At 43.3% G+C, this 288358-nt stretch overlaps 1 protein-coding gene and 1 long non-coding RNA gene across 5 annotated transcripts; one reads left to right on the top strand and one right to left on the bottom strand.

The window, feature by feature from the left end:
• Positions 1-66917: 66917 nt before the first annotated feature.
• LOC138990760 (uncharacterized) lies at positions 66918-96584 on the bottom strand. The gene is made up of 3 exons (XR_011466861.1): positions 96464-96584; positions 79556-79686; positions 66918-67452 (listed from the first exon to the last, which is right to left on the bottom strand). It is a non-coding gene; the product is annotated as an uncharacterized lncRNA (long non-coding RNA).
• Positions 96585-114056: 17472 nt separating this feature from the next.
• Positions 114057-259302, top strand: FAM110B (family with sequence similarity 110 member B). 4 transcript variants are annotated; one of them, XM_070382376.1, is made up of 7 exons: positions 114057-114337; positions 118220-118287; positions 130037-130219; positions 132698-132839; positions 146602-146697; positions 188195-188283; positions 253404-259302. In XM_070382376.1, exons 4-7 carry the CDS (start codon positions 132833-132835, stop codon positions 254856-254858), a joined length of 1647 nt encoding a protein of 548 aa, XP_070238477.1. In that variant the 5' UTR covers positions 114057-114337; positions 118220-118287; positions 130037-130219; positions 132698-132832; the 3' UTR covers positions 254859-259302. The 4 variants fall into 4 exon arrangements, with proteins under 4 accessions (XP_070238477.1, XP_070238476.1, XP_070238478.1 ...); XM_070382375.1 differs by lacking the exon at positions 118220-118287; XM_070382377.1 differs by lacking the exons at positions 118220-118287; positions 130037-130219; positions 132698-132839.
• Positions 259303-288358: the final 29056 nt, after the last annotated feature.

Raw genomic sequence — 288358 nt, 5'->3', positions numbered from 1 at the left:
GATATTACAGTCCAGACCTGCATATGACTCCAGTCAAGTGATGGCCACAGCATCTTCCCACCATCTGACTACATCCGAAGCCTGGGCATTCTCCCCATTGTTCAGTACCATCTGGAAGTCTATTGCTGGTCCCACAGCTGATCATGTGCTGTCTATAGGCACTAAGTATGTGTCAACTACTGTGCTGCTTAGGTTTCATTACACATTGTTGACGTTATTCTGTCGCTAAGTTGTATCCAACTTTTTTGCGACCCCATGGACTGCAGCACTCCAGCCTCTTCTATCTTCCACTATCGCCTGGAGTTTGCTCAAATTAACGTCCATTGACTCAGTGATGCTATCTAACCATCTCGTCTTCTGCCACCCTTTCCTCCTTTTGCCTTCAGTCTTTCCCAGGATCAAATTCTTTTCCAATGAGAGCTGCACTCTAGCAAATGCTACAGTCTCATTCTTCTATGTCATAATTTGTAGACACGTGGATGGACCTAGAGACTGTCACACAGAGTGAAGTAAGTCAAACAGAGAAAAACAAAGATTTTATAATATCACTTATATGTGGAATCTTGAGAGTCCCTTGGACTGCGAGGAGATCCAACCTGTCCATTCTGAAGGAGATCAGCCTGGGATTTCTTTGGAAGGAATGATGCTAAAGCTGAAACTCCAGTACTTTGGCCACTTCATGCGAAGAGTTGACTCATTGGAAAAGACTCTGATGCTGGGAGGGATTGGGGGCAAGAGGAGAAGGGGACGACAGAGGATGAGATGGCTGGATGGCATCACTGACTCGATGGACGTGAGTCTGAGTGAACTCCGGGAGTTGGTGATGGACAGGGAGGCCTGGCGTGCTGCTATTCATGGGGTTGCAAAGAGTCGGACATGACTGAGCGACTGATCTAATCTGATCTGATATGTGGAATCTAGAAAAATGGTACAGATGAACTTATTTGCTAAACAGAAATAGAGACACAGACATAGAGAACAAATGTATGGACACCAAGCAGGTATGGGGGTGATGGGATGCATTTGGGAGATTGAGATTGACATATATACACTATTGATATAAAATAAATAAATAAAATAGATAATTAATGAGAACATGCTACTGCTAAGTTGCTTCAGTCGTGTCCAACTCTGTGTGACCCCATAGACGGCAGCCCAACAGGCTCCTCCGTCCCTGGGATTCTCAAGGCAAGAACACTGGAGTGGGTTGCCATTTCCTTCTCCAATGCGTGAAAGTGAAAACTGAAAGTGAAGTCGCTTAGTCGTGTCCGACTCTTAGCGACCCCATGGACTGCAGCCTACCAGGCTCTTCTGTCCTTGGGATTTTCCAGGCAAGAGTACTGGAGTGGGGTGCCATTGCCACTGTATAGCTAATGGAAAGAAAATCCAAAAAGGAGGGCATATATGAATACCTATAGCTGATTCACTTTGCTGTATAGTAGAAATAATATGACACTGTAAAGCAACTATACGCCAATAAAAATAAAAAGTAATAAGTAAATATATTTTAAGAAATAAAACTTTAAAAAGTAAACCCATGCCAAATATCAGCTAGGATCATTAGTCACAGCATGTAAGTATGGTATTAGTTTCCTAGGGTTCTTGTAACCAATACCACAGACCGGGGAGCTTTAAACACAGAAACAGGACTTCCCTGATGGTTCAATGAAGACTCCACACTTCCTTGCATGGGGCATGGGTTCCATCTAACATGCCATGCACCATGGCCAAAAAAACCATGAACAAAAAACAAAAATAGACTGTCCCACAGTTCTGGAGGCTAGATGTCTGAAATCAGGGTGTTGGCAAAGCCATGCTCCTTCTGAAACCTACAAACAAGGACCCTTCTAACTCCCTCCAGCTCCTGCTGGCTCAGACGCTCCTTCACTTCGGGCAGCATAACCCATCTTTACTCACCTGTCTCCTTCCTTACTAAGCCTGCCTCTGTGTCCACATGCCCTCTTTGTATAAGGACGTCAGTCATATTGAATGAGGACCCACTCTAATGACTTCCCTGGAACTTGATTACCTCTGTAACGACTCTCCACATGAGGTCACATCCAGAGTCACTGGGGTAAGACTTCCACGTATCTTTTTGGGGAGCACACAGCTCAACCCCTAATTAGCACCTCCCATTCTCCTGACATTCCAACAGGACTCAGAGAAGACTGGGGAGAAGATCATCCAGACTGTAGCCTTGAAAACTGGAAATAGTGGTGAAACTAGTCCTTGGGGGGCCGAGTCGCATTACCAGCCACTCCAGCACTGGGACCACAGTGTCCACCTCAGACTTCCCCCAACCTCATGCCCTCTGAGGATCCTCCTCACTTTCCAAGCCAGTGATAGAAAGGATTGTACATTATACACTCAGATAAGTGTGTGTCAGTTTGCAGGAGGAGCTAAAGCACAGTCTTTGTTCTCTGTGACTGACTTCTTCCATACCCTGATAAAGAGCTAGAAATCTAAACTTGGTCAAACACAAAAGTGAAATTATATCACACAACACAGCTAATAAAACTTCTAACTGAAGAGCCAAAGAGAACATATCTGCTTCCAAAGGCTGATTAGCATTGAAGGTTGACTGCTAATTATAATCTTGCGATAAAAATGCAATCAAAGGTTTGCATAGAGGAACAACAGTTTTAGTAATATTTGTAATAGGAAAAAGTTAAAACCCAAATGACTCTTAATTAGGAATTGACTAAACAGATTGAGTTGTGTTCACCACAGAGTGGGGATCTGATGCATTTTCTATATTACAAGCACATTGACAATGAATACTTAATGTCAAGAGAAACACTGAGTGTGTTCAAAGCTCAAAAACAGTGCATTTAATATGACCTGGATTTTGCAAAGATTCACTTAGTATACATTCTTATTATTTACAGGTCTATAAAAGAAACCAGAAGAAAATATATACACATACCATATAGCTCACATATGATATATAACTATATACATATATATATATCAAAATGCATGTGTTTACTTATATGCGTGGAATAGACTGATGTGTAGGAGACATTCAAGGACTATGTGTTCTGGGTCATCACAGAGCGCCAGGCTGGGTTCCCGTGTTATACAGCAGCTTCCCACTAGTTATCTATCCTACACATGCTAGCGTGTGTATGTCAATGCTACCTCTCAGTTCATCCCGCCTTCTCCTTCCCCCACTGTGCCCACAAGTCTGCTCTCTATGTCTGCATCTTCATTTCTTCCCTGTAAATAGGTTCATCAGTGCTCTTTTCCTAGATTCCACATATATGAAGATGGGGAAGAGGAGGCTCAAGGGGGAGGGTATGTATATATAATTGTGACTGATTCATGTTGTCATATGGCAGAAATCAATACAACATTGTAAAGCGATTATCCTCCAACTGAAGAAAACAGTCTGTAATTTAAAAAAAAAAAAAAAAACACCAGGGAATATGTGTTGAGTGAAATGAGTGGACTTGATCCTTGATGATAGAAAGACAAGGGTGTGCTCTGAGCATATGTTGGGGGAGGGAGCCTAGGACAGAAGTGAGAGAGGGGAGACTTTCTGAGAGATGTCACACTGAGCTAAACCAGCCTCTTCTCACATACCTATCTATCTGCCCCCACACTGTGAGCCTCTTGAGGATAGAGACCATGTCTAAATAATCCCCATAACCCCAGCATGTAGCCCAGTATTTATTACTTAAGGAGATCCTAATGAATATTGGTTACCTGTGTGGCTTAGTCCTAGTTGGATATAAACTCAAAAAAATAAGCTACTTAATCTATTTTATGAAGTCAATCATTTGGCTTCCTCATTTCTTCCATATCATTGAAACATTTTAGAAAATTTCTTCCCAGTGAGAGTTTAAAATGGAAAGAATGCCCATATATACAGCGAACGTGCTAAGTCGCTTCAGTCGTGTCCAACTCTTCTGTGATCCCATGGACTGTAGCCTGCCAGGCTCCTCTGTCCATAGGATTCTCCAGGCAGGAATACTGGAGTGAGTTGCCATTTCCTTCTCCAGGGGATCTTCCCAAGCCAGGGATTGAACCCAGGTCTCTTACGTCTCCTGTTTTGGCAGGTGGGTTCTTTACCACTAGTGTCACCTGAGAAGCCGATATATATATCCATACCATCATGTCTCAAAATAAAAGCCAAAACTTTTAATGAACATACAGTTTCTAGAAAATGTTGATTTAGACTGCCTCTTTCCTATCACTTTGGTTTCTGCGCTTGCCCCTTTCTTGTGCAAAAATGAAACTGCTGTCTCAGAAGACTATGGTGGACTCAAATCTTGGCCTTGTAACCAGACAACAATGTTGAAGGTGGAATCAGATGTCTGTACCCATCAGGAAACTGCTGATCCTCACATTATCCCCTAGTGCCGATGTTGGCAAGCTATCAATAAGAGTTATTAGGAATAGTGACAGCAGTTAGTAAATGCTGGTGGAAGCCAGCTCAAAGCCGGCCACTGCAAACACATTCTTCCAAAGACAAAAGTAAGTCAAGTTAATCTGACAGTCTTCTAAGACAGCCAAATACGTGTGGATGTGAATAGCTCTTGATACTAATCCAGATCATTACTATGCCCAGTCTGTATCATTTTTATTGCCCTTCCTTTTTGATGTCTGTCTCACTCCCTGGAAGAAAGTAGAAAATTAATCCAGACAGTCTTAAATAAATAGCTATTCATCTTTTTATTTATCTTCTTTTCAATCTTAATGAGTTGTAGTGATAACCATGCTATTATGGAAAAAAGCAAATTTGTATTTATCAGTCTTGTATTCCTGAATTTGAAGAATCACTAGCAAGGTTGGAAACAGCAAGTGTGTTTTCAGTATTATAAATTATATATGCCAAATAGTTTCCCTTTCATTAAGTTGACTATCTATTATGTTTATGGAAATATAAACTATTAAATTTATACAATAAGTGAAGACTTTATTCATATGTTGTTGTAATGACCACAATAAAATCAGGGCATGGAAATAGCTGAACTGCAGTCCTATCTCAAATTTAGTAATAACTTTATAGTTTCTTTTTCCTGAGATTCTTCTGTTACCCATAAATGATATCAGAGGCAATAAATATATCAAACATTCAAACATTTAAACACTGAATCATATGAATATGAAAACACATAATTGGAGACTTCACTCCACAACTAACTTTTTATGCAGCACCCATGATGTCCTAGGAGCTGTTCCAGGGGTGGAGATGCAGTCAGGGCAAGGTGGAACAGGTCCAAGTTCTCATGAAGTTTGACTCTAGTGGCCAAAATGCTTTGTTTTATGAAGGCTGTTTGTTCTCAATTGTACATTTAAAAAGACATGGACATGTTATTAACTCTCTTAGCAAGGAAAATTCAACATAAAACTATGCTTTGGAAAACAGAGTTTATTTCAAGACAATTTTTTTACCCTTTCAGCACCACATTTTGTTTTCTCATTGCCTCTGTCCTGGACTGAAAACCTTGGTAGTTTGTAAGTACCGTACATAACCAAGAGACAATTATTTTTCTTATGCTTACAGTTTTAAAAACTCTTAATTCTTGACTCAATGTAATTCAGAGCCTTGGTGGACATCAGGCAATTTAGACTATGTGCAAAAAAGATGTTGGTCCAGGAACCACAGGTCCCATCTGCATTAGCCCAGGTACACCTAACCTGGGCGTGTTCATAAAGCAGAGAACGTGGATACTTGGTCCTGCTACCAAATCCTGCATCCTGAATTCATGTGCTGTAGAAGTTTTTCAACTGCTGTTCGAAGATGGTGGCTTCTGCCTCTGAACTCAGTAAAGCCCTTTCCAGTCTTAACTACCAATCACAGGCTACCTGACTTCTTGAGCAGGAGGCAGTACCAGGAGCAGGTGGAGGAGATATCCCTTCTTTCTATGTCTTCCAGAACTCATTTTGTTGTTGTTCAGTCACTCAGTTGTGTCCAACTCTTTGCATCCCCATGGACTGCAGCACACCAGCCTTCCCTGTCCTTTAACATCCCCCAGAGCTTGCTCAAATGCATGTCCATCGAGTCGGTGATACCATCCAACTATCTCATCCTCTGTCATCCCCTTTTCCTCCTGCCCTCAATCTTTCCCAGCATCAGGGCCTTTTCAAATGAGTCAGTTCTTCACATCAGGTGGACAAAGTATTGGAGTTTCAGCTTCAGCATCAGTCCTTCCAATGAATATTCAGGATTGATTTCCTTTAGGATTGACTGGTTTGATCTCCTTGCAGTCCAAGGGACTCTCAAGAGTCTTCTATACCACAGTTCAAAAGCATCAATTTTTCAGTGTCCAGATTTCTTTATGGTCCAACTCTTACATCCATACATGACTACTGGAAAAACCATAGCTTTGACTATATGGACCTTTGTTGGCAAAGTCATATCTCTGGTTTTTAATAAGCTGCCTAGATTTGTCATAACTTTTCTTCCAAGGAGCAAGCATCTTTTAATGTCATTGCTTCAGTCATAATCTGCAGTGATTTTGGAGCCCAAGAAAATGAACTCTGTCACTGTTTCCAGAACCCATAGTGGAATTCATAGGTGTTTCAGATGATAAAGAATCTTCCTGCAATGCGGGACACTTGGGTTAGACCCCTGGGTCAGGAAGATCCCCTGGAGAAGGGAATGGCAACCCACTCCAGAATTCTTGCCCAGAGAATTCCATGGACAGAAGAGCCTAGCAGGTTACAGGCCATGGGGTCACAAAGAGTTGGACCAGACTGAGTGACTAACACAGACACACATGCGTGCACACACACACACACACACACACATAGAGGAAAGAGAAACTAAGCTTGTGCTACAAAAATATCTTCTATTTATGAGGCTCTTCTAAAATATTACACTATCACAAATCAGTCAGACTCCTCGCAGTTCACAATTTTAACAGAGAGAGACGTTAATAACACATTCCTCTCAGGAAACAAGAATGTGTTTCTACCCTTGGAAGTAAGTTCTAATTTCTAAGTAACACATTAGGCAGCACAATTATTTTCTGTTTTAGTAACATAAAGGAATTATGAAGCATTTAGAAATATAGGCAAGTCAAATGAAAATAAAAGGTTTTTTCCATCCTAAAGTCTACTCTTCTATGTGATTTCATCACTGTGATTCATTTTTCTCTCTTACGGAAGATGTGAGTTACCTAGGAAAACAACAATATACTTAATAGCAAGGTATATCCATATAAACTCTGAGACTAGATTGTTTGAGAGATTTAATAGCATTATTGAAGAAATTATGTGCATAACAGATGAAAACCTAACCAACTAGGCCAATAAAAGATGTAAATTTTTTTGTTATAAACAGTTACAAACAAAGACAAATGCTCAGATTCAAATATCCAGCTTTCCAATGATTTTCTGGGGAAGCGATATCAATTGGCTAAGTCAACTGATACTCAAGCCCCACTCTCCTTGGCCTGTCTTCATTAGAGTTTGTGGAAATTAAATACTTTCCAGCCTCCCTTACAACTCCTGGCAGCCAAGTGCTACAAAATAAGATGAAAGCCAATGTCTTTGCTGGGATGAAGGAAGGGACTTCTGGAAAAGTGCTTGGATTCTTGATAGAAGGTATCCATGTGACTGTTCCATCCATTTTCTTTCTTCCTCTCTTCAAGATGCATGTAATTCTTGGAACTCTGCAGTCTCATTGCCATTAAAAACAATGTGTAAAAATATGAATGACTAACACATTAAGGATAGTCTAACAGAAAGATTAAAAAAAAAAAAAAATTTGAGTCCCTATGATATTGGTGAGAAATCTAACACTAAAATCTAACTCTAGCAAACATTTGCCTCTAGACTTCCTTTTATATGAGAAAAATAACTTCTTATCAGTCAGTTCAAGGGACAGTTAGATATTCTGCTTTTTTCAAGTTAAATCATTTCCAACTAATTTTTTATCCCAATCACTCACTGTGATTGTCTATGAGACAATCATTGTCTATGAGTCAATCATTGTCTATGAGTCTCTATTGTCAATGAGAGGATTGTATCTTCACCTCTTGTCATGTAGTTGGCAATGCTTCCTCCATGTGAAAGGCAAAAACATTTTCCCACTGCTCTTGGGGTTGTCCATAATATACACTTTGGTCACGCAGGTTCAATCCCTGAGTCAGGAAGATCCCCTTGAGGAGGAAATGGCAACCCAGTCCAGTATCGTTGCCTGGGAAATCACATGGACAGAGGAGTCCTGCAGGCTGCAATCCAATGGGTAGCAAAGCACTGGACATGACTGAACAAGAAAACAGCAAGAAGCATCAGGAGTTTCTCCTAGCTATCTTGTTCTCTTCTCTCTGCCATGAACATGGTTTCTCGTTCAACTCATATCCCAAAGTGAGGAGACATGTGGAGAAGAGGCATGGCTTCCAACTCAAGACAACTCCTGTGCAATGTGAGCAAGATTCGGGAGTTACTTGTTACTGCAGCCTAGTATAAAGCAGACAAATACAAAACCAGTACCAGAAATGAGTGTGGTTATGTGACGTGCTTTGGCCAAGGAAATATGACCTAAAATGATATAAGCAAGTAAGAAAGCAAATCTTAGAGGATTTCATCCCAGAATGAGAAGAAATTAGGATTAAGCCATGACAATCAACCTGTATTTGTGGACAGGTCATGTGAATGAGAGATAAATACTACTGCAATTGTGGGATTATTTTGGTTTAGGTTATCAGAGTAAGTAAATGATATACATGCTCTTAATGAGTGAACCATCGTTGTTGTTGTCGTCATTGTTCAGTCACTAAATCACTTCTTACTCTTTGTGACCCCATGAACTGCAGCATGCCAAGCTTCCTGGTCTTTCACTATCTTCTAGAGTTTGCTCAAATTCATGTGTATTGAGTTGGTGATGCTATCTAACCATCGAGACCTCTGCCACTCTCTTCTCCTCCTGCCCTCAATCTTTTCCATCATCAGAGTCTTTTCCAGTGAGTTGGCTTTTTGCATCAGGTGGCCAAAGTACTGGAGCTTTAGCTTCAGCATCAGCATCAGTCTTTCCAATGAATAGTGAGGGTTTGTTTCATTTAGGATTGACTGGTTTGATCTCCTTGCAATGCAAGGGACTCTCAAGAGTCTTCTCCAGCACCACAATTCAAAGGCATCAATTCTTTGGCACTCAGCCTTCTTTATGGTTCAGTTCTCATATTTGTACATGACTACTGGAAAAACCATAGCTTTGACTATACGGATTATTGTCGGCAAAGTGATGTCTCTGCTTTTTAATTTGCTATCTAGGTTTATCATAGCTTTCCTTCCAAGAAGCAAGTATCAATTTCATGGCTGCAGTCACAATCTCCAGTAATTTTGGAGCACAAGAAAGTAAAACCTGTCACTGCTTCCACTTTTTCCCCTTCTATTTGCCATGAAGTGATGGGTCTGGATGCAATGATCTTAGTTTTTTGAATGTTCAGTTTTAAGCCAGCTTTCTCACTTTTCTCTTTTCTCATGGTAAAGCTACCCAAAGTGTGTTCATTGTTGAAATACTTGGTCTGGAAAGATCAGCAGAAACTGGCATGGACAGTATCTGCCAAACCATCCAGGTAGGAATAGGGTAATGCCACCACAGCCACCCACCTGTTTGGAGGATGGAATGAATCCAGCCAGCACGCTCTTGGTGGAGGTGGTAGCAGTTGTTACATGCTGAGCTGAGACTGCCAGCATCAACTTTCCTCATCCTTTAAGTTGGCTTTGAGAAGCAAAAGTCAGTGTTTCCTTAAATTCAGAGCTTCCAGAGGCTCCTGTCCAAAATGGTCACTACGCTTTATGTTCCACAGAAACCCTTACTGCCAGTGGTCTCAATCTCTTTTCCTTTTAAAATAAAATGTGCTTTCTGCATTTAATATCTCTCAGAATTCCTCTAAGGTGGAGTAGACAAAAAGCCATGGAAAAAGCCTTTAGGAAAACACTAGAAGCTCTCTCATACATAAGAATCTCTGAAACCCAGTCCATTTCTTGATTTTATCCTGAGTGCATCATACAACAGAAAAGTGCACATATTCCAAGTGAAGAGTCTGATAAATTTTCACAAAGTGAACTCACCCTGTAACAAACACCAGATTAAGAAAGAAAACATTACTAGCTTCCTAGTAAATCCCTCAAGTCTGCTTCTATTCACTCCTCCCCAGCAAGGATAACCACCATTCTTACTTCTATCATCAAATATAAGCTTAGCCTGCAATGAAAAAAAAATGGTATTTTGTCTTGTATACTTCTATGGGTTTGGTTCTTTAAGCCTAACCCTATGTATACGAAAATCATTTTGTTGTATGTGTTCATTTATTCTCCTTGCTCTAGTCCATTGTAAGAATATAGCACAATTAATTTAGCCATCCTGTTACTATGGGCATTTAGGATGTTTCAGTCTGGGTTTATTACAAATGATGCTGCTATGGAAATTCCTATACATGTGCTAGATTCACAAATATACATAAGTATCTGAATTATCTAGGAGTGAAATTCCTATGTCATAAGATGTGGTATGGGCTGCCCTGGTGGCTCAGATGGTAAAGAATCCTCCTGCAGTGCACAAGACCTGGATTCTATCCCTGGGTCAGGAAGATCCCCTGGAGAAAGGAATGGCTACCCACTCCAGTGTTCTTGTCTGAAGAATTCCATGGATAGAGGAGCATGGCAGGCTCATGGGGGTCACAAAGAGTCAGACACAACTGAGCAACGAACACACACATACACAAGATGTGATATGTTCATCTTTTTATAAATACTGCCAAATGGTTTTGCAAAGTGGTTGTGTCAACTTATACACCATGAGTTGTAATACCACCTTGTGGTTGGTGCCTAGCGGCATTGAATTATAGCTTGCATTTCCCTGATGGTTAATGGTAAAACTCAGCCACTTTATGGGGTTCTGATAGAATTTATGTCTTTATTCCATGGAGAAGGCAAAAGAAAAAAGAAAAGAAATCTTTTGCATATCAAAATATTATATTATTTCTTCCTACAGTAAAAGAAAGGAGAGAGTTTGTGAGAAAGATGAATAGTCCTAAAATGCACAGATTTGAAATGAAGTACATGAGTGCTAGTCTTTACCTTCAACAGTCTTGGTGGGTGTTCTAGACCTGGGGACTAAGCTGTGGGGGCTTAAGTCTTCCATTCTCTCTGCTCTGCAGCCACTATAACTTTTGTCGCTTCCTCCACTTCCCCTCATCTGCGATTCAGGGACAGCACAGGAGGAGGAGCCTGCAATAAACCAGACCTAGCACTTTCCTTCAGAGAAGGCAATGGCACCCTACTCCAGTACTCTTGCCTGGAGAACCCCATGGACGGAGGAGCCTGGTGGACTGCAGTCCATGGGGTCGCTAAGAGTCGGACACGACTGAGCAACTTCACTTTGACCTTTCACTTTCATGCATTGGAGAAGGCATTGGCAACCCACTCCAGTGTTCTTGCCTGGAGAATCCCAGGGACGGGGGAGCCTGGTGGGCTGCCATCTCTGGGATTGCACAGAGTCGGACACGACTGAAGCGACTCAGCGGCGGCAGCAGCAGCCCTTTCCTTGTGGCTCCGATGGTAAAGCTTCTGTCTGCAATGCAGGAGACCCAGGTTCAGTCCCTGGGTTGGGTAGACCCTCTGGAGAAGGAAATGGCAGCCCACTCCAATAGTCTTGCCTGGAAAATCCGATAGACAGAGGAGCCTGGTAGGCTACAGTCCATGGAGTTGAAAAGAGTCGGACACAACTGAGCGACTCCACTTTTACTTTCACTTTCAGCACTTTTCTGTCCTTGTCTCAAGGCTGCCAGGATGCAATGCTGTGATTTATCACTGCCGGCTGCATAAGAGAGCTGATGGAGGTCGGTTCAGCTCAGAGATCAGTCACTGAAACTTAAACAGCTACTTCTGAAACAACGAGACAACAGCTAAATTAAGTGAAATTGCATTTTAGAAGTGACCTTATATTTGATTGCAATTTGCAAACAAACTGGCAAAAGAAAGATTGAATTGAATAGGATAACTTTTGGAAGTCCTTGGAGGTGGGGAAAGAAAGGTACAAAGACTTGAATATAACTGAGTAACATCTACAGGAATACAAGCTGAGTGGAGGGTCAGCAAGCATGGGATTAAGGAAATGTCTCGGGACAAATGCGGGAAAAGTCAGGAAGTCTAGACTAGTGTTTTGGTCTTTGAGAATCAATAATGGGAAAATAAAAAGGGGCTAAATAAAAAGTAAATAAATATGTGCCTCTATGATTAAAGATTGGTCCCTTTTCTCTTTATTGATTTCCAAAGTCAGACCATTTCCCCTTAATGGATTTGGGCTTTATTTTTCCTGCTGATGTGGTCATATTTACTGGACTCTTTTTAAAATGTCTTTTTACAACTCTTCAATAACAATGTTAACTCCTATCACACCAGAAAAATCCCTCAGCAGGCACTGCTAGCTCTTCTTTTTCTTTTCTCCACCCCTGTCCATACAGTCCTCACTTCATCTCCTTTCCCCTTTTGTCTTAACTTGCAGAGTAACAGCATACACAAGCCTGCTTCATGGTGCACAAAGCATATTCACATACATTACCCTCAATTCACTCAATTAGAAATCACTGGGACCACATTATGCTAGTGCTGTACTTGGCGCTAATCAGATAGAACCATCAGATCAGGTACAAGGATTGGCTTCCCATGTGGCTCAGTGGTAAACAATCAACCCTCAGTGCAGGAAAGGAGGGTCTGATCCCTGGGTTGGGAAGATCCCCTGGAGAAGGGAATGGCTACCCTCTCTAGTATTCTTGCCTGGGAAATCCCATAAACAGAGGAGCCTGGTGGGCTACAGTCCCTGGCGTCACAAAGAGTCAGACACGACTTAGCGACTCAACAACAATATCAGGTACAAGGAGCAGGCCAGGTTGCCTGCATTTCATAAGCAAATAAACCATGTTGCAGATCAGTAATGAGATGAGGTGAATCTAAGAGGAAAAGTATGGCATTGATACAACAACCCACTCGAGACAGGTACAAATCAAAGGATCCTGAGTTCACAATTTCATCCCTCCAAATCTATTTTTTTTTTTCACCTATGACAGAAGACAGGGATATTTACCTGCTGGTGTATTCTGAAGGTGAAATCAGACACTCCGTGCAAAGTGCCTCCTGCAGTGGTGGCTCACGTATACACTACATAAAACAGAGAGCTGAGTGGCCTCGTGAAAATTTTAAACACTGTGTTCCTGCAGACATGTGCTTGAATCCTTGCTCTGCAAACATTTTTGAAATATAATTGACCTATAACACTATGTTAGTTCCTGGTACACAACACAATGCTTCTGTATTTCAAAATATTTCAAAAGGGTAAATTTAGTTACCATCTGTCCCCATCCAAAGATATTATGTAATTATCATCTGATTTCCCCACACTCTCTATTTCATACCTGGGGCTCACTTATTTTGTAGCTGAAAATCTGTACCTCTTCATAAGTTTCTTTTATCACCTGAAAAAAGAAATTAAAATAAGAAAAATCAGATATTTTCTAAAATTGAACTGAAAAGATAGAATAGAGCGTGCATGAGATAATACAGTTTCTCATCATTTTTTCCACAATGTTGCTTGGGTTCAATCACGTCAGCTGGCAAACCTAACTCTGAAGTCTCTTGGCTGGGTGTATGTATTCAAGTTTGAAGATCTCCATCAGTAGAAAGCAGGGAGCTATTTTAAGGATATTTGTGTCCCCATGTGAGCAAAGGAAAGGCTAGGCAGGGAGATAAAATATTGTGAAGTCATTGGGGGGAAAATGGCAGATCCATTTGGAAAAAATTCCGTCATTTCTGGAGGCAAAACTATTTTAAGTCATACTTCCTGTATGAGAAAATAAACGACTCTTTTTGAGTGGATACGACAATGGCCTTGTGCAATAATTTATGAGGCTTATGTTGTAGGTGTTTACTGTAAAAATATTTGACATCTACATGTAAGTTAAGGAAGGAACAGTTTGTGTCATAGAAAAGCGCAGCCTCCTCGCCATCCGGTTTTCCAGCAGGGTCTCTGCATGCCTGCAGTGGCTAGGAGATGTGCCAGCCATTCATCCGCACCAAGGCAGAGAGAACTCATCAATCTGCCTGCATGTTCCATTTCCACACTCTGAAATGCTGTGCAATGCCCCGGCCACACTGAATGGCCCACACTAAGTACAAAAGGAAACCTGCCATCCTCTTCATCTCTCAAGCCCTGGGAGAGTATGCTCCTAATACACTTCTGGGTTTTCAAAACCAGCTGGGGTTGGTCCATAGGAGCCTTATCCAGTTTACAAGCACAAGCTCTGGGATTAATTCAGAAAGTGCTCTTAAATCGTTTCCTCTATTCTTTTTTCTTTGAAAGAGCATGCTTGTCTAAAACTATCCTGAGCATTTTATTTTATAGCAGAGGAAATATTTTTATCTTAAAAGGAGCATCTCTTCCTTAGGTCAGTAGATTCCTGCAGAGACTGCATTGGGGTAGTAGTCTAAAAATTAAAACAGGCTCAATTTGGCTGTTTGTTTTTTTTTTTTTTCCATAAGACAATCTACATGTTATTGTGCATGCATGCTTAGTCACTCAGGAGTGTCCAGCTCTTTGCAACCCCATGGACCATAGCCCACCTGGCTCTTCTGTCTATAGGGTTATCCAGGCAAGAATACTGGAGTGGGTTGCCATGCCCTCCTCCAGGGGACCTTCCTGACCCAGGGGTCGAACCCATGTCTCTTGTGTCTCCTGCACTGGCAGGCGGGTTCACCACCACTAGCACTGCCTGGGAACTCCTATATGTTATTAAGGCAGGTAATCCTAATGCCTACTGGCTCTAAGAATCTGAGCCCCACAATAACAAGACCTCATGACTTTCTTCTCCCTCCAGAAATAATCTCCATTTATTTCTTCGAGAGCCCAGACAGGTTCCTGCCAGTGCCACAAACCAACTAGCATCATCTTCCCTATCGTCCCCTTCCTTCTGACCACACTTGCCACTTGGAAAAGCTTTGTCACCATCACATCACATAATGAAAATGCCACTGTTCATCCCAAAAAGCATCTCTGAGTGTCCCTAAAACATTTAGGCTTCAACATGCTAGAGGCACAGGTCCAGGGCAAAACTAAGGGAAATTCTCTTTTCCATTCGATGACAGTCCTTTCACATCAAACAAAGTGTCTTCTGGATAGTTCTGCTGACTCCTTGTCTTTGCCTCATTCCATATTTCTCAGGAAAATTAGTTTCAAACATCCTGGTACCTCAAGCAAAACTTGCAGAATTTAAAGAGGAAGAGTTGCCATCGTATCTCCTGCATCTTCTACCACTCAACTAAAACCCTCCACCCTTTCCAGTTGCACAAGTTCCCACGTGGGCATCAGTAGATCCCAGCAGACACTGGGTCGGGGGAGGAGGAGGTGAGGTAGAGGAGGAGGACAAAGACATCCCTATGGATAACATCCTGGTCTCAGCTCAGCCAGACCAGAAGCCCCTGATGTAAGGTTCAGGACTGTCAGTTTTTACCTGCCCCAGGAAGATGAAAGATTCCATTGTCAGCAGCATTTATCACACATAGCACTTGCCTTGCAGCTGAAATAACATACTGTAGAGTTCAGAGCTGTTGTTCAGAGTAAGGAAATGTTGATTCCAGTCCTGGATCTGCCCTTTTCTTGCCGGCTGCCCATGGACACACAGGAGGGAAAGCACTGTGTCGTGTCTAGACCTTTGTCCTCACAGCCAAACAACTGTTTAATACTTTTAGCTCAAATTCCTTGGAGCTCCCCACATCCTTTTCCATAGAGCTGAGATGATAACACATATCTTATCTGCCAAATGGGGCTGTAAACTTAGATGTATTCTGTGTGAACATGTCTAACTGTCTCCCTTTGCCCTATGAGGCCAAATGTAATCCCCCTGGAGTCTGATGGGCTTAGGATCACGCGGCTGGACTTGCTCACCCAGGAAAAGGACCAGCGCCTGGCTTTTCAAATCCTTCCTTGCAAGTCCTCACATATCTCCTCCATAGCCTCCTTCACAATCTGAATACATGAATACTTCTTGCTCCAAAGAAGCCACCTTTGTTCAAGCACAAGCCTTCAAAAAGAATCTTTAATGTGTTTGTTATTCATTTTATCCCAAGTATTTTTCACTATAAAATAGCTTATGCCACCACCACCAAAAGGGCCACATGTGGCTGATAAAACAACCGAAAGGCCATGAACCCTCTGCTCACAAGGTTTCTCTAATGACTACAGAGACCAGGGCCCGTAGCAACCCCTGCCACCCAAAGGGAGAGAGGAGCCAACTTTCCTTGCATTCAATCACAGGAATTTCAAGGCTAGTCTCCGGTCTCAGGGTAGCCTAGGCTATCAGAGAGATTCAGGCTCCTGATAAAACCCCACTTTTGCTGGGCTTTGAAAATAGTTTGTAACCAATGCATGAGTTGAGAACATGCTGTGAAGCAGTGATCACAGAAAAAATCTTGTACACTAGGGGTAGGACCCCAGACTCCAGACCCACCTGGACCACTTATTGTTGTGTGGCTCTGATATCTCATTATATGGTATAGGCCTCATTCTCTTTTTTAATAAGTAAGGAAAGAGCACTAGATGGTTTTTATTGGTTTTCAGGTCCTGGTAGCTCAGATGGTAAAGAACCTGCCTGTAGTACAGGAGACCCAGGTTCGATCCCTGGGTTGGGAAGAGCCCTTGGAGAAGGGAATAGCAACCCATTCCAGTATTCTTACCTGGAGAATTCCATGGACAGAGGAGCCTGGAGGGCTATGGTCCATGGGGTTGCAAAGAGTCAGACACAACTGATGCAACTAAAACTTTCAGGCCCAGCATTCGATAAATGACCTTCTGGGTGCTTGTCTAGGAACCTACCCACTGTGGCACTGTGTGTGTTTAAAAGTAAAAAAACGAAAACAAAATCTGGCAATTGTTTGGAACACAGCAAATTTATAAGCATAGGATTACATTAAAGCAAAAAATCTCATTTACTGTCATATTGCATATGTGCTCAGTTGCTCAGTCATGTTGGACTCTGAGACCCAACAGACTGTACCCCTCCAGGTTCCTCTGTCCATGGAATCTTCCAGGCAGAAATACTGGAGTGGGTTGCCATTTCCTACTCCAGGGGATCTTCCCAACCCAGCTCGAATCCACATCTCTTGTGTCTCCTACATTGGAAGGCAGATTCTGTACCACTGAGCCACCTGGGAAGCCCATTGTCATGTTACTTATAATAAATCCTGTACTGGTATGGAAGAAGTTCTACCTTATGAAGCAAGCTTTGTGTGTGTTTCTGTGTTTGTATGCTTGCATGTGTGTGTGTTTTAAACACTCCTACAATTTGTGCAATTAGCCAGTTCAGTTGCTCAGTCATGGCTGACTTGTTGCAACCCCATGGACTGCTACGCAATTTGAGCATACAAAAATCTAACTCTACAGAATCCAAAATTAGCCGCATGATCAGTGAGTGAACTAACAAAGTGATGATAATCATATTCAGAGCAATAAAGGAGAAGATACTCTATAAAGAAGCATTAATGAGAAATGATGAACCCAAGCTGTTGTCAAAACAGATGGAACCAAGCCTGTTGGGTAGTTTCCCATATGACAGGGAAGCTAGACTTTGAATTCCTAAGGTCCAGCTCTGGCTTCTGTTTATTATGTCACAGAGCTTTAGGAGAACTTTAGAAAAATTGGATTACAACACAAGCACAGACGTTTCTGGAAAGGGTGTGGGAAAGCCAAGCCTCTTTATTTTAATATGAATTAAGTCTTCATCTCTGGTTTTGAGTTGAACTTGCTCTTGTTCAGGTTTTCCCGCTAACACTTGCCTTGGCTGCAAAGCTAAGCTTCAAGGCATCAATTAACATCTCACACTTTGCCTCATCCGTCTCCTGCTTGTCGCCTAACATTTTGCTTGAATCACTTTCAAATTCTCTCTCTGAACAAACCTGTACTTATCCCATGATTGGGCTCTGACTTAATCAAGTCATGCTTGTTCATTTATTCTTTCTGTTTAGAACTGTGTCTGGGAAAATGAATACCTTTTACTTTTAAATTGTGGATTAAAAAATACAAATGTGTACAGGTTAAAAATAGATATATATTTTGCTTTCTGACACTACTTTATATTTTATAAAAATATGGGTAAAACAAGGAAAATAAATATTTGAATTGTGTCATTCCAGGTGTTATACATTTTCCTCATAGACAATTTTGAAATTACTTTTAAAGTTAGCATTATAATTTTTTTTATGTTTTGCTGTCATAGACACAGATGTCACATTCTACAACAGGTTTGCGTTTGAATATAAGAAGCTTTTGGTAACCTGCTACATTACAAAAATTTTAAATAAATTTATTATTTAAAGTAACTTTCCTTTTACTCCTTGAAGTGTTCTAAATATATAACCACATCATCTACAAGTGCAGACAGTTTCACCTTTTTCTTTCCAATCCTTATGCCTGTAATTGCTCTATTTTCATCTAATTGTATGAGTAATTCTTCTAACATAATGTTAAATATAAGGAGAATTTTCCCCCATATTTAATAAGAAAGCCCTTAGAGTTTCTCCATTAAGTAAGATGAAGGCTTTGGAACTCACACACACACACACAGAATGGATATAAGAATCTTTAAGGATGTATTCATCGATTCCTACTTCATTTAGTCTTTCTCACGTGAGTGGGTGAATTTTTCCAAATGTATTTTCTGTGTCTATAGAGACAATCATATTATTTTTCTCCCAAACTCAATTAAAATGATGGATTATACCAATGGATTGCCTAATATTGATCTATCCTCGTATTTCTGAAATAAAAAGTATTTGGTCATAGTTTCTTAATTTTAATTACTATTAGATGTATTTGCTAATAATTTATTTTAAATTTTTACATCAATACTAATAGGTGAAATTGCCTGTAATTTTCTTTGTATTGCAATCATTGTCAAGCATAGGGAACAATGTTAAACCCACTGCACAGAAAGAATCTGGAAATTTCCTAACTGAAACTATCTTATTCTTAACAGTTGAGTTGATAGACCCTCCCTGGAAAAGGAAATGGTAACCCACTCTAGTGTTCTTGCCTGGAATATCTCATGGACAGAGAAATCTGGCGGGCTACAGTCCATAGGGTCGCAAAGAGTCGGACATGACTTAGCGAGTGAACAGCAACAGAGACAGACCCTATATGCTATGCAGACCAGTTTGGAAGGGAGAACTCTAACTAATTTCTTTATTCTATTGTAGTTAGTTTGTTTAGACTCTACATCTCTAGTGAAGTCAATTTTTATAAGTTGTATTTTTCTTTAGAAATTATTATGTTTCATTTATTCATCATTTGGCTATTTCATTTACTATGAGATTCATTCCGGACAATGGCATTTGCCAATGTGACACCAGCTGAGGCTGGAAAATCACTTGTGCACTGAGGTTTGCTCTCTGGCTGTGGTTGAAGTGCTGTGACCACCAAGTAAACAAGCCTGAGCCAGCCTGAAGGAGGCTGCAAGGCCACATGTGAGAACCAGGATGCCGCTCCGTCAGCCTGCCAGCCGTCAGACACCCCAGTGAGGCCATCTTGGACCCTCCAGACTCCAGCTGATCAGAGAGCCCCAAGAAGATTAGGCATGGTGGTTAAAACCAGAGGACCATCCTATCTTTCACACAGAGTGAAAGATAGGTGATCATTTTCAGCTGCTGACTTTGAGGTGGTTTGTTTTGCATCATGAGCTTAAGGATATAGAAGTCAACATCCAACAGAATTGCAAAATTCCAGGAGGAGGGCTGTTTAAATAGAGAGTCCCTGAAGAGACTACATTCTGAAGGGTGAGAAGAGGTGAGGTTTTGAATGAGGTGAAAGTGGGGTCGGTGATGAGGATGAAGAGGGAAGAGAAGAACAGAAGCTGAGGGTAGAGCCGTGACACTGTGCAGGGGAAGGTAAAACAACTTGGAGTTTGGGTTTACGGTGCACTAAGAAGCCATTAAAAGGGGCGTGAGGAAGAATGTAACATGGGGTTTCTTTGAAAACTTACAGATGATTCCAGTGTATAAATCAAAGTTGAGAATCACTGGTCTAGATTATAGGAAAAGCCAATGACAAGACTCTGAAATACATTGCTAGCTACTTTAACCTTCTTCTCTTTCTTTAGTCACTTACTAGGCTATCATTTGAAAGTGTATACTCTGCAGGGTGGACAAACCAAATGCCAAAAGTGTAGGAGCCAAGCAAATAAACAAAAGAATAAAGCAGGAGAGATTTTTAAGTTGGGACATTCTACTTAGTCCTACTGGTTAAAAGCAAGACAATAAGCCCCAGATAGAGTTGCTTATGCTAAACCAAGCCCCACATAACCAAATTGAGACTTAGTTAATTATATACTTGCAGTTTTTCCAGAAATGGAATCTTCAACCACTTAATCAGGAATCACCTGATCAGTTAGGTCATCTGCCTGAGAGACCCTGTCTTCCCCTAAAGGAAAATAACTTTGCAATAACCAATCTGCTTTTTAGCCTGGTATAACTTCCTCGTTTCCACTTACTTCTACCAATAGTCTTCTGTTCAGCTCCTCAGAGCCCCTTTCATTTGCTAAATTGTATGCTGCCTAACTCGAATCAATTTTTGCTCAAATAAACTCTTAATTTTATAAATATGCCTCAGTTTATCTGTGGACATACTGATTTGTATTTCCCATGTTTCAACTCTGGGTTGGAGGGTAATAGAGAGAGGTGGAGATTGTAGCAACAGAAACAGACACCAGTAACTCAAGACCAAAAGCCAGATGCAATGTTACAGCTTTTGAATTTTTAAGAAAAGCCAGGAAGGAGATAACTAAAAGAAATCCACAGTTTTTATTTTTTAAAATACATTATAATTTTTTAAAAGTTTGATTGCTCACCTTCCCCCTGAAAACAATGCACAGATAATACAACCTATATGACAAATTGGACCCTCAAGGCCCCAATTTAAGACTGGCTGTCTGTAAAAATTTCAATTGAATAAGAAAAAAGGGACAGAGTATGACAAGTTAGATTTTCAGTAAGAAACAATTCCTGCTGCTCCAGGGGACAGAAAGCAGAGGTTCGGGACCTAAAACTGATGGAGAGGTAAGAACTGCATAATGGTGTGATCACTCACCTAGAGCCACACATCCTGGAATGCGAAGTCAAGTGGGCCTTAGGAAGCATCACTATGAACAAAGCTAGTGGAGGTGATGGAATTCCAGTTGAGCTATTGCAAATCCTAAAAGATTATGCTGTGAAAGTGCTGCAGTCACTATGCCAGCAAATTTGGAAAACTCAGCAGTGGCCACAGGACTGGAAAAGGTCAGTTTTCATCCCAATCCCAAAGAAGGGCAATGCCAAAGAATGTTCAAACTACTGCACAATTGCACTCATCTCACACACTAGCAAAGTAATGCTCAAAATTCTCCAAGCCAGGCTTCAACAGTACGTGAACTGTGAAATTCCAGATGTTCAAGCTGGATTTAGAAAAGGCAGAGGAACCAGGGATCAAATTGCCAACGTCCACTGTATTATCAAAAAAGCAAGAGAATACCAGAAAAACATCTGCTTCTGCTTTATTAATTATGAAAAAGACTTTGTGTGGATCACAACAAACTGTGGAAAATTCTTCAAAAGATGGGAATACCAGACCACCTTACCTGCCCCCTGAGAAATCTGTATGCAGGTCAAGAAGCAATAGTTAGAACCAGACATGGAACAACAGACTGGTTCCAAATTGGGAAAGGAGTACGTCAAGGCTGTATATTGTCACCCTGCTTATTTAACTTATATGCAGAGTACATCATGAGAAACGCTGGGCTGGAAGAAGCACAAGCTGGAATCAAGATTGCCGGGAGAAATATCCTCAGATATGCAGATGACACCACCCTTATGGCAGAAAGTGAAGGAGAACTAAAGAGCCTCTTTTTTTTTTTTTTATACACACACACCGTATTTTATTTATCCACTTATTCATTGATGGACATTCACTGTTTGGCTATTATGAATAATGCTGCTATAAACACCGGTGTACAAAGATCTGAGTCCCCCCTTTTAATTCTTTTGAGAATATTCCCAGAAGGTGAAGTGCTAAATCATATGGTAATTCACACATGTACCTTTTTGAGGGACCACCATACTATTTTCACAGCAGCTGCACTATTTTACGAGCCCACCTGCAATGTATAAGGGTTCCAGTTTTTCTACATCCCCTCAACAGTTGCTGTTTTCTGAGTTTTTGGTTTTTGTAATAGCCAACCAATGGGTATCTCTTTGTGGGTTTGAGTTCCATTTCCCTAACTGAGCATCTTTTTGTGTGCCTGTTGTCTACCTGTGTATCTTCTTTGGAAAAACGTCTATTCATGTCATGTTCCCATTTAAAAGTTTTTGTTGTTGAAGGGTTCTTTATATATTTTGGCTATTAATCCCCTATCCGACATATGGTTTGCAAATATTTTCTTCCATTCTGTTCGTCTTGAAAATGAAAGAGGAGAGTGAAAAAGCTGGCTTAAAACTCAACATTCACAAAATGAAAATCATGGCATCCAGTCTCATCACTTCATGGCAAATAGATGGGGGAAGCAATGGAAACAGTGACAGACTTTATTTTCTTGAGCCCCAAAATCACTGCAGATGGTGACTATAGTCATGAAGTTAAAACACACTTGCTCCTTGGAAGAAAAGCTATGACTAACCTAGACAGCATATTAAAAAGCAGAGACAATACTTTGCCAACAAAGGTCCATCTAGTCAAAGCTATGATTTTTCCAGTAGTCATGTATGGTTGTGAGAGTTGGACTACAAAGAAAGCTGAGCATGAAGAATTGATGCCTTTGAACTGTGGTGTTGGAGAAGACTCTTGAGAGTTCCTTGGACTGCAAGGAGATCCAACCTGATGTGAAGAACTGACTCCTTAGAAAAGATCCTGATCCTGGGGAAGACTGAAGGCAGGAGAAGGGGACAAAAGAGGATGAGATGGGTGTATGGCATCACCGACTCGATGGACATGAGTTTGAGCAATCTCCCAGAGTTGGTGATGGACAGGGAAGCCTGGCATGCTACAGTCCATGGGGTTGCAAAGAGTCAGACGTGACTCAAGTACTGAACTGAAAGTCTGCATTCTTGATAATGTCAGTCACTGCTTTGGGGGTCACTAGAATTTAAAAGCATATGTTAGATATAGAAACTTAAAGGAAAAAACCCTCAGATTGTTTTTGATTTTAGGAATCTCTTCTCTCTCTCTCTCTCTCTCTCTCTCTCTTTTTTTTCTCTGGCTTTTTTAGCAAGTTTTCTGTCTCTTGCTTCTTTCTAAATCCTTCTAGCTCCCTAATCAACTAAGTATATTGTATTCTTTGCCCATTCCAGAATTTATTGCTTCAAGATTCTTTAAATGAACTCTTTTCTCAACCGCAGAAGTACATCCCATGGCAAATAAGAACATTAAAAGATGTTTAACATCTTTAGTATTCAGGGAAGCTGAAATGAAAACCACAATGAAATATTTCTATGCACTCATCAGTGTGGCTGAAATAAGGAATCGTGACAAGACCGAACACTGGCAAAGATGCAGAGAGACTGAATCACGTATGTTGTTATGGGGAAGCAGAACGGTACAACCACGGTGGAAAATAGTTTGACAGTTTCTTATAAAACTAAGCATGGAATAACCCTGTGATCCATGCATTTCACTTGTGGGCATTTACCCTAGAGAAATGAAAACTTACATTCATGCAGAAACCTGTATAAAAATGCTCATAGCCACTGTATTCATGAAGTGATGAAAGAAAGCGTTAGTCGCTCAGTCCTATCCGACTCTGTGGCCCCACAGACTGTAGCCCACCACCAGGCTCCTCTGTCCATAGAATTCTCCAGACAAGAATATTGGAGTGGTTAGCCGCTTCCTTCTCCAGAAGATCTTCCCAATTCAGGGATCAAACTGGGATCACTTGCATTGCAGGCAGATTCCCTACCCTTTACTTACAATAAGCCCCAAACTGAAAACACACCAGATGTCCTTCGTGAGATGAAGAGTTAAATTAAGGCACAAATTAGAGACTTCCCTGGTGGTCTAGCCACTAAGATTCCATGCTCCCGATGTAGGAGACCTAGGTTCGATTCCTGGTCAGGGAACTAGATGCCACATACCACAACTAAGAGTTCGCATGCAACAGTTTAAAATCCTGCACGCCTCAATGAAGACCAAAGATCCCACGTGCCGCATCTGAGACCCAGTGCAGCTGTATTTTGTTCTCCCACTTGACTTCAGCCTGTCTCCTTTGTGTGACCCCCAGAATTGGGGTACTGGTGGCTTTTTGCTCACTGGTCTCCTCACTATATTGCACATGGCATTCCATCCACTGTGTAACAAATTCCCTGCATTAAATTTCCTCTGTTGTAAGTATTAAAGTGCTTTCTGTTTTTCTGTCTAGACCCCTGGAAAGTTGAATAAAAGTAAGAGCCTTCATATGGTTGATAAATCTCCTTCTATGGCTAGTTTTCTGTAAGTGTTTTCAAAATAATAAGCAAATATTACATTTTGTCAAATATTTCTTCTGCACTATTTGAAATAATCATACCCTTTTTCATTCCTAGTCTATGAGTGTAGAGATTATACTAACAATTTCTGCTATTGAATCATCAAACCATTTGGTTACCTGCTTTTTTCATTTAGAATGACGGAATTCTCCTGCTATGTCTGATTACCTGAGTTGTATCTAAGCTTCTGTGCTCCTTGGACAAGGCTGTCCAGGACAGCCTAGCAGCTCTTCTTTGTTAGCCTCTGCAGCCAAATCCATCCTGGCAAGGACCTCCTCATAGGCTTAGCCATCCATTTTCCCCACCCCCATCCCATCAAAGAACAGAATTCTACCTAGAAACAAGCTTCCTTTATTGATGGACCAAATTTCTTTGGTCCATCATGAATTTCCTGGGCTTCCCTGGTGGCTCAGCTGGTTAGAATCCGCCTGCCAATGCAGGAGACTCAAGAGAACTGGGTTTAGTCCATGGGTTGGGAAGATCCTCTGGAGGAGGAAATGAAAACCCACTCCAAAATTCTTGCCTGGAGAATTCCATGGACAGAGGAGCCTGGTGGGCTGCAGTCCATAGGGTCACAAAGAGTTTTATGCAGCTGAAATGACTTAGCACACGTGCACATGGAAGTTCCTTAAAAAACTAAAAATGCAGGTTTTAACTGAAAGCCTGACTCCAAATTCTTTTTCCATTTCAATACATATGTTTTTAAAAATTATTCTCTCTTCAGTCGATTTTTATCCAGGAGAATAAATGCAAGCAGGATTTTATTTAACACCACTGATAACGTTGTAAATGATTTTAAAGCTTGCCCTGAGAGGAAAGTAAACCTATAATCAGCACAAGATAAATCATCTTTATCTTTCACAGAAATAACTATAATCAAAGCTGTTCTCGTATCTCATGCATGCTGACCTCCTTTTTAATGGCTTGTATTTCAAACTTGAGCTCGGGCACAAATAGAAGACAAAATGGAATATGAATACATCTGAATCAGTAAGAAGAATTCTCAGATTACCTAGTATCAACCTTTTTTTTTTTTTTTTTTTTGGCTTCCCTGGTGGCCCAGATGGTAAAGAATCTGCCTGCAATGCAGGAGACACAGGTTTGATCCCTGGATCTGAAAGTTCAATTCCTGGGTAGGGAAGATCCCCTGGAAGAGGACATGGCAAATCATGCCAGTATTCTTGGCTGGAGAATCCTCATAGAGAGAGGAGCCTGACCGGCTAAAGTCTGCTGGATCATTGGATTGCAAAGAGTCAAACATAACTAAATTAAGTTCCTTTTCATATGCGTAGAGGCCATTTGGATACCTGCTTCTGTGAAGTGCCTGTTCAAGTCATTTACTCATTTTTCATTGTAATGTTTTCTTCATACTAATCTATCGGCATTTTTTTTACACATTTGGAGGATGAGTAGGAGGGACATGTATTGTAGACATCCTCTCAAAGCCTGAGCTTGTCTTTTCACTCTCTTCCTGTAGTCTTTTGATAAACTTAAGTTCTTCATTTTAATAAACCCCTTTTTCAGGTTTTGAGCCTATATTCTTATAACCTATATGATTGGAAATTTTAAAAAATATATATAGATACAGGAGAACTGAAGGGTGCTAATTTTACCTTCTAGATAAATTATCTAAACTATAAAATCCACACTCAGTTTTTTAAAGGAAGAAATTATTATTTTTAAGGGAAAGGAAGTCAATTTCTTTTTCATTTTGGACAAAAATGTCCAAGGTAAGATGAAATGATTACAGGGAAAAGTCCCACGTACAGCTGAGAAAATCTGGGTACATGTATGATTTTAAGAATGTATAGTGATTCTTGTCAGAGATGGGGTGGTAGGCCCCATAGGCCATGCCAAGTTGGTAGCTTAGCATCACTGAAACTTAGGAAAGGAACTGTCTTAGTCATTTGTTTTGAAGTCCTAGCAAGATCTGGTTAAAAAAAATAAAATGCTTCAAAATATTTTTTTAATGGATCAATAGAAATGAGTCCCAATTCAAAATGGAATATGCTCTTCCAACAAAAAGACCTCCTTTAGCAGGGAAAATGTGTTTTGCTGAGAAAGGTGAAAATTTAAAGGGAAAGGTAATTTCAGCGAAATGCATATTAAAACAGCTCTTACACATAGATCAATACAACAGAACATAGAGCCAAGAATTAAATCTGCACATACACGGTCAATTAACTTATGATGAAAGGAGCCAAGAATATCTGAGAGGAAGAGACAATCTCTTCAATAAATGATGCTGGGACAGCTGGAGAGTCACATGCAAAAGAATGAAATTGGACCATATCTTATACATTTTATCTCACAAAAATCAAATTGGATTAAAATGGATTAAAGACTTGAATGTAAGACCTGGAGCCATAAAACTCCTAGAAGAAAGGCAATTAGTTCCTGGATACCAATCTAGGCAATGATTTTTCAATTTGACCCCAAAAGCAAAGGCAACAGAAGCAAAAATAAGCAAGTAGAACAACATCAAATTGAAAGGCTTCTGAACAGCAAAGGAAACCATCAACAAAACAAAAAACAGCCTACCATATAGGAGAAAATACTTGTACATCATATATCTGAATAGGGGCTAATATCCAAAATATATTAAAAACTCAACAACTCAGTAGCAAAAAATAAATAAATTAATTAAATAAACCAAGGGGATTTGAATAGATATTTATCTAAAACAGACACAGAGTCAACAAGTACACAAAAAGGTGCTCATCATCATTAATCTTCAGAGAAATGCAAATCAATATCACAATGAGACACCAACTCACACTTGTTAAAATTGCTGTTATCAGAATGATAAGAAATAGTGCTGGTGAGGATATAACGAGAAGGAAACACTCGTGCATTGTTGAAAGTGAAGTCACTCGGTCCTGTTGGACTTTTTGCGACCTCATGGACTATAGCCTACCAGGTTCCTCTGTCCATGGGATTTTGTAGCCTACCAGGCAAGAGTACTGGAGTGGGCTGCCATTTCCTTCTCCAGGGGATCTTGCTGACCCAGGGTTGAACCCAGGTCTCCTGCATTGCAGGCAGATGCTTTACTGTCTGGGCCACCAGGGAAGCCCTGGTGGGAATGTAAACGGATGCGACCACTATGGAAAACAGTATAGAGCTTCCTTTAAACAATTAAAAATAAAACTACCGTGTGCTCCAGCATCTCCACTTCCGGGTAGTTACAGGAAACAGAGATCTTAATTTGAAAAGATATCTACATGGTCATTGAAGCATTATTTACAATAGCCAAGATATGGAAACAATTTAAGGGTCCATCAATGGATGAAGGGATGAAGAAAAAGTGATATAGGTGCAATGAAATACTATTCAGCAGAACAAAAGAAGAAAGACTTGCCATTGACAACCTGGATGGATCTTGAGGGCATTAATGCTAAATAAGTCAAACAGAGAAAGGCAAATACTGTATGATCTCACTTAAATGTGCAATCTGAAAAGAAAACCAAAAAACCCTCATAGTTACATGGAATAGATTAGTGGCCACCAGAAGCGTGGCGTGCAGAGTGAGGAAAGTGAAAGAAAGTGGTCAAAATTCCAGGTATAAAATAAATAAGCCCTGCATTCTATATTTGAAAGTTGTTAAAATAGTGGACAGTAAAACTTCTTCATTTCAGTTCAGTTCAGTCGCTCAGTCGTGTCTGACCCTTTGAGACCCCGTGAATCGCAGCACGCCAGGCCTCCCTGTCCATCACCAACTCCCAGAGTTCACTCAGACTCACGTCCATCGAGTCAGTGATGCCATCCAGCTGTCTCATCCTCTGTCGTCCCCTTCTCCTCCTGCCCCCAATCCCTCCCAGCATCAGAATCTTTTCCAATGAGTCAACTCTTCGCATGAGGTGGCCAAAGTACTGGAGTTTCAGCTTTAGCATCATTCCTTCCAAAGAAATCCCAGGGCTGATCTCCTTCAGAATGGACTGGTTGGATCTCCTTGCAGTCCAAAGGGACTCTCAAGAGTCTTCTCCAACACCACAGTTCAAAAGCATCAATTCTTCGGCGCTCAGCCTTCTTCACAATCCAACTCTCACATCCATACATGACCACAGGAAAAACCATATTACCACAAGAAAATTGTAACTATTTGTGGCAATGGATATTAACTAGACTTATTCTGGTGATCTTTCTAAAATACATACATGTGTCAAATCATGATAATGTTATGTGTCAATTATATCTCAATTTAAAGTAAAATACTCTAGCAGACAAAATAATGGCCTCCCAAAGGTGTCCTCATCCTAACCCTCAGAACCCTGAATGTGTAAATTTACACAACAAAAGAGACATTGTTCAAATAACTAAATTAGAGATGGGAAGTTTGTCTTGGATTATCCACATGGGCCCAAGGTAATCATTAGAATTCTTAAGAAAGGAAGACAAGAGATGGATAGCAGAAATAGAAGATATGAAACAAAAGGTTGGAAATAAAAGTAAGGAGCCACCAGCTGAGGAACACAGGAGGCACCTAGAGGATGAGAAGGGACAAGGAACAGATTCTCCCCTCTGAGACACCAAGAAGGAACTGGTTCTACCAGACATCTTGACTTTAGTGCCATGAAACAGAGTTGGAACTCCTCCAGGAATGGAAGATAATAAATGTGTGATGCTTTAAGCCACTAGGGCTTCCCAGCTGGCACTAGTGGTAAAGAATCTGCCTGCCAATACAGGAGACATAAAAGACTTGGGTTTGATCCCTGGGTTGGGAAGATCCCCTGGAGAAGGGCATGGCTACCCACTCAGGTATTCTTTCCTGGGGAATCCCATGGACAGAGGAGTCTGTCAGGTTACAGTCCATGGGGCCACAAAGAGTCAGACATAACTCAGTGACTGAGAAAACACTTTAACCACAACAGTTGTGATAATTTGTTATAATGGCAATTGGTTCAGTTCAGTCGCTCAGTCATGTCCAACTCTTTGTGACCCATTGGACTTCAGCACTCCAGGCCTCCGTGTCTATCACCAACTCCCGGAGTCTATTCAAACTCATGTCCATTGAGTCGGTGATGCCATCCAACCATCTTATCCTCTGTTGTCCCCTTCTCCTCCTGCCTTCAATCTTTCCCAGTATCAGGCTCTTTTGCAATGAGTCAGCTCTTCCCATCAGGTGGACAATCTATCGGAGTTTCAGCTTCAGCATCAGTCCTTCCAATGAATATTCAGGACTGATTTCCTTTAGGATGGACTGGTTGGATCTCCTTGCAGTCCAAGGGATTCTCAAGAGTCTTCTCCAGCACCACAGTTCAAAAGCATCAATTCTTCCTGCTCAGCTTTCTTTATAGTCCTACTCTCACATGACTACTGGAAAAACCATAGCCTCGACTAGACAGACCTCTGTTGGCAAAGTAATGTCTCTGCTTTTTAATATGCTGTCTAGGTTGGTCATAACTTTCCTTCTAAGGATAAGTGTCTTTTAATTTCATGGCTGCAGTCACCATCTGCAGTGATTTTGGAGCCCCCCAAAATAAAGTATGCCACTGTTTCCCCATCTATTTGCTATGAAGTGATGGGACCAGATGCCATGATCTTCGTTTTCTGAATGTTGAGCTTTAAGCCAACTTTTTCACTCTCCTCTTTCATTTTCATCAAGGGGCTCTTTAGTTCTTCTTCGCTGTCTGCCATAAGGGTAATGTCATCTGCATATCTGAGGTTATTGATATTTCTCCTGGCAGTCTTGATTACATTTTGTGCTTCATCTAGTCCAGTGTTTCTCATGTATAAGCATTTCTGCATATGAGATAAATAAGCAGGGTGACAATATACAGCCTTGACGTACTCCTTTCCCTATTTGGAACCAGTCTGTTGTTCCATGTCTGGTTCTAACTGTTGCTTCTTGACCTGCATACAGATTTCTCAAGAGGCAGGTCAGGTGGTCTGGTACTCCATCTCTTTCAGAATTCTCCACAGTTTGTTGTGATCCACACAGTCAAAGGCTTTGGCGTAATCAATAAAGCAGAAGTAGATGTTTTGCTAGTATTCTCTTGTTTTTTTGATGATCCAACAGATGTTGGCAATTTGATCTCTGGTTCCTCTGCCTTTTCTAAATCCAGCTTGAACATCTGGAACTTCACGGTTCACGTACTATTGATGCCTGGCTTGGAGAATTTTGAGCATTACTTTGCTAGTGTGTGAGATGAGTGCAATTGTGCAGTAGTTTCAACATTCTTTGGCATTGCCCTTCTTTGGGATTGGGATGAAAACTGACCCTTTCCAGTCCTGTGGCCACTGCTGAGTTTTCCAAATTTGCTGGCATATTGAGTGCAGCACTTTTAGGATTTGCATCATCTTTTAGGATTTACAGCATTTACAGCATCATCTTTTAGGATTTGCAATAGCTCCACTGGAATTCCATCACCTCCACTAGCTTTGTTCATAGTGATGCTTCCTAAGGCTCACTTGACTTCACATTCCAGGATGTCTGGCTCTAGGTGAGTGATCACACCATCGTGATTATCTGGGTCATGAAGATCTTTTTTGTACAGTTCTTCTCTATATTCTTGCCATCTCTTCTTAATATCTTCTGCTTCTGTTAGGGCTTCCCTTGTGGCTCAGCTGGTAAAGAATACTCCCGCAATGTGAGAGACCTGGGTTATATCCCTGGAATGGGAAGATCCCCTGGAGAAGGGAAAGGCTACCCAGTCCAGTATTCTGGCCTGGAGAATACCATGGACTCTATAGTACATGGGGTCACAAACAGTCGGCCATGACTGAGTGACTTTCACAAAATATAATGGCAATAGGGAAACTAATATAATCACAGGGAGATGTTATCTCATACCAATCAGACTGGCAAAAATTAAATAGTCTAGTAGTATTTGAGTATAAAGCAATAAAATTTTTCATGCACTAATAATTGATGTACAAAAGTCTTGGGAAACACTTTCCCATTAGCTAGTAAAATGAAAGTATCTGTATACTCTTCAACTCACCCATTCTCTTTCCAGGCATGTATTCTAGAGAAAATCTTGCACAGATATACCAGGAATACATATGGACTTTCAAGAGTCTGACTGCTCATGTTGTACTGTTTAAGCTGGTGGTAGTTATTTCATTTCTTAAAATTTAGTCATTGTATTTAAGTTATATACACTCATTTGTGTATATGAAGCAATTCAATATACAAAAGGGCTCTGATATCTTTCCATTCTTCTTTATAATGTTCTCAACTCAGTTCTTATGCATCTTTTGTTAGTTTTGTTCCTATGAACCTTTCTTTTTAGGGAGGGATACTCTTATAAATGGTAGCTTTTTAAGACTGTTTATTTCTGGCTTGTTAAAATGCATCTGACCTTTGTATATTGTTCTTCTATCTAGGGACATTTTTTAACTTTCTTATACTAATAATATGTCTGTAGATTGAGTTTTTAATGTAGATAATTGTGTCATCTACAAACAATGACTTTTTTTCCCTTTCTTTCTGATCTTCATGGCTTTTTTCTTGCCTTATTACAATGAATACAAGTTTCAGAGCAGTGTTTAGTAGTTGGAGTGAGAGTGCCTGTCCTCCTTGTTGATTTTGAAATCACATTTGAAAGCATCATTACATGTGATATTACTGTGGGTTTTTGAGGACACTTCTCCTCAGGTTTTAAAAGTTCTCTTCTACTCCTAATTTGTGAAAAGTTTGTAGACTGATTGCTGAATATATTCAATGTTGGGTGATCATATAATTTCTCCCTTCAATTGCTTAATACAGTAAATTACATTTATGCTGCTGCTAAGCTGCTAAGTCACTTCAGTCATGTCCGACTCTGTGCGACCCCATAGACGGCAGCCCACCAGGCTCCCCCGTCCCTGGGATTCTCCAGGCAAGAACACTGGAGTGGGTTGCCATTTCCTTCTCCAATGCATGAAGGTGAAAAGTGAAAGTGAAGTCGCTCAGTCGTGTCCGACTCTTAGTGATCCCATGGACTGCAGCCTAACAGGCTCCTCCATCCATGGGATTCTCCAGGCAAGAGCATTGGAGTGGGGTGCCATTGCCTTCTCTGAAATTACATTTATAAACTAGTCATACTTGGTAATAATCTCTATAATATGCATACTTATAGCCCATTTTTGTTCTATAGATCTCTCTTTATCTTTCATATAGAAAAACATTATTTGGAACAAAAATGGGCTATAAGTATGCATATTATAGAGATTATTACTGAAATTACATTTATAAACTAGTCATATTTGGTAATAATCTCTATAATATGCATATTATAGCCTATTTTTGTTCCAAATAATGTTGTTCTATATGAAAGATAAAGAGAGATCTATAGAGTTCTATCCTGTGTGTATATAACACTCTGTTCATCTATGTGTAAATCATGTGTGTGTGTTTGTGTGTGTGCTCTTAATCACGTCCCACTCTTTGGGACTCCATGGAATACAGCCTGTCAGCCTCCTCTGTCCATGAAGTTTCCCAGGCAAGAATACTGGAGTGGGTTGCCATTTCCTACTCCATATAAAGCATGGCTAACAACAGTCTCTGAGATAAAAACCGTTGAGATTTAGCTTTACAGATTCATCTTGTGTCCTTCACAAAGATACAGGATCTAAGATTCTATAAAATCATCATCAACTTCATCACCTACAAAACTGATACAGTGGCTATGGCAATAGTAGATGACATTTGAAAAATATCTGGAATGTGATTAGAAATGCACACCCCACATTCAGTCCTCATGCTCCATTATAAGCAATGTTTTCCAGGACTGTATACTGTATTAAGTATCTCTCAAGGTTTGGGGTTAAGATTTTGAATTAGACATTTTAACAATTTTGTATTAGATATTTTAATGTCACACAAAAAAAGAAATTTGACATTTTTTCTCTTGATTTCACATCCTATATAGCAGCAGTGAGATTTCCATTCACCTGTCAGTTGGCTGACCGCATCTCTCACACTCAAATCAGCTGTGGTCTCCAGTCTTTCCTAAATGTATCACAAGGAAAAACGGCTTATGATTCCTTCACCTGTATTTGTACTATGAGGTCATTAAAATCTGAATAGTGGGACTTTCCTGGCAGTCCAGTGGTTAAGAATTCACGCTTCCACTTACCATCGAACTTCCATGGGTTCGATCCCTGGTCAGGGAGCTAAGATCCTCCATGCTGCATGGTATAGCCAAAAAAATAAATAAAAAATAACTTTAAGTAAGCGTCTTTTAAAAAAGAAGAAGAAAATTAATAGAAGCAGGGGAAAAATAAAACTCTCACATTTCCATGTGAGAAAACTCAGTTCCAAAGCAATGAGAGGATTTCCCCATATGCATTAACAGAGATTAGAAGCAGTTCCAGAGTCTGAGTCGGAACTGGGACTCCCAGTCCAGGGCTCAATGCAGCCACAGACATGATTGAGAATTTAGTTTTGCTGTAACAGGATGGCCACACACACGCTGCTCATAGAATATAACCTTCATTCCTCCTGACAAATCAGATGTCAAACGTTATTATCCACTTGGTTGATATCAAAATGTGTTATATTGAAAGGAACTATTATTTACCAAGCTTTGCCCTAGCAAAGTGTCACCAGTCTTGGATTGACTAAAAGGCTTTTTATGAAAGTATAAATAAAAAGTGCACAGATGGCATTGGAGTTTTCCTGAGAGGTTTCAAAAGACCGTGTTCTTCAGAAGAACTAGGACTTCCCTTGGAGTAAAGCAATAGGTTACTAGGCTCTAGAGAGAATAAATAAAATGGTCTGATGTTCATTTTTCATTCTCAGTAAAATATTGATGGAGCACCACTGTCAAAATCTATTTGGCAAACCGCATAGTGTGTCTTAAATTATAACCCTCTGTGTTTCCTGACACAAAGAATATCATCTTTCAAAATGTTCCAAAATAAAAGGTGCAGAAAAAAATTGAATTCTAGTTTATATGTTTGATACTAAAACCATCAATACTTGAAGAAATCTGTATGTGTTACAAAATCAAGCAAAGGTCAATGAACTTTCTGACTGTATTTATATATGTGCTGAATATGTATTTTTTTCTTTCCACTTAATTGCAAAAAGATCATTTGTGTCAACAGTTTTACAAACCACTCTTAAGTATTTTAAACATTTTATTTCTAGCATTCATAGGCATGTGCTTTGCCAGTTTAAATACTACAGTGATCATAGAATAATTCAAATCCATCATGCATTTATTTACTAAGTATATAAAGCATATTCTTTGCTGATTATAGTAAATAAAATGTTTTTATAAGTAGGGACAACATTTCTCACAGGCATAGTGCAAAAATACCGGAGACAACATTTTGTCACTTTTTAATTGCACAATGTTCTCTTCACAGCTAACCTTTAGTTTTAAATGTTCATATTACTTACAGAGGACACAGAAGCAGCAGCCAGACACAGCTTTTGGGGGTAATTATCTGCTCTTTCAAAATCTTGTACTTTACCAATTCCACTAAAGCAAAGCATATGAAAATGGGAAGAACAATATTAATCTAAGTTTTTAAGCATTTGAATTACTTTAGCAAGTTTTAATTAGATTCATCTTTTAAATAATTTTTTTAGAATGATCAAACATTGCAAGTATGTTACAGAGTTTTCATATACCCCACACCCAGTTTTTCTTATTATTAACATCTGATGTTAGTATATGTGTTGCGATTAATAGACCAGGATTGATAAACTATTAACTAAAATACTTACTTTATTCAGAGTCCCTTAGCTTTTACCTAATGTTCTGCTTCTGGCCCAGCATCCCATCCAGGACACCACGTCACATTAGTAATCATGTCTTTTGGCCATAACAGGTGCTCAGATCTTCCTTGTCTTTAGTGACCTTGACAACGTGGGGATGTACAGTCCAGGTATTTTTGTAGAACATCCCCTGATTCAAATGTGTCTCATGGTTTTCTCATGATTTGGTTCAGTGCAGGTCCAATCCCTGGATTGGGAAGATCCCCTGGAGAAGGAAATGGCAACCCACTCCATTATTCTTACCTGAGAAATCCCATAGACAGAGGAGCCTAGTGGGCTACAATCCATGGGGTCACAAAGAGTCAGACACCAGTGAGTGACTAAGCAAATTCCTCGTGATTAGACTGGAGTTGCATGTTTTGGAGAGAAAGATCACAGAAGTAAAGTGCCATTTTTACCACATCATATCAAGGATACACACCGTCAGGCTGACTTATCACACGATGGTGAATTTGATCACACGGCTGAGGAAGTGTTTTCCGGCTCTGTCACCGTCAAGTTGCTCCAGTTTTCCCCTTTCCATACTTAGAAAGCAGTGCAGCCCACCTTGCAGCACTAGGGAGCTATGCTCCATCTCCTTGAGGGCAAAGCATCTATGCAGATTATTTTGAATTCTTCTGTACAGGAAGTTTGTTTATAAACATAACTAAGACACCTAGGATAAAGGTAGTTGCTATATAATACAAGGGGAGAAGGCAATGGCACCCCACTCCAGCACTCTTGCCTGGAAAATCCCATGGATGGAGGAGCCTGGTGGGCTGCAGTCCATGGGGTCGCTAAGAGTCGGATACGACTGAGCGACTTCCCTTTCACTTTTCACTTTCATGCGTTGGAGAAGGAAATGGCAACCCACTCCAGTGTTCTTGCCTGGAGAATCCCAGGGATGGGGGAGCCTGGTGGGCTGCCCTCTATGGGGTCGCCCAGAGTCGGACACGACTGAAGCGACTTAGCAGCAGCAGTACAGGAAGTTTGTTTATTCTCCCCCATCTATTTATTTGTTCTTGTAATTAAATCAATATGGACTCATGGACATGTATTTTATATTTGGGTCATAATCCAAATACTCCTTAATTTATTTTGTTGTTCAAATTATTCCAGCTCTGGCCCATCAGAGCTCTTTCAGTTGACTCCTATCCCATAAACCCTAACTTTGCGTGTGTATGGGGTTTGGGGGTTCTGTTTTATTTTTTAGCAGTGTGTTATTTTCCCACATTAAGATACTCCAGGATCATTGTATTTATTTCCTGCTTCAGTCCTAGATTTAGCCATTTATCCAGAGTCCTAATTTCTTTTATTAGAGAATGGTATTAAAGACCCAGATCTGGGCACTAGATCCGCCTATTGCGACTGAATATCATTTCTTTAAGGCCGTCTCAGCTGACAGAGAAAGGAAATACATATTGTAAAGTATTCTGTGCATAAATATATATATATCGATAAGTATCTTTAATATGTAACCATCTATCTCTATATTAAGCCAAACATGAGATTATCATGATGTCTTCAACTCTTATCCATTAATGCTATGGATCCTTTGAGCCTGCTCTTCTTACATACGGTAACCTCCCACTCCAACAGTGAGAGGACCACTTTTCTGACTGACTCAGTTCTAGTACACGTGTACAGCAGTGTCAGAACTGGTAACCCACATCCCCATGGGAATCATTTTTATCAGCTGGCTGCTGCTGCTGCTAAGGCTCTTCAGTCGTGTCTGACTCTGTGCGACCCCAGAGACGGCAGGCTCTGCCCTCCCTTGGATTCTCCAGGCAAGAACACTGGAGTGGGTTGCCATTTCCTTCTCCAATGCGTGAAAAGTGAAAAGTGAAAGTGAAGTCCCTCAGTCAGGTCCGACTCTATGTGACCCCATAGACAGCAGCCTACCAGGCTCCTCTGTCCCTGGGATTTTCCAGGCAAGAGTACTGGAGTGGGTTGCCATTGCCTTCTCGGTTATCAGCTGGAGTCAGTGCTAATCTAGTTCCTTTGCCTGGGTCTTACAGACTCCGCTTATTCCTGGAGTTCCTTAGCTCAGCACTGGCCTCCCTTTCACCCTCAACTGGCTTTATTTTTGAAAGAGAAAGGAATCAGGAAATAATTAGCTGGTCAACTCTGACACTTTGGTGTTTCCACTTACAAGTTAGAAAATGTAAGTAGGAATGAATAACTCACTATGCAGATCACACTTCTAATATCTTATGAAAAAAGAAGGGGGGGAAAAATCCTTTAGAATGAATAGGCTCTGGAAGAAAGCTTTTCTCCAAAGAGAAATATAAAACACAGCAGTTCAGGATATTGATTTTATTTAAGCTTAACTACCCAGCTGTCACTTTGTGTCCACAGGCCAGTTACATAAACAGAAGCAGAGCTTAGGAAAAGAGATGAGGAAAGATCTTTATGATGGTAGAATTTTGCAAGACTCCTCCAGACACCCCAGGATAGAAAGCACAGCAGTGCCATTTACCTTTACATTCAATATAGTCTCCTATATAAATATAGTCTTTTAACATGCTCTGGGTTATTAGCAATAGGATTGTGAAACAATAGCTTAAAACCTCTTTAAGCTACTGATTTTTAAGGAAATATTTTCTTTGTAAGTTCAACTCTCAAACTAACCTAAATATTTGAGCACAATACTGATTGGAAATGAAGGTTCTTATTACTGAAACACCCAGATCGTCTTGGACTTAATATCTCTTTAATTGCTGGGCACCTCCCTCAGGTTCTGTAGCATTTACTTTAAATAGTACTTCTCCAAATTAATTTTTCTTTCTTCTTAGTTGTATGACATTTAATGACCTGATAGCCTGTTTTTGGCCAAAGAAGAATAATTAGTCAATCATGTAGCTGAATGTATCTATCAGGATTATGAAGGAATGGATATATTAATATATTAATTTATATAATGTATATATTGCCCATGGGACTCCCCTGGTGGCTCAGATGGTGAAGAATCTGCCTGTAGTGCAGGAGACCTGTGTTCTGTCTCTGGGTGGGGAAGGTCCCCTGAGAAGGAAATGGCAACCCACTCCAGTATTCTTGCCTGGGGAATTCCATGGACAAAGGAGCCAGGTGGGCTACAGTTCATGGGGTTGCAGAGAGTTGGACAGGACTGAGCAACTGACACTTTCACTTTTTTTCATATATTGTCCTAGTGCAAGGTAGAATACTAACCAATAAGAACAAAAATTCTAATTTCTAAAAAAGACCATGCTTTCTTTGCTGAAGTTCACATGATCAAGACAAAATTTTGCAGCTATCTTGGAATACTGTATTTGGGAATTGCCGTAAGAATTTAAAGATAGTTTCAGAATTAAATCTGGGGGTGCTAGAATTCACTCTGGAAAAAAATCTTTCTCTTATCTTCAGATTTTATCAACTTTTCCTTTTAATGTACGGGTGGGGGGACAAAAGAAAATTAGCCACTTTTCTACATTGAACACCAAGTAATTGGTTGAATTTTTCACTGATCGATTGATTCCTACTGAAATAGCAAAGGCTGTCTTTGTCACACAGTGACATCACTGCTGCTTGAAATGTGATCGATTTCATCCTTGTCTCCACTTATTTGTCAGACAGTCAGTCTGTAAACATGTCTCCTGTGCTGAACTCTAGCTGATGGCTAGTTACTGCTTAGATTTCTGGATTGAAAAGAATTGTGAAAACACAAGCATTATCAGAGAAGGCTGCTGTGGGCACCCTGGCAATGCTGATGACTAGTAAGAAAATGAGTCCCAAAAGACTCCACGTTTATAATCCATACTACTGACAGTTTGTGGTGAAATTAACTCACATTTTAGAATCAAATTCATGAAATTGGAGTTACTTTGTCAGCTAAGCTTATGTGACTTATTCACTTTACATAAAATGGATTCCATTTCTGTACTCTGTCCACAGAACCAAAGACTGTAAAATGTATCATCACATGAAGCCACACAAAGGATAATTTTTATATGCAATTCTCCCTAAAATCTGCCTTATGGATTATACCTATGAGGACAGAAGTAAAGCCCTGTTCATCTCTGAACTTCCCGTAGTGCCATAACTTGGAACTTACAGTGATGACAATCTCATGAACCTGGCTTTCCCCATTCCACTCCCAAGGAAGTCCAAAATCCCTTCCATGACCTCCTGTCCCCACATGATCTGCTTCCTGACCCCTTCTCTGACCTTCTCCAATCCTCTGCCCCTCACAGCAGTCCAGCCATTCTGACCTCAGTGTAGGGCTTTTTAGAGGCTAAACCTAATACCACCCAGGAGTCTGAATTTACTTATTCTTGTGACTGCCACTCTGACCCTAGGCCCTGGCACTGTTTAGGTCACTCACAACATCTAGGTCTGCTCTGATGTCACATCTTCATGGAGAAACATCCTGCAACACTGACCCATTCCCTTCTATCCCCTTTGTTTTCCTCCAGTTCTCATCACTGTCTCATTATTATATTACATACATACATGCACTGTATCCCTCCACCACTGGAAGGTAAATGCTACAAGACAAGCAATGTATCATTTTTGTTCACTGCTGGAGTTCCAGCACCTAGAACACTAGATGACACATGGTAGATGCTCAATAAATTGATTAATTGATGAGTAAAAACTGTGGGAAACAACCAGTCAATCCTAAAGGAAATCAACCCTGAATTTCATTGGAAGGCCTGATGCTGAAGCTCCAGTACTTTGGCCACCTGATGCGAACAACTGACTGATTGGAAAAGACCCTGATGCTGGGGAAGATTGAAGGCGGGAGGAGAAGGGGATGACAGAGGATGAGATGGTTGGATGGCATCACCGACTCAGTGGACATGAGTTTGAGCAAACTCTGGGAGATGGTGAAGGACAGGGAAGTCCATGGTGTCGAAAAGAGGTGGACACGACTGAGCGAGTGAACAACAACAACAAAAACTGTTAGGAAGAGCTTCTCCTACAGCCCAAGCCCAAGCCCCAAGCTCTGCTTAGACCGCAGACACCCTGACATGGGGGAGAACATCTAATCCCCTCCAGTGAAAACCTGGGTCCAGTGGTTTCCATTTCAGCTTTTTTTTTTTTTTTCCCCAGCAAAACCCTCCTTTCACATATACAGAAAAAATACAGAATTCTAAGTATATATAAAAAAGGTTAAAAAGAAGTTGCACTGGCCCAGTCAAGGATGGAGCAGCTCAGAAGGCCCATCTTCCTCCGAAAAGGGGCCATGATGCTATCTCTCCAAGTCCTTTCGGCTCTCAGAGCCCCACGGCCCCTCCCAGCTGCTGCCTGCTGAGTCCAGGCATCAGCACATCCAGTTCTGGACACAACCTGCTGTTCACAGCAATTCAGGTAGTTTACACTCTCTTGTTCTTGAGCCTCCAATCACAGAGCAGCTGACCCAAAGCATATTGTTAGATTTGACAGGGAAACTGCAGAGCACACTTTACTGCATCAAGTTTCCCGAGGGCAGAATGTGGAATGTCGCCCTTTACTCCAACTGGCACAGTAACTAGAACACAAGTGTCTCTGTAAGAAAGTATTTTCACAAAGAATTATATATCAATATTTCTACATATATTTTCACTTGAGACAGGAATTCTTCATATTTAATAAGGCCTTAGGATGCAACTGATACAGAACACTTATAGCAGCAATTTTTAAATATTCATGAAAACATTATCATACAGTTTGCTACTTTTTCAGTTGAAAATAAACCATGAATAACCCATTCCCATCTTTTGAGAGGAACAGCAAACAAGGAGTCTCAAAGTCAGAATGGGTATGTTGAACTGAGACCTCAAGAAAACCACTGTGATGATAGATGTTCAGCAGTGGAAAAATGTACAAATCAGGGACTTTTTTTTTTTTAATTATGTGTGGCCTCTAGGCTTAACTGCATATTAAGTCACTTCAGTTTTGTCCAACTACTTGAGACCCCATGGACTGCAGTCTACCAGGCTCCTCTGTCCATGGGATTCTCTCTAGACAAGAATACTGGAGTGGGTTACCATGCCCTTCTCCAGGGGATCTTCCTGACCTGGGGATCCAACCCACATCTCTTTCATCTCCTGCACTGGCAGGCAGATTCTTTACCACTAGCACCATCTCAGTTCAGTTCAGTTCAGTTCATTTGCTCAGTTTGTGCCCGACTCTGTGAAACCCCATGGACTGCAGCATGCCAGGCTTCCCTATCCACCACTAACTCCCAGAGCTTGCTCAAACTCATGTCCATAGAGTCGGTGACGCCATCCAACAATCTCATCTTCTGTCATCACCTTCTCCTCCACCCTTCAATCTTTCCCAACATCAGGATCATTTCAAATGAGTCAGTTCTTTCCATCAGGTGGCCAAAGTATTGGAGTTTCAGCTTCAGCATCAGTCCTTCCAATGAATATTCAGGACTGATTTCCTTTAGGATGGACTGGTTGGATCTCCTTGCAGTCCAAGGGACTCTCAAGAGTCCTCTCCAACACCACAGTTTAACAGCATCAATTCTTCGGTGTTCAGCTTTCTCTATGGTCCAGCTCTCACATCCATACATGACTACTGGAAAAAATCATAGCTTTGACTAGATGGACCTTTGTTGGCAAAGTAGTATCTCTGCTTTTTAATACACTGTCTACCTTAGTCATATCTTTTCTCCCAAGAAGTAAGGGTCTTTTAATTTAATGGCTGCAATCACCATCTGCAATGATTTTGGAGCCCAGAAAAATAAAATCTCTCATTGTTTCCATTGTTTTCCCATCTATTTGCCATGAATTGATGGGACCAGATGCCATGATCTTAGTTTTCTGAACATTGAGCTTTAAGCCAACTTTTTCAATCTCCTCTTTCACTTTCATCAAGAGGCTCTTTAGTTCTTCTTCTCTTTCTGCTACACGGGTGGTGTCATCAGCATATCTGAGGTTATTTCTCCTGGCAATCTTGATTCCAACTTGAGCTTCATCCAGTCTGGCATTTCACGTGTTGTACTCTACACATAAGTTAAATAATCAGGGTGACAATATACAACCTTGACGTACCCCTTTCCCTATTTGGAACGAGTTTGTTGTTCCATGTCTAGTTCTAACTGTTGCTTCCTGACCTGCATACAGATTTCTCAAGAGGCAGGTCAGGTGGTCTGGTATTCCCATCTCTTGAATAATTTTCCAGATTTTTGTGATCCACACTGTCAAAGGCTTTGGTGTAATCAATAAAGCACAAGTAGATGTTTTTTTGGAACTCTCTTGCCTTTTTGATGATCCAACGGATGTTGGCAATCTGATCTCTGATTCCTCTGCCTTTTCTAAAACCAACTTGAACATCTGGAAGTTCGTGGTTCACGTACCGCTGAAGCCTGGCTTGGAGAATTTTGAGCATTGCTTTGCTAGCATGTGAGATGAGTGCAATTGTGTGGTAGTTTGAACATTCTTTGGCATTGCCCTTCTTTGGGATTGGGATGAAAACTGACCTTTTCCAGTCCTGTGGCCACTACTGCATTTTCCAAATTTGCTGGAATAGTGAAAGCAGCAATTTCACAGCATCATATTTTAGAATTTGCAATAGCTCAGCTGGAATTCCATCTCCTCCAGTAGCTTTGTTTGTAGTGAAGCTTCCTAAGGCCCACTTGACTTCACATTCCAGGATGTCTGGCTCTAGGTGAGCAATCACACCATCGTGATTATCTGGGTCATGAAGATCTTTTTTGTACAGTTCTTCTGTGTATTCTTGCCACCTCTTCTTAATATCTTCTGCATCTGATAGGTTCATACCATTTCTATCCTTTATCAAGCCCATCTTTGCATGAAGTGTTCCCTTGGTATCTCTAATTTTCTTGAAGAGATCTCTGGTCTTTCCCATTCTATTGTTTTTCTCTATTTGTTTACACTGATCACTAAGAACGCTTTCTTATCTCTCCTTGCTATTCTTTGGATCTCTGCATTCAAATGGGTATATCTTTCCTTTTCTCCTTTGCTTTTCACTTCTTTTCTTTTCACAGCTATTTGTAAGGTCTCCTCCGACAGCCACTTTGCTTTTTTGCATTACTTTTTCTTGGGGATGGTCTTGATCCCTGTCTCTTATACAATGTCATGAACCTCCATTCATAGTTCATCAGGCACTCTGTCTATCCGACTTAGTCCCTTAAATCTATTTCTCACTTCCATTGTATAATAAGGGATTTGATTTAGGTCATACCTGAATGGTCTAGTGGTTTCCCCTACTTTCTTCAATTTCAGTCTGAATTTGGCAATAAGGAGTTCATGATCTGAGCCACAGTCAGCTCCCAGTCTTGTTTTTGCTGACTGTATAGAGCTTCTCCGTCTTTGGCTGCAAAGAATATAATCAATCTGATTTTGGTATTGACCATCTGGTGATGTCCATGTATAGAGACTTCTCTTGTGTAGTTGGAAGAGGGTGTTTGCTCTGACCAGTGTGTTCTCTTGGCAAAACTCTATTAGCCTTTGCCCTACTTCATTCCGTATTCCAAGGCCAAATTTGCCTGTTACTCCAGGTGTTTCTTGTCTTCCTACTTTTGCATTCCAGCCCCCTATAATGAAAAGACATCTTTTTTGGGTGTTAGATCTAGAAAGTCTTGTAGGCCTTCATAGAACCAGTCAACTTCAGCTTCTTCAGCATTACTGGTCGGGGCATAAACTTGGATTATTGTGATATTGAATGTTTTGCCTTGGAAATGAACACAGATCATTCTGTCATTTTTGAGATTGCATCCAAATACTGCATTTCAGACTCTTTTGTTGACTATGAGGGCTACTCTATTTCTTCTAATGGATTATTGCTCACAGTAGTAGATATAATGATCATCTGAGTTAAATTCACCCATTCCAGTCCATTTTAGTTCACTGATTCCTAAAATGTCTCTTGTCGTCTCTTGTTTGACCACTTCCAATTTGCCTTGATTCATGAACCTAACATTCCAGGTTCCTATGCAATATTGCTCTTTACAGCATTGGACTTTGCTTCTATCACCAGTCATATCCACAACTGGGTGTTGTTTTTGCTTTGGCTCCATCTCTTCATTCTTTCTGAAGTTATTTCTCCACTAATTTCCAGTAGTATATTGGGCACCTACAAACCTGGGGAGTTCATCTTTCAGTGTCCTATCTTTTTGCCTTTTCATACTGTTCGTGGAGTTCTCAAGGCAAGAATACTAAGTGGTTTGCCATTCCCTTCTCCAGTGGATCACATTCTGTCAGAATTCTCAACCATGACCCATCCATCTTGGGTGGCCCCACATGGTATGTCTCATAGTTTCACTGAGTTAGACAAGGCTGTGGTCTGTGTGATCAGATTGGTTAATTTTCTGTGACTGTGGTTTTCAGTCTGTCTGCCCTCTGATGGAGAAGGATAAGAGGCTTATGGAAGCTTCCTGATGGGAGGGACTGACTGAGGGGGAAACTGGGTCTTGTTCTGATGGGCGGGGCCATGCTCAGTAAATCTAATCCAATTTTCTATTGATGAGTGGAGCTGTGTTCCTTCCCTGTTATTTACCTGGGGCCAAATTATGGTGAAGGTAATGAAGATAATGGTGACCTCGTTCAAAAGGTCCCATGCAGGCACTGTGACACTCAGTGCCCCCAACCCTGCAGCAGACCAGCACTGACTCACGTTTCTTCTGGAGACTCCTGGACACTCCCAGGCAAGTCTGGGTCAGTCTCTTGTGGGGTTGCTGCTCCTTTCTCCTGGGTCCTGGTGTGCATATGGTTGACTGTTTGTGCCCTCCAAGAGTCTATTTCCCAATCCTGTGTAAGTTCTGGCAGCTCTATGGTGGGGTTAATGGCAACCTCCTCCAAGAGGGCTTATGCCATACCCAAGTGTGCTGCACACAGCCACACCCATTTGGGGGCAAATGTATAGATCAAACTGGATTAAAATCGTGGTGTTTTCAGACGTTCAACGTTGAACCTGATAAATTTTTTAAAAATTGAGTGTGTGGGATGGAGCATGACAGGGAAGTACCATTTTCCCTACCTTAAAATTTTCTAAATGATGTAACTTCACATGCCGATCATCCAGGCCTTCCAGCTAATTTTAAAGTAACACTTCGTTTTAATCTCTAATGTTCAGATGGAAATAATGAAGTGAGAGAAGTTCAGTGCTTGGTCGAAGGTTCTCCATCTTCCAAATTGTACCAGCTCTCATCACCCACTCATAACGTAGAACAGAGCAAATCTTGCAGTCATATTGCTTATGCCATGGCCTTTCCTGGTACAGAAAAAGATTCCGAAATCTTCCACATGGACAGTCGCTGAATGCTAACAGAGCTATTGAAAACCCACTCTAGCCAATTATCAGACTCTGCCACTGCTGCTGTTGCCCTTGGCTGTGTCTGCAGTTTTCTGCAGTTTTGGTTTTTTTTTTTTTTTGTTGCACTGGTCTTCTTGTAATGCTTGGGCTTCTCTAGTTGCAGCATGTGGGCTTAGTTGCTCCATGGGCTTCCTTGGTGGTAAAGAATCTACCTGCCAATGCAGAAGACACAGGTTTGATACCTGAGTCAGAGAAGATCCCCTGGAGGAGGATATGGCAATCCACACCAGTATTCTTGCCCGGAGAATCTCATGGACAGAGGACCCTGACTGGCTACAGTCCACAGGGTCGCAAAGAGTTAGCCAAGACTAAGCGACTGAGCTTCACACACACGTGGGATCCCTGAGCAGGGATCAAACCCGCACTGCCTGCATTGGTAGGCGGATTCGTCACCGCTGGACCACCACGGAAGTCCCTGTGTCTGCAGCTTTAACTCAGGATTTCCCGATCCTGTGACTCTGCCAGCTGTGGTAGAGCCAGCCTGCTCTACAAACACATTAGTACTCTGCCTGTGTGGGCAGCGTCCAATTTGGGAACCGTTATATAGTTAACAAGCTAATGTGTTAAGGCAGTAATTTGGATCTGGAATATATTTCCCCACGGAAACTGTGTCACAAATGGTATTTGGGTTTTCAGGCAAGACCTCAAAGACTGTCTAATTCATAATGAACCCAAATTAATGCACTGTTTCCATCAGGCTGAAGCCTATTTTCAACTGTGTATCTGTAGAAAAACCCAAATGGGACCCCCTGGGAATACGTGTTTTCTGACGAGGTGACACCAAAGAACAGGAACTCCATGTAGAATGCAGGACCAATATTTCAGGCAAAAGAAACTCAGAAACCTCTTTACCACTTCATAAAGAGAGGTGACTAAGATAAGCAGACTTCAGATCCAAATGGTTTAATTTAGAAACTAACAGCAGGACTTCCTTGGCGGTCCAGTGGTTGAGAGTTCACCTCCAATGCAAGATACACCGGTTCAGTCCCTGGTCTGGGAAGATCCTACATGCCATGGGGCAACTAAGCTTGTGCACCACATCTACTGAGCACACAACACATTCTAGAGCTGGTGCTCTGCAACAGGAGAAGTCACTACACTGAGAAGCCCATGCACCCCTATTAGAGAGTAACCCCCACTTGCCACAACTAGAGACAACCAGTGCATAGCAACAAAGATAATTTAAAATAAACTAATCTTTAAAAAATGGTCATTATTATTGATGGGTAGACAAAGCAATGCAGGGACTCACCTACCAGACTTGTATTTGGGGATTTGGCTTATGTGATTGATTGTACTGCATATGGGTTTAGTTAATGGAGGAGCCCCTGCAGGTGCTTATCAGGGCCCAGACAGTGTGCTATGATGCTGTGAAGGGTCCTGAATAAGCCAGCTTCCCCAAAGCACTTTTGAATCAGCCTCCTTCCTTCTATGGCATAACCCACCCACCTCATGGTGCAGTGGAGTTTTCAACCTGCACATCAACAGGTATGCACTGGCAGCCTCCATGCTGAAAATAAAAGCAGAGTCATCCAAGTTTAGATGGTCATTAACCTGCTGGACTTACATGAGTCTGTATCTCAGAAGTGAAATGGGTCCAGGAGATACAGATAGTGTCCACATCATTGTGTGGCTTTAATTTCAACCTTGAGAAAGGATAAAGTTGATAGCAAGATACATAGAGCTAGGAGGGAAGAGGCAGAGAAGTAGGAGGGAAGAAGCAGATGAAAGAGGGGAAAAAATCAAAAGGAACCCCAGAGGTAAGGATGGGCAGAGGAGAAAAGAGCTTTGAAGGAAACTAAGGAGAAACTAGAGCTCACAGCATCCAGGGAAAAAGAACACTTCAGCTCTTTCTAAAGGTTAGCTTCGCCCAGGAAAGATGCAGGCAGGAGCTAAGGGAGGATGCAGAGTCCAAAGAGCACTGTTTTTTTAAAAAACAGAAGAGACTTAATACATTAAAGTGGAAATGGAGAATCCAACTAAGAGGGAGAAGGTGAGGATGTAGGAAAGAGAGAAGATGAGTGACGTTCCCAAGGATGGGGAGAGGGTACATTCTGAGCCCCAGCAGAGAGTTAAGCCTTGGACACGATGGAAGGCTTTGCACATCAGGCTGGAAGCAGCACTCAGAATCTACAAGTGCTGTGTCTTTGCTTCCATCTCAAGGTAAAAGGCAATAATCCCATATGAGAGTTCCAGGAAAGCAGGACCAATGATTGGGATGAAGTAGAGTCTGGCTAGCTATGAAGAAAAATTTGAAAGAGCACACTGAAAACATTGGGAAGGGAGGAGAGGAAGGAAGGGGAGAAATGGGAGTTTGAGTCTTGGAGCAAGAGCCTAGAGCATATGGGAATTAAGAGGAGGGTCCACAGGAGAGCCCATGGGAGTCACCCAGGTCGGATATTGGTGGGAGTGACTAAGCATCTCAGCACAGGATGAGATGACCTGACTTCCTTTCTCCAGGAATGGCAACCCACTCCAGTATTCTTGCCTGAAGAATTCCATGGATAGCAGAGCCTAGTGGGCTATAGTCCATGGAGTTGCAAAGAGCTGGACAAGACTGAGTGACTTATACTAACATATAAAGAACCTGGACATTGTCAACAACAACTGTCCTTGTAACAAGAAAAAGCTGGAAAAATTAAAAATCATTTACTTCTCTTGGAGCTCTCAGAGAACTGAAGTCATTAGATAAATCATTAGCCTGAATTCCTGATTCAGGTGCATTTAGACAGACACAGAAACCAAGATCTGCTGGCCCAGAGAAAAAGCCATTGGAGCCACAGACAGATAGAAATAGTTAGATAATGACGACAAATTGTTGGAGCCTGAATATGAACTGTGATGGGTGTAAGAAACTCCTCAAGACCACAGTCAGACATACTCCCTCATTTTCATGGGTTTTTCCTCTTCAAAAACCCCACCAGGTTCTTACAATAAGAACCCAAAAAAAGAACCTCTTCTCTGTGGATTGACGTCCAGTTTCTAAAAACAAGCACTATTGCTTTGGGGGCTACCCAGGTGGCTTAATGGTGAAGTATCCACCTGTGATGCAGAAGACCCAGGTTCGATCCCTGGGTTGGGAAGATCCCCTGGAGGAGGAAATGGCAACCCACTCTAATATGCTTGCCTGGAAAAATCTCATGGACAGAGAAGCCTGGTGAGCTACAGTCCACGAGGTCACAAAAGAGTCAGACATGACTGAGCAACTAAACAACAACATTGCTTTTTGTTTCTTCTCAGTTTAGTGAAAGAGTTGCTGATAAGTGACCTGTCCCTTAACTGACAATGCCTTTTCTTTAAACCCATGAGGCCCAGACTAGGGCTTAAATTCTCAACTCAGAGCTTCTTGTTGTGTGACATCCCTGCCGTGGAGTCAGAACAAGTTCTCTTCCTATTCATCAGTCCTTTTACAAATGCTGTGTCATCATATTTTTACAGTAGGACTGTCTGGTAAGAATTAGTACCCCAGATTAGAAGAGGTAGAATCCAACAACGGTGTGATTTCAGGCAAAGGCCCAACCCTCACCTGGCTCAGCAGAAGAACTCTGCAAGGAAGCAGACCTTTACATCCCCCTCCCACGCACACCCCACACCCTTTTTCTCCATCATTGGTCAGTGGCAGTGAGCTGGGCAATGGGAGTGGGGTAGGAATGAAGACTCCCAGGGACTTTGGGCCCCCCTGGCATGGGGCAAATCGGGTCCAGGAGCCCAATTACAGTTCTGCAAAGACAGTCATGCTAGGATCAAAAGGACACAGAAGCTGGGTCCAGGGTGTAGGTGCATGATACGATCAAAGGGATCCCAAGGCATTTGGGTGTAACATTGACAGTATCAGCTTCAAAAGGATTGAGTGATTTTCCCATGAAAATTTGAAATTAAATATAGTTTTTGTTCAATTGCTCCATCGTGTCAGACTCCTTTGTGACCCCATGGACTATAGCATTCAGGCTTCCCTGTCCTTCACTATCTCCCGGAGCTTGCTCAAACTCATATCTGTTGAGTCTGTGATGTCATCCAACCATCTCATCCTCTATTGCCCCCTTTTCCTCCTGCCTTCCATCTTTCCCAGTATCAGGGTATTTTCCAATGAGTCAGTTCTTCGTATCAGGTGGTCAAAGTACTGGAGATTCAGCTTCAGCATCAGTTCTTCCAATGAATAGTCAGAGTTGATTTCCTTTAGAATTGACTGGTATGATCTCATTGCTGTTCAATGGACTCTCAAGAGTCTTCTCCAGCATTACAATTTTAAGGCATCCATTCTTCAGTGCTAAGCCTTCTTTATGACCCAACTGTCACATCTGTACATGACTATTGGGCTTTCAAATCTAAAGGATCATGATTTCACTGAGTCTTCGGTTGTCTAAAACCACACTTTCTAAGGACATTCTTGATCTTCCTATCATGGCATCTACCGAGGACCTAATTGCTACTTATTCTGTGCAGACTCTGTTACAAAGCTACCACAGTCACCTAATATATCCCCAAAGATAAAATAACATGCCCTGCTAACTTGATTGCTAAAAAAATAAGTAGCATATTTCCTCAGGTCACTGATGTGACTGTGGCTTCCCTCAGCAAAACACAGGCTGGGACAGAAGCAGAAGGGACCGGTGATGGCTGAAAGACTGACTTGAAGAGAATACCCAGAGTAAGATGAATTCACAGGAAATGAACCTTCATTAGCTCAGATGGCTCCATATGGAACCACTTGTTGGGTTAAGAGCTTTCCAGAAAACCATATGAAACCCTGGGAAATGTCTGTGCTGGATGCAACAAACCTCAAGGGATGTTATGGATTCAGATCTTTGTTATGGAAAAAGGAACTTTGAGTTTAGCCTGCAAAGTTTGCTTTCTGGGAGGCATGCCAAACTCCAAGCTGACGTGATTTGCAATAACCTAGTTAATCAACCATAAAAATCAAGGCTTTATCATGTTTTAGAGATAATCACACACAGTAATTCTGAATAGTAAGACTTCTTGTGAGAAAACCCTGTGCTTTAGCTAGGGTATGTGTTTGTTTAAAAGACGACTTCATGTAAAAATCTCAGCCAACAGCTTGCCTTGTACATAAATATCCAATAGACTGATGTTTTCAGATACCATTTGCTCATATTTTTAAAAGATAAAGTGACTTCAGAGACCTTTTGTGACTTAAACTTGGCTTCAGCAATTAAAGAATTATTCTTTAAGTCAAACAAATGGACTTCCACTGACAAAAGTCAGAAATTCATTCATCACCGACGTGTAGTACGAAGCTAAATCTTTATGTACACAAATCATCATGTTGAAATTAGAACACAGGCAGGCTCATTCTTACCAGCATGACTCAGTCTGAGACTGTTGTCTCTCTTAAGTGATCAGAATTTTTACCGGCTTTTTCTCTTTTCCTACAGATTACCTTTAATCCCAACTGAAAATGTATAAAGGGTCTAGCAAAGCAGTTTTTAAAGTCTGAAAGGAAATGAGGATGACATTGAAGAGAGGAGAAGATCACAAAAACGCCAACCCCAAAAGAAATAATGAAGCAGCAAAAGCGAGCCCTTTGTGCCCCACTTCAGGCCCCTGTTTTTAAAAACCTAATGTTTGAAGCTGCTCGGGATTCCATGATAGGTCTCAACCAGACATGCCCAGCAGAATATTCTATATGCATGCTGTCACTTCAGTTGTGTCTGACTCTTTGCAACCCCATGGATCATAGTCCACCAGGTTCCTTTGTCCATGGGATTTTCTTGGCAAGAATACTGGAATGGTTTGCCATGCCCTCCTCCAAGGGATCTTCCAGACCCAGGGATTAAACCTGCCTCTCCTGTGTCGCAGGCAGATTCTTCACCTGCTGAGCCATCTTGGGAAGCCCCAGAATGACCTAGAGCTCCTACAAAATAAATGCAAGTTTTTGAAACTTCAGGTTCCCAAAGTATGTTCTAGGTAAACCTGGGGGTCCCTGAGGTTAGATAAGAGAGGTAAACAGGCCAAAACCACTTTCATAAGAATACTGTGATGCTATTGCCTTTCCACTCTTATTTTCCCTGAGTGTGCAGTTGAGTTTGCCAGAGGCTTCAATAATGTGATAGCATAACAGATTGAATGCATGTTAAAAATAGCTAGAATAGCAAGGATATAGACATAAAGCATATAATTTTCCAACAGGTGTTGATTTTTAACACATCTATGTGGAACCTAGAAAAATGGTACAGATGATGCTATTTGCAAGGCAAGAATAGAGACACAGATGTAGAGAGCTAAGGTATGGACACCAAGGGGAAAAGGTGGGGGTACAAATTGGGATATTGGGTTTGAGATATATGTACTATTGTGTATCAAATAGACAACTAATGAGAACCTACTGTACAGCACAGAAAACTCAGCTCAGTGCTCTGTGGTGATATAAACGGGGAGGAAAACCAAAAAAGAGGGGATATATGTATACGTATGGCTGATTATTTTGCTGTATGGCAGAAACTGACAGCAGGGTAAAGCAACTATACTCCAGTAAAAAACGGTTTCTTAAAGAAGGCAAATACAAGAGAAGAGGTGGACAGCAGAGAAGAAAAGAAACAAAAATGTAGAATAATAGGAAATAAATGTAAATGTATGAGAAATTAGAATAATAGGGAAAATGTAAATGTATGAATAGTCACAAAAGTAAATGGATTAAACTATTGAGGTAAAGGACAAAAATGAATCTAGAAAATACCTTTTAAATAACCCTATGTTGAGTCATGAGGATAGCAAATATTGGTGGCATAGTAGTAAAGAACTCGCCAGACTCCACTGTCCATGGAATTCTCCAGGCAAGAATACTGGAGGGGGTTGCCATTTCCTCCTCCAGGGGATCTTCCTGATCCAGGGATCCAGTCCAGGTCTCCTGCATTGGCAGGTGGATTCTTTACTTCTGAGCCTCTATGGGAGCCCTAATGTCAGGCTAGAATAGGTGAAAAGTTGGTGACAGCCAAGTGTGGACTCTCAAGAGAGAAAGCAAGAGAATTCCAGAAAAACATCTACTTCTGCTTCCCTGGTGGCTTGGACAGTAAAGAGCCTGCCTGCAATGTAGGAAACCTGGGTTCTCCCTGGATTAGGAAGATCCCTTGGAGAAGGAAATGGCAGCTCACTGCAGTATCCTTACTTGGACAATTCCATGGATGGACGAGTCTGGTGAGCTACAGTCCATGGGATTACAAAAGAGTTGGACAGGACTGAGTGACTAACACTTTCACTTTTCTGCTTCATTGACTACGCTTAAGCCTTTGACTGTGTGGATTACAACAAACTGTGGAAAATTCTGAAAGAGATGGGAATGCCAGACCACCTGACCTGCCTCCTAAGAAATCTGCATGCAAGCCAAGAAGCAATAGTCAGAACCAGGCATGGAACAACAGACTGGTTCCAAATCGGGAAAGAAGTGTGTCAAGGCTGTGTATTGTCACCCTGCTTATTTAACTTATATGCAGAGTACATCATGAGAAACGCTGGACTAGATGAAGCAAAAGCTGGAATCAAGATTTCCGGGAGAAATATCAATAACCTCAGATATGCAGATGACACCACACTTACGGCAGAAAGTGAAGAACTAAAGGGCCTTTTGATGAAAGTGAAAGAGGAGAGTGAAAAAGTTGTCTTAAAACTCAACATTAAAAAAAACTAAGATTGTGGCATCCTGCCCCATCACTTCATGGCAAATAGAAGGGAAAACAATGGAAACAGTGACAGACTTTATTTTGGGGGGCTCCAAAATCACTGCAGATGGTGACTGCAGCCATGAAATTAAAAGATGCTTGCTCCTTGGAAGAAAAGCTATGACCAACCTAGACAGCATATTAAAAGCAGAGACATTATTTTGACATCAAAGGTCCATCTAGTCAAAGCTATGGTTTTTCCAGTAGTCATGTATGGATGTGAGAGTTGGAGTATAAAGAAAGCTGAGCACCAAAGAACTGATGCTTTCGAACTGTGGTGCTGGAGAAGACTTTTAAGAGTCCCTTGGACAGCAAGGAGATCAAACCAATCAATCCTAAAGGAAATCAGTCCTGAATAGTCATTGGAAGGACTGACGCTGAAGCTGATGTTCCAATATTTTGGCCACCTGATGCAAAGAACTGACTCAATGGAAAAGACCCTGATGCTGCGAAAGATTCAAAGCAAGAGGAGAAGGGGAAGACAGAAGATGAAATGGTTGGAAGACATCACCAACTCAATAGACATGAGTTTGAACAAGCTCCGGGAGTGATGAAGGACAGGGAAGCCTGGTGTGCTGCAGTCCATGGGGTTGCAAAGAGTGGGACCCAACTGAGTGACTGAACTGAACTGACTGAAGTGTGGACCAGTCAGAGAGTGAAAGTCCTAAGGGCTTCAGAAATTGAGTCTTTGTACACTTGAAAACTGATTCTCTGCAGACCCCGTTAGCTATCCACAGAAAAGATCAGAAAGAGCCCTAAGAAGCATTCACTGTGGTGCAGAGAGGAGGAGACAGAGCAGAAGTGCAGGAGAGGCAGAAAGCATGCTGTCCCCAGGGCGCCTTTAGAAACCAGGCAACTGGGGGAAAGGAGCAGAGGCAAACTCTAAGCCCAGAGAGAAGCTGGAATGACAACCACAGGGGAGGGAAGAAGAAGTCCACCCCCAAGACCTGGAGAAACAACGCATGCCTAAAGCAAAGCATTAATCAAAACAACCGCAACCAACACCCCAGCTCCAAGCTAACAAGCTAGGAATAGTAAAGAGCAGCAGAACACTGATGGGAGGCAAGAGTGGAACTAGAACATTCCGGCAATGTTCCCTGATGCACAGTGCCAAATGAAGACCTAAACTCAGAATTCAGCAGCTAGACCCTCACCCCAAACAAAAAATATGCCTTAGAGCACTTTGTATACTGATAGTTACCAAAGCAAAAACTAAGCTCAAACCAGGCAGTCTCATTCTGGGCCAAGAAACAAACCTCCACAAATTAAAAAATAAATAAAAACAGAAATCACACAAAATATGCTCTCAGATCTGAATGAAATTAAATTGAAAATCAGTAACAGGATATCTGGAAAATCTCAAAATGATTGGACATAACTTAGTTCTAAATAATCCATGGGTCCAAAAGGAAGCCTCAGGAAAATCAACAAATACTTAGAACTGAAGTCAAATGAAAATGAACATGTAAAAATGTGTGGCAAAGAGAAAGAAGGAAGGAAAGAAGGAGAGAGGGAGGGAAGAAAAAGGGAAGGAAAGAAGGGAGGGGGCAAAAAAAATTTAAAAAGATGGGATCTTTGCAAAAGTCATAAGAACCAACTATAAAGGGCTCCCGGTGGTTAAATTAGAATAACTTGAGCAACAAATAAATAACAATACTTTCATGTATGTTCAGTTGCTCAGTCGTGTCCGACTCTTTGTGACCCCATGGACTGTAGCCCACCAGACTCCTCTGTCCATGGGATTGTCCAGATAAGAATACTGAAGTGGGTAGCCATTTCCTTCTCCAGGGCATCTTTCTGAACCAGGCATCAAACTCACATCTCCTCCATTGTAGGAAGATTCTCTTCCACTAGCGCCAGCTGGGAAGACCCAATACGTTCACATTATGGCATAAATAATAAAATAAATACCCATGAGTTCTTATTGTTAGAAATATTTTTGGTCTCTAATCCAACAGTTTTGCCATTTATTTCTACTCACGTTGTCCTGTTTTTGCAAATCTTCTATGTCAAATTTATTTCAAAATTTATAAAAAAGCAAAACATCATTTAAAGAATCAACAAAGCTCAAATTAGTTGTTGCAAATGAGTAATGAAACAAACATAGTGCCCCTAAGGCAGATGTAGAGAGGCACTAAAAAAATTGCATGTTCCTATCCCCAACATTGCCCCAACTTTCATTCCAATTCAGCAGGTTTAGGAAGTACTTCCCTCTAGGAAATACTTTCCTTAGGAAGTACTCTGTAGGTAAAGAACCCACCTGCCATGCAGGAGACACAGAAGACTCGGGTTCAATCCCTGGGTCGGGAAGACCCCCTGGAGAAGGAAATGACAACCCATTCCACTATTCTTGCCTGGGAAATCCCATGGACAGAGGAGCCTGGCGGGCTACAGTCAGAAGAGTCTCAAAGAGTCAGACAGAAGTCTATGACTAAGCACAGTACAGCTGATCCAGACACAGGTAAATTTTCAAAAATCCACAAATGTTTCTGGGAGCGACTAGAGCAGTCTTATTTTGAGGCCCAACTGTGTCCTTTGTTTCAGTAACTTCACTTGCTATTTTAGATTGATTCTTTAATTACTTCTCTTTGGCCCCTCTCTTCAAAGTCCTGTTAGAAGAGCATCTAAGTTGAGCTCGAGTTACTTATGGCTTGTAAGCTATTCTCCAAATGACACCCTTAGCCATACCAAGTAATGTGAGCAGACATGATCAATACCCTTAGTTAACCAAGTCCAAGCTTGCTCTGCTCGCCACAGGACAGACCAAAGAATCCGAGAGACGAGGTGTTGAGGCAAGGAAAATGACTTTATTCTGAAAGCCAGCTGACAGAGAAGATGGTAGGTTAGCACCTCAAAATAACCATCTTATGCGGTCTGAATGGCAGTTTCTTTTAAAGATCAAGATGGAGGAAGGTGAGGAAGCAAAGTAAGAAGCCCATTACTCTTGCAAACATCTCCTAGAATGGCAAGCCTCAGGCGGAGGATGTGTTAATTTCTTCCTTTCTGTCATCAGCAGGTGGACAGGGTTCTGAACCAAAGCACTTTAGTTTAACAGTCAGAGGGACAGGTTCCTTTTAAGCAAGCCATTATGTATGACTGTAAGAAAAAAGCAATGAAAAACTCAAAGGAACAGTTCCAATTTGGAGTCAGAATTGGCTTCTTCTCTGCAACACTTTAGAGAGCCCCAAAATTCTGACTCATCTCTGAGTCCATAAGTTTGGCCTGGAGGGGTGACAACATCCTATTTTGGTACTAGGAAAGTGTATGGAATTAGAAAGGAAAAGGTGTTTAAACTTTAATCAGACTTTGCCGAAGCATAGATTTTAGATCCTGGGATGAAATGGACCTGACGTGCTCCAGATGCTCTACTAAGTTTGTTCCCTGTTCTTCTCACAATAATGTCCATCACTGCCCATCCCCCACCCCCCCAACACACAAGTGGATTTATACCCCTTTTATGATGAGAGTGCTTTCATTAACCTGCTCAGGGACCCACAGCTACTATGTGGCAAACACAGGGTTGAAGCCAGGTTTTCCTAACCCTCAAGCCTGAGATAACTGTACTGTAACCACATGCCAGCTAATATGAGACTTCATTTTATAGTTTATGGTCAGGGGGATAAAGTGACTTGTATTTGTTCCCTACTGCCAAAGCTGGCTTTACCTGCTTTCTTTCTTTTAAAAGTTTTCACCTTTAAAACTAAAGACTGAACCCATCCTCCCATAAAACTCTGTCCTCACAAAAGGAATTTTCATCCATCTTACCTTGATGAACTCATCCTTAAGGTGTGAATAAAAGGAAAGGTTTTTCACAACCTGTACAAATGTGCTCCATGTGATTATTCATGAGCCTTGGCAACAACTGTTTGTTTTCGAAGTGGCAGTGTACCTTTAATTCATTTGGCATAGCAAAGCATCCTAGTCTAAGCCTTCCTGATGAATTATGTCCCCATTGGGTTTTTTTCTCAATAATGTTGAATTAGATTTAATCTGAAAATTTCTCCAGTCGGCTTATTTTCTTATAGCCTCATGCATCATATTTCTTATTTCTTATATTCTTATTTCTTATGCATCTCTCTTCTGACTCCCTTGGTTCTTTTCAGATGAGAATCATCTGATCAGTTCTACATCATTCCTAGATTGAATAAAACCTTCAAAGCCTGGGTGAGTTAACATAGCAGTAAATACCTCAGATGTAAGGAGAAGAAGCCAAGGTAGAAAGAGATGCCAGCAGAAAAGCAAAGAGGGAGGAAGTAAGCAGATATTCTTTGTAGTTAATTGCAAATTAAGTCTGTCTGACATGAAAAGAAAACCCTTCTTGATATACTTACTCCCCCCTTAGGATCTTAACACAAAATTATGCAGCATCTCTTGATAGTAACTGTCAATGAATATTGCTATTGTCCTGAGATACATTATTTGAAAATTGGTGTATAGAAGTAATATCCCAGAATAACTTTTTATTTGGATGCTTATTCATCGCCCCAAACTCATCATGCTTTAAACTAAGGTTATTAGCTCTCTTTCTCCCATTTTCCCTCCAGCCATTTCTCTTTCTTGGGTTACCTCTTCCTGGGAATAACCTCACCACTCTCATATTGAACTAAGGGTCATCAAGTTTACCTCTTTAACAGGAGGTAGAAGGTAATGGCACCCCTCTCCAGTACTCTTGCCTGGAAAATCCCATGGACAGAGGAGCCTGGTAGGCTGCAGTCCATGGGGTCGCTAAGAGTCGGACATGACTGAAGCGACTTAGCAGCAGCAGCAGCATGGTCTATACAGAGTGACTGGGTTTGAGTCAGATAAACCTAGGTTCTTTCTCTGACTCTATCTCCTATTGGTTACATGACACTGACCAAGTTATTTTAACCAATTTCAGCTTCAGTTTACTCTCCTTTAATATCAGGAGCATAAATGTTAGTCTTGTAGTATTACTATGAGGATTAAATGAGATAAAGTACACAGAACATCAAGCCTGTGTGCTGCAGGCTGTGATACATATTAAGAGTCCAAAGTATTTAGGTTCTTATTCTTAAAAATAGAAAAGAGGGAATCTTGAAAACATTGCCTGCTTCTTTACCCAAACCATGGGGTTAGTAAGCCAGTTTGAAATTACACCAATAAGCTGCCACAGAACAATGGAAACTACCAGCGAAAGGAAACAGTAAGAAGAACACCACTTGGTTTATAACCACTACATTCTGGTTGACCAGGATGAGAGGAGAAACGATAACATTACCCAGAGCAGAATTTCTCAAAGTGGAACTGGGAGGGCAACTAGCCAGTCGTGAAGGGCCAACTAGTGAACAGTGAAAGGCTCTCAGGGAAGTGCAATGTCCATGCCAAAAGTGTTTTTAATTTCACATTTCACTAAAGGCTCTGTATTAGTAACCTACCATGTGAGTTACTAAAGATTAATATTATTCATTATTCATACTCATAAATATTCTTTAATAAAATGAGTGCATTTAGTTGTTTAATAATGACACTAATTCAGTACTCTATTAAAAAGTACCAATCAAACTTATAAACTTAGTACTGTGCACACTTATGGAGTTAAAAATGCCTGTAATTCTTGGATTTTTGTGGTGGTCCAGTGGTTCATCCTAAAGGAAATCAACCCTGAATATTCATTGGAAGGACTGATGTTGAAGCCGAAGCTCCAGTACCTTGCTCACCTGATGTGAAGAGCTGACTCATTGGAAAAACCCTGATGCTGGGAAAGATGGAGGGCAGGAGGAGAAGGAGGCAGCAGAGGATGAGATGGTTGGATGACGTCACCGACTCAATGGACATGAATCTGAGCAAACTCGGGAATAGTGAAGGTCAGAAGAGCCTGGCATGCTGCAGTCCACAGGATCTCAAAGAGTTTGACACGATACAGCGACTGAACAGCAACAACTCTGTAACTAACCCATCTGAATTTTTGCCAACTAGTTTGTCAAATCCAGGAACTGACAGACTTTATTCTCTGAAACACTTAACTTTTTGATGCTTATTTCACTGAATCACCAAGCCAAATGTCTCCTCCTTACTGTAAATTAAATGTCTTCTGGTTCTCTTTATGCGGCTCATACTGAGTTGGAAATTATAACTGGTTTTATTCAAAGCTTTGGTCCTGGGTCCAAGAGACTACAATACTTCATCATTTAGGACAGGGCCATTGTCTGTTACTGAAAATTAGGGAATTTAAATTATTCTCATTTTAAGAAAAAAGCAATTTTCTCAGGAAAATGGTAATGTAAGAATTTTGTTTACTTGCTTTTCAAACTTTAAACTTTTTATTTTGTATCAGGGTAGAGTCAATTAACAATGTTGTGATAGTTTCAGGTGAACAGTGGAAGGACACAGCCATACGTATACTCATATCCATTTTCCCCAAGCCCCCCTCGCATCCAGGCTGGCACCTAACATTGAGCACAGTGCCACGTGCCATAGAGTAGCTTTCTGTTAGTTACCCATTTTGAATATAGCAGTGTGTACATGATCTTCCCAAAGCCCCTAACTCTCCCTTCCCTCCGGCAACCATAAGTTCATTTCCTAAATCTGTTAAAAAATTAGGATTCTTTAAGGGACTTCCCTGGCGGTCCAGTGGCTAACACCCCGTGCTCCCAACGCTGGGGGGGCCCCGGTTCAATCCCTGGTCAGGAAACTAGATCCCATATGCCACATCTAAGACTGGTTCAGCCAAATCAACAAATAATTACTTTTAAAAGTAAAAACTAGGATTCTTTAAAATGAGAATTAATTAGCACACAATGCTTTCTGTGCATGTGGACCAGGAGCGGGACCATTAGTGAGCAGAGCTTCCTGGAGGAGGCCAATCGTTAGCCAATTCTTGAATCGGCAGAAGCATTTATGAAAATAATATATATGGTTTTTGTTTAGTTGCTAAGTTATGTCCAACTCTTTTTCGACCCCATGGACTGTAGACCACCAGGCTCCTCTATCCATCAGATTTCCCAGGCAAGCATACTGGAGCGGGTTGCCATTCCCTTCTCCAGGGGATCTTTCCTAGAGTATGCTAAATAAATCACCTGCCCACTGCTACTTAACTTGACTGCAAATTTCAAGCTGTACTTCCTGCCACTATCCAACTATGAGCCTAATTCAGTCTGTAAATGGGACCCTAAAAAAGAAATTAGTTCAGAATTCAGCATTGCATCAGCCCAACTGCCATGCCTCAGGAAATAATTTGTCGTATATCCTTCTAAAAGTGCTTCTAAAACAATTTTTCTTTCCTTCTTCTGCTGCTATAAAAATGAAAATAAGAAATTTCCTATATGCCAGGTGTTAGAAAGATAAGAGTAAATTAAGCAACGTGAACACGTACACACTCAACACCCATCTTAATTCTTGCAATAGTATTCGCGTTTTAGCACAGTTGAGTGGGTAAGAGGTATGGTTCATGTGTCATTTCTGTCTCAGTCTGCTGCCTCTAGTTATGACTGTCAACTAAGTCACATGCTTGGAGGTCAGTCTCCCGGAGAGAAGGGAAAGGCTTTCTTTCTGGCTCCTGGGCTACACTTTCTAGGGAAGGAAAAATGCCTGCTCGGTTCAGTCCATGTCAGGCAGTCACCTCTTTCTGTGTTGGTCTTGCCCACACTAGACGATGAACCTCTCCAGGGCAGGGCTGAGTTCCCCACAGAGAGATAAAGGAGACACTGTCTCTGGGACTTCCATGGTGGTCCAGTGGCTAAGACTCTGTGCTTCCAATGCAAGGGACCCAGGTTTCAGCCCTGGTTGGGGGAACTAAGATCCCACATGGCGTGCAGTGTGGCCAAAGAAACCAAAACAAACAAGCCAAAATAAGAGAGAGAGAGAGAGAAAAAGAGAGTGGATCGGGGGGCTGACACCCCTACACAGTTTATTTGCCTGCTTATATCACTTTCTTTCCTTGGCAAAGTCAAACCTTTAACTTTAAAGCTTTTGGCTTTAAGGCAGCCATAGTGGCATAGAGCATAGAGAGCATTGCTCTCTAGTCTAACATCAGCTTCGTTTGCTTCACTCCTGAAATCAGCGAAACAGCCCCAGCACTCTCCTGTTGTGTGTCTGTGTGGTTACTGAACACAATACACTCAGTGCATGATCTTCAAAACTCACTAAATCTGATATCTCCAGTTTACCAGCATTTGGGGAATAAATACCCTTGACAGCTGTGTTTGAGCTGGGTTTTGATGATGAACTAGGCCAGAATGAGCCTGCCTTTGAGGTAGGACATGTGGTCCCATCTGTTTAAGGCTGATGTTGAAAACCTGATAATGAGTGACCAGACTTGAGTAATGCACTGATAACAAGACTGTTTGGAACAGCAAATACCACTTTAAAAAAACATATTGAGATAAATGATATCTCCTTGAATGCCTGGTCTAGTACTTAGGGGCTTGTTTACATTTTTCCAATTAGAGTGATTCATTCTTGGTTATGGCTTCCCTGGTATCTCAGCAGTAAAGAATCTGCCTGCAATCTAAGAGACATGGGTTCAATCCTTGGGTTGGGAAGATCATGTGGAGAAGGAAATGGCAACCCATGCCAATATTCTTCCCTGGGAAACCCCATGGACAGAGAAGCCTGGTGGGCTACACTCCATGGGGTCTCAAAGAGACTTAGCAAATGAACAACAATATTTCTTGGTTATATTAGTGGCAAGAAAAAAAGGGACAACACTTTAGAAAGAAGAGCTAATCTTCCAGGGTAAAGATATTTTAAGTATAAACAATGATTTGGGGGGCAAGAGTAAATACATAATCACTTTCTCTCTAACTTCAATGTTGAAATACTGATGATCATGAAATACAGTTCAAGAACAGAGAAAAAGGAAGGTTGGAAGGACAAAGGAGCTTTGCAATCTTTCAGCTTTACTAGGCAGTCTTTTATTCCTCAACACTATAGCTGTATTGGAGAAGGCAATGGCATCCCACTCCAGTACTCTTGCCTGGAAAATCCCATGGATGGCGCAGCCTGGTGTGCTGCAGTCCATGGGGTCTCGACACAACTCAGGGTTGAGTCGGACACAACTCAGGGACTTCATTTTCACTTTTCACTTTCATGCATTGGAGAAGGAAATGGCAACCCACTCCAGTTTTCTTGCCTGGAGAATCCCACGGACGGGGGAGCCTGGTGGGCTGCCGTCTATGGGGTCGCATAGAGTCGGACACGACTGAAGCGACTTAGCAGCAGCAGCATAGCTGTATTATTAAAAATGTAGAATAAAAACCCACATGTACTAAGACATGCTCATTATTGCACACAGCAACCCAGATCTGAAGAGAAAAATTAATAAAAACTAATTATGACACAGAAATAGAATGATAATTAGAACTTGTTTCTCTCGGTAGTCAATTATATTTTTACCAGCCTTAGAAACTAAAAGGGAAAAATCCAAAATCAACTAAACCAAGTAATTGATGGGAATGTCTTTTAAAGATCAGTTTAGATCAGTCACTCAGTCGTGTCTGACTCTTTGCGACCCCATGGACTTCAGCATGCCAGGCTTCCCTGTCTATCACCAACTCCCAGAGCTTACTCAAACTCATGTCCTTTGAGTTGATGATGCCATCCAATCATCTCATCCTCTGTCATCCCCTTCTTCTCCTGCCTTAAATCTTTCCCAACATCAGGGTCTTTTCTAATGAGTCAGTTCTTCGCCTCAGGTGGCCAAAGTATTGGCGTTTCAGCTACAGCAGTGAATTTAAACTTTCTGCACACAGTTTTAACTGTAGTGTTGTTTCTCCCCAACATTTCCAAAATCCGTGGCTTTGAGCCTGGCCCCTTTTTGTCAGTCTACCTTAGCACAACTTGATGAAGGGAAGATGGGAACCACTGCTCCCTGAACTATATTATAGGGGTTTCTAATACAGTGCCTGTTATTTTATTTAGTCATGTCTGACTCTTCCACCACCCCATGGACTGTAGTTCCTCTGTCAAGCAAGGATATTGGAGCAGGTTGCCATTTCCTTCTCCAGGACTGGGGCTTCCTAGTAGAGAATGGCTCAGTGATAAAGAATCTGCCTGACAATGCAGGAGACACAAGAGATGCAGTTTCCAACCCTGGGTCGGGAAGGTCCCCTGGAGAAGGAAATAGCAGCCCACTCCAGTATTCTTGCCTGGGAAATCCTATGGACAGAGGACTCTGGTGGGCTCCAGGCCATGGGGTTGCAAAGAGCTGGACATGACTCAGTGACTAAACAACAACGAAACGCAGCGCCTGAGTATGGGCTCAGTATCTTAGTATTAACACTCAATTTAGAAACCTCTTTGAAGCTTTGCGTTAGGACCATCAATATAATAATTTGGCAGCACTTTTACCCCTTGGTAATAAAATGTGATTCTTTTTTTGGTAATTCTTAGCATTAACCCCCACAAAAAACAAAACACACACAAGGGGATTCAAATATCTCCAACGTAAGTTTTAGTTCAAAGATACTTGTTTTCTTATACATATTTAAAAATGTGAATATCCATTAGCCTCATAAATGTCACCATTATCATTTCATTTATCATTAATCTCATATGAATACTGAGGATGAAGGAATTGAAGTATAAATCACTTTGAAATCATCTGTGTCAACAGACTCTAGCTAAAACCAGTTAAATGTAATTTTTGGTTTCTGAAGAGTCCATGGACTATGAAAAATAAATTAGTCATTAAGACATCCAAGATGTTGTGGGTGAGAGAAAACTTTCCAACCAAAAACACTCTGATCAAACAAACCTAGCGAACAAATTCACCATTTCCAAAGGGGAGAGGAGAGGGAGGGATAAATTAGAAGTTTGGGATGAATAGATATACACTATTGTATATACAAATAAGCAAGGACTTACTGTACAGCACAGGGAACTATCTCCAAACTCATGTAAAAACCTAATGGAAAAGAATCTGAAAAACCTGAATCATTTTGCTGCACATCTGAAAGCAGCACAGCATTGTAAATCAATACTTCAGTTTAAAAAAAAAAAAAAAACAAGATAAATTAAGAATTAAATAATGACAGGGGCTGTGACATAGTGTAGAGAAGAGCAAGATGACAACAGTGACCCGCCACCCAGATCCATGACGACGAGCCAAAACAGAAGAGAAAAAAAATTGCACAATTAAAGCGTCCATGACTACATTCTGACATTCATGTCCACAATAGCATCTATGGTACAGAAGGCACAACCCAAATTTTTCTATTTGCTTCTTAAAATAGGTGCATTGTTAAAACTTTGCTCAGAATTGAGTTCATTTAGAAAAGCAAAAAGTCCACTTGACTGTTGAAACAGGTGCAGGCAATTGCCCAGACTAATAAAATTAGTCAGCTGTAAAAACTACACCAAGTGTTAAATGATCACTTAAAGCTCTAATATTGTCATGGAATAATAATGATGCCATTGGAAGTCAACACAAGGGCTGTGCACTGATGTAGGTTACTGAGAAAGCACGCTTTGTTGTTCATAACTTGCTTAAACTTAAGTGAAATCAGCAATTGTAGGCTCAGTGCCAGAGTCCAGGAAGCCCAGAGGTCTGTGTTACGCTTAATGACCCCTCTTTTCACCCATGCCTTCCATTTATTTGAGAATCCTGGGGGTATCTAGCTAAATGTCACTTCCTCCAGGAAGACTTCCCTGAATTCCAGCTCTGAAAGTTCACTCTTGCCTCTCTTTCCCGTGCTTTGTTGCACAAATCCCAGCAGCTTTGGCATGCGAGACAAAGACTGACTCTTCCTATTTGAATTCTCAGCCTTTCAGAAATTAACCATAACAGTGTGTGTTAGTTGCTCAGTCCTTACATTTGACCAACCACCCAAAAGCAGTCATGGAGAGTTCCCTAAAGTCTACTCCACGTCCTTAACAATTTATTCTTTTAGGGTGTCTGTGTGTGTGTGTATAAAAATTTAAACCTATGTAGCCTCATAAAATGCAAAGTTATTTTGAATGTTAAGACTTAGTACCAGGGACTTCCCTGGTGGTCCAGTGGTAAGAATCTGCCTTGCAATGCAGAGGATGTGGGGTTCCAAACCTGGTTGGGCAACTTAAGATCCCACGTGCCACCGAGCAACTAAGCCTGCATTCTACAACAAAGAGCATCCCTGGACTGCAACGAAAGATCCCACATGACATGACAAAGATCTTGTGTGCTACAACTAATACCTGATGCAGTCAAATAAATAAGTAAATATATATATTTTTAAAAAGACTTAATATCATATTAATTCCATTCTAGGAATCTCCTGTAGCCTGGAATAAACACTCTGGGCAACCTGCCTTTTGCCAGCAAATGCAGGGCTGAGACCAACCCAAAATGTTAGTTGCTCAGTCGTGTTCGACTCTTTGCGACCCCATGGACTGTAGCCCGCCAGGCTCCTCTGTCCATGGGATTCTCCAGGCAAGACAACTGGAGTGGGTAGCCATTTCCTTCTCCTAGGGATCTACCCAACCCAGGGACCTAACCCAGGTCTCCCAAGTTGCAGGCAGATTCCTTACTGTCTGAGCCACCAGGGAAATCTAGGGACTGAACCAGATTTCTGGTTTACTGTAGTCCCGACAGAAAAGTTGCCACTCCAGGTGGCTGTGGATATGTGTTCTCAGAAAAAAAGTAATATTCTTAGTTTCTTTTCTTTTCATTTTTTTTTTTTTTTTTTGTTTCTTGGTTCTTATTTACAGGGTCGAAACGTTGTTAAATTTCTATGCAATTCTTTATCTTAGTTTTCTCTTGCTGTCTGAACAAATCACCAGGAATTTAAAGGATACACATTTATCATCTCTCTGTGGGTAGGTCACAAGGCCCAGTGGGCTTAGTTGGCGTCTCAGCTCCAGGTTTCACAGAGCAGAAGTCAAGGTGTCCAGGGGCTGTGTTACTTTTCAGAGGTTCAAGAGATGAATCTGCTCCCAGGCTCACTCGGGTGTTGGCTGTAGCACTGAGGTCTGTGGGTGTCTAGGGGCCTCCCCACACTCTGAAGCTCACAGCCTCCTTCCTCCATCTGAAAGCCCTCAAAGGTCCCTCACCCACTTGGAATCTCTCTCATCTGCCCCCTGCCCTCAACTCTGACCCTCTGCCTTCCTCTTTGTCATTTAAGATTTCATGGGATTACACTTAGTCCAAACCCATAAACCCAGATAATCTCCCTATTTTAAGGTTAGCTGATTAGTAACCTTAACTCCATCTGAAAAGTCCTTTCATAGGAGTAACTAAATTAACATTTGACTGAATGACCAGAGGACTGGAATTGTTGACCCTCAAAGTGTAAACATGAAAATGGTTCCTTGACCAGAAGTTAACCAGCAATTCAGAATGCTGGTAGGACTTCCCTGGTGGTTCAGTGGTCAGGGCTCTGCACTTCCACTGCAGGCGGCACGGGTTCGAGACCTGGTCAGGGAAATAGGATCCCACGTGCCACATGGCACAGCCAAAAATATTAAAAAAAGAAAAGAAAAACCTAGTAACTCTTTAAAAGAAAAAAGAATGCTTGTATGTTTTCATTTTTTTACATGACATTCTGCATTTTCCAGCTTACTAGCTGTGGTACCTATTAGCAATAAACACATTGAAACTAGGAATTTTGTTATAATTCTAATAAAAAGATGCTTTGACCAGAGAGTAGGTTACTTCCTACAACTTCCCTTTATGATAAGCAAATGTACCAATTGAATTGAATGATATGAAGTATATGAATATGTATATTAATTTCTGGAATTTTTTACTCTCAATAAAACTGGCTATTAAAATAATTTCAACATCAGAATTGAATTTTGCTTCAGATTTTTAAAATTTATTTCTTTCTACTTGGAGGATACTTGCTTTACAATATTTTATCGGTTTCTGCCATACATCAACATGAGCCAGCCATAAGTATACATGTGTCCCCTCCCTCTTGAACCTTCCTCACACCTCCCACTTCACCCCACCTCTAGAGGTTATCACAGACCACCGGATTTGAACTCCCTGCGTCATGCAGCAAATTTCCACTGGCTATCTTACATATGGTAATCTATATGTTTCAGTGCTACTTTCAATTCGTCCCATCTTCTTCCCACTGTTTCACATTCTATGTGCAATGGGGAAGGATCTTGGTACATAGCCTCTAGGTGTCTAATGCCTAAAGTATTTCAGAAAGACAATGTCGATCTTTCTCAAAAACCTCCCCAATTCCTCTGTTGCGTCAGACTCTCAGGGTTCACGTTTCCGCTCCTCCGACATTTCCACTGCAGCAACCAAAGGCCATTTCCTCTTGGTCTGTCAACAGTGGAAATTGAAAACAGCTGCTCTCCCGTGCTTCGGATAGTAGGTGCTCTCTGTGCACTGGGGCACCAGGTCTTCAGGGTCACCTCCAGTACCTGGAGAGGTCACAGAGGAGGAGAGTTTTGAAGTTGCAAGGGGCCTTCATCGTTGTCTAATCCAATTTCCACCCAAGGCAGGGGTTCCATCTGTAACTTCCATCTTCCAGCCGTCCTGGGCCTCTGCACAAACACTTCCAGAACAGGAAATTCACCACCCCCAAAGCCACATATTTCTAGTTTCGATTACTTGAATTGTTAGAAACGTGATTTTTATATTTAAGTGGAATCTGACTGCGGTTTCTACAGGACCTGATGAGAATTCATTCACACCTTTTCTTTTCTGCTGTAGCTCACCTATATGAGGATCTCCCCTGGTGGCTCAGTGGGAAAGAATCTGCCTGCAATGTGGGAGACCCAGGTTCGATCCCTGGGTTGGAAAGACCCCCTGGAAAAGGAAATGGCTACCCACTCCTGTATTCTTGCCTGAAGAATCCCATGGACAGAGGAGCCTGATGGGCTGCAGTCCATGGGTCACAAAGAGGAGTACAAGATTGAGCGACTAACACTTTCACACTTTCATCTGTATGAAGTGACTTCTCCTGTTCCCCTAAATGGTTTATCTGAGTTTAAACTTCATCATTTCTTTATGTGAAGCAGTTTATATTCATCTTATCATCCATTTCATTAATTTCTGCGTGCTATTTTGTGAATGCCTCTCTTTTAAAAAATTATTCAAATAGTAAAATAAGTAACCTACAATTCTAGGCAAAAATATATTTGAAACTTACAAAAAGAATACTTAGTAAAATAAGTAAGATATATTTCCATTCTTATAAATTCTTGTTGATTCAAAATCTATCTCGTTTAGGGTTGCATATATAGATAGTATAATTATAAGGAAAAGCCAGTAAACGGTTATTATAAAAGTCATCATAGCACTTACTTCTTGAGAAAAAATGGAGGTGTGATTCAGCAGGCCTTGGGCTGGGTTTACGGGACATTTTGGAGTATCAGCAGTGTTCTATTTCTCTTTTTTTTTTTTTTTTTCTTTAATGTGAATCATTTTTAAAGTCTTTACTGAATATGTTACAATATTGTTTCTGGGGTTTTTTGTGTTTTGGTTTTTTGGCCAAGAGGCATATGGAATCTTAAACTCCCCAACCAGAGATCGAACCTGAACCCCCTGCATTGGAAGGTGAAGTCTTAAACCCTTTCATGTAATAATGATATAATAGGTAAAAATAAAATAAAATATCCAAGTAAATTAAATATGCAAAGTTAGACTGAGTTGTTTATGATGTATGTATGTATTGATAGAAAATAAATCATTATTTTTTTCTTAATATAAAAAAATAAGATTCAAATCTGTCTGATTACATTTTTAGAAAATCTGAGAAGGCTTTTAATGAACTATTAAGATCATTTCCAGAGGTCTGAAGTGAAGGGAAGTGAAAGTCACTCAGTTGTGTCCAACTCTTTGCGACACCATGGATTGTAGCCTGCCAGGCTCCTCTGTCCATGGGATTCTCTAGGAAAGAATACTGGAGTGGGCTGTCATTTCCTTCTCCAAGTCATCTTGCCAACCCAGGAATCAAACCTGGTTCTCCTCCATCGCAGGCAGATTCTTTACCATCTGAACCACCAGGGAAACCCAGAGTTTAATATGGTTTATTTTTATTTTCTTCCTCTTTGTCATCTCTGCATTTTTTCTATAATGATATGTGCATTGTACTATTTTGAATTTAAATATTATTAAAAATAAAAATATAATGGACCTCATGGGTATAATACTCTATGTGTGCTGTGGATTCTGGGGACTCAAACTCTACACGGAGTCTGTGTGCAGCCAGTTTTGCACAGACTTTGTAGAAGCAACCATAGGACTCTGTGTGAAAAAAGAAATGGGAGGGATTTCCTTGGTAGCCCAGTGGCTAAGACGTGCTCCTGATGCAGGGAACCCGGGCTCAATTCCTGGTCAGGGAACTAGATCTGACATGCTGCAACCAAGAGTTCACATGCTGCAACTAAGACCTGGCATAGTCAAGTAAATAAATAAACATTTTTTAAAAAGAAGAAGAAGAAATGAGAATGGTCAAGTGAAATACAAGAGCAGTTTAATTCAAACCACATCTTTTTAAACTTAGGCTTTTAAAATCAAAGTCATTGAACAGCATAAAGAGTCAAGAAGACTTGTAAAAGCCGTTAGAAGAAAAGCAAGTACCAGGCTCCTTCATTCCCCTATTTTCCAGTCGCCAGATGTAACAACTCCAGCGCTTTCTGCTGACTCTTACAGTACGTGCCTCCCTATTCTAAACAGCAGGTGCGTGTGGCTTCGTCTTGTCATTTGAAGGTTTGTCTATCAACTTCCCACCTCCAAAGGGAAAGATGTACCTCTTTGCACTATGACACACTGCACATTCCTGTCCTCCCGACCGCACAAGATCACAGTTTGGGTTTATAAACATTTCGTGTTCACATCACCATGACAAGCACACAACACAGCTGAGTCATGTAGTATTCATCACTGAGAAAGCCTTCTTGTTGACCTTGGAGTTAATCATTGTTTTTGTTTGTTTGCTTGGTTTTCTATGTTCTTATCTTCCCCAGTCGCATAAACCCCAAACTCATCCCCCATTGTATAAACCTCCTCTCGATTCATTCGATTCATTCTCTATTGATCGGGTTAACAATTTTTTTTTTAAAGGAATCTTTCTCAGAGCTCCTAACCCCCTCTTCTCAGACCTAGCTCCTCGCGCAAACATCTTTTGTCATATTGGGTATTCCTTTTATTTCTCTTTTGTGTTGATCTGTGTCCTGGATCCCATGACATTCTCTTTCTTGAAATGTTTCCTCCCATATTTTGGTGGAACACATCCCTGTGTAGCTTGCTAAACAGAGCTGCATGGAAAGTCATTTCTTTTGAGATTTCAAATGTCCCCATAGTCTTTATTCTACCTTTTCACTTAATTGATGGTTTCTGTAAGTATAGAAGCTGAAATTATTTCCCTACAGAGTTTGGAAAGCATTGCTCTGCTCTTTCCCCATTCCAGTGCTGCAATGAATAAGTCTGATATCAGTTAGATTCCTGAATTTTTGCATGTCGTCTTGAGTTCTTCAGTTTTGGAAGAGTCTTGAATCCCTTCTTTAGTAATGTTTCTGCCTCTATTTTCATATGTCTTTTTCCCTGAGACCTCTCTTATTGAAATGCTGAAACTTTCAAAAGAGGCTTATTTCCTTATCTTTTCTATCCAAAACTTTGTCTTTTGCTCTGTTTTTTGAGAATTTTGTTCATCTTCATCTCCCAAACATTCTATTGAGGTTTCCATTTCTGCTATTATAATTTTAATTTCCAAGAGCACTTATTGTGATCTGCAAATGCTCTTTTTTTTGGTAACATCCCATTCTTAGCTCATCAGTGAAATGGCTACCCTTATCTCTCTGATAATTCAGTTTCGTTTCATTTTACTTTTTTAACATTTGACATTTTCCTTCTTTTTGTATTGTCTTTGTTTCTTCCAAACTGCTTTTCTTTCCCTGCTCTTGTTTTGATCTCTTATTTTCTGTGATTCTTGGCTGGGTATCAAAAAGCTGATTGGAAGCTCTACAAAAGTGGACAGGGCTTGTCAATTATGGGTGTCACCGTAGGGCCATCTGAATGAACCAACTAGTTGGAGAAGCTCCAATGTTCATACCTTTAGATCTTTTTTCCTAGGGTTATTTGGCTTGACAGAGAAGAATTTTGTAATCTCTGCCTAAAATCAAGTGAGACCCTGTGGGGCTCCTGGGCATGGAAGCTTCACCAAGTCCCCCATTTCTTGTTTGTAGGAACTGATTCTAGTCTCCATCACCTTCCCTGAGTTCCAAAGGGAAGATTTGGGAGAGGATGCAGAGACAAGCAAGGAACAGCCAAGGAACAAGACAGCCTTGGGGCAGGTCCTAGTCCTACATCAAGGGATACACAGAACAGTATCTTTGAGCTCTTTGTGAGAATGTGAGCTCAGTCGTGTCCAACTTTTTTAACCCTATGGACTGCAGCCTGCCAGGCTCCTCTGTCCATGGAATTCTCTAGGCAAGAATACTGGAATGGGTTGCCATTTCCTCCTCCAGGAGATCTTCTCAACCCAGGGACCTACACTGTATCTCATGCAACTCCTGCCTTGGCAGGCAGATTCTTTACCACTGTACCACATGGGAAGCCCATTGTTATAAAACTTCTCACCAGTCTTTCCAGGTTAGGATACACAGTTTGTGAGGGCATAAGTCCTCTGTGTTCCCCTTTGCCTGGCAAAGCAATAAAGCTTTTCTTTTCTACTTCTCCCAAAACTTCTAAGATTCTATTGGGCACTGGTACACAGAGGCCAAGTTTTTAGCATCATGCCTAGAATGAAGAGGCCAGCACCCTAGGTCTAGCTAGGGGAAGAAGACTTGGTGGTAAGGGGATCTCCCTGTCAATATGTGCACACTGTCACATAATCCTCCTGTTTTCAATAGAGAATCCCAGCTTTCAGCTCTATCAAGAGTCCTCCGGGTCAGCCAGAGATTCAGGAGTTTACCTGCCCCAGAGACTAACATCCAGCCTTTCCCAAAGGAGGACAGAACTGGGAGTACCAATTTCTTAAAAATCTGTCTTTCAGATTCTAGCTCCCCTTTCATCCATCTTCCAGGGGCACTTGGTGCTTCCAACTCTCAGCCCTGAGGATTTTATCCAGCCAGGATCAGAGGCTTCCCAGGTTTCCCAAGACCAGCTGAGATTCAGCTTTCTTAAGTCAAGTCCACTGAGCCAGTAACCATTCATCCATCTGCTTTCTAGCTTTCCAGCTGTCCTCTTCTCTCCCTTTTCCTTGCTCCTGATGGAATATACATACATATATATATATGCTTAAATATGTACATATATATTTAAATAATCCAATTAATGGTGGACTTGACATGTGCATGGATTAATAAGTGTGTCTAATTTGCCATCTTTTTTAAGGGGGATAACCTTTTTTAAACTTTTTTATTATTTATTTATTTTTGGCTGCACTGGGTCTTCATTGCTGCCCACAGGTTTTCTCTAGTTGCAGCGAGTGGGGCTTCTTTCTAGTTGCAGAGCACAGGCTCTAAGGTATGGGTTTCAGCATTTGCAGCATGTGAGCTAAGCTGCCCCTGGGCATGTAGAATCTTCTAGGACCAGGGATCAAACCTGTGTCCTCTGCATTGGCAGGCAGATTCTTAATCACTGGACCACCAAGGAAGACCTCTAAATTTGCCATCTTAATTGAAACTACTCATAGGCTTTGTCATATGAACTTCTCTCATGGCAAGTGTTTCCATATTTTATACATTCCAATATATTCCTTGAAAAAAAAAGTGGCCTTGCATACATTCATATTTTAGTCTTGTGCTTTTTGCTCACTTTTCATGCTTTCAAGGTAATTTAAAAACTCAATCATGCAGTAGAAATGATGATAACAATGAGAGGGACTATTTTATATGTGTCCAGCACTCCACTCAATCATAGTATAGATCCCTCATAGCTCTGTGTTCTCTGCACATCTGATAACCACATTCTTTGTCTTCATTTAAGTCACGCGTTTGAAAACTACAGCCATGGCCCCAACCTGGCCCACTGCCTGTTTTTGTAGATTGTTTTATGGGAGCTCATCTGTCTACATATTGTTTGAGTTGAATAGTTGCAACTGAGAGCATATGATCTGTAAAGCGTAAAACACTTACTTCTTGGCTCTGATAGATCAAGTTTGCCAACCCCTGCTTCAGGTTATTGAGAACACATATTAAATGTGTGTCTGTGTGTGCACGTGCACACACTTTCAGTTATGTCCACCTCTTTGCCAGCCTCCTCTGTCCATGGGATTTCCCAGCAAGAATACTGGACTGGGTTGCCATTTTCTCCTCCAGGGGATCTTCCTGACCCAGGGAGCCAACCCAAGTCTCCTGCATTGGCAGACGGCTTCTTTACCACTAGTGCTACCTGGAAAGCCCAAAAGTATACATACAGAAGAAAAAAAAATTAGAAGTATGTATATACCTAGGTGGAGGAATTATGGGTGATTTTTACTCCCTTTATTTTGCTCTTCTGTATCATCTCATATTTCTATTACTACATGTAATGTCAGTGATGAAAAAGCTTGAAAGTATCTATTCATTAAAAAAGGAAAATGGCCATGTATATACTTTTCTCCTACAACAGAGTAATTTTCTTATCTTTGCATGAGAGCAAGGACAGGCTCATTCATCTCTTAACTCCCTTAATCCAGCTCTCTCCTGAGCCCAGCACCGCCTCATACCTGGTGAACTGAATTGAAATGTTACATTCACTTTGGTTTCCATCCATACCTATTGCCTGGCCTGATGTCTCTTGAGAATCATTTAGAGCTTTCTCTGTCAATGTTCATTTTCTTAACTACTGTCCTCCACCTAGTTTTTCTAGCTCAATGAAAAGTCAGAGAGGGGGAAAACTAAAATGATAAAAAAAAAAAAAAATTTTACACAAGAATTATTGCAAGGGAGGAAAAGAAATCTCAGTTTAGAACTAGGCTCAACTCCAATGGCAACAAGGAAAAGTGGGGATTTACAGCCAAGAAGCAGGGTGAGAATGACTAAGACGAAACATCCAGAGTGAAGGGGCCTCTAGCTAAACCTTCCTGACGGTATTGCTGCAGAAGGCAGACCCAGGGGATCAAATATCACCGGAATTTGATCAGATACAAGGGTAGTGGATTCTTACTCTACTGACTTAGCCAGATTCTTACTCTTGGTCTCAAGACAGCCTAGAGGAAAAGGAGTTCAGAGGAGCTTGATTCAGGTGTGGTCTTTCCCAGGTGTCTTTTCTCCTCCCACTCCAAGTTTCAGGTGTTTGACCCTAGCTGGCAGGCCCTCCTTCCCTGTAGGGCATCCCTGGTGGCTCAGTGGTAAAGAATCCACTTGCTAATGCAGGAGACTCAGGTTCAATCCCTGGGTCAGGAAGATCCCCTGGAGAAGGAAATGGAAATCCCAAGGACAGAGGACCTTGGCTGCCTACAGTCCATGGGGTCACAAAGAGTCAGACACGACTTAGCGACTAAACCACTACCACCGCTATAATTCCCTGTAAGATCCATGCAGGTAACAATCCCTGGAGGAGGTCCCTGGTTGCCATGACAACCTCCTCCCAGAGCAGGGCCATTGCTCTTCCTGGGCCCTGAGCCTGCTTCCCACTGATAAGAGGACCACCCCACCCCCTGCACAAGGAGCATCACTTGTGCAGCTCCCTCCTCCTGGTCCCTTCACTTTGTGAAATCTTTTTGTTTTTTCCTCCTTAGCTGTTGCTACTGCTGTTTGATCCTTAGAGACATTCCTTCCCCTGTCTAGAAAGTTCGGTGATACTTAATCCTCGTACTTCCCCATTCCTCTGGCAGGCAGAGCAGCCTGTAATTGCAGCACAGGCCTCTGGCGTGTGCCTCCTCCAAGAGAAGATAAAGGAAGTATCTAGTCCATCCTGCACAGCACAGGAGGCTCCCCTGGGCCAGGGTGATAGTTCTGATAGATTGCATCAAGGACAATGGGTGGATTCCCAGGCAGAGGAAGTGAACCTCTAACACATCAGGAAGCCAGCCAGACACAAGGCAGCAAGCTGGCAGAGATTCCTATGTGTCTTACCATCTCGTTTCCCAGGGCTTCCTCTAGTGTGTGTGTGTGTGTGTGTGTGTGTGTGTTTAATCACAATCTTTTAAGCATGATTTCAGCAAATCATATCAGAGAATTGCTGAAAAGGTGCCACTTTCAGAGAATGTAATCAACAGATGTGCACCCCTGCCCAGGTGTACTTCTGCTCCCGGATGGTGTAGGGAACACCACAGAGGGAAAAAAATCCTGGTGGTGCTGAGCCCCTGATGCAGACAGGACTGAGAGCTGTAATGAGCCCTGGGCTGTGGCAACTCCTGTCCCAGTGCCTGAGAAGCGACCCAGACACATGCTTCACTGGTGGGCATGGTTGTATTGATTCTGTGTCTCCTCTAACATAATGCTCCACCTTCTGGATTCTGAATGTTTACTTTTGTGTAGAAGGAAGACAAGGAAATACAGAGTCATCTCTGTAAGGACTCCTATCCTTGCATATATAGATCACTTGCTAAATCATTTTCAATTCCTTTAGTTCTTATAGAAAAGGATGAAACTGATTTCATTTTAATGGGAAAATGCCATGGTGTTGGAAATGAGACCTCAAAAGGTCAGTGTCATGTTCAGTATTTGAAAAGAGCATCGATAAAGGAGGAAGGGGTCTTTGATGGGGAAATAAACCCTTGAATCCTGTTGTGCATGAGCATTCAGTTGTGTCCGACACTTTGGGACTGTGGCCCACCTGGCTCCTCTGTCCATGGGATTCTCCAGGCAAGAATACTGGAGTGGGTTGCCATGCCCTCCTCCAGGGGATCTTCCTGACCCAGGGATTGAACCCACATCTTCTGCACTGCAGACAGAATCTGTACTGTCTGAGTCACCAGGGTAGTCCCTGTGAATGAGTCTTCAGGGCTGAACAGAAGGTTAATGGGAGAGAGATATAGCACAATTCAAAGGTTTGAAAAATACAAGTCTCCTTTCATTCCATTGTTTGTCCTGTTTCACTTAAAGGGCAGGCTTTTTAACACACCCTTTCTATTATCAGCAAAACAGGCAAGAGCGGGAGTAGGTAAGTTAAACAGTGCTAACCAGGACTCTTTGAGACTTGGTGTGAGTCCTTCCCTTTTCAGCTCAGTGCTCCTTTGTCTGCATTGAAGGAACATGAGGTCATTAAGTGTGATCAGTGAGATTACCCTCATCAATTCTTAATTAAGTAAGAGACTGAAGGCTCTATTCCTTCTTCTGAAAATTGCCATTTTGCCTGCAATCTATGGCTTTATTAATTAAATATTTTCTAATCAGAATCTTCATTTACACAAGAACAGGAAATTCATTTATTCTAAAAAAGGAGAGAAATACAAACTCATATAAATTTTAATATGAAAAAAAATGTTTAACTGCATTTTTGCTGACCAAAATGTTTCCTTGGTAGTTCTGTAAAGCAGGTTCACAATAAGGCTAGTTCTCAAGATGGATTAGGATGTCATTACATGAAAGTAAAATTTTAAAAATATATTCATTATTTACCAACTTTTCTATTTTGGTCTGAACCTATTTATTGGCAGTAGAATGTGAAACAAGTTGTTCTTTAACAGTCTTTCTTGTGAAATAAAAATAAAATTATGCTTTTGAAATACTATAATTCATGTATTCCTGAAAAAACTAAAGAATATCTGAGTTTTTTCATTAAAAGTAATGAGACAAATAGGCTTGATAAGTTGACAGCTTAAATGTGCCATTTTCATTTTTATCAAATTGATGTCTTCATCCTGAGTGTATAATAAGTAGTTATTCTGGGGTTGATTGGCACCTATTACTGGGACAGGAAAGCTTGGATACAGCTGAAGAGCCTCTGGGCTCCGGTGACAATCTGTCTGAGGGTCTAGCTTTTGGAAACAGCCAGTGACCCTGCTCACTGAGAATTTCTTGGTTCTGCTTGCAGACCAGTCAACCCACTTGAAAAACTTTTTTGGTAGGCACTGCATGAATTCAGGTGCTTCCAAATGTCCTCTTAGTGCTGCATGGAGTCCACACATAGGGGTGTCTGCCTGAGGTGGGGTCCACCCCAAGTTCACAGCACCTTCTAGAAGGTCAGAAATGTCTGCTGAGCAAGTAGTACCTCAATTCAGTCCAACTCTTTGCGACCCCATGGACTGCAGCACACAAGGATTCCCTGCCCTTTACCAACTCCCAGAGCTTGCTCAAACTCATGTCCATTGAGTCAGTGATGCCATCAAACCATCTCATCCTCTGTCATCCCCTTCCCCTCCTGCCTTCAATATTTCCCAGCATCAGGGTCTTTTGCAGTGAGTCAGCTCTTTGTATCAGGTGGCCAAAGTATTGGAGCTTCAGCTTCAGCATCAGTCTTTCCAGTGAATATTCAGGACCGATTTCCTTTAGGGTTGACTGATTTGATCTCCCTGTAGTCCAAGGAACTCTCAAGAGTCTTCTACAATACCACAGTTCAAAAGCATCAATTCTTCAGTGCTGAGCTTTCTTTATGGTCCAACTCTCACATCCATACATGACTACTGGAAAAACCATAGCTTTGACTAGACAGGCCTCTGTAAGCAAAGTAATGTCTCTACTTCTTAATATGCTGTCTAGGTTGGTCATAGCTTCTTTTCTAATTTCATGGCTGCAGTCACCATCTGAAGTGATTTTGGAACCCACCAAAATAAAATCTATCACTGTTTCCATTTTTTCCTCATCTATTTGCCATGAAGTGATGGGACTTGATGCCATGATCTTCGTTTTTTGAATGTTGATTTTTTTTTTTTACCTGAATGTTGATTTTTAAGCCAACTTTTCACTCTCCTCTTTCACTTTCATCAAGAGGCTCTTTAGTTCTTCTTCACTTTCAGCCATAAGGGTGGTGTCATCTGCATATCTGAGGGTACTGATATTTCTCCTGGCAATCTTGATTCCAACTGAGCTTCATCCAGCCCAGCATTTCACATGATATACTCTGCATAGAAGTTAAAAAAACAAGGTGACAATATATAGCCTTGATGTATTCCTTTCCCAATTTGGAACCAGTCCATTGTTCCATGTCTGATTCTAACTGTTGCTTCTTGACCTGCATACAGATTTCTCAGAAGGCAGGTAAGGTGGTCTGGTATTCCCATCTCTTTCAGAATTTTCCACAGTTTGTTGTGATGCACACAGTCAAAGGCTTTGGTGTAGGCAATAAACCAGAAGTAGATGTTTCTCTGGAACTCTCTTGCCTTTTCTGTGATCTAACAGATCTTGGCAACTTGATCTCTAGTTCCTCTCTCTTTTCTAAATCCAGCATGAACATTTGGAAGTTCTTGGTTCACATACTGTTGAAGCATGGCTTGGAGAATTTTGAGCATTATTTTGCTAGCATGTGAGATGAGTGCCATTGTGCAGTAGTTTGAACAGTCTTTGGCATTGCCTTTTTGGGGATTGCAATGAAAACTGACATTTTCCAATCTTGTGACCACTGCTGAGTCTTTCAAATTTGCTGGCATATTGAGTGCAGCCCTTTCACAGCATCATCTTTTAGGATTTGAAATAGCTCAACTGGAATTCCATCACCTCCACTAGCTTTGTTCATAGTGATGCTTTCTATGGCCCACTTGACTTTGCATACCAAGATTCCTGGCTCTAAGTGAGTGATCACACCATTGTGGTCATCTGGATCATGAAGATCTTTTTCTTCTGTGTATAATTCTGTGTATAGTTCTTCTGTGTATTCTTGCCACCTCTTCTTAATATTTTCTGCTTCTGTTATATCCATACTATTTCTGTTCTTTTGTGCCCATCTTTGCATGAAATGTTCCCTTGGTATCTCTAATTTTCTTGAAGAGATATCTAATCTTTCCCATTCTATTGTTTTCCTCTATTTCTTTGCACTGATCACTGAGGAAGGCTTTCTTATCTCTCCTTACTATTCTTTGGAACTCTGCATTCAGATGGGTATGAATCTTTCCTTTTCTCCTTTGCCTTTAGTTTCTCTTTTCTCAGCTCTTTGTAAGACCTCCTCAGACAACCATTTTGCCTTCTTGCATTTCTTTTTCTTGGGGATGATCTTGATCACGGACTCCTGTACAATGTCATGAACCTCCGTTCATAGTTCTTCAGTCACTTTGTCTATCAGATCTAATACACTTTCACTGTATAATCATAAAGGATTTGATATAGATCAAACCTGAATAGTCTAGTGGTTTTCCTTACTTTTCTTCAATTTAAACAAGTACCTACTATGGTTCAAAGATGCAATTTCTTTCTTAACTTTTTATTTTATATTGAGGTATAGCCAATTAACAAACAATGTTTTGATAGTTTCTGGTGAACAGGGAAGGGCCTCAGCCATACATGTACAAGTATGTGGACACAATTTTTAACACAGGAAGAAAGGAAACCATTATTTACCCAGGTTTCCACCTATTTTGAAAATACAAAAAATTTCCAGGCTGGTCCTTTGCTGCAGGTGTCCCCAACCTCCAGGATCTAATGCCTGATGATCTGAGGTGGGGATGATGTAATAATTCTAGACATAAAGTACACAATAAATGTAATGCACTTGAATTACCCTGAAACCATCCTCTGCCTCCTTCAGTCCATGAAAAATTGTCTTCCAAGACGCCAGCTCCTGGTGCCAAAAAGGCTGGGGACCACTGTTGTACTGGAGTTCTTCCTCTATACATCTTCTCAAAACTTGATCTATAAAAGCAGAAATTAAGTTATGGGAGGGAGCTTTAATCTGCCCTTTCCACCCCGCCCCGCCCCCAACTCTCTAAGATTTCCTATGTTGTACAAACTGAGAAGAATTCATGGAAAAACTCTTACTATTATGCTTTGCACCTTTTTAAACAGGATCCAAACTGAAAAATGGAAGACAGTTTTTTGTGAAAACTTCAAAACAAAGAAAAACCCTACTTTCTTAGATCTCCGGTTGATGAATCCCAGACCTTTGCAACTCTCTTTAATCTACCATTTTTTAAAGTACTTAATTCTGGAAAAAATCATCAAGGAAAGGTTGCATTCCTCTTGAATTTAAGATAAAGGCTAGGGGTGGGGAGGAGGAAGGTACATAAATTTGAAACTTGACTGAAATTTTTCGAGAGATTCTCAGATTTTTTCCTTCCTTTTATTTCTTTATTTGAAGTGAAATTTTTTGAGACTCAAGGCTTAGTTTGTACCAGCATGTGCTGAAATGGCCATTCAGGGTTTTCTCCATTTCTCTTTCTCTTTTCCTTCTTCTTGTCCTTTGGTTCCTCCTCTGATCAACTCCATTCCAAGTCTACATCACAATAAGTTCCCTACATACAAATAAGTTCCTTTTCCAGAGCATGTTCGTAAGTCCAATTTGTTCATAAGTTCAACAAATTTAGCCTACGTATCCAAATAACACAATCAGCTATACGATATTATACTGTAATAGGTTTACTTTTCATGCAAATAATACAGAAAAAACAAACACACACACCAAAAATATTTTTAATGTTACAGTACAGTACTTTGAATAGTACATCTGTATAGTACAATAGCTGGCATACAGGAGCTGGCATTGAGTAAATAGGCAAGAATAGTAAATGACTGGAGGAGGGAGAGGAGGCAGGAGATGGTAGAGCTGAAGGGTCTTCAGCAATAGGAGATGGAGGACAAGCTGAAATATCACACATGCCTGACCTTGATGGCACAGGTTCTGGCTCTTTACTGGTTTCAATTCTACCTACCCTTCTGAAAAAATGATCCAGTGATGCTTGGGTCCCTCCTGGGCTTGAAATAAAGATACTGTACTACTGCACTAAAGTGTATAAAAGCACAACCCTTTGTCAAGAATGCACGCACGTGACAATGTATGCCAGGCACATGAACTTACACGATTGGACACGCAAGCACATGTTCACATTTTTTAAATTTTGCAACTTCAAAGTTCATTTGTAGGGGACTTACTGTATTTTGTTGCTAAACTATTTAGTCATTATAAATTTCCATCAGGGCCTCAGCGTTGCTTTCTCATAAGAACCCCGAGGAGCTCACCCTGCCTTCCCCAGACTCGGTGAGGAGAGTTCAGAGGACTTCTCCCGCTTCTTCTCTCATCCTCACTTTTTCTCTAGTCTGCCCCGTGAACAGAGAGACCATTGCTCCCACCCTCTTTCCAGGAAACAGAGCTGCTTCTGCAGCTCATTCTGCTGCGAGGAACTTACTCTCAGTGAAAAATGGTGGAACACACTCAAACTTGTCACCGGGCAAAACTGGTAGCTTCTGCAGATGTTTATCTGCACACAGAATCATCCCCTCCACACAACCACCCTTGGCCACTTCCCAACTCCCACACAGACTCATAACTTAGGACTTGGAGAGTTCTGAGGGAATATCATTTACCCCACATCTTCAGGAATGCATCTAGCAATAACTTCCTCACCCCAAGGAACCAGGTCAGGCATGGTTGAACTTGGAAAATGTTCAAATCAGAACTCTCTTATTCTTAGCGGGTCTCCAAAATGGCATTGAATCAAATTCATGAATTCTCACTGACAGAAAATTCTTGTGTCTCAAATTCTGCCTTTAAAAAAAATTATTTGGATTTAATTAGATCGAGGAGGTAATACAATAATTTGCTTTCTCACAAAGTTGATGCCATTTTGTCTAATGATGTTAATAATTACTCTTCACTAGAAGTATCCATAAGTTAAACATATGTTCTGTTTTCATTCCAATCATTTAGTAAAAAAGAAAAATAAGTTGAGAGAGCTTGAGTTACACTCAAATAACAGAAAAAAAATATTTTCAAGGGATTTCTTTGTAGAAATGTTGATGTACTAGTTCTTAGCTAAGAAGAATCCACTTATGAAAATACTCTTAGTGTCTATGAAACATCATTAAATTCAGGAGAACACTCCTGGGTAAAAATGAATGTATCAGATTGCAATGCTTAACTTCATTTCTATAATTGTTACTGTTCTCACCTTCAAGTCAATATTTCTATGTAAAGAAGAAAGTTGAGAGTTTATTCTATAAAGAATATAGACTATAAAGACTATAAAGAAAGCTGAGCGCCAAAGAATTGATGCTTTTGAACTGTGGTGTTGGAGAAGACTCTTGAGAGTCCCTTGGACTGCAAGGAGATCAAACCAGTCAATCCTAAAGGAAATTAGTCCTGAATATTCATTGGAAGGACTGATGCTGAAGCTGAAACTCCAATACTTGGGCCACCTGATATGAAGAACTGACTCCTTGGAAAAGACCCTGATGCTCAGAAGGATTGAAAGCAGGAAGAGAAGGGGATGACAGAGGATGAGATGGTTGGATGGCATCACCAACTCAATGGACATGAGTTTGAGCAAGCTCTGGGAGTTGGTGATAGACAGGGAATCCTGGCGTGCTACAGTCCTTGGGATCGCAAGTCAGATATGACTGAGCGACTAAACTGAACTGGACTGAACTGAAAGAAGAAAGAAGTTTCCCTGGATTATAATGCATTCTTAGGACTTAATCTTGATTATCATATCTGAATGTTATTTCCAAACCTACTGAAAGTAGATAATGACAAAGTCGTCATGACACTTCCTCTTACAGACTAAGCATTTTGTGGTGAGGTTAAAGTTTAAAATTCCTCTCCAGAGTTGTTTTTCATGGATCTTGAATCTAATGCATTTAAATGCATTTAAAGATGATGCAATTTTTTAAAGAATGGATACCAATAATACAGCCTGATTGCATGTGTGTGTGCTAAGTTGCTTCAGTCATGTCCAACTCTTTGTGACTCTAGGCTGTAGCCCACCAGGCTCCTCTGTCCATGGGATTCCCCAGGCAAGAATACTGGAGTGGGTTGCTGTGCTCTCATCCAGGGGATCTTCCTGACCCAGGGATCAAACTCGTGTCTCTTATTTCCTGCATTGGGTTCTTTACCCACTAGTGCTACCTGGGAAGCCAACAGCCTGATTAATGTCTACAAAATAATATTTTCAACTTGAAGAGTCATTAATATAGTCTGGTGAAAACTTGGAATTCAAATATAGGGATATGTCCTAAATGTGATCTCATATAAGGATGCCATGAACATACTCTGTAAATGTGAACTTAGAAATCTTTCTCAGAAAACTTTGTGCAGCTCAGTGCAATTTTGGAGCTTCTGTGATTCCCTGATTATAGCTAAAGTTCCACTTGAGCAGGGTCCTTACAAATTTCTCCATTTTGAAACTGTCTCTAGGAAATAAGGGAATGATGAATGACCTCCAAGTGGGCTGACTGACCTCCATTATGGGCCCCATCATAATCAGAATTCAGACATAGTTGTAGGGTTTATGAAATAGTTTCTTATAACTCCACCACCATGCAGATCCAATAGTGTCAGGTTAAATCAAGAGCAACAGTAACCACAAGCATGCACTTGTGAATGTCTATTCTCATTTATGGCCTGAGAAACAAACAGTAACTTGTTTTTGTGGGTCATTATTGTTTGATGTCCATTCTTTAACAGCATATTCATGATTCCTTAATACTTTGATAAAGTTACTGCACTTAAGGGCAAGGTAGTACAAGCACATGTGTATGCTGTGTAAATTTGTAGAAATTTCTCTGGTTAATAAGTTCTAAGACTAGCAAACTAATAAACCTTGTTCTGTTCAGTCATATCAGCATCAAGGACATATATTGAAAAGCTTTATTCTATAAAGTTAAGGACCTTGAGAACTTAGTCTTTAAAACCACATTAGGGGCTACAAAAACAAACTAAATACATTGTACTAATACTATGGTCCTCAGTCATGTCCTACTCTTTGGGATCTCATGGACTGTAGCCCTCCAGGCTCCTCTGTCCATGGGATTCTCCAGGCAAGAATACTGGAGAGGGTTGCCATTTCCTACTCCAGGGGATCTTCCTGACCCAGGGATCGAATTCACAATCTCCAGCATTGACAGTTGTGTTCTTTACCACTGTGCCACTTGGGTATTCTGAGACAAATTAGAATGGTGAGCATGGTGACACACCCTCAGTTCAGTCTGGGGACAATGGAACTTTTTTCCTTCTCTGATAGGTCTTGCCATAATCTTCCCACTTCTGTTTGAGCTAGTCAAAACCCTATTCATTCACCCAACATGATATAGATATAGATAAAGATAAAGATACAGATATAGACTGCTGCTATACTGATGTGTTTCCAAATGTAGGTCTTTCTTGCCTGGAAACTGTAATAAACTGAGTTTTCTCTTTTGGCTGTTTTGTATTCTTAATATCACTTATTCAAACTAGTTAATACTAGAGGAAATCAGCCCTGAATATTCACTGCAAGAACTGTTACCAAAGCTCCAATCCCCTGGCCACCTGATGTGAAAGCCCGACTCATAGGAAAAGACTTTGATGCGGGGAAAGATTGAAGGCAAAAGGAGAAGAGGGCAGCAGAGGATAAGATGATTGGATGGCATCATCAACTCAATGGACATGAGTTTGAGCAACTTCCAGGAGATAGTGAAGGACAGGGAAGCCTGGTGTGTTGCAGCCCATGGGGTCACAAAGAGTCAGACACAACTGAGTGACTGGACAAAAAACAATGCCTGCGTCTCTGTTCATCTATGCTCTGTGTGCTTCTTCACATTCACTAATGGCTTGGGTTTGAATGGCTACTAACTCCATTCATCTCTGAATAGCTTTTGGAAATTTCTTTCCCAGTGGCTTACTCCAAGACACAAAAGTCTGATTGCCCCATCTTATTTTTTTGAAGCAGAGCTACAGTCAGAGATTATAGATTGGCTGCCCTTGAGGTTCTTGTCAGTTCCCTCCCCAGAACAGAAGAGAAAGGGTTAAGAAATGATCCTGTGGTGGGGGAAAAAATGCACCACCTGGAATGGAGATGCTGTGTGAGGAATCTCTCCCCAGGAGTGCACATGGGTGGTGGGTGATGCCCTAAACCATGTCAACCACAATCCTCAATCGGAAATCTGAGTCACTAAAAGTCAAATAACTCCTCATAAAACCAGCAGGAATGTAAATGTTAAAAATCATAAAAAGCAAAATATACCATCTGGTTGTTACATTCTAAGCATTTTACTGAGGAATGGATTTTTTAAATATAATTAATGCTCAAAATCTAATGTCATTCACAGCATATCACTCTTCTCTCTTCATCTCTATTCTCCCCAAACCTTCAATAAATTCGTTAAAAGTTCTCTTTATTTTTAGTCTTACCTTCCAGCTTCTTTTCCCGCCCACCCCATTCTCACCGATTTCCTGGATTCCAAGGACAACTGGACTCCATGGGCCTGGGAGTCCAGAGAAGGGACACATGGCTTCTTCTCTCCTACCAGGCAAGTCCTAAACAAGCTCGGTCTGAAAAAGGGACCAGATGTCCCTCTTTCTGCCTAATGGGAAAAATATTCTTAAATATTGAAGAAATGAGAAAAGGGAATTTCCAGGCAGTCCAGTAGTCAGGACTCTGTACTCTTCTTGCTGAGGGCACATGTTTGATCCCTGGTTGGGGGACTAAGGTCCCACAAGCCATGTTGCACAGCCAGAAGGAAAAAAAAATGGTGAGAAATCAGCATAGAGATAAAAATTCCAAACCAGATCAGTACCGAAGATGTCACCTGGCCAGTTTCTAAAAAAATGTGACACTGATTTTTTTTTTGGCCCTGCAGCATGTAGGATCTTAGTTCCCTGAGTGTGTGTGTGTGAAAGTCACTCAGTCATGTCTGACTATTTGCAACCCGATGGACTGTACCCAGGCTCCTCTGTCCACGGAATTCTCCAGGCAAAAATGCTGGGAGTAGGTTGTCATTCCCTTCTCCAGGCCATCTTCCCAACCCAGGGATCGAACTCAAGTCTCCCATACTGCAGACAGATTCTTTACCATCTGGGCCACCAGTGAAGCCTTAATTCCCTGACCTGGGATCAAACTCATGCCCTCAGCATTGGAAACATGGAGTCTTAACCACTGGACCTCCAGGGAAATCACTGTGACATCGACTGTACTGAAGATGACCTTGAAGAGAATACTGACTTTCATTCACTCAGCATCACATATCAAGCCTTTCCATGAATTCAGAATGGCAGGACCTACTGAGTTAGACAGGGCAGTCCCTGGTCTTAAAGAACTTCCCCCAGCAGTTGAAAGAGCTTATTGCAGTTTAACATCCACACAGAAAAAGAAGTTTTTGCAGAGTGCAGTAGCAGCTTGGGACATCTGAGCACACAGTCCTGAGTATTCAGGAAAGGTTTCACCAAGCTGGTATCATGTTTGGTGTATGGAGGATATGGAAGAATTCCCCAGGCAGGGAACAGAGAAAAGAGAGGAAAGGAGTAATCTTGGTGCAAAGATAAATATGTATAAGAGAGCCCATGTACCTAAATACACTGATGCCTTGTAGTTTAGAAGCGTGGTGGAAATTTTAGAATGGATGACCAGGAAAGGGGTAGGAACTGCAACGGGAAGTGTGGACTGAAGCCAGATGGTAAAGGTCCCAGGTAAGCAGCAAGTGTCTACACTGACCTCATAGTTGCTGAGAGACACAAGAGAAAGATGAACAGATTTGGGCTCAGGGAGTCCAGGACATGAGTCAATGAAAGCTGGGAAGGGTCTACCAGTGGAAAATCACATGGCAGCCTTCACATCAGTTCATGTGAGAATTCAGGGAGGCCTGAAACATGGCTCCGACCTGAGTGGGTTTCAAGGGAGAGAACTGAGACTTTGGAGGCAGAATTGAGAAACACTTTGGAGGAAGAATAAACTGGATTTTTCTCACTGGGCAAGAAGAGAAGCATGCCATCTACTTAACCTGGGTCTCCTTGCTTGATTGAACAAGCGTTAATGATGCTATTAAGTGAGTTACTTGAAGGAGAAAAAAACAGAGTTGGAAGAGGTTTGGAGAATTTGGGTTAAAGAAAGGAGCTGAGTGGGATGTGGGGGTGAAAAATCAGGCCAGACCACCTTGCGACACCACTAAAAACTTCCCTGAGTTATACCCATAAAATGCATTAATGGTATGGTGTGCAAATTACCTCTCAATAAAGCTGAGCTTCCCTGGTGGTTCAGTGATAAAGAATCCACCTGCCAATGCAGGAGACCCAGGTTTGATCCCTGGATGGAGAAGATCTCCTGGAGGAGGAAATGGCAACCCATTCCAGTATTCTTGCCTGGAGAATTCTATGGACAAAGGACTCTGGCGGGCTACAGTCCAGGGGATTGGACATGACTGAATGACTGAGCACAAAGCTGTTAAAAAAAAAAAAATTAGTCAAGCCAGGAAGAATCCACAGGAGTGATAGAGCAGGGGTACCTGAGCTGGAGGCAAATACCCTGCAGATGTTTCCTTACTTTTCTTGTTTTATGATTCCTATTATACCTTATTCTATTTCCCAGCTCTAGCTTCCTAGAGCTTTTTTAATTCCCACCAGAAAGGGCCCGAAACCCATTTTTAACAGACCTTAAATTCTGACGACTCTGAGTCAGTAATAAATCCACGTACTCACATTTCTCATAAAGGGAACTTGTGCCTGGAAAGAAATGCTAATTTGTGCTTGATGGAGTCCATGCAGAATGTCACAGAGTGTAATGCACTGCAATGAAGTGCAATGTTTCATTTGCTTGAGTTTTGTAAAGGATTGTGAACAGGCATATCAAGGAGTCTTCAGAGTGAAGCTTTTAATCTGATGCAGCACAAATGTATGTAAGTATTAAAATATTTGTTGATAAAAGATTCTTTATGTTGGAATTTTGTATTTTTACACCAGTAGTTGGAGAAGGAAATGGCAACCCACTCCAGTGTTCTTGCCTGGAGAATCCCAGGGACAGGGGAGCCTGGTGGGCTGCCATCTATGGGGTCGCACAGAGTCAGACACGACTGAAGCCACTTAGCAGCAGCAGCAGGTAATAAAGTACTGGTATACTAACTGATGGGCTTCGCTGATCACTCAGAAGGTAGAATCTGCCTGCAATGCAGGAGACCTGGGTTCGATCCCTGGGTTGGGGATCTTCACTTCAGTATTTTTGCCTGGAGAATCGCCATGGACATATATATATATGTACATATACACACACGTTTGACGACAGTAAGTTTTCTTCAAAAAAAAAAAGAGTGATATTAGCACCAAAACAGTCTATTTAAAAAAAAAAAAAAGAACACATGGAATCAACTAATCTTTGATAAAAGTGCCAAAAATACACAAGCAAGAAAAAAAAAAATCTTTCTGAGAAATGCTATTGGGAAAACTGGATATCCACATGCAATATAATGAAACTGGACCTCTGTCTTATACCACTTAGAAAAATTAATTTGAAACGAATTAAAGACTTAAATGTAAGACCTGAAACTATAAAACTCCTAAAAAGAAAACATTGGGGAAAAGCTCCTTGACATTGGTCTTAGAAAAGACTGTGTTTTGGATATGACATCAAACGCACAGGCAACAAAAGAAAAATAAACTGGACTGTATTGAAGTAAAAGTTGCTGCCAGAGCAGAGGAAATCATCAGCAAAATGGAAAGGCTACTTACAGAGTGGCAGAAAGTATTCGCAAACTGAATATTTGATGAAGGATTAATACACAAAATATATAAGGAAATTAATATACAACTCAATAGCAAACAAAAAGCAAATAATCTGAGTGAAAAATGGACAAAAATCCAAATAGAAACATTTCCAAAGAAGCCACACAGAGCCAGCAGGTACATGAAAAGGTGCTTAGCATCACTAATCACCAAGGAAATGCAAATTAAAAAAAATATTCACATAAGTGTCAGTGAGGATGAGAGAAAAGGTAACCCTCATACACTGTTGATAGGAATGTAAATTGGTACAGCCACTAAGGAAAAAGTATGGAATTTCTTCAAAATAATTAAAAGTAAAATTAATATATGATCCAGCAATAAATGCATAATATAACTAATATAAAATACATTAATATTTACTATATAAAATAAATTAATTTAAACTTTTTGATTTAAAATTTAAGGGAAAAAAGAAGTTAATCAGAGTGATTCTATTAAAATACAGGTCAGATCATTGTCGTGACTTTCTCCTGCTGGAAGATTTCCCATCTCATCTATAATAAAAGCCAAGGGCCTTGACCTGATCTCTGGCCCCTCCTGCCGCATTGACCTTCCTGACATCCAGTTCTCTACCCCTGCATCATCCGCTCCCATGACTCTGCTCTCCATGGACCTTGAAGATGGCACTCCTCCCGTTTGGCCCTGACTCCTGCAGTGCCCCCTCCCCAGGAAGCTCTGGGGCTGGGTACCACCTGGGCAGCTCCCTCACTTCCTTCAGGTCTTGGTGGCCTCGCCCCTGGTCTTCCCTGTCCTTCTCCCCTGCTATATGCCTCCTCACAGCAACCATCCCCTCCAAGGACCACATTACTGTTTATTCGGTTTCCTGCCCTCTTTCTCATCCATGAATGATGCACCCTGGAGGCAGAGATGTGTGTTTCGTTCATTTGTGTGGCATTCACACCGAGAAGAATGCCTGTCACATAATAAGCTGTCATAAATATTTTTAAATGAATGAAAGAATTATATTCCTTAAAGTTTGGTTGATACATAGGTATCAGTAAGTATTCTATAAGTCAATACATTCTGGAGAACTAAAAATGATTTTTCTCATTAACAAAGTTGTTGTTCAGTCGCTCAGTTGTATCTGACTTTTTGTGACCCCATGGACTGCAGCATGCCAAACTTCCCTATCCTTCACCATCTCCCGGAGCTTGCTCAAACTCATGTCCATTCAAGAAGAGTTACAACGTTATTTTTAATTAAGATTTCATCTCTTTGAAGTGGTGAGACTTCGTTATGAATCTTAAGATTAATACTTAAGATGATATGCACTCTATAAAAGAAATGTGTGTACAAATGTGTTTTGATTCAGCCTGTGGTTCACTGCTATTAACAACCACAAATGTATCTTTAAGGAGGTAACTCAGACAGTGGTTAATACTGATATTTTATGTATATTTCTATATAAAAATAATTTCTAAATACAAATAATCTTAGTGAAGTTTCTTGAATTCTTCTGCATTGGCACATCTTTCTTTAAACATTCTTATGGTTTTAGACATGGAACAACAGACTGGTTCCAAGTTGAAAAGGATTAGGCCAAGGCTGTATATTGTCACCCTGCTTATTTAACTTATATGCAGAGTACATAATCATGTGAAATGCCAGCTGTGAAGTACAAGGAGAAATATCAATCACCTCAGACATGCAGATGACACCACCCTTATGGCAGAAAGTGAAGAACTAAAGAGCCTCTTGATGAAAGTGAAAGAAGAGAGTGAAAAAGCTGGCTTAAAATTCAACATTCAAAAAGTGAAGATTATGGCATCTGGTGCCATCACTTCATGGCAAATAGGGAAAAACTGGAAAGCGCGGCAGACTTTATTTTCTTGGGTTTCAAAATCACTGCCAATGGTGACTGCAGCCATGAAATTAAAAGACACTTGCTCCTTGGAAGAAAAGCTATGACCAACCTAGATAGCATCTTAAAAAGCAGAGACATTACTTTGCCAACAAAGGTCCGTCTAGTCAAAGCTATAGTTTTATGATGCGAGAGCTGAACCATAAAGAAAGCTGAGCGCCGAAGAATTGATGCTTTTGAACTGTGGTGTTGGAGAAGACTCTTGAGAGTCCCTTGGACTGCAAGGAGATCAAAGCAGTCTATCCTAAAGATTAGTCCTGAGTGTTCATTGGAAGGACTGATGTTGAACGTGATGCTCCAATACTTTGGCCACCTGATGTGAAGAATTGACTCATTGAAAAAGACCCTGATGCTGGGAAAGATTGAAGGCAGGAGGAGAAGGGCAGGATAGAGGATGAGATGGTTGGATGGCATCAATGACTCGATGGACATGAGTTTGAGCAAGCTCCGGAAGGTTGGTGATGGACGGGGAAGCCCAGCATTCTGACTTCCATGGGGTCGCAAAGAGTTGGACATGACTGAGCAACTGAACTGACTGACTGATGTTTTTCCTCATGTGTTGGACTGTTTGTATTGCTCCATTGTTAACCCTGAATGCAGAGAATATCTTGTTTCCCTTGTAGTATTTTCACAAGTTCTACCAAGTAAATTAAATCCAGCTCATAATGTAGGTTGCTGAATGTTGAAAGCACATAAGGCCAAGACCGAGAAAGCACCTTTGTTCAACATTATTGGCATAGTCCCCAGATGTGATGAGTTTGACTTGCTCACAGTTATTTTGTCCAGGGCTAACTGCTTAAAGAAATAAATAAATAATAGGCAATCCTTGGCATCTATACTGTTTGAAAAAAATAAATTGCTCTAAATATAGCAGAACACATATACATATGCACATACCCATTTTTAAAAAATATAAATTTATTTATTTTAATTGGAGGCTAATTACTTTACAATATTGTATTGATTTTGCCATACATCAATATGAATCTGCCACAGGTGTACTCGTGTTCCCCATCCTGAACCCCACTCCCACCTCCCTCCCCGAACCGTCCCTCTGGGTCATCCCAGTGCACCAGCCCCAAGCATCCTGTATCCTGCATCAAACCTGGACTGGCGATTCATTTCATATATGATATTATACATGTTTCAATGCCATTCTCCCAAATCATCCCACCCTCACATACCCATTTTAATGAGATCTTCTATTTCAGACTCTAAAGAACATCTGGTTCATTTGGGAACATATATCATGATCTTAAGAACGTGGAGTGGTCAAGGCCCAAGAGGCTAAAATGCCATGGAAAGTATATTTAGCATTATTGGAAATGCATTTTATTGCAAAAGAGTATAAAGATTTATGACTGAGTCATGAAGATTAGCGGTACAGTTTTCTCACTTTATTTCACAAATAAATCATATCAATATTGGCTTTATAAAACACCAGCAAGATACTGTATAATTTTTAAGTTACATAATAAATAGTGACTGGAAACATTACTAAACCAATTAAAATTCACATTAAAAATTCCCTAGTAAATTTACCTATAATTATTTGAGAGGTCTGAGAAGGTTTCTATCTTGTTGACCTGAATTTAACTACCTCTTAATGTATTTTATGCACCTATGTTCAAAATTTTAAGAAGTTCCACATAGATTATTAATCATTAAGTTTTATTTTCACCCACTAGTTGAAAGGCATATGGAAGCAAGGAGAAGCAACAAAGAGTAAAAGTTTGCTACGCATTCTTCCACATCCTGAATCCAAGAGTGTAAATACTGTTCATTTAGAAATCCACTCTTTCAGGATCATCTTTCTGGGCATAAATAAGAGATGCCTGATATGATACAGACAAAGCGAGCCAGCCAGCAGCAGGGCAATTAACTAAATGTCCATTATGAAAAGCAGATTTTTTTCTGACAGATTATAAGGAAGAAATATTGCAGCACTTATCACAACTATTCTGACTTCAAATTTTATTATATAATTTCTTTTTTTTATGAGTTTTAAGATCATGGGTGGAATTCTAGTGTGATTCTCAGAGCCCTGTGGTCAGTGCGGTGTCAGAAAGGTTTTTAGAACCAGTTTTAACTGCACCTTCTGCCCAACTGAGCTCTGCAAACACCATCTGTAGGCTCCTTTGCCCAAAATTAAGTCCATTTGCTCCTTTTAGGGAGGTATATAAGACTTTCAGGTTTCCCAGGTGGCTCAGTATAGAGCATCTGCCTGCAATGCAGGAGACCAGAGTTTAATCCCTGGGTTGGAAAGATCCCCTGGAGGAGGGCATGGAATCCACTCCAGTATTCTTGTCTGGAGAATCCCGTGGACAGAGAAGCCTGGTGGGCTACAGTCTAAAAGGTTGCCAACAGTCAGACATGACCGAAGTGACAAACACACATGCATGAGACTTGCAGAAATACCATGTAGAACAGGGACAACACATCTTCAACAATTCTAAATTCAGATAAGAATACTGTCTTACTGTGAGCATCCAATTATAAAGCCAGGACCTTCTCAGGAAAAAATATATTAAGTCCCTAAATATAAATATCCCAGGAGCAAGTTACCTCTTCCATGACTTTTCTGCCAACCTCTCAGCCTCTGTCTGACCACCACTTGGCTCCCTAGCTAGTACTGTCACGGGAAGTCACTGACCAGCAAGAAGCATCTGAGAAGCAAAAACGGAGAGGACCCTCCAAGTCTATTCTGGGAAGGTTTCCATAGGCTTTCTGTTGCTGAGATGGGTGCCCCTACTCCCAGTGAAAGTGAAAGTCGCTCAGCCGTGTCCGATGCTTTGCGACCCCATGGACTACACAGTCCATGGAATTCTCCAGGCCAGAATACGGGAGTGGGTAGTCTTTTCCCTCTCCAGAAGATCTTTCCAACCCAGGGGTCGAACCCAGATCTCCTGCATTGCAGGTGGATTCTTTACCAACTGGCCACAAGGGAAGCCCAAGAATACTGGAATAGGTAGCCTATCCCTTCTCCAGCAGATCTTCTTGACCCAGGAATTGAATCAGGGTCTCCTGCATTGCAGGTGGATTCTTTACCAACTGAGCTATCAGGGAATCCCCCACCCCACTCCCAGAGTCTCACCAAATATTATTCCTCTATGTTCTGCCCTCTGACTTTTCAGAAACAAGACCAACACCACAGAGTTGATAGACTGAATATATACGGTCCCTGGGGTGATCCTGGGCTGTTTTTCTTCTCCAGAAATATCTCTCCTCTATCCCCTTAAGGCAATTGACATTTCACCATCAAAGAAAACTTCACTCATTTGTGCTCAGTTGTGTCCGACTCTTTGCAACCCTATGTACTGTAGGACTGTAGCCCGCCAGGCTCCTCTGTCCATGGGATTCTCCAGGCAAGAATACTGGAGTGGGTTACCATTTCCTACACCAGGGGATCTTCCCAATGCCAGGATCGAATCTGCATCTCTTGCACTGCAGGTGGATTCTCTACCACTGAGCCACCAGAGAAGGATTACAAATCCAACAGAGATAGGGAATAACTCAGATGTTAAAAGGCCAAGTTGCCAGGCTTCTCATTGAACAAGGAAGGGCCCAAGCACCACTTGGCTCATCTCTTCCCAAATTTCCATGCATATCCCAAGATAATATCCACCAAAAAAAAAAAAAAAGCATGAAATTGTATACCTTCGTTTTATCAGTTTTTTTTTTTAATGTGGACCATCTTTTTAAAGTCTTTATCGAATTTGTTACAATATGGCTTCTGTTTTTTTGTTTTGTTTTTTTGGCCCCAATGCATGTGGGATCTTAACTCCTTGACCAGGGTTCGAACCCTCAACTCCTGCATTGGAAGGTGAAGTCTTAACCACTGGACCAGTAGGGAAGTCCCTGCATCTGCATTTTAAACTAAGAATGACAGAACATGATATGCCAAGATTCTAGGGCAGACTTTCACTCTCTACTATTAGGGCTCAGCTAAGAAAATGAATAATTGGTCACCCTACACTCAAACCAGTACACATGGTTGGGAGAAGCAAAAATGCGGATTTCCACTGCTTCATTCATTTTAAATATCCATCCCTCCCACCCACCAGAAACTGAAACTTCAAGTACAAAGTACAGAGGGCATCACAGAAAGCAAACAAACTTTAAGGGTGAAAAAAAGAACATTAAAGACAAGAGAAGAGAGAAAAGACCTCAAAAGAAATGCGTGCTAAGGAAATTTTGTCCTTTGTGTACCCGGCCTGGAACAAAAAGAGATACTTTCTAAACAACAAGAAGGCGGTGGGCAAAAGAAAGTAATACACATCTCACCTCTCACCTCAGTCTAAAAGAAAGGTACTAAATAAATACTGCATCAGTCAGGACTCTTTCTGTTGGCAATGACAGAAACCTGAATCATAGTTAAGCCAGAGGGAAGTTTACTGGCTCAGATGTCTCCAGTCTAGGAAGCGCAGAGGTAAAGCTGGTTCCTGGGGGCCTGATTCCACATCTAAGCATCTCTCCCTCCCTCCCATCCTTCCCTCCTCCTCTCATTCTATCTTTCCTCCCTCCCTCTCTTCCTGTCTCCTTCTCCTCCCGCCCCAGCCCTCTTCTCTCTGCCCCTTTCTTCATCTTTCCTCACTCCACCTCAGCTTTGTCCTAAGTGCAGTCAGAAAACTCCACATACAGTGAAAACAAGCTTCCAGCAGCCCTGGGCTCATCCCAAGGGTTTTAACAGGAGAGAGAAGATATCTTCCTGGCCAGCTCCATTTTCATCTTGAAGGACACTGAGAGGCTTGGCTTGGTGTACAGGCACATCTCGGTGACAGGGGAGACAGTAACATGACCAGCATGGCTTGGATCACATGTCTCTGTCACCATGGTGGGACTGAGAGAGAAGGAGTCCCCAAGGAGAGGGAAACGCTTTAGAAGCAAGAGTGAAAAAAATCACGCAGTGTTTAGTGCAAATGTCTGCAAAGCATCAGAACTTGTGCTAGCCTCCTCTCCAGGTATAGATTTTTTTTCATAACTTTATTGTCACATCATTGAAATATTAAATATCACATATTAAAACACACAATTAGATCAATTTTGACATATGTATAACCCTTGAAATCATCACACAATCAAGACAATGAACATTTCTATCAACCAAGATTTGTCATACAAAAGGGCTGCTTCGTCACTTTTGCATTCCAAATCCTACACAAAAATATCTCTTGCAGCCCACCCAGACTGGAAATATTCAGGGAAGGGAGTTCTGGGAAACAATTCAACCTGGACAAGTTGACACATTATAAAACCACACCTTGTCCACTTGCCATACACATGTCTTTAAGCCACACTTAATTTCCAAACAGAAATGATAGCAAAGTCATATTTCTACTGAACATGCGGCATACAACAAAAGCAGGGTAATCCTTTACCCAAAAATGAATGCAAAAATCCTCCTTTGTCTGATGTCAATCTCTCTTCTTAACCACCTGTCTGCTTCCAGATGACTTCCACTCCTTATTTGCTATGTAAGTAATGTAAATACTGAGCTATAAAGTAAACTACTATTATGTTAGGATATTGGGAAAGGAGAAGAAAAAATTATTGGTTAATACAAATAATTGTATTCAATTAAGGAAAAATGCTCAACTATCACAATACTCAGTTCTCTAAATAGTACATGGTCATAGCTAGCAATTACAATAAGTTCTTCTACTGTGAGTGCTAAGTCGCTTCAGTTACCCCATGGACTGTAGCCCACCAGGCTCCTCTGTCCATGGGATTCTCCAGACAAGAATACTGGAGTGGGTTGCCATTTCCTTCTCCAGGGGATCTTCCTGACCCAGGGATCCAACCCACGTCTCTTAAGTCTCCTGCGTCGGCAGGTGGGTTCTTTACCACTAGCGCATTAATTATAACAAGTTCTACTATCAGCCAAAGTTCCCTTTGCGTCCAGGTTATACACCACTGGTGATGCCTGTGCCCCTCTGTGTGACGCAAACCTTCACTCCCAAATGGTCTGGTCACTAGAAATCTTGCCTGAATTGGGTTTCTGTAGTTTCCACTGACTTAACTCTGAGGACAGAAAAATACTAAGAAGTGCCCCAGGGAACTGTCTGCATTACAGACACGTTCCTCCTTACCTCCTCTGTGGAGTAGAACCCAATTATTCCTTTTGGTCATGATTAATCATTCCAGCCAGTGTAGTAACTGCCTTCTTTGCCTGTTGCTTCACTGGCTAGAGCATCACAAAGTGGCCAGGTGACAGACTTGATTTCTGGTTTAGTGGAATTACTTTTGTTTCCCCTGATGCCAGGATTTCTCCCTTTGGAATTTCCATTTCCATATAAAGAGTCTACATTTGAAGAAACAGGAAGTGCATATTTTTCTCATGGATCACCACAAGTCAGACATTTCTAATCTCTGATTCCTGAATGCCCGAATCCTGGGTATGGAAGGAACAACTGATTAGGAATTTATACTGCATCCTAGAGGAAAGTTCCCCAGCTCCCCAAAGTGCTGCTATAATATATAACTGATGCTGTGAGTTAAGTCTTCAAAAGGCCAGTTCACAAGGTGCTTCAGGATGGTGGGGACATAGTAAAACCAGTGAATTCTGTGAGCCAGGGCCCAGAAGAGCACTGCATTTGCTATGAAGTAAATTCCTTATCAGATGCAGTTGTTATGGAGTCCAATCTCGCTCTGCTCACTCTATGACAGGGCAATGAGTCAGAGAGGAGGTATTGAGGCAAGGAGTACCTCTTTAAGATGACAGCACACTGCTGCCAGAGTCCTTCGTAGATCAGAGCTGAGCAGGCAGGTGAGGAAACAAAGTAAAAAGGCCATTAATCTTGCAAACATCTCCTAGAATGCAAGCCTCAGGCAGGAACCGTGTTCTTTTCTTCCTTCCTGCCATCTACAGGTAGACAGGGTTCTAAACAAAGGCACTTTAGTTTAACAGTCTGGCAGAGGGGCAGGATTCTCTGAGGCAGGCCATTCTGTGTGATTAAAATGACAAAGGCAAAGGAAAGCAAGTCAAAGGAACAGCTCCAACTTGAAGTCAGAATTGGCTTTTCCCTGCAACACAATGTTATGTGAAACACCATGAGGGGAAAAGGCATTCTGTAGGTTCATGGATAGTGGTTTTGACAGAAGCACTGCAGGCAGAGAAGGTAAATCTGTATCCAGAGTTAAGTGCCTACTGAAGTGAGAACAAAGCCCTGCCCCTTCTGTGATGGACATACTTCAAGCAATCAAGCTGCCACCAGGTAGCTGGCTGACGACCATGGAGAATGGGCCACGGCTGGTCCTCAGGGTTAGTCTCTGCCACAGGTTGGATACTAACAATGGCTGTAGTCACGCCAGTATTGGTGAACAAAAGTCCTTGTTACTGAGCCCAGGCAGAATTTCCATCCCTACCACTAGGGCCATTTTCTTCACGAGCCCACTGGGTGATGAAAGTAGGGATTGGAGAATGAGCCTGACTGGTATCTACAGAATGGGTTGTCCTCTTCACCTGATTATTAAACTCCTCTCTAAGATCACCCTTTGTGAGCACTCACATATAGACGCACATTTATACGCCCATTCACAGGCCTATCCTCTCCTCCTTCCCCTTGCAGTTGGCATTTGCACCATCCTGAGAGCCAGAACCTCCCTAAATCTTGTACACCAGGCAACTCACTCACCTTGTCTTACCATCGTCCTGACCCAGGCTCACATCTCCAAATTTTTGAAAGACCAAGAAAACCCTATTTTACACCTTCTAGCATATAATTTTTTAGAAATTGAGGAAAAGGGGAAAGATGCCAGAAGACTGAATAGGAAGAACTATTGACCAATCCTGCCCACAAATTCTAGAAGTTACTGACTCACCATAACCTCTAGAGCATGCCAGGCTGGGTAGTTTGGAGATTTTATGCTGAAAATAATAGACAGTCATCAAAGAGGTTTAAATTTATTTTAAAAAGGCTGATGTCACTTGAGTAGCCGGACACGGCTCAGTGACTAAACAACAACCACCAAAAATTCACAGGAGCCTCCCTGATTGCAGTGTGGACTGTGGAACAAAGGGGAAAGGATTGGAAATGGAAAGACACATGCTCTTCCTGAATGAGCTTAGAAGAAGTGATGGTCACTGTGTCTCAATAAAGTTTATCAGAAGAGAAGTAGTGGTCAGTTCTCATGCTAGCCTAGTCTAGGTTTGGGGGTAGGGGTATTGTTGGAGTAGCTGAAAGAGAAGTTGTAAAGATGAGATAATAATCGCTGAGTCCTAGACAAATATGTAGATAACTAAGAGATGAGAAAAAAGGGAAGGCAAATTCTAGGTAAAGAGTGAGCTGACAATAGATATCTAGCCTAAGAATTATCAGAGTATATACAGCCCTGTTAATATGACCCAGGACAAGATAATCTCAAGGAAAATCGGCCCCTGGGGAAGAAGTAACTCTTTTCATTGAACCCTGGGATATTCTACTGCACGCAATGCCGCTCACCTATACAGCTGAGCACTAACTGTTCTATTTCATGTTGTGGGAGGAGGGCACAGCAACCCCCTCCGGTGTTCTCGCCTGGAGAATCCCATGAACAGAGGAGCCTGGTGGGCTGCGGTCCACGGGGTTGCAGAGTCAGACACGACTGAGGGACTGACACATATCGTGTTGTGGTCCCCAAGCAATTAACTCATTGAACTTCTCTGTGGCCCAGGTTTCTCTTATGCACAAAACTTTGGAGATTATTTAGAGGACTATGTAAAATTTAACCTCATGCCTTTGTGTATTATTAATTGCTCTTAAATGGCAGTTATATTTATTATAATTATTAATAATGGCAACATGAGGAAATATATAGTCATGTAAATCTGTGAATCCCTCCCCAAAATGGATCCACTAATTAACGGATGTTACCCTGAAATAGGATTTTGAATTGATTCTTTCTTTGGGTTATACTTGGTTTGGTCCTATTCGAACTATTAGCAATACCATCAATGAAAATATAATAGAAGTCAATTAAATTTACGAAATGATATCAAGCTGGGAGATAAAGCAGGTTTGATAGTAAACCAGAATTCAAAACAGAAGCAAAAATGGTGGCAGAGTAGACCATTAGATGCAGTTTTTAGAGATTTTATTTTTTAAAAATAAGTCTACATCAATTTTCTTTTTATTCTTCAAACATGCTGACTTGATTCCTATATTATGGCCTTTGCATTGGTTTTCTCCTTGCCAGAAATGTTACACTCACTTGGTTGGCTTCAGTGTGCCATTCAGATCCCTGCTCAAAATCAACTCTTTTCTTTTTCTGAACTTTTTATTTTGTATTGGAGTTTAGCCAATTAACAATGTCATGGTAGTTTCAAGTGAACAGCAAAGGGACTCAGCCATACATACACATGTATCCATTCTCCCCCAAACTCCCATCCCATCCAGGCTGCCACACAGCATTGAGCAGAGTGCCTTGTGCTATACAGTAAGTCCTTACTGGTTATGCATTTTAAATATAGCAGAGTGTACATGTCCATCCCAAACTCTGCACTATGCTGTGCGTAGTCACTCAGTCGTGTCCGACTCTTTGTGACATTATGGACTGTAGCCCGGGAGGCTCTTCTGTCCATGGAATTCTCCAGGCAAGAATACTGGAGTGGGTTACCATGCCCTCCTCCAAGAGATCTTCCTGACCCAGGGATCAAACCCACAGCTCTTACAGTGCAGGTGGATTCTTTACCACTGAGCCACTAGGGAAGCCCCTATATTGTCTTAGGTCTTAGCTCAATTGCCATTTCCCCTTTTAGACCTTCCTGAAGACATGACCAACAACTCCACACCTTCATAGCCACTAGATTTTTCTGCTCTTTGAAACAAACACACTCACCATCATCTGAAATTATCTTACATGTTTATTATCATATTATTTGAAGATTTTTGTTTCCCACAAGAATACAGTACAAAAACTTTGTCTCCTTGCTTCCTGTTGTATTATCAGAGACAGAAACTTTGCCCTCTATGTTGGTTGAACAAACAAATGAATTAATGAATAAATGAATGAGTGAACTCTTTTTATGAAGCACCCAGACTTTCAGCATTTTCCTTGACTGCCTTCCTCCTAATTCTGACTTACTATTGTAAAAACAATATCACGTAATTTATGTTTCTGGTTTGTTGAGTATATCACCACTAAGGTCTCATCTTGCTTGGTGAGTTCTGTAACTCTACTTATATACAATCAGACAACAATTACCTTCAGCACATAAATGTTTTAGATTCTTTCCTCTTTGGTTGGTCATATTGTTATAAATGATTGGAAGGATTTGTTGTTTGAAGAAGCACCAAAGACACTTCATACTTGTTGGCTTCCAAATAACCTTATACATACCTGAAATTTCTCTTGCATAAAATATTATTCTTATCATCTAAGAGTTTTGAAGCTTTCCTTATCACTGCAAGGAAAGAAATCCAAGTAAATTAAAAGGAACAGAAGCTGGAAATATGCAGGCATATTTGTGGCTGGAGTCATTCCACTCCTTGTACATTATGTGGTTTACCTCAGCGTGTGGAAAAATACAGTAAGTGCTTCATTGTATGGGGGGTAGTTGTATTGTGTAACTTAGACGGTTTATTCTTTCTTGGAAATATTTTATGATAAACACATAATATGCTGAAATCTTTTCTGAATAATTAATGTCTACTTGCTTAAAGAAACAATTGTTATCTTCAAAAAGTATGTTTCTGCTTGCTCTACCTTTACTAAAAGCCTTCACTAAAAACGTTCCAATCCCATAAATGTCAGGGGAAAATGCCTTTAGGTTTAGTGAAGTCATTTATGCATAGGAATATATGGAATAAGTAAGACTTGCCCATCGAGAAAGACAAAAGGAAGAAATCTGAGTTATAAATATATTAGACTTGCTTACAACAGGAAATTTTCAACTTTTCTATTCCAGATAACATTTCTCTGCTATTACTGGGTGGGGGTAAATTAATGTGTACAATGTATACAGAGTTTTCTGTTACATGTATCACATTCTTCAATATGAACTATTTAAAAATAAAATCAGGGCCTCTCCCGGCAATCTAGAGGTTAAGACTGCTCATTCCAGTGCAGGGGTGTGGGCTCAATTCCAGGTCGGGGCACTAACATTCCATAGGCTTTGCAGCCAAAAACAGAAGCAATATTATAACAAATTCAATAAAGATTTTTAAAATAGTCCACATCAAAACCAAAAAATCTTTAAAAAAATAAAATGATTAAAATCATGAAAATATTTGGTTTAGTTTCTGACACTCTTACTAGTGTCATCAGCTTCACTAACAAGAAAAAGAAACACTTCTTTTGTATTTAGTCTTGCGATCTACTTCTCTTCAAGATCTACTGCTTTATTTTTCTCTCCAATCTTAAGAATTTATGGGAACTTAAAAAATTCCTATGTCTGTAATATTCTGATTTAGGCATTCTAACTTAATTATAAAATTAAGAGGACTTCAGAAGCATAAACCGAAACTTCTTCTTATTCCAAATGCTCACAGTTGTTTTGTATGTACAATTTCAAAACATCTGTTTTATATAAAAATTTGTTGAATATTAAATCATATAATTATGATTCATAATACTGTATACTTCAACTAATCTTGTCTTTACTTGTACATTATAAAGTCTTATTTTATCATTTAGTCATGTCGATCAATAGAGGTCAAAGATACTCAACAATAATACTCTATATTAAAGTTAGAGATAAAGGAACAGTGCCTCTTATATGAGTATCTAGAATCTTCTGAAACACTGTTTAGAAGCAAGAAACTGTTGGTGTGTTATTTGTCATCCACTAATGATTGTTACTCTCTCACTTCCAAACTCCTTTAATAAATCTCTAATAAATCTATCATAGTCTCTTCAGAGAAGTTATCAGTTTTTTTCTAATTTATGCCTTATTTATATTATAATTGTAATTTCTCGATGAGAAAAACCCTACGCTCCTCTTCGTAATCATCCCATGATATAAAGTCCTATTAAAATTTTACTTCCTTGAAGAAACTTTTATAAACTTCCTCCATCTGATTTCTCTATAAAGCGTCTGTTTGAGTTTATTTGAAACTGATCTTGCATTATATTTACTTGACCTTGCTCATCTGCTGAGTTTTTTTCATGGGTGTATTACGCTGCTTAAAGTAGTTGAAAATTACTCATGGATGGAAATCACATCTTATAGTTTGCTATGACCCCTCACAGCCTGTCTATATCATATGCACAATGAATATTCTACAGTTTAGTGTGTGATTATTATAAAACTTTGTTACAACAGAACATAACTCTTGACAGGGTGCATATCCATAAGTTACGTAACTGCTTTATTCTAGTGGGACAGGGTAGAAGATGACAACCTGTACATACCCATCTAGCCCTCATGCAAAGGTTTATTAAAATGCCCTTTAAAATAAAATAAGTGTCTACATTTAAGTAGTTGTGCCCTTGTTTAAAAGATTCTCTCATTAAAAACAGCAAAGACCGAGACTTCTCCTGGTGGTCCAGCGGCTAAGACGCTACACTCCCACTGCAGGGGGCCAGGGTTCTATCCCTGGCCAGGGAACTAGATCCCACAGGCCGCAGCTAAAGAGTTCTCATGTCACAACCAGGATTGAAGATCCCATGTGCCATAACTAAGACCTCGTGCAGTCAGATAAATAAAATAAAATTTTTAAAAAGAACAGCAAAGATTTTCTTAGTGAAATTATTAATACACGTACACATAGAGACAGGCAGATAGTGATACATGCTAGTGTACACAGAAAACATAAGAAGCTTATGAACAATACGTGTGTGTGTGCTCAGTCACAGTCGTGTCCAGCTCTTTGAGATCCATGGATTGTAACTCCAGGCTCCTCTGTCCATGGGATTCTCCAGACAAGAAAACTGCAGTGTGTTGCCATTTCCTCCTCCAGGGGAAATCTGACTGACCCAGGGGGTCAAACCTGCATCTCCTGCAGCACTTGCATTCATAGAAGATTAACAAGAACATTTTACAATTCATATTCCTAAGTGTGATTTTGTGGATCTTTTTAAGGGTTAGATGCTTCTGGAATGTCCAGTCCTCATTCTCTCCTGGATTCTGGTGGGTGTTACCAGGTGGGAAAGATGCTCTGCTGCTCTTGGTAGCTACACTCAGAGCTAGGACTTCTCCAGCAGGACAGCACTTCCCATGCTCAGGACCGTGCAGGAAGGGCTGCGGTGTCCAGGCTTTCTGGGGACTGGGAGTTGATGAATATAAAGTGACATCATGATTATGCCACTATCAGAGCATCTATCTGTTTATCTCAGTGAGTGTCTGATGAAGTTCTGTCAGCTGCCTCTGCTTTTGCTAAGCAGTAGGAGAAATTTCACCTGGGGCAGGATGGGAGGACAGCTCCATCCCCTGTTCTCATGTAGCTTACAGTCTGGAGAGGTTAACTAAGGAGGAGCCACTCAACTACCATCAATTGAACAGGACAACTTATGAGCATGTAGTGAGATCTGAGTTCTGAGATATATGCAATCTAATCCAATGTAACTCAGGAAGACCTTCCAAGAACAGCACGCTTAAGATGTTGATTAGGAGTTTAGGAACCCAGCCAATCTAAAATTCATAAGCAATTATTCTGCTTTACGACTGTGAGAAAACTGTGCTGGTATTTAAAGTTTCTGGGCTTCCCTGGTGGCTCAGACTGTAAAGAATCCACCTGCAATGTGGGAGACCTGGGTTTGATCCCTGGGTCAGGAAAATCCCCTGAAGAAGGGCATGGCAACTCACTCCAGTATTCTTGCCTGGAGAATCCCCATGGACAGAGAAGCCTGACAGACTGAAGTCCATGGGGTTGCAAAGAGTCGGACATGACTGAGCAACTAAGCACCCACACATTTAAAGTTTTCTACCTACTACCTTGAATAGAACTCTCAACTAACTTCCCTGGTGTCTCAGACGGTAAAGAATCTGCCTCTAATGTGGGACACCCGGGTTCGATCTTTGGGTTGGGAAGATCCCCTGGAGAAGGAAATGGCAACCCACTCCAGTATTCTTGCCTGGAAAAGTCCATGGACAATGGAGCCTGGCGGGCTACAGTCCATGGGGTCACAAAGAGTCAGATACAACTGAACGACTAACACAATCAGTCAACATCTAAATAGGGAGAACAGGCTATCAGAGGAAGACAAGTGCAGACTGATAAAACACCGTCATCACACGTGGACATTTTTGTAGCTGATGCTACAAAAATCCATACTTCTACTGCCATTTCCTTCTCTGGGAGATCCTCCCAACCCAAGGATCAAACCCGGGTGTCCCGCATTAGAGGCAGACTATTTACTGTCTGAGACACCAGGGAAGTTAGTTGAGAGTTTTATTCAAGGCAGTAGCTAGAAACTTTAAATGTGTGGATGCTTAGTAGCTCAGTCATGTCCAACTTTTTGCAACCCCATAGACTGCAGTCTGCCAAGCTTCTCTGTCCATGGGGATTCTCCAGGCAAGAATATTGGAGTGCGTTGCCATGCCCTTCTCCAGGATCCATACTTCTATTCTATAAGAAGCACCACAATGGCAACCTATGTTAATTTGTTGTCCCCAAAGCTATCGATAGACTGTTAGTCTTTCTGTAGATGAGTCAGCTGAGTCAGAGCTTGTTTGATTGGGTGGAATGGTGAAATGGGGAAGAGAGACACTCCTTTGGTCATCCCATTTTGTTTTTTCCCAACCTCCCTGCCTCCATTCCTCTACCTCATCCCTGTCTTGTGACAGACTGGCTGGCGATTTGCAAGTGTTGATGTCCTCCAAAAATATCTACTTCGAAGTCTTGGCCACCGGTGGTGAAATGAGCAGAAAATTAAGGATATGTGGAATTTGTGAGTAAATAAAACAAGTTGGAATCACTGAGCTGCTGCTCAAAAGATTGAGTTTCACCAATTTTGGGAAAGGAAGAAGAGTCACAGAAAAGGTAACAAAGAACACACCTGACTGGTTGTGAAAGTAAACAGGGGAAGTTACTGTGTTGTATTGAGGGCAGGTAAGAAGTGGATGCTTAGGTGCATGAGTGAAAATATTGACAACGAGAGATTCTGTGACAGATGAGTGAGGGAAGGATGAGTGGGCGGAGAAGCTAAAAGGCATTCTGACATTTTGTTAAAACCTCCCGCAACATCCCGATCATTTGCAACTGATTTCTACAAATGTCAGAAATAGCATTGCTCATCCTGTAACACCAGGTAACTGAAAAATAGAACACCTCCATGAAATTCTGAGTATATCTTTACCAAACACTGAGAAGCCAGAACATCTGCTTTAAAGAGTTCAGGGGAAAAATACACGTTGAACCCTAAAGACTCTAGTGTTTTAAAGAGAAGAAATTGGTGATTAAGCATCGTTACCATCTGTGGTTCAGGGACCTCATGTTTCCTGACTTTTCCTTTTCTCCTTATTCTCTCTGGCTTATCTATTTTGCTCATTAGATGCTCTATGGTATAATGGTAGAAAGGAGGAGAAAAAATCCAAATTAGTTCATTTTTTCTGGCTACTAATGAACTGATTTAATATTTGATTAGGAAGAGGCTGGAATGAAATTAGAGACTCCAGTTATTTGTTTCACCTCTGATTTTTTTATTCTGGGGAAAATAAGAATTCATGAGCTCTATACAAAATAGATGGATGATGTTTCTATTATGGAAGTAGATAAATATTCTAAGCTCACAGTTGTCAGAAATACTTTAAAAACTCTCCTTAGAACATTATTTTACCCAGTCTATGAGAATGCACAGGGCATGTATATTAGTCTAATATTTCACGTACTGCACAAGTAAATTCTGATGGCTTAACCCTTTCAAAATAGTTTAAAATCTTGAAGTAACTGGGAGTTCTGAGCCAGATGAAAATAAGAGTTCATTTATTTCAAAGAAGTGGGCACAACATCTTAGTACTGAAGCCTAGATGTTTCATAGATGGAAAGGACCTGCACAGATTCAAACCCTCTCCATCACTAATTGGTTATAGATGATATTTGGCAATCTAGCCTTCCTCAGGAAATTTTTATATGTGTTCGGTGTGAATAACAGAATAGGAAAATCAATTCAATTCAGTTCAATTAAACTGACAGCATCTGCATGTCCTAAATAGTCTCAGCTCCTGGGGGCAATCCTTGTTATTCCTGGTAATGGATCAGTTCAACAGCTCCAAATCTCAGAGGCCAATGACACCTACTTCTCCTTCATCTGTACCCTTCACGGGAGAGTTTCCGGCTCCTGCTAAATCTAGATTGACTCACCTTCCCGTGTTTGTCCTTTCAGCTTCTCCAGCATTTTTGTGAGTGGTTCCCTGTATTCACATCCCTGTTTCCTGCCTGCCTGGATCCTGACTCATGCTTGGGGGATAATAATATCATTATTGACAGTGTAGGAAAAGACTGTTAGGGGCCCCAGAGACAACTGAGGGGAGTCAGGTACAGTAGTTGTTTGCTTGAAATGTCCAATCCATGGTAGTCTGGTATTTATGTACATACTATAGCATACAAGGGGGTTCCCTGGTAGCTCAGACAGTAAAGAATCTGCCTGCAATGCAGGAGAACTGGGCTCGAGCCCTGGGTTGAGAAGATCCCCTGGAGAAGGGGATGGCTACCCTTTCCAGCATGCTTGCCTAGAGAATTCCATGAACAGAGGAACCTGGAGGGCTACAGTCCATTGGGTCACAAAGAGTTGGACACAACTGAAGCGACTTAGCAGCAGCACAGAATACAAGATCATGTCCTAGCAATGTCAGATTGCTAGAAATGGGACTTCCCTGGTGATTTGTGGCTAAGACTCCAAGATCGCAATTCAGGGGCCCCGGGTTCCATCCCTGAGAGCTAGATCCCACATGCTGCAACGAAGAGGTCCCATGCCGCAAGCAAAAGACCTGGCACAGCCAAATAAACAACTATTGAAAAAACAAATTGCTAGATGTGTGTGACCACAGACTTCTATCTTCTAAACTCATCTTGTCTTAGAGCAGTAGCAACAATTCACAGATGCTGCCGGTCCAGAGACAAAGCAGTGTGAGTAGTACCAGTCCAGTAAAAGGCTAGAAAGAGAACTTCCCTAAGGATCAGAAAATGGGGTGGGAGTTAGAGATGAAAATTCTGCTGCTGCTGCTGCTCTAATTTGCTTCAGTCGTGTCTAACTCTGTGCGACCCCATAGACGGCAGCCCACCAGGCTCCGCCATCCGTGGGATTCTCCAGGCAAGAACACTGGAGTGGGTTGCCATTTCCTTCTCCAATGCATGAAAGTGAAAAGTGAAAGTGAAGTCGCTCAGTCGTGTCCTACTCTTAGCGACCCCATGGACTGCAGCCTACCAGGCTCCTCCGTCCATGGGATTTTCCAGGCAAGAGTACTGGAGTGGGGTGCCATTGCCTTCTCTGGAAAATTCTGAAGTTACAGGCAAATTGATGGTAGCTGGAGATATGGAACTGGGGAAACAACCCATAGGAAGAGTGATGAGCACAAGCAGGCTGAGGGCAGAACATCACAGGCACTAGATGTAGCCAAAGGTAAGCAGACAGTCTGAGAAAAATGAGGAGCGAGGGTGGGAGCAGAAGGGCCCGTGGAGACAGAAGTGTGGGCTGGGGGGCAGGCCACTTGGGTCCACTGAGGTGGGCGCCCTGCCCAGAATGCCTCAAACAGGCATTGAGTTCCATGTGCTCTGCTAATTAAGTCAGGCTGCAATGTCTGTGTATCCCTCAAATTCATACATTGAAATCATGCTCCCCGCCTTCAAAGTGACAATATTAGTAGGTGAGGCCTTGGAGGTGATCAGGTCATGAGAGTGGGGCTGTCAGGAGTGGGGTTAGTGCCCTCATAAAGGAGACCCCCAAAGAGCTCCTTGTCCCTTCCCCTGCGCCATCTGAGGACATAAGGAGAAGCTGGGCTCACATCAGGGGCTGCCTTTATCTTGGACTTCCTGGCCTCCAACACTGTGAGAAAATAAATTTCTGTGGTTTATAAGCAACTCAGTCTATGGCATTTGTGTTGTAGCAGCCCAAACAAAATAGGACACAGGCACATGAACATATGACATCATTTAGAAAACATCCCATCCAAATAGTTAACATAAAGTTGGAAGAGCTTACTTGAAAAATCTAATCACAGAGAACACTGCCTTCACTGATAAAACAAACATGAAGCGTCAGTACTAACAAGACTTTCTGGGGTGATGAGAGAAATGTTTTTTCTCTGTGCCTCCACCATGTGGCTAATGGCACTTGAAAAGTGGCTAGTGGCACTGAGAAACTGAAGCCTTCATTCAATCTAATTTTGAAATTTTAATAGCTCACATGGTTAAGGACTGTATTATTGGGCAGGTAATTCATATAACTCACAGGCAAGGTTGATTTAGAGTAAAAGATTCGTAGGTTTTGGCACCCTATGAACCAGCCTTTAAATTCCCTAATTACTAACTCCATGACCTTGGATACCTCACTCACCTTCTCTGGGCCTGAGTTTCTTCTTAATAAAATGGGATCACAATATTTATGTTTAGGGCCATTGTGATGAATGGAAATGAGGCATGTATACCGCCTAGCACAGATCTGTGAGTGCATGCTGAGTCATTTCAGTTGTGCCCAACTCTTTGCAACCCGGTGTATTGTAGCCCTCCAGGCTCCTCTGTCCATGGGATTCTCCAGACCAAAACACTGAGTGGGTTGCCCTGCCATCCTCCAGGGGACCTTCCTGACCCAGGGATTGAACCCGCGTCTCTTAAGTCTCCTGCTTTGGCAGGTGGGTTCTTTACCACTAGCACCACCTGGGAAGCACAGACCTGGTACCCAAGAAATGAGAGCTATTACTAGTATTAAATGATGTGAGTCAGTACTCCTTGGACATAACTCAACTGTTTGGATTCATCGATCATTAGCATGAACATGTAATACACTGTGCAATGTGCAATAAAGATAACCCCTGGCTGTTACCTGTGGTGGAGTCACCTCTTCCTATAGCAACTGGTGGTGCTTTTCTACTTAGAGGTTCTCTTATCTCTGCTTTGCCATGAGCTGTGCTTTTTCAGCCTGATTGCTTCTAGCAAATCTTCCTCCTCCTAAGGAGCATCCCTCAGTGCTTCTTCTATAACCTCAGCTGTTCAGAGGAAAAGAAAAATCAAGCTTGTTCAACAATAACTATAATTTTACATACAATCCTAAATTCAAGGAGTCCTTTCCTGTGGAATGAAGAGCAGGTATTCACAGAACTTATTTACCTTCACCCTGGCTCAATATCACAATCTCCTGGGGGATTTTTTTTAGTACACAAGTCTATCCCTCTTCCCCCGACACCAGAGAGGTGGTGTCTTAGGGGCATTCAAGAGATTCTGTTTTAGGGTCTGAAAAGCAGTGATGTATGCCCTGTTCCTAGAATGGGTTCCGGACAGATGGGGTTGTTGGATCCGTGGTGAACTGAGAGTCACAGTGCTTTTGGGCAGGGAAATGGCACTGACATCACATGGATCTGATGTATGGACGTGGGAAAACTCTGGATGTTTGATTGACATTTTCACTGGGGAATCATAGCCAATCATTTGAATAAATGTCATTCACAGCTGGGCCAGGATTTCAGAACTACTCTTTCCTTTCTTCCTAAGCTACTCTGTCCCGATTCTGGAGATGGTTCACCTCCTTGCACTGTTCTTTTCTGGGGCTCAGATCTGTTTATGATGTATTACTATTTGGCTTACAGGCTTTTATACATGAAATGTCACTGGTTGTCCACACAATTGGGTGCGTACCCATGTGAAGAAAGACTGGTGAAAACTCTGAATAAGGATCAGAATTCCCATAAGAAAATACCCTTGGAATCAGAGGTTCAAAGCAATGCCTTTGTGTGCATGCAGCCCACTCCCTCACCACCAACACTCCTATCATTCACGGATCTGTGAGTAATGGCTAAGCAACCCGCTGACTGGGGTGTGAATGCTTATAGGGTACTAGTCGAATATTGTTATCTACTTTTAGAGACAAGAATCTCTGAGACAAAAGAATTTCAAGCACAGGCCAACAGCCTACTTCTCCTGATGAGTAAAATTCCAGCATGACGAACCAAAGTCAGCAGTCCCCCAGAGTTTGTAGCAGACCCTACAATTGTGATTCCAGAAAGGAAATGTTTTATATCAGCAAATACTGGGGATTATGAAGGCTCCTGTCATTGGAATAATTAAGACAAAGACATTTACTGGGATATTCTAGTTTTGAGGTGTTGTTAACCTCTTTCTCGTTTTCTAACCACATCTTTTATTAATTTTTGCTTTTGGGAAGGACAAAGTGAAAATATGGAATCTACCCTGGGCAACAGTAATGCCCTAAATGACACCCTTAGTCCTGTCTCAAGGCAAGCCTTCCTGATAAGTGACTGTCTTGTCATCTACTTTATTACGAAGGCCATTTAGGTGACAAGGAAGCTGCACTGTTTGGCTACATTCCTGATTTTCAGAGTCTAGGTCTTATGGGAATTGTTTATGGCTTTTTAAGTGAGTATTTTGGAAAGTAACGTAGCTCAAAATAGAATAAGCTAAAAAGACAATTTATTGGTGCATTTCCTCAGATGTCCAGCAGTTCTAACTGGTTTCAGAGATGGCTGCCCATGAAAAGTTAAAGTGTTAGTAGATGATTAAGTGAAGATGTCATTAGTGTGTTAGTCACTCAGTTGTGTCTGACTCTTTACAGCCCCATGTACTGTAGCCTGCAGGCTCCTCTGTCCATGGGATCCTCCAGGCAAGAATATTGGAGTGGGTTGCCATTTTGTCCTCCAGGGGATCTTGCCGGCCCAGCGATCGAACTCCTATCTGCTGCACTGCAGATGGGTTCTTCGCCATCTGAGCCACCAGGCTGCCCGGAGGGGCTTGTTACTGTTGTCAGGACTCTACCTGTTTCCCTGGCTCAGGTGGTTTTCCTCTCTAATAGGTTTCCTCCAGCTGCTGCAGGTTTCCATGGCATGGTCTCAGAAGCTGCCATATCAGTTCAGAAAAAGGATCACCCCGCTCATTAGAACATGTGCCAGCCCCCCTCCACTTTGTGCCAGAGATGAGATGCACTCTGATTGACAGACCTGGGTCATGTGCTCCTGCAATGTCGATGGAGGTGTGTCATACACAAAGGCAGGAAGCAATTCCCAAATGGAAGAGGTTGGGGTAAAGAGATTAATTTTTTTTAATAGACTATCGGAGTGAGAAAGGTTGGTTCCATTTGCTATGGGAGGGATGAAAAATCACTTCATTCCACTGTTACATGACTTTGGGAGTTAATGGAGACCACAGCATAGTCTGTGATCACATGGAATGCATTAGTATGCCAGAGGAAAGTTCCATTGAAAACCCAGTATCATGTCACTTTCTTAAAATGGTTCTCTTGTAAAAAGCCAAAGACTTATTATAGGAGCCTGAGTTTTCTTTATTTGATAATTTCGGAACTTGCATGAAACAAGAGTCACATAATTCAAATATAGATGATCCTTCTGAGAAAACAGGATGAATGCGACTGCATTTCAAATGTGCTAAAGATATAAAATAAAATTTTGCTACATATTTTAGAGAAGTAATTATGTTGTGAACTCATATCTCATTCAAAATCAACCATTTTGATAAATACAGATTTTCTCTTTTAGCATTCCCAATAGTAAACGCTAAACTAGAATGGGTTTAATCTTCCTAAAACAATAAAACCCTCAAAATCCCAAACAAGTTATTAGGCAAATCAAAAGAAAAAGCATTACCAAACCATGCATTATCAGATAAATAAGGATGCACCCAGAAACAATTACTTAATTTCTAACCATCAGTTGGTCCATACTCTAGGGGTGGTACATGGTACCCTAAGATTTTTTTCCTATATTCTCTAATGTTTTCTTCAAATATTTTTTGGAGTCTCAAAAATACCTTCAGCATGTGTGTGGAACCTAAAAAAATGGTATGGATGATCTTTTTTACAAAGCAGAGACAAAGATGCAGATGTAGAGAACAAAAGTATGGATACCAAGGAGGAAAAGGGTGGGTGGCATGAATTGGGAGACTGGGATTGACATATACACATTACTGATACTCAGTGCTTTGTGGTGACCTATATAGCAAGGAAATACAAAAAAGAGATTTATGTGTACCTTTATTGACTATGACAAAGACTTTGACTGTGTGGATCACAATAAACTGTGGGAAATTCTGAAAGAGATGGGAATATCAGACCACCTGACCTGCCTCTTGAGAAATCTGTATGCAGGTCAGGAAGCAACAGTTAGAACTGGACATGGAACAACAGACTGGTTCCAAATAGGAAAAGGAGTACGTCAAGGCTGTATATTGTCACCCTGTTTATTTAATTCATATGCAAAGTACATCATGAGAAACGCTGGGCTGGAAGAAGCACAAGCTGGAATCAAGATTGCTGGGAGAAATATCAATAACCTCAGATATGCAGATGACACCACCCTTATGGCAGAAAGTGAAGAGGAACTAAAGGGCCTCTTAATGAAAGTGAAAGTGGAGAGTGAAAAAGTTGGCTTAAAGCTCAACATTCAGAAAACGAAGATCATGGCATCTGGTCCCATCACTTCATGGCAAATAGATGGAATTTATTTTTTTGGGCTCCAAAATCACTGCAGATGGTGACTTGCAGCCATGAAATTAAAAGACGCTTACTCCTTGAAAGGAAAGTTATGACCAACCTAGATAGCATATTCAAAAGCAGAGACATTACTTTGCCAACAAAGGTTCGTCTAGTCAAGGCTATGGTTTTTCCTGTGGTCATGTATGGATGTGAGAGTTGGACTGTGAAGAAGGCTGAGTGCTGAAGAATTGATGCTTTTGAACTGTGGTGTTGGAGAAGACTCTTGAGAGTCCCTTGGACTGCAAGGAGATCCAACCAGTCCATTCTGAAGGAGATCAGCCCTGGGATTTCTTTGGAAGGAATGATGCTAAAGCTGAAACTCCAGTACTTTGGCCACCTCATACGAAGAGTTGACTCATTGGAAAAGACTCTGATGCTGGGAGGGATTGGGGGCAGGAGGAGAAGGGGACGACACAAGATGAGATGGCTGGATGGCATCACTGACTGGATGGATGTGAGTCTGAGTGAACTCCGGGAGTTGGTGATGGACAGGGAGGCCTGGCGTGCTGCGATTCATGGGGTCTCAAAGAGTCGGACACGACTGAGCGACTGAACTGAACTGAACTGATAGCTGATTCACTTTGCTGTAGAGCAGAAACTAATAGAACATTATGAAGAACCTATGTATTGAGATCTTCCCAGGTGGCTCAGTGGGAAAGAATCCGCCTGCCAATACAGGAGATGCAACCACACTCAAATAAAAATTAAATAAAAAAATTAAAAAAGCAAAACAAAACCAACCAACAAACCAAAAAAAAAAGCCTTCAGAAATTTAGTTTACAAATATTGAGAGGGTGTATCTGAGTAGATGAAAGTTAGTCAATAGAGAATGTTGTCAGGCACCAACATCTAGGTAGGTGGACTGGCGAGTTCTCACACTCACAGAACAGGCTCCAGGTTTGGGGTTTCCTGGCAGTTAAGATCCAGCGCTTCTCCAACCCGGAGGGAGTGGGGGGCCAATGCAGGAGCGCTTTGGAGGCGGAGCGTGGGGGGGGCGCTGAGATGGGAGTGAGGGGTGGGGATGATCTGGGGGAGGTGCTAGAAGGGGAGGTTGCGGGAGGGGTGGGGCCGGGGGCGGGGCGCTCGGGGGCGTGCACACCGGCGGGGACACGCGCTCCCGGCCGCGGCAAGTCGCTCCAAGTTCCCTCCCTCGCTCCCTGGCGCTGGCAGCCGGAGCCCTCCCACTCGGCTCAGACCGAGCCGCCGCGGCCGCCGCCAGCTCGGCCCCCCAACGCCTCGCGCCCCGGACCCCGTGGCCTTCCCAGTCCCTCGCTCTGCCCTCCGGTGGCCCCGGCGGCCCGGCCCCCGTCCCTCGCGGGCCTCGACTCCTTCTCCCCGCCGTCCCCGGAGCCCGGTGCCCGGCTCGAGCCGCACAGGGGAGCGCGGCCGAGGTAAGGCTGGGCCGGGGGCCGAGTTGGGGGGCAGAGCCGCGCCCCGATCGCGCACAACGCCGAAGCTGCGCGCGGCCGCGGAGCAGCTGGGTCCGCCCCTGCAGCTCCCGCCAAGCCTGGGTCTCGGTTCAACGGGGCGCGCGGGCCGCGTGGCCCGGACCGACCCCGGCCGGCGTTCCGGGCCGCGAGCTCGCCGCGCGCCGGGGGTTGGCTGGAGGCCGGAGCCGGGGCCCGGCGAGCTGGGCGCGCGGGTAGGCGCTCCTCCCGGGACCCCCTCGTCCAGGGCCCCCCCGCTCGGCCTCTCATCTCTGGTCCTGAGTACTTTGCGAGTATCGGTCTCTTTTCCTCGTGGGCTGGGAATTCCTGCAAGATATGCAGATTCCGAGGCCCCGAAAGTTTGTTTTGGGGGACCCCCTCGGGCCCCATTCGTGGTCTCAATTGTCTGGACTTTCTTTGAAAGCGTTCAGATCTGAAATAGAATTAAGTGACCCCTGGCGCGCTGGCTCCCCATCACCCGCGGAGCTGGGAGCCCGGCTGCCGAGCGCGCTTCCTAGGGGCTCTGCTGCTGGTGGTGGGGGACCCGGGCGGTGACAGCTCTCCTGCAGGGTGCAGGCCGGGAGGGAAGCGAGGGAACTTCGCCGTGAGCTCAAATCCCTCCGCAGAGCGGAAAGCGAGCACCTGATGCCCGGTTTTTTAACCCTTAAGAGTTGGTGTTCAGCTTTATTGAGCCGCAAAAAGTAAGCAGGCTTTCTTTCCCGCCCGAGATAGGAGCTAACTTTGTGTTTTTCCTGCCGGCCACGTCCTGTTCACAACCTCGCACACAAATGTAACAACACTGCGTGGCTGGTATGGTCAGGGCTGCGCGCTGGTCTGATTTTGAGGAGGCGGATAGTAGAGTAAGCATTTTTTGCAGTATAAATAGTAAATGACTGTAAACGACTTCCATTTTCTTCATTTCCCCTGTTGGAGTTCAAGTTATTTATTTAGCCTTTTCCTTCCAATTTACACTTAGAGTCGTTCCATGGAAAATACCCGAATTAACTTGTACTTATTTTGCGACGTCACCACTCCTAGTCATTCCAATGAGCTATTTCTTAAGTACAGTTATTCTGACATAAGGGTTTTCTGGTAAGCCAGCCTTCTTCCTTGAGTTAACACTCCATCGACTTGCCCTATGGTATTTAATCTGTGCCATTACTATAGATGGTATTTTGACAACCTGATAATCTGTAAAGAGCTTAGCATTGTGCCCTCCGGGACGTGGTGCTAGGGAAGTGTCAGCTGGTTTTATTTATAATTTTTATTATCAGTCGATATGTTTTTTTCTCTATGGAAAATGGTTGTTTTAATTCCCGATCTTTTAATTTATGGTCTGTTTTATGTCTGCGGTTTAGTTTTAGATCAGGATTGAGGTTGGGTTGTTTTGCTTATGACAGGCTGTTGTATGTGTTCTTATACATGAGATATAGCAGATCTCAGAATGAGAACACAGTTCTGCACATGCTCATATACAGGCACACTTCATGAGACCTCATTATCCTTAAGGGCCTCCTTGTCTAGGGAGAAGCCTAGACATTAGGAGAAACCTGGGCTCTGATCCCCATCCTGAACCCCCTTGTTCTGTAGGTTTAGAATCATACTTTCAATTCCTTGTGGCTGCTACCACAGCAGTTAGGTGGTTCGCACTGTGTCAAAAGGTAATAAAGATAAATACGTGTACCCTTTATATCTACATCAGCCAGAACACATAATTCTTATCCGTGCTTTAAAATCTGCGGAGTAAAATCTGCTAGTGTAACTAGCAAAGAAAAATCAAAGTGGCTTAATGATCATGTGTTCATAACAGAAAGATGATGTCTGTTACCTAGATATTTGAAAAGATTGTTAGGAGTTAACCCTCATTTTGGGGTTTCCCCCCTACTCACCACTTTTAACTTTGAAGTGACATCTTTTTCATTCCTAAATAGTTTTCTTAGCTTAAGCCAAGCTCAATGTTAACTCGTGGGGCCTGCAGAGCTGGGCTGCTGTGGGGACCATGTGGCAGTAGATGGTGCTGTGACTGGTGCTGGTGGGCTGACGAGTGTGATCCAATGGAGTTGGAGGAGGGATTCCTTTCTCAGTTTTGTTTCTCGTCCTCTCCCCAAAATACACTCTTTCTGCACTGATACCTTCTAACAATCTTCTTAGGAATAGACTTTTAAGAAAAGTTTGGTCTTTGCATTTTCAGCTTTTTACAACTATTGGCCAAATTTTTCTCTCTGAAAAATTCCAGGTGTTAAGAATAATTCTAGGTATTCCAGGTGTTAAGACAAACATTGTCGGCCAGAATTTGATTTAGTTGACTGTACCCTGGACTCTTCTTTTCCCCTAACAGAGGAAGATTGATCATTCTGAGCCTAGAGGATCTCTCAGCAAACCTGGGCTTTTTTCTTTTTCTCCTCAACACTCAACTCCTAGGAGAGAAAAACAAATAAGAAACCTACTCACTTATTGACTTTAAGACAGCCACTTACTAGAGTGAATTCTCGTGTATTCTGGTTTTTACTGTCATTCTGCCACTCCATACAATGCTGCAAGAATTGAAATTCAGGCTGAAGCCTCTGGAGCTCTGCAAAGGCATGACTCATCCACGAAAAATATATTCACTCCACTTAGTACAGCACTGAGCAGAGGAGGTAGCGCAGGAACGAGGGGGTTCTGGATTGTAATGAGGATTATCTCTCTGGCCAGCGTGGGGACTGGCTGAGTTCCAGGCAAATGACGCTGCATCCTCTAAACTCCGGCAGCACAGGGTCCTTGCTGTTATCTCCTTGCTTCAGGTGAGGCTAAGTGACCTGGCTGAGTCATGGAGCTCCGGAGAAGCAAAGCTGCAGTTTTAACCCAGGTGTGCCTGTGTCCTGGTGGCTCAGTGGTAAAGAATCCACCTGCCAATGCAAGTAGGTTCAATCCCTGGGTCGGGAAGATCATCTGGAGAAGGCAGTGGCAACCCACTTCAGTATTCTTGCCTGGGAAATATGGACAGAGAGCCTGGCGGGCTACAGTCCATGAGGTCTGAAAGAGTCAGAGACAACTACGCACGCATGCATACACATAAATGTAGTATTGATTCTAAATTTTGTTGGGATAAGCTATGGAGTGATTTGTGTGGAAGATTTTGGTGAACAGTAGTAAGGAAATTTAGCGTTTTGTTGTTCATAGATGTCATGGTCCAAACAATTAGTTCAAGTCATTAGATACCAGCGAGGAAATGTATTGCAGAATACACTTTCGTTGTTTTTAAACCCAGGTTTGTTTCTGGACTGTCTTTATGTGATACAAAATTCTTGAAGTTAAATCATACATCTTCTCTCTTATTCTGACATGTTTGATTCCCTCCTGCTTGTGAGAAAGGCCTGGGAGTGATTTTCACATTTTTAACTTTTTGCAGTTTGAGTCCCCTAAGGATAATCACGTAAGAACACAGCATTTAAAGACATGAGACTTGTTTTTAATTTTTTTTTAAGGAAACATTAGTAGGTGAAGCAAATTGCTTCCTTTTTCCAGTATGATTAAACAATTCTAAAGTGGAACTGGCACTAAAGATGGAATTTGAACATTATAAACACTTTAGGGAGAAGTTCAAAGGTGAAAACTCAGCCCAAGGAAACAATACGTCATTTGGCAAACAGATTTCTAGAAAAATTATAAGAATTCTGTACTGTGTTTTATACATCAGAGCAAGATCAGTGGGTTTTGGAATTGTCCATTTCCAGGTAAAGCTTTTAAAATTACAGTTTGGAAGCATATGGGAAATTTTGGAGTAGTTAGGTTGTAATGCAAAGCATTTCCCGCCCCGCTCAGGGCCCTGTTAGAAGTTACTTTCATCTTTTTTGTCTTTTTCAGGAAGAATCACTGATATCTTTCAAAATAGCTCTTCTTGGCAGCGTTTTTTTGGTCCCATTGACTGGAAGGTAATGAAAATAAAGTAATTATGTGAAATAATGTAGTTTAGTAATTTCTTCTATTATGATTGCTATATTAAACAGATATTTATAGAGGGTTCTTTGTGTGGCATGTCCTGGAGATAAGTAGTGCCCAGGAAAGACAAGGTCCCTGCCTCATTGAGGGATTCTGGTGTAAAGTGGGACAAAATAGATGAAGTAAACAAGTAACTGAAAAGCTAATTTGAAGCAGTAATAATTGCAGTCAAGACTGAGGGTGGCATTCATATCTGAGGACCTCATGGAGGCTGATTGAGTGGAGACATTATGTGAGAAAAAGAAGCAACCTCTGGAAGGTCTCTGGGCCGAGAAGACAGACAGCCTGTGCAAAGGCCCCGTGACCTTTGTGAGGAACAGGGGACAGTAGCAGAGGAGGTGAGCAGGGCCTTCCTTGAGGACCCAGGGTGAGGGAGGGGGGAGTTTCTCTTTATTCTGTATGCAGTGGGTCCTGCTGGAGGGTGAGACTCGCTCTCATTCTCAGGTTGGCAGTTCAGTGTGCCCACCTCATGGTGACCAGTACCAACTGGGCTGCAAGGAAAGCAGAGGAGATATGTTGAATTTCTGCTCACCTGACACACTGTTCCCTGGTGGCTCAGATGGTAATCTGCATGCAGCATGGGAGACCAGGGTTCGATTCCTGGGTTGGGAAGATCCCCTGGAGAAGGGAATGGCTATCCACTCCAGTATTCTTGCCTGGAGAATCCCACAGAGGAGCCTGGTGGGCTACAGTCCACCAGGTCACAACAAGTCGGACACGACTGAGCGGTTAACACTTTGACACAGTATTGCTCTTAAGATGTGTCACTGCTGTGTACACCATTGAGAAAGAAAGCAAACTTCCCATTAAGCTCTGCCTGTAAGGACCCGCTATGACGTGGATCCTCATTTCAGATGTCAACACTGGAAAATAGAGTTGCCTTAGATTTGGTGAAATCTGGTCTTTTCTGGAGACCAGGCTGAGAGGGCCTGCTGATTTGTATTTCAGTTTTATTTGCGCCTGCATGATATGAGTTGAATTCTGTTATTTGGAAGGATCTGGGAGGAGGGGCTGTGTAGAGGGATCTCTTACCTCTGGATTGGAAGCTGGTGTAGAAAACTGCATCCCTTGTAAGTGACTTTCTGCTGCTTCACAACCGCGTGAGAAGGCATTTGCAGATAATGTTCCCGCAGGTGGACTGCAGACTGTGGATGTCAGAGAATCAAGGGAACTGGGACAATCTGGATCTGCCAAGCTCAAGGGGACACACAGACACTGTGTGCTCATTCAGAGTGGGCAGCACATCCCCTGGGAGCTCCGAGCTTTGTTTCTCTCTGTCACTGGGAGCAGGGCGGGGCGAGGGCTTGGATAACCAGGCCAAATAACCGTGAGCCAGCAAACCAGTAAGCGGGTCCCTGAGAGGCTGGGAGAGGGCGCCTTGCTCATGGACCCGGTGTGGGTTTAAAGATTGGCTCTATGGGCTGAGCGTGTTCCTCAGGCTTCGGGAACCTCAGTTTCCTGATCTATCAGATGAGAAACTGTGGGACCCACTTTAGGGGATCATTGGGGGGTTTAAGGAGGATGGTGCTGGCATACTAGCCAGCTGTCCGTGGAGCTTGGTTGGTGTCGGGGGTTACCACCTCTTGGATGTCATCTGTCCCTGCATCCGTCTTGAGGGTTCTCATTACACAAGTCACAGCGTGAGAGTCTCTTTTTGAGAGGCTCACCCCGACTGCTGAAGCTAAGGTCCCTCCTTCTCCAGCCACTCTCTGGCCCCCAGTCTCGTGGTATTTTCTTCAGCTCATTCCTAAGGGAAATTGTGTATGTGTTGTTGTTGTTATTATAAGTGTGTTTCTCCAGGTTGAGCAGGTCACTGTTGCAAGGACTGCTGTGTCCACAGGGCCTGGGACGAGGCTTATTTACCTACTGGCTATGCAGGTGACACTGCTGACAACGGGTCCTTCCCATGGGACCCAAAGGATAGCAGGGCTCTTCTCTGACTGTTTTTTTGGCTGCAATGATGGGCCTTCCAGACCAGCAGTAGAATTCTGGGATCCAGCAAGCAGGCTCCAAGCCAGCCTTCAGAGAGGACTTTGGGGATGCAAGTTGGGGAAGAGGGAAAATTTCTATCTGGAAATATGGGTTTCTTGGGACTGTGGAACTGCTTGTGGTTTTGCATTTCAGAGGGTGTCACCTGCTTCATCTTCCAGCAAATGTCACCAGAGGCTGATTACTTAATACCTGATATACCAGCTTATAGGCACCCTTCTCCTTCTATAAAGCACATCAGGAAATGTGGTGGGGAAGTGTGCCTGCTATACAAGGGACCGGGCTGTCACACATCACACTGCTCTGCCCCCTGGGAAGCTGGCATTGGAATCAGGGTGGAGCTGGCAGCCTGGTGAACCTGCCCGGTCAGCCCTCTGGATCATGGGTTATTCCTCCCATTTCTAAGTCATATTTTGTTACTGGTGATGCTGTATCCATTATAATGGCTTTTCTTGCTTCACTGATTTTGATGCTATGTTTTTGTATTTTTTTGAAAAGGAAATCATTTTGGAAATAAGAATATTTCATCTTTCCTAGTGTTTGCTTGTTGACTGTAGTCTTTGGGTGAAGTTTAGCACATAAAATGCAAGGATATTTTCAAATTCTCGTGCAAACCCTCCAACCATCCTAGATGGGTGAGCCTGTTTACTCACCCACGTGAAAACTATTAATCATCTTCCAATCCCTGGCTCTCAGGGGGCCACCGTTTCCATCAGAAATGGACAGTTGGAAACTGGGAACTCAGTGGTGTTGGGAAATACCAGTGACCCCTGACAGTGCTTCTGTTTTGACTACATAGTTAGAACAAGGTGAGTTGGGAGGTTCTCTGTACACTTGACTATGAGTTGGGGATTTTTAAAATCCTTTTAGTCCATCTCCGGCCAGTGCTCACTCAAATGATCACTGATTGGAATGTTGTGATTTTAAGAATCAGACGTTTTTTCTTCCTGGTGAGTTTTGTTCTTGTTCAGTGATCTTGAAGGAAGAAGAGAAATCATTGTGGTGGTCTGGAATTCAGCTAGTCCTGGGTGCTCTTCCCAGCTCCTGTAGGCTTTGTTTTAACCTACAATAAGACTCGATGTCTAATCAGCCTTCTTACAGTTTTTGGTCAAAGTGGCCACCATCTTTCAGGGGATAGACTGGCTGTCTCATAACTTGTTCTGTAATTTAACGGAGATTATTTTTCTAATCCTTGTTAGTGAATTTATATTTACAACTCTTGTAGGGGAGTATTACAGAGTTGTATAAAATCTATCTTCTGGGGGAAGTTGAAATATTCTGTTAGGTCATGCTGGAGGATATGTGGAGTCTACCTGCGTTGTTTGGAATTCTTTTTTTTTGGCTGTGGTGGGTCTTCGTTGCTGTGCGGGTGCTCTCTCTGGTTGTGGTGTGCAGACTGCTCACTGTAGTGGCTTCTCTCACTGCAGAGCCTAGGGCCTGCAATAGTAGCAGGCTCAGCAGCTGCAGTTCTCGGGCTCTAGAGCACAGGCTCAGTAGTTGTGGCACACGGGCTTTGCTGCTCACGGCATGTGGAACCTTCCCAGTCTAGGGATCAAACTGGTATCCCTTGCCTTGCAAGGCAGATTCTTATCCCTGGACCGTCAGGGAAGTCCTTGGAATTTGGTTTTAAGCAAATTTTCCATACAAGTGATGGGAGTCCCATGCATGGGTGTGTGCGTGCTCAGTCATGTCTGACTCTTTGTGACCCCATGCACTGTAGCCCACCAGGCTCCTCTGTTGCAGGGATTTCCCAATCAAGACTACTGGAGTGGGTTGCCATTTCCTCCTCCAGGGGATCTTCCTGACTCAGGGCTCAAACCCGTTTCTCCTGTGTCTCCTGCATTGGCAGACAGATTCTTTACCACTGGGCCACCTGGGAAGCCCCCGGAGTCCTATGCATGGCAGGTAGTCTGAGTAGGGTTACACTTCTCCAGCTGTAACCCCCGTGCTCACCGTGAGCTTTGCAGCGGCCACGTTTCCCCAGGTAGGAGCTGCCCTGCCCTCACTGCAGCATGAAGGGTTCCAGCTCACCTGGTCAGGTGTGCTTATTGGATTTCTCCCACAGGAATTTTTCCTTTCAGAATCCACAGACACACATCCGAACCTCTTCGGTTGTTAATCCTCCATTGCTATTTCCGTGTGCCTTTTCCAGTAGAATCTCAGCGCGAAGCATTCAGCTTTTGAAAAGCTCTGTAGTTTCTCTGGCTCTTTTCCTAAAGGTGTTGAAGTGAGTTGAGTTCATGATCAAGAGACCACACCCTAAGGCCTTTTAATTAAGCAAACCAAGACGTTATCACGTGTTCTTATACATTTTGTCTCAGGAATACTTAAGGATCTTCATTTTATTTATGTATTTATTTAGATGAGAAAAAGAGCGTCTATTAGCTCGCAATTTAAAATATAAAGCCCTTATCCCTCAGTGGCTTAAAATGGAATAATATCTTATACCTGAGGACAGGAGAAAGGGGTGCTCTCAGTTAGATGAACAACTCTCCTACCCCCAAAGTTTTATATTTATCACTGAAATTTACCTTTCTGATTTTATTTAATTTTTTTTAACTTTTTATTTTGCACTGGAATATGGCCGATTAGCAAATAATGTTGTGATGCTTTCAGGTGAACAGCAAAGGGACTCAGCCATACGTTTACATGTACCCATTCTCCCACAAACTCCCCTCCCATCCAGGCTGCCACATGACATTGAGTGGAGTTCCCTGTGCTGTACATTAGGTCTTAAGGACCTTCATATTACTTTGGATTTTTCATTTTACCAGATAGTACTGACTATTCACGTATACCTTATATTGGTCTGGGTTCTCCACAGAAGCAGAACCAATAGGATCTCAATCTTGATCTCAACGAAGTTTATTGTAATAAATTGGCTCTTGGGGTTTTGCAGGCTGAGAAGTTTTAGAATGTTTTGTTTGCAGCAGGAACCGCAGCAGAGACAAGGGGTCAGCCCCCGTGGGAGGGTATGGGAGACTGGGTCTCAGCTCAGCCAGGTACAGAGAGATCTCATCCCCTCACCTGCCTTGTGGGATTCAGGTCCTCCACCAATGAGACGAGGCCACCTACACTGGGGAGGGCAACAACTGATCAGTCGCATATAACCAAAACGTACTCATTTCTCCCAGAGCTCACATTTAGATCGACTCATTTAGAATGGTCTGGGCTTTCCTGAGGTTCCTTATCTGCTCCTGTCTGGATCATGAGTTGGTTTGAGACTAGAAATGACCACAACAGCACTTTGGTACCAAGCCTGGGAACCTTGACTGTGGTGGGTAGCCCTTGCAATCAGGTGGTGCAGCCTTAGCAGATTCCAGTAGGTTGACTTTAGGGTCTTTATGAAACTCCAGAAAAGAGTTTTGTCTAGAATCCTAATCCCCTTAGATGAGACTGGCTGAGGCCAAAGGTAAATAGAGCTAAAATCTTTTCTCCTTCCATGTTCCACCGTTAGGACCTGGATGCCAGGCCTTACTGAGCTGTTTTCCAAAACCAGTGCTCAGATTTTGGCTAACTGATACAGTACCTGCGTACCAGGTGGTGCTGGGGTAACAAACCCACCTGCCAATGCAGGAGACACAAGAGATGTGGGTTGGATCCCAGGGTCGGGAAGACCTGGGATCCACTGGAGAAGGAAGCGTAGTGGAGGCAGTAAAGGGAAGAAGGCCCAGGCAGGGATATCAGCTGGAGAGGAAGAGCAGACTAAGACCTGAGCTGCGGTGGAAGGCACACCAGGAGCAGGGGAGATATTTCAGAATCAGATGGAGGGGGAAACCCAGAGAGGATGTCAAAGGGGGCTGGGGTCGTCACTGCAGGATCGGGTGATGGTGAGCTCCAAGCATCACCTGGCTTGGGTGTATTCTTGCCTGGAAAATCCCATGGACAGAGGAGCCTGGCTGGCGACAGTTCATGGGGTTACAAAGAGTCAGATGCGACTGATGTGGTAACCAGTGGTGTCAATAGTGACGGACACCACTTCATTTCTTTGTAGCCCTTGGAATCCAGTGGTGTGGCACCCATACTCATGTATGCTTGAGTGCCTGCTGTTTACCAGGGACCATGAATGCTCCCCGGTGGGGTGGATTTCACTTGTCTTGCTTGAAGCTCTAGTGGCTCTGAGCCTCTGGGCCACCTCCTATAGAGCTTCATCTTCATCTCAGCCGTCTCTTAGAACTTCCTTTCCCTAGTTCTGCCTCCAAGTTCCTGCCCATCGTGGGAGAACTGACGTGACCTCTTCCAGCCGTGTCCATCATCTGAAATGCCCTGTTGTCCTCGTAGAAAGTGTCCATGTGACTGGGGTCACACGCATCACAGTGTTGCTCACTTGGCATGGGGGATGCAGCATCCACAAAGCACAGATTCGTCTTTACAAGAGAAAAAAGTAAAGCTTCGTCCCTTTTTCTTTTCACAGTTACTTTTTGACCCCTCCATCCCCTCTTTGAACAAAAAGTAATACCGAGGGAATATTGTATCAAAAGCTATTTTTTTTCTTGCATTTTGAAAAGTAGCAAAACTCCCTTAAGAAACTTCCCTCTACTGTTAAGAGGGTAAATTCCTCAAACCTAAAATAGCAAACCTAGTAGTAAGCAAGACAGCTTTTGTCTGTGCTCATAGATGTTTAATGCTTTGTGATCTAATGAAGCGACTGTGTGAGAGCCACGAAAAGCTCGCCTTTGGGAAGGGGTGACTTCTCCCCTCCATCTCCTGCCCCCCACTGCATCTGAGCTGAGGCTGCGCCTGACCGGAGTCCCCCGCTCAGCTGAGCGGGAGAGGCCTCCGGACTGAGGGCAGAAGTCTGGCCAGTATTCTTCAGCCCATCCATGTTCCTGCCAGCTGATGCTTGGAGCTCACCATCACCCTGATCCTGCAGTGAGGACCCTAGTCCCCTCTGACATCCTCTCTGGGTTTCCCCCTCCATCTGACTCTGAGATAATCTCCCCTGCTCCTGGTGTGCCTTCCCCCACAGCTTAGACCTTGGTCCTCTTTTCCTCTCTGACTGATGGCCCTGCCTCCACCGTCTTCCCTTTCCTGCCTCCACTGTGCTCCCTCTGAATCAGCTGTGTCACTGGCTTGTCACATTGCCTGGCTACCCTAGGCCCCACTCAAGTGCCTAGGACAAAGTCTTGTTAACCCACCATCCAGGGCTGCCCTGCCTTGGCCCTGGGGCCTCTGCAGCCACTTCCCTGGGCTTTGCCTGGCACTGTATCTGCTGCTTCCTCTCTCTACTTTATGCCCTCCTGATCATCCTAAAAGGCTCTGTTATGTCTCAACTTTAGTTATTTTCCTTGACCTCATGTGGTCTAAATAAAAAAACAGAATAAACAATCACACCTTTTGTGATGTTCAAGTAACTTGAATGCACGCATTCGTACTCAGTCGTGTCTGACTCTTTGCCACTCTATGGACTGCAGCCCGCCAGACTCCTCTGTCCGTGGGATTTCCTGGCAAGAATACTGGAGTGGGTTGCCATTTCCTTCTCCAGGGGATCTTCCCAACCCAGGAACCGAACCCAAATCTCTTGGGTCTCCTGCCTTGGCAGGCAAGTTCTTCACTGCTGAGCCCCCTCGGAAGCCCAAGTAACTTGAATGCAAAGGCGTAAAAGTATGTCTCTGCCTTATCGCTACTGTAGGATTCAGTGGAGGGACAGGAATTGTATCTCACAGCTTTATGTGAGTATCTGCTTGTGTCCGAGTCCACTCTGCTGCCCTGAGGGTGGTTTGCATCTCAAGATCAAGGCCAAGGGCCTCTCCGGTGCAGGGGAAATTTGAAGATAGGATGAAGACACCACTATTGATAATATCCTGAGACATTATGGAGAAGACAAGAGATGCCAGAATTAAATGCCCCGATTCTTCAGAAAATGCCAAGAGATTCTAGCCCTGCACTGTCCAGTGTGTTGACCGCTGGTCGCACGTGACTTCTGGGTACTGGCTTGGTGGCTGGCCTCAATCGTAATATCCTCCAAGCATAAAATATCACATTTTGAAGATTTGCTTGGAAAAAACATGTAAAATAGTTCATGAATAATTTTTATATTACATGTTTATGTGATACTATTTTGGACAGATAATATATTATCGTTAAAGTATATTATCAAGCTTATAAATAAAATATATTGTCAAAATAATTTCACCTGTTTTGGATGGCTAATATAGTATTATTAAAATATATGATCAATTTTATAAGTAAAATAGATTATCAAAATGATTTCACCTTTTTTTTTTTTTTTAATTTTTGCTATAGCCACAAGAAGTGGCGCTAGTGGTAAAGAACCTGCCTGCTAATGCAGGAGACATAGGAGACACAGGTTCAATCCCTGGGTCAGAAAGATCCCCTAGAGAAGGAAATGGCAACCCATTCCAGTATTCTTCCCTAGAGAATCCCATGGACAGAGAAGCCTGGAGAGCTACAGTCCATAGGGTCACAGAGTCAGATACGACTGAAACAACTTAGCATGTTACCCACAAGAAAATGTAAAAGGACATACATGGTTAGCGTTTGTGACTTGCATTGCATTTTCCTGGGAGGATGCTGTTCTAGACTCTACAATTCATGGCTTTTCCTTCACATCCTTGGTAGCATTCTACAGCATAGTGTGGAGCAGATGGCTGGGCACTCGTAGGAAAGGAAGTAGTGAGAACTAAAGGCAAGATAGTTTTGCTAAGAACAGATCGTGCCAAGTGAACCTCATTTGTTTTTTGTAAGGTTACAAGGCTAGAAGATCAGACAAGTTCTCCTCTGATAAGCTTGAGGACAGTTTAGGGAGCATGAAGTTGTTTTAATGATGTGGCTGCCTCTGTGGCTGGTTGAACTCAGTTCCCAGAATAACTTGTGTTGATGGTTGTGTTGAGAACAGGCTGGGAGATGCTCTCGGGCTTCCCATAGTGCTTGTTTCATAAATGAGAGTCATTTGTTAAGAGGTCGAGTTCGGTCAGGTTTGGGTAGTCTGGAAAAGGTTACCCACGCCAGCCGTGGTTGGTAGCTCATTCATCCATCACATGTGTTGAGGGTGTGTTTGCTCAGGCACCATGCTGACTGGGTGCTGGGCGTGAGGACTAATGATACATTCTCCCTGACCTCTAGAGTGACCTTCAAGCTACTGTTTTTGAAAGATCATTCTGGCTTTGCCCACTGGGTCCCTGTTTGGCTGCATCCATATAGAAGTGGATGATTCCGCATCTGGTCAGGCTTTTTTGAACTTTGGTTGAAAATTATGGACCTTCTGGGCCTTCCCAGGTGGCTCTGGTAAAGAACCCACCTGCCAATGCCTGGAGACATAAGAGACCGATTCGATCTCTGGGTCAGAAAAGTCCCTTGGAGTAAGAAATGGCAACCTGCTCCAGGATTCTTGCCTGGAGAATCCCATGGACTGAGGAGCCTGGTGGGCTACAGTCCATGGGGTCTCAAAGAGTCTGACACGACTGAGTGACTGAGTATGCACACATGCATGGATCTTCTGAGCTCTTAGCAATCTAAGAGGCTTGTGGGAAATTCTTTTCAGGGTTGATGCAGCCCATCCATAGCCCTGCTTCCCTCACCTTTGATATTCCATGTGTGTGGGAAGCGGGCGCAGGCCACATTCAGGTGGCGTGGAGTTATCTTAGACTCTGCTTAGATCATTTTCCTGAGGCAGCAGTCCCCCTGTCTGTCCTGCTCTTCAGCTGGGTTGCAGGATATTCCAGAAGCAGCCATATGACATCGCTGCCTGTGTTTTGGTGGAGGTGTAGTCAGTATGTCCTGCGTTATTACCCTCTGTGCTCGACACTTGACATGCTTACAGATTTGTCAAAAACACAAAAGACAAATAATTTGATGACAATCAATAAACTTTAGGCAGAAATGAAGCTCAACTATAGCAACTTAGAAGAAATTTATGTCTGGTTTCTTCTATATTTTGCCCTGTTTCTATGCTTTAATTTTCTCTAAGTCCTGAAGTTTTTAATTTTCTGTTTGTCTCTGATTTTATTTTCTTTTTTCTTAAAGGTATCTCACATCTTTTGGGGAAAGAAGGCCAATTTAAAGTAAAACTAGAGGCTTTCTTAATGTTTGGTTTAGATGTTGGTTTTTTGAACTCTTTACCTTGGGAAGCTAGGAGTTTTATATTTGACCTTATCAAAGCTTTCATATTAAATACTTAGATCAGCGATGAGCAGCTTTCCGTTTATTTATGTATTTTTTTGTAGATGAGAAAAAAAATTAGAGGTTACTTTTTTTTCTGTTCAAAATTACAAGACTTGTTGAGTCCTATGTAAAGGGGGATGAGGCCGATTTTTACAATTTAGTTATCTCTTGGGTAGAATATCTCAAAGAGGGGTTTGATTAGATTTCTGGGCCATGAACAAGGTGCTCTCTGGGCATATTTGGGTGGTCACGGTACCCAGCAGGCAGGCCTCTGGGCTCCTGTGCCTTTGGAGAGCTGCTCAGGGTCCCCTGGGGTTACCTCATTTCTTTCTCAGAACAGCCTGCAGGGTGGTGTTACTACGGTCCCATGTAACGTGGTCGTCAGGAGCTGAGATGGCCTCTTTGAGGTGCTGGCAAGGGGAAGAGCTGGTCTGGTGCCTGTACTCAGGGAGCCAGGGTGGCTGCCTCAACTCTGAGCAGTCAGAGAGGCCCCCACTGCCCTCCTGGCCTGGCCTCCCCTTTCTTGGGGTCATGCTGTTCACCACTCCCACACAACCCCGGGGCAGGATGGAGTCAGCCTCCCCATCTTTGTCTTCCCAGCTGGAGATCTCTGCCCATGGCTTCTCCCAAGATGTCCTGGGGTATCCCTCTGGGGTGTCCCTCTGCCCCGCCGCCCCCCCCCCAAGCCTCGAGGAGCTGTTGGTGGGTCAGGCAAGCAGAGGTCCAGAAGGGGTTGTGGACACTCAGTGCTCTGTCCCCCACGCTGAGCCCAGAGTGTTCCAACCCTGACTTGTGTCCACCTCACCCATAACCTGCCTTTGTGGTTGCCATTTCCAGTTCCATCTTTTCTTTTCTTTTTTTTTTACTTCTCATCTTGGGTCCGTTGCCTCCTGCTCAGAAGCTCAGAGTCAGCTCCAGCTCCACGGTAGATTTAACAGAATCTATTCAGGGCCCTGTCTCAGCAGCGCATTGTTGTTGGAAAACAAGGTTATACCTCTCTTTAACACCAAAATAAACTGATAAATGCCTGTGAATGGAGAAGGAGTGGAGCGAAGTGGCCGGCCTTCAATCCTGGGGCGTTTGTTACCGGCTGGAAAGGAGGCCAGGCCCTGTGTCTCTTGGGGACGGGAGTATCTGTGAATTGAGATCCTGGCCTCCTGGCTGCAGGGCGACACTTTTGTCTTCTGTCTGGCTTGGCAGAGAGTCAAGCAGAATGGGAGCTCTCAGGGTGAACTTGGTGTCACAGTTCTTCCTCGAAAGGCCCTTCGGGTCACCTGCTCCAGTGGTCCGCACCGTGGAACCCGTTACACACCTGGGATTCTGGAGCATCCGAGTGGAAACTGGGTGGGGGGCTGCCCATGTGGTCTCCGGGATGACAGTGATGCAGAGGTGGCTTTAGGAGCCCTGTGTCTGGGCCATGATTCTCAGACTCTAGCTCATCAGTCGCCTGAAGGGTTAAATAGTTGCTGGTCTCTTCCCAGAGTTTCTGATTCACTGAGTTTTGGAAGGCCTGAGAATTTGCATTAAAAAAAAAAAAACTATTAATTTTTATTTATTTTGTCTGCACAGGGTCTTAGTTGCAACATGTGGGATCTAGGGCCCTGACTGGGGATTGAACCCAGGCCCTCTGCGTTGGGAGCATGGAGTCTTAGCCACTGGACCACCAGAGAAGTCCCTGAGAATTTGCATTTTTAACACAGTCCCTGCTGTTATTAAACCACTGATCTGGGCAAAGTCCTCTTTTTTTCTTTTGTGAGTAAACAAATATCATTGAAAAAAAATTTTAATACTACCGTGATATCTTTAGTGAATTAAATTATTTTGCATTGAGTGTTTCCTTAGCAGTTCTTAATCGAGAACCTGTGATAATCACAAGTGACTATTCAAAGGTTTGGGTATTCTATTTTGGCTAATATAATTTCATCACGATTAAGTTCAGTGTACTAAATAATGTCAAAATCTGTTAACTTTTGAAAACCATGATTTACAAAAAATACAAGTAGAAGTATATATATAAATAGGAAATCCTGCTTGGGCAAATTGAAATGAAGACCTCAGTCCATTCAGTTAATAGTCAGTCAATTGTACAGTTTTCAAAGCCAAATGATGGCTTCCCAGTGTTCATCTCAGTTATAAGAAAGGAAAACATACGATTTCTGGATTCAGTTAACGTGTGTATTTTAGATTCCAAATTCCTTTAACAGTAGCATTTTTGAAAAGTCAAATGATGTAATACCTGAGGGCCTTCCCAGGTGACTCAGTGGTAAAGAATCTGCCTGCCAATGCAAGAGACACTGGAGATTTGGGTTTGATCCCTGGGTTGGGAAGCTCCCCTGGAGGAGGGCATGGCAACCCACTCCAGTATTCTTGGCCGGGAAATCCCATGAACAGAGGAGCCTGGTGGACTACATAGTCCGTGGGGTTGCAAAGAGTTACATATGGCTGAGCGACTGAGCATGCTCACAGACACACAGATACACAGATACATACCACCTGAAGCATTTAATCTAAAGGTTGCCAGGTGCTTCATTTGAGATTCTCTAGGTACCACACACGGAGAAGGCAATGGCACCCCACTCCAGTAATCTTGCCTGGAAAATTCCATGGATGGAGGAGCCTGATAGGCTGCAGTCCATGGTATTGCTAAGAGTCGGACACGACCGAGCGACTTCATTTTCACTTTTCACTTTCATACATTGGAGAAGGAAATGGCAACCCACTCCAGTGTTTTTGCCTGGAGAATCCCAGGGACGGGGGAGCCTGGTGGGCTGCTGTTTATGGGGTCGCACAGAGTCGGACACAACTGAAGTGACTTAGTAGTAGTAGGTACCACACAACTTTGTGGGGTCCTGGAGGGTTGGTGATTGAGGTTGGGTGTCTTGTAGGGAAAGTGCTGCGAAGACAGAAAGGGTTATAAAAGCTCTCCCTGGGGCAGGGGAGATGACCTGTGTGTCACAGGCTCTAACTTTCTCGCCATGAATCTGAAACAAAGTGGATAACTTTTAATATAACACTGCTGTTTAATAAGCTGTGGACGTGTATGTTCTTCTCTAAGCATTTTGCATTTGTCTTTAGTCTGTGTGCATTTTCATTGTTAAAATATCAATTCAGTTATGATTTGCTTTTGGGGGTGCCATTTAGTAAACGTTTTAAGGCCTTCAAAAGCAAAACTACGATCTTCATATTTTATTTATGATTATAATGAAAATATGTTCTTGAACATATTCAGAGTTCATAAAATATTTTAAAATGTATTCAGTATAAGATGTGTTTGTTAATTAACATCAAGACTCTGGGCCATGAAAATGTACTTATTGCCTTAGATTTAAAAAACGTTTTTCTGAAATAACATCCTTGTCTTGTGTGCTAAGTCAGTCAGTCATGTCCCACTCTTTGCAAACCCATGGACTGTAGCCTGCCAGACTCCTCTGTCCCTGGGGATTCTCCAGGCAAGAATACTAGAGTGGGTTGCCATTTCTTCCTCCAGGGGATCTTCCTGATCCAGGGATCAAACCCTTGTCTTTTTTGTCTCCTGCATTGGCAGGGGGGTTCTTTACCACTAGCACCACCCAGGAAGCGCCAAATTTGGGGGCTTTTAATTTTTTTAGCTGAGTTAATGCAGTTCCTCCTTTCAGACAGCTTGGCTGTTTTTAAAAACTGTTTTAGAGTACATAAAGTTTACATTCTTGGAACACTTTTTCTTATTTCAACAAAAGTCAGTTAGATGCTATTAAATTGATTAAATTTAAATAAATAGACTGAAGGTAGTTTCTAAATTTAGTCTCAGGTCCTTAAGTAAAATTGCCCTCAGTGAGCTGAAACTTTTTTTTTCCAAGTTACAAGGATTTAAAGTGACATCTAGTAAAATGTGTATTCTATAATTAAAATAAGTCCCATTTGGAAATAAATTTGACTCATAGAAAGTTGAACTATTTCTTATTATATCATTCAATTCATTCTATTTTTACGGTTTAATTATATAGTTGACCCATTTAATCTAAATACCTCACAAAATAGAAACTAGGGTATCTTTTAAACAATTTTAGAATCTGAGCTATCCGCCTTCTCTTTGGTGAGTGGGGCCAGAGAGAACCAGAACAGGTATTCTCTGTGCCTTTTTGATGATCTTTTTATCTACGAAATAGATACTTTTAGATAAATGATTGCCCTGGGCACAAAGAACACTGGGAGTTGACATGCAATCTGTTTTGTCTACTGTTGCATAACCAGTGACCCCAAAACGTAGTGGCCCCAAAGGATAAAGGTTTCCCACTGCTGCATTTCTCTGGGAATTCAAGAGTCTTGGAGGCTGCAGTCAAGTGTTGCTAGGACCACAGTCACCTGGAGGAACTGCATCCAAGGTGGATGGCAGGTGGGTTGATGCTGCTGTTGGTGGGTTAGGGGGAGCTCAGTTCACCCTCCCCAGGGGCCTTTCCCGATACTCTTTGTTTTGGTTAGAGGTCAGCTTCTTGTCCAGGGAAGCACCAGAAGGGTGATCCTTCAGTGTCTCAGACTGGCTCACTGCCCAACTCCAGGGAGTTTGTCCTGAGATGCCTCCTGGTGCCAGGATGTGCCAGGTGCCAGCTTCTGGGCCCCCAGGAGATGTGGATGCCATGAGCAGACACACAGGTGCAGGGCATAGGGAGAGGCGACATGCTCAAGGAGGCTTTCCTGAAGAGGGTCTCACCTGAGTGCAGTCCGATCTTCCTTCCTCTTGGGGAAAGGTGGGTGTTGGTAGGCGAAGGGATGGGCTGGCCATGGGGAGCTGGTCAGGGAGAGATTTGGACAGAACTTCTAGCCAGGTGGGCAGGACCAGGTCGAGGGACTGAGTCCTCTACCTTCTTCCCGTCTTTTGTAGGCTTGTTATATATTTTACTTCTACGTGTATTATTATGTGGGCTTCCCAGGTGGCTCACTGGTAAAGAACCCAACTGTCAGTTCAGGAGATATAAAAGACACACGTTCCATCCCTGGTTGGGCAAGATCCCCTGGAGGAGGGCTTGGCAACCCACTCCGGTATTCTTGCCTGGAGAGTCCTGTGGACAGAGGAACCTGGCATGCTACAGTCCATAGGGTCGCAAAGAGTCAGATGTGACTGAAGCGACTTAGCACACAGGCACGCATGCATATTATTATACATTGCTTTACAGCCAGATACCTTTTTAAATAATATTTTGTTTCACTTGGGAGTGCAAGCTCTTTCTTCCGATGGAGATCAGCGTGGAGTAAGAAGTGGACATTCAGATCTCTCAAAATGGAGCTAAAGTCTGAGTTACACTTGTAACTTTAAAAAAAAATTTTTTTTTAAGATACCTTTAAAAACATTTATCCCCACATTTATCTTTTCTGTGCTCTTCATCCCTTCCTGTATTTTTCAGTTTTTCCATTTGGTACTATTTCCCTTCAACCTGAAGGACTTTCTCTGTCATTTAGTGCAGTGTGGGTCTGCTAGGAACAGAGTGTTCAGCTTTTATTTAACTGGAAACTTCATTCGTTTGCCTCCATTTTTGAGGGATACTTCTGCCAGATACAGGATTCTAGATTGGCAGCATTATTTTTCCTCTTAGCACTTTAGCTATGCTATTCCATTCCTTGTTTTTTAAAGATTTTTTTTTAATGTGAACAATTTTTGAAGTCTTTATTGAATTTGTTACAATACTGCTTCTGTTTGATCTTTTGTTTTTTTGGCCATGAGGCATGTGGGACCTTATTTCCCTGCTGCTGCTGCTAAGTCACTTCAGTCGTGTCCGACTCTGTGCGACCCCATAGACGGCAGCCCACCAGGCTCCACCGTCCCTGGGATTCTCCAGGCAAGAACACTGGAGTGGGTTGCCATGTCCTTCTCCAATGCATGAAAGTGAAAAGTGAAAGTGAAGTCGCTCAGTCGTGTCCAACTCTTAGCGACCCCATGGACTGCAGCCTACCAGGCTCCTCTGTCCATAGGATTTTCCAGGTAAGAGTACTGGAGTGGGGTGCCATTGCCAGGGGTCAAACCCACAACCTTGCATTGGAAGGTGGAGGCCTAACCATTGGACCAGCTGGCAAGCCCTCTGCTGTTCCACTCTTTCCCTGGGCCCTGATGAGAAGTTGAGCGTCATTATTTTTGTTCTGCTGTGTGTCTTTTTTTTTTCTCCTTGCTTTTTAAAAGTTGTTTCTGTGTTTTATTTTTAGCAGTTAGACTATCCTATAGACGGGTCTAGTTTTCCTGGTATTTACCTGTTTGGGATTTATTGAGCTGCTTGGGTTGGTGGGATGACTTTTGCAAATTTAGTACATTTTATTCATAGTTCTTGAAATATTTTAATCCTATTGTTCTCTTTTCTCTTCCCTAATGACTGTACTTGTTATCTCAGTAAATGATATGAATTCTCAAATCATTGATACTTAGTTCTTTTTCTCCTGTCCTTTTTCTCTGTTTAATTTGGAGAATGTAAGGTTACTGACCTGTTCTTTTGCAGTGTCCAATTAACAAACCAACTCAGTAAATTTATTTCAAATGTTGTATTTTTAGCCCTAGATTTTTATTTAGTTCTATTTTAGAGTTTCTATTCTGTCCTAAAATAACCAATCTCTTCTCCCATTATATACTTATTTTCCTATAAATTCTTTAACATATGTATATTTTATATATATTTATATATATATATATATTTATAACATATATATATTTATTATAGTTAAAGTCCCCAACTACTCATTTCATTAATGGAGTAGAGATTCTCTTTTTCTTAACTGTTCATTCTTAATTATGGATCACAGTTTCTTATTTCTTTATATATTTTGTAATTTGAAAAATTGTATTCCAGGAGTCATGAATAAAATAGTAGATTGAAGTATAATATTTTGTTTGTTTCACTTCTTGGAGAGTGCAGTCTCCTCCTTTTTTTAATATTAATTTTTATTGGAGTATAGTTGCTTTTCAATGTTGTGTTAGTTTCTGTTGTACAGCAAAGTGACTCAGCCACGCATATACATATATCCCCTCTTCCTTGGATTTCCTTCTTATTTAGATCACTATAGAGCATTTAGTAGAGTTCTCTGTCCTTATAGCAGGTTCTCATTAGTTATCTATTTTATACATAGTATCAATAGTGTGTGTGTGTGTGTGTGTGTGTGTATGCTCAGTCATGTCCAACTTTTGTGGCCCTGTGGACTGTAGCCTGCCAGGCTCTTCTGTCCATTGAATTTTCCGGGCAAAAATACTGGAGTGGGTTGTCATTTCCTTCTTCCAGGGATCTTCCCAACCCAGGGATCAAACTCACATCTCCTGTATCTTCTGCATTGGCAGGTGGATTCTTTACCACTAAGCTACCAGGGGAACCCATATATATGCATTCTTAAAGTAAATGCCTGAAACTGAGAAGTCAATCAGTGAGTTCCCTTGCCCTCTGGCCCTGGATTGACTGGAAAGCACTGGCAGATGATCAGTGCCCAGTTGAGTGTATGAGTGACATTCTTCTAATTTTTCCTTTTCCCAAGACTGAAATTTGTGATACCTGTGCTATTCAAATGAGCCACCGCTGGTTACTGATACCTGCCAACAGAACAAGATATCTGAAAGTGAATAAAAAGTAAAATGAAGCATTGTTCTCTCAAACTTGCCCTGAGACAAACTCCTTTTCCTTTATGAAACTGACTAATCAAATGTAGGTCAGAGAACAGTAAGAGTTAAAGACTCAGAGATAAAGTGCATTCATAGCTTTGTGGTTGCTTTGAGGGGCTCCTCAGACAGTAAGAAATAGAATAGATCTATTTATCATAGATCTGAGGACTATGAAGTCCAAGGTCAAGGTGTAGGCAGATTCCATGTACCATGAGTGCTAGCTTCTGGTTCATGACAACACTTCTTGTTTCTGAGTTCTTGCTTAGCAGAAGGTGCAAGGAAGCTCTCTAGGGTCTCTTTTATAAGGGCACGAATCCTGTTCCTGAGGGCCCCATCCTCGTGACTTAACCACCTCCCAATATCATCACATTGGGGTTCAGGATTTCAACATATTAATTTTGAGGGAAGACATTCAGTCCATTGCAATGGCATTCCTAGTACTAATGGCTGAAAGGTGTTTTATTATTTACCATCTTTCAGGTTCCAAATCACTGGTGTTAAATGTATTGCCATTTAATTCAGAACAACCCCAAGCAGAACTGAGATCCAAATCTTGATGGTTTGACTATAAAACAGACACCTTTAACCACCAAGCTATAAATACTACCTGATTCAAACACTTCTTTGATGATGAATCAATTTATTTTTTATGTGTTAGATTGTTTTATCAATCACTTCTTGCTCAACCAGTAATATTTTATCTAACATCTACTTTATTGTGGACATTGATTTCAGAGTAGAACATGATAGACATAAAAGAATTCAAAGACTGTTTGTGAAACATGCAATTTAGCTGAAAAGTAAGGCTTACATAAAAGAGCCAAACAGCCAAAAAAAATGCTACAAAAGATCATACAGTAAATGCTCTGTTTTATGGAGCAAGCTATATTTCTTACCATGCAATTTAGTATTACCATTAAGAGAGCAGAACTGCCTTAAATGTAATAGAGCCATTAATTTGATGTTTACTCATAGTGTCAATCTTTCCCTGCCAGTCCTTTATACTGACATTAATTTCCCAAAGGTCTAAAGATATTAATAGCCTACAGGAGACATTGAATATAAAAAGTCCTCAAAAAAAAAAAGTTAAGTCCTCTACGAAACTGCACCCTGACTTATTTTAGAGACATGCCACTAGCCTGGCTCAGAGCTCCCCTTGCTCATGTGCTAGGGGGCCAGCATTGACAGTTTCAGGGGTGTACCAGGGAGAGAGGGACTGAGAGCAGCTTTCTGCAGGGCTGGTGATGCTCGTTTTTCTGGAGGTGGCCAGTGCAGTCAGGCTCTTTTTGTTGTAAACACAGTGATGTATATTTTTTTGTTGTTTATTAGTCACTAAGTCATGTCAGACTCCTGTGAACCCGTGATCTGTTGCCTGCCAGGCTCCTCTCTCCATGGGATTTCCCAGGCAAGAATACTAGAGTGGGTTGCCATTTCCTCCTCCATGAAATCTTCCTGACCCAGGGATCAAACCCACATCTTCTGCATCAGCAGATGTATTTTTTACCATTGAGTCACTAGGAAACCCAATGTATATTCAGCCCCTCCATTTTTGTGGCCTTGCTGAGTGAGAAGCACCTGGCTGTACATTTCCATCCTGAAGGCCATTTTCCTGTGACGTGAAAAGTAAGAAGTGCCCAGTAGACACCTGCTACCCCCTGAATGAACCCAGAGGACACAGTGCTGAGTGGAGTAAGCCAGTCAGAAAAGGAGCTCTACTGCATCCTCCTGCTTACAGGAAGTACTTAGAGGAGTCAGAGTCCTTGAGTAGTGGTTGTTAGGGGCAGGGGAGAGAGGGACTATCCTGCTGGCTCAGATGGTAAAGAACCCTTCTGCACTGCAGAAGACCAGGTTCCATCCCTGGGTCAGGAAGATCTCCTGGAGAAGGAAATGACAACCCAGTCTCGTATTCTTGCCTGGAGAATCCCATGGACAGAGGAGCCTGGCGGGCTATACTGTCCATGGGGTTGCAAAGAGTCAGACACGACTAAGCGCACACACAAGGAGAGAGGGGAATGGACTTTAATACTTAATGGGTACAGAATTTCAGTTTTTTGAGATGAAGCAGTCTGGAAATGTTTGGTGGTGATGGTCACACAACAGTGTGAAGGTACCTAATGTCACTGAACCATATCTTTAAAAACAGTTGCAATTGTAAATTCTGTGTTGTGCATATTTTCCCACAATTAAAAAAGTGTAAAATTATAAAACATGATGCCTCAATAAAGCTTGTGTTTAAGTGTTAACAAAAAAGTGCCCAGTAAATTATATTACATTTTATTAACATCATGCTGAATTGTTGTAGAAGAGCAGAAAATACCAGTGTTCTTGGCACTGTTCTCCACATGCTTATTAATGAGAAGAATAGCTTTTTTTTTTAAGAGGAAGCTGAAAGTAGAGATCCTTTGGCCTGAAATCATTGCCACCTGCTCTGGAAAGTCCTTGAAGGAGACTCCAGTTATATTTCTCACCTAGACCGGAGAGCCCAAACCTCAGGGTTGTGAAACAGGTCTGTTCTCCTAAGGATAAAAAAAAATAATAATAATAATGTGGGAAAACTGAACCCACATTCTCAATGAACATAAGGAGTGTCTGCCTTTCAAACAACTTAAGTGATTCTTGGAGCTCCTGTAGTCCAACATTGACTATATCGTGTAGACTAATTTTTTTTTTATCATGTAGACTAATTTTTTAAGGAAAAAAAAAAAAGAGGAGATTTAAATCTCATCAACACTATCTCTTACTTGGTATTTATAGATGCCCAGGAGGATGGAAGTCTGCCAGTTTATAATCAAAGCAGAAAACAGAAATTTGTTGACATAATTTTTTGGCATGATATACTAGGATTATTTAAATAGTATTACATAATTTCTATTTTTGGTTTTCAAGGAACATAGTGACTTATTTAATAGATAGTCATTTAAAAATTAAAATTTATAGAAGTAGAATCATCATATGACCCAGTAATTCCACTTCTGAGTATATACCCAAAAGAATCCAAAGCAAAGTCTAGAAGAGATTTTTGTTTCAATACACCCGTGTTCACAGCAGCAGTATTGACAACTGCTAAAATGCAGAGGCAATTCGTGTCCATCAAATGATGAATGACTACTCAGAATGTGGTTGGTACACAATGCAGTACTATTTAGTCTTAAAAAGGGAAGAAACTCTGACATATGCTACAACATGGATGAACCTCGAGGAAATTATGCTAATTGGAATAAGCCCATCACAAAAAGACGTACAGTATGATTCCACTCGTATGAAATACCCAGGCAAATCATGGAGACAGAAATTAGAATGGTGGTTGCCAGAGGCTGGGGAAGGGGGAATGGGGAGTTATTGTTTAATGGGTCTGGGCTGCAGTTCTACAAGATAAAAGGTGTTCTGGAGATGGATGGTGGTGATGTGTACAGCATTGCGATGTGTTTAATACCACTGAACTGTACACTTAAAGACAGTTAAGAGGGCAAGTTTTATGTATTGTGTATTTTACCATAGTAGAAAAAATGAAAGAAAATTTAAATATCAGCCTCCAGAAAAGATAAATGCTTTCTATCTTAGGTTTTAATGGGTTCCTTATCCCTGTTTTTTTTCTTGATAGAAATATTTTTCACAATGTAGGTTAGCAAGAGATTTTGCACATAAAAATTTGAGTAACTACAAAATACATGTTTTCTACAATAGGTTCTGGCTGGATGAAGAAGTACAGAGTAATTTGTGTTTTTTTCAGTGTTTTGAGGAACCTTCACACTGCTTTCCACAGTGACTGAACCAGTTTAAATTCCCACCAGCAGTGTTCAAGTCTTTCTTTTTCTCTACATTCTCAGCAACTTTTGTTATTTACAGTCTGTTTGACGACAGTCATTCTGACAGGTGTGGGCTAATAGCTTATTGTGGTTTTGCTTTGTTTCTCTCTGATGATTAGTGATGGTGAGCACCTTTTCATGTGCCTGTTGGCCATCTGTGTGTCTTCTTTGGAAAAACACTTATTCATTCACATCCTCTGCCCACTGTTTAATTGTGTTGTTTGTTATTTTGATACTGATATTTTGTGTGAACTCCTTATGTATTTTAGATATTAACTCCTTATCAGATGTATCATTTGCAAATATTATCTCCCATTCAGGAAGTTGTCTTTTTGTTTTGTCGATGGTTTCCTTTGCTGTGCAAAAGCTTTTAAATTTAATTAGGCCCCAATTGTTTATTTTTGCTTTTATTTCCTTTGCCGGAGGAGACAGATACAAGAAAATATTGTTACAAGTCATGTCAAAGAGTGTTTTGCTTTCGTTGTCTTCCAGGAGTTTTATGGTTTCCGATCTTTTATTTAGGTCTTTAATCCAATTTGAGTTTATTTTTGTAAATCAAGTGAGATTGTAAATACAGTGACTTTGGAAGAACCGTGTTGACCAAAAAGAAAATCTCTCTTAGTTTATTTTGGATTTGGGAAGTCTCTGGTGTTGTACAAGTTTAAAATTTTTGAAGGAAAGAAGCTCCTCTGTTCCTTCTTTCCAGATTAGCATATTAGCCCCACAGAATATGTCAAGATCATTCTGGTTTATATTCACGTTCATGCGTCTAAATAACCGTCCCACCCATCTCGGCTGGTGCTTAGTCAGGGAACCACTATAAACTCCATTTGTTTTGTTATTTTATTAATCTCTTCTAAATGAGCTATTATTTCCAGCTGTGTGTGTTAGTCGCTCAGTTGTGTCCAACTCTTTGTGTCCCCAAAGACTGTGCCTGCCATGGTCCTCTGTTCATGGAATTCTCCAGGCAAGAATACTGGAATGGGTACCCATTTCCTTCTCCAGGAGAGCTTCGCAACCCAGGGATAAAAGCTGGGTCTCCCACATTGCACTTTCCATCTGAGTCACCAGGGAAGTCATTTCCAGCTACTGACTCAGAATCATTAAAACCCTGGAAAATGACAATGTATATAATTGGATTGCAAGCAATTAATAACTGTGCTAGGTTTAAAAAATGTATTTGTATAATAAGCTGTGTGTCAGAGTACCATTTTGAAGAGTGTTAAGAATGAACAGTTGAGATGGGCAACATTTGTTTTAATATATTATTTGAAACTAGGTGCATGTATCTTTAAAAATATTTTTGTGACATTGACATTAGAGGAAACATTTTACAGGTTTTCCATTGTGACATTCTTCAGAAAATTCTATCTTGGATATTTATGGGTTTGCTAAGTGTTACTATATGTAGAGAATCAGTGAACAGAACACATCTGAGTGAATTTATTGAAACTTTTCATATGCTTCTTTTTTTGTCAAGTCTAGAGAAATAGATCTATTTCAACTCAGTCCAAAGAAATTAATTGTTGGAACACATGAAAGCCCTCTTTTTAAGGTGAGTTCACAGCATGTGAGGAGCCTGACAGTGAGGTGATTATGGTCTTTTTAGTTTGAATCTCAAGAAGATGTCTCTAGCTGTATGATCCTGCCTTTTGGGAAATACAAGTTAATTTTCCAGAATGTTTAGAAATCAGTGATTCATAATCGAGTCACTCTTGTGTGCCTGGCATCTTCACATGTTTTTACTGAAACATCTAACTCCAAAGTAGGGACTGTTTCCATTTGTTGATTAAAAGTGGGCAGAAGGAGGTGGCTCAGCTACGAGGCCCCATGCAGTGAGTGAACGCGTCTTTAGCTACTTCCTTTGCGATCTGTTGGCATTTAATCTTCAAGATGACCTGTGAGGTCCTGGCTGTAGTTATCTCCATCTCCAGACCAGGAAATCTGGCCTCTGAGAGGTTTACTCACTCAAGGTCACATGGTTAGTTAAGGTGTGAAAGCAGGATTGAACTCAGCTGATGGAAGAATACTCAAGAGTCTCCATCAGGTAAATATTTTGGTTCCAGTGCTGTAGTCCAGTTTCGACTGCCTGGATTCCTTAGGGAGTCACCACCTTTATATTCTGTAGCTCCAGGGTGATGGAACATTTGCCCTGACTTAGGGCTTCCCTGGTGGCTCAGATAGTAGAGAATCTGCCTGGGATGCAAAGAGATGCAGGTTCAATCCCTGGGTTGGGAAGATCTCTGGAGAAGGGAATGGCAGCCCCCTCCAGTATTCTTGCCTGGAGAATCCCTGTGGACAGAGGAGCCTGGTGGGCTACAGTCCATAGTGTCACAAAAGAGTCAAATACGACTGAGCGACTAACACCCCCATCCCCATACAAACACATTGTATGAAACTCCCAATTGTTCCATATCCATGCAAAACACTTGATGTTTTTATGCTTGTAACTTTAGCCATTCTCATGACTATACAGCGGCATCTCATTGAGGTTTTAGTTTGCATTTCCTACTGACTAATTATGTAGCAGAGCTCTTGTGCTCCCTTGGCATTGGTTTTCTTTGTTGAAAATTTGTGTTCCGATCCTGTCTATTTTTTTGGTTGTGCTGGATCTTCGTTGCTACATCTGTGCTTTTTTTGGTTGTGGAGAGGAGCTGTGGGCCTCTCACTGCAGAGCCTTCTCTTGTTGAAGGAGCATGGGCTCTAGAGCGTGAGGGCTTCACTAGTGGTGGCTCACAGGCTTAATTGCTCAGAGGCATATGGGATCTTAGTTCCTGACCAGGAATCGAACCCGTGCCCCCTGCACTGGAAGGTGGATTCTTACCACTGGACCACCAGGAAAGTCCTCTCTCTCTCTCTTTTTTTTTATGTTGTTGTCTTTCTCTGAGTTTTAATACCATTAATGAGGTAATGTGGAGAATTATAAAGAAAGTATTTTATTGCTGACATATTTTCAGGAAAGGAATATCTTTAATGGACATTTTATTTCCTACACCATTTTTTTTTCTTTTTTTGCGGGGCATGTATAGCAGGAACTGCCTGTCATCTCTTGGCGTGTTGTAATTTACCTTGCCTTGCTTTGCTACACGTACTTTTTACTGACTCTGTCAACTCATAATCTCTGGGAAAACCACTTGTGAAGGTACTAATTATGCCTCTAAACACACATGCACACATATCCATCCATCACAGGCAAACCTTGACTCCCCTACCACTGTGAGGGCACCCTAGTGATTCCAGTGGGCACTCTGCAGTGGGCACAACATCCTCTCCTGCTTTCTGGTTCCCCTGCACCCACCGCTGTTCAGTGTAAATTACTGGGGAGTCAACAAGTGACTGTTAGTGATGATAAGCTGCTGACTGGGGTAGGTTTAAGTGCTCTTGAATGACTCCAGTTTTAGAGAACAAGAGATCTTCTTTTTTTTTTTTAATTTTATTTTATTTTTAAACTTTACATAATTGTATTAGTTTTGCCAAATCTTCTAAACTGATGGATGTAGTCGTAAATTAGTTTGAAATCCTCACTTTAAAAACTGCTTGTGTAAGCTTTAGAATACCGAGATTTTGCCTGATGGCTAGCTATAAAATCTACTCGGAAAAAAGTATTGTAGCAAAACTGTGATTGTGATTTGGCTATGAGTTGTTGTTGTTTGATCGCTTGACCCCATGGACTGCAGCATACCAGGCTGCCCTGTCCTCCACTACCTCCCAGAGCGTATCATCCAAGCATCTCATCCTCTGTTCTCTCTTTCTCCTCCTGCCCTCAATCTTTCCCAGCATCTGGATCTTTTCCAGTGAGTCAGCTCTTCACATCAGGTGGCCAAAGTATTGGAGCTTCAGCTTCAACATCAGTCCTTCTGATGAATATTCAGGGTTGATTTCCTTAAGAATGGACTGATTTGATCTCCTTGAAGTCCAAGGGGCCTATGAACAAGACAGGGTAATTCTATTTTTATTTTGTAAAATAATTAAATTAATTTAATTACTTTTGACTGTGCTCAGTCTCTGTTGCTGTGTATGGGGTTTCTCTAGTTGGGGTGAGCGGAGGCTACTCTCAAGTTGTGGCCCGCAGGCTTAGTTTCCTTGCGGCATGTGGGGTCTTCCTGGACCACAGATCAAACCTGTGTCTGAGTCCCCTGTATTGCCAGATGGATTCTTAACCTCTGGACCACCAAGGAAGTCCAGTAATTCTGTTTTTAGAGTCGATGTTTCTAGGTTAGGCAACCTAAGAGTATTTCATGTCCTTTAGTGGTTTATTCTAGCTGTATCTGTGGACCAAAGGCAGAATATGTTCTTGATCATTGTGAGCCATGTTTTGTATTAATATGGGATTCCCTGGTGGCTCAGACAGTAAGGAATCTGCCTGTTAATGCAGGAGACAGAGGTTTCTATCCCTGGATTGGGAAGATCCCCAGAAAAAGGAAATGGCAACCCACTCCAGTATTCTTGCCTGGGAAATCCTATGAACAGAGGGGCTTGGCAGGCTACAGTCCACGGGGTCTCAAAGAGTCGTACACGACTGAGCAACTAACACTTGTATTAATATACACTTGAGTTGATTCATCAAGAGGTGTCCATGCTGTGTAGGATAATGAATGAGTAGAAAAGCTGATGAAATTGTGAGCTCATGGGGGGTTGCTTTTGAAATTTATGATCTGATAGAGCACTGGATTGGCACCTAGCAGATCTGAGATCTAGGACCAGCTTTGCTGTGTGACTTTGGAGAGGTCACTTGGCCACTCTGGGCTTTCCTCTGCTCTGAAATGAGTCAGTTGAAAGACTTGTGCTGTGAATTATTTTTATTACGATGGTTTTGAGGTCACATGACAACTTTGAAAATAATTCCAGTCTTGAAGTTCTTCATCTGTGGTGTTATTCCTCATTCCAGTCATAATTGCATGGCTTTTCTGTCTTTATTGCTTTCTCTTTGTTACTCTACTACTTTCTCTCTTCCAAAGTAAGAGAAGGAAAAGGTAAAAATAATAGTAAAGATGAAAAGGAATTTTTGATATAATATTAGAACAAAACAAAAGCCTGTTTTCGAAATAGTAAAATGCAAAACTTTTTACTTTGTTATTATGGGTCACAGTCAATTCAAATTGGGCCCAAAGGTGTTTTGGATTAAAATTTCTCTAATGTCCTCATAAATGTTTGTGATTTTATTCATTTAAATTTTTGGTGTCCCTTATATTTCAGCAAGCAAATAAAATCTTAAACTGCAGGCAGTAAGCAATCAAAAAGAGCCCATAGAACTTGGGGTTTATGTTTCTGTTTTAATTTAGTGCTAATTCTGACTTTATGTTCTTGTTGAGTCGTGAGACAAAGGAAAAGTAGATTATTTTGAAAGTTTTGAATGTGAGAGTGGGAATTATCAGTGTTAGTTATTGAAATAGACGTTTTCAGGCTTGCTTTTTACTTTTTCTGAAGCTATTCAAAATCTAGGTCAAGATTTGCAGCCTTACTCATGAACTCCTGGCACACTGTTCACTACATATTGCTCCAGAAAGGAACTAATAATGGTGGGGAAACTGGCGTCCACCTTAATGAAGTGGTTCTCAGGCATCATCTGTTGAAGTCCCAAGTGCCTCCTTAAAAAATCATACTGTTGATTACTCCTGTACCCGTGCAAAACATGGAATAAATCTCAATAAAAAAAGGTGTCTATGACAGAGCATCTTCCTTCCCTGTTGGCTGGCTCCCACTGTCAAGTAAAGATGTCATTATCTGGGCTGACGGCACCAGACGAAAGCAGATGCTAGAGGAAAAGATGGTTAAGTTTTCCATCACATTTTCTTGAGCTGCTAGCTGTCCACATAACAACCACTTTCATGATTCATCCAAGTGTCTCCAAATACAGTAAGAACATTTACAGAAATGGCAACCCACTCCATGTATTCTTGCCTGGGAAATCCCATCGACAGAGGAGCCTGGCGGGCTATAGTCCATGGGGTTGTGAAAGAGTCAGACAAGACTCAGTGACTAAACAACAGACCTAAGAACACGACTTTCCTCCAAAAAGTTTCTTTGCACGTTTCTTTCCACATTTGTAAAGTGGAGTCACATTGTTTCTGGACCTGAGTACGTGCCCAGTCAGTGTTAATTATTTCCTTCCTAAAAATGAAATACTCAAAAACTGGGATAGTGTCGCCTCCAAGAGCTGACCTTGCATCAGGAGAATAAAGAAAACCCAGAACAATGAGGCACATGTTTGTGAGCTCTGGTAGGAACTGCGTTTGGAGGACAAGATAAGAAAAAATGCTGACTTGTAATATTTTATTCCGTTGCAAACATTAACAGAGTTTCTGCAGTACAAACAACATATCTCTCTTCTCCCCAGTTATACAGTTTCTTGTGAGGAGGCGACATCATTTCCTGCTTGGTTTTGTGAATTACAAGGATGCTGTGTCCTGCTGGGGATGCTGGGCTTGGAATGAGGCAGAGAGAGGCTCACAGGGATCTCCAGGCTAGTGGCAGCCCACAGGCTCTTTAAGTTGTTTTCCTTTAAGGGCACAAGCAAAGCCCACCTTATAGTTGACTTTTGTCTTTTTCCCAAATCGAGCAGCTCTATAAAAAAGAGGCTTTGGACCCAGGTTTTTCCCAGGTAGATTAGGAAATACACACTCTCTGTTACACAGTGAAAATCAGTTTCTCTTGAATGATACTTGAAAAACTCATCACTTTTCTTCTCCAGAATAATCATAATCATCTCTGCTCTTTTATTTTAGCTGTCTCCAACTGGATATCCAGGGCACCTCTCCTGTTCTTTTTGACTCTTGAATTGAAAGCTAACAAGACTCTACAGCCTGGAAAGAAAGTAAAAGGTAATACGTGTTAAAAACTGTGGTATTAAATTCATGTGTACATCTGATGATCACAAAGTAATGGCAGCGCCTTATTTGTCAAGCGGAGTTTGGGTGTCCTTCCCTGTTTTCCCACCGTCTTCCTCCTGTCCCTCCCCCCCTCACCACCCCCTCCCCTGCCCACCACCACCCAAGCCCTCCTTGTCATCTTCTCTCTCTGTCTCCTCCTTCCCTTCTCCTTCCTCTCCCTTCTTCACACGTATTCACTCAACAAACGAGTGTGTGGAGTCTGTCCTGTGGGGTCACTGGCAGGAGTGGGAGGGACAGCCTCTGAAAAGGACCTCCCCCCAGCTCTGTGCTGGCAGGTCTGAATGAGAGGCAGTCCTTGCTTCTGGCTGTGCCCAGAGCACTCCCTCGCCAGCCACCTGGGCCCTGAAACATGTGCACTTCCCTGGCTCTCTTTGAGGTTCCCCGGGTGTTTGCTTGCTGCTGCTTTTTCTGCAAATTCTGGGGCTCTTCGAGGCTCAGCCCCTCGTGGAGATGCAGAAAGTAGCGTCGGGGGACTGCCACCCGACAGATGAATTTGTGAACACTCTCACTTGCTGTGAGACCTGCTATATTTTCTCCAATCACTAACAGAACATGTAACATGCGAAAAATCTAAATGACCCGATCCATAACATAGAATGTGACTGGTCTCTCCCAAAGCCCGGAGTTAACACTAGCTAAATTTGGGTGCACATGCTTTAATCATTTTCTTATCTGCACAGACTTATGTTGTTAGTAAACGTGCTTAGTCTGTAATAAGAGCCCTAATCCAACAGGGTAGGATTCTATGGGAAAAGGTGGTTTCCTAATTTCTGCTGGTCGTCACGCCTTGTTTCTTCCTTGCGTGTGGCCCTTGCTAATGCAGATGGTGGGTTTTGTGAGCTGGGGACCATGGGTGCTCCCTTGTGCCTGTTCATTTTGGTGGCTTCTGCCCTCATTTAGTAGCCAAACTGATGTTTACCCACCGCCTCTTGCCTTGATAATACATTAGTCACGCCAAGATTCTGGGGAGAACTGGGACTCAGGTGCTGCCAGCCTGCACATCCTTGTCCCGGATGCTGGGTGGGAACGGTGAGCTCCTCCCTTGGCTGAAATCCTCCTTCGTGGTACACCCCCGCCAGCCTGGCTCTGGAGACACTGTTGCATCTCTGCTTGGCGCCTCTGTCTGTCCTTAAGGAGCCAGCAGTCTCCCTCCTGGTGAGACTGCCCTCACCTGACTTTCTGCCTCCCTCCTGGAGAGCAGGAGCCTCATCTCGCTTCTGAGACACCCAACTCCTGCCTCCTTCTTCAGCCTTGGTCACCTTCTCAAATACCCTCTGACTCTACCCCATCCCCACCTGATACCCGCCTCAACTGAATATTCGAAAGCAACTGGCCACATTCCACAGCCTTTGGTCCACCGTTCTCCTGGGTGTCTGTCTGTCTCCATGCATTGTCAGCAGCTGAGGGGGTCCTTGGCCTGTTCAGTTCAGTAACCAAGAAAGCCTGTTGTGGTCCAGCACATGGTTGACTGTAGGAATTAAGCGATGGATGAGTGTTGGGTGGACATCGGGCATCATCCCTACCCAGGCTCTTTATCTTGGGATGTGGGCACTGCCTGTATCCCGTGGGATGCCATGTATGCTGGTCAGATGCTCTGGGGGCTGTGGAGCAGTGCAAGCTTTGAGGCAAGGCATATTTTCCTGACTATGAGTTCTTCTAGGAAACTTGAGATGGTCCCGTTAGATTTATGAGTTGGCTTATGGGTGGGGGAGCTCCAGCTCTGGGCAGCCCAGCTGTGGTCCCCTCTCATCTGCTGTTGGAGCTCTTCTCATAGGTGGACAGAGCCAGAACTTCCTGGGGCTGGTGGCTTTGGTGAGAGTGGGCTCTGGGTCAGCATCTGGACTCAGCCACGTGCAGTGTGCATGATGTTGGAAAGCTGTTCACTTTCTGTGCCTCAGTTTCTTCACCTGTCACATCAGGATACAGGCAGTGTCCACATCATAGGCTCCTTGTGAGCATCGAAGGATAAGTTGCTGTGCAGCCTATGGGTGCACAGGAGATGTATAATCCATGGTAGAGCTTCTGTTCTATTGTCTTCTGCAGAACAGAGGTGACAATACCTATTTCTCGTGGTTACTGTAAGCATTAAATGAGGTGGTGCCCATAAAATGGGGCCTCTCAGGTGGCTCAGTGGTAAAGAATCTGCCTGCTGAGCAGGAGATGCAGATTTGATCCCTGGGTCAGGAAGATCTCCTGGAGAAGGAAATGGCAACTCATTCCAGTATTCTTGCCTGGAGAATCACATGGACAGAGGGGCCAGGTGGGCTACAGTCCATGGGGTTGCAAAGAGTCGGACATGACTGAGAGACCAATCAACAATTATGCTGGCTTTTTTTTTTAATTTGCATAACTTAAAAAATTCGACTTGGTTACATGGTTGCACATGAGTGGTCCTGAGATTAAACAAGTGAAAATAATACAGCTGCTTCTCAAAATTTGTAGCAGTGCCTTTGGAAAGTTTCTGTAAACCACAGAGAAGTTGAGTTGTTGCTCCAAACAGAGAGGTTCATCCCCTGCAGAGGTGACCTTTGGTTTCAACTCTCATTGAGTTTCCTTCCTTATTTGCTTTTGGCATTGATCTGACCTGAGTACCACCTAAGAGCAAAGCAAACCATTTAAGCAGGAATATGTTTCAATATTTAATGATACTCAGTTCTTCAAACCCTTCACTACCTAAGAACTTGTACTGAGTGACCTGTCTCTTTAAGATTCTGTAATATTCACTTAGATTTTCCTAGACTGGATTTCTCTGATTAATATGCAACCATATTTTCCCTTGGGTTTCCCAGGTAGTTCAGTGTTAAAGAATCCGCCTGCCAATACAGGAGCTGCAAGAGACTTGGGTTCAATCTCTGGGTCGGAAAGATCTCCTAGAGAAGGAAATGACGACGCTCACTCCAGTATTCTTGCCTGGGAAGTCCCAGGGACAGAGGAGCTTGGTGGGCCACACAGTCTGTGGAGAAGCAAAGAGTCAGACAAGACTGAGCACATACTTTTACTTTTATTTTTTAACCTTGTTTTATTGTTTAGTTAAAGGAGAAAAACAGCCGATGGTAGGTTTTGGGATTTGAGGATTTTTTTGAGATCCTTAAGTTAATTGATAGACCTCCTATGTATTCGTGGCATGAAGGTACAAGTATGTTAAAAAATATTTCCAGTTTGGTCTCTAATCCTAGGCTCTGATTAACCTTCTGCAAAGCCTGTTATCTGCAGTAAATGATTCTAATTGGTACATATGCTACTTTGTAAAAAACAAACAAAACACAATACTTAGCACTTTTTCCAGGTTTTGTACACAAACGTGTAATTTGGCTTTCCTTCTCCAAAGGAAAATTTGGGTCTTTTATGGACTGAAAATGTTTCAAATTCAAGGTGCACACTTCAGTCATAAAGATGAAGTTCCATCTTAAGGAGGAGTGCTGTTTATAGTCTTCTAAATTTTTTTACTAGCATCTCTTTTTCAAGGAGTACTGTCTGGGCTGTGTTTTCTGACTTGTTTTCTGAGTTAATTAGAGTTGGAAAGCAGACGTTTCTTTTTTCTCTTTCTTACCGTCTGGTGTTCAGGGCCACCAAGCCTTGTTATCTTTGGTTTTGTCCCCTGTGTCCACCCTGCAGTTTGCATGTCATTTCAGAGAACCTCTTCCTTCTTTGGCCTCTGTCTGAGCAGATAAGCATCACCAGAACGTGATGCAAGCAGTGATGCAGGCTGTAGGGGACCCAGTGAATTCTAGATTGTTCTGACCTAGTAAGTCACCCAATTTGTGTTTCTTAGTCTTCAAAAGGTCCTTGTAGGAGGATAATTGTACCTATTGAAAAAGCATGTCATTCTTCTCTCATGAGTAATTGCTGACGGCGTATAAATGTGTCCTAGCCTTTTCTCACTTAATTTTTTTTCCTTAAATTTATCTTTAATTGGAGGATGATTGAGGTACAATGTTGTGTTAGTTTCTGCTGTACAGCAACACGAATCAGCCTTAAGTATACATATATCCCCTCCCTCTTGGACCTCTCTCCCACCCCTCCCATCCCAGTCCTCTAGCTCATCTCAGAGCTTTGAGCTGAGCTCCCTGTGCTCTACAGCAGCTTCCCACTTGCTATCTGTTTTACATGTGATAATACATATGTTTAAGCGCTACTCTCTGAGTTCATCCTACCCTCTCCTTCCCCACCTGAGTCCACAAGTCCGTTTCCTATGTCTGCGTCTATATCCTCCCTGCAAATAGGTTCAAGAGCACCATTTTTCCAGATTTCAAATATATACATTAATATATGATATTTGTTTTTCTCTCTCTGACCTACTTCACTTTGTGTAACAGGCTTCTGGGTTTATCCACCTCAGTTCAACGGACTCAAATTCATTCTTTTTTATGGCTGAATAATTTTCTATTGTGTATATGTACCACAGCTTCGTCATCCATTCATCTGTCGATGGCCATCTAAGCTGCTTGCATGTCCTGGCTATTGTAAATAATGCTGCAGTGAATCTCAGTATTGCTCCCCCCGGATCCGGTGCCACCAGCACTCCCCATCAACCCTAGGACATCATCGATGTCTGTGCTCTTTTCTCAGAACTGTGCTGTACTTTCCGTATGAAATCCTGAAATGTTTAAGATGGAGATGGTGCAAGTTCAATTCCTTATTTTACAGAGGAGAAAATTGAGACCTTTTGACAGTTACTTTCATTTAATATATTTATAAGAATTCAGCAAAGATATCCTTTTCTATTATTATAAGAATATAGGTATTCTTCATGTAATTAAAATATTTACAGAAAGTACTAATAATTAGTGTATTAAATCATACTGTCGAGACTTCTCCAGCGGTTCGGTGATTAAGACTTCACCTTCTAATGCAGCTGATGCAGGTTCCATCCCTGATCAGGGAAGCTAAGATCCAAAAAGACCAAAACATAAAATAGAAACAATATTGTAAGAAATTCAATGAAGACTTTTAAAAAATCATATTGAACATGGTCAGCCTTTGGTACACTCCCCAGGAAAGGACAGCTGTGCTTCACCTGGGGCTCTGGGGGCAGAACTGGTACCCAGGAGTGTCCTAAGTGGCCACGTGGTTGCATTTGCTCTTTAACAGTTCACTTAACACATATGTCCTGGCATCCATGCTACCATGTGGGAAGGCAGGCCCCCTGCTCTTGAGAAGTGCACAAATTACCGTCCCCAAAGCAAATTCATCTGTGTTCTGCGGTGATTTATTGACTGTCTCGCAAGCAAAAGCAGTTTGTTTTCCCCTGAGCATTTCATTTTACCAGTATCCAAAATAACGCTCTTAAAGAGTGACTCATGTGCACACACTTAACAGACCAGACCAGGTGTTCCTGGGCTGTGGGTCCTCGAGGGTCTCCCCCAGATCAAGACCAGCATTTGGTAAGCTCAGTTTTAATGAGGCTATAAATGTCCACTTACAACTTTTCCTTTCTCCATCATCCTTGTTTCAGCAACTTTGTTGGCATAGGGTTTATTAGTAAAATAAATTTTAGTGACAAAAAAGTGAAAGTCGCTCAGTCATGTCTGACTGTTTGAGAACCCATGAACTATACACTCCATGGAGGCCAGAATACTGGAGTAGGTAGCTGTTCCCTTCTCCAGGGGATCTTCCCAACCCAGAGATTGAACCCGGGTCTTCTGCATTGCAGGTGGATCCTTTACCAGCTGAGCCACCAGGGAAACCCTTTAGTGACAAATGCACATGCTTTTTGTTTTGTTTTGTTTTTAAAGAAGGGTTTAGAAAAGGGAAAATCTTTTTTCTAGGGTACAGCATAATGTAAGCACATTAAAAAAATATTAAGTGAAAATGATCATTTTAGTAAAAAAATAGGACTACCCTTTTAATCTGAAACGTGGCACTGTTTCCCACTCTTCTCCTTTTTTATCCTTTCCCCCATACGCAAAACATCCTGTCATGATTAAGGATTTCAGTGTTCCCTATCGCTTCATTGATGGTGACATTTCAACCACATGTTTGCAAGTGTTCTTTCAGGATTTGGTGCCTCCTCCTCCCGCATAGTGACTTGTCATTGTTCTGTTGCTTCTGCCTGTTTGGGGTCTCGGGGGGCACGATCCGAGGAAGTCCCAGCAGGTGTGCCATTAGCGCCAGGAAGGGGAGCTGAGGGCATTACCCTGGCGGTGAAATTCACTCATCGTAGTGGTCACCGGCTGTCACAAACATGTGGCGTCAGGGTTTTGGCAGGACAACACTGGCTGGAATGACCCGTCCGGTAAATGAGGACATCCCTAAACCGGTGTATACACCAGCCCCCTCTCAGTTTCAGTTGCAGGACTCCGCAATCCTTTTGTGACTTGACCACATGGTTGACAGCTAGCTTCTGCAGTAAGCCAGGGAACATCACTAAAGATTAAACTTATTTCCTGGTACCTGGTTCCGTCTTGTGTGGAATAAGCAGAGGTCAGCTTGAGTCTTTGGCAGGATTTGGCCTCAGATAAGCTATGAAAAGTCTCCAATCCTTTGTTTCCTCACATTTATCTTAAAGAGAGAGTGCTTCCGATTTCTCTGTTTCCATAAGACATCGTGGGTTTTTTTTTTTTTTTTAGTTTTAGATAAATATTGAAAGTTTATTACCAATGTATAAGAAATGTTTATGTAAATACAGTCATTCTTAAGTTAATTTTTATTGGAGTATAACTGCTTTACAGTGTTGTATCAGTTTCTGCTGTACAGCAAAGTGAATCAGCTATGAGGACATCATTTCTGATTGGACTCATAATCAGGCAGTGAGTAAGAACAGGTAATGCTATTAGACTGAAAATAATGTTATTCCTACTTTTCAGGTACTGTACTCTGCTTGATCCAGAATATTACACTAATTACATTTATGATGAAGACATTTGAGAATCATAGATGTTCGTTGATTTAAAAATAGAACATATGCATTTGTATTAAGCTGTTGAAAAACAGGGTTTGGGTGCTTTCCCCTGCTTTTCTATCTCAATGAAACAGTGATGGGAATTGTGGGTGAGATGTTGATGTCACTCAGAGATGATGCCCTGTGACCCTTTTGGGGTTTGGCTGCCGTTTACACAGATTGTCTTATACAGCATACCTGTTCGCTCCTGGCTTCTTCAGACTTTGGTTTACCTGGACTTTTTGATATACAGACTTAAGTTTTGCCCAGTGTAATCTCCCTATATCATTTCATGTTTTGAATTTATTTATTTATTTTTGGCTGTGCTGGGTCTCCATTGCCATGCACAGGCTTTCTCTATTTGCAGTGAGCCAGACGTGAGTCTGGGTGAACTCCGGGAGTTGGAGATGGACAGGGAGGCCTGGCGTGCTGTGATTCATGGGGTCGCAAAGAGTCGGACACGACTGAGCGACTGAACTGAACTGAAGGGTTTCTCTTTGTTGTGGTGTGTGTGCTTCTCACTGTGGCGGTTTTTCTTGTTGCAGAGCACAGGCTCCAGGGTGTGAGGGCTTTGGTAGTTGCAGCTCCCAGGCTGTAGAGCACAGGCTCAGCAGTTGTGGTGCATGGGCTTAGTTGCCCAGCATCATGTGGTATCTTCCCGGACCAGGGATCGAATCTGTGTCCCCTGCATTGGCAGGCGGATTCTTAAGCACTGGACCACCAGGGAAGCCCTCCCCATATCATTTCTTAAGAGAGTGGTACTAGTTGGGTGATGATCACACAGACTCTGGAGGGCAGTCTAAGATGTGGGTGCTCTGGACGACTTTGGAACAGCTGGACTGTGTGCGCAAGGCCTGTGTGCAGTTCTCTAGGCAGAACCACACCTTTCTCCTGCACTAGATGGAGGTTCTGAGGAAGACCTGCTTTCCTGTGGATGTTGTTTTCCATTATCTCAGAGCTGTAATCTACATCCAAATCAGTTATCAACTCTCCCTGGACCCTTGTTGGGAATTTGAAGTAGATAAAAAGCACCTGCTCGTTAACACGTCAGCTCTTTTCTGATTTCTAGCTGTTCCACTTCACACGGTGGAAAAAGCTTGGCTCCCTCAGGGCACTAGGCAGGGACACTGTTTGCACTGAAATGAGTGAGATGATTTTCCAAGGTGGGAGCGGAACACAGTGGGGATTGGTTGATATTTAAAGAGCATGAATGAAAGCAGGAGGCCCCTCACCTGGAAGAGATGCCAGGGCTTTTTGACACTGATTCTCTTCTAAGATTTGAAGTCTTGTCGATGGCTGATTGTGTACACTGGACTTGTTTGTCCACTGGGTATTCCCCTTCCCACAAGGAGAGGCAACTACTCAACGTCAGCTCAGGTGGCGGTGAGGGATGCCCCATGTCATCATCAGAGCCCTGACGTGCACAGGAATTTGCTTTTCAGACCCACATATGACTTCATGTTGTAGGCTTTACCTTTTCAGAAAGTTGGTCTCAGGGAAACTCTTATAGATTTCATTTTCATTCTGGAATAAATCGCTGACGAATTCTAAAACCCATGACAAGCTATTCGGTCTCTTTCGGCTTTGATTTTCTTACCAAAACGATAATACTGTACAATAGTGTACCACATCTGAATGGTTGAAGAGTGGTTATATTGTCAGGCCCTGTCTAGATACTTTACATGTATCACCTCATTTAATCTTCATCACATCTCTGGGTTGAGTTATCTCCATTTTACAGATGAAGACACTGAGGCCTAAAGAGGTGAAATAGCTTGTCCAGGGTTACGCAGCTAGGCAGTAGTGAATTCGAACCCAGTCAGACTGGCTCTAGAATTTCATTCTCAAAGACATGTGGCTCTGTCTCTCCAAAAAAGTAACATACTGCCTGATTCCTTCGTATTCTGGTTTGATTGTGTGAACATACACGTGCCCTTTCCTGGGAGGTGTGTGGACCGGTGAATATGACGGCCCTTGGTCTGGTACTGACACAGGTTTGGGGGGCTTGCTTGAAGTCCTGTCTGTGATACTTGGGGGTTACTTCCTGCAGTAACCTATGGAGACTTTCATGCGCTCAGAGACCCCATGTGCACTTACCAGAGTGAATGGCATGTGGTCCTGAGCACCACTCACAAGGACCACATCTCCCAGGGTGTATAGTTCATAGCAGCCTGTCCCACTGGCTGCCCAGCCCTCTGTAAACTGACTGATAGCCTTGTTTATAGAGATGCGGATGTGAACAACAGACTTGTGGATACAGGGGAAAGAGGGGAAAGAGAGGGTAGAGTGAATTGAGCCAGTAGCACTGATATATGTATACTACCATGTGTAAAACAGATAGCTAGTGGGAAGTGGCTATATCGCAGCTCGGTGCTCTGTAGTGACATAGATGGATGGGATGGGAGGGCGGCGGGAGACTCTAGAGTGAGGACATAGACGTATACATATGGATGGTTCACACTTGCACAGCAGAAACTAACATAACATTGTCAAGCAATTATACTCTTAAAAAAAAAATTTCATGACCATACAGTGAATGAATATACTGTACCTATGATAAGAGTTCATGCTTTATAAGCTCACCTGAGTACATCAAAGCTCCCTTTCAGTTAAAAATGTATGAATGAAAAAAATCAATATTTTATGTAGCAAACTTTCATATGCTAAAACTCCTGTATGAAAACAACAGCTACTAGGAGAATAAAACTGCCGGGACTGCACCAGAAGGATCAAAATAAGTCCCTGTGCTCATTTCTAAAGTAGATGGAGTTGGCCAGGCTGTGGATATTATACTTACAAAATAATCGGCTTAGTAATTTTGGAAATTATAGACCTCACGCAATAGAGGCACAAAATAAAAGCCAGTTTGAAATATTTTGGCCGTCGTGTAGCTGCAGGCCAACAAAACTCACTCACGCTTTAGAATTGGGGATTCATGGATACTCTTTAGGAAAGTGCTGGTTCTGGTTAAAATCTGGCAGCACTTGGAAATTCTCATAAAACAGGGACAAAAGACCGTTTGGATGAATTGAAACAAAGCCTGCAAACTGCTTTATCAATTAAATATGTTCAGCATTAAATAGAATGGATAGCATGTACATTTGGACTGCAAGGAGATCAAACCAGTCAATCCTAAAGGAAATCAACCCTGAATATTCATTGGAAGGACTGATGCTCAAGCTGAAGCTCCAGCACTTTGGCCACCTGATGAGAAGAGTCTACTCATTAGAAAAGACCCTGATGCTGGGAAAGATCAAGGGCAGGAGGAGATGTGGGTGGCAGAGGATGAAATGATTGGGTGGCATCACCGACTCGGTGGACGTGAGTTTGAGCAGAGTCTGGGAGATGGTGAAGGACAGGGAAGCCTGGTGTGCCGCAGTCCACAGGGTCACAAGGAATCCGACACGACTTAGCAGTTTACTGATCAGCAACAAGTTTGTATGTGATTTAGTTTTAGGAAATAATGAGTTAATGGCTAAAATAAAAAGCTTTTTTTTTTAAAGACAGCTTTAATTCATTGAAAGTCTGAGTTTAATAGTCTGTTGAAGGGTTGCTTTAAAAATCAGTAAAGTGACATTAATCGTCATCTGACAGTAAGTGGGTGAGTACAGGTCTGTGTGCAGTGAGCTGACTGTTGCCATGTTTATTCCAGGAGGAAGCCTATCACTGCGTCTACCACATGTGTGGTTCAGGGCACTAGAACTGCGTTCTCCTTCTCTCTTTTTAATGTGTTCTTTTCCCTTATGTTGGTGGTAATTTTTTAAATTGACAATTAGTTGATTGGGGGCTTCCCAGATAGCGCTAGGAGTAAAGAACCCACTTGCCAATGCAGGAGACGTCAGAGACTCTGGTTCGATCCCTGGGTCAGGAAGATCCCCTGGAGGAGGGCATGGAAACCCACTCCAGTATTCTTGCCTGGAGAATTCCATGGACAGAGGAGCCTGGTGGGCTACAGTCCGTGGGGTCACAAGGAGTTGGACGCGACTGAAGTGACTTAGCACACACACACATATAGTTGATTTAAATGTTGTGTCAGTTTCTGCTATATACAAAGTGATTCAGTTATACATATGTATACATTCTTGTTCATATTCTTTTCCACTGTGGTTTATCACAGGATGTTGAACTGAGTTCCCTGTGTCCCACAGGAGGACCTTGTTTTTTGTCCATGGAATTGTGTTCCCTCAGCCACTCTGAGCGACCCTGGGTGTGTCACATCCTCACGGCTGCAGTGTGTCCCTGTGCCTGACGACGTGATCATGCTCTCCCTGGCTGCTGCATCACTCTTCATTTAGAAAGTTGACAGGTAGATCTGGGAGGCACTAAGTTCCAGGCAGGTAGGGAGTTCTGTGTGTCTGTAATAGCTCTGTGCTCAGGGTCTGGAGCAGTGCCCGACCCCAAGTGGGTGCTCCAGTGAATGGACTGACCTGCTTGCTCCCCTGCCCGGGTGCCCTCTATGCTCAGAAGACCAGGGTCTCTCGGGTTTCCATGAACGGCTGTATTTCATGTGAGGCCTTGTAATGCAATTCCAGCTGCTTCTATTGATTACAGTTCACTGGCCACCTGTGCAAACTATCGCAGTAGTTGAACACACAAACCAAGGATTCTTTTCATCTTATTGAAAGGAATTATATTAAGATTGTCATACCAAGGACTTCCCTGGTGGTCTAGTGGTCATGACTCCATGCTCCCACATTGGCATATACACTAGCATGTGTGAAATTGATAGCTAGTGGAAAGCTGCTCTATAGCACAGGGAGTTCAGCTTTGTGCTCTGTGATGACCTAGAGGGATGAGATAGGGGTGGGGAGGAAGGCGCAAACGGGAGGGGATATATGTATACATATAGATGATTCACATATTTGTACAACAGAAACTAACTTAACATTATAAAGCAATTATACTCCAATAAAAAAACAGACTCTGTGCTTCCAATGCAGGGGGCATGGATTCCATCCTTCACTAGGCATGATGACCAAATTTAGCATTATCAGATGAACTATAGCTGGATTTTCATATTTTCTGCAATGAAATTGTCAGAACTAGTCCCTACTGTGTATAAATACACAACAGCTGGTAAAGCATCTGCCTGCAATGCCGGAGACCTGGGTTTGATCCCTGGGTTGGGAAGATACCCTGGAGAAGGGAAGCGCTACCCACTCCAGTATTCTGGCCTGGAGAATTCCATGGACAGAAGAGCCTGGCAAGCTACAGTCCATAGGGACGCAAAGAGTCGGACACGACTGAGCGACTTTTCACTTCACTTCATAAACTTTAAAATAAAATATAAGTAGCTCAGTCTTCTAGATTCTCAGAAGTGATTTGCTGTTCTGTGGCAGTTCTGGAGTGCCCACTTCATAGGTGAGGAAACTGAAGCACAGTTTGTAGGACCCCAAGCATTAACTGTCAGATATAACCTACAGCCTCATCATCCCATGTAGCATGTTCTTCCTGTTGTACTGTATATACCAAAAAACTCTCACTAAGTGCAAGTTACCCTTTAAGGAATCAGAAAACCAGGATGTCTTAGTACCACTTCTACATATGTAATTTCTTCCCTTTTGGTTCATCTTTAGGAACTCCATAGATTTAAGGATTTGAAGAAGGAAATCTTTGTGTACATTTTGCCATTTCTTAGTCTTAAGCCTGTATTACCTAATCACTTTCACTTAAAAAAAAAAAAAAGCTAATTTCTTTATTTATTTGACTGCACTGGGTCTTAGTTGCCCCATGGCTTGTGGGATCTTAGATCCCTGACCAGGGATTGAACCCATGTTCCCTGCTTTGGAAGATGGATTCTTAACCACTGGACTACCAGGGAAGTCCCCACATTCACTTTTGTAGAAGAGTGAGTGATGCCAAGTCAGGCAAGCATTAGTTGTGAGTTGTAAACTCTCTGTCCGCATGCTTATGCTCGACTGTGCCATTCTACCTGCGGATGGCTGTGGGGCACCGTTTCCTGGGTTGATAGTTGAACCAAGGAGCCTGTTCAGATTTCTAGAGCTATTGATGACAGCCATCATGTCAACATACTTTCAAAGCAAAAGAAAGTTGGATGGAAGTTACAAAGAGAAAATACTGGTGATGCAGGGAGCATTTTCAGACAATCCTGAAATAGTGTTCCATGCATGACCTTGATTAGGTGGCAAATGGAGACTCGATAGATTTCCCCTCCTATGAAACTGTGCAAGAAGAATGAGCTACTTTACATTTTGGGGGAGCAGATATGTAAACATTCTGTAGGATTCCAAGTGGTAACATCGCTCTTACGTGACTCTGTAGAGAAGAGGTCAGTGTTAATGACCTGAGTGTTAGCATCATGGTTTCTGTATTCTGTGTTTGGGTAGGTTGCTTATAGTGGTGTGAGGACCAGGGAGTGTATTCATGGGCTGTCACCCTATGTGGCTGGATCTGGAGGCTGCTGTTTTCCCCTCTCCCCATCACCTAGACTTGTAACTGGAAGCTGCAGAGCCTGGGATGTGGTTAACCAGAGAGAGACCTCACGGGACTGTTGTTATTATCCTCTTTTCCTTTCTTTCTCTCTTCTTTCAAAACCAACATTAATCAAGCAAGATGCTTAGTAAGGATTTGAAGAGGTTGTTTCCTATCAAACAGTAATGGAGGAAGTCTGTCTCTGTGAGGTTTATACTTGTTTTGCTGAATGACTGCTCTCTTGTAAAACTTGAGAGACTACTTAATGTGTGTAATGAATATTGAGATTTTAGTGTCTTTAAAAATAGGTTCTTCACGTAGGAGGTTAGTGTGCTAGGCGACCGATTTGAGAATTTTGAACAGAAATCGTTTTAATGTCAAAGGAAGACTTAAACTTCAGTTTCTTTCTTTAACCTCTCTTTCAACTTCTCCTGAACAGTTATTAGCATAAAAGCTTAATGGATTCACATTCCTTGGATTACATCTGCACTGTAGAAATTCAGTGTTGATTCTAAACACTTGCCTAATAATCCTTCAAGCCAGCCTGAGGCTCTCCAGTGCTTGAACCTAGTTCATTATCACAGAGTCAATCAGCAGTGAATTGTTTAATAAACAATATTTTGCAGTAGATTTTCTCTAACTTAGTCTCTTTCAGAAGCACCTGCAAGTTCTTTTCAGGAAAATTTTCTGTTCATAGTTTGAGGATAAAAATAGAAGCCTTGAGTGTTCCTTTAGTGCAGGTTTGGTGGGGATGATTTTGGTGGTGCTGAATATATGTATTTTTTTATTTTAAAGGGGATGTTGGCATTGACTGATGTAAGATTCGGTATTAATTTCACTCTTCTCGCCTTCTGAGCCTGGATGCCCTGACTCTCATGACAGTGTCCCCTTCAGGACCCATCCTGTCTGTGGTCATCCTCCTCCTTCCTCCCCTTCCCGCTTCCCCAGCTCTGCTTCAGTTTTGTCTTCTCTCTCTCTGCTCTTGATTTGATGTATAAATCAGGGACATGCTTGGTTCATTCCTCCTCGCCTGCCCTCAGGACCTCATGACTGCTTTTCTGTCCTCCCAACTCAGAGTCTCTCATCTTCTCCCTGCCCGCTCTGTCCATCCACGTCCTGTGACTTAAGTGTGCCCTCCCCCAGGGTTCAGGCTCAGTCACTGGGTCACCTACACCCAGAACATCACACCCACACCTGTGCTTCTCCACTGATGAGCTCAACCTTTACACCACTTGCTAGACCCGTATCATCAACACTCCACTCCAGGCTCAAGTTCATGATGTCATGAATGACTCCCGATCTTCCTGTTAAGCCAGCATCCTCTTCTGACTGCTCTCCTAGTACCATTGAGCCTCCATCACCAAGGAAGCATCTTTGGAAAACCTCAGAGTATCCTCTCATTAAGTATTTTTGTTCTTTCATGTTTGTCCTTTTCTTTCTGTTTTACCTGTTCCAGCGTTAGTCGCTCAGTTGTGTCCGACTCTTTGTGACCCCCTGGACTATAGCCCGCCAGGCTCTTCTGTCTGTGGAATTTTCTAGGCAAGAATACTGGAGTGAGTTGCCATGCCCTTCTCCAGGGGTCTTCCTGATGCAGGGATCGAACCCAGGTCTCTCGCATTGCAGGCGGATTCTTTACCATCTGAGCCATGCCCCAGGTACTACCTGTTGCAATATAACAGATATTACTGAAGCCTCCTCTGACCAGTCTCTCTGCCGCCTATCTGCTCCCTTTTCAGTCTTCCTTGAGTGTTGCCTGTTGGTGGATCTCAATGAAATTAGTATCTCTTCTCATCTTCGTTCTTGAAAGCCTCGTCCTAACTCTCCTGGGCCATGGGAGTAAAAGTTATGAATGTGGGAGGCTGGCCACTCAGCTACAGCCACATCGAGTTCAGATTTACATCCCAGCCATTCCTGCTGTCCTCCCTGGAATCCCTCCCAGCTGTACTGGTCTACTTGTGATCTGGAAGGCTTTTTACAAACCCTACTCTTTCCTTTGCTTGAAATCCCCTGCCCCCTTTCTCACTCAGCCAAGGAATGATGATACATGCCATCTGTTAAGCACTATGTGCCTTGTAAAATGCTGATCATCACAGCACACCGTCTTCACGTAATCCTCACAACCACCCTATCATGCTGGCCCCATTCTGTTATTCTTTCTAGATTATTCTCCTGGCTCCTGCTTCAAAAGGTTCTGATAAGAATTATATGAGATGCTCCCGAGGAGCGCTTAGTGCAGTGCTGGGGCTGAGGTGCCCTTCATACAAGCTGTCACTGTCCCTTTCATTGGCCCCCTCGGGCAGATGGGACATCGAGATTCGATGTCCATCGCGAGGCTGTGGGTCTGTGTGACCAAGGCTGCAGGTTTCCCAAAGCTGTGCCAGGATCTCCTCCTAGCCTGGCTCTGAGCTCCTTCAGTAGATCTCACCAGAACAGGCTGGTGGCCTTTAGGCTTTTGCTTTACTCAAGAATAAATTTGTTTGTTCAGTTGCTAAGGCATGTCCAATTCTTTGCAACCCCATGGACTGCAGCATGCCAGGCTTCTCTGTCCTTCACCATCTCCTGGAGTTTGCACAAACTTATGTCCACTGAGTCACTGATACTATCCAACCATCTCATCTTTTGCTGCCCACTTCTTCTCCTGCATCAGGGTCTTTTCCAGTGAGTCAGCTCTTCGCATCAGATGGCCAAAGTATTGGAGCTTCAGCTTCAGCATCAGTCCTTCCAGTGAATATTCAGAGTTGATTTCCTGTAGGATTGACCGGTTCAATGTCCTTGCTGTCCAAGGGACTCGCAAGAATCTTCTCTAGCACCACAGTTGGAAAGCATCGATTCGTTGGTGCTCAGCCTTCTTCATGGTCCAGTTCTCACATCCATCCATGACTACTGGAAAAACTAACTCATTAGCCACTGAGTTAAAGAAAGCAAAATTCAATATTCATAATCCAAGGGGCCTCGTCCCACCCCCAGTGCAACTTTATGCAGCAGGATACCGGGGGACCATGTGGTGGGTGGGCCGATTGCCTTTTGGGATGGAGCCCATCAGCAGGAATCCACTATTCCAGGTATTCCCTCCTGGTCCTCTTGTCTTTATGTATTATTGCTTTTTAAAGTCTTGCACGTTTATTAACCAGATCTCCGCAGACAGTGTATAAATGCCTTGATGGCTGGGGTCACGATCTGTCGGTTTCACTGCATCCCACCCCTGCATTATTTATGTGCCTGTGACTTCTAAGCACCGTGTTTTGCATCCTTGACTTTGTCTAATGCACAGCAGATGTTAAACATCTGACGGCTGAGCCTAAGAAAGTTCTTTCAGGAATAATTTTAAGTGGTGGAATTTGAAAACAGCTTGTGTGAAAAGTCACAGCTCATCCTTTTAAAAATAAACGCCAAATAAGACAAGCACTATCGCAGGGAAATTTCTCACTTAAGAAAAACCATGGTAGAATGATGGGGATTAAGATTTTCATTTCCTCCCAGCAGGACTGGTAGAATAGATACTGTGTGTGTGTGTTCATAAACTGCAATGTTCAGTATTTTCTACTGTAATCACTCTATCCTTCCCAGAATACAGTTATTGTCATTTTACATTGCTGGGTTAGGGGTGAAATGTTTGGTTTGATTTAGGTCCCAAACTCTCCTATGCTCTGTTTCTGGGGAGTCAGCATGATTTTAATATAACTTTCTATTTGGGGAATTTTAGAGGTTAGTGAACAAAATAATGGTCCCTTACTCAGACTGTCATATTAGAGATGTGTACACTTAATTGTGACAGATTAAGAACTATAAGCCATCTTTCATATTAAACAATGGATAGATGCAGCCATGAAATTAAAAGACACTTGCTCCTTGGAAGGAAAGCTTTGACAAACCTGGACAGCATATTAAAGAGCAGAGACATCCCTTTGCTGACAAAGGTCCGTGTAGTCAAAACTATGGTTTTTCCAGTAGTCATGTGTGGATGTGAGAGCTGGACCATAAAGAAGGCTGAGCACTGAAGAATCGATGCTTTCAAATTGTGGTGCTGGAGAAGACTCTTGAGAGTCACTTGGACTACAAGGAGATCAAACCAGTCAATCCTAAAGGAAATCAACCCTGATTCATTGCAAGGACTGATGCTGAAGCTGAAGCTCCAGTACTTTGGCCATCTAATGCAAAGAGCTGACTCATTTGAAAAGACCCTGATGCTAGGAAAAATTGAAGGTAGAGGGAGAAGGAGACGACAGAGGATGAGATGGTTGGATGGCATCACAGGCTCAATGGACATGAATCTGAGCAGACCCCAGGAGAGAGTGAAGGACAAGGAGCCTGGCGTGCTGCAGTCCATGGGGTCTCAAAGAGTTGGACACGACTTAGCGACTGAACAATAACAACAGATGTATTTTATGAAAAGCTAGTTCTCCTTCATTAAAAATACGTAGTTGATCACAGTCCTTAGGCACACAACAAATGTCAGAACAGCCCTTAATTCAGTCAATTGTTTCTGTTTAACTCATGAGCGTCTTGGATGGATGGACAGATGGAAATACACACTGTCTTAATTGACAGCTCAGCATCATTGTGGGCTTCCCCGATGGCTCGGTGGTAAAGAATCCGCCTGCCAATGCAGGAAATGCAAGAGATACAGCTTAAATCCCTGAGTCAGGGAAGATACCCTGGAGGAGGAAATGGCAACTTGATCCAGTATTCTTGCCTGAGAAATCCCGTGGACAGAGGAGCCGGTGGGCTGCAGTCCATGGGGTCACAAAGAATCAGACTTGACTGAGCAAGCATGCTTGCACAGCACCATTGCACCAAGATTACATAATTCACAGGTAACACTGCATCTTAAGCAGTCCCCATACTACTAATATCCTACTGATTGAAATTGCTTGTTTCAATTCTTTATAGACATGTTTCTCTTAACAGACTCTGGATAACTGGAAATCAGGGACTGACTTACTATCTTATGTTTTTTTTGGTGCCTAGCAGGGAGCCTGGCATGGGGTAGAAATGATACAAATATCTATAAATTAATTAGGATTGCTTATAGAAGCAAAACGAAATGCAGAATATGTGTATTTTAGTGACTACTGGTTACTCTTAAGAAAAGCAGTGGGCAAACATCCTCTAATATTTACTTTTTCGTGTGTAATATATAGATGGCATGTATTTCTTAGCCTTTCTTGGAACTAGTCAATAAGCACTTACAAAGGATAAAGTGTAAAGTAGATAATCAATTATTCTTTTGATGAATAAAAGATGAGCACCTTTCCTATTTATTATGGAAACCTGAATAAATTATAATGTTCATTATGCCATTGGTGATCGTGTTTGTAAAATATCACGGAAGGGCTGGTTCCTCTTCTGACATTTCTGAGAAGTCCTACTCATACATGATGATCTTTAGAATAGGCCTGTGTGTGTGTGTGTGTGCGTGCACATGCGTGAGTGCGTGTTAGTCACTCAGTTGTGTCCCACTCTTTGTGACCCCATGGATTATAGCCCGCCAGGCTCCCCTGTCCATGGGATTCTCCAGGGAAGAACACTAGAATAGGTTGTCATTTCCTTTTCTAGGGAATCTTCCCCACCCAGGGTTTGAACCCAGGTCTCCTGCATTGCAGGCAGATTCTTTACCATCTGAGCTACCAGGGAAGCCCCCAGAGTAGGCACGATCATTAAAGATTTGTATATTCTGCTTGGTCCCAAATGCCTTGGTTTTGTAGGAAAGATAAGTGATTTCCTGGAAGAGCTCTTATGCTTTTGTCCTCTTTCACTTGTTGGCTATACATTTCTGCCCATGAGGACAGTTTTCAGTACTGGGAGGTGCTTTTACAATGTTATTTTCTATGAACAGATAGAAGCTGAGCTTAGAAAAAAGAGCATTGGTTTTCTTTTGCTGCAGGATATTTCCAAAGTTATTTCTCAGCTTAGGGTCCAGTGATCACAAGTCCTTCCCAGCTGGACTAAATCTGCTCAGGATCTCACACTCAAAGTTTGGCCAGCTGTGTTCTAGATCGAGGCTCTGGGGAGGACTCAGTTTCTAAGCTCATTCAGGTTGTAGCAAGACCGAGGCTGAGGGCTGCCATTAGTTCCTAAAAGTTCCTAGAAACCACTCATAGTTCCTTATCCTGGGCCCTCTCACAGCATCAGAGCAGCATCCATGTCAGAGCCCCCTCAGCTCACAGTCTCTACAGTCTCTTAATTTTCTCCTCTATGACCAGCCAAGGAAAGCTCTCTGCTTTTAAAGGGTGAAGAGAGTAAAGAGTCCACCCAGTCAGTCCCCATTCCCGAAGTTGTACATGCATACCTGCTCAGTCACTTCAGTCATGTCCGACTCTTTGTGATCCCTTGGATTGTAGCTCACTTCTGTCCATGGGATTCTCCAGGCAAGAATACTGGAGTGGGTTGCCATGCCCTTCTTCAGGGGATCTTCCTGAACCAGGAATTGAACCCAAGTCTCCTGCATCAGCTACATTGGCAGGTGGGTTCTTTACCCACAGAGCAACCTGGGAAGTCCTTGCTGAGGTTAATGTGCCTTATAACATTGCTTATCCCAGGAGTGAAATCCGTTGTGTTTACCATCCTATGATTGGGCAGAGCTGTGCCCCAAGGTGCTGGGAATTCTGGGGCCACTGTTGGCATTCTGCCTTCACAGAAAGCTCAGTTAAGATGCTTGGGAAATGCCAAATTTACCTCCATATACTTTCCTTTTTTAAAAAATATTTATTTATTTGGCTTCACAGGGTCTTAGTTCTAGCAGGCAGAATATTTCGTTGCAGCATGTGGGATCTAGTTCCCTGATCAAGGATCAAACCCGGACCCCCTGCTTTGGGAATGTGGAGTCTTAACCACTGGACCACCAGGGAAGTCCCCATAATGTCACGCTTTCACTTTGAGATACTGGAGACTGTGTTTCATGGACTTTCTTCTTTCTTAACCTTACTGTGTTTCTAAGAGTCAGAGAAGTCTGTCTTCCATGTGAAGAGATGTTTCTACAGTCAGTAGGACTTAGGGTTTGATATTAGTGATTTTCATTCATTTGATCTGTATTTTTTTAACCAGTCATCCTGAGGCCAGTGGTGGCCAGATGAAGATGGAGTCAAGTGGTCAGAGTCTTGCGGTTAACATAGAAACCAGGCCGATCCAGGCTACATCCTAACCTAGGTGAGGAATTTAACAAGCGAGGTCCTAGGGAGAACCATGAACTTGAGGAGCGAGGCTGTAGGGAGCCACCCTGTATTCATAACCAGAGGAGAGACTTGCCAGAATCACTATTTGGGGCAGATTAAACCATATATATGGTTAGAGGAGAGAAGGCAGAAGAGAAACCAGCCAGGGATGCAGGAGTGAATGCTCATTTATCATTGGCAAGGGAGATTTAAAAATTTATTGTATTCCTTGAATTGCATTAGTAGTAGTAGCGCTAGTAAAATAAACAAGAGTAGGGAAAGTCAAACAAGATGAAAGAGACAATCTACCTGCCTGACCTGTGATCAGCTGAGTGCTCTTCGGTTACTTTTAGTGGAAGCTGTACTTACGTTAAGAGCTTCTCAGTGGTGTTAGTGGTAAAGAACCTGCCTGCCAATGCAGGAGACATAAGAGATGCAGGTTTAATCCCTGGGTTGGGAAGATCCCTTGGAGCAGGAAATGACAACCCACTCCAGGACTCTTGCCTGGAGAATCCCATGGACAGAGGAGCCTGGCAGGCTAGAGTCCATGGGGTCCCAAAGTTGGACATGCCTGAAGTGACTTAGCACACACATCCGTATGTAAGAGGTTTTTAGTCTGGACGTCAGGAAAAGTCTGCAGTCAGATACAGATTTCACGGTTGTGTTCACTGCCTGCAAACACCGTACTTCTGTTTTGTTTCAGTCACGGACTTAGTCACATACTTGTGGTTTTCTTGGAGTCAGTGTTCAAAGGACCTTGGTTTTTACTTCCTATTTTCTCCACTGTTTGACCAAAGATTATTTTTAAGATTAAAAAACAAACAAACAGAAGTCATCTCTGATCCTGGGAACCGGACATTAAACATATCTGTTTTCACACAAGCTTAAAAATGGTGGTTTTTGCATATATTTAGTGTGGCATTCTCACCACATAGTTGGCTGATAAAACTATAAATAAAATACCACTATATAGCTTTGCAGCTGTGGAAAAGATAACGTGTAGCTTGATCTTTTGTGACTAAAAGTTCTGATGTAAGGCAACTAACTATAGTGGGAAAAGGTTGCAGAAATCTGTGCTTAGGAGTAAAATTGGAGATGTTGAGATGCTGATGTTTCTCAGGCAATCCTAGGTAGTAAATCATTTATTCATGCAATAAATATTTGCTGATAAGTTGCTCTGAGCCAGGTGGTAGTCTTCTGCAAGCTGGGGATATAGTAGTAAAGAAAAACGGACCAAACGTTCTGCCCTCGTGAGGCTTACATTTCAGTGAGATGAAGCTGAAATACGGAAGATAAATATATCAAATATTTGTTATTTCAACTGTTAAGTACTACAGAGGAAAATAAAGCAGGGAGATGAGTAGATGTGTGTGTTGTGGGAGTGGGTGCTGGCATTTTAGGGGGCATGGTTGGCAGAGTTCTGAGATGACCCCTGTGCTGGGTGGGTGGGGCTAATGGCATACAGTGAGAGGATGAATAACGCTGCTGTGACTACTGGGTTATCTCATGTAAGACTCTGTCTTGGCAGTAGAGATCCTCCTCTTGGCCTTGGAGAAGGGAGCTGTGAGCTGCGTCTTGGAGGAAAGGATGGCCCTCCCAGCCAGTAGGAAAGCTGGGGCCTCAGTGCTCCAGCCTCCAGGGACTGAATTCTGCCAGCAACCATGGAACTTGAAGGAGGCCCCTGAGCTTTGCAGAGGAAGGCTGCCCAGACCACACTTTAACAGCAGCCTTGGGAGATGCAGCTAAGCCACGCCTCGACAGAGACTGTGCAATAGGAGGTGGGTGGGTGCTTGTTACACGGCAACAGAAACTGATGCAGACGGGGACCAGGGAGGGCCTCGCCACGGGGGAAGACCTGGAGGTGCTGTACTTGGCAATCCTGAGGTCAGGGGAGGAGGTGAACTGGAGATGGACACGTGGAGCCAGGCGCACACATGGGACTTCCACGCGATCCCTAGGACAGCTATCTCAGAGAGGCAGGACAAGGGCTCCCAACAGTGGGCTTGGTGCTCCAGGAAAATATTTTCAATTATTGCATCTCAGGGAGTTTTATGCTTTATTATAAATGTTTGTTCAATATTTGGCCTGACTTAAAATATTTTTCTCTCCCTCTCCAGAACTTCAACTCAGTTTAAAAATATTTCTGTTTGGTTTCAATATACACTATTGGATGTGAGACCTGAGGAGTTGGGGAGTGAAACTGGATGTAAAAGTCATCTTACTACCTCCTGGGTCTTCACTGGTGGCTCAGTGGTAAAGAATCTGTCTACTGTGAGGGAGACACAGGAGACATGGATTCAATCCCTGGGTCAGGAAGATCCCCTGGGAAAGGAATTGGCAACCCTCTCCAGTATCCTTACCTAGAGAATTCCATGGAAGAGGAGCCAGGTGGGCTACAGTCCATGGGATCGCAAAGAGTCAGACATGACTGAGTATACACACAAACAGGCACAATATTAAATGAGTAAACTTTAACTGTCATTTAAAATCATGAAGAATAGAGTCATCATTATTTTCTCAGTGTATACACAGCATACTATACATACACATAAATGAGATATTGAAAGGTTCAAAAGAATTTGAAATGTAATTTCATTAGGATGTCAAGTCAATAATAAACCTTTTTCAAAACTTGGTAGCAAGACTATATTTTTAATACAATATGGGGTTTTTGGAGGTAAATTCTAATCAGATCTCCCTTTTCCACTCTGGGAAAAATTATTATTCTATTCTGTCACCATAAATTAGTCTTCAGTTCAGTTCAGTCACTCATTCGTGTCCAACTCTTTGCAACCCAATGGAAAGCAGCACACCAGGCCTCCCTGTCCATCACCAACTCCCAGAGCTTACTCAGATTCATGTCCATTGAGTTGGTAATGCCACCCAACCATCTCATCCTCTGTGGTCCCCTTCTCCTCCCACCTTTAATCTTTACCACTGTCAGGGTCTTTTCAAATGACTAAGTTCTTTGCATCAGGTGGCCAAAGTATTGGAGTTTCAGCTTCAGCATCAGTCCTTCCAGTGCATATTCAGGACTGATTTTCTTTAGAATGACTCGTTGGATCTTCTTGCAGTCCTAGGGACTCTCAAGAGTCTTCTCCAACACCACAGTTCAAAAGCATCAATTCTTCAGCGCTCAGCTTTCTTCACAGTCCAACTCTCACATCCATACATGACCACTGAAAAAACCATAACCTTGACTAGACGAACCTTTGTTGGCAAAGTAATGTCTCTGCTTTTCAGTATGCTATCTGGGTTGGTCATAGCTTTTCTTCCAAGGAGCAAGCGTCTTTTAATTTCATGGCTGCAGTCACCATCTGCAGTGATTTTGGAGCCCCAAAAAATAAAGTCTGACACTGTTTCCACTGTTTCCCCATCTATTTCCCATGAAGTGATGGGACCAGATGCCATGATCTTCATTTTCTGAATGTTGAGCTTTAAGCCAAGTACATTAGTCTTACGTGTTTTTAAATTGACGTAGATGGAATCATCCAGTGCATACCCTTCATACTAGTCCCTTTCATCCCAGAACATGTCAAGATTCATCATGTCTTTGAAGTTCATCCTTTTTGTATCAGTAGCTGAGTAATATTTATTTCATTATGTCCTGCAATTCGTTTATCTGTTCTTCTGTTACTGAGCATTTGGATTGTTTCCAGTTGGACGTTTTGAGTAAAGTTACCTGAACATTGTTGAATGAGTCTTTTTATGGATATTTATTTTCTTCTACCTTTGATAATACCCCTGAGTGAAATTGAAGGATAATCAGGATCAGTGTTTGGTTAATTCAGTCTTTCTTGTTAGCAGTGTGTGACAGTCTGTTTGTTCCATATTCTTGCCAACATTTGCTATTGTCTTTTATTTTTAGTAAGTTAAGTGACTATGGAATAGTGTATTATTATGGGTTTAATTTGTATTTCCCTCATGACTGATGTCTTTGACCAACTTTTCATGTACTCCCAGGTCTTTTGTGTATCTTCTTGGCAAAGAGTTTGTTCAAGTGTTTGCCTTTTTTAAGCATTTTGATTGTCCTTTGTTATTGATTAGTTGTTCTTTAATATTTTTCTGGCTAAAAGTTCTTTTACATTTATGTAAAGGATATATTTTCTCTCATTTTGCCTTTTCATTTTCTTCACATTGTCTTGATGAGATGAGCAGCAGTTGAAAAAACTTTTTAAAGACCATTTGACAAGTTTTTTCTTTTACAGTCAGTATTTTTTTGTGACTCTAGGAAATTTTTACCTACCCCAAAGTTGCAAAAATATTCCCTTATGTCCTTTTCTAGAGGGATTATAGTTTTAGTTTTTAACTTTTAGGTCTCTGAGCTATCTTAGGTCAATATTTATGGGTATCTGGCTGTCCCATCATCATTTGTTAAAAGGGCTTTTCATCCTTCATTGAATTGTCTGGGTTCCTTTGTGAAAAGTCAGTTGTAATTTTGTGGGTCTGTTTCTGAGCTCTCTCTCCCTTCTGCCTTGTTGATCTAACTTGTTCATTCTCATTAAATGACACTGTTGGAATTTCAGCATCTTTAGTAGCTTCCCATCCTTTTCTGGGAGGATGATCCTTTCTTATCAGTTGGAATTCAGGGCAACCACGCTGTGGGTTCCTCACTGTGGCATACATTTCCACCAAATGCAGAATATCACTGATGGATGACTGACAGGAATTTTGCAGGTGGACTGTGTTTTGCAGTTGGATGACTTCAGTTTGTTCAGACATGAGAAATTTGGTGTCATACATTCCATTTCACTGCAATTTAGGTCATAGAGTCATGCTGAAAAGAAACACATATGAAGGCATGAGTGAGCACCGACTACAGAGCAGCCCCAAAACTAGTAAATTGGGAAGAACAGTAGATTGACTGAAATTCCGATTATTTCACACGACTGAGCCTCACTGTTGTTTAAAATAGCAGTGCTTTAGGATTGCTTTTTCTTGGTTCCCCACAGAGGCTGGTTTTGTTTGGTTGTTTGTTTGTTTGATCCTCCCGAAAGGTACACAGCATCAGCATCTTTGGGGAAGACAGAAATTAAGTTATTTTTCAAAATGAAAATAATAGAAAACAATTCTGTATATGTTCCATTGCTGAGAATTAGGACATTTTAAGAAAAGTTGTAATAACACATCAAAAAGATGTTCCTTCTCTCTCCTTCCTCACCTGGCCTGTCCCAGGGCAGGGTTTGGGGCAGAAGGTCTTTCCTTCATCTCTATGGGACCCTGGCTCTCAACCAGAGCATCTCCATAGACCCAAGTATTGATTCTCCTCAGTTGGCCCATCCATCCCACCGATGGACGAGCAAGGCCTATAAGGTTTCCTGTGTATCTCACCCAGACCAGCCAGGATCCACTCTTTCATGTGGATGAGCCGTGCCCATTGTAGACAAAATAACATGAACTAAGAACCGCCCACTTCTCCTCCACCCCCCACTCTCAGGATAAGGGAACACCAGGTACCATCTTAAAGCCAGGTACTAACTTGCATCACATATTCAAATTATTCTTGTTCTTAAACAACACTGAAAGCAAATTTGAAGATTATGCTTGCCCCTTTGGAGGAAGATGATTAAAACTTGCAAAGTTTCTTTAACCTATACAAGGTGCAAAATACCATCAAGATATCAGGTGGGCAGTTCCTGTTGCTGCCCTGTAGACCCCTATAGTGCTTTCACACTAATCTGTCAGGAGCTTTATGCCATTTATTCCTATGGCAGAACATTTCTGCGATATTCATTTAAAAGCCTTCTATATAATTTAGTACAAGAAAGCCAATTGTGTAGTCTTGACTCAGACTTTGTGTTAAAAAGCATTCATCATGTGCGCTTCCATGTAAGAGGAATTTAAACTCTCCTCTTCGTTAGGAGACCTGCCTGCAGTAGAATTAAAATAGCTTCTCCCTGAATGGGAACACTGACTTGGCAAAGATCAGGAGCAGTCATTCAAGAGGAATGTAATCAGAATACTTGAAATTTAAATTAGCTTGTAATCTGACTTTGAAAATAAAGTGAAAGAGAAGCCCAAGAAAGTTTCCTTTAAGGGGAATTAATGTCCTTCAAATCACTTCCAGTTTCAAAGCTAATAACATACACATGATAAAGGTAGTATGCAGTGAAGCTTATCTTTTCCAGGTGCTTGTTCTACCCGATACACTGATACTGGGCTTAGGAAAGGTGCCCTGCATAGACAGAACCCACATCTGAAGAAATGACTTTCAAGCATCACCAGAAATTTACAGACTCTTCAGTTCTCTTGGGAGGGACGGCAGTTTCCTTTATTGTGTTGATAAAGCGCACACTGTCAACCCAAGCAAGAACCTTAAATAAGTGACACAGATTTTCGATTTTACTTAGAAACTATTCAGATGGTCATATTTTCAAAGGATTCTTTCGCTTCAAATAAGTTCTTCCTCATTCTTGAAGAACATAGTATTTTTTCTGCTCAAATCAGTGAGTGGTAAACTTTCCAGGAAAATGCATGCGTGCTCAGTTGCTTCAGTCGTATCCAACTGTTTGCGACCCCATGGACCATAGCCCACCAGTCTCCTCTGTCCATGGGATTCTCCAGGCAAGAATACTGAACTGAGTTGCCATTTCCTCTTCCAGGGGATCTTCCCGACCCAGAGATTGAACCAGCATCTCCTGCGTCTCCTGCATTGCAGGTGGATTCTTTACCGCTGAGCCACTGGGGAAGCCTTTCCAGGAGAATAACACTTGTTAAATGAAAAAGCTTCCCTAAGTATTATCCCTGCCTTGAACAGGATTACGTAATGAAAAGTTGATTCTTTGCTGTAAAAGGAAATTTAGAAAAGATCCCTACGTATGAAAATAGAAATAAGAGGAATCTAGGCAATCTAGATTCAGAAAACCAGTCACCATTTATGAAGAACTTCACAGTCAAAAAGAAACTGGGAGGTGATTATTTTCAGTAAGGAAAAAAAAAGTCTTGACTTTTGACATACAGGTAATTACACACTTAACAGTATAGGTAGAACAGAGCTCACTTTGCTTCAAGGCAAATTTCTGTTAAGTAAATCCCATTTGCACTTTAATTTCTATTGTAGAACTTTAAAAATTGGTCCCCAGATATAACAAAATTGCCTGTAAAATCTACACACATAAATGGAAATATCTTTCTAACAAAACCTTGGAACCATTGTCTGTTAATGATACTGAGCTGTGATTTGCAAGACTTTTTAAACTGTGAGGGTAAAAATAGTCAGTTTAGGCACATACTGAAAGGTGACTGCTTTGCTTTCAAAGTGAAAGTCACTCACTCAGTCATGTCCGACTCTGCGACCCCAAGGACTGTAGCCTGCCAGGTTCCTCTGTCCATGGAATTCTCCAGGCAAGAATACTAGAGTGGGTTGCCACGCCCTTCTCCAGGGGGTCTTCCCAACCTAGGGACTGAACCCAGGTCTCCTGCATTGCAGGCAGATTCTTGACATTTTGAGCTATCTGGGAGGCCCCTGCTTGGCTCTACCTTATTTTAAACTTAATTCTCACTGGAGGAGTGGCAGTCCATGCTTCCAAAACCTGCCAGAGTTCTGGTCAGTCTTCAGTGATGCTAATGTTTCTGCCTTTATATCCAAAGAAATTCTTTTCTTTTTTCTCCATCACTGAACCTTCCTGGCTTCTTTCCAGGCATTTGAACCTGGACATATCTTTTAAGTACATAAGGGTGCCTTTAGGTAAAAGGAGAGAATTATCCAGATGACTTAGGAAAGGAATATCTGAGTCGTAGTGAGCAGTGAGTCCTTGCTCCAGCATCAGCTGAGGCTCTAATGCCTAATAAGCATCAACAGATTGACAATCCAGGCTGAACCTTTGGTTCCCACTCTACTGGTTTGACTTCTGGCTCAGAACAATTAGCACATCAGAATCATGGTCGCTGAAGTTGCTACTTGCTAGCTGGTTAGCAGAGCTGTATCCTATATACTGCCAGGAGAACAGAGTCACTGACCCTGGGGAGGCAGAAGGCACCTCGGAGCCTGAGATGTTAGAGGAACCACTCCTTAAAAACTTGTTTCCTGTCATTTTTTCTTTTTCTTGGGTAGGAGTTGGGAAAAATATCAAGTTTTAATTGAAAATTTATGTTCAAAGACTTCCCTGATGGTCCTGTGGTTGAGACTTTGTGCTTCCACTTCAGGGGGCCTGGGTTCCATCCCTGGTCAGGGAACTAAGATCCTACATGCTGCGTGGTGCAGCCGAAAAAAAAAATTAAAATGGTATTTAAATTTAATAAAATTGCAAAAAGAATAAGTTATGTTCAACATTAGTAAGAGCACTGCTCCTGCTGCTGCTGCTAAGTCGCTTCACTAGTGTCTGACTCTGTGCGACCCCATAGACAGCAGCCCACCAGGCTCAGCCATCCCTGGGATTCTCCAGGCAGGAACACTGGAGTGGGTTGCCATTTCCTTCTCTAACGCATGAAAGTGAGAAGTGAAAGTGAAGTCACTCAGTCATGTCCGACTCTTAGCGACCTCATGGACTGCAGCCTACCAGGTTCCTCCATCCATGGGATTTTCCAGGAAAGAGTACTGAAGTGGGCTGCCATTGCCTTCTCCAAGTAAGAGCACAGTAGAAGCATTTTAAAGTTCAGGCAAGTTGACCATGCAAAGATAAAAACTACTCTCACTCTCACATTTGCCCCTAGACTTTTTCTCCATATATAGTCACAGAAATTTGTGCATATATACACAGAAATAATTTTAACAAAAGTAGGATAATATACATCGATTCAACTTTCACTTAAACTTCAACGATTCACTTTCACTTAGTCAGCTATATTTCCACTTAATAAATATTCCTCTGGAGTATAACTTTGAAATAGCTGCATTCTATTCCATTCATTTTATTTATACACCATCATTTATGTAATGGCTCTTGTTGAATGATCTTTTCTTTTTGCTCTATAATAAAGGATACTGTGATAAATTCTTTACTTGCATTTATTTGCACATATCCTGAATGGTTTGTAATTTAGCACTTGATCCCAACTATTTCTTTAGAATGAGTTTCTCAAAGTGAGTGGCCAGGGGTAAATGTATACACATTTGTAAAATTTTCAAGAAGTTTTTTCAGATTATCCCAGAAAAAAAGTTACGCCTGTATAAGGTTCATAATTTCTAGATGTTATTAATAAACTCTTAACAGTATAGCATTTCCCATCTGTGTTGTATTCAGGGTATATGGTTATTTGTTTTTATTATCTAGTCCTTTTTCTTAAGAGGGTCAGCTTTTCTAATTACGTTAATACCATTTGGCCTGGATGTTTTAATTTTGCCATCAGCCAAGTGGAGAGAACTTAAATAACGTTTGCAATACGCTGAGCATTCCCTACATGTTTTCTGTGTATATTAACTCATTTTATTACACAGCATCATCATACTTACGGTACAGATGAGAAAATTCAAGCCTGAGGGACTTAAGTAACTTATCTAAGGTTGCCAGCTGGAAGGTGGCTGCTGTTGTTTAGTCGATAAGTTATGTCCTACTCTCTTCGCCTCATGTACTGTAGCCCTCCAGGCTCCTCTGTCCGTTTTCCAGGTAAGAATACTGGAGTGAGTTGCCATTTCCTTCTCCAGGGAATCTTCCCAACCCAGGGATTGAAGCCACATCTCCTGTGTTGGCGGATAGGCTCTTTAGCACTGGTTCCTGGGAAGCCCGGAAGATGGCTAGACTGGGATAAAAAATAATGAGACAAAAGGTGAGAAGCATATGATGGTATTATTCTAGCAATGTAATTCTCCCAAGGAGTATCCTTCAGGATGTAACCTCTGAGATTCTGCTGTGGCCCTTCTCAAGACAGCTACTCTTTGACCTCTGTTGTTATTGTAATTCAGTTGCTCAGTCATATCCAACTGTTTGCAACTCCATGCACTGCAGCACTCCAGGCTTCCTGTCCTTCATTATCTCCTGGAGTTTACTCAAATTCATTCTTTGGTCTCTACTGACTTTAAAAGTTTCATAAAGACCCCAAATGAATTTCATACCAAATTATTTTCTGTAGTTACACTTTTGTTTGGATAAAAGTCCAATCTTTCAAATTTAGTCATGTTAAAATATAATTATGAACATTCATGCCATGCATACTTGAAGTTCTTCTATGAAGCTCTTGCTTAAAATAGTAACATGCCTTACTGATGCAAGATTATATGTCTTGATTTTGGACAATACACATAGAATTGAATTCCAGAACTGGTACTGATACTTTATAGAACTGTTTACAACGGTAGAAAACTGCTTTTGACTGAAATGTGTAGGCATTCCACTTCAAGAGACAGAGCTGATATTTAGGACATTAATCCACTTATTGTAATTGAAGGTTTTGTAGGAATTATCCCATGGTCAGTAGAGGGAGTCTAATCTTGGGTCCTTTTGGGAGGATGGAGATTATCAATGAGGAAAACACATTCGAAACCTAAAAATGCCTGGTGGAGTTCAGGAAACTTGGTATGATCTGAGAATGGAAGGGAAGCTTTTAAGCTCAAGACAACTTCTGCCACCTAATTCATAGCTCTTATTAGATAATAATGTCTAAGTGTTATTATTATATCTAATTATTGTTTGTTATTATGTAGTCACTAAGTCATGTCCGACTCTTTTGTGACCCCATGGACTGTAGCCCGCCAGGCTCCTCTGTCCATGGGATTCTCCAGGCAAGAATACTGGAGTGGGTTGCCATTTCTTTCCCATCTAAGTGTTAGATTATAATAATTATTGTATATCAGATTTTAATAATATCTAATTATATATCCATGGATTAAAATTAATAATTCATTTTGTGTATGTGTAGGACCAACCATGTTGTTGCTGTTGTTTAGGTTCTAAGGCATGTCCTACTCTCTGTGACCTGATGGATTGCGGCACACCAGGCCTCCCTGTCCTTCACTATCTCTGGTGTTTGCTCAAACTCATGTCCATTGAGTCAGTGATGCCATCCAACCATCTCATTCTCTGTCGTCCCTTTCTCTTGTCCTCAGTCTTTCCCAGCATCAGGGTCTGTTCCAGTGGGTCAGCTCTTTGCATCAAGTGACCAAAGTATCGGAGGTTCAGCTTCAAGCGTCAGTCCTTCCAATGAGTATTCAGGGTTGATTTCCTTTAGGTGACTGGTTTGATTTCCTTGCTGTCCATAGGACTCTTAGAGTCTTCTCCAGCACCACAGTTTGAAAGCATCAGTTCTTTGGTGCTAAGCCTTCTTGATGTTCCAGCTCTCACATCCATACATGACTACTGGATAAACCATAGCTTTGACATGGTTTTAGTGAAAAGAGGAGCAAAATGGAATCACCAAGCTGTTGGCACTCGGGCTTTCCACACGCTGGCCCCAGGTGCTAGAGGCCAGAAGGAATGAATGAGACACAGCAGATGTGAATTATGTGTGTGTAAGTCTTTTGAGGGCTTCCCTGGTGGCTCAGATGGTAAAGAATATGCCTGCAATGTGGGAGACCTGGATTCAATGCCTGGGTTGGGAAGTTCCCCTGGAGAAGAGAATGGCAACCTACTCCAGTATTCTTGCCTGGGGAATCCCAGGAACTGAGGAGCCTGGCAGGCTACAGTCCAAAGGATCCCAAAGAATTGGACACGACTGAGTGACTAACAAATCTTTTTGAGGATTAGTCCTACACTTAAGGGCTTCCCAGGTGGCACTAGTGGTCAAGACCGCCTGGCGATGTAGGAGACACAAGGGACACAGGTTCGATCTCTGGGTTGAGAAGGTCCCTTGGAGGAGGACATGGCAACCCCCTCCAGTATTCTTGCCTGGAGAATTGCATGGACAGAGGAGCCTGGCGGGCTATAGTCCATGGGGTCGCAAAGTGTCGGACACGACTGAAGCACACGCAAATGCACGTGGGCCTCCACATAAAAGCTTTTTTATTCTTCTTCTACCACGTGATCCCTCACTCTGAGGCCTGAGAAGCAGGCTCACTCTCAGGGAAACAGGCATCCCTGGGCTGATCCAGTGAAAAACTGACCTGTGATAAAGGCATTTCAAAGTCCAGAGTACTGCCCTCTGTGGCCTACTGGGCAGGCTGAAGTGACAAATGGCCCGAGAGGTTGGGACCATGTAAATCTGTACTAGGGGGATACGGCAGACAGGCCCCAGGAAATGGGGAGGGGGTCCCTGGGAGACCACCCACCATCTTGGCACTGTGGTCAGGCATCGCTGACTCATGCCGTCCACCATGCCAGGCCGGTGGGTCCTAGGAAGTCCCTCCCCAGGCAGCTATGAGCTGCCCTAAATCGTCAGCATAGAGACGGTGCAGTGTGTTTCAGATCTTTGTACGGGGGTACCCAGGGCTTCTGTACCTTAATGTGGTGACAGCTACCGCCCAGGCAAAGCAAGCCTCGTGTCAGTATCTCCAGAACTGGCCTCCTTGCAGGACTCCTTCCTGAGTCCTTATGTCTCCTTGCTCCCTGCTATTTCATCTCATTTCACCAGTCCTAGGAAATGAGGACCATTGGAAGAAAATGCTCTAGGTTCCCCCAGAAGAGTGCTAATAAGAATGATCAGCAGGGCTTCCCTGGTGGTCCACTGGTTAAGAATCTGCCTGCCACTGCAGGGGACCCAGGTTTGACTCATGGTCTGGGAAGATCCCACATGCCACAGAGCAACACGCACCATGCACCACAACTGCTAAAGCCCAAGGGCCCTAGTGCCTGTGTGCCCCAACAAGAGAAGCCACCGCAGTGAGAAGCCTGTGCCCCACGGCTAGAGAGCAGACCCTGCTCGCCGCATCTAGAGAAAAGCCCTCACGCAACAGTGACGACCCAGCACAGCCAAAAATTAAAGAAAGAATGATCGGCAATTAATTGTTACCCAGTTTAGAACTAATATATGGGCTCTCAGTGTTGAAAGATAAGACCTAAGAAGGGATTATTGCTTCTTTCTCTTACAAAGTGTGTTTAATGTCTTACACCAAACAGGCATGAGACAAATTAATCGAACAGCTTTTTAAAAGTGCCCCTTTTTGAGCCAGCAGTCTGTTCCATGAAGAGGAAGGCAGAGCTGTTGGCATTCCCAGATGAATGCCTGCGAGTGGTACCAGGCTGGATGCTGGCAGCCTCCAGGGATCTGTGCCTTAGGCCAAATCACTGAAGCCAATTCCTCTTGGAGTTTCAGCTCCTGATAATGATGATGGCACTTTGATAATCCATGCAGGCGCTGCTGCAAAGTAGCACCTGGGACAGTCATTTAAAGAAATTTGTGTCTGTCATATTTTCTCACGGTTGGTGTCTACATCTACATTTCCACGGTTTTTCACTCTTTGATATATAGACCAGGAGTCTCTGTGCTTTGCTCTGACATTTATGGGCCATGCTGTTCCTTCCCTTGGATTATTCTCATACAGTTTGTGGTACCCAAAGAGGGAAGGATGAAGGATGCCCCATAGTAATTTTTTCCCCCCACAGCTACTAATTAATCTCTGGGAGGATTTGGTTCCTCACAGCAAATCATAATGCCAGGTGGCGCTAGTGGTAAAGAACCCGCCTAACAACGCAGAAGATGTAAGAAAAGCAGGTTGGATCACTGGATCGGGAAGATCCCCTGGAGAAGGAAATGGCAACCCACTCCAGTATTCTTACCTGGGAAATCCCATGGACAGAAGAGACTGGCGGGCTACAGTCCAAGGGGTCACAATGAGTCAGACATGACTGAGCACACACGTACTACTGCTACACCTCACAAACATTATGCATGTGCTAAAGGCAGGTGGAGCATGTCAGTGTTTTGTAAAAGTTTTCAAAGAAAAACCAAAACACAGCAAAGTTACAGAAATGAGAAGTTTGCATGTTATCATTGGATTGGAACTTGGATTGGTAGAACATATACCGATTTGGGGGAGGTACAAAAAAGAAGTTTTAAGAGATTTGATTAATATGATTGAAGACTGTTAATTTTGAGGAACATATTGGAAGAAAAAAATGACTTGAAGGGAAAACAAATAAATAAATAGATACAAGGATAAAAGTTGCATTTGACTAGCTAAGCTCTCCGCTGTGAGCCCTTTTCACATAAATGTGTCATTTAAAATTTAATCAATCTCATCATTACAAACCTCAACTTATATTCCATTGAAAATACTTTTTCAGATGTATGTGGCTAGTCATTCAGTCATATCCAACTTTGTGACTTCATGGAGGCCCCACGAGCCTCCTCTGTCCATAGGATTCTCTAAGCAGGAATACTGGAGTGGATTGCCATTCCCTTCTCCTGGGGATCTTCCCCACCCAGGGATTGAACCCAGGTCTTCTGCATTGCAGGCAGATTCCTTACCATCTCAGCCACAAATGAAGCCCTTTTCAGATTTATAATAGCATTTAATCTATATTACAAATCATTCACAAAATGAAATTATAAACCCTCATTTCCCGACAATTCCTTTTGAGATTGGTTCATATAGAGTCAGCTGAGGTTAGTGAATAGTACATATCCAAAAAGAAGTAGGGGAAATAATGTTTGTTAGTACAGTGAATACCAGTAATGGTTCTGTCTGCTATCAAGTCTGCTCTTGGCTTGTCACCATTGATTACTTCTTTTTTAAATTTATTTTTAATTGAAAGATAATTGCTTTACAATATTGCTTTGGTTTCTGCCATATATCAACATGAATTATACACAGGTATACATATGTCCCCTCTCTTAAACCTCCCTCCCACCCCCTACCCTTTCCCACCCCTCTAGATTGTTACAGAGCCTTGGTTTGAGTTCCCCAAGGCATACAGCAAATTTCCGCCGGCTATCTATTTTACATATGGTAGTGTATATGCTTCCATGCTACTCTCGCCATTCGTCCCACCCTCTCCTTCCTCCCCCCACCATGTCTGTAGTCTGTTCTCTGTGTCTGTGTCTCCGTTACTGCCCTGCAAATCGTTTCATCAGTACCATCTTTCTAGATTCTGTTCCCATTGATTATTTCTAAATGGTGTTTCTGACAAAGCTGTGCCCTGGAGAAGTTTAGATACTTCTTTTAGAGTAGTCTGGTACCAGGAAAGGAGGGAGACACCGTGGTGTTGTGAAAAGATAGCTGCTATGAATAACAGCTTAATTTATAACTCGCTCTGTGCCAGGGTCCACGCTGAGCGCTGAGTGCTCACAGCTCCCAGCAATGATGCTGAAGATACTTCCCGCTATTGCCTCTGAGACTCAGAGACATCCAGTCACTTGCCCCATGTCACACAGCAGGGAATAGCGGATCCCAATAGCCTGGTTGTTGGAAACCGTGCATTTCTCCTATGCCTCTCACGAGATTCAGTTTCTGAAGCTATTTTTACCAAGAAATTGTGCTGTGGGCAGATTTCTTTAATTTTTTATTTTACAGTGACTTCTGGTCCCCCTTTTCCATATCTTGTGCTTCTGAATTGTTATTCATCACTGTAGTCAAATTGATGATTTTTGACACCTTGATTAGTACATTCTCAGGATGGGTGGGAATTTACATGGTATTTCAAGCTATATTGAGAGACTAGTTAGCACTTTAGGACAAATAAGTGGCAAATTGCTTATCAAGGTAAATAAAAACTCCAATTTTATACCACTACCACTAATATTGTCGTACTACTGAATTTATTATTTATTCCTCCGTGCTAAAATCTGTGTTTATTTTTTTTTAATTTATTTCACTGAAGTATGGCTCAGATGGTCAAGAATCTGCCTGCAATGCAGGAGACCAGGGTTCAATCCCTGGGTCAGGAAGATCTCCTGGAGAAGAGAATGGCTATCCACTCCAGCATTCTTGCCTGGAGAATCCCATGGACAGAGGAGCCTAGCGGGCTGCAGTCCATGGGGCCGCAGAGAGTCATACATGACTGAGCGACTTAACACACTTACAGTTGATTTGCAATGTTGTGTTAATTTCTACTGTATAGCAAAGAGATTCAGTTATACATAAATATACACTTAATTTTTCATATCCTTTGGAATCTGTTAAGTTTATTTTTTAATTTTATTTTATTGAAGTATAGTTGATTTACAGTGTCATGTTAATTTCAACTGTACCAAAGTGGTTGTTATACATAAATATACATCTTCTTTTTCATATTGTTTGGAATATGTTTTTTTTTTAATTTATTTTGTTGAAGTATAGTTGATTTACCGTGTCATGTTAATTTCTACTGTACAGCAAAGCGATTCAGTTATACCTATATATATACACATTCTTTTTCATATTCTCTGGAATCTGTTAAGTTGAAGGAAGCTGGTCATACCATACATTGATTTAACCACTCTTTGTTTCTCTAGATTGGAAGAAAAACAAGAATGCACTTTAAAAACCACTTCTGGTTTATAAGGTGACCCATCAATCCTCACAGTGACAGGAATCAAGATGATTTTGTCTGCAGGGTTTCATTTATTAAAATTTAATTTGCTCCTGCGCTTGGCTCTGGTCGCTCTGTGCTAGCAAACTAGCTATAATTAGATTAGCAGCCTGCTAAACGCTGGTGACAGCTGAGCCTCAGAGAGCATGTGCCGGATTCCGCCCCAGCCGCTCCTCATTGGTTGCCAGCCGTGCTGCTCGCCGGTTTGATAGGTTTCCACAGAACTCTTTATGCTGCATTGGAGACACGGATACAGAAATACTCCGCTGCGTCCTGGCCACGGCCGAGGTGCTTAGCTGGTAACGTTACAGGAGGAATCGGGCACCCAGGAGAAGGCGGTCGTCTTTGTTGTGAGAGCAGGGCAGTCACCGGCTGCTGAAAGGGCTCAGGGAAAAAGTTTCAGCTCATGGTAATTACTTTGCATCTTTATCTCGCCTGCAAAACACGGCCATGCATGAAATGAAGCGTGCTCATCATGTCATCTGCTTAATTTGATCTTGCTTTTGTTAATATCACGCACCCCTCCAGCGTTCCGTCTCAAATATGCTCTCCCGGAGAAGGCTGAACTGGTAAACAACCAGCTTCTTCGTGCGGGAATCTTGTTTTTACCTGGATGCTAGAGTGCAAGTGCTGGGGAGCAAATCTTACTGGTTTCTCTGCTGTTTGGGGGAGCCCGACGCTGCATCCATTTAGGTGTCTCTGGAGGTGTGTTTTGGTACCCGGGCGACTTTGTTTGTACGGGTCCGGACTCTCCTGAATAATGAGCCCTGGAGGAGAGTTCGGAGAATCACACTTTAATTAGGACAGAGCCGTGGCCCTCCTGGTGTCAGCGCAGGGTCTCAGCTTCAGAAGTAACCTCTATTGTTTCTTCAAAGATCTGTGCAGCCTTCATTTTGGATGGGTTCTCTTTGTTTCCCCTTCTGTAGTTTTCATGAAGCCTCTTTCTTATAGAGGATGTTTGCATATCCCATTCTTCCAGAGACACTGCAAGGTGTGTATTTGCCCTGTGCCAGACAGAATTTTTGACTCAGGCTTTGTTTAACAGGGATGTTGTTATGGGGAGTTGACATCACAGAAGGTGGGGTTCTTGCCACTTTGATGTTTGACAACATTTAAAAATTTCTGTTTGTGGTTGCCTGGATGATTTTGCAAATCAAACAGTAAATAATCTTGAATTCTGTAATAAAGATGTTGCATTGGGAAGGAGGAAATATTTAAACAGCCAAGGCTGAGCTTAAAGAAACGCAAGCAAATGCACTCCAAGTGTTTGCTTTTCAGCGTATCTAGAGTACAGCTACTCTGTGGAGTTCCATTTTACTGGGAAAGAGCCCCCTTGCCACTGTTTAGCCCCCAGACTTAAAAATTGATGTCCTCACTGTATCAGACGGTGGAGACCACAGAAACTTGTGTATTGAGTCACCAGTCACACGGCTGGCTGACTGCCACCATGCGTCTAGGATCGGTGGAGAACCCTGCTGGTATCTGAAAGCCGTCAAGAATTATCTCCCTACTCCTGAAAAGCCAGACATTGCCATTTAAGAATCTGGTTAAAATAATTGCTTTGAATTGAAGCTGTAATCTGGCTCAAGGTGTTCAGTGTGTTCTTTGGTGGAGGACAACTTCAGAATACTAACTGTGGTTTCCTCCCCACCCATACCTCCCAGCCCCTGCAAATTCCCTCCCTAATCCTTTCCTGGGGCATACTCTTTCTCCCACATAATGGTTTGTAAAAAAGAACAAGGAATATTGGGAAAGTTTGTCGTTTGTGGTGATAGGGTGTTGTCTGTAATAAGTTGGATGCGGTTCCTTGTCATCCGGCATCTCAGTTTTGAGATACTGTGTCTGGTGAGATGGTCAGTGGAGGAGTCCCCCTGCAGCCAGCTCTGACTTCCTCTTCGGACGCCCCGATAATGGAAACCACACCCCTGGTCACATCTCACCAGGTTGCGTAGAGGGGGCAGAGGGCATGGTCCAGTTCCTGGCTTTGCTCTTCCTCGCCTGCCTCTTCATTTTTGCCTGACCTGCTCCCTGTGCAGATGTGGAAAGTAACCTCCTACCCACAGACGGGCTTGGACCGACACTTGGGGAGGAATTAATTGATGTGATCCCATCCTTGTCTCTCCCCTTTCCTTCTCTGAATCTCATAAAACACTTCCTAAATTACCTTGGCCTTAGAGCATTCCAAGAAGTTGACTGTCTTAAAAGTAAATTATTGTTGCCCAACGTACGCCCTGTGAACCTCCCTGCGAGCATCTCGTTAGGCTCTGCATCACAGGAAGCCAAGGGAGGTAGTTCTGGCTGATGCTGACTCTCAGGCTTGGATCCTGAGACTTGCTATGTCTAGAAGGAACTTATTAAAGATGTAAACATTAATATAACAGTGTGTGAATATTGTGTAGTGATTTACTATGATATCCTAGAAGATCTTTTAACATATACTAAAGGGGCATTTTTCTTTTCTGATAGCACCAAATAAATTGTTATTTGTGTTGTTGCAAAGTAACAAAATCTGCACTTTATCTTCAGATGAATCACATCTTAAGTTTTTTTAACTACAAGAAGGGAAATCTATGTATTTCTGAGATAAAGAAGTAAAAATTAGTGTCTGAGGCACTTGAACATTTTGTTCTTATAATTCTATAGCTCTTTATTGATGATTGACATTTCTGACCTACCAAAAATAGGTCTGTGAGCATGAACTAGAGTATAAAACATATAGTAATTTAAAAGTAAAGCATTACTTATATAAGTGATGCTTTGTAACTTTTTCTTTTAGAGTTTTATAATCACAGTAGGAAAAATGATAATCAGATTAAAAGTGAAAAGTCCTTCCATGTAAAACTTGATGTTCCACAAAGAAGCTGAGGTGAACAGGGTCTGAAAGTTCTAGTGGAAAGAAAGGAGGAACGGTCAGTCGACACCGTGAAGTGAAGAGCTGCAGAGTTGTACCTGCAGGTGGCTTTCTGGCTGGTTCCCTGGGCAACTCTGGTATCAGAAGCACTGAGGGAGGGACTTCCCTGGTGGTCCTAGGGTTGAGACTGTGTCTTGCAATGCACAGGACTTGGATTCAGTCCCTGGTTGGGGAACTCGGATGCCACGTGCCACAGAGCCACCAAGACCCAACACAGCTAAATTAAATAAATAAATTTTTTTTAAAAAAAAAAGCACTGAAGGGAGTCTGGCATTATATTGCAGGGTTGACACTCCAAAACCTGGCCTGGAGACATTAGGCCTCTTCTAGGGGCTTCCGAGTTGGCACTAATGGTAAAGAACCTGCCTGCAGATGCAGGAGACAAAAGAGATGTGGGTTCGATCCCTGGGTTGGGAAGATTCTCTGAAGGAGGGCGTGGCAACCCACTCCAGTATTCTTGCCTACGAAATCCCATGGACAGAGGAGCCTGGTAGGCTGTGGTCCATAGGGTTGCAAAGAGTCAGACTCGACTGAAGCAACTCAGCACGCATGTGTGCACTCAGTATCACTTGTGGTCTTATTTGTGGTCTGTAATAAATGTCATAAATAGAAAGTATCATGTCTTTTCTTCCTCCTATTTTTGCTTCTCAGAATGCACACTAGATTGTTGCATGAAAGTATTTTTATTTTGATAGATTTATATCATGTGGGATTCTAAAAAAAAGTTTTAATATATCCAGTAATTTAAAAATGCATCCTTGGGAGTTCTGTGGTGGTCCAGTGGTTAAGACTTTGCCTTACAATGGAGGGGGTGTGGGTTCGATCCCTGGTCAGTTAGCTAAGAAACCATATGCCTTATGGCCAAAAAAACAAAACATAAAAAACAAGCAATATTGTAACAAACTCAATAAAGACTTTAAAAATAGTCCACATGAAAAAAATCTTTTAGAAAATAAAGAAATAGAAATGCTTCTTAAAGGAATCTCAAAATACCTTCCTAACTGTTGTGCTCTTAGTAATTCAGGGATAGCTTTTGAAACTGCCTGCATTGCCAGGAGTCATCATCTGCTACTGGATGCCTGTTGGTTCTTTTATTTGTTTAATTAGCTCTTTTATATACTTCAATCATTTATTTTGTATGTGGTCATTAAAGAGAAGCCCGTAAAACCTGGGCTTGGAATATAACACTTCTGTTTGACCTTACTATGATTAAGGCCTTCTGCTCTCCTTTTACATTTGATGGAATTTAGACAGATTTTCGGGGCTTCCCTGGTGGCTCAGTGGTAAAGAATCCACCTGCCAGTGCAGGAGATGTGTGTTTGATCTCTGGTCTGGGAAGATCCCCTGAAGAAGAAAATGGCAACCCACTCTATATTCTTGCCTGGAGAATCCCATGGACAGAGGAGACTGGCGGGCTACAGTCCACGGGGTTGCAAAGAGCTGGACACGACTTAGGGACTAAACAACAACCACCACCACCTTTACACTTGCTGTCTGTGGTTAAATATGTCCTTGCAAAAGTTGTCAAAGCAAGAACACTGAGCTTGTAAATGAAATGGTTATAGAAGAACTAGCGCAGTTAGGTTTACCTCCCTGTTTGTTACTGTTTTCTTTCAAGGTTATTGACCAAGTTTTAAAAGAATTGTCATTTTCTGTTACTGTGTACAGTTAATAGCCTGCCTATTTTTGTCAAATAGAAAAGCAATAGCCGTCTCTTTTTTGCCTCTATTTTTAGCTATTTCGTGCAGTGGAGAGTACTTGAAGGGAGCAAGGATTCCCTGCGATTCCTGCCTGCAACTGGGCAAACACTTATTCCCCTCTCAGGTAAGTCAACTGCTTTGTTTTGATCCATTCTGAGCAGAAGATATTGATTCTCTCTGAAACCCATGTCAGTATGGCACTAAGACAGAGAGACAGAGGTTTCAGATACTTTGCTATCTGGCAAAAAAAAAAAAAAAAGGCATTCTGCTATTGAGGTCCTGCAGGACCAAAAATATTGATAAGAGTAATGATGACTTCCTTTCCCAGGGGTTTCCATGTTGTTGTTGACATGTCTTCTGGCAGTTACAGTCTTTTAAGGGCTGTGTCATATTAATAGTTACTAGTAATCTCCCTCATATCTGGAAGTACATGAATTTGAAGACAAAATGAAATGAATGAACAGTGAGAAGCACTATGTACTTGGGGAATGAGGTGCTGCTTTCTGGCTGGCCTAATGCTGTGGGGCTAGCAGCAAGTACCCTGGGGTTTGCGACACAGAGATCTCTATGGGACAGCCTCCCACGGGAAGTCACGTCTAGAGGGCAGAACCTCGATGCCAACCAGGGGACAGGCCGAGAGGGTGGGGCAGGTATTGGAGGATGGAATGTTTGTGTCCATCCTGGGAAAGACTGAAACCAAAAGGAGAAGAGGGCGGCAGAGGATGAGATGGTTGGATGGCGTCACTGACTCAATGGACATGAGTTTGAGAAAGCTCCAGGAGATGGTGAAGGACAGGGAAGCCTGGCGTGCTGCAGTCCATTGGGTTGCAGAGTCAGACATGACTGAGCAACTGAAGAATAACACAACAACATAAAGGACATTGCTGGGTGCTTTGTCCCACGTCCACACCACTACCGGATTCCTTCCTGATGGTGAGCGTGGAAGCTTCCTGTATCCAGACACATCTTCTCATGACGGAGCTGAGGAAGTGGCTGAGCAGAGATCAGTGTCTAGGGGCTTCCTCCGCTTTGACAGAGGGACTGAGATCCCAGCATCACCAAATGAGGTTGGGGATATTTAGAAAAGAGAGGCAGCTCTCTGGTTAACACAGGTCTGCAGGGACCTGACAGGTGGTGAAAGCAACCCTTATGAAATCACTAAGTTTGAGCCTTGTGTCCATGTCTCCGAGTGACCACGTGCTTTGGTTTCATTGCCAGCCTTCCTCCAGCCTCTTTGCCAGCATTCATATGTAACACACCTTTTTACCTGGACAGCATACCACGCATTTTATAGTTGTTTATTATTGCATCATGCAGAACTTTATTGGGTAGATGGTGTTGGCCTCCAGCAGTCTCAGCATCTAACTCAGGCTGACAGATAAGAATCAGCTCCTACCTAGTGGAATTCTACAATGTGTGGAAAGAGAGATTCAAGAAAAAGCCAACAACACGTATCAGTGATCTACCCTGAAATCCATCAATGTTATCACCATGTCACCTTATCCCAGATGTGAGAAGCTCTGACATGAAAGCCTTGGGCTCCTTTTGGCTGGAGGAAACTCAGCGTCTCCTGTTCCCAGCCCCCAGGTCATAGAAAGGCACCTGCTCACAGGTGGGTTTTATGGAGGTTGCCTCCAACAGAGCCTGTCTTCCCAACTCCACTTGTTCTAGGAACCCACCCCTCTTGATTTGCACTCAAGTGCAGAGTTTTCTGGAATATGAGACTTTCAAGTGCTAAAAGCAGGACAAGTCCCCAGCAACAAGGGGCGTCTTCATCCCTCTTATGATTCCCTGTACCATCCCTCTCCCCTCCACCCAACAGCTGGCTCCTGACAGTAAGGGAATTGGCCACCCAGGTGACGCAAGTGGTAAACAACCTGCCTGCAGGAGACAGAAGAGATGTGGATTTGATCCCTGGGTCGGAAGATCCCCTGGAGGAGGAAATGGCCGTACCCTTTAGTATTCTTGCCTGGAGAATCCCATGGAGGAGCCTGGAGGGCTGCAGTCCATAGAGTTGCAAAGAGTCAGACACAACTGAACACACATGCACAGTAACCAGGAAAGTACTGGGCATGGGAGGCGGAGTAGACACAGGTGTAACAGCTCCTCTGCTTACCGGCCCTGCCAGTGGCTTTCACCTCAAGCCTCAGTTACCTACATCACAAGTAAGAATACAGACACACTCCTAAGGATTTGGGGAAGGTCACATGGCAGCCACGGGAAGTGTCAGGGCAAGTGTAGGCCTGGAAGAGTAGGGCCACTCTTCCTGCCTCCCGGATAGGCTGCCTGGAGGAGATAGTGAGTTACCTTCACAGACATCATTGTCTTTAGCTTTGTCAGTATTACTGTTTGGCCAGATCTTGCATCGGGGAGATGAGAAAGGAGTCAACCCTGTCAGTCATTAACACAGTGTCGCCACGTTGTAAGCTCTGGCTCTGGGCCCCTGTGTCTAATTCTCAAATAATGCCAAGTCACTGTGTGCTGCTGCTGCTGCTGCTAAGTCGCTTCAGTCGTGTCTGACTCTGTGCGACCCCATAGAAGGCAGCCCACCAGGCTCCCCCGTCCCTGGGATTCTCCAGGCAAGAACACTGGAGTGGATTGCTATTTCCTTCTCCAATGCATGAAAGTGAAAAGTGAAAGTGAAGTCGCTCAGTTGTGTCTGACTCTTCACGACCCCATGGACTGCAGCCCACCAGGCTCCTCCATCCATGGGATTTTCCAGGCAAGAGTACTGGAGTGGGGTGCCATTGCCTTCTCCCATTGTGTGCTAGTTACTTTAAATTGTTTTTGTATCAGTTTTCTCTTAGCTAAGCTAGAAACAGACAAAAAGTACTCTAGAGATTGCTATGAAAAGCATAGTTTCTGTCTTATTGTACAAATGTTTTCAGTTGTTTTAGGCTATTTTCACTTGTAAAGTTTGTTAAAACTTTGTTCTTTTCTGAGTTTACAAATGCCAAATAAGTCGCCTTATGAAGAATATGTATTATTATTGTCATTAACATTTCTCACCACTCCTCGATGGGTTCATTTAAGATTATTATGTTTTAAAAGTACAAGATGGGTCTTTTTTTTTTTTTTTTGAAAGTGGTCCCTTCTTTAAGGAAACTAAAAGAGAAAAGGCAGGCATAAAATGACCTTATCATGTTCTTTGGGTCAAACGGTTGAGTGTTTTCAGCCTAGAAGCTCAGTGCTCCTGTGTAATGTGTATGTGAGTCACTTTTCTGGGGACACATAGCCACCAACCTTTGTGCATTATTCATGTGATTGAATTTCAGGAAGTAAGTTATAATGTTCCCTTTGGTTGTAGTTGCTTGTTATCTTAATCAAACTTAAGTAATTGATAAAGTCAGTCTTCTCCCAGAAAGTCACCTTTTTCAAAACCTCTCGGGATGGAGTTTCGTTCCTTTAGAGCATGAATGCTGGGGACTTGAGATTGCTGGCAGCAGAAACAACCTTGCACGCTTGTTTGTGTGTTAAATGGCCCTGACCGGGCATACCTGCTAGCTTTCCACATCGCTTCTTCTCCATCTCAGTGTCTCACGAAGCTGGTCATCTGCAGAAAGGAATCTAGTTCTTGTCCCTGACTCATCTACCTTTCATGCCCTCATCTCTGACTTCTGCCTTTTCCCACATCAGCTCTCTGCCAGGCGAGTGACTCTGACCGAGCTCAGGTTACACCAGGCCTGTCAGGTGGCTCCTCGAAACTGGCAAGGCTGACCTTGAGCAGGTCTACTGGGGCCAGGGAGAGCCGGCCGCCAACAAGAACCTGACCTGGCTCGCTGCCTTTTAGAAAAGAAGAGGGAGATGGGGAGAACCTCTGGAAATAGCAGCTGGGATTTCAGTTGTTTTATTCCTCTCATAAAAATTGTATAGACTTTTGGGAGAATAGAAATAGGGATATTCCCCTCTCCAAAATAAAACTCTAGGACTTCCCTGGTGGCCCAGTGCTTGAGACGTCACCTTCCAATGCAGTGGGTGCAAGTTCCATCCCTGGTCAGGGAGCTAAGATCCCCCATGCCTTGTGGCCAAAATAAAAAACATAAAACAGGAGCAATATGGTAACAAATTCAATAACGACTTTAAAAATGGTCCACATAAAAAAATCTTAAAAATATATATATAAATAAATAAAGTTTATTTATATAAACTTTATTTATAAAGTTTATATATATAAAGTTTATAAAAAAATCCTCTATTTGTGAGGATTTAGCACACATTTCGGAGAAGGCAATGGCACCCCACTCCAGTACTCTTGCCTGGAAAATCCCATGGACGGAGGAGCCTGGTGGGCTGCAGTCCATGGGGTCACAAAGAGTCAGACACGACTGAGCGACTTCACTTTGACTTTTCACTTTCATGCATTGGAGAAGGAAATGGCAACCCACTCCAGTGTTCTTGCCTGGAGAATCCCAGGGAAGGGGGAGCCTGGTGGGCTGCTGTCTGTGGGGTCGCACAGAGTCAGAAATGACTGAAGTGACTTAGCAGCAGCAGCACACATTTATTATGAAATTCAAGAAGCCACTATTGATTGCAATTTAAATTATTAAATTACCAATTAAGTGATTTGGCATACTTAAAATGCTCTTTTCTTAAATGAAAGACATATTCTGTAGGTTGCTGTGTGTATAGTTTGTTGTTCATTATTAATGTCTGTTACATTGTAAGACAGTTCATTGTCAATGTAGTTTTTTTCTGCAAGGAGTAGCAGAAAAGTTAAGGCTGTTGTCTATGGAAGGCCTGCTCTGGAGCGGGGGTCACAGCCCCCCTGCAGTCTTCACATGTCCTGTAGATTAGTCTTTGTGGTTTAGACAATGGCACAAGAATCAAAGAGGTTAACCTCATACAGAGGGTGACCATGTGACCAGACACACGCTGGGTATAACACCCAGGTCCACCTTGACTCTTTTGTCAGACCCCAGACCTGAATATCATTGCTTACTGATAGAGTCATAAATGGAATGGGAAGATTGGTTGAGGAAAATTGGGCTATGGGGAAAGGGGTGGGAAGGTTTCCAGAGAACACAGCTGCCTGGTGGAATATTATGAGACCTTAGAAGCCAGAGGCTTCCCTGGAGGCTCAGTGGTAAAGAATTCACCTGCAGTGCAGAAGATGCAGGTTCAATCCCTGGATTGAGAAGATCCCCTGGAGTAGGAAATGGCAACCCACTTCAGTATTCTTACCTGAAAAATTCCATGGACAAAGGACCCTGGCATGGGCTACATTCCATGGGGTTACAAAAGGGTCAGAGATTACTGAATGACTGAGCATACATGCTGGAAACCAGGCCAAGTTCTCAATGAATAACAAAAGGGAAGAGGCCAAAAAGTCAAGTGATAAAGAGGGCGTCAGAGCAGGTGCATGAGAGAGAGAGGAAGACACCTTCAGAGTGATCAGACCCTCCTGTCTGGTCTGTTCTCCAGCCTGCTGGGTGTCTGCTGCATCACTGTGATTGAGAAAGCATTTGTGTGTTTTGAATACTGACATTCAAAACCACATGACACTGCTCAGGACTGTGTGATCCTTGAGCACTGGAGTATCCTCTCCACGCTGGTCTCTCTTCAGTAGCCCAATGCTGTGGTCTCAGTGGGTGTGTGTCCCTCCCCAGATTCCTACACTGAACTCTGGGTGGCTCCTGTGATGGTGTTAGGAGCTGGGGCCTCCAGGCAGTGCTGGAGTCCTGAGGGTGGGGCCCTCCTGAATGAGATTAGTGCCCTCTACAGAGAACGCTCCAAGGAGAAGCCCCACCACTTCTGCCATGTGAGGACACAGTGGGGAGGCTGCAGCCAAGAAGAGATCCCCACCAGAACACAACCATGCTGGCCCCGTGATCCTGGATGTCCAGCCTCCACAACTATGGGAAATAAACATTTGTTGTTCATAAGCCACCCAGTCTATGGCATTTGATATATGTATATAATATATACATATTATATATATAGTAGCCAAAACATAAGTAAGACACCTAGGATAAAGGTAGTTGCTGTATAATACAGGGAGCCCAGCCTGGCACTCTGATGGCCTAGAGGTGTGGGGTAGGGGGAGGGGAGGGAAGCTTAACAGGGAGGGGATACATATGTATAATTATGTCTCAATCACATTGCTGTACAGCAGAAAACAACACAACACTGTAAAGTAATTTTCTTCCAATTAAAAACTAAATTTAAATGGATAAGAAAGCTATGGTACATATACACAATGGAGTATTACTCAGCCATTAAAAAGAAAACATTTGAATCAGTTCTAATGAGGTGGATGAAACTGGAGCCTATTATACAGAGTGAAGTAAGCCAGAAGGAAAAACACCAATACAGTATACTAACGCGTATATATGGAATTTAGAAAGATGGTAACAATAACCCTGTGTACAAGACAGCAAAAGAGACACTGATGTATAGAACAGTCTTATGGACTCTATGGGAGAGGGAGAGGGTGGGAAGATTTGGGAGAATGGCATTGAAACATGTAAAATATCATGTATGAAACGAGATGCCAGTCCAGGTTCGATGCATGATACTGGATGCTTGGGGCTAGTGCACTGGGACAACCCAGAGGGATGGTATGGGGAGGGAAGAGGGAGGAGGGTTCAGGATGGGGAACACATGTATACCTGTGGCGGATTCATTTTGATATTTGGCAAAACTAATACAATTATGTAAAGCTTAAAAATCAAAAAAAAAAAAGATGTAGTTAAATATTCATTTCTGTTATTTTGTTAGGTACTGGGTTCACAGATAAAACAGAAAACCTGAAAATCCTCCTAATCTGAGTTTCTTCTTTGGGGACTTCCTCCTATTTGGCAGAGGAGGTGAAATTCTTTCTTGCACCTGGTCTTTTTGGGGTGTTTGGACAGACTTACTCTTGTAGGTTCATCCGAGCCTAAGATGTTGGATCTCTTGCTTTTACTTGAGTCTCATGGGCCTGATGCTCCGAAAGACAGACTTAGAGCTGGGCTCAGCAACATCCTTTGTCAAAGAGAAGCAGCTTTGACTAGGACAGTCAGTGGAAGGACCCTCCTCTGGACCAACGGAACTCATGGTTCTTTACCCCATGTGCACACAGAGGCATCAAACCTTGCCTCCCTGTGTCCCGAGCATTGGTATTGTCATCTCTTTGTCACCAAACAGCTCCATTCCTAACTTTGCCATTTGCTTGTCAGCTTGCCTTAGTCTTTGCTCTCAGACCAGTCCACTTAGTAAGCAGAAAATTCTGAAGCCCTGTTTTCTTCTTGTTACTTCCTGCTCCAAAATCCTGTTTCTTTCTGGTTGTTGTTGTTTAGTCACTAAATCATATCTGACTCTTTTGCCACCCCATGGACCCTAACCTGCCGGCTCCCCTGTCCATGGGATTTTCTAGGCAATAATACAGGAGAGGGTTGCCATTTCCTCCTCCAGCGGATCTTCCCAACCCAGAGATCAAACCCAAATCGCCTGCATTGGCAGGTGGATTCTTTGCCGCTGAGTCACCAGGGAAGCCCTTCTTTCTGGTTACCTTTCTGGTTACCTCTGACGTTACCTATAAATGTCAGAGTGAAAGTGAAAATCCCTCAGTCGTGTCCAATTCTTTGTAACCCGATGGACTGTAGCCTGTCAGGCTCCTCTGTCCATGGAATTCTCCAGGCAAGAATACTGGAGTGGGTAGCCTATCCCTTCTCCAGGGGATCTTCCCAACCCAGAAGTCGAACTGGGGTCTCCTGCATTGCAGGCAGATTCTTCACCAGCTGAGCTACCAGGAAGCTTGGTAATTAAAGCCACTTCTCAACCGGGCTACCCACCTTCATCTAAAGTCAATGTCCATCTCTCTCCTCCTGTTCCCCACACATTTTGCTCATCAGAGTTTGTGAGCTTTTCCTTGCCTGGAATTCCTTATCAATTCCTGTCTCCCAGAGTCTGGGAATTACTTTGAGGCCTATTGTAAAACTTACTTTTTCCATTAAAAAAAAAAAAAAAAAAGAGGCTTTTGAGCAAAATCCAAGAATTTTTGCCAGTCATTCATTCAAATTTTTTCACAATTAAATATATACCAGGTACATTTATGAATAGTCTTGAAATTATTTTTTTGCTTGAAGTATTTATATGATTCTCAAGTTCCATGGCAAATTGATATAAAATTTGTCCCTTAATGCAAAGACTTCCCAAGCTGTAAGAAAGTGAAAAACAAGTAAATCAGAAAGAGAAAAACAAATATCATGTATTAACACATATATATGGAATCTATAAAGATAATGCTGATGAAACAATTTGCAGGGCAGCAATGGAGACGCGGACATAGAGAAGAGACTTGTGGACACGGCGGGCAGGGAAGGAGAGGGTGGAACAAATTGAGAGAGTAGCATGGAAACTTAGACATTACCATATGTAAAATAGATAGTCAGGGGGAAATCGCTGTGTGACTCGGGGAGCTCAAACCAGTGGCTGAGACAACCTGGAGGGGTGAGATGGGGTGGGAGGTGGAAGGGAGATTCAAGAGCCAGGGGACATAGGTATATCTATGGGTGATTCATGTTGGTATATGGCAGAGAACAACACAATATTGTAAAGCAATTATCCTTCAATTAAAAATAAATAAATAACACTGCCCAGGCTCTCAGTTGTTTGCTGTTTATTAAGAGCAGTGCCATACAAGCCACCCCTGGTGTCCACATGGCACACCGGGAGGACGTGGGCTGGGGCTGAAATCCGAGAAGAGACTGCAGGTTGTTTTTGCTGCATTAGTGGAGTTCTGTGTCCTGATGAACTTCCTGGAGAGGGAAGAAGCTATTTATCAACCCAGGAAGCCTGCCACGAAAATAACAATTTTATTCACCAACACAAAATGGAAAGCAATTGTCAGTTCTTAAATGTCCATAATAGACTGACATCTAAATAGACATGTGGAAACACAATCAAGAGAAAGATTACAGCATCTCCTCTGAGAGGTAAAACAGACCCACTGATAGCAAGAAGCTCAAGTAGAAACTGGATCAAGATCCCACTCACTGTGGGGCCCGGATCAGTGTTCCTCTCCTGTATGGAGGCCCTTCTTATCCCTAAATCTGCTTCTATTCACAACTTATATTCCGTGTACTCATGGTGCCTCAATCTGTGAGTGCAGGCAGGTCCTTTTCTCATTCTTTGAGGACGTGTTGTTATTGTTGCTTTGCTGTTAAGTCTCGTCTGACTCTTTGCCACCCCTGTAGGCCACCAGGCTCCTGTATCCATGGGATTTCCCAGGTGAGAATACTGGAATGAGTTGCCATTTCTTCCTCCAGGGATCTTCCCAACCCAGGGATCAAACCCATGTCTCTTGCATTGGCAGGCAGATTCTTTTACCATTGAGCCACCAGGGATGCCCACCTGAGGACATAAGAGTGCTTATTGATCTGGTTTGTGTTACAGGAAGTTGCCTCTACTAGTTTCTCATAGATTATAAGAGGTGTAAGGGTGGGAATTCTGTGTTAACTCAGTGTGTCTTTAGAACCCAGCACAGCCTCTAACATGATAGAGGCCTGAGAACAGTTTGTGGGCTTTAACGGAACTAAGGATGTTCTGCACGTGTAGAGGGTGGTTGTAGGTTTCTCGTCTGCTGCTGTGCGAATGTGACGTGTCTGCAGATATAGGCCGTGGCCACGTGGGGGTTAGCAGGGCCAGCGGCCCAGGACCTATGTCTGTTATGTAACGTGCCGCATTCTGCTTTTGTGCAGCTGTTTATTCCTCGCTGCATTCCTAGCGCTGCTGGTTTGCACACATGGCGTTGGTGTCCATCAGTTGTGTACAGGGCTCACTTCACTGCGGGACATGCCGCCCATCTAAGGTGGCCTCCAGGAGTGAGAGTGGAGTCTGGTGCCTCATTTGGGGCCTTGAAGAGCAGCTCTTTTATTCTAAACATTCTTCAGTCACTAAGCATTCGAGGAAGAGATACTCAGTACGATTGAGAAAAACTATATAAACCCGTGACCTTAAATCTCCCATTAAGAAGCAGGAATTGAAGAAGACACTTTATGCCAGCTCTGCAGCATTTTAGGGTTTCTCATTGTACTATATTAATGACACTTGACATTATGTGTGTTTGCAGTGTGTCTTATTAATCTTAAGTACGACTATGTTTCAGAGCACTTTTTGATAATTAGACATTTGCATCCAATCGATCTCTTATTTTTAGTGCTATTGAAACCCACTTTGGAAGTGCTACGTGAAGTGTTCTTAAATTTTAAACTAATAAGTAGTGACTTTATTGGCACTTAGCCATGTCTGTGAGTAGGACGGCCGTGTGGTTCTGAGGGTATGTCGTGGAGAGTGCGACTTCTGTTTTCTGCTTGTGCCTTGTTGCCGTGATGTATACAAACGGCCTCCAGATTCCAGTCTCCTCCCAGGTCAGTAAGGTGATGATCTTACCAAGGACCAAAGAGAGTGAAGTTCTCGAACGCGTTTTGGAGCCAGAGCATTTCACAGTGAAGACACGGGCTTGCTAATGGATGGAAAGCTGCAGAGTGTAAGGAAGTATGTGACGTGGCACAAGTAGGAGACTGTGGAGCTGGGGCTGTGCCTGGCATCTACCCAGCACTTCCCAGCGGCCAGGCGTGGTGCTAAGTCCCTCGTATGCATCACCTCCTGAGGTTCTCACAGCACATAGTTGTTGAACAAAGCAGGTAGATTCCAACCCTGGTTTGGCTGCAGATCCATCCTTCTCTCTCGATTGTGCTCACTTGTGTCCAACTCTTTGCAACCCCATGGACTGTAGCCCGCCAGGCTCCTCTGTCCATTGGATTCTCCAGGCAAGAATACTGGAGTGGGTTGCTGTTTCCTTCTCCAGGGGATCTTCCCAACCCAGTGATCAAACCCACGTCTTCTATATTGGCAGGGGAATTCTTTACCACTGTGCTACCTGAGAAGCCCCATCCTTACCGACGTGCCAAAGTGTGTCACGTGTGATGTTTTTGCTGTGCTCGGTGTTTCTCAGACTTTGGAAGCAAATGTGTTTTTCCTTCTTAGGAAGCATATTCTTTTAGCAGATTAGATGTACTGAAGGCTTCTCTGACCACAGAATCCCCTTCAGGCGAGTTTATCATGTGGTAGCCCTGAAGACACAGTGCTGTCCCTCAGCTCTGTCCTCACTGTAGGGCCAGAATGCCGCTCCTGTCCCCCACCAGGGATACGAGCCATGGGCTTTGTTCCCAGCCCTCTGACTGCAGGCTCCTGATCAGCAGTAGCCATTTGCTTTCTTCATACAGACTTACACATTTTACCAAGCACTTTCACTTCATCCTCTTGGCGATGGGGGAACTGTTATCCTAGCATTTCGAACGAGGAGGCAGACGCCTGAGAGACAGTGACACTTCAGAGTAGCCTGTCTCACGCAGAAAGAGCCAGGATACAAGCCCTTCTGTCTCCTGCTCCATCCTGGCTCCAAGACCAGATCTCAGACCTCTGCTGAGACCAGCACCTCCTGAGTCCATCGTAGAATGACTTCACCTTCGTCAGTGGTTTTTGAACTCTGTTTCTTCAAGTACTGGGAATATGAGGCTCTGCTCCATCCCAGACCCTCTGCGTCTGCCTGTGTTACATATTGATGCCCCAGTGATCTCAGCTTGAGGAAAGCTGCAGCTGAAAACTGCCTCAAAGACAGCTGAGTCCCAAAGTTCTTACTACACCCAAAGTTCTGGTCTCTAGGAGCCAGTGCCAATTTTTTGAAATATCAATGAAGTTGATATAAACATGAATAAATTATCAATAGTAAAATGTTGGGCTTCCCTGGTGTCTCAGACAGTAAAGAATCTGCCTGCCGGTGCAGGGGACATAAAAGACACAGATTTGATCCCTGGGTCAGGAAGATCCCCTGGAGGAGGACATGGTAACCCACTCTAGTATTCTTGCTTGGAAAATCCCATGGATAGAGGAGCCTGGCAGGCTACAGTCCATGGGGTTGAAAAGGGTGGAACATGACTGAGCAATTAACACTTTCACTTTCACTTGCTTTATACCTGGTAGAGTATGCTAGGATTACAAATAATTTCATAATTAATAGTAAGGGATAATCACAACTTTCTGTTATTCCATTAAAACGTTTTGCCTGCATATGTATGTTCAGAGTCTGTATGAAAGGCCAGATTTTCTCACCTCCCCAGGGTCACTCCATGGCTGTCTTCATTATTTTACTCACTTGCTGTATTCCCAGTCCCTTCAGGGCCCAAATGATGCTTTCAAGTCATATATCTAGTTTAGAACTCCTCTAATAAAATGACATTTCCAGACAGAATGTGCCATCCTTCACAGTTCACTTTTGAATTCGATGAAATGGTCCCCTTTCTTTCCATAATGCATTGTGTCCTCTTTAGTCTTAGAAGAGATTTGAGGAGAGGGACTATATATGCTTCTTTTTATAGGGCTTCCCTGATGGCTCAGACAATAAAGAATCTGCCTGCAATGAGGAGACCTGGATTTGATCCTTGGGTCAGGAAGATCCCCTGGAGAAGGAAGGCAACTCACTCCAGTATTCTTGCCTGGAGAATTCCTCGGACAGAGGAGCCTGGCAGGCAGGCTACAGTCCATGGAGTCGCAAAGAGTCAGACATGACTGAGCCACTAACATATTCATTTTCATGAATACGAACACTTACTTTAATAAACCAATTTCTATTTCTCCCATTTCTCAGATTTTAGAAAGGTTTAAACATGATTCTCTCTTGATTGCGTGCACTGAAATTTGTGTGGAAGTTTCGAGAACACTGAAGCCAGTTCTGAGTTAGGCCCTCGTCCTTGGCCAGCCCCCTCCTTGGAGTGTGAGGAGGGGCTGCAGGAGGGGAAGTGATATTTTGTCCCCAGAACCATGAAGGACAGATTTTTTGGCCTTCACGCTAGGTCTTGGATCAGAGGGCTCCCAAGGTGAAACCCAGGCACGTCCACTCGCTGCCTTGTAAATTTGATTGCTTGTAAATCTGTGACATTTTCCCTTGTAACAACAGTTTTATCTTCTCATGGACATAAATACTGTCTCTGATAGCGGCGGAGTCTGGTGCCATGAATATTCCTTTAGCAATGGTGAAAACTCTGTAATAAAGCTCTGAGGTTTTAGGATGACAATGAAATGCTCCAACAAAGGGCAAGGACAAGCTGAAGTAAAACCTTCACAGACGAGTGGTTTTATTTCACATCAACTCTCTGGTTCCGATGCTGCCATCGGAGGCTGCCTCCCTGCCTTGTCCCCGTGAAGCTGGGGGCTTCAGCAGGCAAGGATCATGAAGGATTTCATCACTTGAAGGTCATTGGTGGCTAAGCTGTGATTTCTGCAGTTCTGAGAACTTAGAGATCTCTCTCAACCTGGTCCTTTGTGTAGGGCATGTATTTAGTTGTTTAAGGGTTATATTTGACTGCTGCCTCCCTCGGCAGTGGTGCTGAAAACATGGTGTCTTAGATTCACAGTCATTTAGTTTTGTGACTTGATTTACTTTGGGGTGTCTTGATTTTATGGTTTTACCCTTCCTCAAAAAAGACATAGTAGAATCTGAGCTCAAAGCCATAATCTTCTACTACTCAAGATACATTTCTTTCCCTGGTCATTTTTATTTTTATTAGCACTTGTGATCACACTTGGCAGTTATTCTATTTGGTGTGATAAATGGATTACAACCAAAATAAGAACCAAAATAACTGTGTTACCTTGAAAAGACACTCGCTTGGAGCAACACTGTAAACCTGCTAACATTGTAATGATATGACACAGCGTTAGAGAAACAGGTGTAATATGGAGACATTGATAATAACTTTTACTTCTGAATGAAAGTTATTCATTTTAAAAGTCACATGGCCCTTATTTATTTTTAGATCAGGAGATCATCTTTTAGAAAAAAAATATATTTCATAAAAGTAAAATACTATTGAAACAATTTTTTTTTTACTTTAGAAACGTAACATTTCTAAAATTGTGATTGATCTTTTAGAAATTTTTGTTTGTTATACCTGATGTATGATTCTGACCTTTTCCCAAAATGTGTCACAGTTTAGCAAGATTCAGCTGCAGTGAACTTGTTCAAAAGAAAGGCTGAGGTCTGTGCACACTCTTAGAAAGTCAGTGTTTTCCTCTCATCATTTATGTAAGGTTGACTTGAGTTCTTCCTCACATGGCCTAGCAGAGGACATGGCCTGATTTGAAAAACATTAACAATACTAACAACAGCTGTGCATTCTGCCTCCTTTTAAGGCTCTACCTGGATTTTCTCACTTGATCCACACCATGTGGTTCAGATCCCTGTATCAGGAGGAAAATGAGACACACAGGTCCTGTCCCCATGGGACTGCTTTCCCCTTGGGTCCATGACTGTAGGTCTGGTTGGACCCTTGTCCCGCAAGTAAACACTGCTTTTGGGTGGACCTCTGCAGAGGGTTAGAGCAGCGCCCGTCTAGAAGTGAGCTCCAGAAGAGAAGAGAGAGGGGTATTTTCATACTCACGTCTTTCATACTCACCTCTCCAGCCAGAACTGCCAGTGAAACAAAGCAAGTGGAGGCCTTTCTTTCTAGCACCATCCCTCATGGAGACGCCCTAGGTCAGGGATTGCTGATGGCCTACGTCAGGTCACGGGCATCCATACATCTTTTGGCAGTCGGGGTGTAAGCGGACCCTCATCCTCTCTGCTCCCTCCTTCTCATGACCACTTGGCCATTTGTCATGGCTCAGTTGTCCAGCTGGTGTGCATGGAGCCCCTGCTGGACAGTGGCCACCCATGCACTTGGTCTCCTTGAAGGCTGTTGGAAGGTCCTTCCTTTTAGCTCAGCCTGTCCTATCTCTGGGGACTCAGCATCAAGACTGGATAAGCAGGTGCTGTAAATCATAGCAGGAAGCAAAGGGAAATCTGTGGGTGACTTTGTCACCCCCACTGACCATCAGAGCACCCTCTCACGTTGTGTTATCCACACCCTGGAGAAGAGGAGCAGTTGAAGCCTCGGCAGCTTCTAAGTATGAATGCTGTATGCATCCTCATAAGGATAAAAATCCTGCCAAAGTTACCATGGATAGTGACCCTGAAAAGCCAAAATGCAGATCTCTGTCTTGCCCTTGTGCTCGCTAGGTTTTAGGGATGTGTGATCTCTCCACAGCGAAGCGGTCTGTTACCATGGAAACGCACTTACTAGTCTCTAAGCCCTTCCGGGTAGTTCCAGGAACATTAACTCTCTACTAGTATTTTTAAAAATGTATCCAAGATTACTATCTGACTTTTGAATAGTTATAATGATTGAAAGTAAAGCATTCCTTTCAAATTACAGATAGACACGTCTCATCTGAGAAGTATTACATTCGATGTGATTAATAATCATACTTCATTCAGGCAGAGTAACCCCTGCCAGGACACTCACCTTCTCTTTGAAATCTCAACTTCCTAATGGAGGGGCTGTCCCTACTCAGACAGGATGATTAATTGTTCAAAATCTTCTCTGTGCAATGTCTGTATTCCTGCAAATTTCTTGGTTTAAACTGGGAATAGCATCTAAAGGAATGTGCAGAACTATTCAAGGTTATACATTAATAGTAGTGTTAATTGTGATATACTTAAATATTTTAATATAGCTTTTAAAATGAATATTTAATAAGTTTAAAAAATTAAACACAAATAATTTTGAGTATTTAAATGTTTTTCAAACTCTGAGAAAAGTGTGTATTTTTATCATATTTATTTATATGTGATTTTTCTATCATGTAGTATATGGTATTACATGGAGGAGGGACTAATGAAGGCTGTGTGTTTTACATGGTTATTTTCATTTTTAAACATTTTGTTGATTTCTGTCCACCCCTTCATTCTCTTTCCTGCTTGCTGATCGTTCAAAAATGCCACTCCTTTGTTCAGTGTCCCAGTCATGTTTTGTGAATTTGTCCAGGCTTTCTGCCTCTACAGCGTGCTCCCACGATGCTGTCTGGCTAAACCTTTCCCTGCCCTAACCTCTGTCCCTTTCTCCCTTCTCTTCTCTTGTAACTCAGAGTCTAGGAAAATCTTTTGGAATTCAGGGAAGGTAAAAAGCCTCTCTCCTGGTTCTGTGTAGTACTCAATCACATACACATTCACAGACAGCATATTCCGAACCGACACTTCTTAATCTGGTGTTTTCTTAGTAACTTTGGAAAAAATAGTCACTAGTTCAATTGATGGGTACGGGTTGTAGTTTAGTTTCGTAAGATTGTTATTCCCTGTGAAGGTAGGTAGACGCCTTCACAGAGGGCAGTATGTAGGTGTCATATATTGATTCTGTTCTCTGTTGAGTGTATTTCACGTATTGTATTCATTTCCTAGGGCTGCCTAATGTAGTATGCAAGCGTGCCAAGTCACTTTAGTCATGTAACTCTGTGACCCCATAGCCTGTAGTCTGCCAGGCTCCTGTGTCTATGGGATTTTTCAGGCAAGAATACTGGAGTGAGTTGCCATTTCCTCCTCCAGGAGATCTTCCCAGCCTAGAAATTCAACTGTGTCTCTTACATCTCCTGCATTGGCTGGTGGGGTCTTTACCACTGGTGCCACCTGGGAAGCCCAATCAGTGTGGCTGCATTTAAAGTGGAGTCCTGAGCATTCCTGACGCAGCAGCTCCACTGAACACTCTGCTTGTTCATGACCTTGCGGGTCCACTTATTCCTAATTATACCAGCTTAACCTTGTTTAAAGAATAAATTAATTGTATCTAAACTTGTGCCAGCAATTGTTACTCCCAAATGGCAATGAAATCACTATAAACATCTTTCTAACCTTTTCACCAAGTGATAATTTCATTTTAATCCCAAAGTAGCCATGACTATAATGAGTATTTAGTCAGAATAAACCACAAGATATTATTAATTAGAGCTATATTGATTTCCAATCTAGGTATACTGACTTCCTCCAAAATCTAATATTTTCCATATTTTAGGAGTTGATTTCTCGATGGTGTGCTGCTGAACTTCAATTTAATCATGGTGGATTTATATTACCAGCAGCAAGATAGCCAGGTTCTAAATGGTATCTGGAGGTTCACCAGCGTTTGTATCTCTTGGTACCCATTTCCTTGATCCTGCAAGTCTGGGCCCACCAGCCAGGAGGCGAAGTAACTGTCTTAACAATCCCAGGCCACGTGTTTTATTTCCCCAGGGCAGACGCTACAGCAAAAAGCTGGAGTTTGCTAACTCAAATATATTCCATTTAAGTGGTCTTAGGCCCTGTATCTAAAACTTGAAAGGAAAGGAAACCTTTTGTATTAACATTGCTTAGTTATTTTCTAGACCAGCTCATCTTACTTTTCCTTTCTCTCAACAATGCTGGCTTCTTCACCAACGCTTTTCAAGAATGTGTTTACATGGAAGCAGAGTGAGAATAACAGAAGCAGATGGCAGATGACTTTGCCACTGCTTCAGTGGAACTCAGAGTGAGTTCCTCTGCCTCTGATCCACAGAACTGGGAAAAGATGACACGGAGCTGCAAAGGATATTCCCACAAATCCATTCACTTCTGTTTTAGAGTGAGTCTACAGCCTGCGTGCTGCTAAGTGACTTCAGTCATGTCTGGTATGGACTGTGGCCCGCCAGGCTCCTCTGTTCATGGGATTCTCCATGTAAGAATACCGGAATGAGTTGCTATGCCCTCCTCCAGGGGATCCAACCCAAGGATCAAACCCACTTCTCTTAAACCTCCTGCGTTGGCAAGCAGGTTCTTTACTACTAGTACCACCTGGGAAGCCTGTATCTACAGTGTGTGTGTGTGTGTGTGTGTGTGTGTGTGTACTTAGTCATTCAGTCGTGTCCAACTCTTTGAGGCACTATGGACTGTAGCCCGCCAGCCTCCTCTGTTCATGGGGATTCTCCAGGCAAGAAAACTGGAGTGGGTTGCCATGCCCTCCTCCAGGGGATCTTCCCAACCCAAAGATCAAACCCAGTCTCCCGCATCGCAGGCGGATTCTTTACCATCTGACCAAGCCAGTTTCTTATTGTATAACTTGATTATAATGCTAGAGGCTTACCATGGTTTACATAATTTGATCTTCCATAAAATTATATATACTTCATGTCTGATTTTTGCTTCTGATTGTGTCTAAATTAACTAATTAACTAGTTTTATTTAAATTAAACTAGTTTAATAAATTTAATTTATTTAATTAAACTAGTTTTATTCCATAACTGAAACCATGTATTCTGGTTTAAAGCAGTTGGCTACTTTAAAGCAGAATACATGGTTTCAGTTATGGAAAGAAATTTGGGCAAAGATGACTGTCATATCATCGACTGGATTTCTGTACTAGCAATTGCGTACAGAAAGAGAAGTCTGCCTTTGCTTTGCCTTTCCTGGGAGATGAGAGCCTCCTCGGATGGGTGCAGCCCAGAGCTGTAACCTGCAGAACCAGGTGCCCTGGGACAGGGAGGAGGGGATGGTTTCAAAGACTTTGGCCATTTTCATAAAATCGCTTCGGGCTGCATGTTACCTAAAGTTGGAAAACAAGTTTTGGTGCTGGATACACCTGAGTTTCATCACAGCTCTACTGCCTGATGGGTGGTTACTTTTCAGAATGTTTCATTTTTCCTAGATTCAGATGTCTTTTTCACCTCTGAATGTTCATGCAAACCTTAGGAACTTGACAGCTGCCCCAGCTTAAACAAATAGGAAATACTCTGTCGTAGCCCATGGAGTTGGAAGAAAGCTGATGCATTTGAATTCTACCCCCATGTACATGGTTCCACTCTGCATGAATTTCCGTTACATGTTTTAGCTGAATAAAACCAGTTGCTTAAAGCCACAGCCCACATTTCAGTTACTGCAGTATATTAGCTGTAGTTACATGAACTATAAACCTCATAGCTAGCTCTTCAGTCTGTAAATCTCTAAGTAAATAGCAGGGGGTCAGCTTGACCTATGACCAGTCACATCGCTTTATTTGGAGTCTGCCATTGATAAGTCACTGCACAGGTACTGGTCAGTTCACCCACAGACAGGAAGCATGGAGCTGTGCTTCCTCCTTGTTTTGAGGTGGTAACTTACGACATTTTATAAACATGGATACTTCCAAGAGAATTGGTCCAGACAGATGGACATGCAGCAGAGCCGTGAACATGATGATGCTGAAGTGAGAATCCCATTAGACGTCAGTAGAAGATGCTCTGACTGTAGGGAAGGTAACGCTGCCGCCAGCCCAGATGCCCCAGAGGTGCAGATAGAAGCCAAGCAAAGAGAGATGAGGAAAGTGACCGAGACAACAAGAATGAAGACGTCCCAGAGGAAATGACTTCACCAGAAATGTCACTTGAAAGGAATTCTCAGAGATATGCCGACTTTGGAAGCACAAAGGACTAAAGATTGGAAGCCGATCCAAACCTAGACGAGTGACAGTTCTCCAGGTGTGGAAAAGATGCTCACCCCTTTCATAAGCAGTGGGGTGAAATAAGGAAGGCAGGCCTGGATTATGCAAACTTCTCTAGATAAACTTACAAAGAAAGAAAGAGTTCTCAATGTGATTATGTTGCCAATTCAAATATGTTAAGTTACAGCATTCATTTCCCTGTACATTTATAACCAACAACAAAAGTTTTAAAGTTTTGGCCAAAAATTGTTAAAAGGGCAGAGAACCATCGTTTTTTGCTGTTGATTATTGAGTACACATGCCTGGTTTCGGCCCTTTTGGTTCTTTTGACAGTCCTAACCTTGCAAATGAGTCTTTTCCAATGAGTCAGCTCTTCGCATGAGGTGGCCAAAGTACTGGAGTTTCAGCTTCAGCATCATTCCCTCCAAAGAAATCCCAGGGCTGATCTCCTTCAGAATGGACTGGCATGATCTCCTTGCAGTCCAAGGGACTCTCAAGAGTCTTCTCCAACACCACAGTTCAAAAGCATCAATTCTTTGGCGCTCAGCCTTCTTCACAGTCCAGCTCTCTGGTGCTGGGGGGTATTGGGGGCAGGAGGAGAAGGGGACGCCAGAGGATGAGATGGCTGGATGGCATCACTGACTCAATGGACTTGAGTCTGAGTGAACTCCGGGAGTTTGTGATGGACAGGGAGGCCTGGCATGCTGTGATTCACAGGGTCGTAAAGAGTCGGACACGACTGAGCGACTGAACTGAACTGAACTGAACTGAACCTTGCAAAGCAAGGGACTATCTGTAGTGACAACTAGTCAAACCAACCCTGTTGCCATTTGGATTGCCTGTTACTGAAAATTGGTTCACACATTCATTTTAATATCATCAGTATCTGCAAGTATTTTCCTAGCCTTTTGAAGGCAGTTCATATCGTCAAAGACACCGTAGTGCTGCTAGAACTTCTCTGACTTTCTGTTATTTGTGACTTTTAATTTTCAAAGAGTCCAAAAGTTCATATTCAGAGACTTACATTTTAGTGATAATTTTAGCGAAATATTTTTGTACCATAAAATTTCTTTAGTGAAATATTTAGTAGTTTTAGGAAATATTTTTGTACTAAAAAAGTTTGTTTGTTTTCATTGTACAGGAGGGCCCCACTGGTATGCCCCATGGGCCAACCGCCAAGTCACTGGATCACACATAGTGCGTTGTACTGTCAGTTCCAGACTGATCACTAGATTTACGGTTTATATTTGCCATCTCTTGAGGGGTGAGAGGCAGTCTTGTTTGCTCATTAAATCAACAAGCAGTGGGGCTTCATTGTGTACTTTGTGGTATGCAGGCAGAATGTTTTGACTTTAAAATGTCTCAAATAATTAAAACTGTCTTGCATCATTCAACCTTGTAAAAAATACCTATAATTTAAAGGCTCCAAATTGTTTGCTTTTGAAAGATGTTAGTATCATGAATAATAGCAAGAGCCTCTGGGTTGTGTGAATGCGTCAGATCCAGTGCTATGGTCTGTGGAGGAGAAAGCACCCTTGATTACAGTTTTGGAGAAGGTCCCCTGTGCCCCCAGCATGCCTGTGATGTTGTGCCCGTCCTCACGGGGCCTCACACTGACAGCCTGCTGGGCCACATATGGGCACCAAAAGCCTTGGGCAGGGATGGTTTGTGCTTTTAAACATTGGTTTAATAGTGTTTAGGAAATTAAGCTGATTTAAACACAGAGTAAATCTGTGGGTGGAAAGAGTGACTTCTTTGTTGTCTTTTGCAACTTATAGCAAAGTGGTCATACAGCAAGGTGACTCATTGATTTTGTTCCTTTATGGATCTGTCCTTCTTATATACAAGTCTCCCTGGCGGCTCAGATGGTAAAGAATCCGCCTGTAATGCAGGAGACCTGGGTTTGATCCCTGGGTTGGGAAGGTCCCATGGAATAGGAAGTAACAACCCACTCCAGTATTCTTGCCTGGAAAACAGGGACAGAGGATCCTGGTGGGCTACAGTCCATAGGGGTTGTAAAGAGTTGGACATGACTGAGCAACTAACACTTTCTCCATTTCTTATATACATAGATTTTCATATAGTTTTTCATGTGATTTATTTCATAATATTCATCACCTTTATAAAGAAAAAAAATTAAAATGTTTACTCCAAAACACTTTGGTCTGAACCTGAGGTGAAGATTCGCTCGAGAAGCAGCAAGAAGCTGCTGTTAAGGGACTTCGCTGGTGGTCCACTGGCTAAGACTCCATGGCCCCAATACAGTGGGCCCAAGGTCACGCGGGAACTAGATCCCACATGCCACGACTAAGACCCGGCACAGCCAAATAACTATTTAATAATAAGAAAAGTTGCTGGTGACAGTAAAGAATTAGAAGTGATAATTTTGTATATAAGCAGCTCCTGCAGCTAAATTCCAAAAAAATAAATGACCCAATCAAAAAATGGGCCAAAGAACTTAACAGACATTTCTCCAAAGAAGACATATAAATGGGTAACAAACACATGAAAAGATGCTCAACATCACTCATTATTAGAGAAATGCAAATCAAAACCACAATGAGGTACCATCTCACACCAGTCAGAATTGCTGCTATCAAAAAGTCTACAAACAAATGCTGGAGAGGGTGTGGAGAAAAAGGAATGCTCTTACACTGTTGGTGGGAATGCAAACTAGTACAGCCACTATGGAGAACAGTGTGGCGATTCCTTAAAAAGATGGAAATAGAACTGCCATATCACCCAGCAGTCCCACTGCTGGGCATACACACCAAGGAAACCAGAATTGAAAGAGGCATGTGTACCCCAGTGTTCATCGCAGCACTGTTTACAATAACCAGGACATGGAAGCAACCTAGATGTCCATCAGCAGATGAATGGATAAGAAAGCTGTGGTACATATACACAATGGAGTACTACTCAGCCATTAAAAAGAATGCATTTGAATCAGTTCTAATGAGGTGGATGAAACTGGAGCCTATTATACAGAGTGAAATAAGCCAGAAAGAAAAACACCAATACAGTATACTAATGCATGTATACGGAATTTAGAAAGATGGTAACGAAGACCCTATATGCGAGACAGCAGAAGAGACACAGATGTAAAGAACAGTCTTTTGGGCTCTGTGGGAGAAGGCAAGGGTGGGATGATTTGAGAGGGTAATGTTGAAACGTGTGTATTATCATATGTGAAGTGGATCGCCGGTCCAGGTTCCATGCATGAGACAGGGTGCTCAGGGCTGGAGCACTGCAATGACCCTGGGGGATGGGATGGGGAGGGAGACAGGAGGCGGGTTCTGGATGGGGGATACATGTGTGCCAGTGCCTGATTCATGTCGATGTATGGCAAAAACCACTACAATATTGTAAAGTAATTAGCCTCCAATTAAATAGATTAATTTTTTTTAAAGTGGTGATTTTGAAAACCCTTTCCTACTTCTCAGATTGTGGATGTTTATTTATTTACTAAAATCTGTAAACAAAGGCAATTTCAGGAATAGGGAAATGTGGACTATTCGACCCTGAACCAGCGCCATCGAGGGGAAACCTTCAGAGTAGGTGCAGGACCCCCGAGGCAACCCCAGGGCCCCCTCTAGGCAGGCCCTCACTTCAGGCTTGATGAGAAAAATTCCATGAAGCCTCTGCTCTGCTGTAGTCCTGTGTGAGCTTTCTGGCACTTTCAGGAAAACAGGTGACTTGAAATTGGCCGCTGGTCCTCTTCAGCCCCCTGGCCTATAGTGTCCCCTCCTGGGGACGCCAGCTGCCCCCGGGAAGCCGCCAGCTCCTACCAGGCCCTTCGTCACCACCTACATCAGCAGTGAACACCCACCCTCCTTGGTTTGGCTTTTGATGGGTCACAACTTGACTCAGACTCTTCCTTCTGCGGAGGGTGCCTGCCCCTTCTCCTGCTTTGTGGTTCGGTGAACTGCAGTGAAAACACAGAGCAATTTTTCCTCACCCTTCCCGGGAACTTCACACCTCCTTCACCTGGGTCCATCCGGAAGTAATTTATTCTTCCCACCCTTTCATTTTGTTTTGTTGCTAAGTCATGTCTGACTCTTTGCGAGCCCCTTGGACTGTACCCCCAGGCTCCTCTGTCTGTGGATTTTCAGAATACTGGAGTGGGGGCTGCATCTCCTTCTCCATGGGATCTTCTGGACCCAGGGATCGAACGTGCATCTCCTGCATTTGCAGGCGGATTCTTTACTTCTGAGCCACCAGGGAAGCCCTCTGCCGACCCTGTACCTCCTTTTTATCAGGTACCTGTTCTGCTCCAAGGCACCTGACGTGCAGGATCTCAGTCCCTCAGCGACCCTCTCTAACCCTGTTACAGACACTGCAGGAGGTGGAAGTGGCCACCTGGTTCAGGAAGTTGCCAGGAAAGAGCAGCATTTGGGTACAGCACTGTCCTCTTGTATAGCACATCACACTCCACACATCACAGGACCGTGGTCCGCCTACTTCGTTTCTATCTTCCCCACTAGACTGTGAGGTCCTCTGCCTTATCTGTTTATCATCACTTCTGTCTCCACCCTACACATCCAGCCCCACGGTTGGCTCATTCTATAAATGAAGTTTATCAAAGGACCAGATGAGAGATTGAATGGAAGCTTGATCAGTTCCCAAGGAGCCTCACAGTCAGAACAGAATCAGCAAGAAAGACTAAAATCCAGTTTCATGAAATTAACATAAAATGTGCAGGAATCATTTTCTGCTATTCAGGTTTGGCGCTGGTGAGAGGCTTTGTAAATAGAACTCTCCCAAGCCCCAGGGCTAAATTTACTTATTGGTCTCAAACAAAGACACAGTAGCTGTTTCTGTGAAGGGTGCTTACAAAAATGATGATTGTAGTGTTTTCTGCAGTACTGAGCCTGGGCAGGCCCCTTTTCTGGTCACTGGCCAGGCGGTACATGAGGGCAATTCGGGGACAAGCGTTTGTCAGTGTCTCGAGTGGCTTCTCCCCCCCTCCCCAGCTTTGTGCCCCACTGCCACGGTTGAAGGACAGTCAGGAAAATGAGGTCAGCTATCCTGGACAGTGGCAAGGTGCCCAGACACTGATGGGGAAGCCAGAGGGCCAGCCTGCTGGCCTCAGAAGCAGAAGGTTGTGGGGTTGCCAGAGTGGCCTTTTGAGCCGGTGCAGTCCAGCCGGCCGTGGCGGTTGACCTTAGATTAATAACACCCTGCTGCCCTTCTGTGCAACTAATTTATTATGGGAGTGAGTCAGGCCCGAAGAAAAAATTCTACTGTAATGTATTCAGTTTACTCATTCAAAGGCTGTAGTAGTGAGAGGCTCAGAGTCAGGGACAAATAAAAAATTCAGGACATCATACTTCTGTGTTTATTCTGTTGCTTCTTCTCTTCCATGACTAGTGATCAAATGGCACAAGAAAACAGAATTCTCTGAGAAACGGACATACAAGACAGCACAAAGGTCTGAAGCGTCCATGCAAAAGAAGTAATCTTTTTCAGGCTAACAGAAATTAAATTTGCTATCTTCCTAATATGGGCTTCCCCAGTGGTTCAGACCATTAAAAAGTCAGCCTGCAATGCAGGAGATCCAGGTTTGATCCCTGGGTCAGGAAGATACTCTGGAGGAGGGAATGGCAGTCCACTCCAGTATAGTAACCTGGAAAATTCCATGGAGAGAGGTGCCTGGTGGGCTACAGTCCATGGAGTTGCAAAGAGCTGGACACAACTGAGTACACACATCTCCTTACATTTTTACATTTGGACTGTTCAGAGTTATTTATCCAAGAAAGTCTTCTGTGCAGGTATTATCATACTTGTCTAGAAGAGGAATTGTTCTTATTAGAATCATTTGCCCCAAACCAGAAAGTAGTATTAAATGCATGATTAGAAAAAAGAAAAAGAAACTTATGTTTATTTATTTATGAAATGTATTTATGACATTATTATGCACTTTAATTTGCAGAGGACAAAAAGGAAAGGAGCTGTTAAGACAGTTAAAATTTAAATTTCTCCATCAGAGAATCAATGAAGAAATAAATAATAAACGATCACTTGGAAAGATTACATTGATACATCTATAATAAAAATGTAATTCAGTTTTAAGTTAAGGTAACAGTATTTCAAGTGTATTTTGCCTGCTGGCATTATTTTTCTTATTTCTTTTTTTATTGGTGTATAATCGCTTTACAATGTCAAGTTAGTTTCTGCTGTACAGCTAAATGAATCTGTTATATGTATACATATATCCACTCCCTCTTGAACCTCACATCCCACCCCCATTCCAGCTTATCATTTCTTTCTTTACCATAAATCAGAGCTCCTGACCAAGGATCCTTTTTATTCTGGAAAAATTACATCAAAACTTGATCTGGACTGTGTTATGGGCTAAGTGTTAAATGTCCGTTTTTATTTCAAATACAGACCAACAGAGGGAAGAAAATCTGATTAAAACAAGTGCTTTTCTTTTTCAGTTTTTGAGAACATTTCCACAGAAAGTCAATTATGTATTAAGTGTTTGAGTGTGTCACTTCAACAATACCGTGAAATAGTGCCAAGCGCTGTGAGGAATGACACAGGAGGAAAACACTAGTGGTGATTGTTCCGCAAATGAAAGGTTCCTCTTTAAACAACTGGACAAGATGCTCCAGGAAAATCAGTTCCAAATTATAATAGGCCAAATAGAAAATCTCTTCTAAATGTTATTTTGGAACTTTACTTTCCTGAAGGTAGCTTTACTTCTAATTCGATAAAATAGATTTGATTGGATATTGTTACTTGATAATAGCAATTCATAAATTTTAGGTTAGGAAAAATACTGGACTTCTGAATTATGTGAATTTGTTAATCTTTGTAAAACTGATTTTATGTTTTGTATTTACTTGCCATTCTCTGTATCTCTTTTTGCAAACAGAAAGCAACATTCTAAATACACATGTTGAGATTGTACCAGACCCATCCCTCATCTACCCATAAATTAATTTAAAAATAATTCTATGTTCAGAAAATGGCTCTATCAGTATAATGCCATGAAAATACACTCACCACTCCTAAACTGTCCCTCCAGTGCCTGATTGACTTATAGTTAATGTAGATTTTTAAAATTTGAATTCAAGTAGATCAGAAGAAGGAATTGTGAAGAGGTTGGGAGACTTCCGGACACAAAAATGATGACAAGACAGTTCATAACTAACGGCCTGGTTCTGGGGAGAGCACCAGAAATCTGGAAAAGCTAACACCTACAGACCCTGCTTACATGTACTGTAGTCACGTGATAACCGTGAATTAGCAATAAACTGGTATGCATGCATGCGTGCTAAGTCAGTTCAGTTGTGTTTGACTCTGTGCAACCCTATGGACAGAAGCCTACCAGACTCCTCCGTCCACAGGATTCTCTAGGCAAGAATACTGGAGTGGGTTGCCATTGCCTTCTCCAATAAGCAGGTATAGAAGTTCATAAACTACTTTTGAAAGGTCCCATCACAAATGCTTCTTTAAATAAAATGTTTCAATTCAGTTCAGTTCAGTCGCTCAGTCATGTCTGACTCTTTGTGACCCCATGAATCACAGCACTCCAGGCCTCCCTGTCCATCACCAACTCCCAGAGTTCACTCAGACTCATGTCCATCGAGTCAGTGATGCCATCCAGCCATCTCATCCTCTGTTATCCCCTTCTCCTGCCCCCAGTCCCTCCCAGCATCAGGATCTTTTCCAATAAGTCAACTCTTCACATGAGGTAGCCAAAGTATTGGAGTTTCAGCTTCAGCATCAGTCCTTCCAATGAACACCCAGGACTGATCTCCTTTAGGATGGACTGGTTGGATCTCCTTGGAGTCCAAGGGACTCTCAAGAGTCTTCTCCAACACCACAGTTCAAAAGCATCAATTCTTCAACGCTCAGCTTTCTGCACAGTCCAACTCTCACATCCATACTTGACTGCTGGAAAAACCATAGCCTTGACTAGACGGACCTTTGTTGGCAAAGTAATATCTCTGCTTTTGAATATGCTATCTAGGTTGGTCATAACTTTCCTTCCAAGGAGTAAGCATCTTTTAATTTCATGGCTGCAGTCACCATCTGCAGTGATTTTGGAGCCCAGAAAAATAAAGTCTGACACTGTTTCCACCGTTTCCCCATCTATTTCCCATGAAGTGAGGGGACCAGATGCCATGATCTTTGTTTTCTGAATGTTGAGCTTTAAGCCAACTTTTTCACTCTCGTCTTTCACTTTCATCAAGAGGCTCTTTGTTCTTCTTCACTTTCTGCCATAAGGGTGGTGTCATCTGCATATCTGAGGTTATTGATATTTCTCCCAGAAATCTTGATTCCAGCTTGTGCTTCTTCCAGCCCAGCGTTTCTCATGATGTACTCTGTATATAAGTTAAATAAGCAAGGTGACAATATATAGCCTTGACGTACTCCTTTTCCTATTTGGAGCCATAAATATGGGGAGAGTCAGTGGAAGGGCTTCTCTTTTCTGTGACCCCCAAGTGTGCACAGACCCCTCATTCCCTGAGTCTAGGAGCTAATTGAGGAATTAATACCACATCCTCTCAGCCCTTCATTAAGGCCAGGCTCATCCCTAGCCTCATGCTAGGCACTTTGTGTCTTATTTAACTAAGAATCAAATTTAGCCATGGATATCAGATAGCCATCACTTGGATTAGTTACACTGGCAAAAGGCCAGTGTAGTTATGTGGCAAAAGGCCATGAGTAAAAGATGTAACTCTCTTTTGGGTTGTTTTTTAGTACAATTTAAAATTATAACAATATTAAAATTTAAGATTAGTATCTTCACTTCAGGGGCTCCCCCTGTGGCTTAGTGATAAAGAATATGCCTGCAATGCAGGAGACACAGGATTGATCCTTGGGTCGGGAAGATCAACTGGAGAAGAAACTGGCAACCTGCTCCAGTATTCTTGCCTGGAAAATCTGATGGACAGAGGAGCCTGGCAGGCTATAGTCCATGGGATCGCAAAGAGTCAGACACAACTGACTGACTGAGCACATGCACACACATGAATCTTTACTTCAGTAGCTTACTTAGTCATTTTTATAAGTTCTAATTCATTTTTGCCTGGAAAATCCTGACTGTCCTCGGGTGTAAGCTAGACTTGCAAGGTCTGATCGTCACAGTCTGTCCTCGAGCATTTGTTTGTGTCATTCATAACACCCCCCCACGCATCCTGCGGGTTCACCTTACTGCCAGGACCGCACTGTGAGGAGCAGGTGGTGCTGAGAACCCTCTGGCCTGAGCCCGGGCTCCTGCTGGGGTTGCAGCCCCAACTCCTGGTCACCCAGCCCCCTCCTGGTCCCACCTGCTTCCAGATGAGCGCTGATTCCCATCAAACCAGGAAACAATTTCTAGCAGTGTGTTCCCAAGAACGTTCCCGAAGGAACTATCATCTGGTTTTATGGCTTTCAGGGATCTTTTAAAGTTTCCTGCAAAAGAAGGAAACAGATCTCTAATGGAGAGTGATTCATAAATACAGCAGGGCCTCTGGGTACAAATTTTTCCCCGTGTTTCATAGGCGTTTGTATCCACAGCCGCTTTGGACTCGGGTCTTGGCTAAAACTCAGCAAGCAAAGGAAGAAGGTAGATGTCAGAGGAGACTCCCAGTGACTCTCCATCATTTCTTAAAGGCTTACGCTCACCCCTGGGCTTCCCAGGTGACACTAACGATAAAGAATCCACCTGCCAGCTAGATGCAAGAGACTGCAGATTCGGTCCCTGGGTCAGGAAGAGCCCCTAGAGAAGGAAATGACAACCACTCCAGTATTCTTGCCTGGAAAACTCTATGGGCCGAGGACCCCGGTGGGCTACAGTCCATGGGGTCACAAAGAGTCGGACACGACTGAGCACATTACACATTTACGCACTCACTCCTAGCCTCTTTATTTGGATATTCTGTGTTTTAAAAGTAACTGACATCCTGCCCGGCTTTTAAAGTAATCTATGAACTTAATAAGTTTGCTCTCGCCTGCCCTCTGGGTCTTTAATAAGCCATCCCTGCCCCTTCAGAAGGGAAGGACTGACTAATAACTCCAAGGCTAATATTTGTACAGGGAGACACCATTTTCCCAGATTATTGCCGTGATGTGAGGTGGCCTCAGAAATCCTGATAGATTCTGTCTGAGATTTGGTCACCTTTCCACGATAAGGGATATTATCAGTCTGGGAGGATTCTCCCAGAAGTCACAGTGGCTGGGCCTAGAGTCATATAGATTTGTATTTAATAATCATTTATTATGATAAGATGAGAGTAAATTACCTATTTCCAAGAATTCTCAGGACTTTCCTTGAAAGCTATAATTAAGCATAATAGTCAGAAGACATACTGGCACTGTCCCCATGTGTGTCCATACCTGGCCCCAGGGTCCCCTCGTCCTCGCCAGCCTCACACTGGCCTCATGGTTTCTGTTCTTCATCATGAATCTCCAGGGACTTCCCTGATGGCCCAGTGGTTAAGACTTTGCCTTCCAACGCAGGGGTCGAGGGTTCAATCCCTGATGGGGGAACTAGCATTCCACATGTCACCAGGTGTGGCCAAAAATTTTTTTAAAAAAATAGCAATAGTAAAGATAATGAGACTCCTCCTTCATCTCTCTTGAACCCCAGGAGGGGGACGCCAGGCTTCTCTTCCTAGACTCACACATCAAAGGCAGTTTCTTTTCTTAGTTACCTGGAGGGGTGGGGAAGGTGTTAGATGCATTGCTGGCAATGAGGTGAGAGATAGACCTCCAGAAAGGGTTAATTATCCAGGTGAGCAACGCTCTCTTCTAGACACTTTGCATATGTTAGTTTATTTCCCCCTGATTTCATGGCCTTAGGAGATGGGTCATATCTCTTTACTGATGAGCAGATTGAGACACAGGGAATTGAAGCACTGATCTGTTGCCAAAGAATGGTTAGCTGGTGAGGTGGAGGCCTTATCTAAACCTCGCAGGTGCCTCTCCAGACTCTGTGCTGTGCTGTCCTCAGACTTCAGGCAGCAGGAAAAATGGTCTTAAGTGGCATCAGGGGCTTTCCTGGTGGCTCAGTGGTTGAGAATCCACCTGCCAATGCAGGGCACACAGGTTCAGTAGCCAGTCCGGGAAGATTCCACATGCCACAGAGCAACTAAGCCTGTGGGCCATGACTACTGAGCCTGGGCTCTAGAACAAAAGAAGCCCCCACAATGAGAGAAGCCTGAGCACCACAACTCGCCACAACTAGAGAAAATACATCACAGCTACAAAGACCCAGAACAGCCAGAAATAAATAAAAATAATTTAAAAAAAAGAAGTGACATCAGACCTCTGGAGTGGCCGAGTGCTCTGGGGTCACCTGTGCCTCTCGCAGAATGCTTGCTGTTGTTGTTTTCATCTGTGAGTTGTATCACGGTAAATTCTGGGGACATCCGTCTTCCTCAGAACGTGTGAGTCACATGGATGAACACTACTGTTTTCTGAACTATTCCGTTGCTCACTTACTCGTGTCCATTCCTGTGCCCCACCCCAGCCAGTCTCTTAAAGTGACTTTCCTGCCTCATTTTCCATTTTCTCTACAACTCCAGAAAGAAATTCCCCCGCATGTCCTCGTAATGTTCTGCCTGCAGTGCTAGCAGAAGCAGAATAACACAGTGATTATGAGCTGGGGCTTGGAAGTGAGACAGACCTGGGCTGGGATCCTAGTGCAGCCACTCAGCAGCACTTGGAACTTGGGCAGGTTCGGGTTCATTCACTGGTTGAATGGGTTTCTGTGGGCTCCTGTGTGCCAGGCACTGTTCTGGGCTCCAGAGATGCAGAGAACAAAGGCTGCTCCAGTGAACTGCATACGAGTGTGGGAGACAGACAGTGAATAAAGGAAGCTACAGTATTCTTGTTGGCTCTATCTTTAATGAATATCCAGAAATGGACCAGTTCTCCCCACCCAACTACTGTCTCCAAGCTCCAGAACCCTGGGATCATTGTGCCATCCTGCTTGCCCCTACTTCTGTCCTGGCCCCTGAAGCCTCTTCTCAGCAGAGCATCAGAGAGCCCCCCACCTCCTGAGTCCAGGCCCTCACTCCGGTGGCACCTGCTCTGCACAGGGAGCATCGTGGTCCTGCTGCAGCCCCCATCACCTGTCTTCTTCCTCCCTTCTCCCTCCCAGCCACACAGGTACCTCCAGGCCTCTGCTCTAGTCTCCCCAGCATCTCTGTGGTCTCTCCCTCACCACCTTCAAGCTTTGCTGAGACATCCCCTTTCCAGTGAGTCTCTCTTTGTCTGGCACATAGAACCTTGCCGGGATGTCTTAAAAGGAGGAGGTGATTCAGTCACTGGACATGCGAATATGCCCGTCCTAAAATTCAGACCACATCAGATGTGTTCTGTCCCATTTCCGGTTGTTCTGTGACCCGTCCGTAGAACACATCAGCCCATTTCAAAGATCTGGAAAGTCCTCCTTCTCCAAGACACAGAGATTTGGATGTGCCATGACATTTAATGCAGAGATGTTGAATGAATGAACATTCAGCCTGTTTGGAAGAGATCAGGAAGAAAACAAGTAAATGATCATATTCTTGGGCAGAACTGAATTTATTGCATTTCAGGCTTGTGATTCTGGATTCCAGAGGCTGGAGGATAGAATGAACTGGAATGCATCTGGAATGGTTTGTTCACCCCAGACCATGTTGAGATTCTCCTTACTGTGCTGCATGTGGCATTTGGGGACTGCCTCTAGGATTCGAAGCCTAGCAGCTCCTCACGACCTAAAGAAAGACAACTAAGAAGGCCAGAAAGCATGCATCTGAGGACCCCAGGGGATGGCTTAATGCACAGAGCCTCTTTTATAGCAGGTTTATTTTCTAGCATTTTTGTGCAGCTCCATCCAGAATCCTTTAAGAAGAAAAATAAAATCAATTGTAGGTACACCAATTAGGGAATCAGTGCAGCCATTTCTCTGAGTCTAACAAAGCAGGAGGCAAGCCAACTCCAGGAGCAGATTTGATAGGATGCTGTGTGGCACTTTCCTGGTGGCAACCGGATTCGGAGTCAGGAGCAAAGAGCGATTTGGTCAAGTTCACCCCCGAAGCCGGACAACCCATGGACCAACATTCAGGAAAAGAGTGGGGGAAACTTAGAGAGGGGAAAGGCACAGAGGCCTCAGAAGCTCAGAGAGAGCTATTGCAGAGAGTAGGGGGCAGGTTTGGGGGTGTCCTTAAGCTCTCAGCACCTTGGTTTCTTCATCAGGCAGATGTGATCATGGCCCCATGTGGTCCCGTTCATGTTCCAGTTCCATTTTTTCTAGTTGAAGGAAGAGTGAGTATTTTCTTGGACAAATTATCGAGCATCTTGACATCTTGGGGCCTTGGTTTCTTCATTTATAAAAGGAAGGCTCATACTAGCTCCTGCCTAACAGAGATGTTGTGGGAGTTGATGTCTGAGTATCTGTGAAGCCCTTTCCTGCAGGCTTGGTGCAGTAACACCAGCCAGGGTGGTGTCTCTCATCACTGCTGCAGGCAGTATGTTACCAGTGTATATGTCTTGTTAATAAACACAGTCCTCAGCTTCGTGGTGGCTCAGTGGTAATCCACCTGCCAATGCAGGAGACACGGGTTCAATCCCTGGTCCAGGAGGATTCCACAGGCCATGGAGCAACTAAGCTTGGGTGCCACAGCTATTGAGCCTGTGCTCTAGAGCACAGAAGCTACAACTACTGAAGCCCACATGCCTAGAGCCCTTGCTCCAAGACAGGAGGAGCCACCATAGTAAGAATCTCAACCGGAGAGTAGCCCCTGCTTGGCAGAGCTAGAGAAAGCTGGCACAGCAGCAAAGACACAGCACAGGCCAAAATAAATAAATATATAAAATTTAAAAATAAACACAGTCCATCTTTATAACCAGAAGGCATTTTTGCAGTTTCCTTATTTAATCTGCATTAAAGAGACTCGGGTTTCCTGTTTCATTTGAAAACAAAAGGAGGTTAAATTCAGGACAGCCTTTTAAAAATCAAAAAGTATCTGTCTTTATAAATACTTATCTGTATTGTGAAATCTCTCGTCCTCCAGATACGTGAGTATCAGGAAGATTCTGGAGTGGGCTCCTTAGATATACAAAGTATATATCCTGTGTGGACAAGTGTCATTAAGTTTTCAAAATGTTTCCCAGTTATCACCAATCTCTTTACTGATAATAATGTCGTTTCCATAATCCCAAGGGACTTAGCTGGACATATTCCTTTTCTCTTTCCTCCTCTCTGCACTGACCTCGTTCTGTGGCATCATTTCCACGTCTTTGATGAATGAGCTCATTCTCTTGTGGAAATGCTGATCCCACTAGCGGGGCCGTGTGGGTTTGATAAAACCAAAAAGCAGGTATCAGTATCTGGAGACTCACTGACGATGAGAAGGGAAAGCGGCCTCACACTCCAGGGCGTTCAGGTTTCAAACGCTCTTCCCATCCAGAAACTGACCATCTCGTTTTTCAGGACTGAGTGGCTTATCAGGGTGCTGTATCAGAAGGTCCGCACTGGGAGGTTCAGTAGGCGGCTGGCTGGGGTGGAAAGCTTCATCACAAATGATTACTTCTAAGCAGGGGATCTTCAAGGAGGAGGTACAGCCGTGGTACAGGAGCCCAGAAGCTTCTAGAGAGGCTGCACTGAGGAGGTATTGATTCAGCATGCTCTTATTTCCAGCTGCAAACCAGCAGACTCTGCATCAGCTTCAGTTGTGAATGTCTTCCAGACACTGAGGTTAAAAACTCTGAAAGTTCACTCTTGAACCCTAAAAGTGTAGTTTGAAAAGTGCCTTTTTAAATAGCTGTATCTGCAGACATGAATTTGGCCCATCCAGGGAATACCATCTCCCTTTGCTATTCTAAAACAAGTAACAATAATAGTAATAATGATACATTTTAAAAACCACTCAACTGTATTTGTGCTTCTAGCCTTACAGTAATCTCATCTTTTGATTCTCATTTTAACATTGCCTATAGACATTATTCTTATATATTACTTTAAACATTCAGAGGTAATGTTATTCATGATTTTTCTGAACAAGTAGGATAATGGTATCCTCTAGTCAACAAAACCCACAACATTTCCTTCCACATGCCTGCTGAACTCCACCCGAGATGGAGGAATAAAGATCAGACAGCATTGTTGAAGAAAGTTCTGTTGTTGTTTAGTCGCTAAGTCCTGTCTGACTCTTTGTGACCTTGTGGACTGTAGCCTGTCAGGCTCCTCTGTCTATGGGATTTCCCAGGCAAGAATCATGGAGTAGGTACCCATTGTTTTCTCCAGGGGATCCTCCTGACCCAGGAATCAAACCTGCGTCTCCTACATAGCAGGTGGATTCTTTTCAGCCACCAGGGAAGCCCAAAGAAAGTTAATGTTTTTATTAATTTGAGTTTGAGTGGGAAATATAGAATGTCAGTTTCTCATTGGGATAGAAGAGCTAACACACCAAACGACTTGCTTCTCATTTGGCAAGGTTTTGAAAAATTGGCTGAAATAGACTCCTTACTTTTCTTGTGGGTCCTTGTAGCCTTCTTGTGGCACTGCCCATAGAAAGTGTTCAGACAACTCTGAAGGCCCTGGTCCCTCCTGATAACCTGTCCATAGACCCTTCAGGCTGCCCTTGGGTAAGCGGGTGGGCACAGCTCTGATCCCCAAGGCTCTGGTGTGGACTGTGCCCAGCATTCTGCTGAGTGCTGTGTACTTGTCACCTTATTTTCAGCCCATAGGCATCTGGTAAGGCATCTTAAGTGTCCCATTCTTTCACTGTCAAGAAAGTCGAGGCTCAGTGTAGGTTAATAACCTGCTTCGGGGACGTGTGGCGATAAGCAGTGGAGCCCAAGGTTAAGCCAAGTTCATATATACATTGAGTCAGCATTTGTCCTGTCACCGAACACAGGAGCAAAACATCCTGCCTCCCACACTTGCGTCCCTGACTCCAAGGGCACCTTCTGCCAGAGCATGTGGTTTCTGATAGGATGAGGATGGAGGAAAGGCGTGTGGCCTGAGAGCATTTACAGAAGATAACCAAACTCTGTGCACCTGTAAATATGTTCTCATTATGCAGGCCACCCTGAACGTAGCATGCTGCCTTCCTTCCCGGATGGCTTTGGGAAATCTTGATTAGGTGTCACTTTTTCTGGGTGCTTCCCTTTTGTTCTTTCTGATCTAGGTCTCCTGGTCTGAATTATCCTGTTAACTGTTTAATAGTGAAGAGTGATGGAAAATGTAGGAAAAAGAGAATGGCCCACTGAATTATCCTGTTAACTGTTTAATGGTGGAGAGTGATGGGGATGTAAGAAAAAGAGAATAACCCACTGATACTCATCTGGCAGCAGAAATCCCAGGCCAGATGCCTCAAGAAGGGCACTGATATTTCCACAGGTAACTTCTTTCTCTGTCATTTATTTCTGAATCAGAACATGTGCTTACAGATGGCCGGATTGCATCCAAAAGTAGCTGCCCCTTTGCTGTAGCCCAGGTTCAGTGGTGGAAAACTCAAAACAGCAGTAACAGGAATACCAGCCTATACTGTTGACATTTTGATTTATCTACCCAAGAACGGGGCTTCCCTGGTGGCACAGTGGTAAAGAATCTGTCTGCAATGCAGGAGACTCAGGTTTGATCCCTGAGTCAGGAAGATCCCCTGGAGAAGGGAATGGTAACCCACTCCAGTGTTCTTGCCTGGAGAATCCCATGGAGAGGGGAACCTGGCAGACCATGGGGTCACAAGGAGTCGGACACAGGTGAGCAACTAACACACATACGCACACAAAACATAGCCACAAACTCTGCTGTGTACACAGTTTATATACTGCAACCGTGTCTTTTGAAAAACTGTCTGATTTCATTGAGTTACTCATGGCCTCCTTTTGTCTTTAATGTCACTTTCTGATCCACCTAGAGGCAGTCTGAATCCCACATGTTCCAGCATCTGAATAGTGTTTCACCAATACGCACACATCTCCTCCTAGAGCTTTTTATCCCGGGGTCACTCCAGCCCCAGTTGCTCTGAGCTGCTCAGCAGCTGCTGGTACTTCTCATTGACAGAACCAGAGAAACACCCTTGGATACTTTTCATTTTTTTGCTGGGGTGGGGGTGTGCTGCTCTTTTCATGGGTCTCTGTAGCTTTTCTTTCCAGGTTGATCCCCACCCCACTATCTGACAAAGCACAGCCTCTGTGAGCTTCACCGTCTGGGAGGTCCACTTTTATATCCTTACATGTCTGAAAAGTGTCTTTATTCTTGTCCTTGTGCTTGAAGAAGGATTGTGTTGTTGTTGTTCATTCGCTCAGTCGTGTCCAACTCTTTACGACCCCCTGGACTGCAGCATGCCAGGCTTTCCTGTCCTTCACCATCTCCCAGAGTTTGCTCAGAATCAAGTCCATTGAGTCGGTGATGCTGTCTAAGCATCTCATCCTTACCTGGGCATGTAATTGTAGGTTAAGAAGCACTGTCCCTCCCTGGGAAAGACTGTGCCATTGTTTTCTGGAATCTAGTGCTGCCTTAAGAAGTCCAATGCACTCAGGCATCTTAGGTGTCCTGCTTTATGAGATCTCTTTATCCTGATGATTTCCTTTCACAGTGACGTGACTCTTACTGTGGATTTTGTTTGTTTGCTTCTTTTTTCTTTGGACTGCTCTTTCTGGATCTGAATCTCTGGACCTTTCCATCAGACTAACTTTTTTTAGTATTATTTCTTTTTTTTTTAATTGGAATTTTTTTTAAATTTTATTTTATTTTTAAACTTTACAATATTGTATTAGTTTTGCAAATATCTCCCTTCCCTCATTCTTTGTTTTGCCTGGGGTTTTTAACTGTTTGGCCATTGGACCCTCTGGATGGATCCTCTCATTTTTATCATCTTTGCCTTCCTGTTTTCTAACTTTTGTTCTTTTCCTCTACTTTCTGAGAGATTTCCTTGATTTTCCTTCCAGTCCTCCTATGGAAGAAGTCTTTATTTCAATTAAATATTTCATTTCCAACTCTTGTTTTTGCCTCTTTTAAAAAAATTTTTAAGGTTTTTATTTTAGGGCTTCCATACATAGCCTCACTTATTTTTTCTAGATGATTTCCTAGACCTTTTGAAGTTTTCTTCAAATGTCCTTTGAATTTCTCATTTCCCTCCCAGTTCTTTTTTTTTTTCTTGTTTGATTACTTGAGTCTCTGGCTTTTATGTTAGGTGCTTGGCTGCCCATTAACACTTAAAAGGGAGCTGCTGAGCATTGGGTGGACAACTCAGTTTGTGAAGGTGAGGGCTGTTGATGGTGGGAAGCACTGGCTGGGATCACAGGCTGAGCTGGCTTTCTCCAGGTGCGCCAAGCCCTGTCCCAACACACACACACACACACACACACACTCCCCTAGGCAAGGCTGATCATTTTTTTCAGAGGGAGATAAGCTGCCTCCTGAAAAGCACCCTCTGACCCACTACTGGCACTGGGAGGGCTCAGGGGAGGAGGTAGGCATCAGTATAACTCAGTCCTGCCTTCAGCTGGTTTCTGCCCACCTGAGGGTCCTGTGGCCCCAGCAGAGGTGCATGGGGGGCTAGCCTCGGTGCCATGTCACAGTGGGGTCTCAGGCCAGCCAGTACTGAGCTTGGAGCTTCATAAGCTCCATGTTCTCAGCTTGGTTTCTAACCCCCAGCTCTGGGCCTGTCCTGCTCCGGGGGTCCTGGCACTTTGTGGGGGGTGGGGTGTCAGGATGCCAGGAAAATACAGTCACTTTTCCCTGGGATTTCCCACTAGACACTTAGCATTTAGGAGAAGGCAATGGCACCCCACTCCAGAACTCTTGCCTGGAAAATCCCATAGACGGAGGAGCCTGGTAGGCTGCAGTCCAGGGGTCACTAAGAGTCGGACTCGACTGAGGGACTTCACTTTCACTTTTCACTTTCATGCATTGGAGAAGGAAATGGCAACCCACTCCAGTGTTTTTGCCTGGAGAATCCCAGGGACGGGGAAGCCTGGTGGGCTGCTGTCTATGGGGTTGCACAGAGTCGGACACGACTGAAGTGACTTAGCACTTAGCATTTAACTTCCCAGGCCCATTAGGTTAGTTACTACTCGTCTATCCGCTTTGTCTCTCGTGCTCTTTCTAGCTTTTTACTATTGTCTTCTCCTTTAACAAGGTCTGGGGAACAAAAGGAGATAAACAAAAGAAGCCACAGTACTGTTTTGAACCAAAAGTAACCTTTGGGATTTTGTTCACTTTTCTTATGTATATTTCACATTATTCAAATTAGAGCCAGTCAGTTTCTAAGCTAATAATAGTCCCCATAAGATGCTTCCATGTTTAGAAACCATTTTGCAGAAAAAGGTAGATTCTGTAACACATCCACATTACACAGTGAAGTTTTTATACAGTTAGCAATTATAAATTATTGGATTATTAACATAACTCCTGCTTTATCAAGATTAATTGAGAAAGAATTTGTTGGTTGTGCCAGACTTGGCTTTGTTTCTGTCCTGATTATAGATTCTGAGAAACAGTTTCCTCCTATACAGATGTCCGTTGGAAGACAGAATAAAAGCAGATTTCTGAGTTAATTAATAGTGTTTGTGACAGGGATTCAGTTTTATTCTTGTTTCCATGGGAAATGTGTTATTCTGATTCCTTACAAATGAGGAGGATTTGGTATCCATATAGGAAAATGTTTTTCAATTTTATATCCTCTTTTACATCTCTATTAATCTACTTTATCTTAGCTCTTTTTTATCTATTTCAGTTTTTTATTTTATTTTAGGGAGGGGCAGTGGAGTGGTCCCTGGTTAATTAATAAAAGTATTAACCTGGAGAAATTGGTAATGGAAGCATTCAGCCCTTGAAAAAAAAAAAAAAAGACTGGGTTCCCCAGTAACGTATTCTTGGCCACAGGTCTAATAATTGTTGTTGCTTAGTCGCTAAGTTGCGTCTGACTCTGTGACTCCAGGGACTGTAGCCCACCAGGCTTTTTGATCTATGGGATTTCCCAGGCAAGAATACTGGAGTAGGTTCCCATTTCCTTCTCCAGAAATCACAGCATAGTGGACTCGTAATGGATCCATTCTTGGATTGCTTTGTCTACCAGAAAAATTTCATCCTCCAAGCCAAACAGATCTAACAGGCTACCTTAAATAGAGACTGGAATTCCATATGACACTGCACAAGTCATTTTTCTGATTAGATCTTTTGATTAATTTTGCTGACACTCTTTGACTCTCAGAAAAGCCATTAGAGCCTATACCTTAGTAACTTGTGTCCAGAGAGGTGGAAAATGATAAGGATGCATCCTGAACTGGCCAAAATTTAAAACACAAAACTCTTCACAATGGCTCAAAAAAATGAAATACTTAAGTGTACACCCAACAAAGTTGGGCTTCCCAGGTGGCTCAGTGATAAAGAATCTGCTTGCCAATGCAGGAGACGGACGGGTTCAATCCTTGGGTTGGGAAGATCCCCTAGAGAAGGAAATGGCGACATACTCCATCCAGTATTCCTGCCTGGAGAATCCCATGGACAGAGGAGCCTGGTGGGCTATAGTCCATGGGATCCCAAAGACTCAGACACGACTGAGCACACACACATGCACACCTAACAAAACCCATATAGGAGTCATATGCTGAACACTAGAACTCAGATGAAAGCAATCAGAGAAGATCCACATCACTGGAGAGACATCCCGTGTTGATCAACTGGAGACTTAGTCTAGTAAAGATGTCAGTTCCTCCCCCATTTGTAACGCCTGGCAAAATCCCAGAAAGATTTTTTTGTAGATACAGGTCCTGTTTTGATGCATTTCTTTTTTTTACAAGAACATCTGGAGTTTCTGTGTGACTTGAAAACGATGAATTGACCAGGGAAATGATTTTTCAAGTGACACCAGGCACTTTCAATGCTTTCAGTCATGTTACTGTGAAAATTCATTGTCTGCCTTCTGTGGGCTGGGTCGCAGGCTGAGAGCCTTCCATTCTGTACCCTGTCATCTTCACAGCCACCCTGTGAGGAAGGCGCTGTTATGATCCACACATAACAGATGGGAAAATGGAAGCACCAAGTGGGAATTGACTTGCCCAGGGCCACAGAGCTTGAGGACACAGAAGCAGGATTCAAACGCCGACCCCCCTAGAGTCCAAAACTGATCTGCACCCTGTGTTCCTGCCCCTCTGGGGGTCTCAGGCCACGTCCCTCTGAGATAATCCTGTTCTTTGACAATCCCTATAATCCTTCCATCACTTCACTGCCTAGTTCCCCTCGAGGGTCTGTCCTGGGTGCTCCCAGTCTAACATTCTGGCTCAGGTTAAAGAGGCGAAGACGAACACTGTTCCAAATTGCCGAACTTGAAGAGAAGATGTGATCTTTTTCAGAGTAACTCTTTTCTTGAGATTTTTACTTAGAAGAGACTTTCCCACCTGTCAGAGCAGGGTGACTGTAGAAGTATCATCGCTTCCCGTGCACGTAGGAGAAATAGATTTTGGAATGACACATCACTTTTCTCAGGTATCAGGGGAAATAGGTCACTTTAGAGTGTTTATCATAACATTTGAAAAAAGCTGGCATTGAGAAATGAGAAGTTGAATATTGAGTGGTTCTTCCTGCAATGACTGGAAATGGGCTGCTGAGATATTTTTTGAGATAGACAATAGGTTTCTTCTGTGGTTTCTTTTTTCCAGTGTCTCTCTGAGATAAATCTCATTTTAATGGTCAATTGTAAGTTGATAAAAGGAGCAATTCAGTCTTTATATTATACATATTGGCTTCATTTATCGAAATGTCTTTCTAGATACACTTGTAAACACAGGGAAGCTCTAACTCCTTGAGTTTAGAAGCAGCAGTTGGAGTGATCTGGAGGACCTTAGTGAGTAAAGGTCCTTAGGGCTTCCCAAGTGGTAAAGAACCCACCTGCTAATTCAGGAGATGTAAGAGATGCTGGTTCAGTCCCTGGTCAGGAAGATCCCCTGGAGCAGGAAGTGGCAACCCACTCCAGTATTGATGCCTAGAGAACCCCATGGACAGAGGAGACTGGAAGGCTATTGTCCACGGAGTCACAAAGGGTCGGACAGGACTGACACAACTTAGCACACACACAGTGAGTAAATAGATGAACATGAACATTTAAAAGCCTCCATCTACCTTGAAGGCTATTAAACAAAAGAGAAGAATCCCATTCCCTCCCTGTAGAAATCAATAAAGAACGTCCCAGGAGAGTCGGATCCCCTCTAAGCTAATGGAAATTACATGAATCCAAATGTTCAACTAGAGACATTGGCGTCGCATCTGAAGTAGTTTCTGGCAGCATCTCTCCGTTCAGAGCCTGTGCCTTCATTTTGCAGACATATGGGGTCCTGACTGCAGAATTTCATAACTTGGTTACTAAATTCCAGTTGCTGGCTGAATGTTTTCTGAAGAACTTGGGGTGACGTGATGGCAAACCCAGGCTGACATGTTACACACCAGCTTAGCTGCTGTTGGCACATGTTTACTCCAGTGAGCATCCCACTCCTGGTAACTGTAAAAGCTGCTTCTGACCTCCAGGCACCAGCCCACCTTCCTGGCTCCTGGTCATCACCCCACTGCCTAGTAAACAGCTCCTAATGTGGATTTCCTCCATCAGACTGTAGACTCGCAGGCAGTTTCAGAGCCTGTGTCCTGCTTAAAGCACTCTGCACGTTCTGTGTATAGAAACATGCTGTGTAAGAATTAAAAGATGCTTCCTCCTTGGAAGAAAAGCTATGACAAACCAAGACAGCATATTGAAAAGAAGAGACATCACTTTGCCAACAAAGGTCCTTCTAGTTAAAGCGTTGGTTTTCCAGTAATCATGTATGGATGTGAGATTTGGACCATAAAGAAAGATGAGCACTGAAGAATTGATGCTTTTGAACTGTGGTAGTGGAGAAGACTCTTGAGAGTCCCTTGGACTCTTAAGGAGATCCAACCAGCCCATCCTAAAGGAGATCAGTCCTGAATATTTATTGGAAGGACTGATGCTGAAGCTGAAGCTCCAATACTTTGGTCACCTGATGAGACGAGCTGACTCATTGGAAAAGACCCTGATCCTGGGGAAGACAGAAGGCAGGAGGAGAAGAAAGTGACAGAGGGTGAGATGGTTGGATGAAATCACTGACTCGATTGATGTGAGTTTGAGCAAATTCCGGGAGTTGATGATGGACAGGGAGGCCTGGTGTGCTGCAGTCCATGGGGTCAAAAAGAGTCAGACAAGACTTAGCAACTAAACCACCACCACTGTGCTCTGGAGGATTCAGGCCCAATCCTCCAGGCAAGTGCAGTGCAACTGTGCATGCATGAATAGTTGTGTCCGACTTCATGACCCCATAGACTATAGCCCGCCAGGCTTCTCTGTTCATGGGAGTCTCCAAGCAAGAATACTGGAGTGGGTTGCCTTTTCCTTCTCCAGGGGATCTTCCTGACTTGAGGATCGAACCCACGTCTTTTATATCTCCTGCACTGGCAGGCAAATTCTGTATCACTGGGGCCACCAGGCAAGCACAGGGAAGTCTGGTTTTTATCTTATCAAGTGAGGACTAGAGTGTGATATTTCTGTTGTTCAGAAGATATTCTCATTTCCTGAGCAAGCTATTAGGATAATCATTTTCTCCCATCAAGGGTGCAGTGAGAGCCCCATAGAGAATCTTATCAAAGAGCTTCTATTATCACTGCCACTAACTGGGTTTGTGGTAGTGGTGGTTTAGTTGCCAAGTCATGTCCAGCTCTTTGTGGCCCTATGGACTGTAGCCCACCAGGCTCCTCTGTCCACAGAATTCCCCAAGCAAGAATACTGAAGTTGGTAGCCATTCCCTTCTCCAGGGAATCTTTCTGACCCAGGATCGAACCTGTGTCTCCTGCATTGCAGGCGGATTCTTTACCGACTGAGCCACCAGCGAAGCCAGTCTAATCGGGTTTAGGGGGCTTATAAGAATGCTTCTCCTCGCAAAGTTTGCAGAACATCCGCCTGCCTCTTACCCACCCTCCCCACGGCTTTAACCTCAGGCACAGCGAGTCCTGTGGACTGCAGCTTCTCCCAGCAGTGGGCACACAGATCTGCCACAAGCAGGACAGGGACTTTGTTCTGGAAGCAGCCTGAGGTCTGGCATCCTCCAGGCTGGGGGTGGGGACGGAGCCTGCGAACACTGTTTCCTCCCTTCCTGCCTTCTGGGCTCACATCCAAACCCGGCCGCTCTTCACTCCTGGCAGCCTGGGACGTCTCCATAACTGTTGAGGGCTGTATGAGGGCACATGCTTTTAGAAATCAGATGACCTGGGTTTGCTCCTTCAACTGATCAGCTTTAGGCAAGCCACTTAGACCTTCTGAGCCTCGGTGTCCCCACCTGCTAAGCAGATTCTAAGGTGTCCATCTATCTGGCATGACGTGTCACAGAAGGATGGTTCCCCATGAATGACTTTCACTGCTGTTTTCCCCTTTGAGTTCAGTGGTGACGCCCGTTCAGACACCTGGAAGCTCTGAACATCAACAACCACCTTTTGCCCCAAGCAAAGTAATTCTTTTTCTTGTTAAAAAAAGAAAAACTGCATTTCTCTCTAAACATATTTAAACAATGCCAGCGACTAAAGCTTAAAAGCCAAATCCCATTTTTTCACTTTGGATGAGTCATTTTTCTTTAGTAAAGAGGAATGAGAAACTCACAGTTAATCAAGGTAGAGGCAGATAGTTTCATTTGAAAAGAAGTGTTAAGGAATAGTGTTAGAAAAGCGTATTGCATTTGAATGAATATTGAAGGTAGAGTTTTCAGATCTCATGAAAGGTTTTTGTCCATCCAGCACTGTGTATAGTTTTCGAGGTACTTATCAGATTACTTTTCATATAGATTTTTAAAAAAATTATCATCATCCTTAGAAAGCCTTTTCAGTGAGCTGGCTTTGTTTGTTTTGGCAGCAGGAGTAGGGAGGTGGAGAGGTATAAGCAAAGCCTTTTTGATAGTTTTAGCTTTTTATTCTTTTTTTTTCAGCTGCACCACACAGCACATGGGATCTTAGTTCCTCCACCGGGGATCAGGCCCATGCTGCTGCCTTGCAAAGCAGCTTCTTAACCACTGGATGGCCAGGGAAGTCCCTTAGCTTTATCACATCCTGTGCTGGACACGAGTCAAACAAGGAGACTCTGATCTCTACTGTCCTGCATGGTCCAGAGCTGCGCTGGGTGGACCAGCGCGGGCAGCCTGCCCCCAGGTTTCTGTGGCTGGGGGAGGGGCACTACCCCACTCCACAGTAAGGACTGGAAGGGGAGCACCAGGGAGGTGGGATGGGACACAGAATGAAAGGTCAGAAAAGGCTTGGCAGTGGGCTTGGGGACGCTTGCAAGGCTCTGGTAGAGGAGGGCTGGGAGAAGCAAGGGCAGGGAGCAGAAAGGGCAGGCAGGCATCAGAGAGCATGCCTGGGAGGAGGGGATCCTGGGGCAGGTGAGGATGGACAGGCAGAGCACGTAGCAGTTTGGCCACCTGCCTGCTGCTGTCATTCCAGTCAGCTAGGAGCAGAGCCAGAGCGGGCCTGGGCATGGTGGGATGCCCACATCAGCCGTCCCCAAGCACCTTGTCACTGGACCCAGAGTAACATTTCAGGTGCAGACTGTGGTGAAGCCTTACCCAGTGCCGTTCTAGGCTTAAACATGGTTTATATGAGACATGTCAGGCGCTAAAGATTAAAATACGAGCTGCAGAAATAGGTGCTAGACTCACATGTCTTACTTTGAAAAGTATTTGTCTCACCATTCCGTCTGAATCCTTAATGAAAAAATACTGCTTGTCTTTTCTGAGTACACTTGAGACAAGGAACTAGTTATTCTAACAACTGCTGAACTTTTCCAGAACCAAAAATGATTCCAGAGATGGAAAATAATTCTAAGTGTTGTTTTACGTATGAGATCCGCCATACTCACTCTTGTTCTTAAGTGAACCTACTGGTTTCGCTGTAAAACTCAACCTTGTGTTGACTTCCCTTTGGAGCATATTTGCATTCTAAGCACAGTTCAGTTCAGTCCCTCAGTCGTGTCCGACTCTTTGTGACCCCATGAATCGCAGCACACCAGGCCTCCCTGTGCATCACCAACTCCCGGAATTCACTCAAACTCATGTCCATCGAGTCGGTGATACCATCCAGCCATTTCATCCTCTGTCATCCCCTTTTCCTCCTGCCACCAATCCCTCCCGGCATCAGAGTCTTTTCCAATGAGTCAACTCTTCGCATGAGGTGGCCAAAGTACTGAAAGTAAAGTTTCAGCTTTAGCATCAGTCCTTCTAAAGAACACCCAGGGCTGATCTCCTTTAGGATGGACTGGTTGGATCTCCTTGCAGTCCAAGGGACTCTCAAGAGTCTTCTCCAACACCACAGTTCAAAAGCATCAATTCTTCGGCGCTCAGCTTTCTTCACAGTCCAACTCTCACATCCATACATGACCACTGGAAAAACCATAGCCTTGACTAGACAGACATTTGTTGGCAAAGTAATGTCTCTGCTTTTCAATATGCTATCTAGGTTGATCATAAGTTTCCTTCCAAGGAGTAAGCATCTTTTAATTTCATGGCAGCAGTTCTTGCCTGGAGAATCCCAGGGATGGGGGAGCCTGGTGGGCTGCCGTCTATGGGGTCACACAGAGTCGGACACGACTGAAGCGACTTAGCAGTCACCATCTGCAGTGATTTTGGAGCCCCAAAAATAAAGTCTGACACTGTTTTCACTGTTTCCCCATCCATTTCCCATGAAGTAATGGGACCAGATGCCATGATCTTAGTTTTCCGAATGTTGAGCTTTAAGCCAACCTTTTCACTCTCCTCTTCTAAGCACAGTTCAGGGCTAATGGGCCCACTACGTTGTGAGAAAACAGTTCCAGTGCATTTCTGGGCTGGTGCCTCTAGCTCTCTAATCGGAAGAAGGCACTTGTAATGTTGTTTCAAATTTGTAAACAGTGTGTCCTGAGGTTCACCTCCCAGCCTTTTTATTTGAGGCTATCCTGTGTGTGTGTGTGTGTGTGTGTGTGTGTGTGTGTGGGCGCGCACGCACGCTCAGTCGTGTCCCACTCTTTGCGACCCCATGGACTGTAGCCTGCTAGGTTCTCTGTCTATGGAATTTTGAGCCTTTACTATACAAAAGGATGAGCTCACTAGTCTACTGAAGTGAAAGAGTTGCTCAGTCATCTCTGATTCTTTGCAGCCCCATGGACTATAGTCCACCAGGCTCCTCTGTCCACGGGGTTTCCCAGGCAAGAATACTGGACTGGGTAGTGGTTCCTTTCTCCAAAGGATCTTCCCAACCCAGGGACTGAACCCAGGTCTCCTGCACTGGGGGCAGATTCTTTGCCATCTGAGCCATCAGGGAAGCTATGCATTTTAGGTTTTAGTTCAGCTGGTGCCCATTTTAGTGAGCGCCTTCTGTGTGCCCCGCTGGGGGCTTTGGTAGAACTGGCCGTGAAAAGCAAGTTCCGCTTGCTCTCCAAATGCTCCGTGTCATGCACAGAATGAAACATGGTCTCTGTTCCCATTGTTCTTTTCAGTCTCATTATTTTCATCAGAGTTTGGCTAACTTTAGTGGATCTGCAGTCACTGGTGTCAAGAAAGAAATGCATGGAACTCAGTTATTAAACATTTCACCTTCTCTGCATGCACATTTACACTGTGAGCGAGTAACAGGATTATTTGATTTAACAAGTTTAAACGATTTCTTATCTTCTTCCTGCTGGGGAAAGAAGCTGGTTCTTAGCAGTGAGTGGCCAAGAGAGTAGGTCTTAGATCTTAGGAAGTAGAATATCATCAGTGTGACTTCCTAATGTAAATATACTCACGGTATTTAAATGTAAACCATTTAGAATTACATCACATGTATTTTTTTGAGAGCTGGAGTGATGCTGTGACCTGGGAAGAAGGGCCAGGGTATAGGCATAGAGATCAGGTGTGGAACCCACAGCCACCCGGTAGTCTCGCAGACAACGTTGTTGCTGTCTTTGGACATCAGTTTCCTCATCTATGCATGTGCTTAGCTGCTAAGTTACGTCCAACTCTTTGCAACCCCATGGACTGTAGCCCACCCAGCTCCTCTGTCCATGGGATTCTCTAGGTAAGACTACTGGAGAGGGTTGCCATGCTCTCTTCCAGGGGATCTTCCTGACCCAGGGATGGAACCTGCGTCTCCTGTGTCTCTTCTTTACTGCGAAGCCACCTGGGAAGCCTCGTCTGTAAACTGGGGATAATAACACTTGCTTTAGAGATCTTGGTGGGATTGAATTTTAAAACCTAGAAAACACATTAGTACAGTTCTCTGTACATTAAGACATGTGTGTGTGTATTAGTCGCTCGGTCATGTCCAACTCTTTGCGACCCCATGGACTGTAGCCCACCAGGCTCCTCTGTCCATGGAATTTTTCCAGGCAAGATTACTGGAGTGGGTAGCCATTCCCTCCTCCAGGGGGTCTTCCCCACCCAGGGATCAAACCCAGGTCTCCTCCATTGCAGGCAGATTCTTTACCATCTGAGCCACCAGGAAAGTCCCTACATTAAATACATGGTACGTGGTGGCTTAGATGGTAAAGTGTCTGCCTACAATGTGGGAGACCCGGGTTCGATCCCTGGGTCAGGAAGATCCCCTGGAGAAGGAAATGGCACCCCACTCCAGTACTCTTGCCTGGAAAGTCCCATGGACGGAGGAGCGTGGTAGGCTACAGTCAGTGGGGTTGCAAAGAATCGGACATGACTGAGCGACTGAGCGACTTCACTTTCACGTGCTTAATGAGAAACGGTCATTATGAACAGGTTAATTTTTAAACATAATTTAGATAGTGATTTTCCTAATACGTTCCTGGTGAATTTGGTCCACTCCCCCCAAATCACTGATTTACTTTTTCTTCTTTCAAGTTGATATGTGTCACTGTTTTAACTCATTTATTTCACAGTACTTACACACATATTTAACACATATTTATTTCCTTTACCCCAAGGCTGTTCATTAGAAATTGAAAATATTTTCACAAAGAAAGTTTCTGTCTGAATTGCCACTCTGCTACAATTGTCATAGAGTATGTACAGATTTACAGCCAAATAAAAACCCAACCTACAGTCCATGTCAGTGGGATAACCGGATGCAGGGTCCCCAGAGCCACACAGCCCTGGATTCTGGGCTGGGTACCACTTACAAGGACTTACTCTCTTGCTGGTATAGGGGGATCAGACCCCTCATAAGGGGGTGATGGTGAGGATGGATGAGATGGCGAATAAGAGCCCAGAAGTGGAGTCTTTGTATGTGTGCTCAGTCACTCAGTGTGTCCGACTCTGCCACCCCATGGACTGTAGCCCACCAGGCTCCTCTGTCCATGAAATTCTCCAGGCAAGAATACTGGAGTGGGTTGCCATTCCCTATTCCAAGGGAACTTCCTGACCCAGGGATTGCACCTGTGTCTCCGCATCTCCTGCATTGCAGGCAGATTAGATCCCCATGCCGCCTGGGAGGCCCAGGGTTTCCATAAGCTGCTACTAACGTTCACAATACTTGAGTTTGTTGAGATATCATTGCTGCTGCTAGGTGTTGCTCCTGGTCTGCCTAACTGAGGAGCCAGTTAACTCTCGCTTGCACGCTCAGTCGCTCAGTCACGTCCAGCTCTTTTTGACGCCACGGTCCACTGCCTTCCAGGCTCCTCTGACCATGAGATTCTCCAGGCAAGAATATGGGAGTGGGTTGCCATTTCCTTTTCCAGGAGATCTTCCCCGCTCAGGGATCAAACCCAAGTCTCCTGCATTGGCAGGTGGATTCTGTACCACTGAGCCACCTGGGAAGCCCCTCAGCTAATGCCGAGCCTCACCTTAATTAGCTGGTCTCCTGAAACCTGAGACCCGAGGGTGCTGGTGTGTGGACAGGGCCAGGGCCCTGCTGGACTTTGCACTCATAAAAAGTCTGGTGTGCCTTGCATGTTCTCGCAGCCAGACAGAGACCACGTGAAGCACCTCTGGGAGAGGACAAAAGAGGCTGAAGATAGAATCATTTTATGTTTCTGTGGATAAGGCCAGCAGTCTTATTGGGCTGTCATTAGGAATTCAGTTGCCCTGCTTTTTAATTACTTGTCTTTTTTCTTTTTTTTTCTATTGAGGAAGTCATTGTATTTCCAAGCAATTTTTGGTGCTGGTTCCATGCAGCCCCAACTTCTGACATCTCAGGTGCCGGGCAGGACCCCCTTGCCCCCCACATCCATGCAAGTTGGTGGCCCTGTTAGAGCAAAGCTTTCTTTGCCTTTGGTTAAGACTGGTGAACCAGAAATACAATTTTTCTTCTGATTGTTGATTTCATTTTAATTGTCTAAAATAAGAGAAGGGCATTTTAAAAGAAACTCATAACGTTTTCTTTTTTAGAGTGGACTCACAAATGAAGCCTGTGAACAAGTTTTCTAAGTGACCTTGGAGAATGACATTAAAGTCAAGGCTCCATTCTGGAATGAGATTTAACCAGCTGCTTTTCTCGTATTCAATTTTAGATTTGATTTCATTTTTAATAATGGTTTTATTATTTACTCTAGGCTGTTTCACTTGCACAACTGTTTGTTTTGAAATCTAAAACCACATATTTTCGTTGAAACTCAAATAAAAATGGGGTCACACCAGTGACCTTGTAGACAGAAACTGCCTAGTCAACCCACTTTGACAGAAATAGCACCCACGCTATCTCCTGAGAGCAATGGAATTGTTTTAAGACAGAAGATCATTCAGTTACCATAAAGCTTGAAATGTAATGATGGGGGCGACGGTGCCAAGTTGAGGACATGGGGGCGAAATTTAATAACCGCTCGTGTTGCTTGAACAGACGGGCTGCCCCACCTGACCCTTTCATCGCACTCCCTCACAGAATTCTCACCACAGCCCTGGGACATGTAGGCATCATTACGGTCAGCGTGTCTTCAGGAGGAAACTGAGGCATACTGAACTTGGTAAATGTGCCCAGGGTCACAGAGCTGTTAAGTACTGGACTCCAGAGTAAACGAGGTTGACCTTAAACCCTGGACCTGGCTCTGAACTGAGGGGCTCGGCATCAACAAGCCAACAGATGCCACCTGGACCCTTTCTACTGTCCGGCCTGGATTCATGAGGGATGAATGGGAAGTGAGTGTCCTCTTTTCTCAGGCCCCAAGAATGCACCCTGAATTCTCCTCTCCGCCTCTGGGATGAAATCTCAGACACCACCCATAGCCTCTTCAGTTAATCTTCAATAATTCAGAGTCCTTAGATCAGTTTCAGGCATGAAAGACTGAAAACCTCCAGCCTCTCTCATTCCTGTTTGGGCCGCCTCTGTTTCCCAGCTCAGGCCTTCTATTGGCTTGGAAATCTCAGTGAAGGCAGGAGCTTCACAAACCTGTGGATTTTCCCTCTTCCCCCTTTCCAGCTCTTTATTAGGTGTCACTCCTAACCTGGCCTTCCCTGGTGGCTCAGACAGTAAAGAATCCGCCCGCAATGTAGGAGACCCAGGTTCCATCCCTGGGTGGGAAATATCCCCTGGAGAAAGAAACAGCTACCCACTCTAGTAATCTTGCCTGGAGAATTCTATGATTCTCAGAGAAGCTTGGCAGGCTACAGTCCATGGGGTCGCAAAGAGTGGGACACGACGGAGAAACTTTCACTTTCACTTTTCTAACCTAGGGGCAGGCCCATGTGGGTCTGTGAAGATGGCAGGGTCCTCTCCTTGGCTGTGTCACCTGGTGTCCCTGCACGTGGGGGAGCCTGGAGCTGGATCTCTTTGGGAGCTTTTGGGTTCCCTGGGGGGCAGCCACATGTCTCCCAACTCTGGCGGTGCTCACAGCCTCCCCTCAGTGCAGGGCTCTCTGGCCTCAGTTCCTTTAAGATAACCCTAGACTGGGACTTCCCTGGTGATCCAGTGGTTAAGACTTTGCCTTCCAATGCAAGGGGTGTGGGTTCGATCCGTGGCTGAGGAGCTAAGATCTCACATGCCTTGCAGCCAACAAACCAAAATATAAAACAGAAGCAATATTGCAACAAATTAATAAAGACTTTAAGAATAGTCCACATTAAAAAAAATTTTTTTTTTCTTTTTTTAAGATAACCCTGGTGAGTGACTTGACTTTCACTTTTCACTTTCATGCATTGGAGAAGGAAATGGCAACCCACTCCAGTGTTCTTGCCTGGAGAATCCTAGGGATGGGGGAGCCTGGTGGGCTGCCATCTATGGGGTCACACAGAGTTGGACACAACTGAAGCGACTTAGCAGCAGTAGTGCTCCTTTCCCCCAAGTGCTCATGTGGCCCAGAAAACCAGCACTTTGTACTGGTGGAAACGCAGATTCCTCTGGCCTGTGTCCTGGGGTGGAGGGTCCAGCACAGACCCTGTGTCTAGCCCTCTCAAGACTCCATCAGCTCTGTGTCGGGCTTTCTGGAAGGGTGAGGGGTCCTGAGTCCAGCCTCAGCCTATTTGCGATGGGGGTGGGCACAAGCCATGGTCAAAGCCACCTCTCTAAGCAGAGAGCCAAGGCGGCCTGATACCGGCTCCTTAGGTGATGTCTTCCACTCCTTCTTTGCCCCTGACGTCACACCAAAGTGAAAGTGAAAGTCGCTCAGTCATGTCTCTTTGTGACCCCATGGACTATACAGTCCATGGAATTCTCTAGACCAAAATACTGCAGTGGGTAGCCTCCCAACCCAGGGATCAAACCCAGGTCTCCCATAATCCATTGTGGGTGGATTATTTACAAGCTGAGCCACCAGGGAAGCCCAGTACTGGAGTGGGTTGCCTATCCCTTCTCCAGGGGGTCTTCCCAACCCAGAAACCGAACCAGGGTCTCCTGCATTGCAGGTGGATTCTTTTACCAGCTGAGCTACCAGGGAAGCCTGGAATGGACATCACACCAAAGCTGCTGGGTAACAAGTTGTACCCTCTCCCCTCCTCCCTGTAGACTCGCTCAGGTCACAGCGCCACCTGGAGACTGTTGCCGTAATGCAGTACATGACTGTCTAATTTTCACACATTGATCCAAATATCAGTGCAAGTGTGTGCTGACCAACCGTGTGCCCAGCACACCCTAGGAGAGCCCAAGGGTGGGCTCTACTCCTGGGTCCACACCCATGAAGGTCTGAGAAGGCAGAATTGGCCTCTTGGCATCTCTTCAGTATTCCAACCTGTGTTTCTATCCTCCAGTTGCACAGAATGGATGTCAGAAGAAACAAGGCTTAAAGGACCTGCTGAAAAGTAGAGAAATGGTTTACCCAACAGGTGGAAAGTGAATACAAAGTAATAAAAACACAGGGGCAAGGATTCTTTTATTATGTAGTACGTGAAGACTCTTTCCAGCCAACTGAAAGAGTAAGCTAAAAACTGGGATACTGGAATCAAAAGCTGAAATGTCATTAGGACAACTCCATGGTTTCTGAGAATATTCAGAGTGAGGAGGTTTTTGGCAGAAGACAATTTCATTTACAGCTTGGAGCTGATTGCTGATGGCAACGCTGAGGTCAGAAGAGAGAAGATCCAGCCACCAGGAGCTGAGGAATTGCAGCAGGCGATAAGCAAGGAGGCACGTCACTCAGGAATTGAAAAAGTACAGGTCCCGCCGAAAGGGTGGTGGTTTGGACTTAATGCTTCCAGATGTCTGGGCCTCTCATTTCTTAGTTTCCATTTGATTTATCTTGTACAAATTCAGTCTCTTTTGGATACGTGCTTTTGTTACTCCAACGTTTACCTTTTCAGTTTTATAATTCTCCTATTGCACTCTTTACAAGTTATTTTCACAGCATAGGAGGAGTTAACTAAAGTGAACGGCATTGGAAGGGGAAGGAAAAGGGGGAGACAAACATGGCATATTCATATTAAAATGGGCAGGTTCATGTCCTCCAAACGCAGTGTCATGGCTCCCTCTAACCCATGGAACTAAGCGTTGAATTTAGGAATACATTTTGCTTCTAAGTATAATTTTGTGATGCCCACAGTATCGTTGGCTATCTGCGATACGAATGAGGGAGAGGATGAGTTTCCTGAAATCCCGCTGGTTAGGGCCGTCTCAGCAGAGGGAGGGCAGGTGTGTGGCTGTGCACAGCTGGTTCCGTTCTTGTGGGCTCAGGCCTGGGGTACAGAGAAGGGAAGGAGAAAAGGCTAGACTAGTGTGTGCTTCCCACAGACACTTGTCAGCAGTGGAGCAGGAAGCCCAGAATCATCCTCCGCCGCCCCTCACCCTCACAGCCAGACCGATGCCACGTGCAGACGTGATGGGATACATTCAGGGTGGTTTGGCCGTAGACCCAACGCCATGTTCAGACCAGTGCAGGTCTTAAAACATCTCTTGAAATTGTCCGGTCTTCCCTCCAACCCCAGAGACACCCACCTCGTGAGGGTGACGTGGATGAGAAGAGCCTCTGTGCCTTTATTTAACGTTCTCAATTCCCTGAGTAGGTAGTATCACTGTGCCCATTTTAGAGATGGGAAACCTGAGACCCTGGATGGAGAAGTGACCTGCCCATGGCTGCTCAGCCCTTCCAGGGCAGAGACAGCATCCAGACCTAAAGGTTGTGCCCTGGGGGTCACCCCTTAGAGCCTCTCCCTCCCCAGGCCAGCTCTGCCCAGCCTCCCTGCTCTGCTCCCCTTCATCCTGGCCCCTCCCCGCAGCCCCTCCCTCCCAACGACACACCTGACCCTGTTGCTAATGCATCATCACCCTGTAAGGCTCCCCGGTTATGCTGCCTGAAATGCAGAGTCTGTCCATCCTGTTCTCACGCGCGCAGGTCGGTCACCATGCACCCCTCTCCCCCCAGCTCAGCACTCTGCACTGACCACTGGGTGTGTTTTAAGTTTCTCGGATGAACCATGAACTCGGTGGAGAGCTACCCTGAGGATAGACGCCCCATCCAGTTCTCCTCTCCTCCTCTGTCTTCTGACTCCGGAGAAGTGGCGGGCAGGGCAGCGCTCTGACAGTTCTGCCACACTGATCAACATTATTCAATTAATAGTCATAGTATGTGTTTTGAATCTTTTTTCTAAATTGTCAAGACTTTCCTGTTTCTTTACATCTTACACATAATTGTGCAGTCACTAGGTACTAATGGATTGATTCAACCCAGCCCACGGTTCCATAAGCACCATTAGATTTTGAGTGCTTTTCTCTTGCATTTATAAAGAATTCAAAAGTTGACGCTGTTATGGGAGACTATATTCTTATTTCAGTGAGGCTTCTCTGCTCTTATATGGAAAAAAACCCAAGATTACAGTTATGAAAGTGGCCCCAGTCAAGTTGGAATCTTAACAGCTGATGTCAGTGGGCTCAGATGATGTTACCAGAAAACCAGGAAGCAACATGGGACACGTTTACTTGGATTGTAAACGTTTTGTGATCTGACCTTTAGGAAGCTAAAAGAGTCACTCTTCCAGAACTCTTTTTAACCTCAAAGGTAAACTGCTTCTTTGCTCTTTGCCTCCAAGAATGTTTGCTGTTCAGTCGCTAAGTCGTGTCCAACTCTTTGCAACCCCATGGACTGCAGCACGCCAGGCTTCCCGGTCCTTCACTGTCTCCCAGAGCTTGCTCAAACTCACGTCCATTAAGTCAGTGGTGCCATCAAACCATCTCATCCTCTGTCGTTCTCTTCTCCTGCCTTCAATCTTTTCCAGCATCAGGGTGTTTTTCAGTGAGTTGGCTCTTCACTTCAGGTGCCCAAAATCCTGGAACTTCAGCTTCAGCATCGGTTCTTCCAATGAATATTCAGGATTGATTTTCTTTAGCATTGACTAGTTTGCTCTTGCAGTCCAAGGGACTCTCAAGAGTCTTCTCTAGCACCACAATTCAAAATTATCAATTCTTCAGCACTCAGACTTGGCTAGATCCAGCTCTCACATCCGTACATGACTACTGAGAAAACCATAGCTTTGACTATACGGACCTTTGTTGGTAAAGTGATGTCTCTGCTTTTTAATATACTGTCTGAATATTTGAACAGAAGGCATTTTCAAGCTCGCCGAATTCAACACATTTTCGTTTTCATAGATACGATCCAGACACTGAGATGTGAGGTGACTCAGAGTGGAATTAGTCAGACTCCCTCTTTAAAGCCGTTTCCACCTTTCTTCTGCCATAACACACATGAGAAATGACCAGTGTTCACGTTCTGAAGGAGCTTCTACTCATAAATCAAGGCTTGTGGTCCACCCCAGGATCCTTGCTGCATCCCCAGGACTTTGTTCTCACCTAAAGTTTAATGATCAGTTAGGTGTTAACTGTCTGGTTCTCTTTACTTACCAGGAGCACGTGGCCTATGATTGAATTTTAAAATAAAGAGCTATCACTCAGAGATCTGGGTTTGCTGCATCAACAATGAAGGCCATTCCCTGTGGCAGCCCCGTAGCTGGAGACCCCTCCACAGAGGCCACAGTCACCGTGACCTGCCTGACCTCAGTGTCACGGGATGCACGTTGCCTGGGTTACAGGAATTTGGCTTTATGCATTCTTCACATAAACTGTGTGGACATCAGCTCACTTTCTATCCCTCGCTGCCTCCCAGGCTGTAAATGCTCTGAAACCAGTGTACTTGGTCTCCCCAATGTCCCATCCATCAGCTCAGATCCTGGTCTTTACCTAACCATCTGGTGAGGAGCTGGCAGATGTGAAGTTAGAAGGATCCAGGTCACTCTGGTTTTAGAAGTTTCAGTTTGCTCGGATGGCTGTTTCCACGCCTCCTAAGCCATAGATTTTTACTCTGTGAGAGACCAGAAAGCCGGGCTCACACCCTCTGTGCCAGTATCTAGGACGTACTCATGCTCATCCATACAGGACTCAGAGTCCTTCCCATTCCTCTTCCACCCAAAGGCTGGACCCGTTTCCCAGATACTATCTGGGGTGTGGTGAGAAAGGCAGAACCTGAGGTTCACCTCAGCCTGCTGAGTCAGACTCAAGGTGTCGGGCAGACCCCCAGAAGCACAGGCACAGCTAAGTCTGAGAGGCATCGCTGGAGCCGGCAGGGAGCCACTTAGTCTTCCTCCCTGTGTCCTCTGTCCCCAGCTGGCTCTGCACCCCTTCAGCTCTCCCCACACAGATAACGTGGCCCCTCCAGCCCCCGTCCTCTCCATCAGGAAGGAGCAGGCAGGGAGGGCTGTGCCCGCCATGCCCCCCGGGCTGGGCTGCTGTTGAGTTCACGTTCCCCTGACTCAAAGAACTGCCCTAAGCTCTAGTTCTGTGACATTTTCTCCTCCAGTTCTTTTTATGCTTTCATGACATTCTCAATGAATATTCAGTGGAGTAGAATGTAGGCAAAATGGTCTGTGAATGGGAGTTTCCCTCAGGCTGCTATTCTGTCTCCTTAGCCATCCACCAGGGATCAAGCAGGACTGGATAATTATTGATACTTTAGTCGATGAAGCCCTCCTTGGCTGAGATCAGATTTTCCTCCCCTGAAACAAGATGAAGAGGTAAAGAGCCCCCTCCTGGCCTGCTTCCACCAGTGCCCAGGCACTCCTGCAGGCCTGTCTTGACATCAGGGTCAAATGAGCCTGCCATCAGCAGAGGGTCTTATGCCTGGTCACAGCTCATGAACACAGGCCATGGTTATCACATCTGTGACATCACAGTGTAACTCCAGGTTTCCAGGTGTCTTGAATGTGAGTCTACACTGCAAAACACCCGGTGGTCTACAGCACTCTGTGCCAGCAAGCACTGCTGAAGCACCAAGCAGTGAAAAAGCAGAATCAAGGGCTATGACACGATTAAGAGAAGGCGCACTCTTTGCCACCTTCATTATTTTTGAAGTAGGTTCAGTGTGTCAACTAAAATAGGCAGGAAACATCAATTGTGCCATATGGGGCTTCCCAGGTGGCGCTAGTCATAAAGAATCCACCTGCCAATGCAGGAAATACCAGAGACGTGGATTTGATCCCTGGGTTGGGAAGATCCTCTGGAGGAGGAAATGGCAACCTATTCCAGTGTTCTTGCCGGAAGAACCCCACGGACAGAGGAGCCTGGCAAGCTACAGTCCATGGGGTCACAAAGAGTCGGACACAACTGAGCACATTATCCTATACCCAACCAGTTCCTACAGCTTTTTCTGTGGCTTTCAAGGCTTCTTATAAGATGCTTTCCCCCTATCCCCAGTGGCACCCCATTCCAGTACTCTTGCCTGGAAAATCCCATGGACGGAGGAGCCTGGTGGGCTGCAGTCCATGGGGTCACTGAGGGTTGGACGTGACTGAGCGACTTCACTTTCACTTTTCACTTTCATGCCTTGGAGAAGGAAATGGCAACCCACTCCAGTGTTCTTGCCTGGAGAATCCCAGGGACGGGGGAGCCTGGTGGGCTGCCATCTATGGGGTCGCACAGAGTCGGACACGACTGAAGTGACTGAGCAGCCCTATCCCCAAAGAGTTTAAATTAAAACTTTTCAACTGTGACCACAGTCATCTCTAGACATCATCAGTGTGTTGACTATCATTAGGGAAATTGGGAATGACAGGAAAGACAGAAGAGGGGCTAGAAACATAAAGGAAATGGAGTGTAAACTGGTTACAAATAATAACTGTTTACCTAACGCAAACCTCTCAGGCTGGTTTTATGTCTGCTAACGGCTACCCTCACACACCCCACCCCAGCCCTATGCATGCCTGGAGGAACCCTCCTCAGGCTGTCTGCCTCTGTTCACCCATTCTCAGGGTTCCTGTTACATGAAGACAGAAGGTAGGGTGGAAGGAAAACAAGCTTTCTGGGGAATGCTTCCTAGAACACAGCCTGGGAGTCCTGGGACCTCAGTCCTGAGAGTGCAGAGGGATGAATCTCATTTAGTTTGAATGGTACCAAAGCCCCCTGGACAGACAGGTGGGCATGCTGGAAAGTCAGTTGGGGTGGATATTTTGGGGGTTCCAGTCCAAATATGGTGGACTTAGAAAAGAACACTATTGTGTAGGCCAGGGTGAGCTCTAGTGCCAGTGGACGCTATGTGATAACCACAGCTCATCCTCCGAAAAACCTTCCCATAAGAACAGTATGTGCTGGAATCATAGAACAGTCTGGTCACAGGCCAGTATTCCCATGGGCCCTTTTTGAAACTGGAAATAACTCACTCATTCTTGGGCTTCCCAGTTCACACTAGTGGTAAAGAACCTACCTACCAATGAAGGAGACTTAAGAGACATGGGTTTGAAAGCTGGGTGAGAAAGATCCCCTGAAGGAGGAAATGGCAACCCACTCCAGTATTCTTGCCTGGAGAGTCCATGGACAGAGGAGCCTGGTGGGCTTCAGTCCATGGGGTCACACAAGAGTTGGACATGACTGAAGTGATTACTCACGCACTCATTCTTTGCTGCTCAGAACCTCGTGTTTTTAGAGGGAAAAGGACTAGTGGGGATCTCATCCAAGCACTGTCACAGACGAGGAGACAAAGCCCCAGGGGAAAGGGCCCAGGCTCTGCCCCCATCACCCGATGGGCAATCTTGCCACTTGCTGGAGGTTTGCAGTGGTTCTTAGCCACAAAGGTGATGGGCATAGATGTCCATCAGCTCCTTCACTCTGCCCCTGAACCTTCCAGCACTGTCCCTTCCACGGACACGTGTTGGAAGCTGCAGTGGTAAGCGGTGAAAATGTTATACATGCTCAGGAGAAACAAGGCCTCTCCTGGGGACCCTCAGGTTCCCTGGGGGCAGTCCTGTGGGGTTGCTTCTGAGCCCAGACTCTGCTCCTACTCTGGCTCCCCACCCTGTCTATGGAGGACTGGCTCCATGGGGGAGGTGCACCCAGGCAGTGAATGAGTGGACCCATAGGCTCTGAGGAGGAATCCTCACTCCTCTGGCATTTCATTCAAAATATGTTCAAAGAAACAATCCTACTTCATCTTCATGAGAGGAGATCGTTTTCTAAAAACTAAATTGAAGTATCATAATAGCACCACACAATTAAAGGAAATCATTAGGAGGAATTGCCTTTGGGCTTCTTAAATCTTGCACAGGAAAATATTTTTATTAGAATGAATCCATTTGCAGATTACTGAAATGGTCTCTAACAAAACATGACGATGAGTGTTCTTAGAGACAGAGTTTTCAGAGATGTTAAGGAAAACTATCAGCCCCTGCCCAAGCTTATTTTAATAGACACTCTTTTCTTACCATAAGAGCAGATGATTTTATACTCAGTTCAGTTCAGTTCAGTCACTCAGTTGTGTCCAACTCTTTGCAACCCCATGAATCGCAGCACGCCAGGCATCCCTGTCCATCACCAACACCCGGAGTCTACCCAAACTCATGTCCATCGAGTTGGTGATGCCATCCAGCCATCTCATCCGCTGTCGTCCACTTCTCCTCCTGCCCCCAATCCCTCCCAGCATCAGGGTCTTTTCCAATGAGTCAACTCTTCGCATGAGGTGACCAAAGTACTGGAGTTTCAGCTTCAGCATCAGTCCCTCCACTGAACACCCAGGACTGATCTCCTTTAGGATGGACTCGTTGAATCTCCTTGCAGGCCAAGATATTCTCAAGAGTCTTCTCCAAAACCACAGTTCAAAAGCATCAATTCTTCGGCGCTCAGCTTTCTTCACAGTCCTACTCTCACATCCATACATGACCACTGGAAAAACCGTAGCCTTGACTAGACGGACCTTTGTTGGCAAAGTAATGTCTCTGCTTTTGAATATGCTATCTAGGTTGGTCATAACTTTCCTTCAAAGGAGTAAGCATCTTGTAATTTCATGGCTGCAGTCACCATCTGCAGTGATTTTGGAGCCCAGAAAAATAAAGTCTGACACTGTTTCCTCATCTGTTTGCCATGAAGTGATGGGACCAGATGCCATGACCTTAGTTTTCTGAATGTTGAGCCAACTTTTTCACTCTCCTCTTTCACTTTGATCAAGAGGCTTTTTAGTTCCTCTTCACTTTCTGCCATAAGGGTGGTGTCATCTGCATATCTGAGGTTATTGATATTTCTCCCGGCAATCTTGATTCCAGCTTGTGTTTCTTGCAGCCCAGCATTTCTCATGATGTACTCTGCATGTAAGTTAAATAAGCAGGGTGACAATATGCAGCCTTGATGTACTCCTTTTCCTATTTGGAACCAGTCTGTTGTTCTATGTCCAGTTCTAACTGTTGCTTCTTGACCTGCATATAGGCTTCTCAAGAGGCAGGTCAGGGGGTCTGGTATTCCCATCTCTTTCAGAATTTTCCACAGTTTATTGTGATCCACACAATCAAAGGCATTGGCATAGTCAATAAAGCAGAATTAGATGTTTTTCTGGAACTCTCTTGCTTTTTCCATGATCCAGCAGATGTTGGCAATTTGATTTCTGGTTTCTCTGCCTTTTCTAAAACCAGCTTGAACATCTGGAAGTTCACAGTTCACGTATTGCTAAAGCCTGGCTTGGAGAATTTTGAGCACAACTTTACTAGCGTGTGAGATGAATGCAATTGTGTGGTAGTTTGAGCATTCTTTGGCATTGCCTTTCTTTGGGATTGGAATGAAAACTGACCTTTTCCTGTGGCCACCTGTGGCCACCGCTGAGTTTTCCAAATTTGCTGGCATATTGAGTGCAGCACTTTCACAGCATCATCTTTCAGGATTTGAAATAGCTCAACTGGAATTCCATCACCTGCACTAGCTTTGTTCGTAGTGATGCTTTCTAAGGCCCACTTGACTTCACATTCCAGGATGTCTGGTTCTAGGTGAGTGATCACACCATTGTGATTATCTGGGTCATGAAGATCTTTTTTGTACAGTTCTTCTATGTATTCTTGCCACCTTTTCTTAATATCTTCTGCTTTTGTTACATCCATACCATTTCTGTCCTTTATCGAGCCCATCTTTGCATGAAATGTTCCCTTGGTATCTCTAATTTTCTTGAAGAGATCTCTAGTCTTTCCCATTCTGTTGTTTTCCTCTATTTCCTTGCATTGATCGCTGAGGAAGACTTTCTTATCTCTACTTGCTATTCTTTGGAACTCTGCATTTCAGATGCTTATATCTTTACTTTTCTCCTTTTCTTTTTGCTTCGCTTCTTTTCACAGCTATTTGTAAGGCCTCCCCAGACAGCCATTTTGCTTTTCTGCATTTCTTTTCCATGGGGATGTTCTTGCTCCCTGTCTCCTGTACAATGGCATGAACCTCCATCCATAGGTCATCAGGCTAGTTCACACTGTCTATCAGATCTAGTCCCTTAAATCTAGTTCTCACTTCCACTGTATAATCATAAGGGATTTGATTTAGGTCATACCTGAATGGTCTAATGGTTTTCCCTATTTTCTTCAGTTTAAGTCTGAATTTGGCAATAAGGAGTTCATGATCTGAGCCACAGTCAGCTCCCAGTCTTGTTTTTGCTGACTGTATAGAGCTTTTTCATCTTTGGCTGCAAAGAATATAATCAATCTGATTTCGGTGTTGACCATCTGGTGATGTCCATGTGTAGAGTCTTCTCTTGTGTTATTGGAAGAGGGTGTTTGCTATGACCAGTGTGTTCTCTTGGCAAAACTCTATTAGCCTTTGCCCTGCTTCATTCTTTACTCCAAGGCCAAATTTGCCTGTTACTCCAGGTGTTTCTTGACTTCCTACTTTTGCATTCCAGTCCCCTATAATGAAAAGAACATCTTTTTTGGGTGTTAGTTCTAAAAGATCTTGTAGGTCTTCATAGAACCATTCCACTTCAGCTTCTTCAGTGTTATTGGTTGGGGCATAGGCTTGGATTACCGTGATATTGAATGGTTTGCCTTGGAAACGAACAGAGATCATTCTGTCGTTTTTGAGATTGCATCCAAGTACTGCATTTCAGACTCTTTTGTTGACTATGATAGCTACTCCATTTCTTCTAAGGGATTCCTGCCCACAGTAGTAGATATAATGGTCATCTGAGTTAAATTCACCCATTCCAGTCTATTTCAATTCACTGATTCCTAGAATGTCGACGTTCAGTCTTGTCATCTCCTGTTTGACCACTTCCAATTTGCCTTGATTCATGGACCTAATATTCCAGGTTCCTATGCAATATTGCTCTTTACAGCATCAGACCTTGCTTCTATCACCAGTCACATCCACAACTGGGTGTTGTTTTTGCTTTGGCTCCATCCCTTCATTCTTTCTGGAGTTATTTCTCCACTGATCTCCAGTAGCATATTGGGCACCTACTGACCTGGGGAGTTCCTCTTTCAGTATCCTATCATTTTGCCTTTTCATACTGTTCATGGGGTTCTCAAGGCAAGAATACTGAAGTGGCTTGCCATTCCCTTCTCCAGTGGACCACATTCTGTCAGACCTCTCCACCATGACCCATCCGTCTTGGGTGGCCCCACACGGCATGGCTTGGTTTCAATGAGTTAGACAAGGCTGTGGTCCATGCAATCAGATTGGCCAGCTTTGTGTGATTATGGTTTCAGTGTGTCTGCCCTCTGATGCCCTCTCACAACACCTACCGTCTTACTTGGGTTTCTCTTACCTTGGACGTGGAGTATCTCTTCACGGCTGCTCCAGCAAAGCACAGCTGCTGCTCCTTATCTTGGACGAGGTCGCCCTTCCTGACCTTGAACGTGGAGTAGTTCCTCTCTCCTGCGCCCGCGCAGCTACCATTCCTCGGACATGGGGTAGTTCCTCTCAGCGGCCGCCCCTAACCTCGGACGTGGGGTAGCTCTGATTTTTTTTATACTAATACCACTTTATTTATTTTGTAAATTAGTTACTGGATATGTTAGTTGAATCAGTTCAGTTCAGTCGCTCAGTCGTGTCCGACTCTTTGTGACCCCATGGACTGCAGCACGCCAGGCCTCCCTGTTCATCACCAACTCGCGGAGTTTACTCAGACACATGCCCATTGAGTCGGTGATGCCATCCAACCATCTCATCCTCTGTCGTCCCCTTCTCCTCCCGCCTTCAATCTTCCCCAGCATCAGGGTCTTTTCAAATCAGTCAGTTTTCTAATCAGGTGACCAAAGTACTGGAGTTTCAACTTCAGTATGTTAGTTAAATACTTATTCTCTTAATACTCCTAATTATAACCAATGATGCTGAGTCTGAACCCTTTTTTGGAATGCTGATGCGCTCACTCATCAGTGTTCTCTGCCAGCAGCGACAGAGGTGTTCAGAGGGCTGCAGAGATAAATGTGACACTGTATCATGTGCTAAGTAGTAGTTAGCACACTAAGTCATGTCTGAGTCTTTGCCACCCCGTGAACTGCAGCACTCCAGGCTTCCCTGTCCTCCACTATCTCCCAGAGTTTGCTCAAATTCAGTCGATTGAATCGGTGATGCCATCCAACCATCTGGCCCTCTGTCACCTCATTCTCCTGCCCTCAGTCTTTCCCAGCATCAGGGTCTTTTCCAATAAGTCAGCTCTTTGCTTCAGATGCCCAAAGTACTAGAGCTTCAGCTTCATCATCACTCCTTCCAATGAATATTCAGGATTGATTTCCTTTAGGATGGACTAATTTGATCACCTTCAACTCTCAAGAGTCTTCTCCAGCACCACCACACTTTGAAAGCATTGATTCTTCTGTGCTCAGCCTTCTTTATGGTCCAAGTCTCATGTCCATACATGACTACTGGAAAAACCATAGCTTTGACTAGATGGACCTTTGACAGCAAAATGATGTCTCTGCTTTTTAATATGCTGTCCAGGTTTGTCATAGCTTTCCTTCCAAGGGACAAGTGTCTTTTAAGTTCATGGCTGCAGTCACCATCTGCAGTGATTGTGAAGCCCGAGAAAATAAAATGTCACTGCTTCCACTCTTTCCCTTTCTGTTTGCCATGAAGTGATGGAAGCCAATGCCATTATCTTAGTTTTTTCTAATGTTGAGTTTCAAGCTAGCTTTCTCAGTCCCTCATCAAGAGGCTCTTTAGTTCTTCAGTTTCTGCCATTAGATTGGTATCATTTGCATATCTGAGGTTGTTGATGTTTCCCCTGGCAAGCTTGATTCCAGCTTGTGATTCATCCAGCTGGGCATTTCACATGATGCACTCTGCATATAAATTAAATAAGCAGGGTGACAATACATAGGCTTGTCATATTTCTTTCCCAATTTTGAACCAGTCAATTGTTCCATGTCTGGTTCTAACTGTTGCTTCCTGACTCATGTACAGGTTTCTCAGGAGACAGGTAAGTGGTCTGTTACTCCCATCGCTTTAAGTAGAATGATTTATCTTGGGAGTATTAATAAGTGTTTCACTGTAGTGGTCTTGGTTGAGGGGTGGGGAGTCAAGTTTTTCAGAAGGTCATAAATAAGACCCATGAATGCTTAACTGTTATACAAGTTTTCTATAAAGTAACATATTTAAGTATGATTTACACCTTGTCTTCTTAGTTCTCTGGGGGACTTGGAAAAATACATTAAAAAAACTTGATTTCTGCCCATTGTGTGAAAAATTATGGAGCATTTATAATCAGAATATCTTTTTATATGGTTGATCTAGAAGTATTTCTAGGGGTGTTCTTGTCTGGTGCTTGGTTAGTTAAAAAAAAGCTTGTATTTAATGAGATGAACTTAGAACACATTTCGTTTACAGGAGATGGTGTTTTCAAATACACTGGTTAGCGAAAATAAGATAAACATGTTGACTTTTTTAAAACCGTTTTGTGATTACTGTCGTTTCTTGCCATCTTTTAAGTTTTTGAAGCGTTAGGTGCTTGTTAAAGTTAGAGTGATGGAAGTCAAAAGTTTTGCTTCATTGCAAAACAGGCATCTTAGAAGTCACCGAGACTGTAGCCTAAGCAGATAAGAGAGCCACAGGAATCCAGTGGCATGTCATGAACTGGGAACCGGGCTTTGCGGACCAACATTTCTACTGTCATCTCGTGTTTCCTGGGTTTGGGTTTAAGTGATGCCGGGGCCGGGCGTGATCGGGAGGCGGGTCTCTCTGATGGGGAGGCGCCAGGAGGAGTTGGCGCGTGGGAACCCTCCGCCGCTCTTCTTCCGGAGCCGCGCCGGCCTCCGAGCGCCGGGCGCGGGCGGCGGGGCCCCATCCAGCCGCCGGGATCACCTCCCTCCCGGGCTGGTGGGGGGCGCCCCGGGGCGGGGGCGGCAGGGCGGGGGCGCACGGCTTCGCTGTTGCTACAGCCGTGATGTCACTCGCCCATCCTAACCCGCGGTTGGTTGTTGTGTGTTTCAGCTCTGCCTGCAGTTGAACACAAAGACCTGGAGGAGACTCCCACATCCTTCGGGGAGGAGAAAGGAGCGGCGAGGCCCGATTAAAGGAACTTGGAGGCTGGTGGCCTCTCCGCACCGGCCGGCCGGCGAGGGGGCGAGGGGATTAGAGTCCCGGGGCAGTGACCGAGCAGGAGATGAGGCGCTGCCGCCGCCGCTGACCCTCGGTTCCGGACCATCCGCTGCGCTTTGTGCCGCCCGCACATGTGTCTGCCCGGCGCATCCGGAGGCGCGCACACGAGCATCCACCACGGCCGCCGGGGAGAGAGTGCCCGCCATGCCCACGGAGAGCCTACAGACAGGTAGCATGGTGAAGCCGGTCAGCCCCGCCGGCACCTTCACGTCGGCCGTGCCCCTGCGCATCCTCAACAAGGGGCCCGACTACTTTCGCCGCCAGGCGGAGCCCAACCCCAAGAGACTCAGCGCCGTGGAGCGGCTGGAGGCCGACAAGGCCAAGTACGTCAAGAGCCAGGAGGTCATCAACGCCAAGCAGGAGCCCGTGAAGCCGGCGGTGCTGGCCAAGCCCCCCGTCTGCCCCGCCGCCAAGCGCGCGCTCGGCAGCCCCACGCTCAAGGGCTTCGGCGGCGGCGGCGGCGGAGCCAAGAGCGAGGGGGGCGCGCCTCGCGAGACCCTGAAGCTGGAGATCCTCAAGAACATCCTCAACAGCTCCGAAGGCTCGAGCACGGGCTCGGGCCACAAGCACAGCGCGCGGAACTGGCCGGCGCCCCGGGCTGACGCGGCCGAGCTGCACCGGCACTCGTTCGCCGAGTCGCTGCGCGCGCGCCCCGCGCCGGGCCGGGGCAGCCCCCAGGAGGGCGGCTCGCACGTGGGCCGCCGGCCGCCCGAGCCCACCTCTTCCGCCGCCGCCGCCGCCGACGCCTTTCTGCACGTGTCGCACAGCTCCTCGGACATCCGCCAGGGGCCCGGGGCAAGGCCCCTGAAGGCCATCCTCCCCTGCAGCAGTTCCGCCCCGCCGCTGCCCCCCAAGCCCAAGGTGGCCGCCCCGGCCGCAGTGAAGTCCCCCGAGGCCGAGGCGGCCGAGCCGGCTGGCGGGGTGGGCCGGAGACCCTCGCTGCAGCGCTCCAAGTCAGACTTGAGCGATAGGTATTTCCGCGTGGACGCCGACGTGGAGCGCTTCTTCAACTACTGCGGACTGGATCCAGAGGAGCTGGAGAACCTGGGCATGGAGAACTTCGCGCGGGCCAACTCGGACATCATCTCGCTCAACTTCCGCAGCGCCAGCATGATCAGCTCGGACTGCGAACAGTCTCAGGACAGTAACAGTGACCTTAGGAACGATGACAGTGCCAATGACCGGGTGCCCTACGGCATCTCCGCCATCGAGAGGAACGCGCGCATCATCAAGTGGTTGTACAGCATCAAACAGGCCAGGGAGTCGCAGAAGGTGTCCCACGTGTAAGAGGCAGCAGCGCGCCCGGAGGGAGGCAGGGGGGTCTCTGTCCGCGCCTCGGCACTTGTGAAGGTTGTGAGGTCTCCTTGAAGTGTTGTGAGCTTCTCCACTCTCTTTGTGTTGCTTGTTGTGCAATGTCTTTCCAGTTGCATGCCCGCCAACACGGGGACTGACCTGGCGTCCTCGGCTACCATCGCTGCAGAGCCTGGCCGGTCGCGCGTCACCCGCCCCAAAGTGTCAGGCCACATCCTAATTTAGGGCTTCAATCTTTGGCAAAACTGTTTACATGGAAAACGGTATACAACTTCTTCAATATTTATGTGGTTCTAGTGTTTTTATATCCCGCGCTATGGTGTCTTAATTAAAGGTTTTATCAACTGGCTTTTAAGTTGGGAGTAACATCTTTTTGAATTTTAAAAAAAAAAAAAGCTATTTGCCTACATGTGAGATCCTAATGGGAAAATAAATGGGCTCTGCTATCAAACAGATAGTGAAGGATCCCAGAGAGACCCGGGCTGGGCTTTCTGAGAAAGAAAGTGGGGAATCCGATGTCAGTCATTTATTATTGACAGTCCTCTTGCCATTTACACAAGTAATGGTTGGGGACACGTATGTTCTGTGTCTGATTTGGTGTATAAACTTTGATGGTTCTGTGTAATACTGACCCCAAGGAAAGACAATCAGATACAATGAAGGGGATTGAATCAGGAGGTTGGGTGTTAAGAGGGGCTTGTTGCTATTGATCTGATTTGGGTTGATTTAGAAATTTTGACTATCAATCATTTGACAGAACTGGCCACCCTAGAGCTGATACTGAATTTTTTTTTTTTAGTTAGTTTTTTGGTTGAGAACTCTAAGTGGATTCTCCTCCCTCCCTTTGTTGTAATTGTTTTATCTGGGAGAGGGGAGTGGGGCTTGGGTGGTGGGAACTACCTGAAGACCACCGAACACAAATGGAAATGCCAGCCATATCAGTTTAGAGCCTTCTCTTCAGAAGTCAGTACCTTTGGTAGCTGAACCAGATCTGGGCAGCATGACTATGTCCTCATGCATATGTTAACCTGTGAGGCTGCAGGGAACTTGAAACATGACTCTGTGTAGCTTTTCAACCCGAAGATCCGTAGGGCTGCATATCAGCTTGTTCCCCCATAACCTGTCCTACAGGTGGTCTAGTTGGCTGTCCCTCAGCTGACAGTCATCCTGCAGTAGCCAAGGGGTCCACCTGGGATGCTCAGCTTCCTCACTCTTATAGAAATGCCCTGGAGCTCCCAGCAGCACTGCCTTAGCCTTCATCAGCTCATAGGACACTTTTTATGCTGTAAATGCTGTAAGACTTTGTACATACTTCAGTTGTTTATGAAATCTTTAAGAAGAAGAAAAAAAAAAGAAACGTTACTCTAATAAATAGCTCTGGTGCAGGCTTTCATGGTGGTGGTTTCTCTTTGTCTTTTCCTTCACTCCCTCCACAGAAGTTTCACTTTGGACTGTGAGCCAGAAGGAGACTTTTGAGGGTCTTGAAGAAACAGCACTTCATTAAGTTATTTTCACCATATCACAATTATTCTGAACAGCTGTATTCTTCATTGTAGCTAGATCAGTGTGCTTTTTTGCTAAAATAGTTTCACCGGGGTTCCTAAAATCTGCTGCTGCTGCTTAGTTCACAACTTTCAGTTTTTTATCTTTTCTTAAAATCAGGATTTTTTACATCTTCCACCAAACTCTTAAGTTGTAATTACTTGTTACAACTTCTGACAGTTGAGTTCTGACAGTGGAGACATACCTTTGAAATTTATAGCCTCGTTCTTAATTGAACAAACTCAGGATCCTTAATGTTACATTTTATATAGTAGTCCACTCATTCATTCATTCATTCCTCTATCAAAAGGGTATATGATGAGTGATTCCGTTTTCAGGCCTTACCATCGACCCAAGACTGCTGTGGTCAACAACACAGTATCTGCCTCAAGGAACTTAGATTTTCACTTGAATTTTCATTCTAGTGAAGTATCATTCCTCCCAGTGGACCTGTCTTATCTCCTGTTATTAATAGGACAGTGAGTATTCAACAGCTATTTAATGAATCAAGTTATTTGAAGATTAACATTTTTTAAAAGTTCCGTATAACATGTAAAAGTAAAAGAGGATTATTTTTAAAGTTTCAGAAACAATACGATTTCCAACTTTTACACTCACCAACATTTTCCTTTGAAAATCAGACTTGGTTCTTTAACTCTCTACTGGTTTTGAATTTTTCTGGTTCTCTTCTTAATTTTAGTTCAACTAGAACTCTACTTGCCAGAAGAGTCTGAAATACTGCTATGAGTGGTGATGGTAGAATGGATTAAAGATAATAGGATGAAAGCTTAATATTTTTATATACACACACATTTTCTTCCTTCATCATTTGGATAGAAATGAAGCCATTTAAAATATTCATGGCTTTAGTATTTATATACCCGTCTCTTTCTGGGGCTATTGAAATACCAAAGATAGATGTTACTTTCCTAAAGTAACTGGTGTTGGGAGATGAGGGCTTGGCAAATTTAATATCACTGCCTATGCTGTTTTAGTTATAGATTTTGTTTCAGTTCTCCAGTGCTTCAAAACCTTAACCTGTGTTCCAACAAACCTATAACTCACCCCACTATTGTTCAGTCTCATCGTCTGTGGCCTTTATACCATGAACAAATGTGAGGCTTTGGGTTCTTATGGAACTTGGGAAGTCCTTATTTTCTTTTTGTCCTTGAAATTAGAGCTTCTATAAAAGATGATTTCAAATGCTTCACATTAAATCCAAGAGTAAGCCATTTCCTAATTGTGAAGTCCTTTTTGCAAAATGCTCACTTTTTTTAGCTCATGGGTGTAAGTATATTGATAGTGTGTGTGCATGGGTGATGATACTGTTGGTGTGAATATAGGGCTGTAATATAGTTCAGCCCGCTTTTATTCCCCCACACAGTGTAGAGTGACGCAGGATTGCACTAGCTGGCCCTAGAGACTACTTGTTTCTTTCTGCAAAGCAGCATCTTTTCCGACAATCCTCCCATACCCACCTCCTCTATCATTGACTCTGTTCAGGCTCTCTTCTTCTCTTGACTGCCCTGTTATTCCTACAACTTTCTAACTGGAGGTCCCCCTCTATCCAGTCAGCCTCTACCCATCTCATTTCTTGCTAAGTATATTGTAGTCAACTCTGTTCATGTCATTCTTCTAAGTAAAAACATCCTTCCACTTAAACAACTTGCTAACAGCATTAATCCTAACTTCTTAAGATTGTCAGGCATCTCGCTATCAGGCCTCACGTTCTATGTCCCTTTTAGCCACCAAGCCTAGGCCTCTGGGCTCCAACCAAACGAAAGTTTTCACTGGGGACTTTTTAACCACTGCATCAGTGATCTATCTATACCTATGTGGTGGTAATGGTGACTCAGACAGTAGAGAATCTGCCTGCCATGCAGGTGACCTGGGTTCAATCCCTGGGTTGGAAAGATCCCCAGGAAAAGGGAATGGCTACCCATTCCAGTATTCTTGCCTGCGAAATACCATGGACAGAGGACCCTGGTGGGTTACAGTCATGGGGGTCACAAAGAGTCAGCTAAGACTGAGCAACTAACACACTCAGTGATCTATGGCTGCTAACAAATTTCCCCACTATTCAGCAACTTAAGACAATAAGTATTTGTTATCTTGGTTTCTGTAGATCAGGGATCCTGGCAAGGCTTAGACAGATGGTTCTGGCCCAAGCTGTCTAATCAGGCTGCAGAGAGGTGTCAGCCAGGGCTGCATCATCTGAAGGCTTGAACCAAGGCTGGATGATCAGCTTCTAAGAGAGCTCACATGGTATCAGCAGGAGTCCTTACAGCGTGACAGCTGGCTCCCCACTCTCCCCGAGGGAGTGACCTGGGCAGGAAGAAGCCAAGTCACATACCTCCACCATGCCCAGTTCATCAGGAGAGTATCACCAAACACAGCCCACACTCAAGAGGAGGAGGAGGAGGCTCCACTGTTCTAAAAGAAGGAAGATCAAAGAATTTGTGGGCTTTGTTTTTTTTTTTTAATTTTTGAAAAATGTGGACTATTTTTAAAGTCTTTATTGAATGTGTTACAGTATTGCTTCTTGTTTCAGTTTCTTGGCTCAGACCTATGTGGGATCTTAGTTCCCTGCCCGGGGATCAAACCTGCACCCCTGCCCTGGAAGATGAAGTCCTAACCATTCAACCACTGGGGATGTCCCTGTGGACTTACTTTAATAAACATCACCACTACGGCTATGCCAGGGACGTCCCTATGGACTTACTTTCATATCACCACTACGGCTACGCCAGGGACATCCCTGTGGACTTACTTTAATAAATATCACCACTACTGCTGAGTTCCTGGGACTCTTCATTCTGTGAGGAATGCCTTCCTTTCCCTTCTTGGCCTTGTAGACTCAGCTATCAAGCAGTGAGTTTTTTTTTTTTTTTTTTGAGTTTCAGAATTGCCTTTTCCTGTTAGACATGACTTTTGTCATGACCACCATGGCCCCAGCCTTTGCTGGACTACATGGGTGCCTCTCTGTGAATTTTGAGAAGGTATACTTTCCCCAGAATATATTATTTTCTGCCTGGGGACAGAGGTGGAACCTCCTAATAAATTCACAAATCTCTGATGGTTATGATGTGAACTATGGCCCCAGAATTGGGCATAGAAGCCCAGGGTATGAAGCAGATCTCATTAAGTGTTGGCTTGATACTTTTAAGCTATCACATTTAAGTTATATACTGCTTACATAAATGTTATGAATGTTACAATGAACCCAAGGTGCTAGTTACTGTCCCATTTTAGAGGTGATGAACATCAGATCCATGGAGATTAAGCTCCTTAAGCAAGATCCCAGAGGAAGTAAGTGACAGAGGAAACTGGAACTCAATTCTGTGATTCTGCTCTGCGCTCCTTACAGCCCAGCTCAGGACCAGGACAGGCAGACTGGGTGTGTTGTACTTATAAACCAAAGCACCCTTACATTTATCTTGGTAATTTTATCTGCCGCCTGTGTGTACAAGCATGTCTCAAACAGTCAGATTTTCAGCAATTTCACTCTTACCAAATGGTAACCGATAATTTTTTTTTAAAGACTTCAGTCCACTGAGTTCAAAGAGACGAAGCTATAGAGTCACATTCTTTCAGCTCTGAGTGAGCCGTTTTGAAGCCCCATCCTTCTTTTTTGGTCAAGGACTTGAAGAAGGGCAAACAGTGGAGGGAAAGGTCTGGCCGTGATTCAAGGATCAGGAGACACATTTGGATGATGGGGTGATTTGGCATCGTTCCCCTGTCCCAGCCTCAGGGATGCACAGTGTACACTGACCAGGAGGTGCCCCAGGAAGGAATGAACAGGAAAAGGCGTTCCAGAAGAAAGGAGAGTCTTCACTTAGAAAACATAACTCATCTCACCATGATTTTTGAAGTGTCCAACCTGCCTTGTCCACTTAGCCCTGGAGGATGATGGGAGGTTCCACGGACTTTCCCTTTGCTGTCTGAGAGCTGCTGAGTCAGGGGTCAGAGGCTGGGCAGCTGCAGGCTTGGCTCTGAACAAGTCAGCTGCACAGAGAGCTTCTTGGGTGTTTAGCTTGTCCCCTTGCTTTGGCAGAAACAAAGAAGAAGGAAAGTCCAGAGGGCGAGGGACATCCGCAGCCCTTTGGAACCCCTACCTTCAATACCTGAGACCCATCTGGCTAAGTTTGCCTCTACTCCCTCATCTGTGAAGTGGGAGGAAACCAGCTCATGTGTGTGTTCCTTGGCCTTGGGGCTTTGTGACAGCACTGAGAGCTGTTTGGGAAGCACCAGGATGAGGTGCGAGGAGTGAAAATTCAGAGATGACTGGGGTCCTCTTTCTCCTGGCAGGCAGGAAAGCAGGCAAGGCCTGATGGGGACCCAGACCCATTACTGAAGGGCATTTGCTGCACCGGCCGCCTGAGCACGTTTTAGTTGGGCAAAGAAAGAAAGTCTGTAAAAGGCTTCTTCCCTGAACAGAAGGAATCTCCAGCAACTGTCTAGGTTGTCAGAAGCTGATAGAATCAAGTGTGACCGGGTACAGACCAGACACAAAGCTACAGAGTGTGTTAGTCACTCAGTCATACCCGACTCTTTGCAACCCCATGGACTGTAGCCTGCCAGGCTCTTCTGTCCATGGAATTATTCAGGAAAGAATACTGGAGTGTGTTGCCATGCCCTCCTCCAGGGGATCTTCCCAACCCAGGGGTCAAACGCTGGTCTCCTGCATTGCAGGCAGACTCTTTATCATCTGAGCCACCAACCACAACAAAGCTACAAGGATGACATAATGATGATACAGTCTTTCACAAGCTGGGCATTTAATTCATTTCACATTCATGAAGCAACCATCAGGATGTCTTCGATGCAATGCTAAAATAAGCCAGTTGTCACATTATCTCATTACTCTCACAAGCACCTTGGAAATAAATTAGAATCCATTTTGCCAATGAGAGATCTGAAGATTAAACAACTTCTCGAAGCCATACATCCAGTAAGTGGAAGAAGTAAAATGCAAACCCAAGTTAATAAAGTATGTCCTAAGACTCATTCCACAATGAGTTTTTAGCATGTAGGCTGGTATGAGCCATTTTTGCTTCTTTGTGGTAAGCTGTCTTGCAGAATATTTCTCAGAAGCTTAAAATACCACTGTGTATCTTGGTTTGTGATTTCTCACACAGGGAGTGACTCAAAACTCATCATCATACCTGACCACATCAAGATGGAAGTTTCTCAGTTCTTCTGAGAGAGACTATAGTGATCCATTGTCTCTTTCCAGCTTATTTTACGGAGGAAGAAAGAGATGCACAGAAATGAGGTGATGGGTTTCAGCCAGGGTTGAAGAGTAGATGGAGGTAGAGCCAAGTGCCCTGTGGCACACCCCAAACCAGTATGTCCCAGACTCGGAAGACCCAGTACCACTAACAATTCCATCACATGACGTGATTAGCATAGACTCTGTTATTCCTACACTGTGTCCCTTGCCTCATGAACTATCAGATATTTAAAGAAACTTCAATTAGGAGACTCTCTGTTAATATACATTACTATACTACTACTGGAGAAGGAAATGGCAACCCAGTCCAGTATTCTTGACTGGAGAATCCCATGGACAGAGGAGCCTGGTGGGCTACAGTCCATGGGGCCACAAAGAGCTGGATATGACTGAGTGACCAGGAATCAAACCTATGTCTCTTCCACCTCCTGGATTGGCAGGCAGATTCTTTACCACCAGCACCACCTGGGAAGCTCTAATATACATGAACTATCTTTCAATTAACTCTAGCAGGTATAAAATACTTTTAAAAATTAAGAAATTTCTCTAGGGACAATGTTGGCAATTCTGGAAATGATGACTGCTATTTTCATATTATTGTAGTGCCTCCACCATCCATGGGTGTCCAGAACTCCTTGAGAGCTTAGGTACCATTTTTCCAGGCCTGATGCCTCTGCCTCCTGCATTCCCCAGGGCAGACATTGCCACTGTTTCCAGTATCCAGTCCCTCTCCTCTTGGCTCACAAGTAGTTTGCATTCTCACACCCCACATTATTAGGTGTGGCCAATGAACCATGAGTAGAAGTGACCAGAGTTACAGCTCAGACATCTAGTCCCAGATCTGCCATCATTTTTTGCATCAAACATGGCAGCCAATAAAATTCCTCAAAGCAGCAAAATTTCAGAGCCACCAGGACCCTGAATGAGAACAAGGTTGAAGACAGCCCTCTGCCCCCAGACCCAGGGGGTGAACTTTGACCTTGTAAATAACCAAGAGTTTGAAGATTGCTTTTTTTCCTGTAGCACAATCTAGCCCGTTGTGACTATTGTCTCAGAAGAAAAGCAACCAATATAGACATAGCAGCACGTACATAGAAGACCACGTGGCAGAACCAAATGGCCAGGCTTAACACGCTGTTTCTCAAAGTGTGCCCTCAAAACCCGCTTGAATTCCTTGAGGTTCTCACTAAATTCTGGGCTCTGCTCCAGGCCCAGGAATCTGCTTTTTTAACTAGTGCCCCACAAAAGATTCTGAGATGTTAAAATTCGGATCTCAGCTTCCATCTTACCAGAATGCCCTTCCTTCCACTCAGTGTGTTCATGGGATTTTTCTTAGCTCCTTAGTGTTCATCTCCATCCCAGCCTCTTCCCTTCTTGGCACTGACCACAATCAGATATCCTGTCATTCATTACGTTATTGTCTGTCATGGGCACTTTTTATCCCCTCTACGTGTTGCAGCACCCGGCACAAGGACAGTGAATAACATGCATCTTTGGAATGAATGCATGAATCCCGGTCATGCCCCTCCACTAATCCCACCCCCACGACCTGTCCTCCCACCCATCCTGTTCCCATCAGTGACACCGTCTGGCTAGAAGTGGGGACTAGGACTGGCATTGAAGACTTTCTTTCCCTAGTTTTTATTTTTGGAAAATGAACAAATGGCACATTTAAGGTAAGAGGAGTTCACACTATAGACCTCTCTGTATAAAGGGGTTTGATGAGTGTTTCTTATACAACCACCTTACAAGGAAGGTGATGTCTCCTTCTCAGTGATTACTATAGTTCAAAGGCAGTAAGGGACTTTCCTGGCCCATCCAGTGGTTAAGACTCCGCATCTCCAGTGGAGGAGGTGCTGGTTCCATCCCTGACTGGGGAACTAAGATCCCACATGCCTCACAGTCAATGAATAAATAAAACCAAACAGTAACAAAGGCAATGAGAAGTTCCACTTATTGAGGTGGGGGAGGAAGGGGGAACGAAACTCTAAATCTGCAGTCAGACTTTTATCTTGCACCCCTCATTTGTCCCGAAGGTCAAGGAGTAGCATACATACCTTTTCTTTGCCAGGCTACAAAACTTACCCTTAACAGTATTAAAATCCATACGGTAGGTAGTGCTGCTGTAGTAACCATCGAAGGTCTTCTGCCCAACAGTCTCCAAGGCACAGCTGATGCAGAAATACCTCCCACCTCAGCCTTCCCACGTGTGTGTGCTGACCTCTCAGTCACGGGTTCACCAGCCTGTTGTTCTCTGAAAATTCTGCTCACTGGGAAAGATTAAAAAAAAAAAAAGCAAACCATGCACGAGTGCAATTGCTCCCTCCACTGAATCAAACCACAGTGGCTGGTAATTAAGAACATATGGAGTTTCAACGGGGGCAGGAAAGATGGAAGGGGGGACCTTCACAGTACCACCTCTGAGGATGCTTGAGTTTGCAGGTTTTGCCTTTCTAACTGTAAATAAGTTGGAAGTGTTCAAGGATTTCTAGGCAACCTTAATCTTTCCTGGTTGTTTCTTCTCTTTTATAACAGATGGAGAAGAACAGCCAGGTGAGTTATTTATGTGCGTCACAAACTCAGCTCTGTCAGACAGGCTTCCGAATGTTTCAGCCACATCCCTTTGCTCTTATTGAGCCCTAGAGCATTTAAGGACTTAAACTACTGAGCATTTTATTTTGGTGGAAAATGATGAAATACTCATTTAGTAATTTCATGATCATGTGATTATTTCACAAGAGTCTTTTTCTGTTTTCTTCCAATGAACTGACAGCTGTATATGGTTTATGAGGGCTTCCCAGGTGGTGCTAGTGGTCAAGAACCTGCCTGCCAATACAGGAGAACTAAGAGACATGGGCTTCTATCCCTGGATCCAGAAGATCCCCTGGAGGAGGGCACGGCAACCCACTCCAGTATTCTTGCCTGGAGAATCCTATTGACAGAGGAGCCTGGCAGGATACAGTCCATAGGGTCACACAGAGTCGGACAGGACTGAAGCGACTTAGCACACACACACATGGTTTAAGAACGTGGGACTCATGTCTGTGGCTGCAGAAGAATCACTCCACTGGGCCTGGACAAAGGCTGGATGTGTTTTGTCCATGTTTCGAATTTCCCAGAGCACCTCAGTGTACAAGCATCCGATATAAAACCAACCTCCTTCCCTAAAGACGTCCTGTCTGAGTTACAGATTTTCATCCATCTACTGAGAGTTCTCTAGTTGAAATAATCTGTGAATTGAGGTTTAGACAGCATTTTGGGTTCCCAAGGTTTTGTTTTCACCATCAAATTCACCACCTGATGCCTTTTAAATCCAGTTTAATAGCTGAAATGGATTTCTGTATTTTCTGCACTTAAACGATTATGTGTTCATATGCATGCACACGTTGGATTTCTTAAAGAATTTATTCCAGACAAATGTGCCGAGGGTCACATTACATCACAGTTATTTCTTAAATTAGAACCCTAGTGATTTGGGGAGGTCTGTTCAGAGAGATTTGAAATTCTATGCAGCCCAGCAGAGAGTGAGGCTGATTTCAAGCTAAAAATGAAATAAAAAGCATCTTCTCTTCTTTAGCACTGATTTGCTCTTAACTCTTTTTTTTCCTGGTAATTGAGCTGCTTTTTCACCCATTCAGTTTTAAGGGGGAAAAAAAATGGAGAGCAAACATCTTGCTTGGTGAGAAGGCAACGCATGCATGCTCAATCGTGTCTGATTCTTTGCAACCCCATGGACTATAGCCCACCAGGCTCCTCTGCTCATGGGATCTGCCGGGCAGAAATACTGGAGTGGGTTGCCATTTCCTTCTCCAGGGAATCTTCCTGACCCAGGGATCGAATCCACATCTCCTGCATTGGCAAGTGGATTCTTTACCATTGAGCCATTGGGTGAGGGAAGCCCCTCCTCTACTTTTTTCCCCACAACTGGGTCACCACTCTCTGGTTAACTGTCTGATGTGTACTGGGTGTAGGTGCTTAAGGCTTGTTGGATGAATGTAGGATAGAGAGAGGCCAAGATCACTTTGAGAGTCTAATCTGAGGGGATGACCAGAAAGGCTCCCAACGGGTTGCTCCCCATCCACTGTGTCCACTCCCTTCACTGGGCTCCCCAATCGTAATTACACATGGTTAGTCCTTCCCTGCAGTCCCAGTGACATTAGTGATAACGAACTCACCTGTCAATGCAGGAGATGTAAGAGACTTGAGTTTGATTCCTGAGTCGAGAAGATCCCCTGGAGGGGGGAATATGTATACACTCCAGTATTCTTGTCTGGAGAATCCCACAGAGAGAGGAGCCTGGAGGGCTATAGTCCATGTGGTCTCAAAGAGTTAGGCACGACTGAAGTGACAGCACGTACACAGCCTCTTCCACCTCATTCCTCTTCAAGGAGTCACTCTCCTGCTCCAGACCCTGCCCTGATCTAGGCTCGAGGCCTGGAGCTACAGCAGGGAGCCCCCCAGCCACCTGCAAGGAGCTCTGGTCGTCTCAAAGAGTAAGTCAAATAAGTCAGATGCATAGACTGTTAGACAGTGACGCATGCTTAGGAAGAAGGAAGAAAACAGGGATGAGGGCTAGAAGTGGCTTCACTCAGGGTGTCAGGTAAGCAAAGACTGAAGAAAGTGAGGGGGGAAGCTTGCAGACACCTGGAGAAAGCAGACCAGCTGCAGATCCTGCAAATACATGTGGGGAAGCTGGCCCCCAGGGCTGAAGGGGATGAAGGGAGATCGGGTAGGGCCTGTTTGTATTTAGTGGTGAGCATCAAAGAAAGAAAAATGTTCTAGAAATCAAATGCTACTTAGGGGAAAGTCCAGGTTAAGTAAACTTAAGCTGTTTCTCTGGGATCTTTATCAGAGCCATTAATCTCCAAAAGACGGTTTTAGTACCAACTGTTCCCTAAGTGTATGTGAGTCCGGAACCACTTTTTGGGCAACTCAGATCTGTAGAGATCACAGAAGCAAGCTGAGGGGTGGGGTGGGGGCTTTGGGGCTGACTTCAGGGCCACCTGCTGTGTCCCAGGGTATCCTAACCAGCTGGAGACATTCAAAATCCAAGAAAAAGGAGAAGGAATAAAAGGAACTGCTGTGTCAGGTGACAGAAAGAATAGTATCAAAATATTCCATTTTCTTCACACACAAAATTCCTTACTGCCAATTGCCACCATTAGCCAGTCCTATTTTTATCTTGTTTATTAACAACAGCATTTGTGTAACAGAAAAGTAAATAACATAGAATAATATAATTTCAAATAGACACCTTTTTTATATCTTATAGTAAAGTAATAATACATATGTGTATAATTATATTTTTTTCTTAACTTTTTTAATTTAAATTTATTTATTTTAATTAGAGGCTAATTACTTTACAATATTGTATTGGTTTTGCCATACATCAACATGAATCCACCACGGGTGTACATAGATAGTGGGCACACAGTATTTTTACATACATAACATACATTTACTTAAATATATAGGCTGCCCTGGTGGCTCAAATGGTAAAGAATCTGCCTGCAATGCAGGAGAACTGTGTTTGATCCCTGGGTCAGGAAGATGAGATCCCTTGGAGAAGGGAATGGTTACCTACTCTAGTATTCTTGTCTGGAGAATCCCATGGACTGAGGAGCCTGGTGGGCTACAGTCCATGGGACTGCAGAGTCAGACACGACTGAGTGACTAACACTTTCACATGAGTATATATAATTATATACATGAGTACATACTATACTTATATATGTAGGTAACATACATACATATACTATATATACACATATTATCAGTTCAGTTGCTCAGTCATGTCCAAGTCTTTGCAACTCCATGGACTGCAGCACGCCAGGCTTCCTGTCCATCACCAATTTCCAGAACTTACTCAAACTCATGTCCATCAAGTCAGTGATGCCATCCAACAATCTCACCTTCTGTTGTCCCCTTCTCCTCCTGCCTTCAATCTTTCTCAGCATCAGGGTCTTTTCCAGTGAGTCAGGTTTTTGCATCAGGTGGCCAAAGTATTGGAGCTTCAGCATCAGTCCTTCCAATGAGTATTCAGGATTGATTTCCTTTAGGATTGATTGGTTTGATCTCATTGCAGTCCAAGGGACTCTCAAGAGTCTTCTCCAACACCACATATTATAACCTATGCTAAATGTTCATACATAATATACATACATGTACTCAGTTCAGTTCAGTTCAGTCGCTCAGCCATGTCCGACTCTTTGCGACCCCATGAATTGCAGCATGCCAGGCCACCCTGTCCATCACCAACTCCCGGAATTCACTCAAACTCACATCCATCGAGTCGGTGATGCCATCCAGCCATCTCATCCTCTGTCATCCCCTTTTCCTCCTGCCCCCAATCCCTCCCAGCATCAGAGTCTTTTCCAATGAGTCAACTCTTCGCATGAGGTGGCCAAAGTACTGGAGTTTCAGCTTTAGCATCAGTCCTTCCAAAGAACACCCAGGACTGATCTCCTTTGGATGGACTGGTTGGATCTCCTTGCAGTCCAAGGGACTCTCAAGAGTCTTCTCCAATACCACACTTCAAAAGCATCAATTCTTTGGCATTCAGCTTTCTTCACAGTCCAACTCTCACATCCATACATGACTACTGGAAAAACCATAGCCTTGACTAGACGGACCTTTGTTGGCAAAGTAATGTCTCTGCTTTTGAATATGCTCTCTAGGTTGGTCATAACTTTCCTTCCATAGATATATTTATAAATATATGTATATATGGTATACATACAATATGTATCTGCATGTGTGTATGCGTCTGTGTGTATGTGTGTGCATGGGCAGTATATGTGCGTCTGAGTTTGTGTGTGTATATGTAATAGTAGGTCCTCCTTCTTGAGCTCAGAGCTCTGTGGTGAGCTGGAAAAGGCCACCAGCCCTACCTGGAGAAGAAAGACAACAGAAACCAGAAAAACCATGGAGATTGGCAGACATTCACAGGGTCAAGTCTCCTAGAGCAGGAAGTCAGCGACCTAGGTCGGCCATGGGGCTGGGGTACTTCCAAGCATCCATGTCTCCTGCCCGTGGAGACATCTCCCACCCTCCAACCTGCTCCTGGCTGGCCAGGCCCTCTTTCCTCCTCCATCCCAGGGGGAGGCAGCAGAGGGATTGGAGGAGCCCAATCCCAGTTCCTTCTCCCCCTCCAGCGACTCATTCACATCTGTCGAGCCTCAGTTTCCTCACCTGTGAAGTGGACACACTATTGCCTCCTCCTCGGCAGGTGCCAGCGTTAAATTCATGTGTGCAGCAGAAGAGGGGCCGGTGCCTCCCCTCCTCCTCCCTGTGGTGCTCTTTCCTTCCATGTTGGACGTGTGCACTAAGACTTTTTGCGACCATTATGGACTGTAGCCCACCAGGCTCCTCTGTCCATGGGGATTCTCCAGGCAAGAATACTAGAGTGGGTTTCTATGCCCTCCTCCAGGGGATCTTTCCAACGCAGGGATCAAACCCACATCTCTTGTGTCTCCTTCACTGACAGGTGGGTTCTTTACCACTAGGGTCACTGGGAAGCCCAAAGTGTTAGTCATTCAATTGTGTCCGACTCCTTGTGACTCCATGGACTGTACCCAGCAAGATTCCTCTGTTCGTGGGATTCCCCAGGCAAGAATACTAGAGTGGGTAGCCATTCCCTTCTCCATGAAAGACGGGCAGAATGTATTGTCAGGACAAAGGGTCCAATTTTAGGACAGGATCAGCCAAGGGAAATTGTCTCTCTCGTTCATTTACATAAGAATTACTGCTGCTGGCCAGGAGAGTCTAAAACCCAGAGAAGTCCCGACAGGTAAACAGAAGAGAGAGCAGAGCATCCATGTTTGGAGCTCCACCCACCTCTCCCCAACTCTCAGCCCCCATCCTGTGAAACCTAAATTGAAGGACCTCCTGTCCAGCGCTTCACATCCTGTCCCCGCAGCCTCACACACACCCTCTTTTCCCACCAGGAAGTGGCCTCACTTCTACACTTGCTCATGACAATTACTCATTGCAGTGAACATCTGGCAATAAATCACGAGTGGCCCCATGGCATGTCTTCAGTCCTGTTTCAATTTGTCTTTAAAAATTATTATTTAAATGTTACTTTAGTCTATTTAACTTTTCCCACTGAGACAGCAATGGGAAAACCCACCCATGGAACTGTTCACAGTATGGCTTCATCTGGGAAAACCCACTTTGCTTACGCTCTGCCTGGCTTTAATTCCAATGCAAATTGACTTCCTAAGACTTTCTGGTTTGGCTTTATCTATAAAAATAACAGTAGTCCTAAAAATTGTGGTTCCAATGGAGTGTAGAGATGTGTAGACACAGGCAGTTAATTAAAGACCTAGAGAGGCCATCCAGGTTCTGAATTGAACATGGCTATTCCTGTCACTGAGAATACCTGCAGTCCAATACCATTTAATTGCTTTAAATTAGGTTTTCCATTGTGCTGCTTTGTTACACTAATAGGAACTTCAGTTGGGGTGGAGGGGAGAGAGGAAAACCAAGGAGAGAGAGAGAGGTTCCCCTGAAACCTGTAAAGTATTGTGAACTTTTTAGTCGCTCAGTCTACTGAGCAACCCCATGGACTGCAGCACACCAGGCTTCCCTGTCCTTCACTATCTCCTGGAGTTTGCTCAAACTCATGCTCATTGAGTCAACCATGCCATCCAACCATCTTAATCCTCTTTTGCCCCTTTCTCTTCCTACCCCCAATCTTTCCCAGCATCAGGGTCTTTTCCAATGAGTCGACTCTTTGCATGAAGTAGCCAAAGTATTAGAGCTTCAGCATCGAAATAAGGTTTTCTAAAAAGTTATTTGGCTGCACCAGGTCTTAGCTGCACCATGTGGGATCCTTTCAGTTGCTGCAGGTGGGCTCTTTAGTTGTGGCTGCCAGGATCTCGTTCCCTGAACAGGAATCAAACACAGGCCCCCTGCATTGGGAGCTTGGAATCTTCACCACTGGACCAAGAGGGAAGTTCCTGGAATTTTAAAGCTTTCTGTAGAACTCATTTGGTATTATAACTCTGCAGTATGCCATACCTTACCTAATAGACGAGCATTTATACCTGCTCACTGAGTCGGGGCTCAGCTGTGTGACGCTGTTATAGCCCTGAACTTTGAAGTAGAAGGAGGCAGTTGGCTGGAAAACAGACCAAGTGTGGGAAGCCCTGAGTGAAAACCACCTGATTTACAGAGCTCCTTGGACCGAGACCTTTGGTGTGTACATCTCTCACTGCTAGCTCAGGAGGGCTGAGGGGCCGCAAGACCACTAACAGGATTGAGCGATGTTCTAGGTACTGTCGGAAAGTGAACACTAGAAGGCTTTACATCAAATGGATTTTGCATGTGTGTGTGTGTGTGTTCACACTTTGATTAGAGAAGCTGTGCTCTATAATTTAGGGATTGGAAAGTGTGAATAGAGGGAACAGGACTCTGCCCTGTGAATTCGTTTGCTGCTTGCTCTGTCTGAGCCGATATTTTAGGCACACTGATCTCGTTTCTACCCTGAGACCTTGCAGATAAGATGATGTGACTGCAGATAAGACACAAGGCTGCCCAGGGAGCTGCAGACACCCTCCCGGGACTGTTCCCTATACACCAGCCACTTGGCAACCAGCAGAAACAAAGGCCTCATCTTTCCAAAGAGCACACGGTGTCCAGCACAGCCCATACATCTCCAGCATCAATGACCTCTGTGTGAGGCAGCATCTCTTATGTGACCAGAATTGGTGAATTAGGTAGAAGATGCTGCACCCAAGGATGCTGAAGATGGGGTGCTGTGCTCCCTGTGGGACAGAGGGGAAAGTCTGTTTCAAGGGGCAGAAGGAGTGAGCAGAGGACTCCCCACCCAAGAAATTCAGACAAAAATGGGGGAGCATGGCAAGCCAAGGCCACTTCCAGGACTGGAGGTCTAAGTGGGTCAGGTAATGACCCTGGCCTCAGCCTGGCTGTGGTCCTGATTCATACGTGCTCAGGGCACTTGGCTTTGGAGTCAGATGTGTATTGTCTTGTCTTGGAGATTTGCTAGGCTTGTGAGCTTCAATAAAGGTCTGATGCAATTATTTCATCTACTGGATTCTGTTCTCCCAAGATGCCCAAGACAAAGGAGTCTTCTTTCCACCCAAAGCATTGAAGCTCAGCTGCACGGTGGCTTTCCTTGACCCTCATTCCAAGACAGGGAGTGTCCTCGTTGGTGTGTGAGCTTGAACCTGGGCCCACAGACCTGAAATAAAATACATTTCCTTTGTATTTATAAATTGGACTCATCTTGGGGAACAACCAAAGGAGTATAATAGGAATCATTTATTTTTATTTTAGAATTTATTATTTTTATTTTAGAAAAAGATAAATAGTAAATGAAGGAAAGTTATGACCAACCTAGATAGCATATTAAAAAGCAGAGACATTACTTTGTCCACAAAGGTCTGTCTAATCACGGCTATGGTTTTTCCAGTAGTAATGTATGGATGTGAGAGTTGGACTATAAAGAAAGCTGAGCACCAAAGAATTGATGCTTTTGAAGTGTGGTGTTGGAGAAGACTCTTGAGAGTCTCTTGGACTGCAAGGAGATCCAACCAGTCCATCCTAAGGCAGATCAGTCTTGGGTGTTCGTTGGAAGGACTAATGTTGAAGCTGAAACTCCAATACTTTGGGCACCTGATGCAAACAGCTGATTCATTTGAAAAGACTCTGATGCTGGGAAAGATTGAGGGCAGGAGGAGAAGGGGATGACACAGGATGCGATGGTTGGATAGCATCACCCACTCAGTGGACATGGGTTTGGGTGAACTCCGGGACCTGGTGATTGACAGGGAGGCCTGGCATGCTGTGGTTCATGGGGTCACAAAGAGTCGGACACAACTGAGCCACTGAACTCAACTGAACTGAAATGATACATTGATCATTCTTAGGCAATTTTTCAAAATGAACCTTAGAAACAGTCCAAAAACAGAGCTCTGCAGTATTTTAAGAAATGACACCTGTATGAGGATGCATAGGGCATCTCCCGCAGTGACTACTGAGAAGTTAAGCCTCATTTAGATGTATGAGTTCCAGCCAGTTTACTGAAAAGCATCTGTGTTCATCATAATACCATACGCCTGCGATCACTCCAGAAACACCGTCACCTTAGTTTGGAAACAGGTCATATTGTTTGTCTGGGGTCATGTCCCTCTCACTGTCACAGAGATTTATTGTCTAAGAGGCTTGGGGGCACATTCCCAATAAATATGGGGTTTGTCATGCGCCAACCCAAACAGCCTGGTGACCCCTGCTCAGCCCCAGGTGTGGAACGGACTACAGGGAACAATCAGATCAGATCAGTTGCTCAGTTGTGTCTGACTCTTTGCAACCCCATGAATCACAGCACGCCAGGCCTCCCTGTCCAACACCAACTCCCGGAGTTCACTGAGACTCACGTCCATCAAGTCAGTGATGCCATCCAGCCGTCTCATCCTCTGTCCTCCCCTTCTCCTCCTGCCACCAATCCCTCCCAGCATCAAAGTCTTTTCCAATGAGTCAACTCTTCGCATGAGGTGGCCAAAGTACTGGAGTTTCAGCTTTAGCATCAGTCCTTCCAAAGAACACCCAGGGCTGATCTCCTTCAGAATGGACTGGTTGGATCTCCTAGCAGTCCAAGGGACTCTCAAGAGTCTTCTCCAACACCACACTTCAAAAGCATCAATTCTTAGGCACTCAGCCTTCTTCACAGTCCAACTCTCACATCCATACATGACCACAGGAAAAACCATAGCCTTGACTAGATGGACCTTTGTTGGCAAAGTAATGTCTCTGCTTTTGAATATGCTATCTAGGTTGGTCATAACTTTCCTTCCAAGGAGTAAGTGTCTTTTAATTTCATGGCTGCAGTCACCATCTGCAGTGATTTTGGAGCCCAGAAAAATAAAGTCTGACACTGTTTCCACTGTTTCCCCATCTATTTCCCATGAAGTGATGGGAACAATGGTCAGGCTTTTATGAAAAGCCCACCTAGAATCATTAGTAATGAGGGGCAACCTCATTGTCTCCTGCATTGGCAGACAGGTTCTTTACCACTAGTGCCACCTGGGAAGCCCAAAGTCTTATTCACTGTTTTATTATGTGTTCAATTCAGGCAATGAATGAATGTGGAAACAATAATGGATTAGAATTTCACCATTTTACCACCAACACAGCAATAATTGATTCAGGCAAGAGTCATCAATGGATGACTCTAAGACTCATGGATGCATGCATGCCTCGTGAGGAAGGAGGATTTATGTAATGTCCAAGAATCTCCCCACGAATTCCTAGTTCATTACAAAGGGACAAATAATAACCTTCCAGTGGAAAACCTCATGAACACCAACATAACCAGTGGATCCAAGTTAACATCACCAGCATTGCGACAAACCAACCTCACGTGATTCCTGGTAAGAGACAATGAAGGGACAGAGCATCATCTCCATAAAGCCCATGTGCAATAGGAACTGGGGTGGAGAAGGAGCAGAAAGACTCTTGCTTGGTTCTTATGACAAGCTCAGGGACGCAGGAACCCAGGGCTTATAGGAGAGGCTTGTTCCTGTATTATAAACAAGGATGTAGATTCAGTGCAGGCTGATGGTTTGGCAACAGTCAACGCAAGAAAGTGTCAGAGTAGGGCCTCTCACTGGACATCCAGCTTCAGCCCAAGTCTTTACTCTACTTCCTGCTGCCTCTCCCAGGCCTCGAACATACAAGGAAGGTAGTGAGTGGCTCCAACAAGGGGAAGGAAGCCTAGTGGTGAGAGCACACAGCGGAATAGTGCAGACCTGGGCTCCTGCCCCACCCTGGCCGCCAGACATGGGTGAAAATGCTGGGAGGAGGGATCCTTTGTGGAAAAGGCAGTTCCTGCCTCATCTATGATTCTAGGAAGTAGATCTTTCTGTCTGAAGTCTTGTTTCATAGTCTTGGCAACCGTTCATTTGCAGTGTGATTTGAAAACTTGTTCTGAATGTTGTAAGAGAAGCAATTTCCTTCAGAGTCAGATGTTTTGACAAAATGACTACATTATCTTAGATTTGAGACAGGGAAAAAGAAGCCCTACGCCACTAGGCAAACTGTTTCCAAGTGTAATAAAAAATGAAGCAAAACTCCCAGTGTCTCCCCACAGCAGGTCAAAATCATTAATTAATTGAATCATTTACTAGTTGAACCATATTTTCAAAAGCCATATCTTCAACAACAACAACAAATCCTCAATATATAAAATTTTTCTAGTGCTTAGAAACCTAAGTCTTGATGGGCTGAACTGAACAACAAAATGACAGGATGCCCCCATCCTGAAGAGGAAGGAGGTTTTGCTTAAATGTCTTTATTGCGGGACATTTAATGAACACCTATTGTGTGCAAGGCGTCATGCTTTGGGATACTAAGGAAGGTTTAATGTAGGACGTGAATGAGAGGGGAATAAATGATGGGTAGACTTTGTTCATGTGGACTTGGAAGGTAGGGGCTCTACAAGCACCAAGGGTGGGAAGGATGGGCCTTATAGGAAGGATGGAGTTTATATAAAGGACCTAAGGACCACTGCCTCGATGTTGGAAAGGTAGATAAGGGTTAAAGAATCTGAACTCTGCAGGAGACATAAGAGACTTGCAGTTCAATCCCTGAGTTGGGAAGATCCCCTGGAGGAGGGCATGGCAACCCACTCCAGTATTCTTGCTTGGAGAATCCCCATGAACAGAGGCGCCTGGCTGGTTATGGTCCATGGGGTAGAAAAGAGTTGGACACAACTGAGTGACTAAGAACTCTTGCATGAACTCCTTCAGGAGGAACCAGGATCTGCTGTCTCCACATCCCCTCCCTTCCTTGATTAGCAGCTCTTTGGAAGGCTTCTGTGCCCAGGAACCCCACAGGACCCTGCACACTCATCCATACCCCTGCATGCCTCCCACCAACCTACACTCTTCCTATCCCGATCTTCCACAGTGAAGAGGCCCCAGAAAGGGGGCACAGGATTTGAAGATGGAGAGTGAGGGAGCCCCCCTGAGCTACTGAATCTGGGTGGGGAGGAGGCGGGTGTTCAGAATGAGATTTGAGCCTTAGAGGATAAAGGCACACAGAGTCTGATGGGGAAGGAGACAGGCTCCTCTTCCCCAGGGAACAAGAGGGAGGGAGGTGATCTTGTTACATACCCCTCCACTAGCTGCTGGAGGCTGGGGGGACCCAAGCTGCTTTGTTGCCCCCTGCCTGCTACACAGAGCAGCCAAGAGGTGGTCAGAGGCAGTGGGGGTCATACTGGGGTGCAGCAAGTGGGCTGGAGGTTTTATGGGACTTCTGCTGGGTCTTGGACACACGTTCCAGCCTGGGTTGTTTAGAAAGAGCTGAGGGCAAAGATCCATTCAGCTTGTGTAGGAACGACTTGAGAACCCAGAAGCTGACAGGAGCCAAACAGCCCATAATATCTGATGCTCAGGCAGAAGCTCTGGTCTGGGTTTTCAGTGAACTTTATCGACATCTTGGGAGCCCCTGAAGGCACTCATGCCAGGCTCATCTCCTCTGTGGTCCAGGAGACTCCAGGCTGTGGTCTCTGGCTGGAAGCATGTCTGGTCTACAGGATTCTTGGCAGCCTCCCTGAAGCACACCAGAGTTTTCTTTGGAGTTTGGAATTGGCCTAACACTAGACTCTACTGCTCAGACAGTAGAGAATCTGCCTGCAAAGGAGACCTGGGTTCGATCCCTGCATTTGGAAGATCCCCTGGAGAAGGGAAGTACTCTTGCTTGGAGAATCCCATGGACAGAGGAGCCTGGAAGGCTACAATCCATGGGGTTGCAAAGAGTCGGACACAACTAAGCGACTAACACTTTCGCTTTCTTACACTTAACACTAGACTCATGTATCTGCATTTGAAGCAGCCTCTGTTGTGTTTTTACAAGAAAACTTGTCTTTGAAGAACAGCAAGGACAGATTATGGGAGAAAGCCACTGATAAGATAAATAATGGTTTGGCCCATTGGCCCTGAGTACCTGGAAGGCTCTGAAGGATGCATCTGCTGATCTGCCTCCTTCACTTGGCAAAGACGTCAGGAGGAAACTCACTTGACACCCAGAAGCCCTATTCGAGGGGCAGGGGTGGGAAGCAGTTGGTCTGGGAAGCAGTGTGGATCTACAGGATGCTCATTCACAGATACATGTGGGAAAAAGGAGTCAATGTTCAGAAACGTTTCTGGCGACTTGACGTGGCTGCAACAGCCAAGCACTGGATCAGGAACTCTGTATCACTGGGCAGATAAAACACTGGTCTGCAACAGACTGGAAATGAAAGCAACAACAATGAACACAAACAAAAAGCCAAAGAGATCCTTCACCACAGCCCATTTTAACAGCGGTGCTATGGGGAGCTCAGTGGGGAGGGGACTGGGTTTCAGCGATTTGTCATCAGCATGCATTGAGTGCCACCTGAGTGGCAGAATCCTAGGAAGGAGGGGTCAGTCTTGTCCTTAAGGAGCTTTTCGGGCCCTTGGGAACATAGATGGGCCAACAGATGCCAGGAACCCAAATGGATAGACGTGCAATGTCAGGATAGAGCTTACTCTAGTTCACCGCCCAGCACCTCTGAAACAAGGATGCTCTTCTTGGCCACCAGGGGTGCCTGGTGTTGATGATAAGAGTGCCCATGGCTCAGATGGTAAAGAATATGTCTGCAATGGAGGATACCCAGGTTCTTCGATCCCAGGAAGAGCCCCTGAAGGACAGAATGGCTACCCGCTCCAGTATTCTTGCCTGGAGAATTCCATGGACAGAGGAGCCTGGTGGGCTATATAGTCCATGGGTCCTACAGTCCATGGGTTGCAAGAGTCGGACATGTCTGAGCAATTATCACTTTCACTTTACATGGCACCAGATCCTAAGTTTAAAACTTTATATGCATTATTTATTTAATCCCCACAAGAACCCTCTGGGATGGTACCTTATTGTCACTTACAATTTACAGATGTGGAAATTGGGGCTCAGAGAGGATAAAAGAAATCTTATTTTTGATCATATATTTAATAAATGGAGCAACCAGGACTTCCCTGGTGGTACAGTGGATAAGAGTTTGACCAGGGTTTGCTCCCTGGTCTGGGAAGATCCTGTATGCCATGAGACAAGTGAGTTTGAGTGCCACAACTACAGAGCCTGTGCTCTAGAGTCCAGGAGCCACATCTACTGAGCTCCTGTGCTGCAGCTACTGAAGCCAGAGTGTTTTAGAGCCCATGCTCCTCAACAAGAGGAGCCACCACAATGAGAAGCCTGAGTACTGCAACTAGAGTAGCCTCTGCTCACCGCAACTAGAGAAAGCCCACACAGCAACGAAGACCCAGAGCAGCCAAAAATAAATCAATAAATAGAGCAACCAGAGTTCACAGACTGCCTGACTTCAGAGCTCAAGTTCTTAATCCCTCTTCCACGGTCTTTAATCAATCCTGTTATCTCTGCTATTTAGTAGGGGGTAAAGACAGACTCCAGAGAAGGCGATGGCACCCCACTCCAGTGCTCTTGCCTGGAAAATCCCATGGATGGAGGAGCCTGGTAGGCTGCAGTCCATGGGGTCTCGAAGAGTCGGACACGACTGAGCGACTTCACTTTCACTTTTCACTTTCATGCATTGGAGAAGGAAATGGCAACCCACTCCAGTGTTCTTGCCTGGAGAATCCCAGGGACAGGGGAGCCTGGTGGGCTGCCGTCTATGGGGTCGCACAGAGTCGGACACGACTGAAGTGACAGCATAGCATAGCGTAGCAAAGACAGACTCTGGAGCCACTGCCTCTTTGGCATCTCACAATAGTTGGCACACAGTAGGCTCTTGTCATAGAGGAGATGGTTGTTCAGCAGATATTCAACCCCTCCCTCCCCACCAGACTCCAAGGAAGACACGTACCTCCACCCTCACGGATGAGCATGGCCGTGTGATTTGTCTGGCTCATAGAATGTGCCAGCATGCCAGCTCTGACCGCAAAACACCGTGTTTCATCCCACCCTTCTTGTGCTTCTGCCAATCCTTGGATATCCCATAAGCTAAAGAAGATGGAAAGTAAATGAAGCGAATCCAGATCCATTTCATAACTGAGAACCAAGCTTAACACAGCCAGCCTCCATCAGCCAACACCCACCTAACAAGCAGATGAGTGAATAAGGAACAAAAGGGTATTGTTGTCTGTCACTGAGGCTTTATAATTGTGACTGTTCATTTGGTAGCAGTGCCTGATGATTGAAATGTTCAAGAAATATTTGTTGAATAATGAATCTGATGCTTGGGGGCAGAGAAAAAGGTACTGAGTCAATGGAAGGGGGAAAAAAAGGAATTCTCCCAGGGGAGCACCTCCTTGAGTTAGTTATTTATCCATGTTATTTATCCAAGTTTATCCGTGAATAGGGGCTTCCCAGGTGGTTCTAGAGGTAAAGAACCTGCCTGCAATACAGGAGACATAAGAGACTGGGGTTCTATCCCGGGGTCAGGAAGATCCCCTGGAGGAGGAAATGGCAACCCACTCCAGTACTCTTGCCTGGAGAATCCCATGGATAGAGGAGCCTGTCAGGCTACAGTCCATAGGGTCACAAGAGTTGAGCATGACTGAGCAACTGAGCATACATTCTTGAATGGATTCCCAGTGCTTCATCCAGCACCCAGAACCAAGCAGGAGGATTATCATCAACTAGACGAATGAAATCCAAAATATAGATTCATATAAAATGATGTATATGAACTAGAAAAGACTTTTTAATCTAAAGGATTAAAGTTATTTTTTTAATTAATTTATTTTAATTGAAGGATAATTACAATATTGTAGTGGTTTTTGCCTTAGATTGACGTGAATCAGCCATGGGTGTACATGTGTTTCCCATCCTGAACCCCTCTCCCACCTTCCTCCCCACCCCATATACTAAAATCTACAGCTTATAAGCCTGGTGTCCTTAAATCTTATCACAGTCCAGTGTCTCAGATCTGAGACGGGCACAGCTGTCCCTCCGTCCCTGTGCATCTGTCGGCGTCACGTGCTTAAAGTGCAGTTCTTCCTTTCCATGTTGACTCGCGTACCTGCTTCTCTCCTTTGCTGACAGGGCTCAAAGGAGAAGTGATGACATGCCAGAAGGTAGACAATGTACCAGGATTGCTAGTGTGAAAGAAAGCCAGTGGTGCCAGCAAACGTCCTTAAAAAGCCTGCTCTCAAAAGATCCTGGCTGGGTTTTTGCAGAGGCAAGAGGTTTAAATAAACATCCCAACTTTCATATGCTTATCAAGACTGAACCTCTGAACCTGTCACCCAGAGAAAGATCTAAAGCGAGAGAGTAAGAAAGACTCAGGGAGCTCATGAATACAAATTATATTTAACTGAAAATGCCCTCTTGCTCTTGCTGATTCCCACAGAAGGGGGAGAGACAGTATTTTGAAAAGATCACTCAGAATCATCAGTGTTCATAGGTTACATCTAAAACAAAGTAAACAGTGTGTGATGTCCTCTCAACAGACACAAACCTGATGACAAAATGTAGATTTGACTGGTGTAGTTCATCTAGAATATCAGAGATTTTTTTTTCTCTGAAGAGTGTATTATCACTTGATTTCCATAAATATTTGATATATTCATACTCCCAGGTTTTCATTTGTCCACTGCCTAAGCAGATGGCTAATAGTATAAAAACTTGGAACTTATTAAAATTTCTGAATCCCGAGCCATTTTGCTTTATTTTGAAGAGCAAATTGAGTATTTGAGTGTTTTAAGTCTAAGTGTGTAATTCTTTCCACCTTGATTAGATATTTAAATTCTGTTCTAGATGAACTAGTGAAATCACAATCATGGAAAAGTTAAGAAAGAAGGCAAGATCGGGCCTTTTAAAGAAAAAAGTCACTTATTCCTCAGGAGGAGGTAAGAAAATCTATGCAAATCCCTTGTACACTGTTCATTTATATAATATACATTATAAAGGAATCTTATTTTTTCCATGTCACTCAAAATAGCTTATTTTATTGTGCATTAAAACTAGTCAGCCTGTTGGTTTCAAAAATCACTGGACATGTCCAAGTTTCATTAGCTTTACCTGCATTTTTTAGTGACATTGTCTTCCCTGCTACCTGCTAAGCAATTCATTTCTTCTGAGTGGCTTCCCAAATTATTTGATAAAGATACTGTCAATTAATTCACATCGTTATATCCGATGACTATTCGGGCAGGGCCAGAGGATCAAGCCCACACCTCTGCGTACCGTGGGAAATAAAGCAGGAAGGCCAGCCTCCACCCCCTCCCAGCTCAGGCCAGTGCTGCTCCCATTGCCTGAGGATGTGGTTCCTGGGGTCCCTGAGGCTTCAGGCCCTCCCTTCTGTGTGGTCCCGCCTCTCAGCAATTCATCCTGTTTCAGAACCCCTGAAGTTAAAAGCAGCACCAAACTAACAGACCTCCTGCTGGAATGATCCAGAGCCTCAAAGTTACTCTGCCTCATTCTCCATCTCTTTCTACCCAGAGCCACACTTCTCAAGGCATGAGTAGGGAGGGGACACAAGAAAGATGAGTAAGTATGTCACCTCCTTTAGCTCAGGCCTGTGGCTCAAGGATGTTGATGGGAGGCAAAAACCTGGAGCTTCTCCAGGGTGGGCTACATATATCTCCGTGTGAGCTGAAAATGGGCTCATAGGGGCCTGGGGCCAATTGTGACCAATGACAGCATCCATGCAACCCTCACCTGCATCAAGGTAGCTCATCTACTTTCAAGGAGAGACCTTGTACCCAGACTTTCTCAAAGATAAGGGTACAGACTAATCTCTCAAAAATTCTGTTTCATAGGAAAATGGTATCATTTCTGTAACTATAGTAATAATCTTAAATTAACCCTGCCTTTACTTGTAATAGCCAGATTATTTAGCTAGAATTAATGAATAAACTTGTAATTTTTGCTAGAAAACAATTATAAAATTTCTTAGGCCAATTTTAAATAAACTATCAAAATACTTCACATAACTGTGTGAACAATATGTGAACTATATATGAACAGTAAATAAATATATAATTCTTAAAATTCTGGGTTTACTGCATTACTAAGGATAATATTTAATATTCATAATATTTAGACACATAACGCATTACTCATCTCTATCATTTACCTATCTCTATCATCTTGTTTTCTAATATCTTTTAGCTCTGCTCAATAACAACCTTTGGGTTATATTAGTGTTTGTCATAAATCAGAGATGTTCTGACTTTAGATACTCATGAAGTTTTATTGACAATCTATTTGCTTGAATTCAGTAACAGAAGAAATAGAATAGAGTTGCAAATGGATTCTTCAGTACCAGCGGCTGTTTGAAACATACTTAATTTGAATTTTTCATGTACACAGCTGGTTTTATTTGCTCTGAGGTATTATTGCAAAAAGGATTGAAGCAGCACATGTGTTACACTAAGCTCAAGGCTCACTTGAACATTTTATCTTCCAAATCCTGAACTATGATTGACCCTTTCAAAATTCAGGTTTATACTTACTCCTAAAATTATTCCAATTCCTGTTATTAGAAACGAAGTATTGAGAATAAAAAAATCTCTCTCAGAATCTATTAAATAATTATAAATGGAATTAAATTATTAATATTTCTTAAATAACTCAGTTAAACATTCACAAGTAAACCAATTCCATATTTGCTAGTATTCCATTTGTTTAAAATATTATTGATATTCATTCCTATTTCTCTATTATCTAGACTCCTGACTCCAGAAAGTCAGTCACAAAAGGCCTCTTGAATATGTCCCATTTTCTAATATTAGGAGCCTTACCTATGAACTTTACGTTTAGTGATGACTTTTTATGGTATTAATATCTATTATAAAGCTACTAGAAAGGGCTTCCCAGGTGATGCGAGTGTTAAAGAATCTGGCTGCCAATTCTTGTGGAGACACAAGAGACATGGTTTCAGTCCCTGGGTTGGAAGGTCCCCTGGAGAAGGAAATGGCAGCCTGCTCCATTATTTTTGCTTGGAAAATTCCATGGACAGAGGAGCTTGGTGGGGTTTCAGAAAGTTGGACACAACTGAGCGACTGAGCATACATACACAGAAAAGAATGTAATGGGACCATAAAGCCTACATACAACACATCATGTCAAGGATTTTATATTAACCTTAAGGCTAAAAGCTACTGCAAGGAGGGACTTCCTGAGGTAATAAATTGTCTCTTTGAATATCATACTTTTTATCTAGTTTCGTTTTAGGAAGATGAAATGCAGTGTTTGTAGAAATGCTGGGTTTTCACCCGCATCCCCAAAGGCACAGTAGGTTCCCTGTGGAAACAGAAAATAGGTCTTCAGCAAACTTTAGAGGTGAACACTAATTTGCACCAACATTAAGTGTTAGCCATAATAATCACTCCCTTGGCTGAATAATCCATCACACCCTTGGAGAATGTGATGAGGAAGTTAAGGAGGAAGATGACTGATGTTACAGTAATGTTAGGACCAAGGATATGAACACAGAAGAGCCTGGGAGACATTTGGGAAAGGGTGTGATCACTGACCTAGAGCCAGACATCCTGGAATGTGAAGTCAAGTGGGCCTTAGAAAGCATCACTACCAACAAAGCTAGTGGAGGTGATGGAATTCCAGTTGAGCTATTTCAAATCCTGAAAGATGATGCTGTGAAAGTGCTGCACTCAATATGTCAGCAAATTTGGAAAACTCAGCAGTGGCCCCAGGACTGGAAAAGGTCAGTTTTCATTCCAATCCCAAAGAAAGGCAATGCCAAAGAATGCTCAAACTACCACACAATTGCACTCATCTCACACGCTAGTAAAGTTGTGCTCAAAATTCTCCAAGCCAGGCTTCAGCAATATGTGAACTGTGAACTTCCTGATGTTCAAGCTGGTTTTAGAAAAGGCAGAGGAACCAGAGATCAAATTGCCAACATCCGCTGGATCATGGAAAAAGCAAGAGAGTTCCAGAAAAACATCTCTTTCTGCTTTATTGACTATGCCAAAGCCTTTGACTGTGTGGATCACAATAAACTGGAAAATTCTTCAGGAGATGGGAATACCAGACCACCTGATCTGCCTCTTGAGAAATCTGTATGCAGGTCAGGAAGCAACAGTTAGAACTGGACATGGAACAACAGACTGGTTCCAAATAGGAAAAGGAGTTTGTCAAGGCTGTATATCGTCATCCTGTTTATTTAACTTATATGCAGAGTACATCATGAGAAACACTGGACTGGAAGAAACACAAGCTGGAATCAAGATTGCCGGGAGAAATATCAATAACCTCAGATATGCAGATGACACCACCCTTATGGCAGAAAGTGAAGAGGAACTCAAAAGCCTCTTGATGAAAGTGAAAGTGGAGAGTGAAAAAGTTGGCTTAAAGCTCAACATTCAGAAAACGAAGATCATGGCATCCAGTCCCACCACTTCATGGGAAATAGATGGGGAAACAGTGGAAACAGTGTCAGACTTTATTTTTCTGGGCTCCAAAATCACTGCAGATGGTGACTTCAGCCATGAAATTAAAAGACTCTTACTCCTTGGAAGGAAAGTTATGACCAACCTAGATAGCATATTCAAAAGCGGAGACATTACTTTGCCAACAAAGGTCCGTCTAGTCAAGGCTATGGTTTTTCCTGTGGTCATGTATGGATGTGAGAGTTGGACTGTGAAGAAGGCTGAGCGCCAAAGAATTGATGCTTTTGAACTGTGGTGTTGGAGAAGACTCTTGAGAGTCCCTTGGACTGCAAGGAGATCCAACCAGTCCCTTCTGAAGGAGATCAGCCCTGGGATTTCTTTGGAAGGAATAATGCTAAAGCTGAAACTCCAGTACTTTGGCCACCTCATGCGAAGAGTTGACTCATTGGAAAAGACTCTGATGCTGGGAGGGATTGGGAGCAGGAGGAGAAGTGGACGACAGAGGATGAGATGGCTGGATGGCATCACTGACTCAGTGAGTCTCAGTGAACTCCGGGAGTTGGTGATGGACAGGGAGGCCTGGCATGCTGCAATTCATGGGGTCGCAAGAGTTGGACACGACTGAGTGACTGATCTGGTCTGATATGATCTGATGAACTTCTGCAGTAGGACCCCTGAACAGCAGCCCCAGTGATCAGATACAAGGACAAAGGATCAGGCAAAACTTGAAGACAGAGAAGGACTTTTCTTTGTATGCAATCAGTTCAGTTCAGTCACTCAGTCGTGTCTGACTCTTTGTGACCTCATGTACTGCAGCACACCAGGCTTCCCTGTCCATCACCAACTCCCAGAGCTTACTCAAATTCATGTCCATCGAGTCAGTGATGCCATCCAACCATCTCATCCTCTGTCGTCCCCTTCTTCTCCTGCCTTCAATCTTTCCCAGCATCAGGATCTTTTCTAATGAGTCAATTCTTCATATCAGGTGGCCAAAGTATTGAAGTTTCAGCTTCAGTCCTTCCAAAGAATATTCAGGACTGATTTCTTTAAGATTGACTGGTTGGATCTCCTTGCAGTCCAAGGGACTCTAAAGCATCTTCTCCAACACCACAGTTCAAAAGCATCAATTCTTCGGCGCTCAGCTTTCTTTATAGTCCAGCTCTCACAGTTTGTTAATTGACTATACCCTAATACAAAATAAAAAGCTTAAAAAAAGAGAAATAGTGTGTCTAGAAAGTACTCATCTAGACACAGCAATATACATTAACTGAAGGCCTTTTACATTTTCATTCCTTAAAAATAAAACCTTTGTTCCTAACAAAAATATTACTTAGCTCTGAAAGTCATGATACACTGGAGCCAGCTCACACAAGTGCACAAAAACCAACTGTTAAATTTCTAGGAAATTTTCAAACTAGTTGTTAAACAGTTATTAAAAATCACATAATTTGTATTACTACATAATATTATGTTGTTATATTCTATAAAAAGGTATAAACACTTTAAACTCAACACTAACTATTTAATTGCATCTTACTCTGCTCTATCCTCTTGAGTAAAGTTTCTTAATTTTTATTTGTATCCAGATGGTAGAAACACTCTCTAGTGGTGGCCAATATACATCTCTCCCCAGCTCCACAATCTGTGGGATCATGTTGGTACTCTGAAATCAGCCATGGTGGGTTTATTTACACCAAGAGTATAGCTGAACACTACAAGTCACTCCAACCCTCCAACCCTCAACCCCAAGAACTGCTTGTTTAACATCCGCATAGCGACTTCCCTGGTGGTCCAGTGGTTAGGACTTCGCCTTCCAGTGCAGCGGGGGAAGGTTCGGTCCCTGATCGGGGAGCTGGGGTCCCACATGCCTCACAGCTATAAAACTTAGGCAAAGAACAAAAGTAATATTGCAACAAATTCAACAAAGACTTTAAAAATGGTCCACATCAAAAGATTCTTTAAAAAAATTCCTATAGATACTCTGTCACATCATCTGTAGATTTTGGGGTAAGAATGAATTAAGGGGGTGGCCCGTATATTTACTATAATGCAAACCAGTTATCATAGGAATTGTTGATCACAAATTACATTCAGTTGTTAAATGTTTCTGTGAGGCTCCTTTGTAGAATTATACTCTCCAGAGAGAACATCATATTAACACTCACTGAGCAAAGCAACTGTTTTAGGAACTGCCTGGCCATCTAGTTAGCTGAAAGCATCATTAATTTTTACTTCTTGACCACGCTGCATGGCCACGTGGGATCTTAGTTCCCTGACCAGGTATGGAACCTGAGCTCCCTGAATTGGAAGTTGGAGTCTCAACCACAGGACCACCAGGGAAGTCCCTGAAAGCATTTTTTAAACCAATATTTCTCTGGGGAAAAACTTTTTTACTCTAGTAATCATATATTAAGACTAAAAAAAAAAAAATCCCACATAGAACCCCAGCTTGGGCACTACTCTGTATCAGAAAATACAGCTTTTGTTCTGTATTCCTGGATTATAGGTGATAAATCTCAATTTTCCGGAAACTGGCTTGTTCCTATCCTCATCGTACCCTCACAGGCTGACTTGGTTCTGTTGACTTCTTTGTATGAGTTTCCCACTTATGTTTACTGCCTTATCACTTCAGTGATTCCTTTTCTTGATAAAAACATAACAGAGAAAGCTTACTTTTAAAACTCAAATTAATTCATTTCCAACCACATTAGTTTTACCGTAACTTAATCATGTGCTCGAGCAAATGAACTTACTATTTAATTTTTCTAACCAATGAATGTAGATGAGATTTCAATAGCAGGGGCCTCAGTGTTGGCCCCAGGAGAAGAAGGCCAAGACTATCTTAAGACCCCAGAATCTCAAGGAGTTGCTAGTCAGCTGATCAGGATGGGGGACACGTGTACGCCCGTGGTGGATTCATGTTGATGTGTGGCAGAACCAATACAATATTGTAAAGTAATTAGCCTCCAATTAAAATAAATAAACTTAAAAAAAAAATAACCTGACAGCAGCTCTTTTTTGTTGTTGATTTGTTTGTGCTGGTGTAGCTTTCACTGAGACCTCTTTATCAGACTGGATAACCTAACAACAACTGGAAAGTTTGACTTAACTTTCTTCTCCTTCTACCTGTAGTGAGAGGCTTCTAGGGGCCTTGCGTGCCTAAGAGGTAAATACACTTTAATTAATAAACCATACAATAGGTTTTACTATATTGAATTCAGAAGATCAAGAAGAAAAACAATTTACACATGGCATCTATGATGCAGTGTTATTTGAGACATAGGTGCGATTTAATATAATAAGTTTAGCCATTATTTGTAGGCGTCATCCTCCCCTTGATGTATGGAACCAAATAGGAAGACGTGATTCTAATGACTCCTTCCAAAACATCATCTTAACTGTGTGGGCACGTTCAGGGATCTCCTCCCAGGAAGAGATGCATGTATGAAATTCTAGAAGATCTTAGTATAGAAGTTCTTACTATACTATTTAAGTCCTCACTACTGTTGGGCTTCCCAGGTGGCACTAGTGGTAAAGAACCCGCCTGCCAATGCAGGAGACAAAAAGAGATGTGGGTTTGATCCCTAGGTCAGGAAGATCTCCTGGAGGAGGAAATGGCAACCCACTCCAGTATTCTTGCCTTGGAAATCCCATGGACAGAGGAGCCTGGCAGGAGCCTCTTTGTGTCCATAGGGTTGCAAAGAGTGGGATACGACTGAGTAACTGAGCATGCATTCTCCAAAGACACTGCAGTAATAAATCTTACAGGTGTGTACACTCTTTAACAGATGACAAGTATATAATAAGAGATAGACACATTTATATGAATGTACATAACTGGCCCCATTTCTTTTGGATATCAATGAATATCTGATGGCAATGCAGGCATCTAAGCTAACATTTGTTCTTCTCTATTTTTAAATTTCCTCCCTGCACTCACCACAAACCATATGACCACTTACCCCAGATGAAGAAAGTTGTCAGTGGAGGAATGCATAAATGTCCTGACAAGAGCATAGGCCAACCTTGGGCACCAATTTACGGGCTCTGTCTTTATCCGTCACTTCCTTGGGAGTGTCACTGCTTTATACACTATTTCGATAAGAAGCCTCCTAGAAGAAGCATCTTAAGTGTGATGCATATGGAAGCACTTGCCAGTGCCCACCCACAGGCAGAGAGCTGCTGTCAGTAAACCAGGCTCCTTCTCTTGTCCGTTTCATGTTGCTAAGGAAAAATCAGCACTGAAGCATGAGTCATCTAGAATATGTTTTTCAACTTGGAAAGCAGCAAAATATACATCTGAGGATCTGAGACTAGCTCCGGGCATTAAATAGGAGGTTTCT

Source organism: Bos mutus, chromosome 14, assembly GCF_027580195.1.
Source record: "Bos mutus isolate GX-2022 chromosome 14, NWIPB_WYAK_1.1, whole genome shotgun sequence".
Classification (NCBI taxonomy): domain Eukaryota; kingdom Metazoa; phylum Chordata; class Mammalia; order Artiodactyla; family Bovidae; genus Bos; species Bos mutus.
This window is presented reverse-complemented; position numbering and strand designations above follow the sequence as displayed.

Coding starts and splice junctions, on each gene's coding strand:
- FAM110B (XM_070382375.1), top strand. Junction 146,698..188,194: donor GCCTGGAAAGAAAGTAAAAG/GTAATACGTGTT, acceptor CTCTATTTTTAG/CTATTTCGTGCAGTGGAGAG. Junction 188,284..253,403: donor AACACTTATTCCCCTCTCAG/GTAAGTCAACTG, acceptor TGTGTGTTTCAG/CTCTGCCTGCAGTTGAACAC.